Source organism: Babylonia areolata, chromosome 2, assembly GCF_041734735.1.
Source record: "Babylonia areolata isolate BAREFJ2019XMU chromosome 2, ASM4173473v1, whole genome shotgun sequence".
Classification (NCBI taxonomy): Eukaryota; Metazoa; Mollusca; class Gastropoda; order Neogastropoda; family Buccinidae; genus Babylonia; species Babylonia areolata.
The window spans coordinates 8,872,993-9,143,398 of record NC_134877.1 but is presented as its reverse complement, the minus strand read 5'-3'; the positions used below and the strand labels follow the sequence as shown (position 1 = coordinate 9,143,398).

The following is a 270,406-nucleotide window of genomic DNA, read 5'->3' as shown; positions in this document are numbered from 1 at the left end:
ATATAAATTATCAAAACCCTTGCAGTATTCCCGGTGAATTAACCAGTGCAACATATTTTTATAATTACCTAAAAATAAAAAAGAAAGTGGAAGATTGTTCCCTTGATATGGGATTTCATAGGTGATTTGTGCAGGGCAACCCGGGGGAAAGTGGGTTAAAAACAGATCATTTACTTTTTTATCAGTTTTCTTTAATGTCATTTTTGAAGCTGGTGGAGAGCTCATGAATAAACTGGAGTGGCATTGGCACACATACGAATGAGTTTATGCTGGTCAATGTATGTTCATGCATGCATGTATTACTGTGGCTCATAGTGATGTGTAGAATGTGTACATGTTTGGTACAAAATGAAGATATACTGATTGCACAGATTCATTTGTGTTTTGACTTTCAGAAAATGCCTTGAAGACAACTGCACCTGCCTGTGAGGTTTTTAACTGTAATTTTCTAGACCACTATGAAGTCAGGATGGGATCAGGTGAGAGAAAGCAGGCATTCTTGTTAGGATGAATATGCAAATGGTGCAGGCAAGATCAGGCAAGGAGGGAAACATAAAAAGCCACAGGAACACAAGAAAGACTTGAACCCTAGGTCCTAAGTCAAATGAATTAGACTTACTTTGCTAACATTAGGACTCTGGCCAGTTGTAGCGAAGCTGTTGTTCTCAGCCGGAATGATGCCCATCAAATCCTGCGGTGCTTTGCGTTTACGTTTTCTGCGGAGATCCAACCTGAGCCACATCTGCAGGAGAAGGTCTGGCAGGACTGGCATTCATGGACAATATGCTGCCTAGAAACTGGTTAGACTTCATCCTAAAAAAAAAAAAGAGACAAGACACTAACTCAGGCACATACATTTAGCTCTGCTGCTCTCAAACAGAATCAAGTTATTAAAAAAAAATATGCATGAGGTACTAACACATGTTAACATAAACTTAATAACCACCAAAAAATGCATGGTGGTTATGTGGTTTATGTTCTGTTTCAGAACCCACAAAGGGAAGTGAAAAACCTGGCAGTTAAATTTCATTTTTTTCGATTTGCAAATAAGGATTTTTGTTTTTCAAGCAACTATCATTCATACATTAATTAAAAAAAAAAAAAAGCACCAAAATTTCAAATTGCAATGCCTCTAGTTTAAGCATCTAGACCAGATAGGTACAAGAATCAGAATCAGTATCAGTAGCTCAATGAGGCGTCACTGCATCAGACAAATCCATATATGCTACACCACATCTGCCAGCAGATGCCTGACCATCAGCGTAACCCAATGCACTTAGTCAGGCCTTGAGAAAAAAAACAAAACAAAAAAACAACAAACAACAATAAATAAAAAATAAAATAAAAAGACAATAATAAAGAATCACAAGAATCATATAGGTGACCAAACCTGACTTTTCTCCACAGTCTTTTTAATCAAACAGATATTGCCCCCTTTATCAACGATATTGCCCCATCAGTTTTCTTCTGTACCCATTCACAAAGCAGCATAGTGCAGTGGCCATACAGGCTCTCTGAGCTGCGTTCAGACCCTATATCCTTGTGAGTTTGAAAAGCTGTTGTGAATTTGATATCTGAAGAATTATTTAATCAGTAATGTGTGCATTTTATTTCATAATTTCTTAATCTGTCTACTTCACTTTACATGTTCCCTTTATTTACTTTACTTTATCACATATTTCTTTATAAACTGGTATTTTTTTCATAAACTTATTCATCAACTGTTATCTATAGTATTTTTATCTATATACTATTCACGATATTCATACAATCTATATCACTGGGTATCACTTGTAATAATAATAATAATAATGTACATTTATATAGTGCCCTTCCTTTGTATGAGCTCAGGGTGCTTTATATGAAAGAAAAAATATTACAAATTACAAAAATCATTCATGACCACTCTGTGTTTACATGAAAGAAAAAATATTACAAATTAAATAAATCATTTATGACCACTCTGCTTATAGACAGGTTTTAAAAAGATGAGGTTTTAGTGATGAGCGAAAAGCAGAGATAGAATCAGATGCACAGATATGATGAGGAAGGTTGTTCCTGGTGTGAGGAGCAGCAAAGAATAAAGAACGTTCACCATAGGTTCTTGTATTGACAAGAGGAAGAGCAGAGATTTCTTGTGGGAGTATTACATGAACTTTCGTGTTCAGGACTGCCCACATGACTATTGTAATAAGTCGCAATTTCTTCAATTGTGAAATCTGTTGTTAGTTTCATCTAGCCAGGCACAGTCATATACGTAACAACATCCTTTATAGTTTATCAGTTTCTTCAACTTGAACACTAACTGCATGCGTAAAATCCTAATGGGCTTGAGATTCAGTAAGCTGAACATTCAAATTCTCTATCAAAATGTTGACAAATGAAAGAATCAGCACAAGAAAATGCTGCATCTGGATTAAACAAAACTGGCCAATCGCAGTGAACAGCCAGCAAAGGGAACATATAACACGTAACTAATTGTCAATTCATCACCCATCTGCATAGCAGTCAGTCAACCGACAATCACATCAGGTTTGGTTTTGTTGATGAAATGGAATAGTAGTGCCTGTTCTGATTCAACTTTCATATGCCACATACTATATCCTCTTATAACAACAATTTCAGAGTCACATCGCCAGACTGAATAAGCATTCCCTTGTAATTTCAAACCTTAACCCACCAAATGCCAATACCAGATTGAAAGTCTATGATCCAACCATATGGCTATAGCACCCACTTAAATACCACTGTTGAAAGTGAAGAAAACTCCTTCACAGGAACAACTTTGCAACTGACTATCAAACATTCCCAGTCTAAATAACTAATGGTCTGCAATATTTTCAATCATGGAAACATCAATTGTGATGCATTGTGAACTTGTGTACAGTTCTGTACTGCATTCAATGTCTAGTGCTTTGTTCAGTCTCTGTTTATTCTTCAAAGAAACAACTGAAATGGAAATGTCTGTACTGTAAGGAAAATGTCTCAATGAATTCTGTTAGTGGGATGTAAAATTCTTGGATAAAGAAATCTGGAACATGTATTTCTCCATTCCACTTTCCTTTTCAATTTTCAAAATAAAAATTCAGGAATATTCTAAAAACACAATGTCACAATACTCACAATAATGCATCGGTCAGCCATCGCCTGTGTCAGACCTTCTTCCCGTTCTGTCGATGGGATAATCGCAGTTGTTCATCAGCCCCCCACCCACTAACATGCTGTTTCAGCACGCATGTGTTTCCTCAAGTCTTGCAGCTGGTCAATTGAGCAGTCACAAGTGTTCTGACCAATTACAAACAAAGTGGGTGTCTGGCTGCCTAGTAAAGGATCTTCACAGTCCTGAAATAAGCAACAAAATATCAAAAATGAAGTGCAACCATCACAGCATTAGGTCAGTGAAAAAAACAAAACACACATACATACCACACATGCACCAATACGTGGTTGCAACTTGTAAAATAAAAAACACCACACCACCAACCTGAAAGGCTGGGGCCAGGGGCTGCTAGGGCCCCTGGATGGGTACAGTGGAGCAATTCCTGTTTCAGGGTTTGGGGGACAATGCCCCTGAAATGAAGAGAAACTGAAATTGAAAGAAAATCTGAAGGCATTTTTAGTATAAACAATGACATCATAAGTGGTCTGCATGTCCTCCCTTATATTAATGATCTTTTATTCCTTCCCATTACACAGTGTCTTGCACAACCACCATCCGGCATTGTGTGTGTGTGTGTGTGTGTCTAACAATAATATTTTTAATGCAGTCTTTTCTGGCCAGCTGGCCCATATGGACAGAAGTGAAATTTCATGTGGTATAAGCAGCACAAAATGAGCATACAGAAATTAAAACAGTGTTGCATCTGAGTTTCAAAGATCCACAAATGTACATAGCAACCCTGAAGGCCAACTTCCCACTCAGGTTTGTACATAGCAACTGAACTTTATTATCACTGTTTTTCTAAAGTGGTATATATATTTTTTACGAAGAGTTACATATCTGGGGCAAACAAAAAGAAATGTACAAGATTTTCAATACTATTCAAATTACAATATTTACAAATCAGATCGGACAAACGTTTTACCATCAAGTAGAAGACAATTTGACTTAATCAGACGCAGAAACAATGATACTCGTAATTGTCTAGCTAACCTATGTAACTGGCTCTTATAATTTCGATGATATAAATAGTAATCGTCTTCTTTTTACAAATGACTCATGCCAGCTTTAGGCGAAAATCATCTTCTAGTCTGTCGTGAAGATCCTTTGAAAATACTCAATTATGCTCACATCTTGCATTGCACATACATACCCAAATCCAAATTTACACAAGATAGTCCTTATTTAAGTAACCAGCTGTGTCTTCCATTGTAATTATGCAAGAGTAAATATCATAGCAATGTTCTGAGCATCGAACTTGGGATAAAGTAATAAGTCTACAGCAATACTTGAAAAGCTATAATAAGCATTGACATAATTGGGAATTAGACCACATTCTCCAAAGGCAATTTTATTTTAACTGCTCTGCCAACACCCTGTATCATTTTACATATTTTCTATTTGAACCTTTACAATAGCTTTATACTAATTAAGTGCTGGAAACCCTGTATCTCGGAGCCATACAACAAAAACTGATTTCACTTTGACATCACAGAATTTGAATAGTATCAGCGTGTCATTCATTTAACTTGAAATACAATCTTTTAATCCCTGCTACGACCCTGAGTGCCTTTCCAGAAAGATCATTAACACATCAAAATCAGTTTAGTGTGGCAGAAAAAAAAAAACCCATTTCTGTAATGTAACTGGGTCTGGCCTTGATCTGTTTACCAGCATAAAAGTTAAAACCACTTTTGTTAATCTCTAAGAAAACGAACATTCTTGAAAACAACTACCTTTGTCTTATCCGTGTGGTGTGTGGGTGTGTGTGGTGTGTGTGGTGTGTGTGTGTGTTCCTATTTGTCTTATACAAAGGTGAGGGGTGACAGAATGAGACATGAGATGAGAAGCATACAGACCAAGATTGGAACAGAGTTCCAGAGAGGGAAGTTGTGCAACAGCTGTTACATCTTTTGATGGTTGCAGAGGAACAGGGATTTCCACTCTGTACCCTTTGATGTATCTGACCCATCAACAGAACTATACTTTGAGCCTCCCACCCCCTCACTCCCATGTATGACCTTAAATCACCCCTTCTGCCATTTCTATTCTGTCCATGTAGAAGGACGGGAGAAGGGGTATGTATGGAATAGGGAGATGGAATAAGGAAAGGAAAGCAGGTGAGTAAAAAGAGTACTGGGGATGATGTGATGTCAGGAAAGGGGGAGTACAACTGTGGCAGTCATGTTTGTGTTGATTTCAGTTATTAATATTATACAGAATGGATCTGGGTATTTAGTGAATGGTGCTGTTCATTTGCTTTTGTGTAACACAGAAGAACTTCCAAATGAAGAGAGAGAGCGAGAGAGAGAGAGAGATTTTATTGTCGTTCAGCATTAAAGTCCCTGGACAAGGGGGGATAACACTTCCATTAACATTGTTTTGCACAAATCAAAATACACCACTGATAGTAGTAACCACACACACACACACAACACACACACACACACACATGTATATGCACACACTGCAATCAGTAACATCGGATCATCTTGAAAATGGCAGTTGGTCAATATCTTTTTCAAAATTTTCACTGCTTCTGCGATAAATTTAGCGATGCTCTTAATTACATTTCACTGTTATCAGATAGCAAATCCACAACATTTGTTATCACTTGGGCTGTCTTTAAGTATACTGATTGCATAGTAGTTTTCATGTATAAATGTATAGGCAGTGCACTGGAACAGAAAATGCATTTCATTTTCTGGATCAATTCCACACGATGGACAAATCTTTTGAACAGTTTTCATTTAGGTACCATTGCCTATAACTTGCAAAACAGTCCTTGGCAAGAAACGAGGAGCACAAAGAGTGGCTATCAACAGACACCTGGATACTCATCACTGAGAGGAAGCATTTGAAAGACCAGATCAACTGCACGCAAGATCAAGCCGAGAGACATGAGCTACAAGCACAGTACTGGGGACGAACGACAAGTAAAGCGAAGTGCGAGAAAAGATAAAGAAACCTACATCGAGGAACTGACAGCAGAAGCTGAGAGTGCAGCAGGTCAGCGGAACATGAAGCGCCTGTATGAGATCACCAGGACACTCTCGGGAAAAACAGCAACCCAAGCCGGCCCGTCAAGGACAAAGACGGAAACACATCCTTGGCGAAGAACAGCAGAGAGCAAGATGGGCGGAGCATTTCAAAGAAACGCTCAACCGACCAGCACACCCGCCCCACCAGACATCCCGCCACCTACCAAGCTCCTCGACATCAACACCAACCCTCCAGCAAGACCGAGATCGTCAAGGCCATCAAGTCCCTCAAGTCAGGAAAGGCAGCTGGCCCAGATGGAATTCCACCTGAAGCTCTGAAGGCCGACATCCAGACTTCAACTGAGATGCTGCACCCTCTACTTTGCAAGATCTGGGAACAGGAGCGAGTGCCAAAAGACTGGAAAAGAGGACATCTTGTAAAGCTGCCAAGAAAGGGGACCTTTCATCCTGCAACAGCTGGCGGGGAATCATGCTGTTGTCTATTCCGGCAAGTATGAGCAGAATCATCCTTGAGAGATGAAGAACGCTTTGGACAAGACACTTCGGGACGAACAAGCAGGCTTCCGACAAGATCGCTCATGCACGGATCACATCGCAACCATGCGCATCATCATCGAGCAGTCCTGGAGTGGCAGACCCCCTGTACACAGTCTTCGTCGACTTTCAAAAAGCTTTTGACAGTGTCGACCAGATGTCGTTGGAGACTGATGTACCACTATGGATTTCCACCAAAGTTTGTAACCATCATCCAGCAAATGTACGAAGACGCCACCTGTCAAGTAATCCACGATGGGAAACTGACGGAACCTTTCAGTGTGCAAAACCGGCGTCCGTCAGGGTTGTTTGCTCTCACCAACCATTTTCCTGATGGTGGTTGACTGGGTCATGAGGCAGTCTACAGCAGACCGGGGGACAGGCATCCAGTGGACTTTCACTAAACAGCTGGAGGACCTAGACTTCGCAGATGACATAAGTCTTCTCTCCCACAGGCAGCAAGATGCGCAGGAGAAACTATGTCGTGTGGCAGAAGAAGCTGAGAAGATGGACTCCAAATCAACATTGGGAAAACGAGGTCATGAGGGTCAACAACAAGAAGCAAGATCCAGTGCAACTACACCAAGAGAACATCAAGGAGGTTGACAAGTTTGTCTACTTAGGCAGTGTTGTCAGCAAAGACGGGGGGACGGACGAAGACATCAAGAGCCGTATCAACAAAGCAAGACACGCCTTCAACACCCTTCGAACAATCTGGAGATCGACAGCCCTCTCAATCCGCAACAAGATCGGATTTTTAACACCAACGTGAAGTCGGTTCACTCTATGGCTCAGAGACGTGGAGAGTGACAAAGACCAGCACCCACAAGCTTCAGACATTCACCAACAGATGTCTAAGAAACATCCTGAACATCAGATGGCAGAGGTTGTCTCCAATGAGAACTTTGGAACATGACAAAACAGGCCCACTGGAGACGGAAATCAAGAAACGGAAATGGGGATGGATAGGCCATACACTACACAAGCCTGCAACAAACATCACAAGACAGGCTCTTGATTGGAACCCACAGGGGAAAAAGGAAAGTTGGCCGTCCGAAGCAGACCTGGTGGAGAAGCATTGAGGCAGAGACAAGGGCGGCCGGAATGACGAGGGCCGAACTGAAGAGGACCAGCCAGAGCCGGGTGCGTTGGAGGAGTGTTGTTGCGGCCCTATGTTCCCCACGGAATCAAGAGGAATAAGTCAAGTAAGACAAGTACCATTGCCTATAATTTTTCAATCAACTTACCCTTAGCCTAAATCGTATACAAGATTATTCCTGTGCCATTTTAACCAGTAACAAATGTAAAACATTTTTCTGAAAAATGTCATTAAAGAAAATTGAACCATCTATATTTGTCAGAAGCCTTTTATCTCCGAATGCCAGTTTTGTTTGTAACAAGAAATAAGTCTTTACACTCATTTATAAAGCTATATTCATTTCCAATGCACTGACTTAGCCAAACAATACCAAAGCCGTTTTCACATCTCTTTTGCACACTTGAAACCCAGTTGATATGGCCAGATTCATGTTGTAATATGAGCATTTCATAGGCCTGTCTGCATTGTCTTGACACAGGTATTCTGATAAGTTTTAACCAATATCTGACACATTTTTCACTGTGATGCAATGGTACATTCAGGAATCTTTGATTGCATAGATGTGTACTTTTCTGTTAACCATCTCTTTTAAACACCATACCTCAGCTGCATACCTTAAAATTGGTTCAACCTGCTTGTCAAAAAGCTTCTAGAAGAGGTTAATATCATCTTTAAGAGATTTCAATATTTCCATTACCACTCTCTTACCTTTACTACACATGTCAGGTAGGCACTATTTATACTTAATATTGTTGTGAAACCACACCTAAATACTTATATGAATTGTTACCTTCACCTCTTCATTTCTATGGAACACACTTTCTCCAATAGCTAAATGACCACCTTTTCTAAAAATTAGTATGTTTTGTTTTGTTTGTTTGTTTGTTGCTGTTTTTTTAGGTTTTCAGTTAAATCCAGTTGATTTGCCTCTCTCTTTATGTATTGAGTTGATTCTGAAGACCATAACTGTATCTGACAACAAAAACAACAGCATCAGCTAACAATAACACGAAGATTTCCACACCACCAGGCATCAGTTGTATACAGTACTTCCCACTCCTTCATAAATCAATAGCCAATTCATTAATAAAAAATGAAAGTAGTAGGGGGCTAAGGAGGCAGCCCAGTTCACTCCTCTTGGGCAATTGAAGTAATCTGAACAGCAACATTTATCATCAACACATGCTATAAACGGTGTCATAAACGCTCCTTAAAGCCTTGGAAAGTTTACTTTTAACACCATTCTTTCTCAGGACTGTCCATAGAGTACTGTTAACACAATCATGTTAACTTTCATGTCGACAGTTCCACTGATCATAGTTGCTGCAAAATTCTTGGAACTTCTCAACATGTAGAACCTTTGTCAGACTGTGTGCGGACCTACCCACAAGCGTGATCATACTTCGATCTGGTGATTGAGAGGCCCAGTGATAAGAGTTCAATACTATGAAGTGAATCGTGGCTTCGAGTCTGACCATTTGTGTGTGGTTAATGTCCTCGACATAGATCTTCCCTCCTCTGTGACAGTGTATCGCAATGTGCGCAAAATTAGTGCCATATACAGAGCAACTTTTCGCAAGAACTTGAAATCAGGACTTGATGCTTTTTGGACTGTTCAGCTGACCAGTACGACACTGCCCTTCTGGCAGTATCTGGACAAGCACGCCCTGCTTCTCATTGCAGGGTGTCGTCCCGGAAGGTTTCATGTCCATGGTTTGGGTTTCTTGGTGGGGAACTGCTAGCAGTGAAGAGAGAGTGGCGACATGCAGAAGCACAGTGAAAGGTATCTGGCTTAACTGTTTACAAGCAAATCTAGCAGAAAGCCAAGAACTCTTGTTACTTTTTTTGTGCACAAAGCCAAGGCTCAGTTTTTCGACACCAAGATCTCTTAAACAAAATCAAGCAAAGAACTAAAATTGCATTACAAATAAGATTTTTGGCAGAACACAATCTTCTTTGTTTCCCTTTCTAATCTACCCTCTTCAGTACTGCCAATGTTTCTCAGATTTGTTCTGCTAAAAATTGTTAACCTCAGGAAAGAACTGAATTCACAGTCAGCTGAGTCACACCCCTCGGGAAAAGGAATTTCAGGGTTTGCTTTTGTTGCTTTCACACCTTTTTTCAGAGACAGATGTACTGAGTGTGTTGAAAAAGTCTGCTCCAAAAGCATCGTCACCTGGCCCCCCTTTCCCCCACACCAATACTGTATGGGTTTTGGATGTTGTTTTTCCCTGCACTAACCAACAATTATATATGATTCTTCAATTTCTGGTGTCTTCCCGATGTATACAAAACGCACTTGTTAAGCCCCTGCTAAAGAAAGCCACTCTAGAAGTTTTAGATCACAATGACCTCAAAAGTTTTCACCCCGTATCCAACCTTGCTTTTTTCGTCCAAAATTATTGGAAAAAATATTGTTCTCTCCTAACCTTCTGACCATTTTGGGATTAAACAACCTGTTCTCTTCTTTTCAGTCAGCATACAGATCTGCCCATGGCACTGAAACGCTTTGTTGAAAGTTGTTAATGACCTGTTACTGTCTGTTGATGGAGGTAAACTGTGTTAACTTTGTTCGATCTGTTGGTTGTGTTTGACACAATAGGATCACAGTATACTCCTTTTCCCAAACTAGAAAATGTTTTGGGATTCACAACAGTTCTGAAAAAGGTTTTTCTTCATACCTATCCAACGCTTCCAGATTGTCTCTGTTAACAACTTTAAGTCTGATCCAACCCTGATCTCCTATGGTGTGCCACAAGGCTCTGTCCTGGGCCCGTTCTGTTTGTTCTGTACACTGCCCCCTCTTTTTGATGTCATTTCTGGCCATTCTGTTCTTCACTATTTTTTTTGCTGATGATACTCAGCTACAAAAGTCTGCAGAGCCAAACCATGAACACTGTCTGATTTTGTCAAAGCAGGATTGTATTCTCAATGTTAAATCCTGGATGACATTTAACAAACTAAAGTTAAATGATGACAATACTGAAGCTATCATTATTTCCTCTGCAAGAATGTCCACATCTACTTCTTTTCCTGCCTCTATTGTGGTTGGTGATGCCACAGTTAAGTTTTCTAAATCAGCAAAGAACCTTGGAGTCATTCTTGACTCAAACTCAGCATGCACGTCAGGTAGTAAATCTGATACACACGTCAACTGTGAAAATTTGTCGCATCAACTCTATCACCAGTGCCTTTCTGTTGAAACTACTAAAACTCTTATTTCTGCTTTTGTGCTGCCATGAATCGCCTACTGTAAATCTCTTCTCATAGGCTGTCCACACTTCTTCAGTGAATTCAAACACTTCAAAACCATGCAGCCTGTCTGACTCTCAGAGTCCCATGTACTTGATTACATTTCTCCCCACCTCCACACTCTACATTGGCTCCCCCACCGAAGCAAGAATTAAATACAAAGTTGTGTGTTCTCTGCAATTCTACTTTCCATCCAAAGGACCTACATATCTTTCTGACCTTATCAGTGTTTACACTCCCTCAAGAAATCTCTGCACTTTCTCTGACTGTTACCTTTTGAAACTTTCTCTTGTCAATACAAGAACCTTTGGTGAATGTTCTTTCTTCTTTGCTGGTGAAGGATGAAGTGGACAAAATGGAGAAACTATGTGATCCGAACTGCGACACAGCCTATTAAATGGTGTGCACCAATTGTCATTGTGCCAAAGACTAATGACAAGATCAGACTGTACAAACTACACAAGTCTCAATGAAGCAGTGCAGAGAGAAAACTTTCCTCTTCCTTCCACAGACCTAGTCGTAGCACAACTGGATGGAGCAGTTTTGTTCAGCAAACTGCACTGCAACAGCGGATTTCATCAAATTCCTTGGAAGAGAATTCACAGGAGCTCAAGACATTCATTTCACCTTTTGGGAGATACTGCTGTTCCAGACTTCAATTTGGTATAAGTTCATGATCCAAGACTTTCCAGCGCACTATCACGCAGCTGTTGGAAAACATCCAAAATGTCATAGGTGACCTAGTTGATATTCTGGTCTTTAAAAAGACCAACAAGAATGTGAGGAGACTCTGAAAGTGTGTTGACGAAGCTGAATGATGCTGGGCAGGTGCCGAATTCGAGAAATGCCAGTTAAAGAAGACCTCCATCAAGATTCTAGGGCACATCGTTATACCGGAGGGCACTGCCATTGACCCTGACAAGGTAGAAGCAATCACTAATTTTTCCTAAACAATGTGTCTGATCTGAGATGCCTGTCAGGCATGGTGAACCATGTTGCCTAAGTTCGCAGGTCCAACACTGATAGACAAAACGAGGAAACCCCTTTGAGATCTCCTGAAGAAGGAAAATGACTGGAAATGGGACAGGCCCACAGGAGGAAGCATTTGAACACATCAAACAACAGCTCTCCTCAGCTTCAGTGCTTGCTCACAACAGCCCAAACAGGAAAATGTTCCTGTCTACTGATGCATCATCATTTGGTTTGGGAGCCGTTCTCCTACAGAGGCAGGATGGATGGAAGCTACAGACCAGTCAAATCAAATCAAATTATGGTAATACTACTAAGGCCATCTCAAGACTATCACCACATTAACATCTACTTCAAGCCAAGGATTAAAAAGTACAATAAAAACTAATCACTGCTTTAATCTTTTCACTCAAAAAGTTACAAAATATTCACTTCTTTCAATAAGTCCATTAGCACCCATGGAGGGATATCACAAAACAAAGTCTTCAGAGATTCTGCCATGTAATGTCAGTGTCTAATGTCATGCAGATCCCAACAGCATGTTTCACAGTGAGAGGATCATCATAGGGAATACATTGAAGGGCCTCCTCCCATGGAGCAAGAATGAGTAAGAAAAGTGTGCCCCGTGCACAATCTGCACAACACTGACTGTACATTCTTCATGACCAATCGAGGATCTTTTAGACCTGGATGAATTTGGAACAGCTTCTTGTCTGTCTGGGTGTTCCACTCCTGCCACAGATCTTTCATGTAAGTGTTCACTTTCTGCTTCATGTCTGTGTACAGAACACAGGACTAGGACTACTCCTATGTAGGCATTATTGGCCAGCGGGTCCACCATCTCATTACCTTGAATGCAACATGGCCCAGAACCCAGGCCAAAAGGACATCAAACCCTTTGTTAAAAGTGTAAAATTATATGTATAAAAAACCCTGCAATTTTGGATGTGTCAGATTCCTGCAGGGAATCATCTCCAGGGCTGATGAGGAGTCTGAAAAAATCATTAAAAGCTTGTGTTTTGCCTGCAAAACCATTTTCAGCGCCAGAATCAGTTCGGTCAGTTCCACTGTATAAATTGAACGGTCTTGAGTCAGAGACAATGTATTTCATTGAGGGCTGACAGGAAAGGCAGGACTGAATGCAGATGCAGCAACACCATCCTCAGACTTCAAACCATCAGGAAGTTTTTCTGAAACGTGGGAAATTTGAGGCAGAGTTCAGAAAAGTAGGTTTTATAGGCCAAGGAACTGGTGGTGTCCCAGGGGAGGAATGCATTAGGGTTGTTGTGATTTTTTTTTGATTTTTTTTATTTTTTATTTTTTTTTTTTACTGAAATGGTTGCTGAAAACACTGTCAAAGGCAGGTTTTTATCAGTTCAGAAGAGTTTCAAATAATAGGGACAGTTTCAGTCCGCAGTTGGAAAAAGGCAGTTGCCCCGCCTCAACTTACAAACTATGCATAGGGGTGGTGCTGAATGCACCTAAGCAGAGATGGAACCCTTGATGGTGAATAGGGTCCAAATAGTTTTAGACAGGAAGGTCTGGCTGAGCCGTAGACCACACATCCATAGTCCAATTTGGACTCGACCAGGGCTCTGTAGAAGTGCAATAATGTATTCTTGTAAGTGCCCCAATGTCTGCTATGACTCAAAGGATGTTTAGAGCTTTTTGCAGGTTTTCAACTGTTTCATGTGACTGAGGAAATTGAGCTTCTGGTCAAAAATCACCCCCAGAAATTTGACATCTTTAACCACCAGGGTTATGGATTTTCCAGACTGATTTACAGATCTATAAAGAACTGTCCAAAGTTATGAAAATGGATACACTGAGGTTTTGGTGGATGAAAAGGTGAAACCCTCTCCTTCCCCAATGCTGAATTTTGTTCACGCAGAGCTGGAGCCATCGCTCGTTGCTGGTGTATGTTTACAGTTGCGGTAGCTGTAGATCTGATTGGACCGCTTCCTGTGTCAGAGCGAGGCCATCGGTATGTTTTGGTTATCGTCGATTACGCCACAAGATATCCAGAGGCAGTACTCTCAAGAGTATTGAGACGGACAAAGTTGCAGAGGCCTCTGGGGTATCTGGTCACGTGTAGGCATTCCAGAGGAGGTTAATTTTGACCAAGGGGGCCCAGTTTGTGGGTTCTGTAATGAAAGAGGCAAATTCACTGCTTTCCATCAAGGGCATGGCCACAACTCCTTAATCAGGCCTTATCAGGCCAAGCGAATGGTTTAGTGGAAAGATTCAATGGCACGCTCAAGTCCGTACTAAAAAACTGTGCATGGAACAGCCTGTCAGTGGGACCGTTATTTGCCAGCCATGTTCTTGTATTGGGAGGTTCCTCAAGAATCGCTGGGGTTTTCGCCATTTGAACTGCTTTATGGCCGAACAGTGAGAGGACCCATGCAAGTGCTGCATCAGTTGTGGACCAAAGAAGCCACTCCAGACGAAGTACGAACAACTGCAGAGTACGTGGTCGACCTGAAGAATCAAATTCAAGACACCTGTCAACTCGCGCAACAAAACCTCTCCAAAGCATCTAAAACGGTACGCTCGCATTTCAACAGAAAGACTGAGAAAAGAAGCTTCAAGGAGGGAGATGAAGTTCTGCTATTGTTGCCGAAAAAGCACAACAAACTGGAGCTAAGCTGGAAGGGACCATTCCCCATAGTTGAGAAGGTTGGGGAGCTGAACTATCGAGTGAAGGTGGGTCATCGCAACAAACTGTACCACGCCAACTGTTGAAGAGATATTTTTCTCGTCCTGAGACAAAGACTGTGGCAGTGGTTGTTCACGAGGAAGAAGGGGAGGCAAGCGAGGAAGTGAAGGAGGCAGGATCAACACTGCCAACTCTACCCTTGCAGGCGGAAGAAAGTGTGGAGGATGTAAAGGTCAATCCCGACCTCGACCCAAGTCAGAACAGAGACGTGAGGAAATCTGCCAAAGATTTGCCTTTGTCTCACAGATCTGCCAAAAGTCACCACCCTTGAAGAGTGTGAACTCACTCTGCAGAACCAAACCAGTGCGAGTAAGACAATACCTCTTCCCCATGCATTGATTTCTACTGCTGAAGAGGAAGTTAAGGCCATGCTCAAGCTGAAGGTCATTGAGCCGTGTGTATCGCCTTACAGCAGTCCTATCGTCTTGGTGAAGAAAAAGGATGGAAAAGGGGAGATTCTGTGTTGATTTTCGAAAACTGAACTCTGTCCTTCAGTTTGATGCTGAGCCACTACCAGACATTGAGTACCTTTTGGCCAAGATAAATCAGTCACGCTATTTCACCAAAATTGATCTAGCAAAAGGATACTGGCAAGTGCCTATGCGACCTGAAGATCGCGACAAGACTGCATTACCACACCCAGGGGCAGTTTCGTTTCACTGTCATGTCATTTGGTCTGAAGACGGCCGTTGCTGTATTTTCTCGAATGATGAGGAAATGTTGGTTCCTCTTCAGTGTCCAGAGGTTGATAATTTCATGGACGATATTCTCGTCGCCACTGTGTTCCGGAAGAGGCATCTTGAAGTGCTAGATCTCGTTCTCCAACAGTTGCAAGACGTTCAGTTGACGGCCAAACCGTCCAAGTGTTTCATAGGTTTCCGCAAGCTTTGTTTACCTAGGGTATGTGGTGGGTGATGGACAACTTCAGCCTGAGGAAGACAAGGTGGCACGCATTGTGGCTGCAGCACCCCCCGAACGAAGAAAGAGGTCAGAGCCTTTCTTGGATTGGCAGGATTCTACAGACGATTTGTGCCTAACTTTGCTGCCATCGCTGGATCCTTGACTGATTTGACCAAGAAAGGACAACCAGAGAAAGTGTTGTGGACTTCTGCTTGTGACCGAGCTTTCACAGCATTGAAAGGATATTTAGGGCGTCAGCCTGTTGTACAGTTGCCAGACTTATCCAAGACCTTCATTCTGAGGACGGATGCTTCTGACGCCGGACTGGGGCGGTACTTCTCCAAGAGTACGATGAGGAATCAAGGCCTGTTGCCTATGCAAGCCGCAAACTCAGTGCTGCTGAAGGGAAATATGTGGTAGTGAAGGACTGTTTGGCTGTTGTTTGGGCCATACATAAGTTTGAGCAGTTTCTGTATGGTCAACATTTCATTGGGGGAGACTGATCACCAACCCTTGCCTTTCTGCAGCGCTATCGACCGTCCAGCAACAGACTGGCAGGTGGGCCCTGTTTCTTCAGACTTAATCCTTCACGGTTCGTGTCATTCCAGGCAAGTTCAATGTCGGGGCAGATTATTTAAGTCGTTCTGATGTGTGTGCATGAGCGGTTGTCTGAAAATGGATTTTCAGCTTAAGGTGGGGGGTGTGTCACGCGTCAAACATATCCAGAATGTGAGACTCCCTTAGCTGACATATTTCTGTAAGCCGCCAGATAGGCTGGCAACGCATCAGGCCCGAAACCCACGTGCGAACCAACTCGCGTCAGTGAGTTTGTGTTTTGGTTTTTAATTTGTTTTTGATTTGTTCCTGTATCTTTCGGGCACTCACTCATTTCGACCAGGGTTTGGGAGTTGATCTTCCCATGTCTTCTGCTGTGGTGAAGCAGCAGGTTGTCGTCATTTGTTGGCGGGCGTTGCAACGGCTGGAACACCAGTTCCAGGTTTTCACATAACTTGTCTGAGGTGAGGGTGTGTGATGTTTCCTTGGTCGGCTGGTCATTTGGACTTGCAGGAATGGTGGTGGAGGGAATGACAGAGGCTGTGAATGCATGTTTGTTAGAATTTGCTGTAGCTGTTCATGTTATTTTATGTTATTAAGAGATGCCGTGAATATGTGTTCCTATCATTGTGGTTGTGTTCATGAAGAAATTTAATGTTTATAATTTTGGGATAAATTAAATTAAATCGAGTCAAAGAAATATGTTATTGTAACGGCAGGTTGGATGGGCGGGATGATAGGTTGGGTGTGATTAGCATCTTTCAGAGTCAGAACTGACACTTTGCCATTCTTAGGTTTTTATCTTCCATTGTGCCCGTTTGGACGGTTCCACTCTCTGCTGGTTGTGGCTGTGGGTGGAGGGGGGTCCATGGTGCGGGACTGGCAGTTTTCTCCCGGCAGCAGCGGAACCGCGTCAATGATAACAGCGACACGACAACAGGTCGGCTGGAAGAACTTGGTCGCTGTGTTGAGTTGGGTTGCTGTCCCCCAACTACTATCTCCCTTCTCCCATCCATTCCTGACCGCTGGTATTCTGGACTGCGGCGGCAGAGGCTGACCCAAGCGGGACAAATTTTTTGTGTGTTTGTAATTGCGTGAGAGGGGTAGTTGTGTCAGTATTGTTTTGTTATTGAATTTTGTGTTAAAAAATACCAAATATTATTATTATTTTGAATAAATTTTTTTCATTTCAAGTGGGATCGGGTTGTTCCGATGGTGCGGAGGGCTGAGGGATTCATTGTGAATTTTTGTCATCGTTCATCCGTCGTCTGTCAATCTGTCAGCCTCAGCGTGACTAGAGGGCAAAATCACCCAAAAATAAAGAGCAATCTCATCCAAATTGGGACAGACTGGACAATGTCATTGATCTTAAGCTAAAGTGAGCAGATGACAGAATGCTCCCTTGTGGAACACCAGCTCCTGCTCATGTAAGTTGGAAAGAGTGGTGCCGAACCTCACTTGGAACTGTCAGTGTGGTAAAAAAATAGTGAAAATTTGGGGGAGGTGCCCCTGAAACCCAAGATTGTAAAGATCAGGAGAATGCCAAATTTCCAGTGGTGTCATAGGCTTTTTTCAATGAAAAAAAAATGGCCGCAACATGGCGTTAACAGTAGAGCGGTGTTTGCGAAATTGCATTGTTCTTTTGCCAAGAGACTGTCTTCCTCACAGTTACGGGTGACGACCATCTTTTCCATTAATTTACAACTGCAGCTGGGTCAGTGCTATTGGGCAGTAGTTTATATGGTTGGGAGAGGTCTTTTCCTGTTCAAAAAAAGGATGATGAGGGCTTTATGCCAAGGGGTGGGAAAAAGCCTATGGTCCAGATTGATTATAGATTTTCAACAGAGTTTCTAAAGAAGTTCCAGGATGATGTTAAAAGTTCATAATGCCCCTCATCCAGTCCAGGAGAGGAACAGTTACAGCTTAAAAGTGGATTTCAATTCATTGAGAGTAAGTGGAAGGTTATAATTTTCTGAATGTCAGATGAAAAGTTGCGGGGCATTTTTTCTTTGGGGCTTTAGTTTTGAGGAAAAGGGCCGATTTATGGACAGATTGAAGAGTTTGACTCAATCGTGGCGGCAAACAAATTAAGCAACTGCTTTTTTTCTCTGTAATTTGAGTGTCTGACAGCTTTAAGTGGTGCAAGGAGGGGACAGGTTTTTTTTCCCTTTAATTTCTTTAACATTTTACACACTTTCTTCTTTTGGTGTGTTGGAGGTTAAAAGAGGAGCAAAACCCCTCAAGATCAAACTTACTATTTTAAAAAACAAATCTTGTTTTTGCCCCTCAGCTGCTGATGGGTTCACATGCTGTCTGTCTCTGAAAGTTGTGCTCTTTTCGGGTCTTTCAGACGTTCCTGCATTCAATGTTTAACTAGAGCTTCTTGGCAATGAGGCTTGAGGGTGGATGTCTGTATTGCTGCTTTTCACATTTAAATAATGAGTTGGAGTGTCTACAGGATCTTCCTTTGCAGATCTTTTTCTAACTCAACTCTGATTTTGGAACTAAAAATTTCCCAGTTAACTTTGTGTAGTTGGACCATCAGGCTAGAGTTTAGTGTTCTATATCTCTGGAATAGAGGATGAAAGGAAGTGGTCACTCCCATGCTATTGTCATTCACTTTCCATTCATAGCCCGGTAGATCGCACACCGACAGATCTAGACACGAAAGCTTCCCAGAAGAAAAAATGAAGATAAGTAGTAGATTTGTGATTCAGACAGCTAAGTCCATGTCCGAGAAAATGTTTTCCTAGAGAAGACCTCAGGCTGATGTCTCATCCTACCCTAAAGTGGGGAGTGGCCATTAAGTCACCAACAGCAAAAAAGGACATGGAAGGTGGTTGACAAGATTAATAAGGTCCTGCTCAGAAGAAGAACAGAAGGAGGAAGATAGAACAGATAGTGATAGTTTTTAAGAGCGTGCCTCTTGCTGCCACCGCTATAAAGGTGTGTTAAGAGAACCAGTATGTAAAAAGTGACGTGTAAAAAAACAACAAAAGCAATGCCTCCCATCACTCCCTCATACTTGGGCTGAGCTGGTTAGAAAAATTGCATTAAAACTTGAATTAGTTAAATGCTTGCCATCTGTCTCTGCGTTTCCTGCTAAACCACACTGAATGTTTAAACTTTTAACAAACCAACTGGAGTTCCTGATAATTTGCATAAAAACCCTGGATGTTCCTGGACTAAAGCCATATACGAAGATAAAATGTAGCAGCCTCAAAAACACAAGTCCATCTTACCTCCCATTCCTCTATCCTGCAATGCCCACGGTCAGACAAAAAACCCAAAAGCAATTTGTGACCTGTATCTTTCTAGATTCTTTTCCTGTTTCCCTTTAAATTTGAGACATATAAATCTCTGCCAAGCCAGAACATCCACCACCCCCACCACCCGCAACCAAGTAGAGCCAGCAGGCTTTCCCTCCTTATTTGGTTTTGGTGGGGAGGGGGCTTTCTGGCATTCTCGCCAGCTGAGGGGGAAATGACGTGGGGAAGGACGAGGGGCAGATACCATGCCTCTCCTGCAAAAGGGTTTCCAAATGTGCTCAGCAGCCCCGTAGACTGCCGTGCATGGTGGGGATGGATGGATTACAACACAATCCACCTGAGGCTGAAGACTTTGTTTGCCTAACTGGGATGCCTGTCTGCATTCTTGTGAACTGTCTGAACAGTGACGCTGACTTTGGGCCATGCGAATGCTACAAAGGAAGATTTTCTTTCTGCAAACGGCTTCCACAACTTCCACAATCTTTTTTGCCTCAAAAAAGGGGATCTTCTGCTCTGTTTTCACTTCTGGATGTCCTTTTTTTTTTCTTGCAGGAGGGTTAGTCCTTGGAAGAAAAGGAGTGGCTGCCTCCACAGTTCACCCAAAGGGATGGACCATCCACTCACCCTAGTGAACGCCTTAAAGCAGATGCCACACACCTCTTCCTCCTTGTAACGTTCCTGGTTGTAGCCGACCCTTTAAACCTTTCATTTCCGATGCAGATATATCTGCAGTTTAAGGGTAACTGCATAATCAGGTGTCCAGCCACTCATTCGCATATGCTTACCTCACTTGCAAATGGCGACTGCCTTTGAGTGTTTGAAGCAATTTCTCTGCAGGTCTGGCTCAATTTTGATGCATTTTTTTCTTCTTTTTTTTCCCCATTTTATAAAGTGAAAAGCTGTTGAGCATTTCAACATTGCTGCCAGAAGATACAGTACAGAAGAGCTGGCTAGAATTCTGTTTGATTTTCTGCACAACAGTGACAATAGCAATCATGAAGATGTGACAGAAAACGAAAGTAATGTTGTTGATTGACTTTAGTGATTCTGGCTATTCTGATGATGACAAGTTGCTACAAGGTACATCAACAGGAAGGAGCGGGGTCTTGTCAGAAGTGGGTATAGAAAAAAACCCAATACATGTATTTTAGCTTGAAACCTTCATTTTGGGGTTTTCATCAACTATGAAACCCTCCAGATGAAAGCTTCATGTGGAAATATTGTTATGAAACCCTCCAGATGAAAGCTTCATGTGGAAATATTGTTGACAGTGAGGTTTGGAGTTGTAATATTGTGAGATAGTGTTTTGTGGGTGTTTGGGTGGGAGGGTGTGTGTGTGGGTGTATGGAAGTGGCTATGTCTAGTGTTTATGTTTAAAACAACCTGCAGGAAACAACATAATTGCACTCTGTTGTTGTGTCTGATGCACTTGTTAATATTCTAGCACCATTTCCCCCCCATAAAATAAACAAACTTCAATTTTCTTCTCTTTTTTTTCCCCCAAAAAATATTCTGTGTATTTTTTCTTCTTCTAAAAATCTGAATTATCTTCCTCTGATTGGGAGTTATCTCATCCTGTCAATATTGAAGTTATAATACTTTTATTCTCCATTCACTTTCCTTCAAGAAAACATTTATTTGTATGAACTTTCAAGCATAATTTTTAATTAAAAAAATTTTTTTTTAATAGAGGTTGGTGATTATTTTGCAATAATCACAAATACTGAAATAGTTTGGGTGGAAAGGTTAAAGTACCGAGAGGTGATGGCATGCAAAAATATGTTCCCGCAATAGCCCACTTGATGCCCTTTAAAAAGATGGGGCAACAAAAAAGATGGAAAAAAAAGTGCCCAACCTTTGTGGACATAATTGATGTACGTCGGGCCCCCTGAAGCACTAATTCTTTTGATCTAAAACCTCAGAGCCCCCTTCGATGGGGCAATGAAAAACCCCTTTCCAAACACTTCAGCCTTTTGAGCAGAAACCTTTTGGCTGATCTATGAACCCCGCCCAAAACCCCAGAAGCCTCTCTAGCCCCAACTCAACGACTGAGTCTCTTTTTTCCCCTGCTCTTTCCCTTTTTGGGGGGGAAAAAGTTTGAATTGGAATTCATGGTTTGAATATTAACTCTTTGGATGGGGAAATGCATGAGCATTCCTTAAAATGCTTTAGGTTGACGGGAAGGATAGTTTTTCCCAAAAAAAAAAATCCATACACGCTGTTAATGTGATTACCCAAGCAGAGTGCGTTTTCTGGGTCACCCAAAACCCGAATGGTTGTTTGGGCCCCGTTGTCATGTGTGGCCGTCTCGCCCCAACGCTGACAAAGTCATGACTGGTCACCTGCTGCATGGAACCCGTTAGCAAATGGCTTTTGAAGCGGTTTTTCCCCAAAATGTTAAAAAGCGAAACAAGCAGCAACGGCAATTTTTTGTGTTGCCGAATATTTAAAAGCAACAAACAAAGGGGCGGAATCGAAGAGGGGATGGTGACAGGAAGAAAGTGAATAAGTGCAGAAAGCGAGCATGGGTATGGTGGTTTGGGGGAAAAAAATTTGGATTATTTTCTGCTAATGGGGGAAAACTGTAAAAATTAAAAAAATTTTTTTTTTTTTAAATTTTATATAATACCCCAACATGTAATAAACCGTTCTGAAATTTTCTTTTTTTTGCTCTTTTTTTGCATTTTTTGTTTTTTTTCCCCCCCTAAAAAGGGACCGCCCCATGGGGGAAAAGAGGGAGAAAACTTGCCGTCCTGGTGGTTAAAATCGTCCCCCTTTACCATCTCAGGTGTCCAATTGGACCCGGGTCGAAAAAAAACAGCCCTGACCCTTTCCGGTTTCGGGGGATATACCCAACAGTTCAGATTGATTATCTGATTCTACCCCCCCTGATCATCCCCGTTCTGGGAACGAAAAAACGGACATACAGGGGTTACCTTAATCACCCCTAAAAACTGCCTGTTTTGACCCACCCCCACCTAAAGGGTTTCCACGATACCAGGGGTAAATGTTCCCTGTTAGGGAGGCCCAAACCCAAGGGAGATGTGTTGGAGCAGTGGGGTTTCCCCAACCCCCATAAAAAGGGGCCACGTCGGAAAATGGCGGGCCAAAAAAGACTGCACAAAAAAAAGGTGTGGAAAAAAAGGCTTGAGGAGATGAAGATGAAAGAGGGACCAGTAAAGGAAGAATAGAGAACTTAAAAGGGGCCAGTGGGTCACTTTTTTTTGGGCCCCTCATTCAGCTGGGGCAGCAAGGGAAACCAAAACCATGGTTCGCCCGGTAGCCGGGCTGTCATTTAAGCCAAGAAAGCAAAAAATTTCCAAAAAAGTACTACCCCCCCTCTGGCAAGCTCGCTTATCCTGCCACAAACCCCAATCTGGAAGGATTGACCCCAGGAGGTACGGGCCCAGTCTTCCCCCTGGTGTGGGGGCGGTAAAAATTCTCTAAATTTATTCATCACTAAAAAGATTTTCCCACAGAGACAGATAATAGACCGCGCTTGACTTCTGAGACAAAGAACATTGGGAACTTCACAAGGACCGAGATTTGCATGCGTCATGCGATTCCCAAATACAACATGGAATAAAGTGGGAAAAATTTGTACTATGTGCTTTCCAAGAGAAAACAACATCACCGTGTGCAAAAACCCCAAAGATTGAAGTACCTCGTCTTATAGGGTTAACCAAATCTCATGAATTTTCCCGCAACGGAAAAGACTGTGGTAAAAGGAATTCGCAACATCACGTCCCCAGAAATGTAAAAAAATTGCAGAGAAAAGGCCCAAAACATGCCCCAGACAACTGAACCCTTACTGGTGTGCTCGCTAGACTTGTAAAGCAACCTCTGTTGCTGGCTGAGACTGATTTTCCCCCCCAAAACTGAGGTTGAAATGCTGAAAGGAATCCCACACGGAATCAAGGTTTTTGTCAAGGTTTTGCCAGACCCCGAGGGGTGTGGGGGCCCCAGGCTTTCACCCCAGATGAAAAATGGTGAGAGCTGCCAAATCTGCAAAAAAAGAGAGGGGTAGCATGGCCCTGCCCCCCCCCCCCCCACCCCCACCCCCCACCCCCCCCTTCTGACTACCCATGGCAGAAGGTCGTGTGGAATTTTTTATTTAAAACAAAAAAACAGCCCCTTTTGTCTTGATAGATTATTACTACGCTACTTTTAAAAATTGCCTCCCTGAAGAACATTCAGCTACTCTGTTGTCAATCATGGGGAAAAATTTTTCACATTATGGATCCAAAAAAATCGCTGCCCGCCCCTGGCCCCCTTTTCCAGTGGACAGTTAAAGTTTTTGCTGGAATGACAGATTTTACCTTCCCAGCGTGATTAGCTCCTCTGGTGAAGCGGGGGACAGCATGCAAACAGTGAAAGCCTGTTAAAGAAAGTTGGCGACCGTTGGCAATGTTGATTACAGGCAAACTATACAGCGCTGGGGTTGTCCCGGTAAATAAGTAGGAAAACCCATTTCATGGGAAAAACAAAAAACTTGAGGAAGAAAAAAAGGGGGGGGCTTTACTGTACGGCACTCTCTCTGGGGAGATTTTTTTTTTTTTTTTTTTTTTTTTAACCACCGGGTTTTGTGCCGGGGATGTTTAAAAAACACTTAATTTCCCTTTCCCCCAAATTTTAAAACCCCTGATTGGGATGAATAAAAAAGGGAAAACAGTGTCCTTATGTTAATACGTTTGGGTTTTTTAATTTTGTTTAAATTTGATATCTTTTAGAGTTTGCTTCGAATTTTTTGTCGCTCAATTTCAAAAAGGAAATTAATGTCTGGTTTTCTTTTTTGGGAAATTTAGACTGTGAAAAAAGGATATACCAAACGTGCATTGTACACTGCTGGTCAGAAAAAAAACCCAAAACCCTCCACCCCCCCCCTCATGCCTCCCCCCAAACACACTTTACATTCATACATCAAAGATCAGAAAATACTGGTGGTTCCATGATAATAAAAATATAATAATATGTTGTTTTAACCCTTTCTCACTAAGAGTCGGGCGCTTTACATGAAAGGAAATATTCCAAGTAACTAAAACATTAGCCACTCTTTCTCAAAAAACCCCCCCCCCACTCCCCTCCCCCTTTCCCCACTCTACATACATCCAAGTGGCTGCTAGGTGGGTTGGAGAAAAGGAAGCTGGGGTATTATAGATTTTTTTAAAATATAGTTTTTGTGTGAGCGAAAAAGCAAAATGAATCAGGGTTCCGATGGAGGAACAGAAAAAGAAAGAAAAAAAGTTCCATGGTTTTTTGTTTGCACGAGGAAGTTTAAAAGGGGAACAGTCAGGGGAAGGGGAGATTTTTGGGGGAGTGTAAACACTGTAAGGTCAGAAAGATAGGGCCCGCGTGGAAAAGCAGATAGAGGGACCAGAATTTTTGGTGTTTCATTGGTATGTTCTTTTTTGACGGGAAAATTTAGTTTTTGTTATAAATTTGATATGCTAACTGGTTTGCTAAACAAAAAACCCGAACTTTCTTTATTTTTCTTTTTTTCTTTTTTTTTTTCCTGCTTGTTGTTTGACTTGCCATTTTGCCCTTTTTTCCCCCCCCCCCCCCCCTTTTTTTTTTTGTAACAAAGAATGAAAAATCAATTTACCTCTCTTTTTAAATTTTTATTTTAAATTCAATAAAAATTTAATGGAATATATACATGGAAAAGGAGAGGAGGACAAAACAGACGCATAAAAAAAGCAAAAAAAAGGAAAAAACATAAAAAGCAATACAGTATTCGAGGAAAACATTTAAATGATCATTTAAAATTTCATAAAGAAAATAATCATTTGTAATATTCAAGTCATACTTTCTTTACTAACCTTGTTTTAATTTTTTTTTTGCAATTCAAAAATGAATTATGTTTTTATTTTGTAAGTTTAAAAAACGATTTTTCCAAAAAAATTCCTATTGGAGTTTGAGTTTTATACTTTACACTTATGTAAAAAATAAAAAAAAGCAAACCTTTTTTTTCTCTTTTCCAACCAATGGAAAGTATGGAAACCTTTTTCTTTGAGCTGTTTGTTTAACCCGTGTCTTTGCAAAAACGAAGTCTGCAATCCGTCTGTGTGGAAAAACCAAAGGTGTCATATTTTCATTGAATTTAAATTCTTTTTTTCAGTTTCTTTTGAATTGCTCTGAATGAAGACTGAAAAATATGTGGAGCCAAACAAACACACACACATCACACACACACATTCATTTTCTTTTTACTGTTGTAAAAAGTAGATCCCCCCCCCTCACAGGGAAAAAGCAAGGGGGGGGAAAGAAACACTGTGAATTTTTAATTTTGGGTTTATTTTGGTTTTTGGCCTCACAAATTACATACATTAAATTTAAAAATTATTTTCTTTTTCTTTTCTTTTTGGGGGGGGGGTGGGGAGGGGGCTTTTTGCATTATTAAAATTTTCCCCTTTCATCCTTTGTGATTTGTGGTAAAATTATGAGAAAATTTTTTGGTTCCAAACTATTTTTGCTTTCATCTAAACAACTGCTGGTGCTGGAAAGGGAAAACTATTTCATCTAAACAGCCCACGCTTTATGATAGGGAAATCTGTCAAAAGTTTCTAACTTTCCCCAATCTTACCGATTTCGAGCTTTGTAAAACAAAACAAAGCACCAAACACTTGTAAACATCCGCCAAAAATCTTTTTCTGGAAACCCCATTTGGGTTTTTTTTCTTTAGGATTAATTTGCAAAAATGAAATTTGACAATGGCTAAACTAATCAGGATCTGTTTCTATTTTAAATTGGATTTTAAAAAGTGGTATGTGCGGCAGTCAATTAATAAACAACTCTCGGTATATGTTAATTTCTGTTTCACTTTTAACTGTTCCTTTTTTCCCTTTTTTAACATGACTTTACGGTCAGTATTCTAAACAAAAATACCCTAAATGATTTCCACAGTGCCCAGTGCAAACTGTCTGGAAAAATTTATTGGCAAAGACATGTAGATTAATTTTTTCTTAAAATTTAAGCATGCTTTTAGTTAATTCGTCCCCTCTTTAACCCTTTTACTGCCAGGAAAAAAAGATTTAAGTAAAATTTTTTGCCAGGGTTTTTTCACAAAAACGGGTAAAATTTTCCCAAAAATTCTGTATTTTTGTTTTGGAGAAAGCCCCTAAAAAGTTAATTTTCTGAAAAGGAAAGAATAAGATAAAAAACACATTTTTTTCCCCATTTTTTTTTCAGTGACTGCTGTTGTTTTAAAATCGTGTTTTTTTTTTTGCCCATTTTCAATTTGTTATTCCCAAAAACTTTTTGTAGGTAATTGCACTAAAATACATTTTCGGGAAAAATGGAATCGCACAACAAAAATTACTGAACCACCACAATATAAAAAAAAATTAAAAAAGAAATGTCAAAAATGCTTGTGATTCTCGGTAATAGGGATGTGGGCCCCACCCCCCCCTCAGTCTCCACCCCCCCCCTTCACCCCTCTCAAAGGTCAGTCCAGTTCTATGGGCCGCTTGGGCTGGTGCCAAAAATTTGCTCACACTGTGCCCTGCAAAAAATTCGGGCTTTGTCTCTATAGAGTAAACCCCGGCTTCATCACTGAAGTGCATTTGGCCCTTTGTTGCTCCTTATTTTTATCAATATCCTATAAATTTTCACCACTGTCTTTCCTTAAATTTTGCTTCAATTCTTCTGAGCATCCCAAAAAAAGCAATCTTTGTTTTTCGCCTGATCATGATTGGCATGGCGCAGCCCGACATTTAGTTGAGGCATGGGAGGGGCCCAGGCAAAACTGGGACCGAAACCCAAAACCAAAAACTTTCAAAAAAGGCTCCCTATGCGTTGATGGTGTTTCTAGATAAAAGAATTAGAAAGATTCCCCAAAAAAAGCTACAGCATTTTGGTCAACGAACTTATGCAAACCCGGGAAAAGTCAGAATATTTCGTGACGAGTTATCTCGTTTGTGGCAGCAAAGGTACTGTTTTCCTGACGTTATCTCTCATATAGGGCCTGGGGTTTTTAAAATACTAGATAAAAATAAGTGTAAATGTCAAAAATTTGACCCCTGGTGGTCGTCCAAAATCATTTTTTTTTTTCTGGGGAAAACAAAATGTCAAGCTGTCTTAAAACCAACTATAACTGAAACAAACCCCTTGAAACCCAAAATGCAAATTAAAATATGGGGCCCAAATTTTTTTTGGGTTTTGGCAAGCATTTTTTAGTTTTTTGTTATGAGGCCAGAGAGGGTAATAAACTACAAGCCCCTCCTCTAGGCCCAGTAAACCTGTGAAGGAACCCAAAGGCGACGACAGCATCCAGTTTCCCCCAAAGACCCCTGAAAACAAAATAATTGAGAAAGATTCAAATTTGATTGTGCTTGAACGTTTTTTTGGGAACAGAAGAGGAAAATAGTATTGTCATTTCTAAATGTAAATTTTTTTCATAAAAAAAAGGCCCCAAACAGCTCTGTGAAAGATCCCAGTGCACTCGAAAAAGGAAACGTAATCCTATCCCCCTTTTTTGGCCCAATCCAAACTAAAATCTTCAATAAGGGACACCCCTGATGAAGAGGTTTTTAGCAATCAAAAAATCTGGAAAGATTCCCCAAGCTAAACTCCCAGTTTTTTTCCCAAACCCAAACTAATAAAAACCCCAAAAAAGTCTAAAAAATTTCAGTGCATTTATCTCATTCCCCGGCAGGGAAGTGTAATGGCGTGCCGGTTTTTCTTAGCGGAGCTAGGGGTTAAAAACGCATTTATAAATTTGGGCAGTAAAAAATGATCGAGGTTCTAAATTTTTTCCGAAATAGCTTGTTCTTTGGGCCCGTAAAAAATTAGATCCAAGGGTAATCCATTTTGTGGGGATCCAAAACTTATATATTTGGGCCTAGTCCTTTTTCCATTATTTGGATATAACACCATTTTAAAAAAAAGGTTATTAAGTAATCTGTTGCAATGTCATGTATGAGGCAATACAGTTTATCTTTTTTTTTTGTTGTTTTTTCTGGAGATTTGTTTTCAATGCGAAAAGTCTTTTGCTTCCCGGGTTTAGTAAATTGGGCCCTTCCCCGATCTCACGACCCTTTTTTGGCGTAAAAGGTTACCATTTTCCCCCATTTCCCTTCCATTTCTTAATTCTTGAATTCTTTTTATTACCCCAGAATCCCCAAAAATTTCCCGGAAAAGGGGAAGAACACTTTTTCACAAAAAAATTGGCACTGAAAGGGTTAATTTCCCCCATCCCCCCCACTTCCAATCGCCCCAAAAAGCTTTCAAGGACTTGCCCCTTCCTTTCCTTTTTTTAGTGATTTTCAGTTTCAGGAAATTAAAACCCACACACAACACAAAACCACAAACAACAAAAAAAAACAACAACAAACAAACAAACAAAAAACCAAAACCAAACTTCAACAAAAAAAACAAAAAATTTAGTCACTTTAAAAAAAAAAAATTCGATCCTTTTTTTTAAAAACGGCTTTTCCCGTGACTCAAAACTTTAAAAACCTTTTTTTTTCAACCCTTTAAAAAAAAATTTTGAATGTCCCTTCTTCAGTTTCCATGACCTGTACAGCCGGCCAGCACAGCCAATATAAATGCACGAAAACTAAAAAAACAGATCTTTTACATGACAGCAACCAGAGCACCCAAGTTCCTCCAACCCAAAAAAAGGGGGCGGCCAGGGTGATGACTTTTTTTCTGAAAAAAAGAAAAAACTTCGTTCAGAAACAAGTTAAAAAGATGTGAGTCTTCAGGTAATATGTATTCCTTTGATTTAAACAATACTTAAAAAAAAAACGAATACACTGTGGTGCCTCCGAGGGTGTGGATGGAGGAAGGGGCTGACAGTATTTATGGAGGCCCATATTTAAAAATACTTTCATCACCACCGAAACATTAACTTTCCATCACCCCTGAAAAATGTGTTTGTCAAACGAAAGTTTTGTGTTGGAAAAAGTCATTGTAGAAAAAGCCACATGTGGATCTCTTGTTTACAACATACTACTTCTTTCTGCTTCCCCATTTATCAGACATCTAAAACATATCCATTTAAGTTTAAAAAATGCCTGTCTTTATCACACCCTTTCTGCTTTGTTAAAGGAAACATTATTTCCAGTTATTTTTTAAAAACATGATCCCCTTGCAGTTTTGGGAAACTTTTCCAATAAATGAAACTAATCAAAATTTCAAAAATTCCCTCTTTTCTATGATTTCCGCTTCGATGAATAAACAAACATTACCAAAAATTCTTTTTTTTCTCTCTTATTTTCCTTGTCAACAAGGAATTACTGCAATGAGATGATGGGGTTTAAAATGCTTGCATCAAAATTGTATTTTTATGTCACCATCAAAAAGCAAAATTTTTAAAGTCTTTGAAATGTGCTTTGTAGAATCTTGCTTTTCACCAAAATTTTATTTTTATGTCCCATCAAAAGCAAAATTTTCAAAAATCTCTTTAAAAATGTGCTTTGATTACTTTTTGGGCCCTTTTCCTAAATCCTTCATAGGTTGTTTTTAAAATTTCAACATTTTTTTATGTAAGTTGTATCAAGCTTTTAATTATTTCCCTTTTCTGACTTTTCCAATAGGTTTCATAACACCCTGTCAGGTCAGGTCTTAGATTGCTAGGTAACCGTAATCCAGTACACCTGTTCGGGTCGGGTTGCCCGACGACTAAAACGGCACTCCCCCCACCCCTTCTGGGGGCTGGTGGGCGGGGGGGGGAGAACCTTTGGGACCATAAAAGGGGCGGTCAGGGGAGCCCCCGACGGCCTCTGCCCACGTGCGGTGCATGCCCCAGCGGGCCCCGGGGGGGTGTCTACCCCTTTGCGAAGCCCGGATCCCGGGGATCTGCGGGAAGAAACCCTTTGGTTAACGGAGGGAAGGGGTTCGCAAGCACTGTAGTGCAGAGAGCAAGATGGACACCCAAAGGATTCTTGGGCACCATCAAACCGTGTTCCCCCGTGTCTCATTTGTTTGCCACTGGGAAATTGGGGGGACCGGAGAGGGGGTGAGGGCACGTTTGGGAACTCCTCTTCACTTTTAAAAAAACTCACGGCGTCTCAGTCCTAAAGAATTTCATCCTTATCATTTCACCCCAAGTCCCGTGGCGACAGGCGAGGACGAAAAGACAGGTGTGGGGACACTGGCGCGCAGCCGCAGACCTGCCGCAGGCGGCCAGGCCCTGGGGTTTTGTCGACGGGCAGGGTGGGCTGGCAGCCGTTGGGTTGAGCGCCCTCTTTAGGAGCACTGTCATCCCTGGCTGAGGAAAGGGGTAGAAAAAGGTTTTCCCCAAAAAATTTCCTGCTCCTTACCTGGCCCCCAACCGGGTGGCGGGGCCCACCACGCGGTCAAAAACAAAGAGAAAGAAAAGAAAAATCACGGGATCGTTCCCTCTCACATTGGTGCTTGGAACATAAGGACTCTCCTGGACAGAGATAACCGCGGACAGACCCCAAAGGAGAACAGCACTAGTTGCATCCGAAACTCGCCCAGATACACTATCGACATCGCAGCCTTGAGCTGAGACTCGGCTTGCAGGCGAAGGCGAGCTCTGTGAACGGGGATCTGGTTTACACCTTCTTCTGGACGTGGACGAGGGAAGCGAAAAGAGCGACGTGAGGCTGGGTGTTGGTTTTGCAGTAAAAACAGCACTTGTCAGCAAGCTAGCTGGAATCCCCCAAAGGAGTCAACGATAGGCCCTTATGACAGAAGAACTCCCACTGGCATCTGGCCAGAAGCACCTCACCATTGTCAGTGCCTACGCCCCAACCATGACCAACCCGGATGAAGTGCAGGCGAAGTTCTTCGAGGGACCTTCACTCTGTCATTGCTGCCCATCCCCCTAAAGCAGACAAGCTCATCATTCTTGGGGATTCAATGCTAGAGTTGGCTCTGACTACATCTCCGGGATGGAAGTGATTGGAAAGCACGGTGTGGGCCACTGCAACCCAACTGGATTGCTTTTGCTTCAGACATGTGCTGAGCACGAACTGCTGCTAACCAACACAGTTTTCTGCCTCCCTACCCATAACAGGACGTCATGGATGCAACCTCGCTCAAAGCATTGGATCTCATCGATTATGTCATCGTCAGGAAACGGGCTAGGCACGATGTATGTGTAACAAAGACCCATGTGCGGCGGCCGAGTGTTGGACAGACCCATCGCCTCTGTAGTCTCGAAGCTGAATATTCGAATCCAGCCCAAAGAGACGCCCCCAAGGCCAGAAGGCTCCAAAACGGCTCCCAACATCGCTAAGCTGAAAACATCCCCATCAAACAGTCCTTTGTGGAGCTGCTGGAAGATCGTCCTGGAATCCACCTCTCTGAACACAAGAATGTGGAGTCTGATGGAGGACCCTGCGTGAGCTGAGTCTATAGTACGCCTTCAGAGACCCCTGGGACCCATGACCAGAAAGCACAAGACTGGGTTTGAGAAAACTGTGATGAAATCAAGCAGCTTCTGGATGAGAAACGCGTCCTGCATCAAGCCCACCTGCGCACCCAAAGTCCCACATCAAAAAAGGATGTGTACAATGCCATCCGCAGGACTGTTCAGCAAAAGTTACGCCAGATGCAGGACAAGTGGGCTCCTGAGTGCACAAGCTGATGAGATCAGGGATATGCTGACAGGCACGATATGAAGAGGTTCTATGCTTAAAAGAAGTCTACGGCCCCACATCCTCAGGATCATACCCCCCTCCTCAGTGCAGATGGGAATACCTTGATCACCGAGAAGGAGACATTCTCAAACGATGGGCTGAGCACTTCAACAGTGTCTTAAATCGTCCTTCCTCCATAAATGATGAAGCCATAGACCGTCTCCCACAAGTCCCCCACCAACGAAGCACTGGACAATCCGCCAACACTTCTTGAGACCCAGAAAGCAACCCGTCTGCTATCCAGTGGCAAAGCACCTGGCTCAGACTCCATACCAGCAGAGGTCTACAAGGATGGAGGCACTGTGCTGACTGAGAAGCTTCATCAGCTGTACTCACTCATGTGGAAAGAAGAGACGATCCCCAAGGATTTCAAAGATGCATCTATCATTCACTTGTACAAGCGAAAGGGGAACCGGGCAAGCCTGTGATAACCATCGGGGCATTTCCTTGCTCTCCATCGCAGGCAAGATACTTGCCAGGATCCTACTAAACCGCCTCACAGCACACCTTGACCAAGGTCATTTGCCTGAGACCCAATGTGGATTCCGGAAAGAGCGCGGAACCACCGACATGGTGTTTGCTGCAAGGCAGCTGCAAGAGAAATGTCAGGAGCAAAATGCTGATCTGTTCTCCACCTATGTCGACCTCACTAAGGCCTTTGACACCGTGAGTAGAGAGGGACTGTGGAAGATCATGGCCAAGTACGGATGCCCTCGGAAATTTATTTCCTTGGTCAGCCAATTCCATGAAGGCATGCAGGCTCGAGTCCAGGACAATGGCGAAACATCTGCTCCTTTTGTTGTCACAAATGGTGTCAAGCAAGGCTGCGTCCTGGCTCCAACGCTGTTCAGCCTCATGTTCTCTGCAATGCTTACTGATGCCTTCAGAGATGGCGATGTTGGAATCGGCCTAAAGTACCGAACAGATGGCAAGCTGTTTAACCTCAGAAGGCTTCAAGCAAAAACGAAGGTCATGACAGACATCATCAGAGACTTTTTGTTTGCTGATGACTGTGCCCTCAACGCTGGATCTGAAGCTGACATGCAACTCAGCGTCGACAAGATTGCCACTGCCAGCAGGAACTTCGGCCTTACCATCAGCACGAGGAAAACTGAAGTTCTCCATCAGCCAGCCCCAGGGAAACCCTACGTTGAGCCCAACATCACAGTCAACGGTCAGAGACTCAGTGCGGTGGAGCGGTTCACATACCTTGGCAGCACACTGTCACGAAATGCGACCATCGACGATGAAGTGAATGTCAGGATTGCAAGAGCAAGTGCAACTTTGGTAGACTCAGTGCAAATGTCTGGAACAGAAGAGGCATTAGTCTTGAGACCAAGCTAAAGGTCTACAGAGCAGTAGTTCTCCCCACACTACTGTACGGCTGCGAAACTTGGACAGTGTACCAACGACATGCCAAGAAGCTGAACCACTTCCACACAACATGCCTCAGGAAGCTACTGAACATCAAGTGGCAAGACAGGACCCCCAGACACAGAGGTGCTCGCAAAAGCCACCCTTCCCAGCATCTTCACCATCCTGATGCAGTCCCAGCTTCGCTGGGCTGGACACGTGGCGCGCATGCCAGACCATCGGCTGCCAAAAGGCTCTTCTATGGCGAGCTGCAACAAGGGAAGAGATCACACGGAGGTCAGAAGAAGCGCTTCAGAGATACTCTGAAAGTCTCTCTGAAAGCATTTGATATCAACCCTGACTCCTGGGAGGATTCTGCAGTGGACCGTAACAAATGGCACGCTGCTGTGCACAAAGGCGCCAAGTTGTGCGAGGCCAACAGGACTGCTGCAGCTGTTCAGAAGAGGCAGGCCAGAAAGTCACGGGCAAACAAGCTCCCTGACAATGATATGTCTGTCTTTGTCTGCCCCAACTGTCAGCGAACATTTCGTGCGCAGATTGGACTATTCAGCCATCTGCGCACTCACAGATAGACTCATGAGCATCCTTCCCCCCACCCCACCACCACCCTCCCCCCATCCCCCATCTGGATGACAACGATGGTCATCATCGATCTCGATGGACACACCACCACTTCATAACAAATGAAGCGCTGTTCTTCCATCTCTTCACCCTCACCCTCATTCAGACTTCTATCCTGTACAACATCTACTTGAAAAACAGGAACCAGGGTAGAATGTCCCTGAAAATTTTTGTCATCGCTGTTGGGGACAGCCTGAATGAGCGGTATCGACAATACAGTCTTCACTGTCCAGACTGAGTGGCAAGCAGAATGAACACTTCTCCTGCCCTCTGCCACCCATCCCCAGTGGCAGGAAGAACTACAGGAAGTGTCATGTATGCAGTGCTCGCAGCAGGAGACACCCGGACGTCCAGATTCGGCAGACCCCCAACTGGTGTAAAAAGTGTGGGGTTTCCCTCTGTGACAAACTCTGCCAACCCAACAAGACCATCACCTGCTTCCAATTATACCACTCAGTGCAGAACTACACTGACTACTAGGAAGATGGTGCTTGGGGACTGAAATATCCGGTGTGCCAGTGTGCTCTTTTTTTTTCTTTTTTTTTCCAATTTCCCATGTGTAACAATTTGTAACATTTGCACATAATATCATTTGTAATTTACTTTTTTTTAAAATACTGAGCAATACCCACTTTATTCAAGTTATTTTGTGCATATACAGACCTTTTCCCCTGTGACTGTGTGTTCATGGAGCTGATGAAAGTATATGACTGTAAGGTGATCCTGACTTAAAAATTTGGAATATTTTCAACATGGCACATATAGCAAGCATATTCAGGTAGGAACTTTCATATTTTGGCATGAACTAACCCAGCATGTCAATAACCTGTTCTGAAAGTTTCATTTTGTTCCTTTGTGTTTTGTATTTTTTGTGATTTTTTTCTAACCCCTTACAAATGGGCTGTCTGTGGGGAAAAGCAAGGGAGAAAACTATCTGTCCCGAGTGAGTTAAGGAACTTATTGTTTGACAGTAGAAGAAAATAGACAATTGCAATTCCTTAGGCTCTGGGCGAAACCTGGCATTGTGAAATTGCATCACAACATGTACGTCATGGCATGCTTGTGTCATAATAGCTGTGTAAGAGTGACCCTGGTAACATGTAAACAAGTTATCCCTTGAGGAAGGAACGTGATCGATCCGAAAATTTGGAATATTTGACAGATTGACGTGTTTGTTTTCTTTTCTCTTTATCTATCTATCTATATATATAGATATATATATAAAGAGAGAGGGGGTATGTGTGTGTATATATATAGAGAGAGAGAGAGAAAGAGAGAAAGAGAGAGAGAGAGAGAGAGAGGTGTTAAAATGACATTCATCCACTTCACAAAAGTAAACACAGCCACACTGATAAACACACCCATAAATGTGTCAGTGTGCTTGTGTATGTGTTTGTTTGTGTGACAGGTGGGTGTCCTTTTAACATGTATTTGTTTTTATGCTGCTCTACAACAACATGTTTTCTTAAATTTTGATATCATTTAAATTCTTATTACCTCTCTCTCTCCTTCCCTCTCTTTCTCTCCCTCCCTGCATCCCTCTCCTGTCACATGTATACTGCATGTGAACGCAAGCCAAAAAGCTATAGTACTTAAAGCACACCATACATATTGCATAGTGTGTTACATTTGTGTGTGTGTGTGTGTGTGTGTGTGTGTGTGTGTGTGTGTGTGTGTGTGGTAAACCTTAATGTTGGCATTTTCTCGTCAACTACAAGTGGCATAGGAAATTAACTAGGAAGGATGGTATGTATAAATAAGACCTTTAAAGTCATCCCCTTTATGATGTGGAAGACAGGATGAGAGGAAACAGGTTAATGTCATTATTTGGCAAAATATAAAAAGCCAGACAGAGATTATAATATGCATTCATTTTAAACCAAACATCATCTTGTGACTTGGATAATGGCACAGCATAATCCCAAAATAAAATCAAAATCGGTGTTTATAGGTCAAAGTCACAACCTGGCATATGATACTGACAGGAAACATTTCTGCATGAAAAAGGGAGAAGGTCTTCTATATAGTCTTCAGCAAACTTGGTACAATAATTGGTCATGGTGAAAACAACCTGTGAAAAGAATCTAGTCAAAGATCAAGGTAACAATATGGCCTATCTGGAATTTGTAAAGGATAATCGCAAACTTTTGTTTTTCATCCAATTTTTATTCAACAAGGTGTGCCATCTAGTGACTTGTTTTGGCCAGAACAATGTTTTTTAAATTCAAGTGTCAAAAGTCAAGGTCAGAAGTGTCTTTTTGCCTAATTATCCATTTCAGAGTTTTTATTCTATTCATTTGCTTATTTGTTCATTTATTTACTTATTTCTTAATTCCTTCGATGGATTAAGTATATATCACAAGTAAGTCTTGATTGATTGATTGATATGGATACTTTTACAGCACCTATTCTTGGTGTGAGACCAAGCTCTAAGCGCTTTACAAACATGGGCTGCCTACCTGCGTAGAGCCGAATGACGGCTGCCAATGGGCGCTCATCATTTGCTTCCTGTATCATTCAATCAGATTCCAGGCATGCACACATACACACTCAGACAGACATGTAACATTTTACGCGTGTAATCGTCTTGTTTATTTACCCCCACCATGTAGGCAGCTATACTCCGTTTTCAGGGGTGTGCATGCTGGGTATGTTCTTGTTTCCATAACCCACCGAACACCGACATGGATTACAGGATCTTTAACATGCATATTTGATCTTCTGCGTGCGTATACACACAAAGGGGGTTCAGGCAATAGCAGGTCTGTACATGTGTTGATCAGGGACATTGGAAAAATTTCTCTTGTTGAGTTATAGTTTTTTTCTCCCAAGAACTGAAACAAGTCTTCTTCAAAAAGGTGATGCCATGATGGTCTCAGACTAGCAATCTTTTTAAATGTTTGAAGAAATCATGAATGAGTTTTGAAGAAAACTTGGAGAATGATTCAGAGGATAAATCTGATAATTCTGATGAAGAATAGGCAGAGGTTCATTGCATCTTTATTGTTTGTTTCCATTTTGAGTGCTTGTGAGTTTGCTTGTTTCTTTGTTTTGTTTGTTTGTTGTTGTTTTGTTGTTGTTGCTGCTGTTTTTAGAAATATTCAGAAAATATAATCATGTAATATATTCAATAAATACAAATCACAATGTGTTTTAGAAAACATTTGAAAATAAGCCCAGATTCAGATCACTTTCTTTTTTGTGTCTTATGGGTTTCATGCAAGGATCTTTTTCTTATTATCCCCCCTCCCCCACCCCCCAAGTCCAAAAAAATTTCATGGTAAGGGGACAGTAGTGGTTACAATATTTTCAAGCACTGAAAGACTTATGGTCATAATGTGGTCAACTGAAGAAAAATCTGTTTTCAAAATACAGAAGAAAAGCAAACCTCATTTAGTGGAACCATCGTTCTGACATCTTCAACTGAACCAACACAGTGCTGTTCAATTCAATCCTGATATCCAAACTAAAGAATTCCAGACAAGGCTTTCAGTTTTACCACTCACCTCAAGGACCTTGGTACGCAAAGCCCCAATCATCTGCTCAAGGCACAACACCACACTGACACCACTCCCACCACTCATGTTGGTGAGGATGGTCTTTCCCAAGCTGTTCAAGTGGACTTGCCAGAACTTGAGTCGTTTGGCATGTCCTGTGTGGCTACTGCCGCTCTGTGTGGGGCCACTTGGAGCAATTAGCAATAGGGGATTGCCTGGAAGCTTTTTCTGCATCAACAAACAGCATTTGTTGCATTCAATACATTTGCAATCCACACACATACACACAGATATTGATCAGGCTGACCTAGCAACCCTTACATGAACTTTAGAGTAGCATTTTCATTATTTGAGAGTAACAAAACTGTGTCTATGAGTAGCAGTAACAATGCTTGCCATGTCAAAAAATATTTTAAACAAACATTATTTAACATTCCTCAACATTATGACTGGCTTTGAGTTTTATCAAAGAAACTGGCAAAATAATTTGAATGCAAACGTTTATTTAACTCACTCTGGACGAAAGGCTTAGATTGGGGCCCTACTGTTCACAACTTCAGACAACGGGCCCTGATCAGGGCTTTGATAGTTTAGAATTTTTGGAGTGGCACCTAATCTCCATAATGACATTATGAGCTAAGAATATCTCAACTGACCTTTCCACTCTCTACTGCGAGCAATAAATGCAGTGTGTGTTGCTGTGCTCGCGAGCAGGAGAGGTATTTTCAAGGTGAATGGTTCACCTGAACAGTGTGTGTCAACAATGGCGTCTAACCCAGTTTCATCTCAGTCACAAGGCAGACAACAGAATTAGATGATAAAGGGACCCTATCGAGGCTATTTAATGTTCTGAATTTGATCTGTTTGAAACTCTTTGTGCTTTCCTGGTTTAATTTACAAGTCATCAGTGTGTGTACAAAAAAATATGGATACTTTCATCTCAATGCATGATAGCATAGGAAGGGAGGAAGTTTTATATTTTGTCCCCAACTAACTTGTTATGTAACTGATCAGTTTGGAAGTTTTCAATTCATAAATTCTAACATTTGCTTTTTGGCGATTTATTTCTTACCCATACAAACTGTGGGCAAAGTCAGGGTAGCTAACTGGCAGTACTAATTGAGTTAACAAAATATTTACAACTGAATCAAATTCTTTGAATGAACCCTTTCACTTCAAGAGCTAATTGTGATTTTTGCATAATAATCACCAACCTCTAAAAAAAATTCACAAAAAATAAAATAATCCTCAAAAGTATGTAAAATGCATGTTTTCTTGAAGGAAAAACGAACGGAGAATATCTTCTTCTTCTTCTACTTCCTTCATGGGCTGCAACTCCCATGTTCCCTCGTATGTACACAAGTAGGCTTTTGCATGTATGACCATTTTTACCCTGCCATGTAAGCAGCCATACTCCGTTTTCGGAGGAGTGCATGCCGGGTATGTTCTTGTTTCCATAAATGACAGAACGGTGACATGGATTACAGGATCTTTAATGTGCATATTTGATCTTCTGCGTGCATATACACATGAAGGGGGTTCAGGCACAGACAGGTCTGCACATATGTTGATCTGGGAGATCAGAAAAATCTCCACCCTTTACCCACCAGGCACTGTTACCAAGATTCAAACACGGGACCCTCGGATTGAAAGTCCAACGCTTTAACCACTCAGCTATTGCAGAATGGAGAATATGATCATCATAAGTTCAATGTTGACAGGATAACTCCCAATCACGGAAAGATAACTTGGATTTTCAGAAGAAAAAACATACAAAATATTTTGACTAAAAAAAGGGAAATTCAAGTTTGTTTATTTTATGGGTGGAAATGGTGCAAGAATATTAGCAAATGTATTAGACACAACAATCAAGTGCAATTAAGTTGATTCCCCCACTTTCATGATGTTTTGAACATTAACATTCACATGCACCCCCACATACACCCTCTCAGCCAAACACTGACAAACACTATCACACAATAGTACAACACAAAAGCTCACTGTAAACTATATTTTGGCTTGAAGCTTTCATCTGGAGGGTTTCATAATAAATGAAAACCCCAAAATGAAGGTTTCAAGCTAAAATAATGTTGTTTTTTTCTACACCCACTTCTAACATGACCCCGTCGCCTTCCAGCTGATGTACTTGTAGCATGTAATCATCACCAGGATAACCAGAATCACTTCATCTGATCAACAACAATATCACCTTCATTTTCTATCAAGTTTTCATAGTTGCTACTGTCCATGTAGTGCAGAAAATCAAACAAAATTCTAGCCATCTCTTCTGTACCGTACGTCCTGGCAGCCAAGTTGACATGCTCCTCAACAGCTTTTCTTTTCACAAAACTGCATCAAAATCAAGCCAAAACTTGCTGAGGTATTGCTTCCAATGCTTATCAAGGCAGTCACCATTTGGAGCAAAGTAAGTGTGTGCCAACGAGTGGCTGGGCAGTAGATAATGCAGTTAACCCTAAACCTTGGATACGTCTGCGGTTGTAAGTGAAAAGCTTAAACCTTAGGGTTGTTTTTTTTCTGTTCCTTCTCCCTTTTTTAGTTTTTAAGTCCAAGCGATAACCAGAATACCTCTAGTTTTGAGTCATATGTAAGTGTTGTGGGTTTTTTTCAGTTGATGCCACATGATTTGGGGGTGCTGAATCCAAATCTGTTGAAGCCCAGTTTGTAGATGTTAAGTGTTGCCCAGTGCTCAGCTGGCTACAATACTGCTTCATGCACGAACTGGAGCAGACGCCTTTTTCACAGCCAACCTGCAAGTCTTCAATGACTTGCACAGAATGCGTGACACCATTCAAATTGTAAATGCAAAGCCCATTCGAAACAAATGCTCCAAACATTTATAAAACAAAATCTATGTATCATTCATTGGCAGATTATGTCTGTTGTGCTTACATACAAACACTTAAATCATCTAGAAGCATATTTGATTTTAGTTTAATCGTTTGTCAGTGTGGGGATTTCAACTCACAGCACATGCAGTAAAGTGGATGACAGTTTTACTACAGAGATGGTGTCCAACCACTGCCATGCTGAGGTAACTCTATGGCATAATACTTTTAAAATTAAAATTTGAAACGTAAGCTGTTATGCGACCGCCCGTCATTTTCCGAGGTGCTGTTCTCGAGCACACATCACATGTCGCACACACAGTCAGCCGCCTAACATTCTACTGTAAGTACTCCGTTTAAAATGTGTTGATGATTAGTAAATTGTCCGACATTGCTGTTGTTCATATGAATATGTTGATATTGTCTTAGGTTGGTTTACTTGTTTCAATTACTGCTTTGACATGTAGTCACAGCTCGGCTATGACTGATCTAGATAATCGCCATGTCATGATATGTTTAAGGCAGATTTGAATCTTTTCAACATCACAGTGAGTGACGTCTCCACTTGCTGATAGTTTACTTCACTATTTTAGAACATTTTTGGAATGACGCGTTCTTTCTCATTTGCTCTCGCCAAGGAAGGTTAGGCTTTACTTATCCCATGTTCAGCGGAGGAAATTAAAACGTAAGAGCGCTGGCCTTTAGCTGAATGCACTTAATGGTCAAGCCATGATAGTTCTTCTAATCACTGTATTGAGCACTGACTATCTGGTCTCTCAGTTTGCCAGTATTTAATATTACAGCCACTTATTCTATCATCTTGTTCATTATTCATGTATTATTTCACATGCTGATATCAGTTGTACTGCTACAGTGTTTCACTGACTCTCAATACTATAGCCTCACAGTTACAGTGTGCTTAGTCCTCTGTTGTGGTGATTAAAAGATAGTGTTGGATCAATATCAGCTATTGGTTAAAACCATCTGTGTATCACAGTCTGTTAAATGTAATTTTGCTATCATGCTCTCTCCTATACAGCTTACTCCAGTATAGTGCTACGTGATAACTGATTCATTTGAGTCACTTTGACACAGCTTTACATAATCTATATGGTCATTATACTTTCACTAAATCAGCTTAGCTTCAACCACTATTTAAATGTATTAGAAATGTATAAGAAGTGTTTGGTCTTCACACATATGCATTATCTTATGTTGTTGCTTATTCCAAACCAAGTGGTAGTCTTTCCATGGTAATACTATAATATTTATGTAAACATGTGCTTACTATCCACTTTAATCTGACATGATGTACTTATGACATTTATTGTTTGTGTCTACAATAGGTACTGTCTTCTCCTCTTGTTTTCTTCTCCTTTTCATAATATTCTAAAATAAAACAATAGAAAAACCCTTTGTGACTGGCCTATCATCAAAATTCAACTCATTAATAAACCACTCCCTACCACTCAGTATCACTTCATTACAAAAGCATTTAGAGTTATTGTGTAAAATACAAAATGGTTGCCACCAGATTCGTAAGGTAGTAATATAAGGTGAAGTTTTCCCATCCATTCTGCAATGATGCATAATTCATTAATTGTGATTGCTTCATACCCAATATTTTTCTCAGTCAAAAAAATTAAATGATTCAGATAACAAAGTAATTCATACTATCTGAATTTTATCCTATTTCAGCATGCTTTATAAGATTTTTGCTTTTCCAAGATGGCTACCTTATGAAGATCTTGCTCATGATTGGCATGCTATATGAAGTTGATAAATCTGGCAAAGTGAATAGAACTGTTGAAGAGAACACACAAGCCTTCTTTCTTTCGAGGATTGTAGCATAAAATAATCAATGGTTGCATGTTTAGAAACTTATCAAATACAAAAATGAGCAGTTGATCATGTCCATAAAAGTGTGTTTAGCGACAATGGTTTAGAGTTTAACAATGTGACATTCACAGACATGTGAAAATTTAAACATAAACGTAAAATCTTCAGCTGATTTCTCTCCACTGGGTTGTGAGATGGTCGAGAGACACAATGGCTTATTAAAAGGAGGTTCTGAAAAAATAGAGCTGAGAAAGATTCAACAAGGCTCAGATACTGAAGTTAGTGATATTGGTTGTATGCACACTTAACATCTGATCGACAAGCAGATGACAATGTACACTCTTTGAACTGGCTCATATGCCCTTATTGCTGAAGGCTGTGGGCCAGTTTCTTCATGATGACATCAGCATTTCTGTGATTATCAATGTTGCAAACATTTTCTGATAGATCCCATGTAAGATCATGAAATTCTGGATCAAAATCACTTTCAGAACCTATCAGTATCAGGATCTTTATGAGAAACCTGCTTAAGTGCTTTGCAGCCATGCTCTGGCATTGACGATGTTGCATAGCAGAAACATCCTAATTCACTTAATAACACCGCAAAATACACATGCACTGAATTTACAGGACATGCTAATGAAGATACTTCCCTTTTGCTTGTGGTTTGTGCATTTTCACATCAGCTAAGAAACCATACTCATTTTGTGTAAATATGTAAAAGCACATTTCTATGTATCATTTTTTGCTTGATCATAAACAATTCGGAAAAAAAGGAAGTGAAACACACACCAAACAAAGTATGCACTTCTGCTCATTTTACATTGACTGGAAAAATAAATGCCTCAGTGGATTTTGCTTTGCTGAGTAATCATTTCAGAAACTTACAAGTTTTTGCTGTGTGAGAGCTGTTCCAACAGGATCCCAAGGCCGTTTGAGAAGCAACCCAAGAGACTCATGGGAGAGACTGGGATGCTTCGGTGGTGCTCCACTCACCATCTTTTCCACCAGAGAGGGTACCTGTCAATGACAACCACAAGCATGAAAAACACATTTATGAAGGTCTCATGCCATATCAAGTTTTACTGCCCATCTTAATTTTGGTGTTGATCAAATCCAAATGTCTCTTCCCATTCTTCTTCTCCCTTAACTGTGTGAAGAGTCATTCAAGCGGCGCACACAACTGTTCACAAGATTCCTCCAGGTCTGTTGGTTGTGTGTCAAAGCCTGGGTCTCTGTGAATAGTTTTCCTATCCATTCTGCAATGTTGTCAGTCCTTTTTTCCCCCTGTCCCCCCCCCCTCCCCTCCACCCTCAACTCAGTCTTTTTGGCAATGATTTCCATGCCATATATTGTTGATGTTTCATCCAGTTTTTCAAAAAGCTCTTGCTCACTGCCTGCCAAGCTATCGATGCCACCTGCAAAGTAAAGGTTCATGATCGTTCTCCCTCTAATGCTGACATGGCCACCCCAAGAATATGTTGAACAGTATGGGAGACAGAAGGTAACCCTGACAAACCCCAACCAGATTATGGAACAATATCCCAATAGTATGATCACTTTGAAGTACAATGTAAATGTATGCACAAAGAGTACAAGTCATAAATTGATAAAAGCAAATTTCAAACATATGCTTATCTTCCTTATCTTCAAGTACAAAACTTGACAAAAACTTCAACAATCAACAAAAATGATTTTTCAAATTTTTTATTAATGATAAAAAGAGAGACCAAGCCATTATGGCTCACATTTGATTCATATAAAACAAAAAGACAGGAGAAAATTTCATAATAAAAATCCCAAACACTTGAACAATATACACGCAAGATGAGCCGGAGAAAAGAAACTGCAATATTTTGTTTTATCAATTGATTTCATTTGTAAGTCATATGTTCAGTACTTAAACATTCCTTTTTGGCTCATAGTATGTGTTTGTACATAATATACATCTATGGAATAACTGTGTGTTTCAAAATTTTATGTCAAGTCAAGATTTTATTTCATGATGGTAAACTGAATAAGCAACAATTGCTTTTTTACATCAAGCCATCAATGAAAAAGCAAAAAAAAAGAGAAAAAGTACAGGACACACACACACACACACACACACACACAGAGAGAGAGAGAGAGAGAGAGAGAGAGAGAGAGAGAGAGAGAGAGAGAATGTTTTGTGTAAGTGTCTGTCTCCATGATAAACTTGAGTAAAATCATTTTCTCTAGAAATACTTAGTCAACAACAAATCTGACTAAAAAAACAGAGGAAATTAGTACTTTCCATACATTCTAATCATAATGACAATGCACTTTGTGAGGGGCACAAAAAATTATTAAGAACACAAAAATGTTTCTGCCGAACTGTTGTTGTTAGACTTTTATTTCTTTTTTCTTTTCTTTTTTTTTGCTGCCCCATCATCTGCACCGTTTCAGTGGCATTACTCCCACACCGCTCATTTAGATTCCCCCATACACGGCCACACCCAGGTTCGTCCGTCGCAGTTGCAGCATCGGCAGTCCACAGGGAACCATCAATGTTAGGTCGCCAGGAGGCCACACACCAGAGGAGACCCTGCACTGCTGCTGAGTCACTTCGGTGGTGTTCAGTGGTACATGTTCTGATTTTACGTACTTAGGACACCACCTACTAAGCCCCCTACTAACGACAATAATGGCTTAGTCGCGGAGCCAGACTGAGTGAGTGTCCCTCCCAGAGTGGAGACCGCCACCACGTCCCTCAAACAATAGCCCCCCACGAATCTGCCGATACTGACGACATTGACAGGACTCACCCCAAGCACAGAAGTGGAGGGGTATCGAAACTGAGGTCACCATGAGAGCAGGGCATGAAAGGCCACAGACTTTGAGACTATTTTGTTTTATATTGATGACGATGAAGGAGGAGGAGGATGACGATGATGATGACGATGTTGCTATGGAGGTCCATTTTGGTTTGGGACTGCGTGACAAGGCTGTACTCTATGCTTCCTGTCATAATGATATCCCGGCGTTAACCAGGCCCGAGAGATACAGACACTTGCAGTGTTGGTCAGGTAATTAGAGCAACACACCCAAAGACGCATCCTTGAAGTGGATGACACTCGACTGTGTGGTCCCAGTCTCCCCATTTAAGCCCACAGCACACTCAACTCTGGGTAGGAGCCGGCCACGGGCCGAAAAAACCCACCTCCGCTGGGATTCGAACCCGCGTCCTCCCAGCCGTCAGTCCGCAACGCTAACCACTTTGCCAAGGTGGCTGGTGACTTTTATTTCTTATTCACAAAACTCAGCACTTTTATCAGATAAACAGACACACTCATTAATAGCAGTTATTTTATAATTTTTAGTTCAGATAGCTACATGGTAACTTCTACTTAATATCAAAATTACATTGATGCATACATCTGCACAGAACAGCAAAATCTGCCAAGTAAAGAAACATCCATCTGATTACACTATGTGAAATAATCTTTTTTAAATACTTATTACTCACCTAAAACATCAGATTTAAAATATGATTCAAGGTACTGAAAGGCCATTTGTGTTTTACACTCGGTTTTAAGTTTTCACACTATCTACAATTTGCCAAAGCAGAAAATACTATATTGTGGTCCCTTTTATGTATATAATCAGCATGTACATCGCATTGTTTGCAATGACATATTATTGAAAAGAGGCAAAGGAGGCCGCTGAATTTTATTCAGGGAATGTGTGCACTGGCCTCGTCACTTACTGCATAACATCCACGAATGACCATCTATATCAACAAATATTGATTCAAGATCAGAATTTGACATATTTAACAGGGTTATTACCAATACAAGGACATAGACATGTGAATTTTTTTTTTTTTTTTTTTTTTTTTTTTTTAAAGCATTACAAACCATAAAAATAAATCCATAGCTAAAACCAAAAGGAAAGATGTTTTAAGACTTGTGTGTGATGACCAAATCAATCAAATCAAATTATGGTGCTTAGAGCCTCGCCGACCACTAAGGCCATCTCCAGGCTATCGCCACATTAATACCTACTAACAAGGGTAAAAAAACCCAGTAAAAACAAGTCACCACTTTAAGCTTTCCACTCAAAGTTTAAAAAACCTTCCATAGTTTAAAACCTTCAAATCTGATTTAAAATGTTCACTTCTTTCAAGAAGTCCATCAGCACCCATGGAGGGACATCACGAAACAAGGTCTTCAGAGAAACGGCCGTGTAATGTCTGTGTCTAACGTCATGCAGATCCCAACAGTCAAGGAGCACGTGTTTCACGGTGAGAGACTCATCACAGGGAATACATCGAGGGGCCTCTTCCCCCTTCAACAAGTAAGAATGAGTCAAAAAAAAAAAAGTGTGCCCTGCACACAGTCTGCACAGCACAGACTCCTCATTTCTGTTCTTCACCCCCCGATGGGAGGGTCTCTTTTAGGTCCAGACGGATTTGGAACAGCTTGTTGTCCATCTGGGTCTTCCACTCCCTCTTTCCAAAGATCCTTAAACACTTAACTGACCACAAGAATAAGGGATAGAAAAACAAGACATTATCACATTCACACCTACGAGCATTTCTATTTAGTATTATCAATGATGTCATGTTGTGACTTTACCTTTAACCCCCTTTCACCGCCAGCGAGTTTAGAGTGCAACACTCCCTGGTGCCAACTGATTTTCAAGAAAGAGCAAGAAATTATATCTACCGATTTCAAATTACTATAACTTTTTTTGTTTTTGAACCAAATGACTCCTGTTGTTGTTTTTTTAAGTACAGGAATGATGGAATTTTTGTGTTTTGGAGCAACAAATGATGTTGGTACAAGTGAAATATTTTGAGTTTTGTGTTAATTATTATGTTTTGTTTTGTTTTTTTCAATACAAATTTTGCACTTCGCCACATTACAGACATAAACAAAGACAGGTACAACACAAACATCACTGCCATTCAGTTGAAAACAAAGCAAACTCACCAATTGAAGTCTTCAGTACAACTATATTTCCCATGTAATGGTGTAAACCAGAATATAACCCATGGGAAACACATAAAATGAACTTGGATTTTTGTAGAAAAATGATGATTTCTGTCACTTCACTTCAAGGTTTCACAGTGTCCTCACTTGAAATATCTTACTGTGATGGAACTATACATACACTTTACAACTATCTGATGAAACTGAAATACTACTGGAGTCAGAAAATAAATGAATGGAGGTAAAATATGTATACAAATATGTACACAAGTCTGAACTGTTCACTGTTGGAGACCGTGAATTTTGGTTGCTGCTGCTTTCCCGTAGTCCTCCACAGTATGATACAGTTCAAAGCACAGTGGGACATATTGGCTTCTTGCACATTATGGTTTCAAATGGCAGGTTGAGCAGCCAGTATGTCTGCCAGTAGTCCTTACAACACAGCCCCATCGTGATCTGGAGTGCTGTGTATGCCTTCATTTCAGGGACAGCAATGTCTCTGGCAGCATTCACTGAATGTTGACTGAGTTCAGTGATGCCTGACAGCAGCTCCTCTGCATACAGATCAGACTGGTCAGCCATGAGTTGGAATGCCGACTCTAGGAAGAAAAGCATAAAGAAGTCCACTGGATGGAAGTTGTCAGTGTTGGCAAGGACACCTGAAACACATGAGCAAAAAAAAAAAAAAGGTAAAATACAATCAGTAATAATTATATACAGCGGATTATTATCAGCCAATGATAAATACTGCAAATAAAAGATATTATACTCATAAATAAGTGCACAAATAGCAAAAACATATTTTTACACAGGCATTGTTTTACACAGTGTATCCCCATCATCTTCACAAGAAAAAAAAATGACATAAAATATTTATGTGGTAAATAAACATACTGCTCTTGCTCTTCAATGTCCTACACTTGTCTGATACAATGCACACATAATTTTATATGTGCTACTAGTGAATGAACAGTGCACCTCTGATCTGTCCATAATAAGTGCAACCTAATCTTAGTCACACACACTCTCAGTGACATACATGTGCGAGCACCCCCCCTCACCCCCCCACACCCCTCCACACAGAGCTCTTACTTGTTTTCTTAGTAAAACTTGGAAGCCATTCTGCAGGACAGTAGGGTTCATCCATGTGGTACAACACCCACTGAAACAAATCAGGACTTGGCACAGCTGTTCTACCACGCCCCCTCCTGGTTGTTGGCGTGTAGTCAAGCTGACCCACGGCCATGCTGTGTTCTTGGTCTCCGACGTGACACAGACGCTGCGACTTGAACACTCTTCCCCTTCACTATCACGATCACTCACAGCTGCCGATGTAGTGGCCGTAGCAGGAACATGTGCTCCACTCGTCTGGGCCATGCCCCGTATGCTCATGACTTGGTACTTGGCTCGGTGCCCAGTCACCATCACTATCACTCTCCCCCTTAAACAATGAAAATTTTTCATCATCATACGGCAATTCTTCACCCAAATCTTCATTCTGCTGGCCTGGCTGCAGTCTCATTTGCTCAATAACTTGCTCAGTTGTGAAGTGGCGTCTGCTCATCGATGTAGCCATTTTGGAAAATGAAAAGATTGAAACTGCAGATAAAACTATAATAAATTCACTCAAAAACTTGCAGAAGTACTGAAAAGATGGCGTCACGACAGAAGGGGATTCCCCTAGACACATGCACAAAATATGGCCTTTCAAACCTCCCCAAAATAAGAGTGGTAGGTTTGTGAATGACCTACCCTGTTTTCATCACCTTTTGGCAACATTGGCGGTCTCCCTAGTGGGTGCCGAAAGGCGACAATGGTGGCCAAAGTGTTAACATCTGACCTTACATTTCAATAGGAATCATGTTATAATTATGGAGACCTATATAGTTATAAATGCTTCCTAACAATATATAACATACATACATATATTAATCCAATTAATATTTTTGCTCACCAAGTTTGATGAAAATTGGATGCAAGGAGCTTTACTGAGCTCTTTCTGTTCTGCTAAATAATGACCTTGACTTTTATATTCTCACCCTGCGTACATTGTCAAATTAAAAGGGATGATTCAAAAAGACAAACAAGAGAGGTAAGGCCTTCAAGACTCACCTGCGATACACTTAAAAAAAAAAAAAATCTAATCGTTAAAATGTGTTCTGTATTATTATAAAGCTTCAGGTTAAAAAAAAAAAAAAAAAAAGCCCTGAAGGCAGATTCGAACCCTGCGTGTTCGGGTGAGAAGAAACTGTCTTTCTCAATAAGCTATTGTGGCTCCTTAACTGATGTTAAAAAATTTAACATTTAAACATGCTTTTTTTAACGGCGATAAATTGATTGCGGTATCCGCAGTGAGAACGCTGCTTAAATCATATTATTCTGGTGTATCTTGGGCATTCATAAAATCTTTAAGGGCAATTAAGAATTCTTTTTAAGTACACGGTAAAGGAGGTGTGGCTATCACCGCAATCACACTGCAACATTTAGCCGTTTTCTTTGGATCTAGATAAATATACAAGTTTAGTTACACCTGCCAGGAATGTATGACACGGTCGATTCAATTTCTCTTTAATGTTCATTCTAGTTTTATTGTTGATATGAAAATTGAGTATTTTGTTAAACTAATAACATGTAGAGCTAAGTACAAGTACTTCTAAACATTGTATGAAGTGAAAAGGACTTTATTTTGAGAAAAATCAAGACTGGAAATTTTTATGTTTCATCAAGGGTATTAACTCTCATGGTTTATTATTTTTAACTGTGAATTCTGACTGATTTTGTTGATATTTTTATGGCAGTTTGGGGCATAATCCAGTACGTGATGAGGCATTCACAAATCTTTCTCTGAATAAATATTTCCTTCTCCAACTTTCCATCACATTTTATCGTGTATTGCCCATTGAATATAGGATTGAACGGGCAGGTCAACTACCTGAAACAAAATGGCGTCCTTCGCATTCGCGAGGAATATGAGCATGCACTTTGAATATGTATAAATATGTGTACGCAATTGATTTTTGCCCATGACCTTCAGGGCTCAGCCAATAGATCTATAAAGTCCACTCGTAGTACTGATTTTAGTATTTTCCGAAAAAGACCATTTGGGCGAATGAACATGGTGAAAGCCCTGTACACTGAGAGTAAAACACACAAGCTTTTTATGTACTGACTATAATTTCAAAATGTAATGTTTAAGATGAGAAAGATCAGTTTAAAGCAAATTAACCCCTGTAGCATTAATTACAGATTGATTTCCCTTTTTTTACTAGCTGCACCAAAGACATGCACCAGAAATATAACTTCCATGCTTAGCAAAAGAAGTTCCTGTTTGAACAAAAAATGATTAAAAAAAAAAAAAAAAAAAAAAGGAAAAAAAAAAAGGCTGCTCTTGATGCTGTGTCAGAATATCAGATCAAAGTGCCAAGTTTAGAGAATAAAAAAAATATAAATATAACAGTAAATTCAGTTTCCATATAATCTGGCTTCTTTTTTAATTTTTTTGTGCCCATCTAAGATGCAATATTGTTTTAAACAAGATGACTGGAAAGAACTGAATTTTTCCTATTTTTATGCCAAATTTGGTACCAACTGACAAAGTATCTGCAGAGAAAATGGCAATGTTAAAGTTTACCACAGACACACACAAAGACAACCGAACACCAGGTTAAAACATAGAATCACTTTGTTTACACAAGTGAGTCAGATATACCTAACACTCTACCAAGTTTGGTTCGTAAACCATACTTTACAGACTATAAGGCGATACTTTTTCCCCTCCAACTCTGACCCATGTGGCTAATGAGTGGCTAAAATCTGATTAAGTTGTGAATTGGATTTGTATCATATTGAGGCTGATGTTTAAACCCAGAAGTACCACCTACTATGCCCCCTACTAATGACAATAATGGCTTAGTCGCAGAGCCAGACTGAGTGAGCATCTCCCCCAGAGTGAAGACTGCCACCACGTCCCTCCAACGACAGTCCCCCATGAATCAGACGACATTGAAGACCTTGACAAGACGGAAGTGAAGTGATATCAAAACAGGTCACCAAGAGAGCAGGACATGAAAGGCCACACAATTTGGAACTTTCTTTTTTTTAATGATGATGGAAGAGGAGGAGGAGGATATAATGAAGATGCTGCTATGGAGGTCCATTTAGGTTGGGGACTACATGAAAAGGCTGTACTCTGCGCTTCCTGTCATAATGATATCCTGGTGTCAACCAGGCCTGAGGGATACAGACACTTGCAGCGTTGGTCAGGAAATGGGCCATGGGCCGAAAAACCCACCTCCGCTGGGATTCGAACCCGCGTCCTCCCAGCCATCCACAGCGCTAACCACTTTGCCACAGCAGCTGGTGGTCTTAAGTTCTTGTTGGATGTTATTGTTAACAATTTTGTCAGTGAAATATTTACAGACTGAAAGTGTCAGGGAGATCTTAGAAGGAATCTCTTTTTGGTAGCAACAATTCTCCACTGTTGTCAATGAGTTGGCAACTAAGGAACAAAAAGGAAAACATGCAAAGGGAGACTTATCAATGCTTCCTAACAATATATAACATACATACATATATTAATCCAATTAATATTTTTGCTCACTTTCTGAAACAATTGTTTGTTGAACAAGTGTAAGTATCCCATGTTGATCAACATATCACTGTTTTATTAAATACAGATTTATTCAAGTTTTAAACTTCGCCTGTTTTCATCACAACTATCCAACTTTGATACACCCCACACAAAAACCAACTGGTGATTATCTGATATTTTAGGGTTATATTCTTTTATATCAATCAGCTAATGAATTACTGCAGTTAAGACAATGTGTAATTGTCTAAGCTGATCCAAATTACATTTTTATTCTGACTGTCAAAAAATTTTTTTGGCAGATCTGTTGAAATGTTGTACTGGTTTGTGCCACACTTTGTCCCATTAAATCTGCATTTCACAAATAACCAAACAAATCTGCATTCCACTAATAACCAACACCATCAACATACTTACAATACAATATAATACAATACAATGCAATACATCTTTATTCATCCATTTGGAAATTAAATTGTGCATCCACAGGCTCATCACTCACCCTTCACAAATCTCAGCCAACAGCCAAGTCCAACACACTCGCAACATGACAAATGTTTGACAAAAGATAAAACAGCAATGCATAAAGCTAAATACACACAAGCAACACAACACAGTGGGCACACTTCCCATTCACACACCCTAGTCCCCTTACCCTACACACACACACATGCACATACACACACACACACACACTTTGTAAAATAACATGAATATTAAGAAACACAACATCAGAACAAGAAAAGCTTCTATAAAATCATTATAAATTGTTATATGGCAGGTTCAGTATTTAAATAAATGCAACATACAGTCAAAGAAATAGGTTCTAAAGTAATTGGTACATTAAGATAAAGATTCCTGAATAAGAAACCCTGCCATAATAACTCATAAACATATCATATTGCACACATGACATAAGATTTTAAAACAGTCATTACTGAATTGGAAGCTTGTGTAGCTGATGTAAAAACATGGATGGACAAAAACAAGCTAAAGCTCAATGAAAACAAAACCGAACTCTTAGCCGTAGGAGACCTAACTCGTCTTAAGGCAGCAGAGAAAAGGACCCAGATACGTTTGGCCCTGCTTCAGTTGCATTTCAAACATCAGCCAAATACCTGGGTGTATATCTCGATCAAACCTTGACTATGAACGACCAAATTTCATTCTTGTGTCGCTCATGCAATTTTCATCTCTGAAGGCTAGCCTCAGTCAGACCCTACATAACAGAGAAAAATATGGCTCAGTTGGTTTCCTCTTTTGTCCTGTCCAGACTGGATTACTGCAATTCCACTCTTGCAGATTTACCATCTTCCTCTATCAACAGATTACAGAAAATTCAGAACAATGCTGCACAACTGGTTCTCACCAAAAAGAAATCTGATCATGTTACACCTCTGCTAATCGGTTACACTGGCTTCCAATTGAGTCCCGCATTCACTTTAACCCCTTCGCTGCTAGTATGTTTTGCTATAGCCTATGCTGAAAAAAATTTCAGAAAAACAAGAAAAACACGCCAATGATTTTAATTTGCTTATATTTCAAAAAGTACTGAAGATAAGTGTATAAAAGTATATATCAAATGAAAGGAAAATGAACCAAGATTTTGTTTTTAATACTCACATCTTCAAATAATGAGTCAATCTAACAGAAAAATTCCATAAAATGCATTGATAAAAAAAAAAAAGGGACTGTCATTCCATCAGGTAGGTGCTACAAGATCAACCAGGTTTTCAACCAGTCTTTCTTGTGACTGTTGTGATCAGCCACACACACTGTCAAGGCTGAGCAACAGTGTCCAGGTGCATAAGACTCCAACACAGTCCACACAAAGAACGAAAAGGGTGTACTCACCCAGGATCTATCGTCAGTAAAAACGCTGTGTGTGGTACTTGCAGAAACAATCTTCAAGACACAATGCTGGTTTGCTGGGGCAGTCTGGGCAGTAGAACCTCACATCCTTTCTTTGTCCTTTCTTCCAGCAGAGTCTGCACCTCCTTTGTGGCCAGGCCTTCTGTGGGGTATGTAGGATGACATCAATGAAGTTTTGTCCACACAAGACAAACAGCGTGGTCATCTTTAGCAGTGTCTGGGTCTTGGTCACCAAAAATCATGGCACTAATTACATCCTTCTGGAAGTCCAGGAGTGTACTGCTGTTGCCTGCTTTTTTGTAGAGGATGTGTGCATTCAGCATGGCAATTTGAAGAAAATGCACACACAGCTATTTGTACCACTTCAGAGTTTTCCTTGTGGCATCATAGGGCTGCAGCTGTTGGTTATGATGGTCCATGGCACCCACGTTTTTGTTGTAATCCAGAATTGCTGGAGGCTTGTTTACTGCCCTTTGGTCTTGCTGCTGCTGGTCTTCAGCTGTAGGTTTGTGGCAAGCTGTCAACTCCAGATGGTCCAGGATGAACATCATGATCATCACCATGCTGCATACCTGAAACACAGTGCATAAAAGACTAAGTTTGTTGGGTTTTTGGAGGTTTTGTTGTTGTTGTTGTTGTTGTTGTTGGTTGTTTTGTTGTTTTTTTTACATATAAAAAGATGTTTTCAGAAGCTGAAATACAAACACACACACACACACCTACCCCACCCCCACCCCAAACCCCCAAAACACACACACACTGAAACTGGTTCATGGTATGCCACAACCCCCTTTATTCTCTCTATCTCATACTAAACAAAATAACACACACACACACACACTTCTACAAGTGTTGCATTTACAAAGTAATTCAGGCACACAATTCTGTATATCCTTCTCTGATTTCAGTTTTATAAACATCTCCCCCCCCCCCTTCCCCCACTCTCTCTCTCACACACACACACACAAAACAACAACAACACTGAACAACAATAACAAAAACAAACCAATACACACTCAGAAACGAATACAAAGAAAACTCTTGGTGAGTGACACACGCTGTCATCAACAATGAGCCAGCCAGCAAGCCACGCCCCCTCGCGCAGCGTTGGTCACACAGTACACACGTGACTCACTCTCACACACTGATCAGTGACTGACGAAGCTACTTACCACAGCTAACACATTCAAAACAGACACAATACAGTCATATTCATTGTTATAACAAACAGAAAGCAAATAATAAACTGATAAACATCGTAAACACCCACCTGCATCTTGAATCAGCTGATCTTGCCTGTCTTCAGTTTCGTCAAGCAACTCCACCTCCCACCCCCCTCCATGTCAAAATCTGCCTCTTCGGCATCAACTTCGCGCAGTTCTATCTCATTCCACAATCTTCAGCTCTACTGTTTGCATCGTAAAAGATTTCTTTCAATATTGGTGCAAGTGTTGGGGTTTGTCTGCATTCAGACATTTTTGTCCGAACGCAGTGATGCCTCCTTGAGAAAGTGAAACTGAAACTGAAACTCAGCCATGGCTTTGCATACTCAACTTGAGCTTCGTACAAACTTGCAAAACTTTCGCCATAAATATGACAATCCGATGAATAATTTTAGCTTATGGATCTCAGGAGATAAAGAGCTCTCAGGGGAACTGATTTAATAGTTAGCAGACTGCATTTTCTGTAATGCGGGACTCAAAACACAGAACGTTGTAACATGACATACGGCGCACGTCAATACAGCATTGGTGAGCAACATTTCATGACGTACGCCGTACGTCAACAGCGCAGTCAAGAGGTTAAGTTAGCAACACTCGCCTTCAAACATTTTGACAAGTCTCTTCCATTGCATCTCTCCTCTGTATTGGAAACATATGAACCGCACAGAACATTAAGATCCAGTTCTGAAAAGCTGCTTAAAGTTCCAAGGACTAATCTGAAATGTGCTGGAAACAGGTCTTTCAGAGCTCAGGTTCCCCAAGTGTGGAACTCTCTACCTTCATCTCTTGGAAATCCCTCTGATCTACATTCCTTTAAGTCAGATCTGAAAACTTACCTTTTCCGTAAGCATTTTTGTTCTGGGCGGAATGCTTAACTCTTTCCATACGAACGGCGAAAGAGACGACGTTAACAGCGTTTCACCCCAATTACCATCAAAATATTGCAAGTGGAAGGCTCTTATACTGAAGACGTGAATGTTGACAAAAAATACCACAATTCTGACGACGGAAGCTAAAGGTTGGGTCAATCAGACACCCACTGGACATCCGAGGGGTCTGTGTAGAGGAGAAGAGAGGACTGGCCGTACTGAGTGAGTTAAACCAAGGTATGCTTGTTGGCAAGCATCTTTGTGCTAGTATTTTTGTAGTCCCGTTTTAATGCATTGTGTATTTTATGTAGTTTCGTTCTTAGATATGATGTCATTTTTTCTATCTGGTTATTTTTAATGGGTATGTGAGTGCGTGTGTGCATGCGTGCATGTGTTTGTGAGGTTACAGTGCTCTGGTACGCGTGTGTGAGTGTGTAGGCATGTTAGTATGTCCAAACAGAATTCTATGTTAGAAAATAAGAAATATTTTAATGCTTATGCAATTTTGTTTTTAGTGCAGTTGATATTTAATGTCAGTGTGTGTGTGTCTGTAAGGGAGGTACATTTATGTGTGTGTGTGTGTGTGTGCGCGTGCGCGCGCATGTGGGTGTGTGTGGGGGTGTGTGTGTGTGTATTCTATGAAATGCATTTTATTTTAAACTAAGCCATATTTACTTCATAACTTTTATAATCTTTAGTGTGCTTCTGCATTCATATGAACACACTGGATGTTTTCCATTGTGAGATAGCGGTTGATAATTTTTTTAAGGCATATTTATAGTCAACTATGACGTAAAGCGCTTTGAGCAGCATTGGTGCTGGATATCGCGCCATTGAAAAACTATGTATTATTATTAAATTATGGTACTGAACAAACATGCATAAACATCAACTCTTGACTCGCAACAGACAATAAAAACATTTGAAAAGATATACTATACATACACCATATCTATATGAACACACACACACACACACTCTCTCTCTCTCTCTCTCTCTCTCTTTGCTAAATTATCATTATTACGAGCATTTACGCCTAATCTTGAAAATGAGCCCTAGGTGTTTACAAATAGAACACATATGTAAATATCAAAAAGGAAAAATTGAACACAAGATACCAAACATTATTGGAAACTATTCATACAAACATATATAAATACACACAAACATACATACATACAAACAAGCATACACACAAACATATGCACAAACATACATACATACATGAATGCATGTATGATAGTCAGTCATGTTTGACTATGAGTATGACCATCAGAACAGCAGAGGAGGCAACTGCTATCCTACAGGATCCATACTGATTTACAATTTCAAAATTCCATGACTTTTCCAAAACTTTTCCATGACATATTCATACATTTCCATTCACTATTTTCATGATAAAATGTATATTCTTCTATTAGCAAAACAGCTTATTGGGAAGTTAAAACTTTAAAACATTACTGTGCTTTCCATGTCCAAAGCACAGCAGTCAGAAAGACAACAATAGTGATCTATACCTCATGTCTTGTTTTAACACTACCAACACACACATTTTCTTCAAAGTATCTTAATTTAATACCACACTGTCCTCATCTAGCTAAAGGTGTCTTGGTAACACCACCCATGCACAACACTGTCCAAAAGGTATCTTGGTTTACAACCACTTTTGTACACACAGTCCTCATAATCTCTTGCTTCAACACTACCAATGCACTCACTGAACTCAGCTGGCTCAAGGTATCTTGGTTTAACACCACTGATGCACACACTGTCCTCATAGTCTCTTGGTTTAACTCTTTCATCCCTGCAGCATGGTTTTCTGGTTTACAAGATTTTTACCCTTCATTCCTGGAGGCCAAAAAACCGTGCAGCAGAAAATTCCCCCTTTCCTTCCTACAGCCCGGAAAATCGGTTCTCGCGGTAAGCGCTTTGAACTTCCCGCGAGTCGCGTCATCAGTGCGCGTCATCTATCCTTGACCGGGTCACTAGCGGGGCAGTGTTTATGAGTGGAATGGATGCCAGACACCCCCTTCCCCCTCCCTACGCCGTGGGAAAGTGGGCGCCGCTACATTCTTGCTGATGTGCTGTGTAGACACACGGACACAGAAAAACGGAATGTGTAGAAAGTTCAGATTGTGACCAGTTTTCTGATGATGAGTTTCACAACGCTCTAACAGATAATGATTTCGATCTGTTTCAAATGAATGACAAGGAGAGAGTGCAATTAGCTGTTGCTACAGAAGCACAGATAGCGGGTGATGAAAAGTTAAAAAAGTAAGAAGTGTTAAAATTGTTGTGTATACTTGTGCAGTAACTGGCATGACTGCTTCAAGGTATATCACACACGTGTCACCTTTGTGTGGCACATTACGTGATGATTGTGACATGGACATGCATATTTAGAGACAGTATCGTTTCTGAATAGTTTTTGTTCAAGAATTGTGTAGATAATGATCTGATTCTGGCTCAGTGACTGCTAGTGTAGTGAAAGGCATATATTCTCTTTGAGACAAAGTTCAAATCATTCATGTGATAAGGACAATAGTAGTGACAATTGTGACAGTTTTTCGTGGATATGACTAGCAGTGTGGCACTGAGATACATGCGAAGCACTACTCAGTGAGTACTTGCATGATGTGCATTCTCTGCAAGCAAAACACTGTCCTGCATGTAGTACGTAGTTGTATGCATTGTGTTTGACCCCTAAGTCACCTGTTTTACACCTGAGTGTCACCAGAGATGTCACCCTATAGTGTCAACAGGGTCTCAGACAACTTCTCACATCAATTCTGAACACAACAGTATATGACAATCTGAGTATACTGTAATGAGCCGTGTTACCGTAAGCCTCCAAAATAAGTACCCTGCTTCATACTTTCTTTCTCTTTTCTAAATCCAGGAATGAAGGGAATGGTAGGGATCTCAGAACAAGGGGGAGTAATGGTTCATAGAAAGTAATGGTTCATAGAAAAATAGGAACGAAAGAGTTAATACCGCCAATACACACATTGTCCTCAACTGGCTCAAGGTATCCTCATGATGGAGTCTCCCGTCGGACCGACGGATGAGTAGGCAGGCAGGCTTATCTGACGGTGTGTGTCTTCATATGGGAGATGAGGCCAATTCTGGATGCACAGCACTTCCCATAGGTGTTGCACGGGAAAACGTCTCCAGCAGCTGAGCCCTGCTTCCTTCGCTCACGCTTCTCCTTAATGGCCAACGTTCTCTTGTTTTCAAATGCCTTTATGCCACTTGCGCACAGCATCCTCCAGCGAGAGCAGTCAAGGGCATCAGTTTCCCAAGAAGCGATGTCTATGTCACAGGCTTTGAGGTTTGTCTTCAAGGTGTCCTTGAAGCGCTTGCAGGGTCTTCCAATTTCGCAGTGGCCTTCCTTCAGCTGGCCATACAGTAGCATCTTCGGGATCCTGCTGTCTGTCATGTGGACAATGTGTCCTGTCCAGCGCAGCTGGCACTGGATCAGCAGGCTTTCGATGCTGGGCAGGCCGCTCCTCTCTAGGACATGGAGGTTGGAGATCCTGTCTTGCCACTTTATGCCGAGGATCTTTCGTAGGCATCTCTGGTGAAACTAATCAAGTTGTTGAATGTGATGGCGATACGTCGTCCATGTTTCACAGCAGTACAACAAGATGGTCAGCACAACAGCTATGTAGGTTTTGATTTTGGTGGTGAGCCTGATGCCTTTGTTGTTCCACAGCCTGTTGTTGAGTCTGCCAAAGGCGGAGCTGCCCTTGGCGATGCGCAGTGTCACTTCTGTATCAAGGGCTCCGTTGCTGCATAGGGTGCTGCCCAGGTAGCAAAACTTGTGACTGACTTGATCTCTGTGTCATCGATCTTGATTGCAGGTGGGGGGGAGGCACTGGCGTTCTGTGAGCTAGCTGGTTGGTACATAGACTCCTGCGCCTGCAGGAGGTTGAGAACCTGTCCATAATGAAATGCATGTCCTCATGGGTATGCACAGCAAGCGTGCAGTCATCAGCGAAGAGGAACTCTCTCAACAGTGCATCAAACACCCTGGACCCGTCATGGAGTCGCCGCAAGAAAAGTTTGCCATCCGTGCGAAACTGAATGTAGATGCCCCGGTCACAGTCTTGGAAGGTGTCAATCAGCATGGCAGAGAAGAGAATGGAGAACAGTGTAGGTGCCAGGACACAACCCTGCTTCACTCCATTCACCACAGGGAACAGATCCGACATGTCAGTATTTTCCTGTACTCTTGCCTGCATGCCATCGTGGAATGACGCAATCAGCTGGATTAGGCTCTCTGGGCAGCCGAACTTTAGGAGGATCTTCCACAGATCATGGCAGTTCACAGTGTCGAAGGCCTTAGTCAGATCTACAAAGACCATGTGGAGCTCCTTGTTCTGCTCACGGCACTTCTCTTGCATCTGGCGTACGGCAAACACCATGTCACATGGAACAGGGCGGTCAGTTTGTCAGCACCTCAAATTCATTCTTGTAGATGTCAGCCTGGATTCCATCCGCTCCTTGTGCTTTTCCTGACATTGTCAGCTTCAGGGCCTTCAGGGTCTCGGCCTTGGTGGGAGGGGCAGCTAGCGAGTCACTGACTGGTAGCTGTGGGAGGGCTGGAATTACCTCGTCAGATACGGATGAGTCCCTGTTGAGGAGGGTGTTGAAGTGCTCTGCCCAGCGGGCAAGGATGTCTTTCTTGTCTGTCAGGAGGGCGGTCTGGTCCAAGGCTCGGACAGGGGTTGATTCCTGTGACTCTTGGCCCATACACAGCTTGGAGACCATCATGGAAGGTCTTCATGTCGTGAGCATCAGCAGCGGACTGAAGCTCTTTGGACTTTCTCTCCCACCAGGTGTTCTTCATCTCACGCAGCCTCTTCTGTACGAGTTGCTTGGTTTGCAAGAACTGGTCCTTCATCCTCTGGCAGTCTTTATTGAAAATGTGATCCTGATGCCGTATATGCAGTGTGTTCAGGAGCTTGGAGATTCTAGAGCTGGTCTCGTCAAACCAGTCTTTGTGGCTCCTCTGTACAAAGCCAAGTGTGTCAGTTGCTGCTGTGTACAGAGCATCTCTAAAGGTGCTCCATATCTCTTCTACTTCTACATCAGTCAATGCAGGAATTTCTTGGAGAGCTGCTTGGATTTGCTGCTAAAGCACGTCCTTGGTGACAGGGAGGCGGTGGACATTCAGCTTCCTAGGGGGTTTCTGCCTGGCTGGTTGGAGCTTGCGTGTAAGTCTTGCTGTGTACCAGGCGATGGTCCGACCAACAGACTGCTCCTCTCATGCAGCATGTAATGGAAACATCACCTCTGTCCCTCTGCCAGACAATCACATAGTCCAGCATGTGCCACTGCTTGGAGTGGGGGTGCATCCATGTGTTCTTGTACTTGTCCACTTGCTGGAAGAGGGTGTTGGTGATGGTCAGTCCATGCTGTGCACAGAGTGAGAGCAAAAGCAGTCTGTTGGAGTTGCACTTGCCAGTGCCGTGTTGTCCTAGGACTTTTGGCCACGAGGAGAAGTCCACGCTGACGCGGGCATTGAAATCCCCAAGGATGATCAGCCTGTCCTTTCTGTCTACCGCTGAAATGGTGTGGCTGAGCTCCTCGTAGAAAGCTTCTCTGATGTCATCAGGGTCGGTCATCGTTGGGGCATAGCAGCTGATGACTGTGGCGAAGCAGTCCTTGGACAGCTTTAGATGCAGGGTCATCAGACTATCATTTATCCCACATGGAAGGCTGTCAAGCTGTCGTGCAAGTCTGGTTTGTATGGCAAAGCCCATGCCTGAGGTTCTTGGGGTGCCATCTGGCTTCCCAATGCAGTAGAAGGTGTAGCCCCCTCCAACTTCGTCCAGCTGGGTTTCACCAGCAAACCTGGTTTCGCTTAGGGCTGCTATGTCCACCTGGTAGCGATCAAGCATTCCAGCAATGAACGCTGTGCGCCTTTCTGGTCTGTCGTCTCTGTCCAAAAGGGTGCAAACATTTCAGGCACCCAGAGTCAGGGCATGACTCCTGGTTCTTTTCTTCTGTTGTTTTCAACTGCTAGTGTTGGATGTGCAAGTAGGTGCGGTTTCCTACTAGGTACTATGAGGCAGGCTTTGTTTTGGGATCCCTTTATCTCCCCTTCCCCATCTGGGGAGGGCAGTGCTGTCCCTAAAAAGGGCTGCTCTGATGCTGTGGAAGGATACGGGTGCCGCATTTGCCCCAGTCTACGGTGGACGACCATTACCCCACAGCCGCCTGCGTTGAGAGTCGTGACTAGGAACTGCCAGCAGCATCTTCTGCCTGTCCCCATTACCACTTCTGCATCGCTGCAGGGCTTGGGAAAGGTGGGTGTTGAAGGGCTGACATTAGCCTGGTTGCCTGACCAGCACAGGTGACTTTTTTTTTAGTGAAGAGGAGTTGTGCAGTCCCTTTCCCACTCTCTCGCTCAGAGTTCCACAGGTGCAGCTACTGCCACGTGTAGAACAGCCTCTGCAGGTGCAGGGTTTTTCTTCGTAAGTTCCGTCTCCAAGGAGGACTTCCAGCCAAGGATAAGAGCTCCCCCTGCCCTTTGGTCATCCTCTTTCGCCTTCACAGCTGTTGGGAAAGGTTTCCTCCTCTGCCTGATCCATCACTGGGAGACTTTACATGCGGCAGGTAGTACTGGGTTACATGGTACCAGTAGCAAGGGCTATGCCCCTGACCTGACCATAGTCCTCATAGTCACTTCGTTTAACACCACCAATGTGCACATTGTCCTCTAAGTCCCTTGGTTTAACATCAATGCACACACTGTCCTAACAATATCTTGGATGAAACTTTTGGTTTCCAGAAGTGTCATTCTCTTTGGAAAGAATCCTTGCAAATTTCCTAAGAATTTGCAAAGTGCCTCAGTTGGTTTTCAATCTCCTGATTAAGTGGTTTCAGTTCTTCCTCTTTTTGTTTTGTAGACCTCCTGTGAGCATTTGACTTGGATACAAGAGTCAGTAAACTTTTCACATTTGTCTTGTCTTCAGCTTGCTCATAGTACTGATCCACACTTTAATGCAAACATTTGATGTTGTCTTCCAACTGTTCTCTCTTTTTTTATTCAAATGATACAGTTCATCCATGGCAGATATCGTCTTTCATTTCTTCTCTGTTTCCTCCTCTTCCTTCTTCTGGTCATCTAGGTGCTGGCAGTATTTCTAATGGGAGGTAGCAGCAACGAACAGCATCTTCTTTGTTACTTCAATGTTCCGAATACCACCAACATATACACACAAATGACACTCTAGGATGAGGGCCCACGATTATGTGAGAGAACCAATGAAAGTGTTTGAATCAGAGCTCTCAACCAATCAGAATCAATTTGACATTACTCATCCCTGAGCCTCTTTTTCATTTCAAAGAAGACGGTAACTCACTGAACTCAGTGCTGTGACTAGCTATATGTTCATTTGAAGTTTGCAGACACACAGGTACGCACACACACAAACAAGCTTTTTTCTACAGGCTTTACTTGAAATTCCATGTCTTTGACCAAAATTTCTGATTTCCAGGACTTTCCAGGCCTGGGAAATCATGTTTTCGAATTCCATTACTTTCCAGGTTTTCAACAACCTGCACTAACCCTGATTCCATTTATCTGGGCTAGAATTTGATTATAATGGAGAGTGTCTTGCACACGTTACATCCCCACTCTCTCGGCCGTGAGGGTTTTAGGAAAGCTGTGATGGTTCCCAAAGGCCAACTAGTCCCCAAGGCTGCAGCACTTTGAGCCAGTGCAGTTTTGTCTCCTAGTCTGAGAGTCATAGTCCTTCATAAAAGACTAAGCTGTAAATGAATTTCCATTGTAATGGATCAACCATTGATCATATAGCTTTCACTTTGCTGTTGGCCTAAATGTAAGCTTATCATACATACATACATACATACATGCACATAAACATCCAAAACTAGGGTTATTACACTCACTTGTTTAAGACATGTAAACCAAAAATTAATATGATTAATAATATAACATGTAATGCTCATATTCTTAATCCATTACTTGTATTACTTATCTTCATTCAGTACTGCTTCCTGTGTTATGCCTTTTTTCATTTTGTGCAAATTTTTCTCATTTATTTTGTTTTCTTTACAAAAAGTGCCTTTTCTACCTGCCAGTCTGTTTCGCCAGTTGCTTTTTTTTTCTGTTTACTTGTAAATTCACTCAATATATGCCTGTCCTCTAAATGTCATTTCTTTTTCTATTTTTTTCCTTTATTGGGGTGGGGGGTGGGGGTGAGGGGTTACTTCCTTATAAAAACAAATTCTCATACTCACAGGAGGAGTTTGTATTATACTCCATGTTTGGTGTTAAATATACTTACCATGTCAAACTGATGCAAACTAGGCCTATTGGTTTGCTCTGCTTGGCCAAATTTCGCGTGGCTAACAGTGAAAAGATGGGCCCACCCGCTCTCAGCCAATCAAACGCCTCTAAAAACTATAAGCGCTTAATCATTCCGTGGCCATGAACAAAAATGCCCCATGAGAACCACGGCGGAGACGCGGGGACGGACGGGCGGGCATTCGAGTTTGACATGGTAAGTATATTTAACACCAAACATGGAGTATAATACAAACTCCTCCTTTTGGTGTCATATACTGTACCATGTCAAACTGATGCAGAATTTAAAGCAAATGGAGGAGGGCAACGCCTACTGGTTCATATGGGGAGCCCTTGTAACTGAGACGGCAGTGTTAGCCGCGACAAAGGAAATCCCCTTGGAACCGTCAGCCCTGGTCATACGGAAATTCCTGAGGTAGAAGTTGATGAAGGGATTCTCAGACCGCCAGAAGGCTGCCTCCAAGACATGCTGCGTTGGCACTGAGTGCTGGAAAGCAGCCGAAGTAGCTGTGGCCCGCACTTCGTGTGCTCTGGGATGAAGACAGCTGATATCCCTGTGTGCATGAGAGTAGGCTCTACGAATGACTTGGGAAACCTGGCGGGAAATGGTGCCTGCAGCGATGTCTTTCTTGTAATTCTCATTGAGGGAGATGAGCAGACACCTCTGAGAAGAACGCCTATGGCGAGACCTATCCCAATAATATTTGAGACACCGAACAGGACAGGTGCCTATCCTCATCATCTTGGGCAAGAATATCAGACAAAGGTCTGACTCTCAGAGAGGGGGAAGGAACCTCAGGGTCTTGGTTCTTAGCCAGAAACTCTGGAAGGAAACGAATAGTGATGGAACCATCTCTGTGGAAGGCCAGATCTTGTGGCATTCCACTAAGCCCATGCAGCTCACTTCTATGACTGCCTGTGGCCAGCCACAGAAGGAAAGTGGTCTTGAGGGTGAGGATGTCAAAAGGAATAGTCCCCAATGGTAGGAAGGGCTGTTTTCGAATGAAATCCAGCACCAGGAACAAGTCCCAGAGGGGCACTCTTCTGGGATCTCTAGCTTCCTTCAGAGGGGCACCCCTAGCCACCTCTCTGAGCAGGCAATCCGCTTCCAAGGCGGAACCACCTAGCTGTTTGCAATGTGGTACAGAAGGCAGACCTGTACCCTCGCCCAGAACTAGCAGACAGGATGAACTTAGGAGCAGAGAGCCAGAAAGTTGGCCAGCTGCATGCTCGTAAGGTTCGTAGGGGTAATGCCCTGAGCTGTACACCACCGCAACCATTTCTTCCAGCGAAAGTCATACAAAGTCTCCGTTCCCTGCCTCCTTGCTCTGGTGACTATGGAGAGGAGGTCAGAGGAGGCACACCCCTGGGTCAGCACAGCCGACACAGAGGCCGACCGAGGGGTCGAGGACTTCAATGGTGATGCTGACAGTTCCGACCGCACAGCAGCCATGCGTGCTGGTGGAGCAGTTGAGGATTGGAATGCGGAGTGCCCGAGCGAGGCTGCCTCAGCAGATGAGATTTGGTTTCAAGTTCCAGGGGTGGGAACATGTGTCAGGGACTGAAGGTCCGGAAACCAGGTCTGGACTGGCCATTTCGGCGCAATGAGGATCAGCTGCGGGTGTTCCAATCTGTCTTTCCGTATCACCTTGGACAGAATTGGAAAGGGAGGAAACGCGGAGGCAATCAGACTGCTCCAATCTAGAGAGAGAGCATCCACTGCCCACGCTTCTGGGGTCGGCAACCGAAGAGACGGAAGTGGGAAGTCTCTTGTTGAACAAGGTCCACCATCGGCCGAAACCACTGTTCCCACACCCCCTGAAGGCTGTCCTTGTCCAGGGTGCACTCTGTGCGTATGACACTCTTGGACCTGCTAAGAGCATCTGCCAAGAAGTTGGTTTTTCCTGCTCAGTGTCTCGCTGAAAGTGCAATGCCCTTGCTGTGGCACCAACGGAGGAGAGCCTCAGTCCGCATGGAGAGGTCTGCCGAGTGCGCTCCCCCCATTTGTTCACATAACATGCGACCGTCGTCTTGTCCGTGAACAAGCGGATGGTCTTGCCAGTGGCCTCCCCCATGAAGTGCAGGAGAGTCCTGCGAACTGCCTCCAGTTCCAGAACATTGATGTGGCACAGGCGCTCCTCTGGGAACCAAGTCCCTGCTGCATAGAGTGAGTCCATGTGGGCTCCCCAGCCCAGGGAGGAGGCCGTCTGTGAAGAGTGCCACCTGAAGAGTAGGTGGGGCTAAGGGCACCCCCTGTGTCCGAAGGGGGGTGATTAACCACTCTGATGTCACCTCGAGGAACCACTCGCCCAGACATATCTGGGTATCCCATGGCTGAGTGCTCTGGGACCGGCGTAACCCTCAGTGCCCTCTGGAGAGGGCGCTTGAGAACCCTGTCCAGGGGAATGAGAGGTGCCGTGGACTCCATCATGCCCAAGAGGGAAGAAAGTGTCTGCGCTGTATCTTGGGAGGAGTGGTGCCAGTGGCTGAGGAGGCCTGCCAGACGGTCCCCAGTGATCTGGCGCCAGAGAGACTATCATAGACCGCGTGTCGAATCTCATCCCTAAGAAGTCGAAGGACTGACGTGGGGACAGATCGCATATCTGCTGGTCCATGAGGAAGCCCAGTTGGGAGCAAAGGTCTAGAAGTCTGGCCGTATGACTCAGGCACAGGGCCTGTGACTGGGCCAGGATAAGCAAGTCATCCAGGTACACACAGAGACAAATGGATTCCAAGCGGACGATGGACACCAATTCCCGCAGCACCTTGGTAGACAGGAAAGGGGCAAGGGACAGACCAAATGGGAGGGCCGGGAACTGGAACCCCTTGTCCCTCCACACGAACCTCAGGTACCGACGGGATGCCGAATGGATGAGTATATGAAAATAAGCATCTTCCAGATCGATAGAGGTAGGCCAATCACCTTGTTGGATGGTCTCCGAATCTGTGCCTGTGTGTCCCTCTTGAATTTGATTTTGGGGAGGAATTTGTTGAGGGGGGACAAGTCCAAAACTGGTCTCCACCCTCCCGAGACCTTTGGAATCACCAACAACCAGCCGTAAAAACCGGGGCCCGGGTCCGAGAGTTGAGATATAGCCCCATGAGGAGTGGGTGCGATATCTCTTTTTCTAGGACGCTCTCCTGCTCCGTCGAGCTGGGCACCTAAGGAGGAGGAGTGGATCTTAGAGGGGGGAGGTCCTCCACCCAAGACAGCATGTACCCAGGACTCTAGCACCGACATAATCCCGTCGTTGAGTCCCAGAGCACACCACTGATGTGCATGCCGGGACAAGTTTCCTACTTGGAGGGGCTGAATGACTGGCGGTGCTGAATCAGGGCCCAGTCATTGGGGGTGCTGCCTTCTGGCCTTGGGCATGGCCGGTCGGCTTGGACGGACATAAGGTGGTTTATTCCTCTGCCCTGATTCAGCACACGCTGCCTGACAGGCGGCGTGGTATATGGAGGGGCCCTGGTGGCCGGTCTCTTCAATGGCATAGAACCCTGGAGCCCATGAGAGGTGTGGGCCAAATATGAGGCCACCTCCCTGTTTGTCTCTGCCCTGTGGCTGACAAAATGGGGCGGGAACTGGCCGAAGAGGGACTGCTGCTGTGCTGGGATGGACCGCAGGGCAGCCCTCTCCTCCACAGGAATGTTAGAGAGGCTGAAAATGGCATCACGCCGCGCTAGCACAGTACTGAAGTGAAGGCTGGTAGCTGTGTCTGCAGCTGCCGTGAGACCAGATGCTACCCTATTGCCAAAAGCGTGTAACCTCTGGTCGGTGAAGAGGCCCGGCGGGACTGAGGAAGGAGACCCCTTGTCCTGATTAACCGGACACTGTTCCCACAGCTCATTGGCCCTGTGAAGGAACGTGTCGAAGGTGTACGCCGTGGAAACCTCGAGGGGGCAGCGGCGGGCCAATTTGTCCCACTCTGCTAACGTTTTAAAGTATAGGTTAGCTGAAGTGGGGAAGGTGGTGCGCTGGTGAGACCAACATCCTGTCCTGTGCGGAGGGTTCTGCTCCGCTGTAGGCAGGGTGGTCCTGTGTGTACCAGGACCACACCCCTCCCTTGGAGGAATCTTAAAGAAACTTTCCCGGGGAAAAGGCGCCCGGGGCAGAGAGGGACTCCCTGCCTGGAGGAGGGATGGAAGCAGCACCCCTGACAGTGCGGGCTGGCTTATTAAGCCATACCTGCACCATTTCTGGCACTCTGAGTTGCCTTGTGGTTCTGGAGTTAGAGTCACATGGCGTAAGGAGGGTCAAGGGTAACAAAGTAGCCTGAGGGACTGATTCGGCATACGTGACCCTATTGGGGTCAGTTGGAGCTCGGCAAAGTCCGAGTTTGGTTCAGGCTGGTCCCTAGGGGGGCATGGGCTCAATCTGTCCCCCCTGGGATGTGGGCGAAGAGTGCTCATCTGCTTGTTCGTCCTCATCCGAAGACAGGGGCTCCCACTCTTGTTCGCAGTCCATCCCCTGCTGGGTGCCATCCCAAGTGGATGTACCCACTGGGGCGTCCTGTGAGCTGTGGTCAGCCCAGCGGGATGAGCTGGGATGATCCCGAGCCGGGACCATGGCCGCCACTGTTATGTCCTTGATGCCTGAAGAGGGTGGGGAGTGTGTGGACCGTAGGTCCAACCATGCTTGGGATGGTGGGTGCCACACCTTTTCAGAGAGGGCGTCCCTGGATGCAAGAGTGACCCACGAGTGCTGTGTGGGGACAAACACCCACTCATCTCACTGTAGGACCGAGGGCTGGGCAGGTGGGGACTGCCGGCTCCGCCGGGCCGAGTAGGGCCCCTGAGCAGCCGTCGGTCCTGACAAGGAGGCCGTTGTGACCGTGGAGGTCACCTGTGGGTTGACAGAGGCCCGATTTGTGGACAGAGTGGCAATATTGGTCGAGGAGCTCGACCTGGACCGACAAGAAGTCGATCCCACTTGTCGGGGCTGTGTGTGTCGCCCTGTGAGATGTGCTGGGTTGGGTCCGGTGGGGAGCGGACAAGGGGCTGGCCCTTGGTGCTCCCGGCAACCCAGTGTGCACCCTAGGTGCACCCCAGTACGGGTAGAATGGGGGTAACCACCCGTGGGCACCAGCCATACTGTGACCCGAACCCCAAGGGTCACTGGTGCGTTGACCTCCATGAAGGGAACAACCTGGCCAAGTCGGAGGGAGGTCAGGTCCGACTTGGGTGTCAGTCCCACCCGAAGACGAGTGGGCTGACTGCCCGGAACCGCCTGACATGCACGGGCCTCCCCCAGCAGGGGAGACCGGCCGGATAGCGGGAAGACCTGCAGAGCAGGTGCCACGCGCCCTGAATCCCCTCCCGTGGGGAGACTGGGGTGGCTTGGCCCGGGGTGGGCAAAGTAGAGATCCCCCCCCGGAACCAAATTTTTCTCCCCCCCCAAAAGGAGGTGGGGGAGGGGGGTCGACAGAGAAGGGAGGAGGGGGAACAACAAAGGGGCACGTGAGGGCCGTCTCCGAGTGGGGACCCGGGTAATGGCCGGGCGCGGCCTCCCCTTGGGAGTCCGCGCCTAGCTGCGAGTCCCCACAGCACGGAGATGACTTGCCATTCACCCTTCTCCCTGCCTCGCGCTGGGACACCTCGGGAGGCGACGCTCGTACCTCTTTCCCCGCGGTCCCCTTCATGACCGTTTTACTGGTACGAATGTCGCCTCCGCGATCAGCGTCTAACGACGCATCGCCGCGGTCCGTATCGGGAGGAATCATGAGCTCCGGACCTGGGAGAGTCTCTTACCGAGTCTCAATCCCAGCATCATGATTCCCTGCCTTCGTGGTATGGCACACGAGGCATGGAACCCGCGCTTAGGCACCCAGCGAAAATCCGACCCCCAACAGAGAAAGGAAAGACAGGATCGACTTAGAGGCAGAAAAAATCGAACGAATCGAGGGTGCCGAGTCGAATCGAGTACACAGAATGTAAGAATACAATAAACACAAGCCGCATGCAACAAAATAAGGCCAAAAGGATACGCTGAATAGCCGAAAAAAGCGTAAGACGAGACAGAGCGTAAACCTGACAAGATGGCGTGGAGAGCCTTGGCCAAAGGAATGATTAAGCGCTTATAGTTTTTAGAGGCGTTTGATTGGCTGAGAGCGGGTGGGCCCATCTTTTCACTGTTAGCCGCGCGAAATTTGGCCAAGCAGAGCAAACCAATAGGCCTAGTTTGCATCAGTTTGATATGGTACAGTATATGACACCAAAAAATAAATCAAATGATAGTATGTAAATCTTTCATACACTTAAAAATTTCAAAAATATAGATTGAGAAAACACTGGTGAAACAGCTGAGAGAGGGTCAGACATCCACTGATCACAAGCCATGGAAATGAGGCTTTAACTGATTACCAACATGTACATGACTGGTGATGACTTGAGATATTTACTCAGCAACTATGAAACTATAACTAACAAATTTAGGAGTGAATTTTCAAACCACATCCCCAGACAGGAAAAGGCATGATTATCAAATGGAGTGACAGTGACCACAGCTTAATTCAAATCAAATAAGTTGGGTCCTGCTGAAATGTGAGAACTGAAACAAAACTAAAAAAAAATACCTTTCCCACTTGACTTCAAGTGTTAAACAAAGTCTCTGCAAATTAACAGACACATTATTATGACTTAAACAGGAGTGCCAAATTTTCTCACATGTCATTTCAAACGGCATCAACCCCTTTAGATTTTTCTGGACTACATTTTTTATATATTTAATGATGTGGTCTAGGACTTCTTTTTTTTTAAAGATTCTAGACAACATCTATCTTTTATGATAAATGTAAAAACATAATACTGTAATACTGTACACATACATGTGTCCAGGAAACTAACCTTAGCTTTAAGCGTTTGTAGGGCATCCAGATAGCAGGCCAGAAGATGAACACTAAGATTGTCCAGAATCAGCTGGTGCAGCCACTGCACCACCTCTGTATCCTGTAATTACATATCAAGCCAACAAATTCTTTACAACACATCAGTGTCATGTGGCCACATCATAGTAATCTACGACCCAAAGTTAACATCGTGTAATTTTCTCATTTTGTAATGTTATAATTCTTGTGTAATTCACTGTACATTACCACACTACAGTATTCTGTTTTCCATTTCAACATTACTGTCATTATACATCATGAATTGATAATGACAGCCATACCAGTGGACACCTCACATCAATCGCTGTACACTGAATACGCCATAACTGAGTCACCATATACCTGTCTTACCCCGACAACTCAACTTAACATCCTCTGAACAAAAAATTGTTGAAATCTGAATGTAGTGGGCATGACAAGGAAACAGATATCAATGAGAAAAATAAAGAAAAACAATATAGAAAGAAAGAAAGAAAAGAAAAGAAAGGCAAGAAAGACAAAGCTATTGGGACTCGTGTGTGATTCCCACTCAATTTACTGAAAAAGAAAATAAAATCATGAGAGAAATTGCCCTTTGGAAGAGAAACAGCTGTATCCAATCATATTCAATGTTGCAACAAATGACAGGATTGTGGAAACATAAACAGATGCCAACCCCTGTCAAGTGTTTCGTAGGAACAATGAGGAAATTTGGCAGGAACGTTTTGAATTTGGTAGGAACACTCAAACATTTGGGGAAACTTCTGTTCCTGCTGCTGCTTCATTACAGCTGACACATCTGTAGCACTGTGTCACTTCCCTGGTCTGTGTTAGTCTTGTTTCTCACAATCAGAATCCGTGGCTGACGTCTCTGTTTTGAGCCACTTGTTTCTTTCTTGCACTCCATAGCTTAATCCACCAGGCACAGACACTGTTTAACCAAGACCAACTTGATTCAGCCACGTTCTCTCTTGTTCGGGCAAGTGATTAAGTTAATTGGTCCACTCAATGCTGTTTCAATATGAACACGCATGCGATTAGCTGTGCATCATCACATGAGACCATAGTGGAGTGATGGCCTAGAGGTAACACGTCCGCCTAGGAAGCGAAAGAATCTGAGGGCGCTGGTTCGAATCATGGCTCAGCCGCCGATATTTTCTCCCCCTCCATTAGACCTTGAGTGGTGGTCTGGACACTAGTCATTCAGATGAGACGATAAACCGAGGTCCCGTGTGCAGCATGCACTTAGCGCACGTAAAAGAACCCACGGCAACAAAAGGGTTGTTCCTGGCAAAATTCTGTAGAAAAATCCACTTCGACAGGAAAAACAAATAAAACTGCACGCAGGAAAAAATACGAAAAAAATGGGTGGTGCTGTAGTGTAGCGACGCGCTCTCCCTGGGGAGAGCAGCCCGAATTTCACAGAGAAATCTGTTGTGATAAAAAGGAATACAAATACAAACACCAAGGTTAGTGGTGACTGCCCTGGCTTCATGATCAATAGGTCCAGAGCGTCTTCCACGACAGGAAAGCATGTGACCGTGCTATGTAGTCAGAACAATTTTGACGTTGGCGTAACATAAAAAAAAACTGTGACTGAGTTAACAAAATATGGCAAAATCGTAATAGTTGGCATTTCTGCATAAATGGGCTAGAATATTTGGTTGTCATAATGCATATTTTACGCAAGTGGAATCTCTTATTTATTTTCTGTTGACAGCTGATAGAAAAAAAATTTCCATAAAATTATGTTTACTCCATCATACTTCCTTTGACCCACTCAGATGCTGGCAAAGGTTGGAATTCCTGTCCTGTGGAAGATACCACTCCGCCCAAGCAGAGAAATCAAAAGTATCTGCGACTAGTAGCCTCCCTTAGTATATTACCTTCCTTCTGTTGCAGCACCCTCTTTTCTAGCAGCCGTCTTCCATTCCATTAACATGTGCATCCAAGCGGCTAAGTTTTTTCAAATTTCCTATCTTTCTCCTCATTAATCGCTTCTCTACTGATTTATGTTGTCATGTCTTCCAACAGGAAACAGGATCATCTTTCTCGTTTGGGTGATCAGGCCAAAGCCAAGCTCAGATCACACTTGATGATGGACAAACAGGTAATACTATGCAACATTCGTCTGGTACGAGGACAGTTTATATTCTTGTATCCAAAAGCATCCTTGCTTGCATTCAAAACTAAAATTGCAGTCCCCCACCCCACAATGGCTTGGCTTTTGGACAACATATACCATTTAGTAATCTGTTTCTGTAAATAGTGTATTTCACACAATTGTCTAAAAGATTAATCTCATCTTCTAAACTCTTACAGGTAGCACACAGTCTTTGCTCTTTCGGTGTATTTGTATACCTTTTATACTGTCCCTGTTCGATCTGTAAGTCATGCAACATAGTGCTTGCTGTGTTTTATATTTGCTGTATCTTCTAAACATGGTTAAATTTTATCATTTGTCACAGCGTTCTTGTAAAATTATATTTTAGACTACTTGTTTTTTCTGTTTCCAAAATTTTACATATTCACTTTCCAACTTCTTGGAAATAGCATATTTTAACCTTTTAACACTAAAAGCGAACTGATTTTCCCTAACATGATTTATTCCAGTAAATACATTCTTTATGAAAAGCAGTCACTGAATATTGTTTGTTTGATGATATATGCATTTGTAAGTTGTGTATAGAAGTGAATTTTGTGGGAACTCTAATATGTGTATCCAATAGCCAGTAACTTGATATATTTTTAATCTAATATGGAATCTTCCTAAATCTCCTAAAACTTAATATATATTAGTTGAAATAAACCGTTTTCCCAGTTACTCAATGTCAAAAATAACATAACATCCAGCCACTTCTCGCACAACAGTGTGTAGCTTGTAACAAAAATCTTCATTTAACCCTTTTGCTGCAAAGGAAATAAGATTTAAGTAACATCTGTTTGCCAAATTAAAAAAAAAAAACGGTATATATTTTCAAAAACTTCTGTGCGCTTTGTTGTTGGAAAGATACCCATAAAAATATATAGTTTCTGAAACACATGATGTTTTCCAATTTTGTATATTTTCAGTGACATGCAGTTGTTTTGAAATCAAGTGTTTTGTTTTTTGTCACATTTTCAACATTTGGTAATTTGCACAGTCATATGACTTTTTCCGGACAAATGGATACCTGTACACACAAACCATACTAGAACAACCACAATAAAAAGAAAAGAGACATATACACAATATACTGTGACTACTCTAAGTGATAACATGTAGGTGTGAGGCCACGCCCCCTCGGCCTCCACCTCTTCTTCTTCCACCCCTGTAACCCGACACTTTGTCCAGTTCTGCTCAGTCCTCATTAGCCCACTGCCAAGAATGTCACCCACAGTGTGAACTGCTAATAATTCGGTCGCATTTTTTGTTGTCTGCTCTGTACAGCCTGCGTCACTCACTGTTCATCATATCTTCCTTCCTTCCTTCCTTCCATTGAGTGATCACAGTCAATACCCGACTATTCTATCATTGTATAAAAGGGGGTCTGCGGAAGATACATTTAGGTCTACATAGGTTTCTTTAAAAAAAAGAAAAAGAAAAAGAAAAAAAAAGTGTTATTCTGGTATTTATATCCTGGAGACCATCGACACAAAGGTGTTGACTGAGCTAGCCTCCACAGCTCTCTGGGGCAAGGCGTTCCAATCCCGGATGGTACTGGTACGTGGGAGGAAACCAGCCTGCCTATATCTAGTTTTGCAGAAGATTTGCACCAGCTGCTCAGTGTGGGTGTGTCGTTTTTGTGGTGGTGGTGGTACCAGTTTTTCTTTCAGCAAATCCATGCTTACATAATTATGTTTGATTTTATACAGCATGGTCAGTCTGGCTGTTTGGCGGTATTGTTGCAGGGAGGGCCATCCAAGGTCTTGTAGCATTGCTGACACGCTCGAGGTGTTTCGGTAGCGTCTAAGCACAAATCTGGCTGCTCGTCTCTGGACTGCCTCGAGTAGGTCAATGTCTTGTTGGTAGGGATCCCAGATTGATGATGAATATTCCAGGATGGGGCAGACAAATGCCTTGTACGCTAGTTCTCTGAGGGTCTGGGAACTAATGTTCAGGTTCCTCCTCAGAAAGCCTAAGGTCTTGTTTGCTTTGGAGCAGATGTTCTCAATGTGCTTTCTCTAGCTCAGGTCTTTCTTTATCGTGACTCCTAGATACTGAATGGAGTCTACCCTCTGTAGTATTTGTCCGTGGAGGGTATACTGATGTTCTTTTGGGTTCCTGCTTTTTGTCACAATCAAGGTGTTGCATTTGCCAGGATGGAAAACCATGTCCCAGTTCTACCACTCAGTGAGTTTGTTGAGGTCTTGTTGTAGCTGGGCTTAGTCCTGGGGTGCTGCTATTACTTTGTAAATTGCAGTGTCGTCTGCAAACAGCCTTGCTTTCGATGATAAGTTCTCAGGTAAGTCCTTAATATACACTAGGAAGAGGCACAGTCCCAGTACTGATCCTTGGGGTACTCCGGAACGCATGTCAGTGTAACTGGAACTGGCTCCATTCACTACTACTGCTTGCCTCCGGTTTCTGAGGAAATCGGATATCCACTCTTTGGTCTGTCCACGGACTCCATAATGATGGAGTTCATGCAGGAGTAGGCTGTGGATGACTTTGTCAAACGCCTTAGCAAAGTCTATGATAAGGACGTTTGTCTGTTTTCCCTGCTCTGTGCATTCCAGGAGCTCGTCAATAAATTCCAGGAGCTGGGTCTCACAAGATTTTCTCTTCCGGCAGCCATGCTGTTCTTCTCGTAGTATTCCATGTCGTTCTAGATGTTGCATTATTGCACTGGTGATGATGTGCTCCATGATCTTACAGGGTATGCTAGTTAGGGATACTGGGCGGTAGTTTGCCGGATCATATTGCTCTCCTTTCTTGAAAATTGGAGTGACATTTGCATCCTTCCAGACTGATGGAACTGTCCCGGTGGAAAGGGATGACTGGAATATTGTTGTTAGGACTGGGGCAATTTCTGATGCCAACTCTTTAAGTATAGTGGGCTGATGTTGTCTGGTCCACTTGCTTTGTCTGGCTTTAATCCCTGCAAGAACTTCTTTACTCCCTCCACTGACATTTTGATGTTCTCTAATTCAGGGAAGTCTGCTGGTTTCATGTTGCATTTCTGGGTGAATTCTTCTGTCGAGTGCTCATTTCCTTTGCTGAAGACTGACAGGAAATGCCTGTTCAGAATCTCAGCCTGTGCTGATGGGTCTGAGGTCAGGCGTCCGTCAGCCTTCAGTGGGGCCACTCCTGTGTTTGATGACTTCTGGTGTTTAATAAATGACCAGAAGCGTTTGTACTTCGGCTCTGACGCTTGGTCTGGTGCTGAGTCACTGTCTGTAGTGAAGATCTTGGCCAGTCTCTTCATTGCTCCCCTTATTTTCTATCGAATCGTCTGATAAAAGTTCATCACTGTCTTCTTCTTCGAGTTGATGCGTCAATTCTTTCTGGGCATCAACTAAAGAAAGCAATTTTGGCTGTTTTAGTGCACAACTGCATAGCTTGACCACGGTGTTCCAACTTTTTGCCGAGGGAGCGAGGGGCCAGGCAAAACACTGAGGTAGTAACCCAACCAAACCATTTAAATGAAGTACTGCCTCAATGACATAATGGGGTTTCTGGCTATTCTAGAAAAAAATATATCAGAAAATGAAACCACCTTTGTTCTTTCCTCAAAGTATTTCTTTTTTTGTGTGTAAGGCAGTGTGAGTTAAACTGATCGCCCGAAGTGGAGTAATCTTCAAACGCAGCGCGGAATAAAAAAAACAACAACAAAAAAACCAAAAAAAACCGTTTGCCGCCGTCTGCTTTTGGTCCGAGAGGGTTGGTGACAAAAACAGGTTATGGACATTGCTCCTTACAACCAATCGACTTAATAATAAGTTAATAGACCTATCAAATAAAAGATCACATTCTCTTCTTTTTCGTGGTCTAAGTTTTGAATTGATATCTTTTAATCGATTTATATAGATGTAATAGAGCATTGTTTTTATTTCTTAGTGCCAGACTTTCATTGCAATGTTATTGTACAGCAGGTAAACATGCTTGAAGAAAAGGCAGAGACAATAATCTTCAGCACATAGTATTAAAGAAACAATTAAGTACAAGATTTTGTGCACGTTCGTGCTTCTGAATTTCAAATGTTTGCAGTTCATTGAATGAAAGAGAGAGAAGAAGAAGAAAAACAAATAAAAATAACACTATCAGGGGTATCTTTGATGCTGTATTGAAAGACTGTTCTTTCCTTTCAAACTATTGATACTTAACCACTGACATGGAACATGCATTAGTTCAGCTGGATGTCTGTACTTTTGAACGGGTATGATCAGCTGTGCTGATTAATAGTTAATAATGAAGTATAAGCAAGAAAACAATTACATAAATTGATGCATACATATTGATTATGACTTCATGTTGGAAAAAAAACCAACAACTGAAAAATATCTAAAAGGATAATCATTTTTAGCATTATACCCAATAATTTTTTTTAAAGCATATTTTTCATATAATCATAACAAAAGCTGTCATTTATCTTAGATTAATATTTGCTCTCTTGTAAGTCTACAGTCTTTCCTGGACCTGAAAATACTTTAAATGTTTATGTAGATGCAATAGCTTTAGAGTTTCAGTCATTTTAGTAACTCTACCACCATTAACTGCAGGATTGGACATGCAAAAAATAAGCATGACACTGGTATTCAGCCAATAAGATTAGCAGCCCACTGAGGAATTTTGTGTACTATATAGATCATATATGAAGAGTTCTGACTATGAGAATATATTAGATGCAATTCTACACAGGTTCCAAAATGCCATTTCATGAGATTCGCTAAAATCACCAATGTTTAGAAAATTCAAAACTCCATATCTCAGAAAGTATTTGAGATATTGCTTTGAAGTTTAGTGTGTTTATTACTTTATTGCACTCTTTCATGCTTGCGAATTTGAGGCTTCTGCTGTCAATTTGAAAATTTAGCTGGACCTACCCTTTTTTCTTTTCTTTTTTTCCAGATGAGCACAGCACGTGATTCAAGTTTATTTCAGTGTGTGCAGCAGACACTAATGCCTGCAGCAATGAAAATGGTAATTTGTAATAAACATTAATTCATCAAGGACACAAGCAGCATGTAAACTGGTACATCCGTTCGCAAGAAACCGCTGCGTGCATGCACACACACAGACACAGACACCCACATACAGACACACACACACACACACACAGGACCTGCCTAAATCAAGTGTTCCACTTTGCAATCTTTCATGTTTGAGGCAAGTTGGTAGCATCAAACATAACATCAGGCCAACTTTGGCAAGATGTACAGTATCTGTCCTGCTTTAGACCTGCAAGTCTGTTCCTGTTCAGCATTCATGCTCTTCTGTTTTTGCTGCATTCTGTTCTTTTCTTTTTCTTCTTCCTTGGCAGCGACCACAATCAGCTAGTTGATTATTCTGTCACTTATGCACGGGGTCCGCACTCGCAAAAAAAAAACAACAACAAAAAACCTGGGCGTGGCTTTTAATGGATGGCTTTTAATTTTTTTTTCAATCTGTATTGGTTCCATGCTGTCTCCATATTTGTTGTGATGCAGAAAAAAATGTTTTTCCATCTGAGAACAGTTCTATTCCGATGTATTGAAATGTTTTGCTTTCTTCCTTTCCAACTTTGAACGTATTTCCGATTTCCTCTATGACTGTCTCTTGTAAGTTTCTTGTGCCTCCCCAAATAAAGTCATCCACATGGCATGCTAGTGTACCTACTAATTCTTCCCCATCCATTCAATAGAAAACTACCTGATCAACGTTTGACATTTTTCCTCCACACTTTTGAAGTACTTCCTTGACTTGATTGTACCATTGTAAAGAAACATCATTGAGTCCATAGACACACTTCTTAACCCTTTCGCTGCCAGGAAAATAAAATTTAATTGAAATCTATTTGCCAGGGTTTTTTTACAAAAAATGGGTATAAATTTTCCAAAAATTCTGTGCTCTTTGTTATTGGAGAAAGACCCATAAAAGTATACATTTTCTGAAAGGTAAATGAATAAAGAATACAAAACACATGATGTTTTCCCATTTTATATATTTTTAGTGACATGCTGTTGTTTTGAAATCAGTGTTTTGTTTTTTGTCACATTTTCAACTTGTTCATTTCAAACATTAGTCAGGTAATTTGCACAAAAACATCATATTTTCTGGACAAATGGATATCTGCAAACACAAAATCATACTAGAACAACCACAATATATCTATATTTTTTAAGAGATAGATACACAATACATTGTGACTTCTCCAAGTGATAAGATGGATGTGAGGCCACGCCCCCTCAGTCTCCACCCCCCTCCTCTTCACCCCTCTCACAAGGTCAGTCCAGTTCTCATCAGACCGCGTTGGCTGCGTGCCAAGAATACCGCTCTGCTGCTAATTCGGTCGTTCTGTCGACTGCTAACATCTGTACAGCCGGCATCACTCACTGATAGTCGCAACTTGGCCACTCTCTTGATTGCTCCCTTTATTTTCTATCAGATCGTCCTATAAATGTTCATCACTATCTTCTCCTTCGAATTTACGCTTCAATTCTTTCTGAGCATCAGCTAAAGAAAGAAATCTTGGTTGATTTAGTTCGTCACGATCGCATGTCTTGAGCACGGCGTCAGTCCGACATTTTGTTGAGCGAGCGAGGAGAGAAGTCAGGCAAACACGACAGTGACCCAACCAAAACATTCAAATAAAGGACTGCTTCATGACGTAGATGGGATTTCTAGCTATGAATAGAATCTAGAGAGATTCCCCAGACTAAAGCTACCACTATTTTTGTCAAGGAAGTGAATGCAAACCAGGGAAAAGTCAGAATATTTCGATGACGAGTTATCTCGTCATTGTGGCAGCGAAGCATACATGCTTGCCATGACGAGTTATCTCGTCATGCAGGCAGCCTAGGGGTTAAAGTGCCAAAATTTCCCTTTTCTATTAGCTTCTTTGGGAGGCTTCACAACTATATCTCTTTCTATCTCCTAACCGTGGAGAAATGCTGTCTTGATGTCCATGGAGTACGGAGCCCAGTTTTTTTGCTCGTTTGTTTTTGTTGTTGTTGTTTTTTGTTTTTTTTAAGCAAAAATTGATAAAATCACTTTAAGTGATTCGTTTGGACACGCTGGTCAGTCTGTTTGAATGTCATCATAGTTTATTTCTTCAAATCCTCTCACAACTAGTCTAGCTTTGGGAATCATTTCTCCATTTGATTCACTGAGTGTGTATACCCATCTTGTAGAAACATCTTTGTCCTTTATCTCTACTTCACTGTACACAGTATTTCTTTTCTAGCTTTCCAGTTCTTGTTTAGCTTTTTCAAAAGAATGACTTTCCATCATCATGACAGTTTCATCTGAATCCACTGCCATCACAGGTTCTGTTGCAGCTTTTACAAGTCCATGGACATTGTTTGTCCTTTCAAATTTTTCTGGTTCAAGGCACTCCTATTTACCAGTTTTCATTTCTCCCTTTTAGCTTTTCCTGCTTTGTTTATTATTCTTGCAGATTTCTTACTCCATTATCCAAATGTTCATATGAAATCAGATGTCCTGGTTCGAGTCTTATGTCAATTCGCCTTCATTACTTTTGTCATCTCTTTCATCTTCTGAATCCCTATCAAGATCAGATGTGGTTGACTCCATATGAACATTTTTGACTGTCTGTCTGTCTGTCTGTATGTATGTCTGTGTGTCCATGGTAAACTTTAACACTGCCATTTTCTCTGGAAACACTTTGTCCGTCAATACCAACTTTGGCTTAAAAATTGTAGGAAAAAAATCTTCAGTCTTACCAATAAGAGTTTGTAAGTCTCCTGAATTAAGCTGTGTGCCCCATATCATTAACGGTTTATTCCGTTGATGCCATTTCCAGTGTAACAGGCCAGATCTTACCCTGGCCAGAGTTTATCCCATAAGAACTGGCCTACTTTATATCCCCTGGGCCATTTCTTACCCCCTCTCTTTTTTGTGTGAAATACATTGATATTTGAAGAGTGCCAAGATTAACAACATTAGAATGAAGAGTATGTGGACTGCAAGGAATATATTTCACACAATATTTATTACAAATGGGCTTTTATTCAAAACTGGAAAGTAATCAATGAACTTGTTGCTTGGATAAAACTGCTGTCTTATTTGCAATTGAAATTTTCGATATGGAACACCTGTTTTAATTAATATTATCTTTGAACATTAAGTTTGTTCCTAGAGACGTTCAGTCGCTCTGATGTACAGTGATTGCTTTTGATGAATTATGCTTAGCAATCTTGAGTTGGAAATAGAAAGAGGGAGACATAGTGGCACACCACGAGAGTTGCAGTTATGCAAGGTTTGTAATATGGCTGTGATTGGGGATGAGTTCTATTTTATAATGGAATGCACAAAGTATAATGACTTCCGAAACAAGCGTGTGCATGAAAAATATTTATCTCCGAAGTCAGTTTTCATTTTTGCTTTTTTGTTTGTTTTTTGTTCATAGGAAGCAGATGGGATTTGTTAGCTATAAGTACATTTATCAAACTTGCATGCTCAAATGCGAATTGTTATTTCAAACATATTTGCGTTTTCTTATTAAGTTATAGTGTTGAGTATTTGAATGTCTTCTTTTGGGCATAAAAGTATAATTTGATAGCAGTCCTCCATAGGCAACTGGAGTGAAAGGATGAATAAAACTTTAAACTATAATTTTTTAGATAACGAACATGGAAGAAAGAAGAAACTGAGAAGAGAAACAAGAAAAAACAAGAGAGTATTGAAGAAAGGTATCTCCACTAAAAAATCAAAGAGCAAGAACAGAGACAAAGAACACACACACACACACACAAACACATACACACACACACTCCCTTTACTGTTGTGTCCATAAACCTTTCATTCACGGTTTTCATGACATCTGATTCTGATTCTTATTCTGATTCACATACACACACACACATGTGCGCATGCATGCGCTCCATGAAATGATGGTTTAGCGGTTTATTTTGCAGATAATTTGGGGGATCAGCTTTATGTTCCCCTAAGTCAACGTTCCTCAGAATTTTCCTTCAGCCAGCTACAAGTGCTTACAGGACTATATTCCCCCAGATCTATGTTCCAACAGGTCTATGTTCCCATAAATTTACATTTTCTGGGTCTTTGTTCCCCCAGGTCCTTGTTCTCCCAGTCTATATTCCCCCAGGTTGATATTCCCCCCCAAACATTTTTGGTAGGTCTTTGTTCCCCCAGATCTATATTACTCCAGGTCTATGTTCCCCCAGGTCTGTATCACCCCCAAGTCTATCTTCCCCTAAACATGTTTGTTTAATCATACATACACTTTTGGGTGCTTGTCAGCAGTGGTCAACAGTAGTCAATGGTCAGCAGTCAGTAGTGGTCAGCGGTGCTCAGTGGTCCATAGTGGTCGGCGGTGGTCACCAGTCAGTGGTGGTCTGTGGCAGTCAGTAGTGGTCAGTCATGCTCACTGGTAGTCAGTAGAATGTAGTGGTCAGTGGTTGTCAACAGTGGTCAGTGACCTGTGGTGGTCAATGGGGGTCAGCAGTGGTCAGTAGTTGTCTGCGGTTAATGGTGGTCAATGGTGGTCAGTTGTGGTCCGCATATAGTGGTCAGTGGTTCTCTGTGATTGTGGTCAGTGGTGGTTGGTCAGCAGTAGTCAGAGGTCAGTAGTGGTCAGTAATGGGCAACGGTGGTTATTAGTGGACAGTGATGTCAGTGGTTAGCAGAAGTCAGTGGTCAGTGATGGTCAGCAGTGGTCAGAAGTGGTTAGTGGTTAGAAGCAGTCAGCAGTGGTCAGAGGTCAATAGTCATAAGTGGTCAGTATATAGTGGTCAGTGGTTGGTTCTGGTCGGTCAGTGGTTAGCGGTTGTAAGTGATCAGTAGTGCTAGTAGTCAGTGGTGGTCAGTGGTGGTTGGCTGTCAGTAGCGGTCAGTGTTGCTCAGCAGTGGTCAGTGGTGGTCAGCATTAGTCAGTGGTCATCAGTGGTCAATGGATGTCATCGGTGGTCAGTGGTCAATAATGGTTAGTGGTCAGCGTATGGTGGCCAGCAGTGGTCAGTGGTTAGCGGTGATCAGCAGTAGTCAGCGGTCAGTGGTGGGCAGCAGTGGATAGCGGCCAGCAGTGGTCAGCAGTGGTAAGTGGTGGTCACTGGGTAGTGGTTGTCAGTGATCAGCAGTGGTCAGCAATGGTCAACGGTCAGTGGTGGTCAGCGGTCAGCAGTGGTTAGTTTGCAGTTAATAAAATCAAAAACAAAAAACCAGAACATCTTTATAATGCACAAATGTGACAAAACAATGCAATCTGAAGAATTTGACGTAGTGGTCAGCAGTGGCAAGTAATGGTCAGTAATGGCCAACAGTATAGTGAAGTCCTGCTAAAACGTTGCAATATTGCATACAATGTGATGCAAGCTGAACTCTGATAGTGGTCAGTAGTGGTCATGCAGCGGTCAAACACCTTCAAAGACATAATACACAGATGTGACAACATAATGCAGACTGAGCGCTTCCGAAATGTTGTCAATAATGTTCAGCAGTGGGGGAACACAGACCCGGGGGAACTAAGACCTGGGGGAACATAGACATGCTCCCTTGCACTGCATGTCAACTAGGTCACTGTTAACCTCTTTGATGTTGTCTGAAAGTGAGTATGAGGTGAGTGGGCGTGACACTGGCAGGAATGGCACATGAAAGACGTCCATGTGTGTGTGTGTGTGTGTGTGTGTGTGCGCGCGTGTGCACGTGTGTGTGAACATAGACGCTATGGTCAACAACAGGATCGCCAAAGCCAGCACCGCCTATGGGAGACTCTGTGAGAACATCTGGGAGCGGAGATGACTCAGCTCTACCACTAAGCTGAAGGTCTACTGTGCAGTGGTCCTTACCACCCTCCTCTATGCCAGCGAGACCTGGACTGCAGACATGCCAAACAGCTCACCTGAGCTGTCTCTACAGACTCCTCCACATCAGGTGGCAGGACAAAGTCCCCAACACGGATGTCCTGGAACAAGCTGGCCTCTGCAGCATCTAAACCCTTCTGCAGAATGTCCAATCCAAGTGGGCTGGACATGTTCGTCAGAATGTTAGACAGCCAACTGTCTAATCAGCTGCTGTGTCAGGGCAAGGGCTCAGTTGGAGGACAGAAGAAACACTACCAAGGTTGCCTCAAAGCGTCCCTCAAAGTCCTGGGAGTCGACATTAACATGTGGGAGACACTTGCTCTGGACCGTCCAGCTTAGCACAGCATAATCACCACAGAAGCCCGTGCAGCTGAAGCCAGGTGCATCACCGAAGCGCACCGAATGCGTTCTGTGTGCATGGCCCGTGCAGCATCCACTGCCACAACAGCACTTACTCACTTGTGTCCCACATGTGGATGAGACTTCAGGGCCCGGAATGGCCTCACCAGTCACCTCTGGACCCACAGCCACCGATCTTCCATCTGACTCTTGAAGCCATGGTCATCTTCAAATCCGAAGGACGAACATCATCACATCACTTTTTTGCATTAATTGCAAAGTGGTTTGAGCATTGGAAGGAGTTATATAAATTCACATTATTATTATCATTCTTCTTCTTCTTATCATCATCATCATCATTATCATCATTAATGTAAATGTGATACAGACTCGCTGGGTGAGCAAAGTGTGCGCAGGGGATATATTCCAGCCAGGAGGGAAATGGCCTAGGCTGATTCTTACCCGGGGTAAGAACCAGCCAGGGATAGGTTTTGGCCTGTTACACTGGGATTCCGAAAACACCATATAACAGCATCACAGGTGCAGTAGCATTGGCGATGCTTAATGAGTGACGGTGTGACCTCGATTTTCTTGTCCGCAATTAGATGGAAAGAAATACAAATTCTGGACAGAACACATACAGTGACACAGACTACATCATCAATGTGTTTACTGCAAATGAATCTTTTAAAGTGGATACTCAAATACTAGAATGAACATAAAAGAGAAATTAAATCGACCGTATCATACTTTCTAGTGGGTGTAACTAAACTTGTACATCTATCTACATCCAGTGAAAAACGGCTAAATGTCACTGTTTGACAACGGCAATAGCCATGTCTCCTTTATCGCGGACTTTAAAGAATTCTTAATTGTCCTTAAAGAATTTTTTAATGTCCGAGAGACACCAAGATATGATTTAACTCTTTCCGGACGAAGGAATGCTCACGCATTCCTACACAAAACGTATTCGGTTTCGGACGAAGGAATGGAATAGCATTCTCCGAAAGTAAAATTCCATCATGCGCTGTACACGTGATTTTGTGATTAGCCAAGCAGAGTGCACTATTCTGGGTCACTGCACAATCGAATAGTATGATTGGTTAGTCTGGGATGTGTGGCCTGTCTCGCACACACGCTGACAAAGTCACTGACCGGTCGTCTGCTCGCGTGCCAGCCTGTTAGCAAAGCGGCCTCTTCTCAGAATGTTGTGAAGCGAACAAGGCAGTGACGGCAATGTTTTAGGGTTGCCGAAGTACTTGAAATGCTACAAACTGAAGGGTCAGACATTGAAGAGGTGGATGATGATGAAGAAGAAAGCGAATTTAATGCAGAAAGCGAGCGTGGGTATGGTGATTCGGGGTGAAAAATTGGCAGTATTTTCTACATATGGCAAAACTGTAAAAATAAGATGAGAAATTTGATTTTTTTTTATATGTAATAGCTCAACACGTAATAAACCAGTTCTGAAAGTTTCATTTTCTTACACAGTATTTTGTATTTTTTGTAATTTTTTTCCAAACCCTTACAAATGGGACGTCTGTGGGGAAAAGCAAGGGAGAAAACTTGTCGTCCTGAGAAGTCTACGGCCCCACATCCTCAGGATCATCCCCCCTCCTCAGTGCAGATGGGAATACCTTGATCACCGAGAAGGAGAAAATTCTCGAACGCTGGGCTGAGCCCTTCAACAGTGTCTTAAATCGCCCTATCTTAATAAGTGATGAAGCCATAGACCGTCTCCCACAAGTCCCCATCAACGAAGCACTGGACGATCCGCCAACACCTCTTGAGACCCAGAAAGCAATCCGTCTGCTATCCAGTGGCAAAGCACCTGGCTCAGACTCCATACCAGCAGAGGTCTACAAGGATGGAGGCACTGTGCTGACTGAGAAGCTCCATCAGCTGTACTCACTCATGTGGAAAGAAGAGACGATCCCCCAGGATTTCAAAGATGCATCTATCATTCACTTGTACAAGCAAAAGGGGAACCGGCAAGTCTGTGATAACCATCGGGGCATTTCCTTGCTCTCCATCGCAGGCAAGATACTTGCCAGGATCCTACTAAACCGCCTCACAGCACACCTTGACCAAGGTCATTTGCCTGAGAGCCAATGTGGATTCCGGAAAGAGCGCGGAACCACCGACATGGTGTTTGCTGCAAGGCAGCTGCAAGAGAAATGTCAGGAGCAAAATGCTGATCTGTTCTCCACCTATGTCGACCTCACTAAGGCCTTCGACACCGTGAGTAGAGAGGGACTGTGGAAGATCATGGCCAAGTACGGATGCCCTCGGAAATTTATTTCCTTGGTCAGCCAATTCCATGAAGGCATGCAGGCTCGAGTCCAGGACAATGGCGAAACATCTGCTCCTTTTGCTGTCACAAATGGTGTCAAGCAAGGCTGCGTCCTGGCTCCAACGCTGTTCAGCCTCATGTTCTCTGCAATACTTACTGATGCCTTTAGAGATGGCGATGTTGGAATCGGCCTAAAGTATCGAACAGATGGCAAGCTGTTTAACCTCAGAAGGCTTCAAGCAAAAACGAAGGTCATGACAGACATCATCAGAGACTTTTTGTTTGCTGATGATTGTGCCCTCAACGCTGGATCTGAAGCTGACATGCAACTCAGCATCAACAAGTTTGCCACTGCCAGCAGGAACTTCGGCCTTACCATCAGCACGAGGAAAACTGAAGTTCTCCATCAGCCAGCCCCAGGGAAACCCTACGTTGAGCCCAACATCACAGTCAACGGTCTGAGACTCAGTGCGGTGGAGCGGTTCACATACCTTGGCAGCACACTGTCACGAAATGTGACAATCGACGATGAAGTGAACGTCAGGATTGCAAGAGCAAGCGCAACTTTTGGTAGACTCAATGCAAATGTCTGGAACAGAAGAGGCATTAGTCTTAGACCAAGCTAAAGGTCTACAGAGCAGTAGTTCTCCCCACACTACTGTACGCCTGCGAAACTTGGACAGTGTACCAACGACATGCCAAGAAGCTGAACCACTTCCACACAACATGCCTCAGGAAGCTACTGAACATCAAGTGGCAAGACAGGACCCCAGACACAGAGGCGCTCGCAAAAGCCACCCTTCCCAGCATCTTCACCATCCTGATGCAGTCCCAGCTTCGCTGGGCTGGACACGTGGCACGCATGCCAGACCATCGGCTGCCCAAAAGGCTCTTCTATGGCGAGCTGCAACAAGGGAAGAGATTACACGGAGGTCAGAAGAAGCGCTTCAGAGATACTCTGGAAGTCTCTCTGAAAGCGTTTGATATCAACCCTGACTCCTGGGAGGAATCTGCAGTGGACCGTGACAAATGGCGCGCTGCTGTGCACAAAGGCGCCAAGTTGTGCGAGGCCAACAGGACTGCTGCAGCTGTTCAGAAGAGGCAGGCCAGAAAGTCGCGGGCAAACAAGCTCCCTGACAATGGTATGCCTGTCTTTGTCTGCCCCAACTGTCAGCGAACATTTTGTGCGCAGATTGGACTATTCAGCCATCTGCGCATTCACAGATAGATTCATGAGCATCCTCCACCCCACCCCACCACCACCCTCCCCCCATCCCCCAGCTGGATGACAACGATGGTCATCATCGATCTCGATGGACACACCACCATCTGTTTTCTCAATATTCTTCTGATTTTGTCTGAGCTTTCTGCCTATATGGTGGCATGTCAACTTGAGATGTGCTCTCCATCTGTTTTGCTTCTGGTGATACTCTCCAAAGCAGGTGGCTTATCTGTCAGAGTAGAGGAGGAAATTGGATTTCTTCCATAGACCAGTTGATACTGAATAGAACCATGTGTTCATCATGCCATTCTTTGCCGCCAGTACCCAACATAAAGCCGTTCCCCAATCATGATCTTTCTTGTCTGGCATGACTTTCCTCATAATATTTGATAGTGTCTGATTGTGTCTATCAGTCCATTGCTCCAGGAGCTGTAAGTAGCTGTTGTTTTCACTTCAATGTGTTGAAATTTTCACGAGTCTCAAAATTCTTCATTGTTGAATTCACAGCCACTGTCACTGAGTAATACTTTTGGAGGGCCATGCACTGCAATCCAGTGTTTGATGAAGTTATCCAAGATGACTGATGATTGTTTGCTTTTGATGATAGCACCTGCACTGAATCTTGTGAATTCATCAATCATGTGAAAGTACCACACTTGCTCATGCAGATCAACAGCTACTGTCTGATTGTAGTCATCTGCTAAAGTAATTTCTACCACTGGTTTTGGTGGTGTCTTTCAATGATGGGCACATACATCACATTCTTTCAAGATTTCTGTCATATTTCTGAACATTTCTGTAGTTTTGATTCCTGCATTCTGAAAACATTTTTTTCAGGTTTTCAGTTAAGGCATATCCAAACTGCTTGTGAAGTTTCAAAACACACTCTTCTGTCTTTTTTATCTAGTGTTTCTTCCAACAACAGGGTCTCATAAGTAGCTCCATCTTTCTTTTTTTTCCCCAACAATGTCTAAACAGTAATGTCCAAATGAGGTGGAGTTCAACTCATCAGTTAGATTGAGTAGTGTAGCTTTGCCATTGCACATGTCCAAAACAGTATCTGCTTTCTTCAGTGCAGCCTTGCTCAGTAAAAGTGAAAAGTCAACGTTTACAATTTCAGTTTTAATGTTTAATATTTCTTTCTGCAAAAGTGTGTGCATTCCATCAAAAAATATCAAAATATTTTCAAACGACAAAATTTGGACAAAACTGGGCTGTTCAGCAAAAATAAAAGGAAAAAGAGAGAGCTTTTCGTGAAACTGATGACAGAATAGTCCACAATAAAGCAAAAAGAAGTGTTGAAAATGCATTAAAAAGGCAAAGTTTTTATATAGGAAAAAAATAGAAGAAAACCTGTCTACAAACAACTCTAGGAATGTATGGACTGGACTGCAGAACATCACTGATTATAAAATGACCCGCCAGACAGTCAACAGCTCTGACAGAACTCTTCCAGACAAACTCAACACATTCCACTCCAGATCTGACAAACCATTTTCTACTTCTGACGTGGCTGCACCCAAAACCACCCCCACTTCCCCATTCAAAGTCCAAGAGAATGAAGTCAGACACCACTTCAGTCATCTGAAAATGAGAAAAGTCGCTGGCCCTGACAACATCTCACCAGGACTTTTGAGGAAGTGTGCAGTCCAACTATCTAGTGTCTTCACTGACATATTTAACATGTCTCTTCAGTCTTGTGTGGTGCCACACTGCTTTAAGAAATCAACAATCCATTCCTGTTTCAAAAAAAGCACAGCCTAGTTGTCTTAATGATTATTGTCCCGTAGCCTTAACATCAGTCGTAATAAAAACATTTGACGCTTGATTCTACAATTCCTAAAAACCTGCATTCCTCCATATTTTGATCCCTTTCAGTTCGCCTATAGAGCTGACAGATCAGTTGAAGATGCCATTAGCATAGGTCTCTACCCCGTCGAAAATCCTAACAGCCATGCCAGGATCCTTTTCATTGACTACAACATTCAACACAACAGTACCATCAAAACTATATTTTAAACTGAAAGACCTCTCGCTGCCAGAATCAATTTCTGCATGGATCCTAACTTTTCTAAGATGCAGTTGTTAAAGTTGGTGACCTCACCTCCTCCACATGCATTCTCAACATAGGTACCCCACAGGGATGTGTTCTATCCCCACTGTTGTACTCACTATTCACACATGACTGTGCAACTCAAAATGAATGTAACACCATGGTCAAGTTTGCCGACGATACTACTCTAGAAGGGCTGATTACAAACAGTGATGAGTCAAAATATAGGGAAGAAGTACTGGAACTTGTCAACTGGTGTGATCAAAACAACTTAGAACTCAACGTATCAAAAACAAAAGAATTGATTTTAGATTTCAGGAAGACCGGATCTGACCCCTTACCACTTGTCATTAAAGACAAGCAAGTAGAGATTATCAGCGAACTTAAATTTCTCTAACTGATCATTTCCAACGATTTGAAATGGGAAAAAAAAAAAAGAAAAAATTGTTAAGGAAGACAACAGCGCCTGTACTTTCTTCAGCGCCTCAAAAAGTTCGGAATTAAAAAAGAAATCATGGTTGATTTCTACCGAGCAGTCACTGAAAGTGTGCTAACCTTCACTATTACTGTTTGGTACAGAAACATTTCCAAGACAGAAGTTGCAGCCCTTAACAGAATCGTAAAAACTGCCACCAAGATCTACCTTCTCTAGAAGACATATATTATAAGCGGCTACTCAGAAAAGCAAACTCAATCAGCCAGGACGATTCACATCCAGCTTTTGGGATTTTCGATATGCTCCCCTCTGGTCGACAGTACAGAAGTATAAGGTCGAAAACCAATCGCTTCGCCAACAGCTTTTCCCCCAAAGCAGTCAATGCCCTGTCTCTCGAACAAATCCAGTATGACTGAATAGAATAGTGCAATCAACAACTGTCTGCCTGAAGATCTAGTCATCAGCCCCATCCACATATAATATGCAGCTTCTGTTCAAACGTGTGTGTGTGTGTGTGAGAGAGAGAGAGAGGGGGAGAGAGAGAGAGAGAGTGTGTGTGTGTGTGTGTGTGCGTGCGTTCATGTTTGTGTGTGTGTGTGTGTGTGCAGTACATGCATGTGTGAGTATGCACAAGTTTTTATATTGATATGCACTTGTACGTATCCTAATGTCTACTGTATCTGTGTTTGTGTATGATTTAGATTTATGTTCATACCTTGTTATGTACTACGCCCCCACCCCACCCCCCACCCACCCCCCCAATATTCCTTGTGACCCCAGTACACTTGGTAATAAAGACATATTCTATTCTATTCTAACATCTCCAATCTGTTTTTTGTTCTTTTGTGAACACAGTCACATTGCACTTTTGTCTTTTTCTTGTTCTTGTTCAGTATAAATCATTTTCACTTCTTCCTGTCTCTCATATTTGTGTTGACAATCCTTTGCCCAGTGGAACACAGACTGGCACATGGCACACCTTGTTCTCATACCGTCTCTATCAAGAGGATTCAAGCGTCTTTGTTCAGGTTTCTTCTACCATGTTGATTTTTGGCATCTTGCACACAGCTGACTAGAATACTTGTTTTTTTCTGGTATATGGAGAAATTTTTTGCCATGAATGCCTCTTCTTGTTTCATTTTTACTCCACTTTCTTCCTTGGTCCCCGAATGGTCTCCAATTATCTTCAAATATCTTCTTCAAATCAGACTTCATGGAAGAAATTTTTCTGTCAGATGCTGTCAACACTGCCTTTCTTTTTCTGACAAATTTACATTATCTAACAATCTTAATGCATGTACTGTATCTGGATATTCCCTCTTGTGTTTTCTGCAAGTCTTCTTTCATACTCATTGATGAAATCATTCATTGACATGTTTTCTCCTTTCTGGAATTCTAAATATGCAGAGTATGCTAAATCCACTTTATCTTGAAGTAAAAGGATATCAAGTGCTGCAAATAAAACGATCATACCTTCTCTTGTGTTCTGTTCTGCGGGATCTATTTCCAGCCCTTTCCTCTTGCCTGTCCAGTTACTCAAGGTAACTGCCAATGCTTGCTTTTCTTTTCTGGTTTAACATCTGTCACCAGCTTCCACACCTCCAGGTTCGTTTTTCCAAGTTTCATAGACAGAATCCGGCCCTAGTCTTGGCAGAATTTTAAAATTCTGTGCCATGTTTACCTTTGATCACATTCCGAATACTCTGCTACCTGAAAACATACTGTTTACCATTTTGAATATGCCTCCTCAGCACGTCGTTATCATTTGTCGATACTTAAGAGTCTCGTTGCCCCTTAGCCAAAGTCTCATTCTTGCATTTCCTAAACTTCATTATTTCCGGTAAACACTTCCGATTAAGTTTTGTTCAATCACACTTTGATTAACACACAGTTTCTGTTAACAGTATCGCAAACTATTTCATGGTGTCAAAAGAGCATACAGACAAGAGACACTAACTGAAATATGTGAATGTGGCAGACCCCTGGTTTCACTCTGAAAGTGGTGTTAGGCCTGGTGCATAGCACACTGAATCACAACAAGGTACTTCATCAATATTTGGAGAACGAGCAGACTAACATTTTAAGTCTAATCTACACTAAATATGGCAACCGGCTTGACAACACCAAACCCTAGCATCGACTGATCAGCACCCAACTCCCATGCAGTGTGGAAACGCTTCAGACAACACACTGAGCTTATGTTCCAAGGGCCTCTGCAAAAGCACACAGAAGAAGGCAAGTGCACTTTTCTATTGATTTGGGTAGAAGAACAAGGAACAAAAGTCTTTAATTCAAGGAATCTCAATGTTGCAGATCAGAAGAAACTGGAAACACTTTTTCATAAATTCAACAAAAGCACAGAGCCATGAAAAGACACTGTGTTTGTAAGATACATCTTCATGGGTGGGACTGGAAAAATGTTTGAATTCTGAATAGTGGAGGTCTAGGGGCTCCAGTGGGGGGCAAGGGGAATCACTCCTGGTCTGGGTAAGAGGGCAAAGCCCTCTGAAGCTGGAGAAAAAAAAGGAGAAAATCCCTGTGCCAAAAATTGCTTGCTGAGCCAATTATTGAATATCACTGTTTTCAGACAAGACTTGACACTTCATGTAATTACAGAAACGAATGACACAGTCATTATCACTTGTCTATGTGTTACTTGTGCCTGGAATAAATATAATGCCGTAACTTTTAAAAGGAGCACTGAAAGCACAAATACTGAAGAAAAAAATTAACCCGTTCAGTGCCTATAAGACATCAGCTGACGTCCTGCACTGACTGTTGCCATAGTGCCCATCAGACGTCCACCGACGTCCTGCATCTATTCCAAATTTCCTTCACTGAGTTTAGTTCAATGAACATAACAGACTCCAAGAATTAGCTTGATGTGTCTGCTTTATATAAATACTATCTAATTGAGTACATATGTATAAAACCCCTTTCTTCAATAATGATTTGCTAACTGGAGCACATGGAGTGCGCATGGAAAGGGGCTTTGCCTCATTTGTAAAAGTGGTGTTGGAACCTTTGACAAGCAGAGAAAGAGGTCCCAGTCAGTGGACTTAAACAACTTTACAAGCTGTTCCAATGATTTTAGATGCCTATAACAATGGAGATGGATCTCTTTTGTCTGATGACTTGTTAGAACTTGAAGGTGAAGACAAGAAAGTGATGAAACTGACAAGCCTAACTTTTGAGTATTGAAGCTGACAGCTTTTTTTTTTTTTTTTTTTTTTTTTTTACTGACTGGCAGTGTAGGAAGTGTATGTGTGCCTAAAGTGGGTATGGAGGGAGGGGAGATGGAGAGGTGTGATGTAAGACTTGAAGTCAAATAGTTGTCAGTGGGTGTGTATGGGACTGAGTGACACCAGTGAGCTGTTATTTTTCACTGATACTGCCGCAGATTGGACAACAGCCAACAATGCATGATTTTTATGAAACCCAATGTTGAAAATGCAAAAGTCAGGAAACATGTATTTTAGTTTTTCACACTTTTTGTCACTGATCAGATGACACACTTGTTTCCAGAGGAAGCTATCACCATGCACTAGCAGATGACTTTTGTCGGCCCATGTGCGGCATATACTGAGTGAGTGTCATCAAAGAGCTTCTTCCTCTGTAGAGAAACATTCTTAGGTGTCAAAGCTTGACTGTGCACTTTCTGAGTATATGATTAATTCTTTTATGTTGACTGAATCCATGTCAGTTTCGGGAAAGTGTTGTGGTTGTTATCACAGACTAATAACCTACTTATTTTCATCTCCAGGTATGAATTAACAACAAGCATGCCATTTCCAGCTGTATTTTGTTTTTGTTTTGGATGTCATTCTTTGGCAGTGGAAATAGATTTTTTGTTGAAAAAAAAAAATCACTGTGGAAATAGTGGAAATAGATTTTTTGTTGAAAAAAAAAAATCACTGTGGAAATAGATTTTTTGTTGAAAAAAAAAAAAAATCACTGTGGAAATAGATTTTTTGTTGAAAAAAAAAAATTTCACTTTGAAATGCCTGAACAATTATTTGCATTCATTCAAATTATATATGAAACAAGTGAAGAATCAGAATCCTCATTCATTTTCCTTTACAAAAACATTAACTTTCTTTCTTTATCTCCTTTCGTTTTTGTGCTAGAGTTTTTATCATTTTATTTCTATTATTACACCTGAATCCACAAAATTCCCTGGCGAAGGGAGAGCACTTATTACAAAATTATCTGGCACTGAAAGGGTTAAACTTAAAAGTTAAATCACACGCAGTTCAAACAAGGGGAAGGCTACATTCATCCACGCAACTTAAATCATCGGGTTGTTGTTTTTTTGTCCCCTTAAACTATGCTATTGTTAAGCTTTATTCTGTTTGTATGTTTGCTGTCCAAATCTGGAATAAAGAAACAGAAATGCAGAATTCAATAGACAGTGAATCTGTAAAAAGACTGTAATTGGGTTTGCCGGTAAGATTTTTTTTTAAACCGACAAATACACACTGAAATTGATTTCTTTAACCCCTAGGCTGCCTATATGATGAGATAACTCGTCATGGCAAGCATGTACGCTTCGCTGCCACAGTGTGGAGATAACTTGTCATCGAAATATTCTGATTTTTCCCTGCTTTGTGTTCAATTAGTTGACAAAAATGCTGGTAGCTTTAGCATGGGGAATCTTTCTGGATTCTATTAGCTAGAAACCCCATCTACATCATGAGGCAGTCCTTTATTTGAACGTACTGTCCCAGTGTTTGCCTGGCTCCTCTCCTCGCTCGCTCAACAAAATGTTGGACTGACGCCGTGCTCAAAACATGCGATCGCAGCGAACTAAATCAACCAAGATTGCTTTCTTTTGCTGATGCTCAGAAAGAAAATCGAAGAAGACAATAATGAACATTTACAGGACGATTTAATAGAAAATAAAGGGAGCAATCAAGAGAGTGGCCAAGATACGACTATCAGTGAGTGATGTCAGCTGTGCAAACCTTAGCAGACGACAGGAAGTGACGGAGTTATCAGCAGGACAGTGTGAGCGATTTTCTTGGCACTCAGCCAACGCGATCTGATGAGAACTGGATAAAGTGACTGTGTGAGAGGGGTGAAGAGGAGGGAGGTGGAGACTGAGGGGGCGTGGCCTCACATCCACATTATCACTTGGAGAAGTCACAATGCATTGTAAATCTATCTCTTTTTACTTTATTTTTTATTGTGGTTGTTCCAGTATGATTTTGTGTATGCAGATATCCATTTGTCCAGAAAATATGATATTTTAGTGCAAATTACCTGACTAATGTTAGTAATGAACAAGTTGAAAATGTGACAAAAATCAAAACACTGATTTCAAAACAACAGCATGTCACTAAAAATATATAAAATGGGAAAACATCATGTGTTTTGTGTTCTTTATTCATTTACCTTTCAGAAAATATATACTCTTATGGGTCTTTCTCCAGTAACAAAGAGCACAGAATTTTTGGAAAATTTATACCCGTTTTTTTGTGGAAAAAACCCTGGCAAATAGATTTCACTTAAATCTGATTTTCCTGGCAGCGAAAGGGTTAAAGAGGTGGTTTCCAGTTCTCCAGTTCCAAGTCATCAATCTGAAGTAGGATGTTTGACCTACAAAATCAACTACCAGCCACTATGAAGGCAGAGAACAGTAACAATAAACAAGAACATGGAATGATGACAAACCTACATTCAACAGTGTACTTGTTTTTTTATTTATTTCTTTTAGGAGGTGGGGGGTGGGGGGCGGTTTAGTTTTTTTACTGCCCAATAATCTGCACCATTACAGTGGCATCACTCCCATGCCGCTTAGTCTGAGTCCCCCATACACAGCCACACCCAGGCTATTCCGTCCTTGTCCAAGTGTCGGCAGTCCACAGGGAACCATTGATGTAAGGTTGCCAGAAGGCCACACACCAGAGGAGACCCTGCACTGCTGCTGAGTCATTTCGATGGTGCTCAGTAGTGCCTGTTCTGATCTAACATACTCAGGACACAACCTACTAGGCCCCCTACTGATGACAATAATGGCTTGGTCATGGAGCCAGACTGAGTGAGCATCCCTCCTGGAGTGAAGAACGCCACCATGTCACCTCCAACAACAGCCCCCCAAGAATCTGCCAAAACTGAAAACACTGAGAGGACTCACCCAAAGCATGGAAGTGGAGGGATATCGAAACTGAGGTCATTATGAGAGCAGGGCATGAAAGGCCACATAATTTGGGACTATTTTTTATACTGATGAGGAGGAGGAGGAGGTTGACGATGATGATGATGACAATGTTGCTATGGAGGTCCATTTAGGTTGGGTACTACATAACAAGGCTGCTCCCTGTCATAATGATATCCCGGCATCAACCAAAAGATACAGACACCAGCAGTGTTGGTCAGGAAATTAGAGCAACACACTGAACTCTGGGTATGAGCTGGCCACGGACTGAAAAACCCATCTCCACTGGTATTTGAACCCATGTCTTCCCAGCCGTTAGTTCAAGACACTAACCACTTTGCCATGGCAGCTGGTCATATCCTTGTTTGTTGTTCTCAACACACACACACACACACACATTCTTCCCAGTAATCAATTAACCCCCTTCCTGCTCCCTATGCACACACAGCAACTCACGCACACATTTCTACAATATAAATGCACAGAAGGAAAAAAAAGTGACAGAATAACAAACCCATGCAACACTGGCTAGGGCCTGACGCATTCGTTTTGCTGTTTTGTCCACCACTTGCCTCCTGGCAATAGGCTCATTCCCCACCTGCCAACAAAACATTCAAAGTTAAATTTTTCACACATCAAGGAAATCAGATCATATCCACTTTCACCACATTATTCAGATATCAGCAAAGACATGATTGGAGGAGAAAAAAGTCAGCCAGCCACCATAGTTCTGAGCACCAAAGACTGACTGGGTTCAAACAAGAGAAAAAAAATTTTAAGAGTGATTTCTTGGGCCCTGGAAAACTGCTCCAACAGACATCTGAGTGTGCCACTGGGAAAGACTGGGGGCATAGTCAAATGGCATACATTTCACATAGCATCTTTGATAGGTTTTCATTATTTATCTGTCAACACTTACGTCTGACTGACATCAGTGTTTGTTATAAAAGAAACCAAAATCAAATTTAATTCATCCGGATGTACAAAATATTTATTATTATCATCATAGTGATCTTCATGAATCACCATAAATTAAAGAAAAATCTCAAAGCATGGAGTTTAAAAAGTTCTTCCTTTTCAACCTATAAAAATCAACCTTGAGGACATCACAATTCTTTAGCCTCTGATGTCTGTATTTGAACTTGACAGATGATGATAATATATTTCATGCTTGTTTTATCTCTGTTAAAAAATAATTTTGACTGTTGAAATAGGGCTGGTAATGATGTCACTGTTGTCAATAATACTGTTTCTCACAAACACAATGTTAGAATAAATGTGCCCCTGTGTGTGTGTGTGTGTGTGTGTGTGTGTGTGTGTGTGTGTGTGTGTGTGAGAGAGAGAGAGAGAGAGAGAGAGAGAGAGAGAGTAAAAGTCAAAGCTGAAGTCAAAATTGTATTTCATGACAAAAATTGAAAAAGCAATAACTGGGTTGTTTTTTTGTTTGTTTGGGTTGTTTTTGGTTTTTTTTTGTTTTGTTTTTTGTTTTGTTTTTTAATTACACATCAAGCCATCTGAAAGAAAGGAAAAAAAAGTGACATATGTATATCTACATAAATACATACACACAAGGTCCCGGTGATAATAAAAGACTCATGCTCAAACACCATACCCACCCCATTTCAGTTTTCACACACACACATCCCCTAATACAACACAAACACATTTCCAATAAGTGTGTACATAAGACATTTCACAAGTAATAAAGTAGTAAACTAACAGCTATAGATTAGTATTACTGATCATCTTTCAAAGAGTTATAACTGGTTCTTCAGATTTTTCCTAACCAGTTCAGTGCCAGAGAAATTTGTAAAAAAAAAAAAAAAAAAAATTTTAAAGAAAGAAAATTGTTTTAAAGTGCTTGCCAGGGAATTCTGAGGATTCGGGGGTAATAAATCAAGAAAAAAAATCTAGTACAAAACCTATGGGAGATACAGAAAGAAAGTTAATGTTTTTGTTAAGAAAAATGAATGTAGATTCTGAATTGGGGCTTTTTACCTAATTAGTCTGATTGTAGATAACTCTCCAGGCATTTAAAGTGAAGATAATATTTTTTTTGTGCAGTAAAAAAAGTCTATTTCCATCTCCACAGAATGGCATCCTTAAAGAAAACAAACAAAATACAGCTGAAAATACCATGCCTATTGTCAGCTTATACCTGTAGAAGAAATTAAAACTGGTAATAAGTTTGTAAAAACAAATCACAACTCGTGTAGACAAGTAAGTGAACAACTGTCCCAACAATGGCAAACATGTGTAAAGTCAATATAAAAAGCCAATCATGTTCTCAGGACCTGAGCAAGCAAGCTTTTTGACAGCTAAGAGCTTTCCCAAGTTAGTGGGTGAAGGTCTTTGATGACATTCACTCCTTCCATGTTCCACCTGGACCAATTAAAGTGTCTGCTGGATTAAAGTGTCTGCTGTACATCCTGCTTGCCTCCTCTTCAAACAACTATCTAATTCAGTGACAAAAACTGGTAAAACTAAAAGCATGTGTTTCACATCCAGTGCACGTTCAAGCCTACATTTCATGAAAATCATGGAGCATTGGCGGTTGTGTATTTCTGGCAGTTCTCAGTGGGCACTGAAATAACAGTTCACTCAAGTCCAACTGCCACACTTACACCCACTTCCACACCCTCTGGCTAGCATTCGATCTATCATCTTACATCACTCCTCTCCCCCTCCTCCCCCTTTCCCAATGCTCGCTGCACTTATTCTGTCAGTCATAGTCATCTGCTCAAAAACACTGTCAAATTGGATAGATGGACTGAATTTTCATCAAATGGGCTGCCAGTTTCATCACTGCCTTAGTTATTCATCTTCGATCAAACCAATCATTAGACAAGAGAGATCCTTCTCCACTGTGATAGCTGTCCATAATCATAAACACAGCTTTCAAAATTGAGTAAATCCACTGACTGGGACCACCTTCTTTACTGGAAAAAGTTTTCAATGCCCTTTTTTCTTTTCTCTATTTTTGCATATGATGTAACCCCCTTTCTGCGTGCAATCCAAGTGGTCCAGTTGGCAAATCATTATTGACAAGAAAGGGACCTTCTAACCAACATATCCTCACTTGAATAATGTTTTTTTTTTATAATCCAGACACATCAAACTAACCGTTCAGTCTGCTTGTGTACATTGAATCAAACTCCAATGAAGGAACAATCAGAACCTATGCAGGACATCAGTGGACATCTTATAGACACTATGGCAATACTTTTTGCAGGGCATCAGCTGACGTCTTAAAGGCACTCAACTGGTTAAACATGTTTAATCTTAATGCTTTTTAAAGTAAGTGGAAGATTATTCCATAAATTTCTCCCAGAGTACAGAAAAATGGATTTGTAAGGTTATTTCTTGGTCTGGGAATACATAACATATGGTTGTGTCAATGATCATTAGTATTAAAAGTATCTGTAATCTTTTTTGGGAGCATTTCCACACATAACATTAAGCAGCCTGAAGAACAGCCTGTTGTGGAATGATATGTTAAGTTGTTTGTAATCCATAGGGGTCAGGGAGCTTGACTTCAAGAATGCTAATTTCAATGCTTTTTTATACTATGATAAGTAAGTTTTAAATTTGTACTGCAACAATTATCCCATAAAGTTGATGCATAATCTATAACTGGCTTACATGAATGGATGTCAAGATCTTTTTTCATTTTTGCTAAATGATGCATTTTATTGGAGAGACATTTTCCTATGTAGATCATATGGTCAGTCTGTGATAGATCTTTCTTTGGAATCAACTTCCTCAGCCTCTCCGTCACTCATCTCCACTGCAATCTTTCAAACCCAGTCTGAAGACCCACCTTTTCCCCTCCTGATTAATTCTCAGCAGCTCATCCCTTTCCAGTATGAACTAAAATGACTATTTGTGAGTGAGTGAGTTTTGATAGTTTCAGAATTTGTTGGTAGTATTTTTGATTGTGTACTATTTATGATTGTATACTATGACTTGTGTGTGTGCATGCGCATGTGCTTGTGTGTATTGTGTGTGGGGGGTGTGGGGGTAGGTGGGGGTGGGGTGGATGAATAGTTTTCAATGTTTTGATATCTTGTGTTCAATTTTTTTGACATTTACATATATATGTGTTCTATCTGTAAAAGCCTACAGCTTATTTTCAAGATTAAGTGTAAATGCTCATAACAATAATAATAATAAAGACACCAAGAATTTTATGTGTATCCACCTCTTCAACTCTGTTTTCTACTAGAAGTAATGGTTTGAATTTATGTTTCAACCTTTGTCTTTTTTGTTGTGTAGATACATACATGCTCTTTGTTTTTTGTGCATTCTAAGACATGTGATTTAATTGTGTCCAATCACTAAGTCTCTGAATATTATCTTGAAGTTCATCTGAAATTTAACAGGAATCTGAATTGCTTCGATGAAAGGTGTCATGTGAAAACATTTCACATTTACATTTCATAAAACAAAACAAGTCACTAACATAAGTAGAGAATAAAATGGGCCTTCAGATAGATCCCTGTGGTACTACATGTCTAAATGAGGTGAATGTCGAGATTTGATTATTAACTGTTACTGTTTCCTATTGGAAAGAAGAGATATTTTATGATGATTCAGGTGATGAAATCAGGTGTTAATCTATAATCTTCTAATTTACACAGTAACAATGAATGACTAATTACATCAAAAGCTTTTTCAAAATCTATAAAAAGAAGAATTGTAAATTCATTTTCATTTTATGTTCTGCAAAGTGGCAAAAATTATGTTCATGAAATCTGGACTGATCTTTGTGGATTAGTTTGTAGTTAACAAGGTTAAGTATACAGTCTTTTGTAAGTGTTTTTCTTTAGGTTTTGAAAGACCAGACAAGATAGAAATTGGTCCATGGTTAGAAGGATCAGAAGAAGGATCAGAAGAATCAAGTGATTTGCAGAGTGGAATTACTCTAGCTTGCTTGAACATTTCTTATCGATACACAAATTAGGTATATCGATACACAAATAGGTATGTCAGAGTATCATTTACTATCAACAATAGGAGAAGAAAGCTTTAGTATCCATCCATTCAACCTGTCCAAACCTTTATGGCAGATTGTTTTCGAAGTGATAAATATCTACTTACATCCAAAACTCACTGGTTGCAGACTAAATGGAACATGAATTTTCTTTGAATCAACATGCTTTGTCAAGTTACAGAGGTCATTTTCGCCTGTCCTATCGTTTGATATAATTTTATCAAAATGCTTGAAAAGTGATTGTTTAATTAATCTGCTGTTACATCTGTGTTAATTTGTTGGCATTTTGACATGTGCTTATTATTCTACATGTCAATGGCTTTCCAAATTTGACAAGAATCCTTTATGGAAACTAATAATCTTTGAAAATAATTACATCTGGATTTATGTTTCATTGTATTTACTTCATTTCTTTGTTTCTTAAACTGCTCATTTTATCTACAGATCTTTAAACAGTCTCTACAATGTTTTTCAATATATCTTTCATCATCCTAAAAATGTTATACTGAAATAACTGTTTCATATTCAAATGTTAACATTCCATCCACAACAGAACTAAATTTATTCTCCTATTTACTACTTTCTGACAGTTTCTATATACAATTCCTATTAAAAGGGGTTTATTGCCAATTATTTTAATTTCAACCCAGACTGATTCAATATAATAAATCTCAAGATTATTCAGTCTTTTACAATTTAACGAGGATGCAAAATATAAAAGTAAACCTATAGTTGTGGGCTTTGTTGGATTTAAGCGGGTAATTTGATAGCCTGGCATACTCATATCAGCACCAGGAATATGTGAAGACAGTCAAGATTCTGCAAAACAGATGGAATTGATTCCCAATGTTATAAAGGATGATTGCAACATTTTCCTTTGTATTTATAGCATTATTTTGATTCAAGTAGCCTATATGGAGTCTTGTTTAGTTGGTTACAAATCAAAGTCCTTGTTTAATTAACACAAATCAGATGTACATGACATGATTTGAATAACATGGGGATCAAACTTAAAGTGATTTTCATTAAAGTTTAAACTATAACATTTAAAGAACAATAATCATCCAAATGAAAAGAGTATGGATAATTGCAGCCTTCTAACAATATATCGGGTGTCCCCCAAAAAAGTGAACCACTTTTTGACAAGTATTTTCTCAGTGACAGAGAAACTGAATTCATTGAAAAATTTCACGCAGTAACCTTAGGGTATCACCAACAAGTCTGCAAAATATCTAAAAGTTCGGATGCAAATTATGTGAGTATTGTCAAATTCAAAACAACATGTCAAAAAATCCAATATCAGAGGAAAACTCCCTTATTTCAGTTTATGCTCAATGTGGCCTCCATCTTCCTCCACGACTAAACAAAGCCGTTTCTTCCAAGCAGAAATGCTTTTACATATTTCTTCCACCGATATCTATTCCCACGACACAATTATCCTGTCCTTTAACGCCTGCTCAGTCAATTTGTCTCTCACTCCCCAGTAAACTTTCTCCTTCAGAGAGTACCATATAGCATAATCCACTGGATTACAGTCAGGACTTTGTGGAGGCCATTCATCCTTCTTGATGAAATCTGGTGTTGCTTCATCCAGATGGGCCTGGGTTACCCTACTTGTGTGAGAAGGAGCCCCATCTTGCTGAAACATGTAATTGTTTCCAGGATAAAGACGCCAACAATCCAGGAGAAGACTGTCATCCAATAACTGAATGTAGCTTTCACTATTAACCTTGGCTCTATCAGTGTCAATAAAATGAATGTTTCTTTTTCCTTTCCAGGATACTCCAGCTGAAACCATTATCTTTTTTGAAAATCTCATGATAGAGGTGAGATGGCTGAATTCTCGTTTCTGTTTCCCACAACACAATCGTTTTGGTGATTTTTAGCAACCTCTAACATAAAGTCTTTCTCATCTGTGAAAATGATCCTTTTCACATCAGTGGCCGAGCAGCGGTCATTCAAGTTACGGCAGCAAGTTTTTCTTTTCCTTCTAACATTTTGGTCCCTACTTGATACCCGTATCCTCTTGAAGGGCTTCAGTTCCAGTTCTTTCGTCACTCTTTGCACAGAAGATTTGCTCACTTGTCAATCGCTTGCAACTTCTCTAAGAGATTTGTGGATCCCTGGGTTCTCCTCCTGGGATTGAATCAGTTCCTCAACATGGTCCTTGTTCTCCTCCGAACATGCAGTCTTGGGTCTCCCACTGCCAATTTTACGTGCTACTGACCCTGTAGAGCATATTTTAGCGATAAGTCTATTTACAGCCACATGACTCCACCCCTTGCCTGGAAATTCCTTTAGCATCCTTCTTCCACCCAAGCCTTTCTCCTTGAAACAGTTTTCAGTGGTAATGGTAACCTTATCACTTTCACTCAAAGGCATGGCTGATCCTTCCAAACTGAAACTTTGGACAGAACGGAAGTTGGATACAGATGACAATAAAAAAAAAAATCAAAAAAATCAATAGAGTTGACACCCAGACAGACTATTTTTAGACTGACACTGATTGACAGATGCAAACGCCTGGCAGCTGGCATGAACATGATGAAGGTCACATTGCACAACTCTGATACTGGATTTTTTGACATGCTGGTTTGAATTTGACAATACTCGCATAATCTGCATCCACACTTTTAGATATTTTGCAGACTTGTTGACGATACCCTAAGGTTACTGTTTGAAAATTTTCAATGAATTCGGTTTCTCTATCACTGAGAAAATACTTGTCAAAAAGAGGTTAACTTTTTTTGGGACACTTGATATTATGCAAACCAGCATATAGCAGCCAAATACATCAAACACAATCACCACAATTAGATTTACATGAAAAAACAAAAACAAGAAATTTGTTTTCAAAAACATCAACTAACAAAACTAAGTGACAAACCCAAGTGTGTGTGTGTGTGTGTGTGTGAGTGTGTGTGTGTGTCTGTGTGTGTATTAGAGAGAGAGGGATGGGTCTGTGTGTATTAGAGAGAGAGGGATGGGGATGGGACTGTGTATATTACAGAGAGAGGGATGGGACCCAATGATCCTAACACACAATACAGACTTCACTATTTTGATATCACCCCTCCCCATTCATTTGTTCAACTCCTATGTGTGCATGCGCACGCGCGCGTGCACACACACACACAGAGTTACAGAAAGAGTGGAAAACTACAGAGTGACATCATAAAATACAGACAATACAGCCAAGTGAGAATGAAGACAACAGTGATAGTGAAATGTTCCAAATCCTAGTTTAGAGGAAGAGGCAGCACTGCCTTCGAACAACAGATATTTCTTACACATAATGCTGATGAATCTCTGGTACTTCAGAGATTGGCTACAGATCCCAGATATAATTTATATATAAATGATGGAGTCTCCAGTCTGACTGATAAATGAGTAGCCAGGCAAGGCGTATCTGTCGGTGTGTGTCCTCATATGGGAGAAGAGGCCAATTCTGGATGCGCAGCACTTCCCACAGGTGTTGCAAGGGAAAACGTCTCCAGAAGTTGAGCCCTGCTTCCTTCGCTCACGCTTTTCCTTAATGGCCAGCGTTCTCTTATTTTCAAACGTCTTTATGCCACTAGGGCACAGCATCCTCCAGCAATAGTGGTCAAAGGCATGTTTCCCAGGAAGCGATGTCTATGTCACAGGCTTTGAGCTTTGTCTTCAAGGTGTCCTTGAAGTGCTTGCAGGGTCTTCCAAGTTCACGGTGGCCTTCCTTCAGCTGGCCATACAAAAGCATCTTCGGGATCCTGCTGTCTGTAATGCGGGCAACGTATCCTGTCCAGCGTAGCTGGCACTGGATCAGCAGGCTTTCGATGCTGAGCAGGCAGCTCCTCTCTAGGACCTGGAGGTTGGAGACCCTGTCTTGCCACTTTATGCCGAGTATCTTTCGTAGGCATCTCTAGTGAAACTGCTCAAATTGTTGAATGTGATGGCGATACGTCGTCCATGTTTCACAGCAGTACAACAAGATGGTCATCACAACAGCTCTATAGGTTTTGATTTTGGTGGTGAGCCTGATGCCTTTGTTGTTCCACAGCCTGTTGTTGAGTCTGCCAAAGGTGGAGCTGGCCTTGGCGATGTGCAGCATCACTTCTGCATCAAGGGCTCCGTTGCTGCATAGGGTGCTGCCCAGGTAGCAAAACTTGTCAACTGACTTAACCTCTGTGTCATCGATCTTGATCGCAGGTGGGGGGCAGGCACTGGCGTTATGTGAGCTAGCTGGATGGTACATGGACTCGGTTTTGCTGAGGCTGATGGTGAGTCCAAAGCGCCTCCAGGAGGTTGAGAACCTGTCCATAACGAACTGCATGTCCTCATGGGTGTGTGCAGCAAGCGCACAGTCATCAGCGAAGAGGAACTCTCTCAACAGTGCCTCCAACACCCTGGACCTGGTATGGAGTCGCCACAAGTTGAAAAGTTTGCCATCTGTGTGAAACTGAATGTAGATGCCCCAGTCACAGTCTTGGAAGGCGTCAATCAGCATGGCAGAGAAGATAATGGAGAACAGTGTGGGTGCCAGAACGCATCCCTGCTTCACTCCATTTACCACAGGGAACGGATCTGACATGTCAGTATTTTCCTGTACTCTCAGTGCATGCCATCGTAGACTGATGCAATCAGCTGGATTAGGCTCTCTGGGCAGCCGAACTTTAGGAGGATCTTCCACAGACCATGGCGGTTCACAGTGTTGAAGGCCTTAGACAATGTGGAGCTCCTTGTTCTGCTCCTGGCACTCTCTTGCATCTGGCATACGGCAAACACCATGTCACATGTTCCCCTGCCTGAGCGGAAGCCGCACTGTGCTTCAGGGATGTCTGTGTTGGAGACATGTTCAACCAGTCTGTTCAGTATGATGTGGGCGAAGATCTTGCCGGCGATGCAGATGAGAGATTCCATGGTGGTTATCGCAGGATGTTTTGTCTCCCTTCCGTTTGTGAATGTGGATAATTGAACCATCCTTGAAATCCTGGGGGACCTCCCATCTCTCCCAGATAGACTGGAACAAGGCGGTCAGCTTGACTGTCACCACCTCGCCTCTCCATACTTGTAGATGTCAGCCTGGATTCCATCTGTTCCTGGTGCTTTTCCTGACGTTGTCAGCTTCAAGGCCTTCAGGGTCTCAGCCTTGGTGGGAGGGGCAGCTAGCGAGTCACTGACTGGTAGCTGTGGGAGGGCTGGAATTACCTCATCAGATACGGATGAGTCCCTGTTGAGGAGGGTGTTGAAGTGCTCTGCCCAGTGGACAAGCATGTCTTTCTTGTCTGTCAGGAGGGTGGTCTGGTCCAAGGCTCGGACAGGGGTTGATCCTGTGACTCTCGGCCCATGCACAGCTTGGAGACCATCATGGAAGGTCTTCATGTCGTGAGCATCAGCAGCGGACTGAAGCTCTTTGGATTTTCTCTCCCACCAGGTGTACTTCATCTCACGCAGCCTCTTCTGTGCGAGTTGCTTGGTTTGCATTAACTGGTTCTCCTTCATCTGGCAGTCTTATCGGAAATGTGATCCTGATGCTGTATATGCACTGTGTTCAGGAACTTGGAGATTCCAGAGTCGTTCTTGTCAAACCAGTCTTTGTCGCTCCTCTGTACAAAGCTGAGTGTGTCAGCTGCTGCTGTGTACACAGCATCTCTAAAGGTGCATACCTCTTCTACATCAGTCGATGCAGGAATTTCTTGGTGAGCTGCTTGGATTTGCTGCTGCAGCATGTCCTTGGTGATAGGGAGGCGGTGGACGTTCAGCTTCCTAGGGGTTTTTTGCCTGGTTGGTTGGAGCTTGCGTGCAAGTCTGATGTTCATCTTGCTCCGTACCAGGCGATGGTTCGACTAACAGACTGCTCTTCTCATGCAGCGTGTAATGGAAACATCACCTCTGTCCCTCTGCAGGACAATCACATAGTCCAGCATGTGCTACTGCTTGAAGCGGGGGTGCATCCATGTGTTCTTGTACTTGTCCACTTGTTGGAAGAGGGTGTTGGTGATGGTCAGTCCATGCTGTGCACAGAGCGAGAGCAAAAGCAGTCTGTTGGAGTTGCACTTGCCAGTGCCGTGCTGTCCTAGGACTTTTGGCTATGAGGAGAAGTCCACGCCGACGCAGGCATTGAAATCCCCAAGGATGATCAGCCTGTCCTTTCTGTCTACCGCTCAAATGGTGCGGCTGAGCTCCTCGTAGAAAGCTTCTTTGATGTCATCAGGGTTGGTCATCGTCGGGGCACAGCAGTTGATGACTGTGGAGAAGTGATCCTTGGACAGCTTTAGACACAGGGTCATCAGCCTATCGTTTATTCCACGTGGAAGGCTGTCAAGCTGTCGTGCAAGTTTGGTTCATATGGCAAAGCCCACACCTGGGGTTCTTCGGGTGCCATCTGGCTTCCCAATGCAGTAGAAGGTGTAACCCCCTCCATCTTCCTCCAGCTGGGTTTCATCAGCAAACCTGGTTTCGCTCAGGGCTGCTATGTCCACCTGGTAGCGATCAAGCATTCTAGCAATGAGTGCTGTGCGCCCTTCTGGTCTGTCGTCTCTGTCTAAAAGCGTGCAAACATTCCAGGCACCCAGAGTCAGGGCATGACTCCTGGTTCTTTTCTTCTGTTGTTTTCAACTGCTAGTGTTGGATGTCCAAGTAGGTGCAGTTTCCTACTAGGTACTAGGCGAGGCAGGCTTTGTTTAGGGATCCTTATATCTCCCCTTCCCCATGTGGGGAGAGCAGTGCTGTCCCTAAAAAGGGCTGCTCTGACACTGTGGGAGGATACGGGCGGCGCATCTGCCCCAGTCTATGGCGGACAACCATCACCCCACAGCCCCCTGTGTGTAGAGTCATGACTAGGAACTGCCAGCAGCATCCTCTGCCTGTCCCCGTTACCACTTCTCCATCGCTGCAGGGCTTGGGAAAGCTAGGTATTGAAGGGCTAGCTCGTCGTTCCGACATCAGCCTGGTTGCCTGACCAGCACAGACGACTTTTTTTTTTAGTGAGGAGGAGTTGTGCAGTCCCTTCCCCACTCTCTCACCTACCGACGCTCACAGTCCCACAGGTGCAGATACTGCCATGTGTAGGGCAACCTCGGCAGATGCAGGTTTTTTCTTCGGAGCTCCGTCTCCTAGGAGGACTTCCAGCCAAAGATAAGAGCTCCCCCTGCCCTTTGGTCATCCTCTTCTGCCTTCACAGCCATTGGGAACGTTTTCTCCTCCGCCTGGTCCGTCGTTGAAATAACTGCTACATTATTATCCAATGACTGATAAGGTAAATTCAGAAGAAATGGCTTGAATCCATCCAACTGCAAATTTTGTGATTTACAGTTTATCCAGTTGAGCAGTGATGAGTTACTTCCCTTGCTTGGTCAAACAAATTTAGGATTTTTTTGTTTGATTGTATTGTAGAAAAAGCCAAATTTTTAATCAAAAGAGGTGGTTTTCATGCCTGTTTCTTTATTCAAAATTTTGTGGCAACTCAGTGATAAGACGTCTTGTCCTGATTGCTATGTCTCACACACCACCCTGCGATTGCCGGACCCATGAGGTTGGGATGGTGCTCTCTCCGGAGACTGTCTCAGGTCCCGGGCCCACATGTTCTCCCGTTAGCCATCAGGCTGATGTGTCTTTGCAGATGCACTAAGGCAGGATAGCTCGACCTCAAAACAAAGTCTTGGAAGGGTAATGGGGGCGAGTTGTGGTCGGGCCTGACCACTACTTAACCCAAGTGGAGGGTGGTTTCGTTAAGGGCTGTGCCTGTACTGTGGCTAGCGCCGATGCCAAAGAAAAAAAAAAGATTAACAGGGCCGGACATATCCTCACAAGAGCATTAGGTGTCAGCCCTCAGATCACTGAGATAGCTCTCTGTGGTAGCACTCATGACCCTCGCCTGTGTGTCAGGTGACCCCGCTATGTGGCGGGTCTTCCCTGCTGGGTGAGTCCCATGCCTGTCAGGCAGTCCTGGGCTGTCGCCCTACCGATCTGCCGGCTGTCTGACACCCGGGTTGGACTGGTCACTGGACTTCCCACTGACCTGATCAAGTTTTTCTTTCCTTTGGTATAGTGTGCCAGCAGTGTCACCTACATCACCCACACCCTGTCCCCGTTCCCTCCCCTATCCCTTCAACCCCCCTCTCTTACCTCCTTCCAACTCCATCCAAAGTCCATCCTCTGAGGTCCTGCCGATACCATGCCACCCTCCCTCTTTCCACCCTCCCTCACCCCCACTCCCTAGTCGGCTGTCTTTGTTCAGAGAGTCTGCCGTCACCAGGCCCAGCTGTGGAAACGTGCGGTCATGTGATGCCACAGTCCCTGTCCGATGTATGTCCAAAACATGCTAATGTCACATGACGGAACATTCCAGTAAGGCGGTGTGTCTTTCAAGTCGTCCCCCACCCCCTCTGTTCAGCGGCGGTTCTTTGCCCTGTGATGTCTTGCCATTGCGTAATCAGTTTGCCGGCACAGCATGGTCAAGCGCAACAGGCACAACTTATGCTTATGTGGGAACATTTTCCGTGGGGCGGTCTGCCTTGTTAGTCTCCCCTTCACACACACAGCTGGGGTATATGCAACATTTCAGAATCTGGATGAGCGAGAATTCTATGCAAATGTGATCTTTGATCGAGCTAGCTAACATGCCAAAAGTTGTATCTCCCCCATCTCCCACCCCCACATCCTCTGCTCTCCTTGTGACACAAACATGTAAACTAAGTGAGGAGAGTACAGGCCTATATCTTTTGAGTTCCTCCCAACCCCCACCCCCTACTATTTTGTTACAGATATTCTGTTCTGATTTTGGCATAAATGACAGTGCAGTGATATATAAGTGCATTGTCACTTGTTGACTGACTGGAAACAATGCAAGCACTGAAAGATGAGAAGCCATGGAGTTGGTGTGCGTGTAGCAGGTGTGTGGAATGTTTTGGTTTTGCTACACCTAAAGTGGGTTTTGATGTATTTTTGATGTATTACTTGTTTTGTATATTAGGTGATGTCGGTTAAATGTGAAATGAACAGATCTACAGGCTAATACTGTGTCGGTTAAATGTGAAATGAACAGATCTACAGGTTAACACTTTGTCAGTGTCTGTTGTGGATTTTTCATGTGTGCGCTGCACATGGGGGTAACAGCATGTTGAGATATGTTGGTAGTAATGATTTCCATGCATTTACTTGTGTCAGTGGGACACTTTTTGAAGGAAAAGAAAGAGGTTTGTTTGGTCATGGTAAGTTTTATTGTATGATGGGTTTGTTTGGTCATGATAAGTTTTATTGTATGATCGGTGACATGAGTTGAACACTCCTGTCATATGTTTGGTGCACAGTATTGTATGTCACTGTTGGTGGCAGTTAAGCTTAACCCCTAGGCTGCCTATATGACGAGATAACTCATCATGGCAAGCATGTACGCTTCGCTGCCACAATGACGAGATAACTTGTCATCGAAATATTTTGACTTTTCCCTGCTTTGCGTTCAGTTCGTTGACAAAAATGCTGGTAGCTTTGGCTTGGGGAATCTTTCTGGATTCTATTCATAGCAAGAAACCCCATCAACGTCATGAGGCAGTCCTTTATTTGAATGTTTTGGTTGGGTTACTGTCCCAGTGTTTGCCTGGCTCCTCTCCTCGCTCGCTCAACAAAATGTCGGACTGACGCCGTGCTCCAGACATGCGATCGTAGCGAACTAAATCAACCAAGATTGCTTTCTTTTGCTGATGCTGAGAAAGAATGGAAGCGTAAACTCGAAGAAGACAATGATGAACATTTACAGGATGATTTGATAGAAAATAAAGGGATCAATCAAGAGAGTGGCCAAGATACGACTATCTGTGAGTGATGCCGGCTGTGCAAACCTTAGCAGACGACAGAAAGTGACGGAATTATTAGCAGCACAGTGTGAGCGATTTTCTTGGCACTCAGCCAACGCGATCTGATGAGAACTGGATAAAGTGACCGTGTGAGAGGGGTGAAGAAGAGAGGGGGTGGAGACTGAGGGGGTGTGGCCTCTCATCCACATTATCACTTGGAGAAGTCACAATGCATTGTATATCTATCTCTTTTAATTTTTTTTTTATTGTGGTTGTTCTTGTATCATTTTGTGTATGCAGATATCCATTTGTCCAGAAAATATGATATTTTAGTGCAAAATACCTGACTAATGTTAGTAATGAACAAGTTGAAAATGTGACAAAAAACAAAACACTGATTTCAAAACAACAGCATGTCACTAAAAATATATAAAATGGAAAAACATCATGTGTTTTGTATTCTTTATTCATTTACCTTTCAGAAAATATATACTCTTATGGGTCCTTCTCCAGTAACAAAGAGCACAGAATTTTTGGAAAATTTATACCCGTTTTTTGTGAAAAAACCCTGGCAAATAGATTTCACTTAAATCTTATTTTCCTGGCAGCAAAAACGTTAATGAAACTGGTTTTACCTCATATAGATCTATGTGTGAGAAGAGTATGTACTGTTGGACATGTGGTGAAAGGTGCTGAGAGTGTATAGGCCTTTCATTTCAGTGATGTCCAGGATATTTTGAGATTGTATCTGACATGGGTTTGGGTTTTGTGTACATGTTCCAGGTGTGCTGTGTATAGGTGCTGCTTTATGTAGGATCTGCTTATAGGTGCTGCTTTAGTAGGTGCTGCTTTACGTGTAGGGTGAACTGCTTACTGTGTGCTGCTTAGTAGGCACTGGTAAGAGGGCTGTGCGCTGTCTATCCATGCTTAAAGATGCTTGTGGTTTAGTTGTTACAGGCTGTTGTTTAGTAAACACTATAAAAACCACCCCATGTGGCCCTGCTATTGGTATGAGAAGAGAATGTGAGTGAGTGCAAGTGTGCGCAACATCAATCAAACCATTATCCATCTCTGTTTCCCCTCTCGAACCCCCCCCTTCTCCTTTTTTTTACACCTTTTTTTCCCTTCCTGCACGTCCAGAAGCTAGTGAACCTTGGGGATGGGCTCACAGGGTGGTTGGCACCCATGAGTAGATTTCCCCAATCTACATGCACAGGGGCGCCCCTGGCGCACTCTGGGCTGCCACGAGGGTCGGGGATGACCACAGGCCCTATCCTCCCCAGAATCAGCCCAGCACTCCTTATCCTATACATCTGGTGCTCAGCTGGGGATACGCACTGCCTCAGCTGGATGGACCAAGCTGGTGTCAGTCAGGGTGACCCACACGGTCACCAGCGCATCCCATTCAGGACTTAGCACCTACGGGTCAGCCCAGTTGGCTTACAGTTTCCCCTCCCTCAGCCGTCGGCTCTGTGGAATCAGTGGGTGCTTCTACCCTCCCAGCAATCATGGGTCCAAGGTTACTTCTTCTCACTAGGTGCTACATGAAAAGCTTTGGCAGCCTCCCTCTTAAGAGTGGCTGAAACTGTTCTCCTGGCACCCATGGGCTGATTCCCCCCAGTTCTACCCCACATTGGGCTGGCCAGAGGGCCAGGCCCTCTCCCCACCCTGGCCTCAGCCCAGCACTGGTTACCCTCAGTACTTAGTGTACCTATAGGCGCTTAAGCTGCTGAGGGTGGAGGGACTCTGTATTTGTCAGTCATGATGACATCCACTTTTACCAGCACCTCCCTTATGCATTCTGGCACATTCCTGGCCCCTATCAACACACGGAAGCCAGGTGTTTCTGCTGCCCCTTGGGAGATGATGGGGTGCTTTCACCCCTGGGACAAAGCGGGGACAGTAGTGGACCAGCCTCCTTGGTCTCAGCCCAGCATGGCTTTGCCCCCAGTATTTAGTGTCTTCCCCAGGACTCAAACACTGCTGAGGGTGGAGGGACCACCACTTGTCAGTCAGGACCTCTACTGCTGCCAGAACTTCCTATACCTGTATCTCCATGAAAGGGGGTACTGTACATGTGACCCTCTCATATATGTCAGGTGATGGCACCCGTGCATGTTAAGAGGCTCCAACCCATCAGCTCATCGGTTTGCCTGCAGGCTTGACACCCAAGTAGGACTGGACCTCACTCCTACTCCTACTTGGCCAACATTCTCCCTTGCTGGAGGTCCAGGTGCTAGGGACTCTTGGGGATGGCCTAATGAGGATGGATCCACCTTTTCCACCCGTACTGGAATCCCCAGGGATGCACCTATGGTGCACACCCCTGCTGCCAGGAGGCTTGGGGCTAAACCCCTCTTTTCTACCTCCACAGTCACCTGCGCATCAGTGTCCCCAGACTTAATGTCCTTGGTCACTAGTGCCTCCCTCTCAGGACCGACTGCTTCTGGGTCACCCCGCCCAGGTCGTGAAGCTTGCAGTTTCCTCCCCCACCCATTTTTTATCAGTCATTCCGGCTGGGAGACAAACGGGTGTTCATGCCCTCCAAGCATGCATGGGCCCCTTTCTAAACATCTCAGAAGGTGCAAAAATACAAGGTCTGGAACCCACCCTCTCAAGTGTGGATGGACCTACGGTCCAGGTGCTCTACGCCCACAGCAGGAGGGAGGGGATAATTGGCCGGCACCTTACCAGCCATTGAACTGGCCCATTCTTCTTCCCACTGAGCTGCACACCCAAATCAGGAGACCCCCCTTGGGTGCGTCCATGTGTGAAGGGACCTTGTCCAGAATGGAATGGGAGTTAAATTTTGAAACATTGTTCTCTGAAGAACAGAAGAATACAGACTGTGATTCCTCCCTTCTCCCTGCTGACAGGTTGAGTCCACATACACCTTCTGATCAGGCTGAACTCAATTCAGACCTGGCGGAACTTTAGCTGACCCTCCCCACACATCACTCAGGCCGAATCTGCCCTTCAAGCCACAGACACCACTAACCCCTTCTTTGGTATCACAATGCCACCTCCAGGTCCACTTGCTGTTATAAGGTCCCACAGATGGCACAGGAATCATAGAATAAGCTTGCCCACATGGTCAGGGGTATTTCTTCTATCCCCCCTCCCAGTATGGAGTCCTTGTTAGCCCCTGGGGCCTCCCCCCGCACCCCCCCCCCTTCCCCCCCCTCCCCTCCCAGGGAAGTACCTCAAAGACAAGGGTAGGGTGTTGTCCATATACACCCCTGATCATCAAGCCTTTATGGTGTGGAGCCCTCTGTGCAGGACATGGTACCTGCCCCACAACACTCTCCCTTACTTCAGTGAAGTGTGGAGTGATGGCCTAGAGATAACGTGTCCGCCTAGGAAGTGAGGGAATCTGAGTGCACTGGTTTGAATCACAGCACAGTCGCCAGTATTTTCTCCCCCTCCACTAGACTTTGGGTGCTGGTCTGGATGCTGGTCATTTGGGTGAGACGATAAACCAGGGTCCCATGTGCAGCATGCACTTAGTGCACCTAAAAGAACTCACGGCAACAAAAGGGTTGTCTCTGGCAAATTCTGTAGAAAAATCCACTTTGATAGAAAAAAAAAACCCAAAAATCTGCATGCAGGTAAAAATACCCCCCCAAAATGGGTAGCACTCTCATTGTAGCAATGCGCTCTCCGGGTCTCCCTGGGGACAGCAGCCCAAATTTCACATAGAGAAATCTGTTGTGACAAAAATTAGTAATACAATATAATCTTTCTTAAAGGACACTGGCTGAGGACAAATTGGCCCATCAATATCTGCTACATCTTCTTCAACACTTTTTTATACAGGGCCAATCAGTTGTGGGAAGAGTGTTGGGCTCTGCGAGGTTCGAGATAGTCTTCTCCCAAGCCTCATGGACTCTTCAGCGATACATGGCTGAATATGCTTGGCAACAGAGAGGCTGTGGGTCTGTCAGCTGCAGCTGATGCAATTACCAGCTTGCACTTTTAACTGTGTGCTCACCAGAAGGGGGCCATCCTCCACCTCTCCAATATCCCGGTGGAGCAAAGGGCTGCCTTGCAGTCACTTCCCACCCAGCAGCACTCCCACTTTGATTCACGCCAACTGGAGGGAGCCATGGCCTAAAAACAGACCCCCAATGACTCAACCCCAATTCTGAACCTCCAGTCTTTCAGCTCCTGCGAGTAGGGATTCTCTCCCAGCACATACAACAGGGGTATGACATGGGACTTGAAGACTAAATTATGTTGGTGCTAGAACTGGGGTGCATGCTGTCCTGTGAGGAGGTGTGCCCTCCTCTAAATTCCACTCCTCATCCTTATCTACCCAACTCAGAGGAGCAGGATAGCATCTTGGCAATGGGGATATCACTACTGCTTCCCAAAGGTGCGATATCAGAACTCTTGTACCAGGGCCCCAGGTTTTATGGCCACCTGGTTGTGATTCCAAAGGCCCTTGGTGGGTGGTGACCAACTCTGGATTCGTCCCCCTCAACAGTTCCTGTCCCAGGGTCAAATTCAAATGGACACTAGGCATACACTGGAGAGACCATTCAGAAGGGTGATGGTGCTACTGCTATCGATTGAAGGATGCGTGTTTCCAGATCCTCATTTATCAAGCATCCCACCAGTACCTGAGGTTCATGTGGAGGGACAGGGTGTTCAAGTTCTCTGCCCTCCACTTTGATCTCTCAACTGCCCCCTTCCTGTTGTCCAAGGTGGGGTGGAAATTGGTGTCCATGGTCAAATCAGAGTCCATTCCTCTCTGTATGTACCTACTCAATTAGCTTATCTTAACCCTCTTACCCCCAGGGCGCTCAGCACTAATCACCCCTGAAATCCCATGCCAAGGCGAATAACTCTTGCAATTTTCAATAGTGGGTAATTATAAACATTGATTAAAAATATAATTACCTTTTGTTGCACATGTTTATTTTTTCCTGCATTCTACACATAATAAAGTCGCAAAAGAATTTTTGTTTCCAGGCTCATGTTGCTTTGTATTTACACACAAAAAATAAATGTGTCAAACTTGATGGTCAACTTTGAAAAAAATTCTTTTAACCATTATACCCCTAACTCGCCCAATGTTGATTTGCAGTGTAACACCATAACCTGCCCAGTACCGTCGTCTAAACATGTGCTTACTATAGATGCAGCCATTGTGGTTTACATAAACAAGACTCTCGCGAGATTCACAACCTCGTTTTCGGCACTTCCTGCCATGCGTTTTGCACTTTTCAGAGTCCGATTTGCTTGAATTTTGACAAAGTTGTGAATTTTTTAAGTTGCAAGACGAGTTTGATGATTGCCGATAGCTTTAGCGTAATCTGAACGCCGATTCTGACGATGACTTTGAACTGTTTTAATGATTTTTGCATGAGAATCTAGTAAAAATCGATTGAGTGACCTAGATATCGACTGACCGAGTTTTGCCGACAGTGAGAGTGAAGCTGGTCACTTGAATGTGAATCGATCGCCAGACCTCCAAAATCATGAATCAAACGCTGGACCTCCAAAATCGATACTGTCAGTGAGTTAGTCTTGATTTCACTGATTTCACTGCAGAACGCCAATATATATCAGTAAAATCAAGAGTAACTCACTGACAGTATCGATTTTGGAGGTCCGGCGTTTGATTCATGATTTTGGAGGTCCGGTGATCGATTCACATTCAAGTGACCAACTTCACTCACATTGTCGGCAAAACTCAGTCAGTCGATATCTAGGTCACTCAGTTCAATCGATTTTTACAAGATTCTCATGCAAAAATCATTGAAACCGTTCAGTCATCTTCAGAATCGGCATTCAGATTACACTAAAGCTCTTGGCAATCATCAAACTCGTCTTGCAACTTTAAAAATTCACAACTTTGTCAAAATTCAAGCAAACTGGACTCTGAAAATTGCAAAATGCATGCCAGGAAGAGCCGAAAATGAGGCTGTGAATCTCGCGAGAGTCTCATTTATGTAAACAACAGTGGCTGCGTCTATAGTAAGCACGAGTTTAGACGGCGATACTGGGCTGGCTAGGGTGTTACACTGTGAGGCGATACTGGGCGGGTTCGGTGTATAATGGTTAAGACAGTTGCAGGCTCTGTGTCCCATTAACCCCTAGGCTGCCTGCATGACGAGATAACTCGTCATGGCAAGCATGTATGCTTCGCTGCCACAATGACGAGATAACTCGTCATCGAAATATTCTGACTTTTCCCCGGTTTGCATTCACTTCGTTGACAAAAATCGTAGTAGCTTTAGCCTGGGGAATCTCTCTAGATTCTATTCATAGCTAGAAACCCCATCTACGTCATGAAGCAGTCCTTTATTTGAACGTTTTGGTTGGGTCACTGTCCAAGTGTTTGCCTGACTTCTCTCCTCGCTCGCTCAACAAAATGTCGGACTGACGCCGTGCTCAAGACATGCGATCGTGACGAACTAAATCAACCAAGATTTCTTTCTTTAGCTGATGCTCAGAAAGAATTGAAGCGTAAATTCGAAGGAGAAGATAGTGATGAACATTTATAGGACGATCTGATAGAAAATAAAGAGAGCAATCAAGAGAGTGGCCAAGATGTGACTGTCAGTGAGTGATGCCGGCTGTACAGATGTTAGCAGTCGACATGACCGAATTTGCAGCAGAGCGATATTCTTGGCACGCAGCCAATGCGGTCTGATGAGAACTGAATCAATTGACCGTGTGAGAGGGGTGAAGAGGGGGGGGGGGGGGGGGGGGCGGGGGGGGGGTGTGTGTGGAGACTGAGGGGGCGTGGCCTCACATCCATCTTATCACTTGGAGAAGTCACAATGTACTGTGTATGTATCTATATATATATATATTGTGGTTGTTCTAGTATGATTTTGTGTTTGCAGATATCCATTTGTCCAGAAAATATGATGTTTTTTGTGCAAATTACCTGACTAATGTTTGTAATGAACAAGTTGAAAATGTGACAAAAAACAAAACACTGATTTCAAAACAACAGCATGTCACTAAAAATATATAAAATGGGAAAACAGCATGTGTTTTGTATTCTTTCTTCATTTACCTTTCAGAAAATATATACTTTTATGGGTCTTTCTCCAATAACAAAGAGCACAGAATTTTTGGAAAATTTATACCCGTTTTTTGTGAAAAAACCCTGGCAAATAGATTTCAATTAAATTTTTTTTTTTTTCCTGGCAGCGAAAGGGTTAACACGTCCAGCTAGGAGTTGTCACAACAAGGAGAAATGCACTCTCTTCTCAAGCCAGTCCTTCGACTTCTTTGGGATGACATTTGACACACAGTCCATGACGGTCTTGCTGTCACAAGTTCACTTGGACTGGTTGGAAGATCTTCTGTGCTTTTGCCATTCCTCCAAGCCAGCAGCACGTATTCCATCTTCCCTCATGGGCATGGGCTCACTCCATCAGCACTCTCAATGAGAAAAAAAATTCCTGAAATTGTTGGCGGTTCGGAAGCATGCCCCCTACCCCTCCACCCCCAATAAATTTTGAAATTTACTTTAAACATGGTGCAGTCTGACGCAAATCGGAGCACATTTATAGCACTTTACTTCCATTATCATATATCTACAATTTACACAGAGCACCTCCAATCTTACATCCACAGGGTAAAAAAAAGGCATATCAGCCCTTATAAGTTTTCACCTTCACGGCTTCAGAAGTGTCTCACAGTAACAATATTCCCAGTTATCACTTTAACTTCTAAGCAAATAAAACTTACTGAGTTCAGTTGCTCTTGCAGAGTTTTTTTTTGGGGGGGGGTGGGGGTGGGGGGGGGGGTGGGGGGCTGCTGATTTTTTTTTTTTTTTTCATCGCTGAATCTGTTTTATTTTTCACAGAAATCTGCAAATTCGCACAAAAGTGGGAGCCCTGCTCTATTCAATGGGGATTTGGCCCCAACAGATGCCCAAGTGGAACTTCACTCTTCTGAAACTAGAAGCAGTTCACATGGCTCTACTTCACTCTTCAGGTGAGGGCACCTGCAAGACTGCTTGTTCACAAACAACACATCTATTGCGTGTTACGTGAAACAAACAAAAAAGGGGATAGGGGTGCAATTTGAGAACAAACACTGTGGGCCAAGGCTCTCCTTAACTTTTTGCTACAACAAGGGCATTGTACTCTCAGCGAGACACATACTGACACAGCATGTGACATGTGATGCAAACCTTTGAGCAAGCACTTGCAGCAGGTCCAAGAGTGTCCTCCACATGGAGTGGACCCTACACAAGGACACCCTTCAGAGGGTGTGGTGTTTGTGGTTTCCACAGACAGAGCTTCTCTTTGCCATATGGTCACCCGAAAACCCCTGGGCCCCGATTTCTGTCGCACCAGTTTCAGACCTGGAAGTTTGGGCAGTGGACACTTTGTCTCTGGATGGAACAAGTTGATCGCTTATACTTTTCCTTCCTTCCCGATCCTGCCTTAGGTGGCTTAGATAGCCTGGTTGGAAGGAACACATATAGGTCAGAACCTATAGTTCCTTAGCTGCTTGATTCTGAATTCACATTAAGCACACTGTCACACTATTACCACTTCTGCCATCTTTCAGCACTGTGTGCCTCCTTCACATGTTTTGAGGGTAGCATCCATCAGCAGACTGGGCTGGAACTGATTCAGGAATTTTCATCACTTAAGCAGAATGTACTATTCTCTTAATTTACTAAAAGCAGGACAATATGAAATCTATCTCATATTCAACCCCATTTTTGCACACAGGACAATTTAAATTTCGATCAGTACGTTTCCAATACCAATATTAGTGTTGAGCAATTTCTGTTGTACCTAATCTAAATCTGTCATTGTCAGTTTTAAATGTGTGTCTAAGTTCATTTGCAAGTAAGTCTTCACTTCATGTACAGTACAAATGGTTTTATGTATTAGGAGCCAAGAGAAAAATAGAGAGACTGAGAATCAGTCATCATTAAAAAAAAAAAAAAAAAAAAAAGGAATAAAAAAAAACAAAAAAACAAGCAGGCAGCTTCACTCAGAGATGCCAAACTCTTTCAAGTGTTGTAGGAACAATCAGGAACACTGGTATGAACATTTAAAATTTGGTAGGAACATTCAGCAAATGTACATTTCATCTGCAAAGCATACAAACATTTGAGCCTTCCTTGCACTCCACAACTTAATCCACCGGGCGCAGACACTGTTTGACTGAGACGCAACTTGATTTAACCACATTCTCTCTTGTTTGGGCAAATGAAAAGCAGCATCATGTGAGACTAAAGTTAGTCACTGCACTGGCCACAAGATCGATAGGTCTAGAGTGTCTGGGTAATGTCACAACAGGAAAGCATGTGACCATGCTGTGTAGTCGAAAATGAATTTGCCAGAATAATTTTGACACTAGTGTGACATCGGCATAAAATACGGCGAAATCATCAGTTGGTATCTCTGTTTACTGCATAAATTTCACTGACCTTTAACCTCTTCACTGCTGGTACATTTTGCTATAGCCTATGCTGAGAAAATTTTCAGAAAAACAAGAAAAAGACACCACTGATCTTAACCCTCTGAGCCCTGACCATCGCTTTACTGGTGGTGGGGAGGGGTGGCATAATGCCTGGCCACCGGTTGAGCGGTGCGTAAACACTTGTGTCATGTTTTGCTATTGGTTGACTTATATTGAAGAGCCAATCAGAAAAATCGTAATATTCCAACGCCAGCGAACGCAGTACCAACATTGCCGCGCCCCCTCACTGTGTTTTGTGCACGTGCTTTGGATAAAAAAGATCGATTTCTACCATGAAGCGTGCAGTCTCAACCTGACACGCCTCCTTTGATCAACTGATTCTGCATGCTCAGATTCATTTTCAACATCACTATCTCAGTATCTGTAGCAAAATCATCCGATTTGAATTCCACCTCGCTATCAGAGTAATCATTGTCATACTCTACTTTCGATAAATCATCAAGCATATCAATTACTTGCTGCGTTGTGTACAGTTGTTTTCTCGCACGTTTTGTCCCTGATTTCTGCCCTGATGGGCCAGGTTGAGACTCTGCACATTTCAAGTGTTTATGCACCGCTCAACCGGTGGCCAGGCATTATGTCATTTTTCTCTGCCACCGGTAAAGCGGTGGTCAGGGCTCAAAGGGTTTAATACCAATTATTTGCAAATTTTGGCTCAGGAGCTCAGGCAGAAGGGTTAAAATTGCTTAGGAACTCAGGGCTCAAAGGGTTAATTTGTTTATATTTCAAAAAGTACTGAAGATAGGTGCATAAAAGTATATATTAAATGAAAGGAAACTGAACCAAGATTTTGTTTTAACACTCCAAGGTTCACATGATGAGTCAATCTGACACAAAAACTCCATAAAATGCAATAAAAAAAACTGTCATTCCATCATGCAGGTGCTACAACATCAACCAGGTTATGAAGCAGTCTTTCTTGTTACTGTTTTGATCAACCACACACACTGTCCAAGTCTGAGCAACAGTGTCCAGGAGCCAGGTGCATTGCTTGGTTCTAACTTTTTGACAGTTACACATGACTAAATGCCTACGTTGACCAAACTACACCGTTGGTCAGTTCTATACTACACACAGTTGGTAGCGGGTTACGACCATACTTGGCTCTTCCGTCCAAGCAATGCAACTGGCTCCAGGTCCATAAGACACACACAGTCCACACAAAGAATGAAAAGGGTGTACTCACCCAGCATCTACTGCCAGTAAAACACTGTGTGTTGTATTTACAGAAACAGTCCTCAGAACACAGTGCTGGTTTGCTGGGGCAGTCTGGGCAGTTGAATCTCACATCTGGTCTTTGTCCTTTCTTTCAGCAGACTCTGCACCTCCTTTGTGGCCGGGCCTTCTGTGGGGTAGGTGGGATGGCTTCAATGAAGTGTCATCCACACAGACATACAGCGTGGTCATCTTCAGCAGTGTCTGGGTCTTGGTTATCAAAAATCACTGCACTAATCACATCCTTCTGGAAGTCCAGGAATGTACTGCTGTTGCGTGCTTTTTTTTTTAAGAGGATGTGTGCATTCAGCATGGCAATTTGTAAAAAAAAAAAAGCACACACAGCTTTTTGTACCACTTCAGGGTTTTCCTTGTGGCATCATAGGGCTGCAGCTGCTGGTCATGTCGATCCACAGCACCCATGTTCTTGTTATAATCCAGAATTGGTGGAGGCTTGTTCACTGCCCTTTAGTCTTGCTGCTGCTGGTCTTCAGATGCAGGTTCGTGGCAAGTTGTCAACATGTAGACGTCTCTCTTGTCCACAAACTTTTGGGCAAGAAGGCCGTAACAAACTCGGCTTTCAGTTTGTCCTCTCACCACACACAGCTCACAAAGGCATGCTGGAGCCCTGGGTGCAAGGAGAGTGCCACAGCAGGAGGTGTTATGGTTCCTCAAGAATGTGAACAGGTCACATGAAGAGTATCAGTTGTCCACAAAAAGTCAATACCCTTTATTCACCAACAGCAACATGAGATGAACTACTTCCTTCCCAGAACGTCCCAGGCTGGCTGCTTCAGATGACAACTGGCGGTCGATTTCTGCTGTGCTCTCATCTTTCCCTGTGTATACCCTGAACCTGTAGGTGTAGCCTGTGCTGTCACACAAGAAAATCTTGATGCCAAACCATGCCCGCTTCAGTGGGATGAACCGTTTGAACAGTTTGCTGGTGGCAGATCATCATTATCAGCCATGTGCCAGAATTTCAACAGCAGCAGCAATTTGTCACGTTACATGGCAGCAGGAAAGTCTGATGTATGGATCAGAGGATCCTGACTCCAGTAACTGTTGATGTCTGGTCCCATCAAGAAAAGAATTCCCAGAAATGTTTTAATTTCATCATTTGTCTTGGGTGTCCATGTCCTAGCTCGTGATGACGGCTTCACTTGAGCTATGGATAGATATTCTGCCGCATACTTGTTGGTCTGTGTACAGAAATGTTGATATAGATCACCAACAAATAGTTAAAAAAAAAAAAAAGTCCAATGCAGCAAAGTTGGTGGTATCCACTTGACACCTTGCACTGGCTGTGAAGTCGGAATGTCACAACGCCTTTGTGGGCCAGGTTGACCTCATGCTCTGCCTCTTCCTCTGTGAACATCAGCATTTCCAGCATCTCTTGCCCTTCCTCCTCTGGCCCCCCTTCCTCTTCCAGCTCCAACTCTAGATGGTCGAGGAAGAACATCATCATGCTGCATACCTGCAACACATTGGAAGAAAGACTAAGTATTTTTTATATAAAAATCATATATAAAGTTTATGAAATTGTACCATTTTATTTCTGTGTGTTTTCAGAAGCTGAAATACTTACACACACACACACACACACACCGAATACACATTAAAACTGGTTGCATCAACAAAGTAATTTATGCATAAAATTATGTATATCATTCTCTGATTTCAGTTTCGTAAACATCATCTCCTTGCCCCCTCCCTCCTCTCTCTCTCTAATACACATTGAAACTGGTTGCATTTACAAAGTAATTTATGCATAAAATTATGTACATCATTCTCTGATTTCAGTTTCAAAAACATCATCTCCTTGCCCCTTCCCTCCTCTCTCTCGTTCACACACACACACGCACCACAACCGCAAAGCAATAAACACTCATACCATACAATGATACACAGAAACTGGCGGCCGACACTCGCTGCGACTGCCAGTAAACAATGAGCCAGCCAGCCAGCCAGCCACGCCTCCTCGATAAATGTCAGTCACACGCACAGAGATAGTCTCACTAATCAAGTGACTGACCAAGCTAAACACTTGTCACGGCTAACACATTCAAAACACACATTCTGCAGTCATATTCATTGTTTAAAAAAAACAAACAAAGAAAATGCATATCATAAACTGATAAACCTCATGAACACCCACCTGCATCTTGAATTAGTTGAGCTTCATCATCAGATTCAATCTCTATCATCGTGCAACAATGCCTCCTCCATGTCAAAATCTGCATCATAGGCATCAACTTCACACAGATCTAAATTATTTGGTCCAAAATCTTCATCTCCACTATCTTCATCTTGAAATATTTCCTCCAATACTTGCTCAAGTGTGAGGGTTTGTCTGCGTGAAGCCATGGCTTCAGAAACACAACTTACAACTTCAAACAAACTTGCAGAACTTTCGCGAAAAATATGATGGCCTCTGGAGTGATGGCCTAGATGTAATGTGTCCACCTAGGAAGCAAGAGAATCTCAACGTGCTGGTTCGAATCACAGCTCAACCGCCGATATTTTCTCCCCCTCCACTAGACCTTGAGTGGTGGTCTGGATGCTAGTCATTCGGATGAGACGATAAACCGAGGTCCTGTGTGCAGACTGCACTTAGCGCATGTAAAAGAACCCACGGCAACAAAAGGGTTGTTCCTGGCAAAATTCTTTAGAAAAATCCACTTCTATAGGAAAAACAAATAAAACTGCACGCAGGAAAATCGTTTTAAAAAATGGGTGGCGCTGTAGTGTAGTGACGCGCTCTCCCTCGGGACAGCAGCCCGAATTTCACAGAGAAATCTGTTGTGATAAAAAAGAGAAATACAGAAATAATGAGCTGAAAATTTTTAGCTTGTGGTACACGCGAAAGAAAGAGCTTTCAAGGGAGCTGATTTGCTGCTTCGTGGGCTGTATTTTCAGCAATGCGGAGCAAGAAACATAGAACGTTGTATCATGACGTACGGCATACATCAACACAGCACTGGTGAGTGACAATTCATGTTGTACACCATATGTCAACAGTGCAGTTAAGAGGTTAATGAAATTTTCTCTTTCATAAGCACTAATGCTATGTATGAACCTTTCATTCTTTATTTGCAATTCCTCTTTTCTTTGTAGCAATCTAAATTCTGGTGCCATTCTGTTAACAAAAATTTATATGACAGTACATGTGCTTATCCAAATAAAGCCATGCACCCATTCAATCAGTTTATGATGTTCTGGAAAAATACACACATGCCATAAATCATTATCCTCCTGATGTGTTTCATCAGACACTTCCTCTCTACATCAGCATTATCCACTATTGTATGCCAGTAGTTGTATTCACCCCCTGTGTTGAACAACTTGCCATTCAGCCATCTTCCATGCACATTCAACTGCTTCCTCTTCTCTTCCTAAGAGTGTAAACACATACACACACACACAGAACAAAATGAACATCAAGAAATAAACAAATGTGCAGGAAGATTTCAAGCACTGAATTACGAAAAGACATGAGAAGAAAAAAAAGCAAAAGAGAACAGACTGTCAGACAGATATCAAAATCTTTTAAACAGAAAAGTCAAGAAATCAAAATCCCTTTTAACTGTAAATCAAAAATCTATTACCGACTCCATGGCCAGTCGAGCCAACCGGTCCGTCTGCAAAATCTTCATCACCTTGGTAAACAAGCGGGTCTGCTGGACTGTCCATCCTGATCTGGAAACAGAAAAGCATTTATTTCCATTCAAATCTAATCATGTTATCTCCAAGTTCATCACAATGGGTATAGTATCATATCATTTGAACATGTCTGTCAACGTTTTATCTAAAATGTCATCATCAAACCACTCAAGTATTTTCCCTTGTGAAATGAAATTCAGGCGTAAAAACATTCCCAAGATGAACTCCCCTTCCAGACTGCAGTTTAATCACAAATGACTTTAGTACATGGTATTTGATTTTGTGGGACCAACTCAAGTGCATAGGGTTTGTAGGATTTTGTTTAACAATGTTTTACCTATTCAGTACTATACATTATTTTGTGTTGCCAATATTCTGAGCTATTTTAGGTCGCAGAGAGTAATAATGTAAATAAAAATTCTGGAACACAAATTATTGCCAAAAAGTATCTAACAACTGAATCATATTGAACTCATGAATGCAAACTAAGAAATAATAATAATAATAATAATAATAATAATTTAATTTACAAAGCCCCTATCAATGTAAAACATGCTCAACAGTGCTGTACAATGTAAACACCTACGTTTAAAATATGTATTTAAACACTAAAATGAAAACCTTACATGCATAGTCCTTTACAATCAACCAAACAAACACTTGAGCACAAAATCTACACACACACACACACACACACACACACACACACACACACACACACACACAATCATCACACTCATAAATAATCACAAGGGAAAAAAACCGAAATTTATTTATTTTTTTATTTTTTTTATTAAGACTTCTTGCTATAGCGCATATTCTTGAAGCTCTATGCGCTTTACAATAGCACTAAAAACATTCACTCAAACATCCCCACACAAACATATGCATATAATTTGAAATATAGGCGAGAGAGAAAAATTAAAATAGGTCATGTCAGTTGATTAAATCAAGAAATGCAACAGGTATTTAAAAAAATAATAAAAAAATAGACAATTGAAATTGAAAGAACACAAGCACGTATACACATGCATATATACGTAGGCACATACATACATACATACAAACACACAAAACACACAGCGTGCGCACACACACACACATACACGCACACGCACGCGCGTGCGCACGCACTCACTCATGCACCAACGAACACAAGCCGCATACCCAAACACATTACTCACGCACTCACTCAGTGACACACACACATACACGTACCTACAGGCACAATACACACATGAACACAGATCAACAATCGAATAATGCAAACTACTACGACATTACACACACACACATATATATATATATATATATATATATATATATATATATACATACACACGCACATAGATATATATATACATACATACATATATACACACATATACACATACACATATATACATACACACATATACATACATATACACACACATATATATAATAAAATAAAAGTTCCTGCTAAGCATTTCCCTGAAGAAACACCCCGCATTACACACACAGATCAAAACTAGAAAGATGAAACAAATAGACAATTCACACACACACACACACACACACACACACACACACACGAATGACAAACAACTGAAACACACAGGCTACAACATCACATGATAAAGCAATATTCATCAAACATTTCAAGTAAAAACGTATGTACATCAAGAAATAATGCAGTATCATGTCACAATACTTAAAAACCTATCACAATGCTTAAAACTATTCACAATATCACAATAACCAAGGCCCATATCACAATAACTGAATTTTCACTTCCAACTCTTAGCACTGGTCACACAAGTCACAATACAACATCTTAAAATGCAAAAATTAAAAGCAGTCCCATCCTCTCCCCTCCCCACAACACATCACAGTATACAAACAGGCACTCTTTTGTATGGGTCTTTAAATTCTTTTTGAATGTTGAAAAACACTGGGGTTTTCTGAGGGAAAGAAGCAGGAAGTTCCAGACCATGGTGGCAAAGACAGAGACAGATTTTTTGCCAAAGGTCTCAAGGGAAAACTGAGAAACAGTCAGCAGAGAGGTGTCAACTAAGCACAGCGACCTAAAAGGATGGTACAGATGGAGGAGATCTGAAAGATACCGTGGTATAGTTGTGATAGAGACACTGGATCTACCTGTTGAGTGTCTGCAGTAAAAACAAATTGGTTTCCTCAACAAATTTCTGATTTAGATTATCATCTACAAAAGACAGAAAAAGTCAATGTAGTCTGTATTGTGTGGGTCTCTTTTCAGTCCAATGTCACCAGTTAAGTCAGCAATAGGCCAAGTGTTGTTTGTTGGCCCTACATTAACCTCCTCAAACATAATATGGCCATGCCCCCTCCCATCAGCCTTTGCCCCCTCTTCCCTCTCTCTGACCCACTACACTCTGTCCAGTCACCCTGTCCTCTCACCCAATTTCCACCTCTACACCTCCCTGTACTGTTTCAGTGCCAAGAATGTCACTCCCACTCTGTACTGCTGCTATTTCAGTTGCATCACTCTCAGTCATGTGGTCAGAGTCTGCTCTTTTCAGTGATACTGTTCTCAATTTTGCCAGTCACTTCATTGCTCCCTTCATTTTGTAGGAGGAGGAATTTTGTTTAATGTCCCATCACACATATCAGTGACTGAAGACATTTTGTTACTGTATTAATGTATACATTTTAGTATTATCGGTTAGAAGGGGTGGGGGATGTGAATGAATGGAGAGTTAGGGGAAACTGGGCAAATGAGCGTGAAATGTGGGTAAAATTTGAAAAAAATATCTAAATACAATTACAGGAAATTACTTAAAGTTTAAGTAGGTGGCAGCAGTGAAAATTTAAATATTCATTACAATAACTAAAATGTGATTTTTGGCAAACAACATGACAATATAAGAAAAACAATAAAAACAGTAAGTGAATATCTTGATTGGTTCTGAAGATATTCCTTTTTAAAGATGTGAGTATGCGTACGTGCTGTTGGTACTTAATATTTTTACATTTTCACAGTCATACTGTACTGTCCATGAGGGTACTGAAATGAAAACTCGTATGCTTTTAAAAACCATATGATAATGGCATATTGCACAAGAAAACACTAACACTTCAGCAGCAAAGAAATTGGAAAATATGTCTGTCAAAGTAGGGGGAAATAGAAAATCAAGACGTGTCAATCTGCACAGAATAGCAACTTTGAACGTCTGCAGCACTGAAAAGGATGGACAGTTGCATTTCATAATAAAAAATATCTTGCAGAATACATCACAAAAAGTGCACTGAATTTTTTGTTCAGGCGGGATAGTTAACTGAATTTTAAGTTCAGAGTCTCAAACTTTGAAAAATCTTCAATTTGACCAGCGGAAAAGACTGTTTATTGGGGTAGCATGCTGCAAAGATGAATATTTCAGTAACTGTCACAAGTAGGACCAGGAAATTTTGTGTTTGTATTAAGTGAAATGGCAGCTTTCAAAATAAATTAAAATCAACCTTAAACCTTCCCTCTAAAGTTGGCAGAAAAGGAATGATACCTGATTTTCTCATTAAAAAAGGGTGCATGTTGTGGATGAGACTTCCTCAAAATTTGTGTTTTTGAAAAAATATTGAATTTACAGCCACAATAAGTTACCAGTGGTCTAGGCTGATCAGCTTCTGCAAAATTACTGCAAATTTTTAAACAAATGCATCTTGAGAGCATTATACAGAATGGGTAGGTTGATGGGGCATTCCACAACAAAGGTTCCCAGGTGGGAGCAAATATTACTTAAGTTGCTAGCAAAAATGACAATAGATGAATCTATTTTCTTTCAGCTCTCTAGTTTTTTCCTCCATCCATGAACTCAGTCATGCATTTCATTATAAAAGAAACACAATAAATAAGAAATAAAAGGTGGATCATGCATCTTTATTTCTTCACAAAATGGCATTCACAAGAGAGAAAATGCACACCAAAAAATCTCTTTTTTGGCACTCACAAGTTTCCTGGCATCAGAAATAATTTGCTGCTCGCTACCTGAAATGTTCATACTGGCCTTTTTGGATCATGGAATAGGTCTTGCATACCCTGCCATGAGCAGCCATTTCTGCAACAAGTTAGATACACAGATCAGCTCATAAGAAAGAACAAATAGGAGGAGTTTGTATTATACTCCATGTTTGGTGTTACATATACTTACCATATCAAACTGATGCAAATTAGGCCTATTGGTTTGCTCTGCTTGGCCAAATTTCGCGCAGCTAACAGTGAAAAGACGGGCCCGCCCGCTCTCAGCCAATCAAACGCCTCTAAAAGCTATAAGCGCTGAATCATTCCGTGGCCATGAACAAAATGCCCCATGAGAACAACGGCGGAGATGCGGGGACGGACGGGCGGGCATTCGAGTTTGACATGGTAAGTATATGTAACACCAAACATGGAGTATAATACAAACTCCTCCTTTTGGTGTCATATACTGTACCATGTCAAACTGATGCAGAATTTAAAGCAAATGGAGGAGGGCAACGCCTACTGGTTCGTATGGGGAGCCCTTGTAACTGAGACGGCAGTGTTAGCCGCGACAAGGAAATCCCCTTGGAACCGTCAGCCCTGGTCATACGGAAATTCCTGAGGTAGAAGTTGATGAAGGGATTCTCAGACCGCCAGAAGGCTGCCTCCAAGACATGCTGCGTTGGCACTGAGTGCTGGAAAGCAGCCGAAGTAGCTATGGCCCGCACTTCGTGTGCTCTGGGATGAAGACAGCTGATATCCCTGTGTGCATGAGAGTGGGCTCTACGAATGACTTGGGAAACCCAGCGGGAAATGGTGCCTGCAGCGATGTCTTTCTTGTAATTCTCATTGAGGGAGATGAGCAGACGCCTCTGAGAAGAACGCCTATGGCGAGACCTATCCCAATAATATTTGAGACACCGAACAGGGCAGAGGTGCCTATCCTCATCATCTTGGGCAACAATATCAGACAAAGGTCTGACCCTCAGAGAGGGGGAAGGAACCTCAGGGTCTTGGTTCTTAGCCAGAAACTCTGGAAGGAAACGAATAGTGATGGAACCATCTCTGTGGAAGGCCAGATCTTGTGGCATTCCACTAAGACCATGCAGCTCACTTCTACGACTGCCTGTGGCCAGCCACAGAAGGAAAGTGGTCTTGAGGGTGAGGATGTCAAAAGGAATAGTCCCCAATGGTTGGAAGGGCTGTTTTCGAATGAAATCCAGCACCAGGAACAAGTCCCAGAGGGGCACTCTTCTGGGGTCTCTAGCTTCCTTCAGAGGGGCACCCCTAGCCACCTCTCTGAGCAGGAAATCCGCTTCAAAGGCGGGATCACCTAGCTGTTTCCATTGTGGTACAGATGGCAGACCTGTACCCTCGCACAGAACTAGCAGACAGGATGAGAACCGAGGAGCAGAGAGCCAGAAAGTTGGCCAGCTGCATGCTCGTAGGGTTCGTAGGGGGAATGCCCTGAGCTGTACACCACCGCAACCATTTCGTCCAGCGAAAGTCATACAAAGTCTCCGTTCCCTGCCTCCTTGCTCTGGTGACTATGGAGAGGAGGTCAGAGGAGGCACACCCCTGGGTCAGCGCAGCCGACACAGAGGCCGACCGAGGGGTCGAGGACTTCAATGGTGATGCTGACAGTCCCGACCGCACAGCAGCCATGCATGCTGGTGGAGCAGTTGAGGATTGGAATGAGGAGTGCCCGAGCGAGGCTGCCTCAGCAGATGAGATTTGGTTTCAAGTTCCAGGGGTGGAAACATGTGTCAGGGACTGAAGGTCCAGAAACCAGGTCTGGGCTGGCCATTTCGGGTGTTCCAATCTGTCTTTCCGTATCACCTTGGACAGAATTGGAAAGGGAGGAAACGCGGAGGCAATCAGACTGCTCCAGTCTAGAGAGAGAGCATCCACTGCCCACGCTTCTGGGTTGGCAACCGAAGAGACGTAAGTGGGAAGTCTCTTGTTGAACAAGGTCCACCATCGGCTGAAACCACTGTTCCCACACCCACTGAAGGCTGTCCTTGTCCAGGGTGCACTCTGTGCGTATGACCCTCTTGGACCTGCTGAGAGCATCTGCCAAGATGTTGGTTTTTCCTGCTAAGTGTCTCGCTGAAAGTGCAATGCCCTTGCTGTGGTACCAATGGAGGAGAGCCTCGGTCCGCATGGAGAGGTCTGCCGAGTGCGCTCCCCCCCATTTGTTCACATAACATGCGACCGTCGTCTTGTCCGTGAACAAGCAGATGGTCTTGCCAGTGGCCTCCCCCATGAAGTGCAGGAGAGCCCTGCGAACTGCCTCCAGTTCCAGAACATTGATGTGGCATAGGCGCTCCTCCGGGGACCAAGTCCCTGCTGCATGGAGTGAGTCCATGTGGGCTCCCCAGCCCAGGGAGGAGGCGTCTGTGAAGAGTGCCACCTGAAGAGTAGGTGGGGCTATGGGCAACCTCTGTGTCCGAAGGGGGGTGATTAACCACTCTGATGTCACCTCGAGGATCCACTCGCCCAGACATATCTGGGTATCCCATGGCTGAGTGCTCTGGGACCGGCGTAACCTCAGTGCGCTTGAGAACCCTGTCCAGGGGAATGAGAGGTGCCGTGGACTCCATCATGCCCAAGAGGGAAGAAAGTGTCCGCGCTGTATCTTGGGAGGAGTGGCGCCAGTGGTTGAGGAAGCCTGGCAGACGGTCCCAGTGATCTGGCGCCAGAGAGACTATCATGGACCGCGTGTCGAATCTCATCCCTAAGAAGTCGAAGGACTGACGTGGGGACAGATTGCATATCTGCTGTTCCATGAGGAAGCCCAGTTGGGAGCAAAGGTCTAGAAGTCTGGCCGTATGACTCAGGCACAGGGCCTGCGATTGGGCCAGGATAAGCCAGTCGTCCAGGTACACACAGACAAATGGATTCCGAGCGGACGATGGACACCAATTCCCGCACCACCTTGATAAACAGGAAAGGGGCAAGGGACAGACCAAATGGGAGGGCCGGGAACTGGAACCCCTTGTCCCTCCACACGAACCTCAAGTACCGATGGGATGCCGAATGGATGAGTATATGAAAATAAGCATCTTCCAGATCGATAGAGGTAGGCCAATCACCTTGTTGGATGGTCTCCCGAATCTGTGCCTGTGTGTCCATCTTGAATTTGATTTTGGGGAGGAATTTGTTGAGGGGGGACAAGTCCAAAACTGGTCTCCACCCTCCCGAGACCTTTGGAATCACCAACAACCAGCCGTAAAAACCGGGGCCCGGGTCCGAGAGTTGAGATATAGCCCCATGAGGAGTGGGTGTGATATCTCTTTTTCTAGGACGCTCTCCTGCTCCGTCGAGCTGGGCACCGAAGGAGGAGGAGTGGATCTTAGAGGGGGGCGGTCCTCCACCCACGACAGCATGTACCCCGACTCTGGCACCGACATAATCCCGTCGTTGAGTCCCAGAGCACACCACTGATGTGCATGCCGGGACAAGTTTCCTACTTGGAGGGGCTGAACGACTGGCGGTGCTGAATCGGGGCCCAGTCATTGGGGGTGCTGCCTTCTGGCCTTGGGCATGGCCGGTCGGCTTGGACGGACATAAGGTGGTTTATTCCTCTGCCACTGATTCTGCACACGCTGCTTTGACTTAGGCGGTGTGGTATATGGAGGGGCCCTGGTGGCCGGTCTTTTCAATGGCATAGAACCCTGGAGCCCATGAGAGGTGTGGGCCAAATATGAGGCCACCTCCCTGTTTGTCTCTGCCCTGTGGCTGACAAAATGGGGCGGGAACTGGCCGAAGAGGGAGTGCTGCTGTGCTGGGATGGACCGCAGGGCAGCCCTATCCTCCACAGGAATGTTAGAGAGGCTGAGAATGGCATCACGCCGCGCTAGCACAGTATTGAAGTGAAGGCTGGTAGCTGTGTCTGCAGCTGCCGTGAGACCAGATGCTACCCTATTGCCAAAAGCGTGTAACCTCTGGTCGGTGAAGAGGCCAGGCAGGACAGAGGAAGGAGACCCCGTGTCCTGATTAACCGGACACTGTTCCCACAGCTCATTGGCCCTGTGGAGGAACGCGTCGAAGGTGTATGCCGTGGAAACCTCGAGGAGGCAGCGGCGGGCCAATTTGTTCCACTCTGCTAACGTTTTAAAGGATAGGGTAGCTGAAGTGGGGAAGGTGGTGCGCTGTGAGACCAACATCCTGTCCTGTGCGGAGGGCTCTGCTCCGCTGTAGGCAGGGTGGTCCTGTGTGTACCAGGACCACACCCCTCCCTTGGAGGAATCTTTAAGGAACTTTCCCGGGGAAAAGGCGCTCGGGGCAGAGAGGGACTCCCTGCCTGGAGGAGGGATGGAAGCAGCACCCCTGACAGTGCGGGCTGGCTTATTAAGCCATTCCTGCACCATTTCTGGCACTCTGAGTCGCCTTGTGGTTCTGGAGTTAGAGTCACATGGCGTAGGGAGGGTCAAGGGTAACAAAGTAGCCTGAGGGACTGATTCGGCATACGTGACCCTATTGGGGAGGGTCAGTTCGAGCTCGGCAAAGTCCGAATTTGGTTCAGGCTGGTCCCTAGGGAGGTGCGGGCTCAATCTGTCCCCCCTGGGATGTGGGCGAAGAGTGCTCATCTGCTTGTTCGTCCTCATCCGAAGACAGGGGCTCCCACTCTTGTTCGCAGTCCATCCCCTGCTGGGTGCCATCCCAAGTGGATGTACCCACTGGGGTGTCCTGTGAGCTGTGGTCAGCCCAGCGGGATGAGCTGGGACGATCCCGAGCCGGGACCATGGCCGCCACTGTTATGTCCTTGACACCTGAAGCGGGTGGGGAGTGTGTGGACCGTAGGTCCAACCATGCTTGGGATGGTGGGTGCCAAACCTTTTCAGAGAGGGCGTCCCTGGATGCAAGAGGGACCCACGAGTGCTGTGAGGGGACAAACACCCACTCATCTCACTGTAGGACCGAGGGCTGGGCAGGTGGGAACCACAGGCTCCGCCAGGCCGAGTAGGGCCCCTGAGCAGCCGTCGGTCCTGACAAGGAGGCCGTTGTGACCGTGGAGGTCACCTGTGGGTAGACAGAGGCCCGATTTGTGGACAGAGTGGCAATATTGGTCGAGGAGCTCGACCTGACCGACAAGAAGTCGATCCCATTTGTCGGGGCTGTGTGTGTCACCCTGTGAGATGTGCTGGGTTGGGTGCGGTGGGGAGCGGACAAGGGGCTGGCCCTTGGTACTCCCGGCAACCCAGCGTGCACCCTAGGTGCGCTCCAGTACGGGTAGAATGGGGGTAACCACCCGTGGGCACCAGCCATACTGTGACCCGAACCCCAAGGGTCACTGGCGCGTTGACCTCCATGAAGGGAACAACCTGGCCAAGTCGGAGGGAGGTCAGGTCCGACTTGGGTGTCAGTCCCGCCCGAAGACGAGCGAGCTGACTGCCCGGAACCGCCTGACACGCGCGGGCCTCCCCAAGCAGGGGAGACCGGCTGGATAGCGGGAAGACCTGCAGAGCAGGTTGCCACGCGCCCCGAATCCCCTCCCGTGGAGAGACTGGGGTGGCTTGGCCCAGGGTGGGCAAAGTAGAGATCCCCCCCCGGAACCAAATTTTTCTCCCCCCCCCAAAAGGAGGTGGGGGAGGGGGGTCGACAGAGAAGGGAGGAGGGGGAACAACAATGGGGCCCGTGAGGGCCGTCTCCGAGTGGGGACCCGGGTAATGGCCGGGCGCGGCCTCCCCTTGGGAGTCCGCGCCTAGCTGGGAGTCCCCACAGCCCGGAGAGGACTTGCCATTCCCCCTTCTCCCCGCCTCGCGCTGGGACACCTCGGGAGGCGACGCTCGTACCTCTTTCCCCCCGGTCCCCTTCATGACCGTTTTACTGGTACGAAAGTCGCCTCCGCGATCAGCGTCTAACGACGCATCGCCGTGGTCCGTATCGGGAGGAATCATGAGCTCCGGGCCTGGGAGAGTCTCTTGCCGAGTCTCAATCCCAGCATCATGATCCCTGCCTTCGTGGTATGGCACACGAGGCATGGAACCCGCGCTTAGGCACCCAGCGAAAATCCGACCCCCAACAGAGAAAGGAAAGACAGGATTGACTTAGAGGCAGAAAAAAACGAACGAATCGAGGGTGCCGAGTCGAATCGAGTACACAGAATGTAAGAATACAATAAACACAAGCCGCATGCAACAAAATAAGGCCAAAAGGATACGCTTAATAGCCGAAAAAAGCGTAAGACGAGACAGAGCGTAAACCTGACAAGATGGCGTGGAGAGCCTTGGCCAAAGGAATGATTCAGCGCTTATAGCTTTTAGAGGCGTTTGATTGGCTGAGAGCGGGCGGGCCCGTCTTTTCACTGTTAGCCGCGCGAAATTTGGCCAAGCAGAGCAAACCACTAGGCCTAATTTGCATCAGTTTGACATGGTACAGTATATGACACCAAAGATGTATTCAATTTAAAACATACCAAAAACAGAGCTATCAGTTTAATATAGGTTTAGGCTTTTGTCAATTTTGGTGTGTTTTGAGTGGGAGGATAACTCTGATAACAGAATTATAAAATGGCACACTAACAGGTAAGTATTCATTCAACAGCAACACAAAATTCACTGAACTGAACTATATGGCTGCATTTACCTTTCACAAAATAATTCAAATAGCAGCAACAACTTATGCTTTGGCAACTGAGGCCGAAATTTTGGGGGTCTGTCCTTTCCAATTGCTGACAAGACCTTTGCCACCTACATGTACTGTATCTTATGGATGTCTTTGTTGCATGCAGTTATTTACTCAGATATTTCTTCTTCAGGGTGTTACATTTCATGACTGAGATGAATGTATTACTAAATGTCTTAGGTATATACGATTTCTAAATATTGAATATTGTATTGTTAATATGCACACCATACTCAGTATCTTATTCTTTGATGAATATTTTGTGTACTCACCTTTATTTGTGTGTGTACGTGTGAATGCATGTCTTAGATATATATCAAACTGAATATTTCATTCACAATATGTGCATGGTATTTTGCATTTTATCATTTCATGAATTATGTGTTTACTTTCTTTTGTTTTCTGTTTCATGCAGTCTAGATGCACAGCATATCATGGGTTACATGAACACACACACACACACACACACACACACACACACACACACACACACACAGTATACTCTCTTTCTCTCTGTCACTTAATTGCTGGATCCCTGCTAGTGTCATATAGTTTGACTGAACCTGATGTGCAACTAAGGCTATGGGTGTTATTGTACCGATTTTCTTTTTACTAATTTTAGTTTGTTAAAAATTGGTGTTAAATTTTTGAAGAAACAGGATGTTGACTGCACTGTTCATCTAGATTAATCAGAAATCTCTGCACATTACACTTTTTTTCATATTCAGACATACAATGATACATACACATACTCATAAGCATACATGTGCAAATGCAAACTCTCACACACACACACACACACACACACACACACACACACACACACCTACTCCATTAACAGGAAAGAAATGGGGAAGGGGGATGACTGGAGGGAGCAGGTGGTGGGTTATATCACTGTCAGCAGTCAGTCAGTAATTCTCAGCTGGAGCAAGTGGTCAGTGATTTGGCTCAATGCCAAGTTTGCCACAACCATTGACAACCCCCTCCCCTCTCCTTACCATTGGTGGGAGATACTTGGAGACAGAGGAGGGGAATGACCATACAACTCTCAGCAAATTATGACAGTGAAGTTTGCAGAGGAGAGAGGGGGGCAGGGAGGGGGCAAGGGGGTAGTATGAATTGGTATTCTTGTTCTTTTTGGAATGTGAGAGCATAGTATCAATCTGTCTGTCACAGCTATCGAAGCAAAATGCAACTCTTGTGTGATGTTGAATGAAACGCTCATTTTATGGAAAAAGAAACCACATTACAATTTTTAACTCACTTATTTAAAACACTCACCGAATTTGCAGCAGACGACGCTAGTAATATTTTCCTTACTAAAGCAAAAATCAATCAAATATTAGTAATGGGAATTCATGGTCTCCATTTTAACGTCCATTTTTCATTCTGTATCAATAGTTTTTGTGTGTTTTACTCAGAAAAAAATAAATCATATTCCGACTGAAACACAGTGTCACACTACGAAAACACTGATGAAATAGATCCAAGCTGCTCTGTTACTGACATCGATCAAAATCCTGATTCAAAGAATTTCACATCTATATTGTGCATGAAAGTGCTAAAGACATTTGTTTTCAAAACTAATATAAAACTTACCGATGGAACTTCAGATTTTCTGGAGAAACAGTGCCTTTTTTGTGTTTGATGAAGTGCCGCTCTCCTGTGTCGAATGTTGATTGTGCCGACGCAACTGACGAAGAGGGGTACCTGCTTTTGAATCGCTGGAGCAAATTGGGCATGGATCAAAAACCTTAGTTTCGGATACCATTGAAATCAGCAGAAAATAATCTTTACCGCTCATGCAATATCGCGTAGGGTCAGATTTCATTTTCAAACTGCGCGAGGCGTTGAAAGATAGCCGAAAATTTCCCCTGACTTTGCGTTCAGATCTAACTACCCTACTTCGCCCAAGGCTTGAAAAAAACCGCACGAAAGTTCTCCTTGAAATTTTGCTTTTCACGGCTCCCAGTTTTTTTTAACAGTAACCAATGAATGGAAAACAACGGATGCGATTTTTTCCACTGTGTGGTTGAAACTAACTGTGTTGCGCTCAAAAAGACGCTGGCCGCCATTGAACAAGGATTGCCGTTTCGCGTTACAGTACACTTCTTTTTGTTTTATCCACGAACTCATTCACGCATTGCATAAAACAAACACAATAAAAATTTAAAATATAGATGATAAATAATTATTGCAGTCGGATAGTTTTTCACAAAATGAAATCATATTTGAGAAAATGCACTTCAAAATTAGTCAATTTTTTAGGCGTTCATAGGTTTCCTGGCAAAGTCTGCGAATCGGACCAAATTCTGACAGAATCAACTGACGAGGTTTTAGAGCTGAATGAAAGCACCTACAAAAGTCTCTTTCTAGTATATTACTTATTTCCTTGTATGACAATGGGCAATACTTTTATACTATCTGTATAATTCTTTGCTTCCCTTTTTGCTGCTCTGTCTGCTTGGTCGTTATAAAGGAATCCAGAATGGGATCGTATCCAACAAAAATCAACATTTGTACCCTTCATAATTAGGGAGTGAAATAAATACCAAATTTCAAACAATAAATCTTCTCTTTGATTATTCTCAAAAAGGAGAAAACTTTTTAAAACAGATTGAAAATCAACGCAAAACAGAATATTACTTACCATCATTGGTATTTGAACAAGATGATTTGGAGCCATAAGGATGGCCACCAATTCAACTGTAAAAATTTAATGTCCCTTACCTAAATAATATGATTTTTCTGTTTTAGGCCAGGAATGACAAAAGCAGATCCCGCGCTGCTATCATCCAGAACCGAGCCATCAGTGTAAACTTTTAAATGTAAACTTTTTCTTCTGATTCAATTTTGTATCAAATCGTCTGATAAACATTTGCTCACTGTCTTCGTCTTCGAGCTGACACTTCAATTCTTTCGGAGCATCTGCTTAAAAAGCAAAATATGGTATTCTGGTGCACCTTGATTGCACAGCTTGAGACAGGTGTCACCAATTTGCTAAGCGTATGACAAGCAGTCTAAACACAACCAGTAACCCAACCAAAATCATTAAAATAAAGGACTACCTCATGATGTAGACGGGGCTTCTAGATATCAATAGAATTCCCTAGCTCTCTGTAATTTTTGCAGTCTAGGAATACAAACAATCCAGCACCTCTTTTGGGACTGTCAGATTGTACAACAGCTTTGGATTCATTTTGTATCTTTGTTCCACAACAGATGATGCCATTGTGCACAATTAACATTAGAACAGCTCACTTTGGTTGTACAAAAAATGTGAAGACAAATAAGAGCTTCAACTATAATATTAAGTGGAAAAAAAAAAAAAAAAAAAAAATTTAACTTGTTTTTATTCAGTTCACAAGTACAAGGTGGTAAACAATCGCATATATTTGTCTTTTTCTCTTTTTTTCTTTTTCTTTTTTTTAAAGAAAAAAAAACAGAACAAAACAAAACAAAAAACAAACAAACACACACACATCACCCCCCAGACCCCCCCCCCCCCCAAACAAAAAATAAACAAACAAACAAACAAAAGAAAATGGTGATAATACAACATATAAGGAGAAGGATGTGGAATGCAAATGCATATATGTATGGGGAAAGACAGACAGACAATGAAAAACATAAACAAAAAAAAAAAAAGGTTTAAACAATTGGAGTATTTCATGAATGAGTGGAACTCAATTACACAAAATAGGCTAACATGCTGAATGGAGTTGTAACACTTCGTTTTCAGTGGGAGATGGGGCCTCGAGGATTTTATTGCAAGAATTAAAAAAAAAAAAAAATTTAACTAAAAAAAATATATTCTTCTTTTTTCTTTTCCTTCCTTTCTTTTTCTTTTCTTCCTATACACAAACACTTTGTAAGGACTGTGTAATAAAGTATCAACCATCGCTAACATATACATGCATATACATATAAACAGATATAGAAATATACATCAGCAACAAAGATTCTTTGTCAGGCAGCCGATTAGAAGTAAGCGATTACTCCAAGAACATTGGTTTATATGGCATCCATGTGTTCTGAAAATCAGAATACCGTAAATTTATTTGTGCTATATATTCTTCTATTTTGTATCTATGTTTAAGCTTACTAAGAAATGCTCTCAAAAGTGGATTAGTTTTGTTCATTTTACACTGATATACACATACTGCTTTGCCAACAAAAGATAAAAAGTGGCATCAGTATGTATATATGTTGATCAACTCCAAGGATAACAAGGCTTTTTGTCAACTGCATATTGTGAACATTCATACATTTTTCATTCACCACTGCGATAAAATCATGCCATAATTTTTGGATTTCTGGGCAATTCCAAAACATGTGATCAATGCTGTCTTTTGCAAAGGAGCAAAAATTACAGCTGTCATTAGATGATAATCCCATTTGTTTCAAAACCACATTTGTCCCTATACACCTATGGACAATTCTCATTTGAAACCATTTCATTTTTACATCAGAAAGTTTGTGTATATATAAAAAAAAAACATTTTTTCCAATCATTTTCAACATTAAATTTTTCATTGCATTTTGCACAGCATTTTGGTGCAATGTTATTCTCAATGAGTGAGTTAAGTGGAGTGATGGCCTATGTGGAGTGATGGCCTAGAGGTAACGCGCCCGCCTAGGAAGTGAGAGAATCTGAGCATGCTGGTTCGAATCATGGCTAAGCCGCCAATATTTTCTCCCCCTCCACTAGACCTTGAGTGGTGGTCTGGATGCTAGTCATTCGGATGAGGCGATAAACCAAGCTCCCATGTGCAACATGCACTTTGCACACGTAAAAGGACCCACGACAACAAAAGGGTTGTTCCTGGCAAAAGTCTGTAGAAAAATCTACTTCGATAGGAAAAACAAATAAAACTGCACGCAGGAAAAAATACAAAAAAATGGGTGGCGCTGTAGTGTAGCGACGCGCTCTCCCTGGGGAGAGCAGCCCGAATTTCACACAGAAAAATCTGTGGTGATAAAATGAAATACAAATACAAATAATACATTCTCGATCCTTTGACAACAGACATTAAAGTTTTAAAACAAAGTGACATAATAATGGATTTATTATCACCTACTTTTATTTTAGTATTTCTTGTATATTCCGATACTGCAGATTTGTAACCACAAAGGTAACAAAATCAATATCTACATGATATGTTTGCTTAAATTCTTCACATAAAGTGACCATGACATTTTTTTTTTTAAAGTGTGCTATACAACATACCCCTTTATCTATGTACTTTCGAGACTTAATAATCTTTTTACCTATTTGAATTCTTCTGTTTTAGAAAACTAGTTCAGCAAGAAGTTCTGCTGAGTCTTTACAACAAACAGTGTAGAAGTATGTCCTATAAGCCACCAATACCTCTGATCAAAAACTATTTGATGTCATAAATGTCATAATAATTTCGGGTCCATATTCATCAATATTATTAAGCAGAGGAAAGTTATTTAATGCAATATGTTTCCATTTGTGTTTTGTTATATGGAGTTTTCTGACCCAAGCCAGCTTCAAAGCCACAGCAAAAGTTTTCAAATCTGGCAGTCCTAGTCCTCCATTTCTTATATGTTTGTGTACAGTTTTTCAACTAATTTTCTCTCTTTTCCTGTCCCATACAAACTGACAGCATAAGTTCTGTGGACTTTGGAAGAAAATATCGGGGGGGTTCAGTAAAAACATCCACAAATGTATCAATTTTGAAAGAATGAGTGATTTTAATATTGCCACTCTTCCAACTGGGGTTATCTGTCTCTTTATCCAAATCTTGAATCGGTGTTTTATATGAGCAATTCTTTCTGAGTAGTTTATTTGAGTACAGTCTTTCAAATCATTAGTAAACCAAATACCTGATATTTTAAATTGTGCAGGGTTCCATTCCATCTGCAAATGATCCATGTTATGGACTGGGGAGTTTCTACGACTGCCTAACCATATTTCACTTGTTTTTCTAGAGTTCATATATAATCCTGATTTTCGCCCAGAAATATCTAATATGTCTATGCAAGTTTCAAATGACTTCTTATCACCTGCTAAGAGAAATTCTGTATCGTCAGCATACTGAGATATTTTGTGTTCTGTGTTATCTATAATAATGCCACGAACATCCTTACATTCACATACCATAACAGCCAATATTTCTACACACATTAAAAACAAATAAGGCGATACAGGGTCACCCTGTCTACACCCTCGCTGTACATTAAACCAATTGGAAATCTGACCATTAACAATAACACAAGATTTAATATTGTTATAGAATGTTTCTATCCATCTGCATATGTCTTCTTGAAAGCCAAAAGCCTTCAATACTTTGGACATAAAGTTCCAACTAACATATCAAAAGCTTTTTCGAAGTCTATATTTAAATGTAATCCAGACAAATTGTTTTCATCTAAATATGCTATTGTATCATAAATAAGTCTAATATTATCCCCAATATAGCTATGCCTCATGAAACCTGTCTGATCCTTGTTTATAAGTTTTGGCAACACAGTCTTCAAATGATTTACAATGCAGGATGATCCAATTTTATATATAACATTTAGAAGTGATATAGGTCTCCAATGCTTTATAAAATGTTTATCTTTGTCTCCTTTTGGTATACATGTTATTATTCTTTGTCTTTGTACACAAGACATTTCCCCTTTTACAAAACAAACATTTAGTGCCCGAACTATACACGGCCCTATTTCCCCCAAAAGTATTACAAAAAATTCTGCACCAAATCCATGTGTTCCTGGGCTTTTGTTGTTTTTCATATTTCTAAGTGCATGACCCACTTCTTCTAATGTAATCTTGCCTTCTAGTTCATTTGCTTCATTAATATTTAGTTTGGGTATATCCTTTACCAAGTCATGTATCTTACAGTCCTCAACATTTGATTCCTGGTATAAAAATTCAAAAAATCTTTTAACCTCCTGCAGCATATGTTCTTGATTGCTTAATACATTATCATCCTTATCAATGAGCTTAGCCATATTCTTATATAATGTCGCTTCTCTAAATTGCAAAAGTATTTTGTTACTTTCTCACCCTCATCTATCCATCTGGCTCTTGACCTTAATAAGGGTAAGGGGTGCCGGTGGTGCACCCCTCTATAAGTAGAATGGGGGGATCTACCTGTGAGTGCCAACCATCCTGTAAGCCCATCCCCAATGCTCACTGGCACATGGACTTCTAGGAAGGGAAAAATCAAGAAAAAAAACTAATCCAGGTCGGCAGGATGTCCAGTAACCTGTCCCAACCTGGGTGTCCCGGGACTGCCTGACACATGTGTGCCTCCCCCAGCAGGGAAGACCAGCTGGATAGCGGGACCACCTGACATGTGTGTGCCTACCCCAGCAGGGGAGACCCAATGGATAGCAGCTTCACCTGACAAGCAGGTGGGTGCCACGCGCCCCATATCCGCTCCCGTAGGGATACTGGGGTGACCTGACCTAGGGAGAGCATGAGAGTGTGGCCCTCCCGAAGGCCATAGGTGTCCGCCCCCACTGAGGGAGGTGGGGGAGGGGACTCGATATGGGAGGGATGGAGAGAGAAAGCAGTGCCACTACTGAGAGCCTGTCCATGAACAGAGAATAGTGGGCTGAACCACGCCCCATTGTGACATCATGTCTGGCCTATAACTTGAATATAAGAGTAGCTGTGAGAGAGAGATAAATACATGTATATATGAATATCTCTTTCTCTATTTTTCTGTTTTGTTTGTTTGTTTTGTTTTGTTTTTTTAAGGCCATCAACACAGGCACAGTAAGGGCACATCCCTCAACAAAACCATCCTCCACTTGGGATAACTTGGGGTCCGGCCCAAACTCCAATCCCCCACAGTCCCCTTCCTGACTGTGTTAGGAGTTCGAGCTGTTCCACCTCAATGTGTCAACAAAGACGCATTGGCCCGATCGCAAACGGGAGAATCCATGGGTCATGGGACCTGAGATAGTCTCCTGTAAGAGCACTATCCCAACGTCACGGGTTCCGCAATCGCGAGAATGGTTAGCGATGCTCTGCGATGGGGACAAGTTATTCCCAAGTATTGTGGTGAGTCCGTAAGTAGAAGAAAGGAACAATGAAAAGTCAAGAATGGTCAGCAGTGACAACAGGAGAGCAGAAAAGCAAGACGACGTTCACAAAACAAAACATTGATTAAAACGTCACAAACAGACGCAAACGATGTAAGATATATAAATCCCGAGACGAAAACGTCCTGGAAAGCCGCAACAAACAACAAACATGCATGAAAATAACATTTCTAATGCATAAAAGATTGTCAAAGACCAGCAAATCGATAATGTCACTTATCTGAAAAATGGCAGCCACTGAAAATGATTGCTTACCGCCTGCCAGAAACAGCATTTCATTGGCTAGCAGACACTAATGGCGACATGTCATATCACTGAGTTGCCGCAATAAATTTGAAGAGCAAACAGATAGGCCTGGTTTGCATCAGTTTGACATGGTACAGTATATGACACCAAATGTATATCTGTGCACTCATCTGTGCTCAGTGAATACATTTCCTGTCCATTGCATACAATGTGCAGAACAAAACTTGCACGCTCTACATGATGAAGAAGACCACAAACTTGCATGTCTCATTTGTTAAAGGGATTGATCTATCGTATGTGTGAGTGAGTGTATGGCTGTGTGTGTGTGCCGGCGCACACCCAAACGTGTGTAAATCCACTGACTGATGCTTTAAGTCTGAAAGATGTGTACATATCGTATGTATGCCTTTGTGAATGATTTTTTGTGTGTGTGTGAATATATTTATATGTGTGTGTATGTGGAAGGTGGAGTCTGGGTTTTTTTCTTTTTAATCAGAGATTTATTTTCTTTTTCTGTTTTGTCCATAAGTTTATCTTACACTTTATACTTATACTCACATTCTTTATTTAAATTTTAATGCACAATTTAATAATAAACAGTAAAGAGAATATTCCAGTTTGAAAAAATTTAACGCAACACACGAAATCTGGCTCAAGTCACAGCCAGCTATTCTTAGCTATGCACAAAAACATGGGATGAGATTTCAAAACAATGAAAATCAAATCAAGATTTTTACAAGTTTTGCATCTTTGCGGTCTTATCTTTGCTGTCTGTATGTATTTTGGCATAAAACTGTTTAAAACTGTGGTATTTTTAATGTTTTCATGTGTTGGTACTGCTGCACACACATTCACCACTTACAATTTTGAGCATTTTTATGAAGCTGGGTATCAGCATTAGCTGTTGGTTTTTTTTTCCCCCGTTTGTTTTTTTTTGTTGTTGTTGGTTTTTTATGAAGGTGAGGGTTCAAGCTGAGGTTCTTTTTTTTCTTCTGCGTTCATGGGCTGCGTCTCCCAAACTCACTCGTATGCACATGAGTGGGCTTTTACATGTATGACCGTTTTTACCCCGCCATGTAGGCAACAATACTCCCCTGCATGCTGGGTATGTTCTTGTTTCCATAACCCACCAAACGCTGACATGGATTACAGGATCTTTAACATGTGTAATTGATCTTCTGCTTGCATATACACACGAAGGGGGTTCAGGCACTAGCAGGTCTGCATGTATGTTGACCAGGGAAATCAGAAAAATCTCCAACCTTTACCCACCAGGCGCCGTCACTGAGATTTAAACACAGGACCCTCAGATTGAAAGTCCAATGCTTTAACCACTCGGCTACTGTGCCCATCAAGTTGAGGTTCAACTTGTTCACCTCATCTCGTCACTGATCAAAATAAGAAAGTAAATTACCTCTCAATGAGATCCCTTTTACGGCCATCAAGTTTCACCCCTCGTTTACAGCACTTCATACAAAGCTCGCTGAATGTCATATCACCAATTTTTTTCATATTCATTCAAGAAAAAATCAAACTAAACTTCGAGTCAAGACAAGCAGATATGTGATGTCCAAAGACAAACTGGGTTGTAAGAAAAATTACCATTGGCTGTCCAAAAATAGCAGCCAATAGCAAGTCACCTTAGAGTTGCAGAACAACTCTTCTTCAGTATGCCTATCAAAGTCGCAACTGGAAACATAGTCTGCAAGTGATCTCTGGCAATCAATATCAGGATCAGGATCAATAGGGGACAAAAAAAGAAAAGAAAACAAAGCTGCTTGCTTGTCTTGAAAAATATTGCTTGCCCCGTCAGGAAAGGACAGAATGGGCTTTGCTTGCCTGACATGACAATCCATTTGTTCTGAGCAGTTGGGCAACTGTTAATGCTGATGAAAACTACAGGTCATCACATGCACTGATTTTGTTTTCACGCACAATTCAAAACCACCATGAACTCTTGAAACATGTCTATCTTACTTGGATATTTTCTCTTCCCAGTCCTCTTGGCTATCAGTGCGTGCATAAGATGCATGCCGTTCACACTCTGTCATAAGACTGCGAGCCTTATTGATGTCAAATGGCATGGAAGGTGTTGGTGGGGCATCAGCAACATCAATCGGTGGATCAACATTTCTGGAAAAAAGAAAACATTAGGACTTAATGTTAAGCATCCACACTAATGAAAGCAGCTTTATGATTTGGTTCTGAATTTCACTGTTTTCTTGAAAACGCATGATATGATGATGACATCTAATTGAAAACAAATATTTGTACATATTTATTTCTACTTACACTATGTATATATATATATATATATATATATATATATATATATCAGACCAATGAATGAAAAAAACTTATCCAAAAATAAAACTGAAGGATGTTTCCTGACTGCCGAATACAATAAAAAGCAAAACTTAAAAATTCATTCAATTACTTCACTAGAGTGATTACTTTTCTTTTAAATCAAAATGAATTAATTACATGACTGTATCTGGTTGAGCTAGTTTCTCTCTTTAAGTCTTAACACAGCTTACGTATTTTGACATATTCAAATGGACTTTGAATCTGTGCCATTATGGGGAAACAAGATAAAAAATAAAACAATAAAATAAAAAAAACCCATTTACACACACAGTTTAAGTTTCTCAATAAGCCATAACTGTGTTCGGACAAATCCATATATACTACACCACATCTACTATGCAGACACCTGACAGCAGCTTACCCCAATGTGTTTGCCAGGACTTGAATGCATACATACATCCTATCAGAGTGGATTTCTTCAACAGAATTTTGCATGAGTACAATACTTTTGTTGCCATCAGTTCTTTTTCAGTGTGCCAAGTGTGTGCTGCACACAGGACCTCAGTATATTGTCTCATATAAATGACTAGATGCTCAGTTTGATTTTCCACTCAGACTTGGGAGAAAGGGCAAGAGTGGGTATTGAACCCAGACCCTCAAGGACACTATTGGCAGATAAGTATTTTAACCATTCTGCCACATTCCTCCCACACATACACATACTCTCTCTACAATACAAGGCAGTAGAAAAAAGAATAAAGTATAGTACAGTACAACATAGGACAGGACAGGACAGTACATTAATGAACAATGCAGCAATGTGCTGTGCAGTGCAATACACATACTGACCTATGCAACATTTCCAGAGTTGAGGGACGAGTCTGTTTGGGCATGAAAAGCATACGAAGAGGGCGGGCACTGCTAGCATCAGGGTGTGCAGACCAGGGCTTAGCATAGCAGTGGTCTAACATGACTACATCCATCTCCTGTTCCCCAACAGCTGCCATACCAACTGCCAAACCCAACTGGGTTAAGAAAGATGAAGATGAAACACTAAATCGATGTCGCACAGTTAAACTCGTGGAATTGTCTTGCTGAGCCATCCTGTTCCAGTGGGCTTTCAAGTAACATCAGAGGTTGTGGTACAGTAAGATTCAGAAGCTGCAAACAAACAGACATATTCATGCATATATTAAAAAAAGAAAAGAAAACAAAATGCATAGCATTTGCTGATCATACATATATTCAGTAGAAAATGATGTCCATATGAAAAGCTTATTGGGACTATTGGTGCTGATATAAATATTTGCACATGATTATGCTGGAATATTTCAATTCATTGCCATTAGTCACTGCTGTCAATGTTCGCATATGCTTTGTGTCCACACTCATTGTCATTGCTTTGAAAATTGGTATAGTTCGTGCTTTGATTATTCATCACTTATTTTGATTAATCATGTTTTGTAATACATATCAATAAAAAATCATTCCTGCTGAAAAAGGGAAGCAGGAGGAGGAATCCTTTTTCAACTAAGGACCCCAAAAATTATGTCTTGAGCATAAGAATGAGAATCTCTGTGTGCTGGGGGTTAGGTATATATATATATATATATATATATATATATATATATATATATATATATACACACACACACGTGTGTGTGTGTGTGTGTGTGTGTGTGTGTGTGCGCGCGCCTGTAAGTAACAATACAGGCATGTCATACATTGATTTAAGGTAACTTAAGTCAGAAGAAAGAAAGAAGATTCCTGACTATAGTTCAGTAATTACCTACAGGAGGTAATTCCTGACAATAGTTCAGTAATTACCTACAGAAGGTAATTCTCTTTCCATTCAGTTTCCAACCTTCTATCTTTCTGACACTATTTTGACAGTCACTGCTGTTGCTGGTGTGTTATCATCACTGTGTCCTGGTATGTGTGTCTGTGTGTGTGTGTGTGTGTGTGTGTGTGAGTAGAGAGGGTTGTTAGGGGGTAGGTGCGCTGATTGGGTGTATGTGTAAGTGGGTGACTTCCTGTATGAAATGTTTTTAGTAGTCTACATTATTTACTGATAAAGTTACAATGCATATGACACAAAAGAAATTGTCTGAGTTTACATGCCAAAAAGGTTTATCTTATGAAATCTCACTTGAAAATACCCCAAAAAATATATAACCAGTACATTACACAAGTATACATTTAGAGATTGTGTGTATGAACTTGTACAACCAGCAATCATATATTGGAGACCAACTCACCAAGTCATCAGCCCTGTATATATGTGTAATATGTGTGTATATATGCAAGAGAGCATATTGTGTATGCATAAACTGTGCGCGTGAGTATGTGCACTCATAAGTTACATTCAACATATCTAAATTCTGCTGTATTTGTGTTTGTACAATTTTCAATTTACATTTGTTCTTTTTATTTTAATGTTGTACCCCTCACCCACCCCATCCCTACCCACCCCAGTGCACTTGGTAATAAAGACATATTCTATTCTGTGTGTTTAGGAGGGATAGGGGGAGGGGGGGGAGCTCTTTCCTAATCCTGACTGCTTTTAAAAAAAAATACATTGTTAAAACATGCAATCATGATGTAAAAAAAAAAACTCACACAAACAAAACAAAGGCAGAAAGTTAGATGCAAACAGTTCTTTTTCAATAAACTATAAAATGAAGCAAACCAGTTTGGGGAGGGAAAGGGAGTATGTGGATGGAAGCTGGTTTCATGTCCACTACATCAATGTGTGTGTGATGCGTGCATGCGTGCAAGAAAACTGACAAGTAACAGTCCTGACACTTTTTTTTTTTAATGTGTATGACTGAGTGAGTGGGAGTGAGGAGGAGAGAGAGTGTGTGTGTGTGTGCGTGCATGTGCCTGTGTGTGTGCGTGCATGTGAAGATTAACACACTGACAAAGAACAAAAGCACAAAAACATCCTCTATTGCCTACACAAAATGACAAATCCTAGTTACTACAAAGGCATATTTATACCAATATCACCCTGAACATCAAGTTTGGTGTAATCATACAAAAATGGTTGGTTGGTTGGTTGGTTCTACAGATCTATCAAATCAGGAATGCCAAGAATCACTAAAGCTCAAGACACAGTTAATAATAATAATTAATAATGGATATTTATTTAGCACACTAAATAAGGCCAGACTTGAAAGAGCTGCGTGCGGAGACTTGACGAAGCGAATGAGGAAGTTCATTCCAAATGCAAGGTCCAGAGACAGAGAAAGAATGGCGTCCAACAGTGGAGTGTCTGAATCTGGGTATGCGTAAACAGAGGAGATCCGAAGCTGATCATAGAGAGCGAGATGGAGTGTACAGGTGAAGGCAGCCACAAAGACAGGAAGGTGCAGATTTGTGAATACATTTATAACATAGAGTACTGACCTTATACTTTATTCTGTGTAAGACAGGAAGCCAACAGAGATGTTGCAAAATAGGAGTGATGTGCTCAGATCTTTTCTTTCTGAGGACAAGTCAGGCAGCAGAGAGTTTGTTTTGTATGCACTGAAGGGACTAAATGGATGAAGCAGGCAAACCAGACAATAAGGAGTTACAGTAGTCATGGCGAGAGAGAATGAGAGAAACGCCTTTGGCTATTGAAAAGAAAATTATCTGTGTCCTTAGGTCTAACTTCTGATGTGAGGTATCCTGAGAAGTTGAGTATCAGAGGAACAACGGAGCTGGCGAGCTGGCATGACAGAGTATAGATCTGAAGGAATTCTGAAAGATACTTTAGGCCAGATCAGTTGACTAGAGAAAAAGTCATTGGGCCAGATGCACTGACAGCAGAAAAAGTCATTGTGGACAGCTTTAGTCTATTTGATCAGAAACAGGCAACCAGTGGAGAGACTGAAGGAGAGGAGAAACATGGTCAAATTTTGAAGCTCTGCTAATGAATCCGGCTGCATAAATCTGAATTTGTTGAAGTCTAACAGATATTTGGGAAGGCCAGCCAAAAGAGAATTGCAGTAATCCAATCTTCAGAGTTTTGGTTGCATCAGTAAAGAGATAGTGGCAGACATAACTGATTCTACGCAGTTCCAGACAGGCAGCTTTACATATTATATTCGAAATGTGCTATTGGAAGGAAAGAGACAGGTCTGGGATCATCCCAAGACTGCAAACAGAAGAAGAAAGTGAAACAGGTGTGGTGTAGTTCAGAACAGAGTCAGGATGCTGACGAAACTTTTTTGGACAAACTATCATAAATTCAGTCTTATTGACATTCAGTTGCAGCTTACTGAGAGTCATCCAGTCCTTTCGGTCTGCAATGTACTCCCATGTTTGAGTCACAGTGCATCAATTTCAGTATGGAGACAAAGTCACAAACTGATAAAGTTGGGAGTCATCAGCACAACTCTCATGCGACATTCATGATGACTGGTGATATCTAACACAGGAGCCACATACAGCACAAAAACAACAGATGTTGACACCATATTTAAAGGCAGATAGACTTGAGTATCTACCATTTATACACACTCTCTGTGTACGATCTGAAAGGTAAGACATGATCCATGCTAGTGCAGTGTCACAAACACAAAAGGAAGTTTTGAATCTGTACAAGAGGATAGAGTGGTCTATAGTGTCAAAGGCTGCTGATCGAGTCTTCTTCTTCTTCTTCTTCTTGTTCTTCATTCGTGGACTGCAACTTCCACGTTCACTCGTATGTACACAAGTGGGCTTTTACATGTATGACCATTTTTACTCTGCCATGAAAGCAGCCATACACCATTTTCAGGAGCGCTGACAAGTCTAAAACAGTAAAAGAAAAAGAAAAATCAAATCAAGAAAGCAAATCAATGATTATTCTGAGAAGGGTCATTTCACAGCTATCATCACATCTATCAGCTGACTGGTGAGAATTACGTAAATGATTTGCTCTAGATACCACCGAAAACAGAGTATGGCTGCCTACATAGTGGGTAAAAATGGTCATACACCTCAAAGCCCACTCGTGTACATACGAGTGAACGTGGGAGTTGCAGCCCATGAACAAAGAAGAAGAAGTTCTAGATGAGTTAAGAGCTGAGACAATACAATCTTTTTCTTTCTTTTTTTTAGCAATTTTGATAAAAATGACATATCTGAGACGGGTCGATAATTTTTCAAACAATCTTGATGAGTAGACGTACAACAGCAGATGTGAAGCTTTCACAGTTTCAGGAAAACCAGACAATAGGAAGAATTGATGACATGAGTAATATGTGGCAGTAGAACATCAGTGCATTCAACCAATAAACAGGACTGGACAAGGTCAAGCTCACAGGATTTCAGACAAGCACAGCTCTGCATGTAATCCTTCTGCCACTGAATAACTTACCTTTTTTGAAAATCAAAATATATTAATTATTATTGTGATTGGTATATCAACCATGCATGTATTATCATCAACGGATTTATCACAACAGTTGGTAAATGAATACAGTATGATATATTGTTCACAAGGCATTTGTTTGGGTTCATATAGTTTTGATAATTAATGATGATGACTTCTTTCTGATAAAATAGAGCATCAACCGAATTCTTTTTTTCTTTCCTTTAAAAAAAAATTATATAACCAGCATCACCTAGCTCAGAGTTCCCGTCAATTCTTGTCATGGTTGGCGCATGCTGGGGTTTTCCATTTCCATCACCCACCAAACTCTTACATGAATAACTGTTAAAGAATCTTAAATATATTTGATCTTCAGCATGCACAGTGCAAAAAGGGGTTCAGAAACTTGCAAGTCTGCACATCAGTTGACTTGGGAGGTTGGGAAAATCCCTACCCTTAAGCCACCAGATACTGACAGGATCGAATCCAGGACCCTGATAGTTTCTACTACCTCAGTAACTGAATGAAAAGACATCACAACATGGAATAATTACTAAATTAGTCCAAAACACATACACAAAAAAAGCCTAATTGAGAAAAATACGTCCTAGAATTTAAGATATACAGTATAGTGTAACATGGATTAATCAGTTCATCAGTTTCACCCCAATTTTAAAAAAAAATAACTAACAGTATATAAAAAGTTGTACACAGTTAAGTTAAATCTTAAACTCTTTAGTATCAAGCATTATTTTGACTTCTGCTTCCTATCTGCCAGGAAGTTTTGGGTTGCAGAGGGTAATTTTTTTTTTTTTTTTTTTTTTTTAATTCTAGCAAGAAAACTACTGCAAGAAAGTGTAAATAACCCATACTACTCTGAAAGGAAAATGACAAACTATCAAATTCTGACAGAAGTTCATTTAACACAATGATTGTATTTACATGTCCTTCAATTTCAATTCCTCCCTGTGCCACACCAACTCACTTAATTCTCATTTTCAAAAAATATCAAGGAGGTTAACAGTGACCCAGCTGGCCCACAGTGCAAGGGGGAGCACTATTCTAAGTTTGATTGCAGATGACAGCTGTTTGATCAATATTACTCATTAGCATGCTTTTCATAATCCATGCTGTATGAGTAATTCATGACAGGCATAAAACTATTCACTCCACCCTTCACTCTCTCTCTCTCCCTGCCCTGAATAAGTGGATGGCTTAGTGCCCATTTAACAGAAAGAAATTGCCGAGATGGAAGCAGTACACAGTACCATGTTTCATGCTGGACTGGCATGACAACACCTACGGTAAATATGCACAGAGTAATTGTATTAATTAATTTTATCACATATTATTATCATATGCATCATCAGCTGGACTGCCCTACTCTGAAGACAGGTAATCTCCAGCCAGTCCAGACTGAACATCCTGTACAATCACAACAAAAATGAAAACTAACTGGTTCTATCAACCTCTCTAGGACCTTCCAGGGCCAAGGGATTCAGCCATCACTGTTGCTTCTTCATCTCTTGACCACATCATCTCGAGCATCCAGAAAAACTAACTCCTCCCCACCAGCTGGCCTATGGATGATAAAAACTGCATCAGCTGGGGTTTATCCACAAAAAGTTAACAAAGTAGCTGGATGTCGATCCTTGATCAATACGAAGCTCAGTGCTTCACAGGGATCCTGACAAGAATGTCACTGAACAACAATAAAGCAATAGATCTGGTAATCATTACAGCCAGTGATCTGGGTGGAAGTTCATCGGTAATTAAAAAAATAGTGGGAGCTCGTTGGTAATTTTGGTGGGAGATTTGATAAACATGGAGTCAGGAGATGTTGGAGGTGACCTATCTGTGGGTCAAGAGTTATTCCTGCTTGGACTTTTTTGTCGCTCCGAAGACTTGCACGGTCTTGTTCTATCAGCCAGTGGTGAAAAGTTCATGCTGGACAGCAGCAAAAGCAAACTCAAGAATCAAGAAAGGCCCACATTTCCCTAAAACACCAGAACTGAAGTATGCATAGACTTTCACTGAATGAGAATTGAACGTTACATCCAGTGGTATTTGGGACCGACGTCAAGCTGGTTGCTGCACACCGATCCAGGATCGATGCCCAGCCCCAGCCAAAAGTTAACTCACTCAGTACGGCCAGTCCTCTCTTCTCCTCTACACAGACCCCTCGGATGTCCAGTGGGTGTCTGAATGACCCAACCTTTAGCTTCCGTCGTCAGAATTATGGTATTCTTTGTCAACATTCACGTCTTCAGTATAAGAGCCTTCCACTTGCAATATTTTGATGATGGCAATTGGGGTGAAACGCTGTTAACGTCGTCTCTTTCGCCGTTCGTATGGAAAGAGTTAATCATGCGAATGGCTCACTGAGATCTCAAAAGCTGCTATTAAAGCACTTTCATAGTAATATCCAATTTTAGCATCCTAAATACCTTCAGCTATATGCAAGGTATATTTCTTGTATATTGCAATGCAGGCATGAAGTATAACAAATAACAATCATCTGACCTTTGTTATCCACTCTGAGTAGGTAAATTGTTGTGTAAATTGCATGAAAATCTACCATGATAACCCCGTACTAACCTGATAATATTACAAGTTTTCTTGTAATTGCAGTTTTGCAGCTGTACAGGAAAGCGTGTAATGTCATTATCAGTATAGTATGGGGTAATTATGGTTTTTCAGGCAATTTACACCACAATTTACCTATTCAGAGTGGGTGATGAAGGTCAAATCATTGTTACTTATGTTATACAAACTCTTCATGCCTGGACTGTAATATACACAAAATATTCTGTGCATACAGCTCCAGGAATTTAGGATGCTAAAATTGGATATTACCCACTTTCTTCTCTTTCCACAACCTGTTTTCTTCATGGTCAAACCCAGGGTATGTAGCGAACAACTTCAAATTCTTTCATAAATCAAGATTTTTTCATATGATAATGATAATGTATATCACTTTCACTCTTTTTTTTTTTTTTTTTTTTTTTTTTTTTTTGCATGCGCTCTCCCAAGCTCCGTTGCGATGATGGCCACATTGACCTCTGCGATGTACAGATCCTGATCTTGATCCTGAGGTAAATCTGGGTTCCCACAGACTTGGAAAAACAAAATTCCCAACCTTTTCCCAACCCCAGCACCAGTTTTCCCAACCATGTTACATCTCATACACATATGGTAACAGCAGGTAAATTTTATCTTCTTTCTATACACAAGCTTGAATTAAAAGAAATAAGAAACTCACCAGTCTCACAGCAGACACAGTATTCTGTATTCTTTTTAGTTCCCTCTACTTGAGGGTGTCTTGCGATAAAAAAAAGTCAAATAATTGTAGAATGACAATAAACAATATAGTCCACATGCTCTCCACAGTCCTTATGTAAACAGCATCTAAAGCTTGAAAAGAAAGAGCAATGGTGTGATGTATTCCCCAAAATTTCCACTACACATCTGGAAAGTGTATTGCAAAAGAAAAAGTCTCATTGCTCTCAAGAATCAAATCAGACAAAATTCCACTATTTGTTTCACAATCACACCTCACAGTCCAGTTATGTATAGCATATTTACATACAACTTGCACTGTCTTTGTCTCATATGGCCTATTGCTTGAAGGCTTTGCTCTTTTCAGCCAGCATGCTGTCAAGGTTTGCCAGTTCCTCTTTCTTCTCAGATGCTCTTCTTCTGAGAGCATTCTACTGGGCCAGAAGGGACAGAGCACCCAGTTGTTCTGCCTTTTCAGCTTTAGCAGCAGATGCAGCCTCCAGTCCATCAATGTCTTCCTGAAATCTTTGCCTTTTAGCCTTCAGCTGCTCTACCTCTTCAGCCTCTGCTTTTCTCTTGGCCTTTCTTCCTCCAGGTACAGGTCGTAGCGACGCCTGGCTGATGATGCGAAGGACAACATCTCTTTGGTGATGGGCACTTTGGCTGGACCACCAGTTCTCCTGACTGCATCAATAATCAGATGCCTGGAAACCAGGGACCTCTTCTTCAGGTTTTCTACCATGGTTTCCTTATTGATGCTGAAGCCCCTCTCCACTGTGGCCTGCCCATGGCTCAGGCATTTTCTGGATCAATTCCCACAGCAAGGAGAATTCTTTGCAGCCAGATAAACATTGGTACAATTCATCCACTCTGCCCTCACTCGGAACAAAGCTCCGGAAAGCATCGCTGCTTCCTTCCAGGACACTGCCCCTGAACCTCCTGAACTGGGTCTGTATCTGGTCGCAGTCACCGTCTTTCACCCTACCAGCATCACACATGATCCTCAGTGTCAAGTTGAGCTGGCTGATACAGGCCTGGAAGTCCTTCTCATCCAGCAACAGTCTGGGATCCATCCATGTGAGGCTGCGGACAAGCTGGTATTTGATGGGCGCCTTCTCCATCACCTTCTTAACCAGAGAAAAGGAGGGGAAACAGGCTGGTTTCATTGGCTGTAGTTCCACTGGCCTTGACACTGTAAGGGCCTATCATGAAGTCAATGCATGCCAGAGCATAGCATCACATGTGGGCCAGTTGTGGTGCACTCGCACTGCCAGGGAAAGGTTGGAAGAAGGAATTCCAGAGCATAGGATCACATGTGGGCCAGTTGTGGTACACTTGCACTGATAAGGAAAGGGGGGAAAAAGGAATTCCATTCAACTTCCAGCCTTGCAGACAAGAGGCGTTAGGGCCTAGGCCTATTCGCTATAATGTTTAGTACAATAGTAGGCTAGCTGAAGGCTAGCTGCCTTTTTGTTTGGTTTTCTATCTCTGGTTTTGAAGATGCTTGTTTGAGTTTTTGAAGATGCTTGTTCAATTTTCCCAAACCTTCCCAACCCACAAACACCAAATGCTATTTTTCCCAAACTTTCACAACTGGGAAAAGGCCAATCTGTTTTTCTCAAACTTTCCCAACCTGTGGGAACCCTGTTAAGTCGGGTGCAATAGCGTTGGACTTTCAATCTGAGGGTGCCAGGTTCGAATCTCAGTAACGACGTCTGGTGGGTAAAGGGGGGGAGATTTTTCCGATCTCCCAGGTCAACATAATATGTGCAGACCTGCTAGTGCCTGAACTCCATTCGTGTATATACGCACGCAGAATATCAAATACACATGTTGATGATCCTGTAATAGATGTGTTATATTTAGACTTCCAAAAACCATTTCACTCTGTACCACATGAAAGACTACTAAAGAAACTGGAATCTTATGGAATAACAGGAAACATACTTGGGTGGATAAGGGACTTTCTAACAAAAAGAACTCAAAGGGTTAGGATTGGTAGTTCCTTCTCCGGTAAAGCTGATGTTATAAGTGGCATACCACAAGGTAGTATATTAGGACCTGTACTATTTACTTTATTCATAAATGATCTCCCTTGCGAACTAAAGAGTACATGTAAAATTTTTGCAGATGACACAAATTATACAACTCTCCAAAATTCTATCATGATTTTCAAAAAGATATTGAAACATTAGTAAAATGGTCAGACACATGGAATTTATATTTTAATGCTAAAAAATGTAAAGTACTTCATATTGGGAAATCAAACCCAGAGAATGAATACATAATGAAAATCGGAGACAAAGAAATAAAAGTATCAAAATGTGATGAGGAAAAAGACGTAGGTGTCACATTTGCCAAAAAATTATCATTTGACAAACATATAACAAGTAGTATAAACAAAGCGAACAGAATGATTGGAATAATAAAAAGAGCATTTACATTTATAGATAAGGTTACTTTCTTACGGTTATATAAAACATTAGTTAGACCTATCCTGGAATATGGAAACACTGTATGGTACCCAACACAAATAAAGCAGTCACAAGCCATAGAAAGGGGTCAAAGAAGAGCAACAAAGCTGGTCTATAGCATAAAAGATTATTCATATCAAGAAAGATTAAAGTACTTACAACTACCATCACTTAAAGCAAGAAGAGTAAGAGGGGACTTGATACAGACATACAAAATATTAAATGGGTTTGACGATGTAAACAAAGCATGCTTTTTTTGTACTCCAAAGGTAGACACTACAAGAAACAGTACAGACAAAATATTTAAACAGTATTCCAGAACAATTCAACAAATCTCAGAAAGTTTACATTTAGTAACAGAGTAACAAATTATTGGAACAAATTAACAAACAATATCAAACGTGCACCTAGTATAATTACTTTTAAGAACCTCATAGTCATAGATAAACACGAGTTATTGACAAAAGCGAAATATGACTTTGATGGATAAAATGACTGAGCTAGTCAACGACCTGACCAACAATGTAAAGGAGTAAATTTGAAGGGGCATAAAAAGCCAAAAATGGCTAAGTTGTATATAACAACGCCCCAAATCCTGATCCTGAAGTTAACCCATGTCGGTGTTCGGTGGGTTATGGAGACATGAAAATACCCAGTATGAATGAACCACGACAGTCATAGGCAAATCGATGTTGGTCGTCTAACGGAAAGAAAGAAAGTAAGTCTTAATCATCCGCAGGGAGATTTGGGAGCTGGGGGAATATGGAGTTGGACGAGGGTGCAGTTGCGAGAGACAATAGGCCTGTTTTTCCGATTCCAGTGAAACTTACCTCGCTGTCGCGAGAAATCAAACCAAACACACACTCACACATACAAACAACTAATAACCATTGACATGGTCATACACATCATCTACTGAAGCGTAAGCTGGGTGGATTCGACAACAGCTACCATAAATTACATCTGAGGACTACAACAAACCTGTGACATTGCACCGGCGCCATATTTGATAAGCTTCGTTTGAATTATCGCCCTTGCCGCTATTTTCAGCAATCAGTTTCGGATGACTTATTGGTCATGGATATGCGTGTCAATCTGCTCATATCAAGGGCTACACAATGCCTAGTTTGTCTGCCAAAGGATAGTGCGCTAAAGGAAAAAACAAACAAACAAACAAAACAAAACAACGTTGGATTTAGTCCGCAGGTTCAACTTTTCATTTTTTCACTGACCCTCAAAACGGTTTTAAATCAAACGTTCCAGACATGCAAAGTAGCTTTGACATGCTCAAAATGATGGGGGGAAAACAGCAACAATGATATATTAATTTTGATAATAATCATCATCTATCATCATAATCATAATAATCTCATTTCTTAAGTAGACATTACCCTAGTTCTCACTCTCTTCTCTCTCAACTCTGAAGAGTCATTGGGGCATAAAAAGACCGAACCTTCGACCACTCAATATAGTAGTAGTGTTGTAGGAGTTGTGTAGAGACTGGCAGGTTGTCTGCCTGGGAGCGTGTCGATACTCTTCCGTGTCGATATGATGTCCTCTTCAATATATGTCTCTGTTTATGGAGTATGCAGGTCAGGTCAGGTCATTAGATCTGCTACTGGTAACCTGTAATCCAGTACAACCTGTTCAGGGTCGGGTTGCCGGCGACTAAACCGGCACTCCCACTGCTCCCTTACGGGACTGGTGAGGCGGGTGGCTAGACACCCTTATGGAGATCCATAAAAGGGCGTTGGCTCAGGAGAGCCACTGACGGCCATCTAGCCCCACTGTGCTGTGTGCATGCCACACGCAGTTGGCCCCCGGGGTGTGTCTACCCATGCATGCGAAGTCTGGATCCGGCAGAATCTGCGGAAGAAACCTGTCGGTTCAACGGAGAGGAAGGCGGTTACAGCAACGCACTGTGGAGTGCAGAGAGCAAGATGAGACACCGAAATGATATCTTGGTCATCCACTGCATCCGTGCTCATCCTCCAGTCGTCTCGACTTAGTCTTGCCACTGGAAATTGGTGGACCCGGACGAGAGAGTGAGGTTGACGTTGCGCAACTCCTCTTCACTTTAAACAAACTCATCGCGCAAGTCATCAGTCATCCAAAATGACCTTTCATCCTTCATCATTTCATCACCCCCAAGTCCTGTGGCGACAGGCGAGCGACGAAACGACAGGTGTGGGTACACTGGCAGTCGCAGTCGCAGACCTGCACGCAGGCGGCTCAGGCCATAGGGTCGTTCTTCGTCGACAGGAGCAGCAATGGAGCTCGGCAGCCGTCTGAGCGTCTGAGCAGCCCTCTTTAGGAATGCACTGCTCACCTCCCTGGCATGAGGAAGGGGCTAGAAAAGGTGCCCTAAAAATTGCCTGCTCCATATCACCCTGGCCAGCATACCGCGGCTGGCGGGGACCCTACATCAGCGGTCGAAACAACAAGAAAGAAAAGAAAAAAACAAGGATTGTTCCTCTCACCATTGGTGCTTGGAACATAAGGACTCTCCTGGACAGAGATAACGCGGACAGACCCCAAAGGAGAACGGCACTAGTTGCGTCCGAACTCGCCAGATACAACATTGACATCACAGCCTTGAGTGAGACTCGGCTTGCAGGTGAAGGCGAGCTCTGTGAACGGGGATCTGGTTACACCTTCTTCTGGAGTGGACGAGGAAGCGAAGAGCGATGTGAGGCTGGCGTTGGTTTTGCAGTAAAAACAGCACTTGTCAGCAAGCTAGCTGGAATCCCAAAAGGAGTCAACGATAGGCTTATGACCATGAAACTCCCACTGGCATCTGGCCAGAAGCACCTCACCATTGTCAGTGCCTACGCCCCAACCATGACCAACCCGGATGAAGTGAAGGCGAAGTTCTACGAGGACCTTCACTCTGTCATTGCTGCTATCCCTAAAGCAGATAAGCTCATCATTCTTGGGGACTTCAATTCTAGAGTTGGCTCTGACTACATCTCCTGGGATGGAGTGATTGGAAAGCATGGTGTGGGCCACTGCAACCCAAATGGATTGCTTTTGCTTCAGACCTGTGCAGAGCACGAACTGCTGACAACCAACACAGTTTTCTGCCTCCCTACCCGTAACAGGACGTCATGGATGCACCCTCGCTCAAAGCATTGGCATCTCATTGATTATGTCATCGTCAGGAAAAGGGATAGGCAAGATGTACGTGTAACAAAGACCACGTGCGGCGCCGAGTGTTGGACAGACCATCGCCTTGTAGTCTCGAAGCTGAATATTCGAATCCAGCCCAAGAGACGCCCCCAAGGCCAGAAGGCTCCAAAACGGCTCAACATCGCTAAGCTGAAAAACATCACCATCAAACAGTCCTTTGTGGAGCTGCTGGAAGATCGTCTGGAATCCGCCTCTCTGGACAACCAGAATGTGGAGTCTGACTGGAGGACCCTGCATGAGCTGATCTATAGTACAGCTTCAGAGACCCTGGGACCCATGACCAGAAAGCACAAAGACTGGTTTGATGAAAACTGTGATGAAATCAAGCAGCTTCTGGATGAGAAACGCCGTCTGCATCAAGCCCACCTGAGCAACCCAAAGTCCACATCAAAAAAGGATGTGTACAATGCCATCCGCAGGACTGTTCAGCAAAAGTTACGCCAGATGCAGGATAAGTGGCTGAGTGGCAAAGCTGATGAGATCCAGGGATATGCTGACAGGCACGATATGAAGAGGTTCTATGATGCCTTAAAAGAAGTCTACGGCCCCACATCCTCAGGATCATCCCCCCTCCTCAGTGCAGATGGGAATACCTTGATCACCGAGAAGGAGAACATTCTCGAACGATGGGCTGAGCACTTCAACAGTGTCTTAAATCGCCCTTCCTCCATAAATGATGAAGCCATAGACCGTCTCCCACAAGTCCCCACCAACGAAGCACTGGACGATCCACCAACACTTCTTGAGACCCAGAAAGCAATCCGTCTGCTATCCAGTGGCAAAGCACCTGGCTCAGACTCCATACCAGCAGAGGTCTACAAGGATGGAGGCACTGTGCTGACTGAGAAGCTTCATCAGCTGTACTCACTCATGTGGAAAGAAGAGACGATCCCCCAGGATTTCAAAGATGCATCTATCATTCACTTGTACAAGCGAAAGGGGAACCGGCAAGCCTGTGATAACCATCGGGGCATTTCCTTGCTCTCCATCGCAGGCAAGATACTTGCCAGGATCCTACTAAACCGCCTCACAGCACACCTTGACCAAGGTCATTTGCCTGAGAGCCAGTGTGGATTCCGGAAAGAGCGCGGAACCACCGACATGGTGTTTGCTGCAATGCAGCTGCAAGAGAAATGTCAGGAGCAAAATGCTGATCTGTTCTCCACCTATGTCGACCTCACTAAGGCCTTCGACACCATGAGTAGAGAGGGACTGTGGAAGATCATGGCCAAGTACGGATGCCCTCGGAAATTTATTTCCTTGGTCAGCCAATTCCATGAAGGCATGCAGGCTCGAGTCCAGGACAATGGCGAAACATCTGCTCCTTTTGCTGTCACAAATGGTGTCAAGCAAGGCTGCGTCCTGGCTCCTACGCTGTTCAGCCTCATGTTCTCTGCAATGCTTACTGATGCCTTCAGAGATGGCGATGTTGGAATCGGCCTAAAGTACCGAACAGATGGCAAGCTGTTTAACCTCAGAAGGCTTCAAGCAAAAACGAAGGTCATGACAGACATCATCAGAGACTTTTTGTTTGCTGATGACTGTGCCCTCAACGCTGGATCTGAAGCTGACATGCAACTCAGCGTCAACAAGTTTGCCACTGCCAGCAGGAACTTCGGCCTTACCATCAGCACGAGGAAAACTGAAGTTCTCCATCAGCCAGCCCCAGGGAAACCCTACGTTGAGCCCAACATCACAGTCAACGGTCAGAGACTCAGTGCGGTGGAGCGGTTCACATACCTTGGCAGCACACTGTCACGAAACGCGACCATCGACGATGAAGTGAATGTCAGGATTGCAAGAGCATGTGCAACTTTTGGTAGACTCAATGCAAATGTCTGGAACAGAAGAGGCATTAGTCTTGAGACCAAGCTAAAGGTCTACAGAGCAGTAGTTCTCCCCACACTACTGTACGGCTGCGAAACTTGGACAGTGTACCAACGACATGCCAAGAAGCTGAACCACTTCCACACAACATGCCTCAGGAAGCTACTGAACATCAAGTGGCAAGACAGGATCCCAGACACAGAGGTGCTCGCAAAAGCCACCCTTCCCAGCATCTTCACCATCCTGATGCAGTCCCAGCTTCGCTGGGCTGGACACGTGGCGCGCATGCCAGACCATCGGCTGCCCAAAAGACTCTTCTATGGCGAGCTGCAACAAGGGAAGAGATCACACGGAGGTCAGAAGAAGCGCTTCAGAGATACTCTGAAGTCTCTCTGAAAGCGTTTGATATCAACCCTGACTCCTGGGAGGAATCTGCAGTGGACCGTAACAAATGGCGCGCTGCTGTGCACAAAGGCGCCAAGTTGTGCGAGGCCAACAGGACTGCTGCAGCTGTTGAGAAGAGGCAGGCCAGAAAGTCACGGGCAAACAAGCTCCCTGACAATGATATGCCTGTCTTTGTCTGCCCCAACTGTCAGCGAACATTTCGTGCGCAGATTGGACTATTCAGCCATCTGCGCACTCACAGATAGATTCATGAGCATCCTTCCCCCCACCCCACCACCACCCTCCCCCCATCCCCCATCTGGATGACAACGATGGTCATCATCGATCTCGATGGACACCCCCCCCCCCCCCTCCATCTCTGACTGGTGTGGTGTGTGTGTAACTTGACCAACCAAGGCGGGATGATTTTCCCTTCTGAACAGTGCATATATACTGTCCCATTTTCTGTCATCAGCCAGCCCCCCGCATCACTCGTCCATTTCCTCCTGCTTCTCTCTCCTGGTCAGTGCCTTTGACAAGGGCGGCATTGTTTTCCCTCCTAACACTGCATGCTGTCTCAGCCTCTTCCATCACACACACCCTCACGCACCCCTTACCCTCTCTCCTATCAGTACCTGGTTCTGTGTGAACACTGAGTAAAGCCGTGTGTAGGTCTCTCATCACTCCTGATTTGGATTGGTCAATTTGGATTTAGCAAACCAGATTCAGCCAACCAGGATGGGTGTCCTGTGATTGGCACTGGCTGTTTGAGGAAAGAGGAAAACTGGCTTGCACACATGGTCTTTCCTTTCCCTCCAGGATAGCTTGACAGGAACTTGACATTCCGAGAATGTAGCAAAGTGAACGTCAACTAACATGGGGCTGTGTACTGCTTTAGTTTGGGCTAGTACACACCTAAATGCTCTTACCAAAAGGCCCTGCTTGTGGTACGAGAAGAGTATGTACCTTTCTCTGCCTGCGACCCGACCCTACCCCTACTTCCTCACATTCTTCCCACCCTTTAAAAACTTGAAAGCAGCACATCTGGAACACATACAAAAACCAAAATCCAGGTCAAGACAATACATCATTACCATGAAAGGCTGATCTAACAGAAACATCAGTATGTTGTCTGGAAAAATTAAACACCACAGATAACCTTTCTCCATTCCTTCACTCTTCCACAAGGAATACATGAACAAAACCAACTGTGTACAAGCTTCTGATTCAAAGCAATGCTGGTGCTGACTTCGTTGTCCACAAGACTTAATTACTCTAAGTGTCAAATGAGCAGAGTACAAGCTTATGTACACAGGTGTTGACTTCCTTGTCCACACGACCCACTCTTAGTCTTTTTGATTTACCACTAACGCAGGTCGTGCCCCCTTTTAGTCACCTATTCTTGAATATGTTTTTCAAATGCTTTCCTCTCACAGCCCCAACATAAGTCATGGTTCTAACTCCTCTTTTGATCAAAACGGGAAAGAATGAAGTGAATAATAATATAGGAAAACAACCCTTCTGTCAGTTTAATTTCTGGATCATTTTCCGAGAGCAAAAATCCTAACAAACACTTCTCAACCACTGTCAAATACATGTCTTGCACACACATAGATCCTGGCTGACATCTTAGTGATCAATGTGATGTTCACTCCATGTCCTTGTGGTGACAGAACACAATCCCACCGGCGTAATGTGTTGGGCACAAACCCCAAATAACTAAGTCCGAAAAATAGATGCTAGTTCGACACCTACAGAGCACTTTTGAGAAGAGCAGAGTAGAGCTAAGTTGAATTGAGAACATTTGATTAGAGTTGAATTGAGCTGAGCTGAGTTGCCAGAGCAGAGCTGAGAAGAGATAAGTAAAGTCGTGTAGAGTTCAACAGAGACAGTTCAGCTGAGTAGAACTGAGTGGTGTTAAGTACAACTGAGCAGAGTTAATTTTGAGACCTGGGAGGGTGGGGGTGGGGCCCGGGGTGCATATTGACTTGGGGGGTACATAGACTTGGGAACACACTGTCCTGTTCCAGCGATTGTTCAGACCTGGGGGTGGGGCATGCTCCAGCGATTGTTTAGACCAGACATTTCTTATTTTAATTGTCAGAGCACCTGCGGACAGGGCACAATAAATTGGCAACCACATGCCACATCAGTGTCGATGTGGAGACAGGTCCGACTATCGGATCGGACATAATCTTTCTACAGGACTTAGGGATCTCAGAGGATTTAGGGAGGATGGCCAGCGCCCATTTCCCTTCAAGACAAGCTGTCTGGGCATATATATATATATATATATATATATATATATATATATATATATATATATAACCAATTGGTCATATACATTTTCATGGTTTGTTATCTAAAAACGGAAAATGCAAGATGGTGGGACATTAGTTTGGTGACTGAATCCGCATCAAAACTGAGTGAAATAACGTACAAAATGAGAGTCGAAATCCACTGAAAAAGGGTCACAACACCTACTAATGGTACTCATATCGTTTCTCACATGGCATGCACAAAAAATGTCGGTAAAACAGGTTCCAGAATTTAGGATGCTAAAATAGGATTATATCTATATCTATTTACGTGGAAAACTGTCCACTTCATCTCGAGGGCTGATCTCTGGGTGAATGATAAAAAGGAGACGCACAGTTCAGTTCAGTTCTTGTGACGTTTCGTAAGCCTCGCGGCTTTTTAGTGTCCCTGTCTAACAAAACATCAGTTGCCAGTGTATTTGCTCAGGATTAATAATGATAAGTTTTATTGTTCATCATAGGAATTTCAACTTGCTGATACTTTTTACCATTTCACACACACACACACACACACACACACACACACACACACACACACACACACACACACACAAAATTAACTTTCTGGAACTGTGATCAACTAGAGACAATCACTGAACTTTCTCGAGCAATGACGGTCGACAACCTAAATGTGTTTCAGTGGAACTGTCGATCTGTTGGTACAAACTGTGATCACTTAGTGCAACATCTGGCGAATCATAACTATCATTTGCTAGCACTTCAATCTCTAAATGTTAAGAGAGATAAACTTCCTAAATTTAGTCACTATTACTTTCCACCATTACATCAAAAGGTGGATACCGATGAGAAAATCAGCACAGCTATATACATTCGAGAAGGGGTCAAGTACACTCCATGCCCCAGCCCCGTTCCACCAAATATACCAAATATTCATTCTTGTGCTGTAAAAGCCCAGTTTAATTCTTCACTCTTAACTGTCATATCTGTATACCTACCTCAGGGTCCAAATGACTTTAATACAGAGTGGATTCGAACCTTATGGACAGACCAGGACAAAAAAGTTCTCATCACAGGAGACTTTAATGCACACTTGCCATTTTGGGATTGGGAGAAAGGCTGCCAGTCGATCACTAGTAATCGTTTTATTGAAAACATCGTAGATGCTTCTCTATACCTACTAAACGATGGCAGAATAACGTGTCCCAGACAATCCAAGTCATAGAGCAACTGTCATAGATCTTACTTTAATCTCACCAAATCTGGCGCCAATATGTGACTGGCATACACTGAATGACACTCTTAATAGTGATCATTTGCCTATTATCACAAGACTTGAATAAAAAATATCTCAGTCGATAGATCCAACCGAGGAAAAGATTCCAAAATATAATTACAGGACTTGCGAACTGGGATAATTTCAGAAGTTTACTTTCATCGTTTCAAATTAACAACATAAACAATACAGACGTCAACAGTTTATATTCGATATTTACAAATGCAGTCATCACAGCTGCAAATGAATCTATTCCAAAGTTCAAATCGGTTAAAGATCATAAGCACTCTGGTACTATCTGGTGGAATGAGGCTTGTGAAGCAGCAAAGAAAGAAAATAAGTCAAAATTCAAAATATACTTAAAAGTACAATCCCCCCCAAATCATTTAGAGATGAAAAAAACTATTAAAAAAAATAATAAATAAAGCAAATAGTGTTGACACACAAGCAAAAAGGCAGTACTGGTCGTCTTTCTGCATAAATGAAGTTTTCAATCACAAAGATATGCAAAAGGAATGGGAAAAACTAAAAACAATGAAAAATGGAATATATTTACCGCAATGCCCTATTAAACTGGACCATACAGATCTACCTTCAAATATTGAAAAGGCAGAGGTTTTTGCTGACATGTTTGGTAATCATAGTAGAAACACTGGTTTGTCAGAAGAAAATAGAAAGTATAGAGAAAGCCAAGAGAAAAATGAAGCATACCAAGATTCAGAGATCGTAAATCACCTATATATAAATAGTGAAATAACATCAGATGAAATAAAGGAATGTCTCTAAAATCTCGGCAGTAAAAAAACATCAGTTGGTTTAGACGGAATTTCAAACGAAATGTTGAGACATTTGCCTGGAAATTTGACTGATTTCTTACACTTAATTTTAAAGAAATGTTGGTCTGATGGTGACATTCCTCTTGTATGGAAACAATCAATCGTTGTCCCTATACACAAACAGGGCAAACACAGAACAGATAAAACTAGTTATCGACCAATTGCCTTAACATCGCATGTATGCAAACTAATGGAAAAAGTTGTTCTAAAAAGACTTGTTCATTATTGTGAGAAGTATAGTGTAATTCCTATAAACCAAGCTGGCTTTAGAAAAGGTAGATCCTCCACAGAACATCTAGTCAAACTGACTACACAGGTAAAGCAACAGTTTGCAAGGCGAAAAAACGTACTACGACTTTTTTTATGTGAAAAAAGCATACGACCAAGTGTGGCACGCTCGACTTTTATATAAACTGAAAAATATCGGTATCACAGGCAACATGTATGATTATATTAGAAGTTTTTTATGAGATATATTTATACAAGTAAGAATAGGAAATACCTACTCAAACCCCAGACAATTACACATGGGGTTACCACAAGAATCAGTAATTTCGCCGATTTTATTCAATATATTATTAGCAGATCTACCTAACAAGCTGCCTAAAGATACAGTCTTGGTTCAATTTGCTGATGACATTTGTTTATGGATGAAGGTGACAATGAAAAATAAAACGCCTACTAGGACATTGAATTACATAAAGAAAATATACCAGCGGGAACTTGATAAAATCAGCAACTTTATGACAGAAAATGGCTTATCATTGTCCTTAGAAAAAACACATATGATGCTATTTAATACGGGATCAGACCCAGAAAAGCTCCCCGTGTTTACAATAAATGGTACCATCATCAGATATACACAATCTGTTAAATTTTTGGGAGTCAATCTTTCTTCAAAGCTTTCGTGGAATTATCATATTGACTATAAACAAAGCAAGAAAAGGTCTAAATTTCCTTAAAATGATTTGTCAACAGCACTGGGGGCAAGATACCAAAGCGTTGATATCTCTCGCTACCTCCCTCGTACGTTCACGCTTGACATACGCTCAAGAGGTATTCTTCAGTGCTCCACTGCATTTGTTAAAGAAGCTGCAAAGCATTGATTGTAAGGCTTATAAACTCGCTCTAGGTGTGCCCATTCTTACATCAAATTTAGGGACTTACAGAGAAGCAGGTGTTTTATCTCTTGATGAACAAACGAAAGCTTCAGCCGCGAAATTCGTTATCACATCTTTCGCATATGAAACCTTTTCAAAAGAAGAAGCTAATTTGAGTTCACAAAAAGATTTTGCTAAAAGAGCTAAGACGATACAGTCTATGACATCCATTAATACATTTGCATCAGATATCATTAGTGCTACGGAATCAAATGACAAGCAAATTGCAAAAATACCTACTTTTTCACCAGTCCCTGAATGGGAGCAGTGTAAAGCTACCTTTGACATGGATTATACAGATTTATCCAAGAACCAGTCACCATTTTTGTTAAAACCTGAAGTGCTCTCCCATATAGAAAATCAATATTCAAATTATCTAAAAATATACACAGACGGATCTGTTCTAGAAGATGGTAATTCAGGAGCGGCTTTTGTAATTCCTTCATTTAGAATAGAAAAATTATACTATATTGGTAGACAATATTCCATTTTCACAGCTCAACTTATAGCCATACTTATGGCCTTAAATTATATTTCAGACATTCCGAAAACTGTAAGTGAAATTTTATTATGTGTAGACTCAAAGTCAGTACTACAAGCTATAGAATCTTCAAATTCAAAGAAGCGAATTGAGATGACAATGGAAATAAAATATATTATTCACCAACTGACAAAACAGGGCATTAAAATAACTTTCTGTTGGGTACCTTCGCACTGTGGAATATCTTCAAATGAGTGGGTAGACCAAGCAGCTAGAAGAGCAGCACGTAATTTCAAAGGCACAGTACAACTTGACATCAAGTTAGATCTGCATAAATGCATTAGTTGTATAGAAAATGTATCTAGAAATCGATTTCAGAAATTACTTATAGATTCAAATAATCAATATTACCAATGTTGTGTAAACACAAAGAATGCAGCTAATCCCAAACATTTTCTAAATTCGACACCAGCAGCACATTCAAGACACATTACAAGTCTAATGTATAGAATTCGTTTAAATGCCTTTCGTACAAAATTTTCTAAAAATATAAAATGTATATGCGGTAAGCAAATAACTGTAAGCCATCTACTCGTTCATTGTCCGAGCATAAGACCGTTAATTCCAAAAGATGTAGTTGATGACTTTTCTTCCAATATTTCATTAGCCACTGAAAAGATTTTGAATGATTATTCATTGCTTAGAATGTTTTCAGAAATTTTAAACTCCAGTCCAGTTGGTATCCTCCTTTGATATATTATAATTAATGTTGTTATTTATATTTACATTGTTGTAGGTTAATACTTGTTGATATGCATATACATATTCTCCCTCCCATGACACCTCATTCAATACACACCACAATCTCTTTAGACTTTTTCTTATAATAATATACCTTTCCTCTGATACATAACATGAACACTTTTTTACACTAATATTCACATGCACTCCCTTTCCTTTATCCACGACTTTACTCCTTTCCGTCTAAAAACACTTATAGTGAATAGACGTTAAACTGAAGATAAAACACACACACACACACACACACACACACACACACACACACACACACACACACACACACACACACACGGTACTTAGGGAATTACAGTATAATCCATGTGAGTCTCCTGTTTCAAAATCTATTGCAAGCTTTGACATACACTCTTGTGCAGCTACAGTAAAATTTAGCAACAAACTAATTCTTAACGTACTTTCCGTTTATCTTCCGAAAGGTCCAAACGATCGAAATACTGAGTGGCTTAGAACATTACAAGAACAACAGCCTGGTAAATGGGTAATAGCGGGTGATTTCAATGCTCACGCTCCATTCTGGGAAAAGGACTGTAAAACTGTGACAAGCAATCGGTTAATAGAAAACATCACTGACAGCCCCTTTTATGTTATGAATGATGGTAGTGTTACTAGAATTCCTGACGTCTCGAAACACAGACCAACAGCAACTGACCTGACACTAATATCCCCAGAGCTAGTCCCATCATGTACCTGGGAAACACATAAAGACACATTGGGAAGCGACCATGTGCCTATCATCATTACAATCGCTGATGATGATAACCAGCCTGATAATAACGTCGACATAATTCCAAAATATAAATATAAAAATGCAAATTGGGATTTATTTCAAAACATTCTTACCTCTCACGATTTTGAAAAACTTGAGAATGAGAGTGTAGATGTATTCAAATTTTACAGAAGCTGTGTTATCAGCAGCTGATATGTCGATATCAAAAGTAAAGGCTGTGAAGTCATGTGACCGTTCAGGCAATGTCTGGTGGAATGATGCATGTGAAAAGGCAGTTAATTACAAGAAAGAAACGTTTAAGAACTACCTCGCGGACAGTAAGCCCCAAAACCACAAAGAAATGAAGAAAGCAAACACTCAGAGTAATATGACTGCTAAAAAAGATCATTGGTCATCATTTTGTTCACAAGAAATTTCAGATCATAAAGACTTTAATAAAGTTTGGACAAAAATGCAAGAAATGAAAAATGGAATAAAGTTACCAAGTTGCCCAGTATCAAATGACTCCCAAAACAAGTTTCTATCAGATCAGGAAAAGGCAGAAATCTTTGTTGAAATGTTTGCGAAAAATAGCAAATACGAAGGCTTATCACCTGCGTGTAAAACACACAGAGACAGGGAAGAAAATAGTGCTTTATACAGTGATCCCATTCCGCAAAATGACTTGTGGTTTAATTCTCCTATTACATATGAGGAGTTACAAACCGCTATAGCTTCCCTTGGCAATAAAAAAAAAGTTCAGTTGGCATCGATGCACTATCGAATGTGATGCTAAAACACATCCCAAAAAATTGTATCGTTTTCCTACACAAAATATATCAGAAATGTTGGACATCTGGAACTGTACCACAGATATGGGAAACATCAATAGTTGTACCGGTTTTAAAAGCAGGAAAACCTAAACGTAATAAAAATAGCTACAGGCCTATTGCTTTGACCTCGCATGTCAGTAAATTGATGGAAAAAATAGTCCTGTTTAGAATAATAACTTACTGCGAAAAATACAATATCACTCCAGTGAACCAGGCTGGATTTAGAAAAGGAAGATCAACGGTCGAACACCTAGTAAAGATTACAACTCAAATAAAACATCAGTTTGCCCGCAGAAAAAGTGTCCTAGCAACGTTTTTTGACGTAAAAAAAAGCAAAAAATAGCCTACGATCAGGTTTGGCACAGTTTCAGTTTCAGTTTCACTTTCTCAAGGAGGCGTCACTGCGTTCGGACAAATCCATACACGCTACACCACATCTGTTGAGCAGATGCCTGACCAGCAGCATAACCCAACGCGCTTAGTCAGGCCTTGAGTGCATGCTTACATATTTGTGTACCTATGAAAGTGGATTTCATTTTACGTAATTTCGCCAGAGGACAACACTCTCGTTGCCATGGGTTCTTTTTCAGTGCGCCAAGTGCGTGCTGCACACGGGACCTCGGTTTATCGTCTCATCCGAAAGACTAGACGTAAAAAAAAGCAAAAAAAAGCCTACGATCAGGTTTGGCACAGTTTCAGTTTCAGTTTCACTTTCTCAAGGAGGCGTCACTGCGTTCGGACAAATCCATACACGCTACACCACATCTGTTGAGCAGATGCCTGACCAGCAGCATAACCCAACGCGCTTAGTCAGGCCTTGAGTGCATGCTTACATATTTGTGTACCTATGAAAGTGGATTTCATTTTACGTAATTTCGCCAGAGGACAACACTCTCGTTGCCATGGGTTCTTTTTCAGTGCGCCAAGTGCGTGCTGCACACGGGACCTCGGTTTATCGTCTCATCCGAAAGACTAGACGCTCAGTTTGATTTTCCAGTCAAACTTAGGAGAAAGGGCGAGAGCGGGATTCGAACCCACACCCTCACGGACTCTCTGTATTGGCAGCTGAGCGTCTTAACCATTCTGCCACCTTCTTCCATAGTTTGGCACAAACGTCTGTTATTCAAACTGAAATCACTTGGAATATCTGGTAATCTCTATGGGTATATAAAAAGCTTTTTATCTAATAGAATTATTCAAGCAAGGGCGGGAACACATTATTCTTTGCCACATAAACTTGACATGGGAATTCCACAGGGCTCAGTTATAGCCCCTGTTCTCTTTAATATTCTTATTCAGGATCTACCAAAGGCATTGTCAAATCGTGTAGTTTTAGTACAGTATGCTGATGATATATATATGTGGATGGGTATCAATCTAAAAAAGTCAACCCCACAAAGAGCACAGAATTACATACGTCGTTTGTATCAGTCTGATCTTGATAACATTGGTAACTATATGTGAAAATGGTCTAGCTTTGCCGACTGAAAAAACATGTATGATGTTGTTTCATTCAGGTGGTAACCCATCTAGCACACTCATTTTTAAATTACTTGGTGACGTCATTGATTATAAACAGGTAGTGAAGTTTTTAGGTGTTTATCTTACTTCAAAGCTGACATGGAACATTCACTTTGATTACATCTTAACAAAGGCAAGGAAAAGTATCAATTTTATGAAAATATAAGCCGCTTACCCTGGGGAATGGATACAAAAACATTGATTCATCTTGCCATGGCCCTTGTAAGATCTAGGATAACCTATGCACAAGAAATATTTTTCAGTGCACCTAAATATCTATTACAAAAGATTCAAAGTGTAGACTGTAAGGCCATCAAAATTGCCCTCGGAGTGCCCTCTCATGCATCCAATCAGGAAACATACAAAACAGCCGGAATTCTTCCCTTAAATGAACATGGTGAGTTAGCAACAGCAAAATTCGCTGTGAGATACACTTCAATGACAAAAAATTTCATTGCTGATGAACTGACAGTAAGATCTGACATTGATTTTCCTAAAAGAGCTAAAGCCATTTCATCACAAGAAACAGTTGCAGCTTACATTTCAAATCTGTTAAAAGAATCTGATGTTAACATGAAAGAGTTAGCTGCAAAACCACATCATTCTCCTGTTCCTTTTTGGGAAATGTTGAAAGCGGATTTTGATATCACTTATCAGTCTGAAACAAAAAAGGAAGAAAACATCAATATCACGACAAGTACTGCCAGAATTCATATAACAGAAAAATATCAGAATCATCTCCATATATTTACAGATGGATCTGTTCTTGATGACAAAAATGCTGGTGCGGCTTTCTATATTCCTGCCTTTAAAGTTGAAAAATCTTACTTTATTGGAAAACATCTTTCCATATTCACAGCTGAGCTAATTGGTATTATACAAGCTCTGAACTACTTAGTGAGCCATCAAATAGTTTTCTCGAAAATAGCATTCTTTGTTGATTCCAAGTCAGTACTTTATGCTCTAGAATTATTCAGCCTTGAAACAAGACCTGACTTAGTTATTGAGGCAAATCATTTGGTACATTGTTTAAGGATTAAAGGGACTGAGGTCAGTTTTTGTTGGGTGCCTTCTCATGTGGGCATTAATGGCAATGAAACTGCTGATAAAACAGCTAAAAGAGGAGCACAAGATTCAGAAAAATCGATAAAAATACATGTCCGTTTCTCCGAAAAGAGGCATACACTTTGTTAGAAAAATCAGCATGGGGTCGATTTCATAACCGATGGAAGTCATACACTTTGTTAGAAAAATCAGCATGGGGTCGATTTCATAACCGATGGAAGTTAAAGTTTTTAAACCATAAAGGAACATTATTCCCCGAGAATATTATTAAAGAAAAGATACTGAATCCATCAGCTTGCTATACAAGATTAATAACCTCTACTTTCTTCTGTATAAAACTTGATGCGCTGAAGATAAAGTATAGTAAAAATGTTACATGCATCTGTGGTAAGCAGTTCAGTTTGCATCATTGTTTGTTTCACTGCCAGCAGTTACGTACCTTCTTGCCCAAGTATTTCAAAGAGAATAATAATTCTGCAGATGATTTTTGTAAAGTTATTTCTGACGAGGTTCTTATGGTCGAACTTTCACAGGCATTAGTTCATAGCCCTATTTCTACATTCCTTTAATGCACTTCAGAATTGTGTTAATGGTTTCTGATTATTATCATTATTATTATTGAATTGTTACTGTTAAATATAATTGCATGTTAGTTATACATTTTACGGTAGTTTTCTAGTTTACCTTTTTTCTGTTTTCCTCTTCCCGCCCTGCCCTCCCCCCCTTTTTTTTTAACGTCTAATATCACTGATAGTGAAAAGACGCTAAACTAAAGAACGAACGAACGAACACACACGGTACACACACACACACACACACACACACACACACACAAGTTGGTCAGGAAAGAGAGAAAAGATGTAATCGATTTGCGTTTGTTTTCCTCGGTTGCTTGTTCCTCTTTCTGCCTGCTGCGAACATAGTCATTACCCATTGGATAAATCCAACCGGAAGCGGGATCTTCGAAAGAGAGAAAAATAAACGAAGCTCAAGAGAACGCAGAGTAGCGTATCGACTGTGGTAAATTATCTGTATGTGCTATTCATATTAATGGGATATCTTGTTGTTTGTTATCACCACAAGTGTGAAGAATGTAGTTTTGGGATGGCTCCTGGATTGGAAAATTGGTAGTGAAGTACCTTCGGACAGTGGTGCCTGAGTGGCGTGATGCATTGATACTGATAGTGATACTGAGCATTCTGAATCAGAATCTGAATCTGAATTACACTGTGTTTATGCATGTACAGCGTTGCAAGTGCGCTAATGAGGAAACTGAAAATAAATCAAATGGGATTAGCTGGTACATAGAAAAGAGGGTGAAAGAGAACTCTAGTTTTCCACGTTTCCAGTTGGGGCAAATTTGGCTGGTAAAGGTCCCAGTGGACATCCCCCCCAAACGGGTTCTGCCCCAACCTTAGTAGAACTTTCTGAGCTACTTGTGGGAGAGGATAGCGGTAAAATGATAGCTTGCGAAGCTCCTGCTTGAAGCATGTCAAGCAAGGTTCTTGCATTCATTATCAGTTGTTTCGCTTGTCAGTTTAACGACTTCTCTTTTACGAAGTCCTTTAAGTAATTTCCTGTAACTGTATTTAGAGGGGTTTTTTGTTTGTTTGTTTTGTTTTTCTTTCAAATTTCACCCACATTTTTACCCTCATTTGCCCAGTTTCCCCCAACCCTCCATTCATCCACATCTCCCACCCCTTCTAACCGATAATACTCAGATGTATTCATAAATACTTTTACAAAATGTCTTCAATCACCGATATGTGTGACGGGACATTAAACAAAAAAATCCCTTCCTTCCTTCCTGGTACAGAGCTCCAAAGAGGAACTGTTCTTGGAAAAAAGCTTTGTTTGAAACACTGACCTGAAATCTGAATGGAAAATGTCTAAATTTTTGCCTATGGTTTGCTTAGGTCTTGTGCTTGCAGATATTAAGTAGTTGGCTAGTCTAATTTGCACAATGCTGTTGATGACCCTTTAATTGGATCTGTTGTCTGGTCTTTAGTGTGTCCCACTCAAAGTTTTCGAGCATAGATGTGACACTACACGTGTTGTGGTGTCTGTTTTTGTATTTGTATTTCTTTTTATTGCAACAGATTTCTCAGTGTGAAATTCAGGCTGCTCTCCCCAGGGAGAGCACGTTGCTACACTACAGCGCTACCCATTTTTTTTGTATTTTTTTTTCCTGCGTGCAGTTTTATTTGTTTTTCCCTATCAAAGTGGAGTTTTTCTACAGAATTTTGCCAGGAACAACCCTTTTGTTGCTGTGGGTTCTTTTATGTGCACTAAGTGCATGCTGCACATGGGACCTCGGTTTATCGTCTCATCTGAATGACTAGCGTCCAGACCACCACTCGAGGTCTAGTGGAGGGGGAGAAAATATCGGCGGCTGAGCCGTGATTCGAACCAGCGTGCTCAGATTCTCTTGCTTCCTAGGCAGACACGTTACCTCTAGGCCATCACTCCACATATGTTGGTCACATACTTAGCCACTCTTTGCACCATTTCTGTCTTCTTTGTCTGTTCCTTCTGGAACAGGTTTCACAGAGAGCAGCAGTTTTTGAGGTGGAGACGTGCCAAGGCCTTGTAAGTTAAAACTTATAAGTATGGTTTGACTAAATTGTGATGCTGTAGGGTCTTTTCAGGTTCCTTAAAAGGAATCCTAGGATACTGTTTGCTTTCTTGGTCATTCATATGCTCTTTCCATTGTGGATCTGAGGTGATGGAAACATGTCCTTTCATCTTGTGCTGGTACTCCTGGGGTGACGAGCTCCGGTGACACTGATATTGCACTTCTGTGGGTGTAAACTGTAACAGTGTAATTCCATAATCCAGGTCTTCTCCCAGTCCTCTTGATTGACAGAGATCTTCTTTGAGTTTTATATAGTCCTGGGATGTGATCTCAATATAGAAGATGCAGTCATATGCAAAAAGCTTGGTTCTGCATCTCAAATGATCTGGCAGGTCATTAATGTCATAAACAGCAGGAAGTGAGTGGGTCCTAGCATGGTGTATTGAGGGATTCTGCTAATGACAGATCAAGCCTGCATTTGAAGTCAGTCTCAATATAGAAGATGCAGTCATATGCAAAAAGCTTGGTTCTGCATCTCAAATGATCTGGCAGGTCATTAATGTCATAAACAGCAGGAAGTGAGTGGGTCCTAACATGGTGTATTGAGGGATTCTGCTAATGACAGATCAAGCCTGCATTTGAAGTCTCTATTTACAACTACTCTTTGCTTCCTGCTAGTAAAAAGAATCCCTGATCCAATCCACTGGACTTCCTCTTAATCCGTAGTGGCATAACTTGTGGAGGAGATTCTGGTGCGAAACTCTGTCAAAACCTTGAAGTCCAATATTGCCAGTTCTACTCGTTTTCCTCTGTCCAGGCTGTTAGTTGATGAACTAGGGTGAAGAATTGTCTGACAGTTTCTTTTAGCTCTAAATCCATGCTGGGAGTCAGAATGTCTTGGGCTTTGAGGTACTGCAAGATGTTGATTACAAGGATGCTCTTGTAGCTTACACTAGTTACAGTTGAGGTTTGTCAGAGAGACTGGTCTGTAATTAGCTACTATGCTCTGGTCTCCTTTTTTAAAGACTGCTGTGATATTTGCTTACTCCCAGTCCTCTGGTTTGATGGGCGCAACAACCGAGTGGTTAAAACGCTGGACTTTCAATTTGAGGGTCCTGGGTTTGAATCCAGGTCTTGGTCCTGGTGGGTAAAGGGTGGAGATTTTTCTTATCTCCCAGGTCAACAGATATGGAGACCTGCTCATTGCTAGTGCCTGAACACCCTTCATGTGCATGCACATGCAGAAGATCAAATATGCATGTTAAAGATCCTGTGAGTGAATGTGTGAGTGGCAGCCTATGAATGAGGAACTCTGGTATTTCATCTGGCTGGAGAGTCTTGTTAAAGAACTTTGTCAGCACTGGACCTAGAACCTCTGCACACTCTTTTAGAAATCTTGCTGGTATGCCGTTAGGACCAGTGGCAATATATGGTTTGATGTTCTTTGAGAGTTTGAGTACCCCAGCTTCATTAACAGTGATGTCAGGCATTGATGGGAAAGGGTCTCCTTCCAGCATTGGTATGTGGGTCAAATCTTCCTGCATAAATTATACCAACTTGTACTGCCAGGTAAAGATGTTTACCCTGTCTTTGAGGTCTGGGTGTAAATCATTTACTAAATGACCACCCTCTTTAACAAGTTGAAGTGGAGCCACTCTGGTGCTGTCTTTCCTGAGTGACTTGATGTACCTCCAGAACCTCTTCTGTGATGTGGGCCAACAAGAGCTATCCTCTTCATCTGGTGGATCAGTGATGGAGTTGATGCATGTCCAGTAACTTGAGTAAGTCTGTCTTTGGACACACTGGGCATTAGCCTTCACCACCTCATGTTTCTTTTGAATTATTGCTGAAGATGTTGCTCTTCCTAATTTTAAACATCTTCTTGACTGTTGGCATTATCCATACTATGTGGATTCAGTTGCCTTCCAAGGTTTTTGTGTTGGCTGTATCCTCTGTCACTCTTGTTGAGAAATCAAGTTAGTCTAAAAAGAAGTCTCTTGCCAAGGTAGTGAGCCACTTGCATATATATATATATATATATATATATATGGTTGATTGGTAGGCATACACTGATACAGAATGGCAGGCTCTGTTATCCAGTTGATACTGGCCTAATTGAAATCTCCAAGCCAGATACATGTGCACATTATGGTGGGATTCATCCTAAGAAGTCTTCCAGGGCCATGAATTAGCTGGGGGTCACTTAAGCTTTGTAGAATGCATTTTGATCCTTGGATCTTGATTCTCACCCATGGATAGTTTTTCACAATGGGCAGTGGTTCAAGATTAGCCTATATGATAATTCATGTGCCCACCAAAAGAACAGTTGCTTCCATGTTTTAGTGTCTGGCAACAAAAATATAACTTACACAGTTACAGTTATACTGAACAGTCTATGGAAAATAAAAATTATATGGTGGTTCCCATTTTAGTACTTTAAACGATGGCTTTTGTTTTTCAACTTAATCAAAATTTTACCTGGATTGAACAAGACTTGGTCTTTTAAATGTTAAAATATTTTAATTGATGGTAATGTCCAATTTTAGCATCCTAAATTTCTGGAACTGTCTACATGCCAGGTTTTACTTTTAGTGTGTGTGTGTGTGTGTGTGTATGTATATATATATATATATATATATATATATATATACAAGGGTCATTCAATAAATAAGGTGAATTTTTTGGTATAAGGACTTCTAATACAGATAGAAGCTTACTTTTTTTTTTTTTTTTTTTTTTTACTTCTTTTTCATATGGATTTAATTTGTTTTGCAGATTAAAAAAAACTTTGAGAGTTTTGGCGATTAACAAAGATGGCTGACCAAGAAGCATGCTCCAGGATTGAACAGCGGTCAGTTATCAAGTTTTTGGTTGCTGAAGGGTGCAAACCAGTTGAAATTCATAGGAGAATGTCAACTGTGTATGGTGCCACATGTTTCAGCCGAAAAAATGTCTACAAGTGGGCTAAATTGTTTAAAGAAGGATGGAGCAGTGTTGAGGATGAAGACAGGCCTGGAAGGCCTACAGAAGTGAGGTCTCCTGAGGTGATCGAATCAGTCAGTGACCTCATTCAGTCTGACAGAAGGGTGACAGTGGATGACACTGCAAGGACTTTGAGCTTATCTGTTGGGACAGCACACAAAATTGTCCATGATGACCTTGGCTACTAGAAGGTCAGCTGCCAGTGGGTGCCAAAGATGCTTACTCCAGAGCACAAACAGAGGAGGGTCGAGTTGTCCCAGCAGTGTCTCTGCTGCTATGAGAAGGATGGTGATGAGTTTCTGAAGAAGGTGGTCACATGTGACGAGACATGGGTTTGGCACTATGAGCCTGAGTCCAAACGGCAGTCCATGGAGTGGAAGCATGTAGGCTCTCCAGTGAAGAAGAAGTTCAAGTCCCAGCGGTCCACGAGGAAGGTGATGCTCACCGTTTTTTGGGATATGCAAGGCCCAATCACCATTTCATTCCTTGAGAAAGGAAGCACTGTGAACAGTGCCAACTACTGTGAACTGCTGAGGCAGGTCAAGAAAGACATAAAGAACAAACGCAGGGGTCATCAGTCAGAAGGAGTCATCTTGCATCATGACAACGCAAGGCCTCACACAGCAGCCCGAACGGTGCAGACCATCAACGAGCTGGGCTGGGAACTGCTCCCTCATCCCCCTTACAGCCCAGACCTTGCCCCTTCAGACTTTCACCTGTTTGGTCCCTTGAAAGCGTTCACGAGAGGCACGAAGTTTGAAAGTGACGAAGTCAAAAGTGTTGTGAGCGACTGGCTGAGACATCAGTCCAAAGATTTTTACGCTGAGGGAATACGGAAGCTTGTGCACAGATGGGAAAAGTGTGTGACAGTGCTGGGAGACTACGTTGAAAAAAAAAAGAAAAAAAGTAAGCTTCTATCTGTATTAGAAGTCCTTGTACCGAAAAATTCACCTTATTTATTGAATGACCCTCGTATATCTCGTATATATATATATATATATATACACACATATATATATATATATATTAAAATAAGGTTGTTAAGTATATCATATAACATTCAGTTGATCCTCACAATCAGCTTTAAAGTGGGTAAATTGCCTAAAAAGTCACCTTCATATCACAGTGTCAATCATTTTGTGACATCACAGGCTTTACCTCAGGGACATTTTAACAATTATTGTGCCTGATTTCATCCACATTGAAATTGGACATATCACAGAATCAGTCATTCTGTAATCTGTGAATACAGAAATGCTATACACTAACACAGTATACTAATTACTATACAGAAGAGACTTAAATTTCTATTGAATAATAATTTTCATGCTGATTATATCGAGATCTGTGGGTCTTTGTTATAAAGTGGAAGGAGCTGAGGAGAGTATTGTTGTTTCTCAATTTGAAGTTGAAAGATTGATGAAACAGGCATGTTTTAAAAATTGTTATACATGTAAGAACTGTAAAAAAAAAAAAAACCCAAAAAACTCAAAAAACCACAACAACCCCCCCCCCCCCCCCCCCCGCACCCCCCCTTCCCAAAAAAAAAAAAAAAAATCAGAAAAAAAAAATCATTAACAGTAAACAAAACAGATGTGACTCACTTGTCAGGTGCTCGATGAGCTCTTCATTTCCACACCAGTGAGAAGCAGCACATATGCACATAGCAGCTTCACATTTTACACATTAAACTGGATGGTTTGTCACAATGAGCCTAAATCCCCATTGTTAATTACTTCAAAGTTTAGTGGGTTATGAAAAACAAAACATCCAGCATTCACCAACCATGACAAGAATCTGATTCATCAGTAAGTTGAAGTTGGTTGTCATAAAAGAAAGAAATGAAACCATGTTTTCAGGATTGATAATATGGCATGCTGATTTTCAGGATTGGGAATACTTAACCAAGAATTTACATAATGTATATTTAGCATTCACTTTTAAAATGAACTACTTATGGAGCAAAACTGACAGCAACCCTGTTTCATGGAACACACACACACACACACACACACACACACACACACACACACACACACACACACAAACAAAGCCATGTATGGCTTATTCCATTTCAAGTTCAATTGAACAGCTAAATGAACATCTCCTTGACAATATACTTTAACATTTGGTAGTATTTTTCTTCCCCATCTGTCATCTCCCTGAAAAGATTGCTGATAAATGTGTTTTTTAATTTGTAAAAGCCTACAGTATGTCTGATATGGTAATTGTGGTTTAAGTAGAGCACAGATGGCTGCAAAGTTGGAACCGTTATGTACTGCTTCAAGACTGAAGTTAAACAGAAAACATTTTAAATTTAGATATTGATCTCATTGAAACAGCCATGATTTAAATAAAAAGTGTTCATTTTATCATTATTTGAAATAGTATGTACCATAATGTTAACAATCATAGTTCACAACATTACAACTGATTAAATGATTAATAAACATGTAAAGTTTGTATTTTTGTGTCTAACAGCTCAAGGAGCATGGCATCTGTACAGTTTCAAATTCACACAGACAAAGAGAATGCATCCTCTTCCAGTACGAAAACAGGTGCTGGAGGAATTCAAGGTATCTGTCTGTTAGTACTTGTCAGTTCCAGAAGAAAGTTAGTGTTAATCTGATCATATTTCTACATTAATTGAGCTGGACATATATCTTTGAAGTGGTCTTCTTGATGAACATTTGTGATTTTTACTTGTTTGTACCTGTAGACAAAGTATGATCACCTGGTCTCAGTTGATCATGTGTCCATCTGTATGTGAATGAGTATATATGGATATCTCTGAATGAGTGTGTACGGTTTAAAAACTTTGTAGGTTTATGGTAATTAAGTTATATGACCTTTCTAGTCATCCTATTTATAGTGGTAGCAGTGTGAGATGTCTCAAAGGTCAAGGTCACAATTTGGCAAAATTGGAAAATCTGATCGAGCTCGTCATTTGAAATATTGTGAAAATACTTCTCATTGAAGTGTTTCATTTACAAAAATTAAGCATGTTTAATTTTGGATATTCAATCATTATGTCACTTTACCAGTCTTTGGGGCTTTGTCTGAATTATTCACCTGCCTCCAATTGAGTTATTTACCAGGTTTGACAACCTGATTTGTGGCACTAATCAGCATCACAATTCTACATTTTTAATTGAACCATATCATGAACTTGAACATGGCTCGAAGTTGTATTGGGTTTATGTTGTTACTAGGTGTGTTCAGTCTGTACAAAGTAGAGTACATGTGAGACCCAATTTCATTTGTAATTGTACAGGTCTACAGCATTACAAGTTTTTCTTGTTATTCTAATATGCTCTCTTAACTTTGATCTTTGATCTTAAACCTTGAAATTGAAAATGAATAGGGATCATGCTGCCACCATGGCCAGTCATTACACCGAGTTAGAAAATAGGATTTAGTACATGAGTTCTGTTGAAGTCATTTAGTTGCCTTTTCCTTTGACCTCTTTATCCTGCTTACTGTACTACCCAACACTCGCTAGGGATCAAACATTGAACATACTGTGACGGGAAAGAAAAATATTTTATTCAAGACAAAACGGTCAAATCATGTTCCTTGTCCATAAATCAATGAAAGGAAAATTTGTTCATGAAAATTTCATGGGATGGTGAGTAACAATGTACACATATCAAAGGCTACCCCTGAAATCAACCGTAAATGGGGCATGAGAGGAAAATGTCATTTCATTTGATTAACCCAATCAGTGCCAGAGAATTCTGTATAAAAAAAAAAGAAGAAAAAGAAGTGCTCTCCTGTTGCCTAGGGATTCAAGGGTAATAAATATTTAAAAATAAAACAAAAAAAAACTGTAGGAGATACAGAAAGAAAGTAAATGTTTTTGTGAAAGAAAATAAATCTGGAATCTGAATTTTTTTCTCAATCATTTTGATTGTAGATAACTTCAGGCATTTGAAAGTGAAGTTAATTATTTTTGTGTTTTGTAAAGCAAAAAGTTGTTGAGCGTGTCAACATGGCTGCCAGGAAATGCAGTTCAGAAGAGATCGTTAGAATTTTGTTTGTTTTACAAAATCATGGTACTGGGTAGAAAATGAAAGGAACGTTGTTCAACCTATGTGATTCCACTTATACGATTAAAATTACACACTTCAAAGTACAATGACAGGTAGAGTATGTGGTCATATTGGAAGTTGGCTTTGAAAAATACTGAAATATTGTTGAATATTGTGAGTTTGTTGTATCATAGTGTTTTGTTTGATTGAGCATATGATTATATGATATATCCTCCATTCATTTTCGTATCCTCCATTATTTTATGATAAAAATCATGTCTGTTACCTTGCACTGGTCTTTCAGGTAGTAAAGCCAAAGTTTTTCAAGCTCACAAGACTCCAAGGCGAGCACTTGGCTCAGTCAATGAAGCAAACAGAGTGGGTGGACGAATGCAGGGGTCACATGACCTGAAGAGTGGAATTTCTGTTCAGCCTGCTGCTTTGAAACAGAAGAATTTTGTCACACACAATGACTCCAAGTTGAAGGGAGAACCTGACGTAAGTTGTTCACATTCCTCCTGCCCTCACTTATGTGTGCATACATACGCACATTTTTTTGTAAAGCTGCATTGTGTGTGCGTCGAATGAATGTATGTATGGATGCATGTATGTGTGTATTGTATGTACAAAATAGTATGCACATATATATATTTTTTATTGTGATTGATTGTTATTTGAGGACTGAGTTTGTTTTGTATGCGTGTCTGTGTGGATTGTAAAGAGCTTTGTGCAGTGAGGAAAGCACTGATAAATGTCCAGTTATTATTATTATTATTATACACACGCTAATGAGCACACACACTGTTTTATGGCGAATGCCTTTTTATTTATTTTTTAATGGACCAGGTGACTTTATTTTTTAATGGACTAGGTAACTTGCCGTGATGTGACCATATTTTGACTTATTGAAAGAGACAACAGTCAGCTTGTAAAAGTTGTATGCTGTAATATCACTTCTCCAAGCCATGGAAGTAGGACCACCTGCTAAGTCTGTGGCAATGTCAACACCTGCTATAGTGCCAGAATGGCATTAGTGGTGGGCGAGGCTAACCACCATAATTTGATTTGATTTGATTTGACAGTGCCAAGACAGGATGGTGTTAGAGTGTCTGCTGTTTATACAAACTGGTTTACTAAAAAAAAAATTCTGATTGAGATGTATATTACCTACAAAAAGAGAGAAAACATCAATGCAGTCTGTGCTGTGTGGGCCTTTTTTCAGTCCACTGTTTCCAGTAAAGTCATGAATAGCAGGAAGAATGTTGTTTGTTTAACCTACATTGACCCCCTCGAACACAAGCAAGGCCATGCCCCCTGGGCCTCCACCCCTTCCCCCTCTCTGACCGGCTATACTTTGTCCAGTTTCCCTCAGTCCCCTCACCCTAAGAACAGAAAGTATGCTCAATCATTAAAATTCAAGGTCACAACATAGTATAAATGATGAAATTAGAACACAATGAACTTCAGTTTTCATCCGTTTTAACCCTTTCGCTGCCAGGAAAATAAGATTTAAGTGAAATCTGTGAAATGTATTTGCCAGGGTTTTTTTTCACAAAAAACGGGTATAAATTTTCAAAAAATTCTGTGCTTTTTGTTATTGGAGAAAGACCCATAAAAGTATATAAATATATATTTTCTGAACGGTAAATGAATAAAGAATACAAAACACATGATGTTTCACTATTTTATATATTTTTAGTGACATGCTGTTGTTTTGAAATCAGTGTTTTGTTTTTTGTCACATTTTCAACTTGTTCATTACACACATTAGTCAGGTAATTTGCACTAAAATATCATGTTTTCTGGATAAATGGATATCTGTACCTCTCTTTGCCCCTCTCACATGGTGTGTGCTTGTACAAGTAAGTGTTCATCTGTGTGTGTGAGTGTGTGTGTGCGTGTGCGTGTTTGTGTGTGTGTGTGTGGGTGTGTGTGCCGTGGAAGCTGCGATACATAGACTAGAAACTCCGAGTGTGTGGAGGAGGGGGTAGAGGAGGTGCAGGGAAATTTGTGGTGTGTGTGTGTGTGTGTGTGTGTGTGTGTATTGGAGCTCATGTACGTTTATATGTATTTGACTGTGCTTTCATATCTATGAAACTGCGTTTTTTGGGGCATATCTGTTATGCATGTGTGGGTGTATGTGTGAATGTGTGTGTCTTCATGTTTTATATTTATTTGCTTATTTATCATCATTGTTGTCTTATTTATTTAATTATTTATTTATTATTATTATTATTATTTTATCATTATTTTCATTACTACTATCTTTTTTTTTTTTTTTTTTTTTTCCATCATAATTATTATTTATTTATTTATGTATGTACGCTTCTCTCTCTCTCTCTCTCTCTCTATATATATATATATATATATATATATATATATATATATATATATATATATATATATATACTTTTTTTTTTTTTTTCCAAGGCCTGACTAAGCGCGTTGGGTTACGCTGCTGGTCAGGCATCTGCTTGGCAGATGTGGTGTAGCGTATATGGATTTGTCCGAACGCAGTGACGCCTCCTTGAGCTACTGATACTGATACTCACACGGACACTTTATCCAGTTCTCATCAGACCGTGTTGGCTGAGTGCCAAGAAAATTGCTCACACTGTGTCCTGCTAATAATTTGGTCACTTTCTGTTGTCTGCTTCAGCTGTACAGCCAGCATCACTCACTGATAGTCGTATCTTGGCCACTCTTGATTGCTCCCTTTATTCTCTATCAAATTGTCCTATAAATAAATGCCTTCTTCGAATTTATGATTCAATTCTTTCAGAGCATCAGCTAAATAAAGCAATCCTGGTTGATTTTGTTTGCCATGATCACATGTCTTGAGCATGGCGCCCGCCCCACATTTTGTAGAGCGAGCGAGGAGAGGAGTCAGGCAAACACTGCAGCCAGTAACCCAACCAAAACGTTCAAATAAAGGACTGCCTCATGACATAGATGGTGTTTCTCGCTATGAATAGAATCTAGAAAGATTCCCCAAGCTAAAGCAACCAGTATTTTTGTCAACAAACTGAATGCAAATCAGGGAAAAGTCAGAATATTTTGATGACGAGCTATCTCGTCATTGTGGCAGCGAAGTGTATATGCTTGTGATGACGAGTTATCTCATCATATAGGCAGCCTAGGGGTTAATCAAACTTAGTTGTTTATGGTGTGAAAATGGACCCTTTCGGAAGCTGAGGTTAAAGGTCAATGTCACAAAAGTAATTGATCATAATTACTTGTATTGAAGGTTTAATACATGTGGTCTGGATCATAAGAAATTAGAAACAAATAACCTCAGTGGCAGGGAATGATAAATACTCAGAATAGCCCTCGTACCAGCTGCCATGAAGAACACAAATTCAAATCCCATGAAAGTATAGATTTTTATCAACCCAGAGCTGAGTGTGCTGTGGGTTCTTTGTCTTTCAAACATGGTTGATGCTAGGATATTTCATGTAAAGAAGTGTAGTCATGTCATCCCAAACCTAAATTGACCTCCCTAGCAGCAGCAGCAGATTCTTCCTCATTCATCATTAAAAAAAGAAAAAGAAAAAAAGAAAGTTCCTCAAATTATGTGGCCTCTTGAGCCCTGTTCCCATTGTGGCCTCAATTTTAGTTTCCCTAAATTTTCTTGCAGTCATGAGTTTCTCCCAGTCTGATGTCAACAGATTCATGGGTGACTGACATGGGACGTGGTGCCTGTCTCCATGTCTGGGGAGATGCTCAATTAGTCTGGATCCATGATTAACCCATTCAGTGCCAGAGAATTTTGTAAAAAAAAGAAGAAAAAAAGCTCTCCCCTTGCCAGAGAATTCTGATAATTCAGGAGTAATAAAAAGAAAAGAAAAGAAAAGATGATTTCATACAAAAAGTGTGGGAGATACAGAAGCAAAGTAAACATTTTTGTGAAGGAAAATGAATATGGATTCTGAATCAGAGCTTTTTGCTCATTTATTTTGATTGTACTTTGTAGATACCATTTCAGGCATTTCAAGGTGATGATGATAATTTTTGTGCATCAAAAAAGTATTTCCACCTGTACAGAATGACACCCAAAAATAAAAATAAAATACAACTGGAAATAGCAGGCTTACAGTCATATTATGCCTTTAGAACTACAAGAAAATAAAAAAGGTTACGCATTTATGGTAACAAACACAATGCTTGAAAACATGTATTGTAAGTGAATAACTTTCCCAACAATGACAAACAAGAGTTTTTTCAAGATGAAAAGTCAAACGTGTTTTCAGAAACAAGCAGTTAAGCTTTGTTTTATTTTTATTTCTTTTTACACCAAAGAGCACCCCTCCTACCCCCTTCAGAGGGGGAAGATCTTTGATGATGCTTTGTCCCTCCAGCTGTGCATCTGGTTTGCCTGCTGTATGAAGTCGGTCAATTAATCAGTGACAAAAAGTGTGAAAAAATAAAGATACTTGATTTCCATCTGTCGACCCTGGATTTCATGAAAATCACGATTATTGCCTGTTATCCATTTCTGCTAGTTGAACACTGAAAGAGTTCGCTGACGGTCTTGGCCATGCCCACTCTGATGCCCTCTTTCTGGTCTTTAACCTACATCATTCCTCTCTTGTCCCCCTCTTCTCAAATTATGAGAAAGTATTGTACATATACTGTCAGTCATTGTCACCCTCTCAAATTGATGTCTGATTGGATGGATGGATAGGACAAAGCATCAGATACTGCTGTCAGTGTCATCACTGTCCTTCAGAAGATAGATACATCTCTTCATTGTAATTACCAAACACAGCCATCTGCACAGCACGCTTATTTGCTCTGATGCCTGACGTAGACCCACTTTACGCGCACACTCAATGTTGTCTAGTTTGCAAAACATTAATAAGAAGAAAGGGGACCTCCACCTGACGTATACTAATTTAAATAGTATATCTAATCTAGACACATAGAACTATCTGTTCAGGGTTTGGTTGTGTTCATTGGACCGAACTCAGATGAAGGGGAAAATTGGAATATTTAGAGGATGTCAGCAGAGTTTAGGTTTGGTTCAGTACACTGTGGGCTATTTGACTGGTTCACCACCAAATCAACTGGTCATTTTCAGAATTAATGGGTCAAGACCCCCCAAATCTCATTCCTGCCCCCATCGCCCTCATCAGGTCACCCCACACCCCCAAAATTTGTTACTAACTTTGTACTTTGTCCATCATGCTTGTTAGTATATATATATATATATAGATGCGCGCGCGCGCGCACACACCCCCACCCACACACACCGCCACCCACACACACACACACAAATTCAGTATTCAGTTTCTCAGGCATGAGTACTTTCGGACAAATCCATATATACACTACACCACATCTGCTAGGCAGATGCCTGACCAGTAGCATAATCCAGTATGTCTAGGCCTTGAGTGCATGCATATATATATATATATATATTTGTGTACCTTCTTATAGTGGACAGAATTTCAGAACTTTTGTTGCTATGGTTCTTTTTCAGTGTGCCAAGTGTGTGTGCACACAGGACCTCAGTTTATTGTCTCATCCGAATGACTGGACGTTTGGATTGATTCTTCCAGTCAAACTTCGAAGAAAGGGCGAGAGTGGGAATTGAACCCAGACTCTCACTGTAATTTGTAAATGGATATCCTTACATTTTGCAACCTCCCACCTTCCTTTCAACACAGTCATTATTAAACTTTATTTTGCAATGCTAAAAGTAAAACACTAAATTATGCTGACTGCTCTGGATAGGAAATGTTTACAGTATGATCCAGTTAACTCAGTACTGCCAGTTTCTGAGTTAGATTCCATAACTTTCCCCATAGACGACCCATTTGTATGGGTAAGAAATGAAATTGCCAAAAAAATAAATGTTAAAATTTATTATAGATTGAAAAAAAAGAAACAAGAAAGGCAAGGCCTTCAAGACTCACTTGTGATACACTTAAAAAAAAAAAAAAAAAAATCCAAGCTTTTTATGTATTGTGTATAATTTCAAAATGTAATGTTTAAGATGAGAAAGATCAGTTTAAAGCAAATTAAGTCCCCTAGCATTAATTACAGAGTAATTTCCCTTTTTTACTATCTGCACCAAAACGTTTGCAAAATAAATAAAAATTCCATGCTTAGCAAAAGAAGTTCCTGTTTGAACAAAAAATGATAATAATGACTGTTCTTGTTGTTGGGTCAGAATATCAGATCAAAGTGGCATTTTAGAGAATACAAAAAATATAAATATAACAGTAAATGCAGTTTGCATATAATTAGGCTTCATTTTTTTTTTTGTGCCCATCCCAGAGGTGCAATATTGTTTTGAACAAGATGATTGGAAAGAACTGAATTTTTCCTATTTTTATGCCAAATTTGGTGTCAACTGACAAAGTATTTGCAGAGAAAATGTCAGTGTTAAAGTTTACCACGGACACACAGACACACACACACACACACAGACAACCGAACACCGGGTTAAAACATAGACTCACTTTGTTTACACAAGTGAGTCAAAAAAGTGTATTCCAATGTAATGAAACTTGTGAAATGTGTTGTTTGGTTTTTATGTTAATGTTTTGTTTTTTTTAAACTAAAACAAAAAAAACACACCCCAAAAACCTTTGTGATGTATATTTGTTTGTGGAGAAATAAACCTTTTGTGCAAGGGAGAGAGAGAAAAAAAAGAACTATGACATATGATCAAACAAAAAAAAAAACCCCAAAAAAACAACTACTAAAGTGTCTCTTTAAAAATATATAAAATAAAATAAAGGAACTTAGAATTTATGAACTGAAAACTGATCAGTAATAAAAGTGTCTATTATATTTTTTTGTTTGAAATTTGCACACACTTATGACTTGTAAATGAATCCAGGAAAGCAGAGTTTGAAACTGCTTAAGTTAGAACGTCCTATAGCCACGATAGGGCCCCTTCATCTAATTCTGTTTTCTGCCTTGTGACTGAAAAGAAACTTGGTCAGATGCCATTGTTGACACATACTGTTCACGTAAATCAGTCACTGCAAAAATAACTCTGCTGCCCACGAGCACAGCAACACACTCTGTATTTACTTGTTGCAGCGGAGGGTGGAAAGGTCAGTTAAGATATTCTTTGCACCCGGGCATCTGAATCGCGGATGTGGTGTGGCATGTATGGATTTGTCCGAGCGCGTTGGCGCCTCCTTGAGAGAGTGAAACTGAAACTGGTTTCAATCAAATAGCCAAAACCACTGTACTAAATGAAGTCCTTTTTGTGCATGTCTTGATGATGTTGTTTAACACGTGTTGTTATTACTGTGATGCATCACTCCATATATATTGTTGGTAAACTGGCTGTTGTCACTTTAATATTTTTTATTAGTATATTTATTTATTTATTTTCTACATGCACAGGAGTAACATCAGCGGTTGCGTGTGCATGATAAATATGCAATACTCCGTGGGTTTACAAAAGTGTTAATATAGAGCAAAATACCAATGTACAAACATATAGAAATGTATACATTTTTTTATGCTAAAAGTACAGTTGTACCGATAACCAAAAATCTAAGGACATCAGGTTTGGATGGACGCGTACAGGGAGGACAGGTTGGTGTTATGAAATCAGCTCAGATGTTTTGATCTGGTCACGTAGTGCACGTTTTTGTGCGAGTGTGTGTGTGTGTGTGTGTGTGTGTGCGTGTTTGCTGTTGTTGTTGTTGTTGTTGTTTTGAGTGTGTGTGTGTGTGTGTGTGTGAGTTTGTTTTGTTTTGTTTTGTTCTCCCGCACAAGCATGATTTTTCCCCCTGCTGTCCTCTACGGGGCGGGGAGGGTGAAGGGGAGGGGGGAAGGGGGCATGGGGGGCCTGGGGGGGAGGGAGGGGGTGCAGTACAATGCCGGTGCGGAAGGTTGGGGAGGGTTGTGGCCCTTGGTTGAAATCTATGCGAAGACCACATTTTCCGTTTTGGTTTGCTTTTCGGTGTTGTCTTTTTAGGTATATAATTGAAAAAAGAAATGGAAGCTGTATTGCTACTTTGTGTGTGTTGTTTTTAGTGTGTGTGTTGCTTTTTTTTCCTCTTGCAATATTTATGTCCCCAGAGAAAGTTACATGGGGTTACTTCAGTTCATGTGTTCTATGACTTCTACATGTTTACGTAGGTAACCGTGTATCGGTGAACTGATTTATACATGTATATTTTACTAATCCATGACAGTACTTGTGTTTTCATGTGCTAAATGCCCAGCGAAACCCATCCGCAGAAGAATGTTTTGTCACTTTCAATATATTTTCTTTTTCTTTTTTCAAGTTACGTACATTTCACGCTTTATTTTTGATAATATTCATTTTTGTCAAACTTATGCTTTACGTCATGATAAACATAAACACGGCATGTCTGAAAAATACACAGTGAAAATAAGGAGCATTAGTTTTATACCAGACAAGCAAACTAGTAATGTGTAGCTTTACAATATCATCTCTCAACTGCCAAGGTCTAGGTAATTTCCAAAAAAGAAGAGATGTATTTCAACATTTAAGACAGAAAAACTGTTCAGTGTATTTCCTACAGGATACCCACTTCACTAAGACATTAGAGCAACAGATTAGAACTGAATGGGGTTATGAATGTGTATTTTCCTCAAATAACAGCAGATCGAGAGGAGTGGCTATATTACTGAACAATAATTTTGATTTCAAAATTAAAAAGACAATAAGGGATAAAAAAGGAAACTACATTATACTGGTGTTAAATACAATGGGTAGACATATAGTGCTCGTAAATATTTATGGTCCAAACAAAGACGAACCTGATTTTTTCGAAGAAATTAAAGAAAAGATTGTAGCGCTAGATGTTTTGGATGTGATCATTGCAGGAGATTGGAACCTTGTATTAAATCCAAGTCTCGATTATTATAATTATAAACACATTAACAATGCCAAAGCTAGAGAAGTAGTATTTGAAATGATTTCCCATTTAGAACTGGTAGATGTTTGGAGAGAGCTAAATCCAGAAGTTCTCCGATATAGTTGGAGGAGAACAAACCCATTCCAGCAAAGTAGACTTGATTTCTTTTTAGTCTCAGATACACTGATTACTTATGTTACCAATATAGATATTGTTTATGGATATAGAAGTGACCATTCCTTGATATTGACTGAACTCACCTTTAAGACTGAGGAGAAAATTAAAACCTTGTGGAAATTTAACTCTTCATTACTCAAAGATCATGCATACGTAAAACTTATAAATGAAACTATTGAAGAAATCAAAGGTCAATATGCAGTATTTCCATATGCAAGAGATAACCTGAACCAGATACCTAATGACAAGATTCAGTTCATGATATCAGACCAACTGTTTTTAGATACGCTTCTTATGGAAATCAGAGCAAAGTCAATTACATATAGCATACACAGGACAAGGGAATCAAAACAGCATGAACAAAAATTAGAAAACGAAATACAAAATTTAGAGAGAAAGTCACCCTTAAACGAAGGTGATCTAATACTGCTAAATGAGAAAAAATTACATCTAGCTGAATTTAGGAAAACAAAAATGGAAGGAATAATTTTAAGGTCTAAGGCAAGATGGGCATCTCAAGGGGAAAAAATAGATAAATATTTTTGTTCTTTGGAGAAAAGGCACTTTGTAAGCAAACAGATGTTGAAACTGGTGACAGAAGACGGTAGAGTTTTATCGGATAGAGAAGAAATGTTAGAAGAAACAAAGATGTTTTACGAGGAACTTTATAAAAATAGAAATTGTAGAATGATAGATATCGATCTTTACACAAAAGTACCAACATTGAATAAAGAAGAATCTGACGAATTAGAGGGACTGATAAGTAAAGAAGAAGCTTCGCAAGCATTAAAAAACATGCAAAACGACAAAAGCCCAGGAACTGACGGAATGACTGTTAATTTTTTTAAGTTCTTTTGGAGACAGCTAGGAGATTTTGTAATTCGATCACTAAATGAGGGCTTTACTAAAGGGGAAATGTCTATCACACAAAAAGAAGGACTTGTAATATGTTTACCGAAGGGGGATAAACCTAGGGAATACTTAACAAATTGGCGACCAATTTCTCTCCTTAATGTCACTTATAAAATTGGGTCAACTTGTATTGCAAACCGGATGAAAACAGTATTACCAAAACGTATTCACGAGGACCAGACAGGGTTTATAGCAGGACGGTACATAGGAGACAATATACGAACATTGTACGACATGATAAACTACCTAGAAAAAAGAAATCTGCCTGGTCTTTTAGTCTCCATAGACTTTGAGAAAGCCTTTGACTCTGTCAATTGGAATTATATTCAAAATGTTCTGAAAGCGTTTGGTTTTGGAAAGGATGTTAGTCAATGGATACATACCTTTTATAATAATATCAAAGCCTATGTGATAGTTAACGGAAAAAGGTCTCGAAGCTTCCCCATAGGCAGAGGGTGTAGACAAGGGGATCCACTATCACCATATTTATTTGTATTGTGTGCAGAGATACTAGCGTGTAAAATTCGGGAAGATGAAGAAATTAAAGGGATACAGATTTCAGACGTAGAATTCAAAATAAGCCAGTTTGCAGATGACACTTCATTCACGCTTGACGGAGATAGAAAATCTTACAATAAGTTATTTGATACATTAAATTCTTTTGAAGAAATTTCAGGTTTAAAATTAAATATTGAAAAAACAGTTAATGTATGGTTAGGTAGAAATAAGAATTGAAATGTAAAGTATTTAACAGAAAAACGTATGAATTGGAATCCTAAGAAATTTAAAATCCTTGGCATTTGGTTTATGAATGATCTATCACACTTGACAGAATTTAACGTAGAAGACAAACTAATGGAAGTTAGAAATTTATTCAAGATTTGGTCTAAACGATCGTGTACACCACTAGGAAGGGTAGCTATATTAAAATCCCTCATACTGTCTAAACTAGTGTACCTGTGGATGTTGTTACCAAACCCACCAGACAGTGAAATTAAAAAACTTCAGAATATGTGTTTTGAATTTGTTTGGGACAAGAAGCCGGACAAAATAAAACGAATACACTCAGTTCACAGTATTGAAAATGGGGGCATTGGATTACCAAACATACACGCATTTATACAAGCACTGAAACTGTCCTGGGTGAGGAAACTCTATGTAGGAAATTTCAAATGGAAAAGAATATTACAAACCACTTGCCCGGAAATAGCTAGGTTAAACTGTTATGGCTCAAAGAGGTTCTTAAAAGATAATTATAATAACTTTTGGAAAGACGTTATGAAAGCTTATGACAGTTTCAACACACATACTGAACTAGATAACAGTTATTAGCTGAACCCATCTTTTTCAATGCTAAATTTAGAATCGACAACAATCCTTTTCATTTTAAGAACTGGACTGCAAAAAATGCATTTTTCGTGCGTGATATTCTGGATGAAAACTGCCAGTTTTTAAGGCAGGAAGACTTTTTTAAGAAGAGGGGAATAAGAACGAATTACCTAAATTACCTTAGTTGCATTCAATCAATCAAAGAATACATCAGAAAAAGAAATATAATATTAGAGAATCATGACAACAATGAAAATAGTAAGGCGTTAAAAACCATTTGTGGGGTAAAAAAGGGAACACGGATTTATTATGATGTAATCTTGGAGAAAAACGAAATTTTTGACATGAAAGCTTTTATGAAATGGGAAAATAGGTTAGGTACACAGATTGACTGGAAGAAAACATTGAAAAAGATAAATAGAATCAAAGAAATAAAGATGAAATGGTTTCAGCTTAGAATATGTCATGGAATTTTAGTATCAAATATCATCCTAAAAAACATGGGTGTAGTTGACGATGACAAATGCAATTTCTGTTATATTGAAAAAGACACAGTGCAACATTATTTATGGTTTTGTCCAGTTACGCAAACCTTTTGGCAGGACTTTAATAAGCTATTGAGAGAGAAATGTGAAAACTGTGAACGACTGTCATTGAACTTTGAATTGGCATTGTTTGGAACTGATGATAAAAATACAATGGATGATACTTTAGATTTAATGTTATTATGGGCAAAATTTTTTATACACAGGAGTAGAATCAATCAAATAAAACCAACTCTGCAAGCATTCCTGCTTGACCTCAAGTATAGATACAAGTTAGAAAAGCATATACACACAATGGAAATGAATTACTGTGATTTTGTTAAAAAATGGCTACCATACTCTGTGTTGGTAATAGAACATTGTGTAAAATGAAAACTGCCATCATAATGCAGTATATGAATGATGCATGTTTGATAGAATTTTTAACAATATCAGAAATGAGTATACTGCAAAATTTGACATGTTTGTACATCAATTTTTGATAAAAGAAGTAAGCTGCCACAGGTAATGGATAACATAATTATAATAATCCTCTAATAACACACTTTATAAAAACAACAACAAAAAACAAAAAACAACAGCAACTGGTGCTCCTTGAAACTATTTCAACATGTATACATGCCATGATGTGACATTTGGTATCTTGTTTATCTTGTTCTTTATTATTTGTTATTGTTCTTCATCTTATTATTACTATTATAAGTATTATCATATTGAAAAAACCCTTGTATCTTAACAGATTAATGATTTTTTTCTTCTTCTTTTTTTTTCGATGATCATTGATGGACCAAATGTTTTGCTATGTGAATGTTGAATCACATTGATGTCGTGAAAAGTCAAAATATAACCTTGTGAACAAGGGGGAAAAAAAAGAGAAAGATATTCTTTGCGTATAATGCTATTATGGAAATTAGGTGCCACTCCAAAAATTCAAAACTATCTAAAACCCCGATTGGGTTCCTTCGTCTGAAATGGTTGTGAACAGTAGGGCCTCGGTGGCAGCCCTTCATCCGGAGTGAGTTAATACAAAGGAAAAGTAGAAACAAAAGGAAAACAGTACAGCTGAAAGAAATCCAGTCAACAGTGTAACTGTCACTTCCGTAGTCAAATCATAAAACCATTATTTTATGAAAGTACTTTCATTATCGTTCCTCTGCTTTGTGGAAATCCATATCTTCATAACTGCAAAATGTCTCTAAATTTTCATCAAGTACCATGTTATCATAATGTGTTGTTCTTGTGTATAGTAATTAGTATACACTAGAAGAAGATCAAATATACTTTAAATAAAATGTTATTTAGGTACTTGTACGTTGGGTTATGGAAAGTTGAGCATCCCCCGAAAATGAAATATGGCTGCTCAAATGACAAATCAAAAACAGTCATGCATGTACAAATGTGCTTGTTCATAACTTGATCAGATATCAATTTCACTCGAAGGGGCCACACTCTCACATGAATAAGTAATTGTGGAAGCTGCTCATAAATGTGTAAGATATCTCTCACATTCATTCTCCACATGCTTGGAGAATGGAAGAGAATGGAACTGTTATGAGAACTCATTCGATCTTTTTCAATATTGACTCCTTTCGGTGGCATGCTCCATGATGAAGATATGATTTCTTACAGCTAAATATTCTAAATGTGTCAAAGTCATCCACAATTTAAGAGACTGGCGTGAAAGTAAAATGCTAGACTGGCACAGTTGTCTGGAAAAGTTAACAACATGCAAGCAACGATACCATTGTATAAACATACCATGGTTTACAAATAGTAAAGAGTGGTAACTCTCTCCATTCACAAGGTACACAACTTCAAATCAGCGCTGCTTATGCTACCAATTCATCTAGCAGACAGGTAAATAAAAGGTACATTGGAACAAACCCAGACACTTCCTCAAAAAAGGAAGCACTGGGCCTGTCCTTATACCGATCATCTGACATGCGCACACAGCAGCAAAGACAGAAGAAATGTGCAAACACAAATAAGCTTTTTATTCAAGACTGGCATAGCCTCTTTAATCCTGAACAAGCTACACAGAACACATGGACAATACAGAACAAACACATGGTTGCCTTGGTGGTTTTTCAACTGGAAATGAACAAACAATTAGGCATGGAGATGAAATGATTAACTCACTCGGGACGACAAGTTTTCTCCCTTGCTTTTCCCCACAGACAGCCCATTTGTAAGGGTTTGGGAAAAAATTACAAAAAACACAAAATACTGTGTAAGAAAATGAAACTTTCAGAACTGGTTTATTACGTGTTGAGCTATTACATATATAAAAAAAAAAAGATCAAATTTCTCATCTTATTTTTACAGTTTTGCCATATGTAAAAAATACTGCCAATTTTTCACCCCGAATCACCATACCCATGCTCGCTTTCTGCATTAAATTCGCTTTCTTCTTCGTCATCATCCACCTCTTCAATGTCCGACCCTTCAGTTTGTAGCATTTCAAGTACTTCGGCAACCCTAAAACGTTGCCGTCACTGCCTTGTTCTCTTCACAACATTCTGAGAAGGAGCCCGCTTTGCTAACAGGCTGTCACGCGAGCAGACGACCGGTCAGTGACTTTGTCAGCGTGTGTGCGGGACAGGCCACACATCCCAGGCTGACCAGTCATACTGTTCGATTGTGGAGTGACCCAGAATAGCGCACTCTGCTTGGCTAATCACAAAATCACGTGTACAGCGCATGATGGAATTTTACTTTCGGAGAATGCTATTCCATTCCTTCGTCCGAATACGTTTTGTGTAGGAATGCGTGAGCATTCCTTCGTCCGGAGAGAGTTAACAAATAGTAAAGAGTGGTAACTCTCTCCATTCACAAAGTACACAACTTCAAGTCAGTGCTGCTTATGCTGCCTGTGTGTTAGCTGAATCGGTAGCATAAGCAGCACTGACTTGTTGAAGTTGTGGAGAGTTACCACTCTTTACTATTTGTTAATCATTTCATCTCCATGCCTAATTGTTTGTTCATACCACAGTTTGTTTCTTGGCTCAGTATAAGTTTTTATTTTTTTATTTTCACAATGCTCTTCTGTTCAATGTCTGCTGTGTGGTGTTCAGAAGTGCCTATTCTGATTTCACTTCACATTCACAGAACACTACCTACTGATAACAATAATCCCTTACCCATTTAGTGACATATCATTAATAGTTCCATGTTGACTCTCAGCACTCCAACTGCAGCAGATGAACCTGGCTGTGGCTGTGTTTGGGGGAACTCTGGATGAGCAGTGTAGCGGTAATACTACTGGATATACAAGGTTGACTGGGCAGCCCACCCAAAATATCTTTCATAACTAGATGATGTCAGTGTTGTGTGTGTTGTTCTTGATTTACTTCTTCATGAAATATAATGATTGCGTTGTTTTTTCTTCAGCGGGAAAAGATTTCTTCTTTGCTTATCATAGACAGATGTTTGTCTGATTAAATTTTTGTTTGTATTCTTGATCCAGAAAGAGAATGTAAAGAGCAGGCAACAGGAAGAGAAAGGCAGCGTGCGCGTTTTGAAAGCCAAACAGCAGCAAACTTCTGTCTCTTACTGCTTACCAGACATTGAATACATGCCCCCACCATCTCCCCCAAGAGGTGAGATCAGCAATTGATTCTGTTTCATTTATCATCCCATTGATATTACTGATTAGTTGTATATATTATTTCCCCCTGAAAACGGAGTATGACTGCCTACAGGGCCGGGATGAAAACTGTCAAACATGTAAAGCCCATTCATGATACAAGTGAACATGGGAATTGCAGCTCACAAAGTAGTAGTACTAGTAGTCTAGTTGACTTAACCAAAAACTGGTTAAAATTAACATTTTTATACAGTCATACAGAAAGACATAAGTTAATGTACACACGCATACACATGTACACATTCACAAAGGGCCATGTTGAATTTAGTGCAATTGAAAACAAAAATTAGCCATTAAAATTAGCTGGATACAATCAAACAAAGCCATAAAATACATACAATAGTGCCATAACCATCAGTTTGGGAATTACAGAGAAGAGACCTGTTAGTATATTATGATTTTAGTTACTATGTGTCTTGTTTAGAAGTAGGCAAGTGTATTGTCACAGATGACACATTGATATCTTGGCAGCGAGCATTTATTGTGGTGTGCATTGGTAGATTGCTGGTCGTTTACAATTTAATTATTATTGACTGAGCTGGAAATAGGATAACTGGTGTTAGGCAATAGCAACTTACTTTCGGTGCTTAGTAATGTAAAACTTGTTTTTTGTTGTTCAACTGTCCATTTGTCAATACCTTCCAAAGAGAGGAGGAAAAACATTGTCTCTTTATATAACATGAACAATAACTGATAAGCTTGAATCTGGGTTGTTGCCATTTCTAACACAGTGAGTTGTCTACATCTTTATTTATTAAGATTTAATATCCCATTAACTCAGAGAAACTGCTTGTTGATCAGTTTGATGTCAGTTTAACCAGTTTCATTCCTTGAATGAGAGCTCCAAGATAGCTGTCAGATTAACCTTCGCTGTACCTCGTGTTTAAACTCACATGGAGTACCTCCTGAGTGACCAGTCACCCATGGTTTTTATTTTGGCATTTAGCATACTGTACCTCGCCAGACTTCATGGGTGACCAGTCACCCATGGTTTTTATTTTGGCATTTAGCATACTATACCTCACCAGACTTCGTGGGTGACCAGTCACCCATGGTTTTTATTTTGGCATTTAGCTTACTATACCTTGCCAGACTTTGTGGGTGATCAGTCACCAGTCATCCATGGTTTTATATATTGTCATTTAGAATACTATACCTTGCCATACTTCATGGGTGACCAGTCACATATTGTTTTTATACAGGCTTTTAGCTTAGCTTACTATACCTCACCATATTTCGTGGGTGACCAGTTACCCCTGGTTTTTATATAGGCTTTTAGCTTACAGCACCTCGACTGACTTCTTGGGTGACCAGTCACCAATGGTTTTTGTATCAAGTCACTTCACTTGATATCTTTTACAAGTCACGTACACACACACACACACACACACACGCACCCCACATACACACACACACATCCCACACACACATACACCACACCACACACACAAAACACACCACACCACTCACATAACATGTGCAAACACATGCACACACACACAAAAACGCACACACACATGCACACACACAAAACACCTGCACACCTCACACATAACACACACACACAACACATATACACAGCACATGCGCGCATGTGCGCCCACACATACACATGCACACACAGACACACACAAGCACATTCACACATGTGTTCATGCACACACACCACAACACACACACACCACAACACGCACACATACAAAAAACACATACACACATAACCTTCCCGACACACACACACATAAACACACACACACACACACACACACACACACACACACACACACACACACACACAACGCACACACACACACACAACGCACACACACACAACGCACACACAAAAAAACCCCACACACAACGCACACACACAGCACATGGGCGCGCACACACACATACACAGACACATGCACACACAAGCAGACACACACACAAAACACATGCATACCACACACACAATACATACACACAACTACACATGCAACACACACACACACACACACACATTCACACAGATAATCTTTATGTACATATATGTATGTGTCACACATAATACACAGGCGCGCACACACACACACACACACACACACCAAAATACTCACGCACACACACACAAGAAAAACAGCTACCCAACACACAACACGCACAGCACGTGCACACATGCGAATGCGCACATATGCACGCATACAGACACACATACGAAACACACGCACACCACACATGCAACACACAGACACATGCACAGCACATGCACATGCGTGCGTGCACACGCATATACACGCACACACAACGCACGCACACACTCATACTCGCACATATATCACATGCAACACAAAAACACATATGATGGAGTCTCCCGTCGGTGTAGTAGGCAGGCAGGCTTATTTGTCGGTGTGTGTCCTCATATGGGAGACGAGGCCGATTCTGGATGCGCAGCATTTCCCACAGGTGTTGCGAGGGAAAACGTCTTCAGAAGTTGAGCTCTGCTTCCTTCGCTCACGCTTCTCCTTAATGGCCACCATTCTCTTGTTTTCAAACGTCTTTATGCCACTAGAGCACAGCATCCTCCAGCGAGAGCAGTCAAGGGCATCAGTTTCCCAGGAAGTGATTTCTATGTCACAGGTTTTGAGGTTTGTCTTCAAGGTGTCCTTGAAGCGCTTGCAGGGTCTTCCAAGTTCACGGCGGCCTTCCTTCAGCTGGCCATACAAAAGGATCTTCAGGATCCTGCTGTCTGTCATGTGGACAATGCGTCCTGTCCACTTGATCAGCAGGCTTTCGATGCTGGGCAGGCCGCTCCTCTCTAGGACCTGGAGGTTGGAGACCCTGTCTTGCCACTTTATGCCGAGGATCTTTCATAGGCATCTCTGGTGAAACTGCTCAAGTTGTTGAATGTGACGGCGATATGTTGTCCATGTTTCACAGCAGTACAACAAGATGGTCAGCACAACAGCTATGTAGGTTTTGATTTTGGTGGTGAGCCTGATGCCTTTGTTGTTCCACAGCCTGTTGTTGAGTCTGCCAAAGGCGGAGCTGCCCTTGGCGATGCGCAGTGTCACTTCTGTATCAAGGGCTCCGTTGCTGCATAGGGTGCTGCCCAGGTAGCAAAACTTGTCGACTGACTTGATCTCTGTGTCATCGATCTTGATTGCAGGTGGGGGGAGGCACTGGTGTTCTGTGAGCTAGCTGGTTGGTACATGGACTCGGTCTTGCTGAGCTGATGTTGAGTCCAAAGCACCTGCAGGAGGTTGAGAACCTGTCCATAATGAACTGCATGTCCTCATGGGTGTGTGCAGCAAGCGTGTAGTCATCAGCGAAGAGGAACTCTCTCAACAGTGCCTCCAACACCCTGAACCTGGCATGGAGTCGCCGCAAGTTGAAAAGTTTGCCATCTGTGCGAAACTGAATGTAGATGCCCCGGTCACAGTCTTGGAAGGCGTCAATCAGCATGGCAGAGAAGAGAATGGAGAACAATGTGGGTGCCAGGACACAACCCTGCTTCACTCCATTTACCACAGGGAACGGATCCAACATGTCAGTATTTTCCTGTACTCTCGCCAGCAAGCCAACGTGGAATGACGCAATCAGCTGGATTAGGCTCTCTCACTGCTGTCTAGGCTATAAGCAGAACCACACACTTAGCCGACTGCGAGATCCCCCTGACAGGCCTGATAGTGCCAGACACTGATAAGTAGGTCAGCTGCTGTGCCTGCTAACCCGTCACTGACCCTTCTTTGTCTTCTATTAAAGCGTGGCAGTTTGCACGCCTCTTTTGAGCGGGCTGGTGAGCATACTCCTATATCTGTGGCATTAATGTTTGCACTGTTGGAAAGAGCGGACACTTCTCTTTTTGTTGGTGGTAGTGCTTTCCTTGGCTGGAAAATATTTTTTAAGATAGCAGTATTTACTTGACAGAACTGTGCTGACAATTGTGACTAGCGGTGGTGTGGTTTTTTTTTCATAGCAGAAGTACCGTGAGTTTGGTTTTCCTTCACATTCTGTTCTCTCACATTTCTTTCTTCCATTCCTTTCTTTCATTCTGTTTTCTTCTCTGTCTTTCTTTCGTGCTGTTTCCTTGCCTCTCTTTCTCTCCTTCATCCCTTCCTTTCTTTCGTTCTGTTTCCTTCTCTCTCTTTTCTTCAGTGTGCGTGAATGACTGAATCAGTGTGCCTGTGGAGTACTTGTACAAGCTGCAAAACAGTTGTGATCTTTAACACGCCACAGTTTCCTTCAGAATTTCCAGCTATCAACACAGGTTAGTGAGAGGCATGCTGATGTGTAATGCTGTGCATGGAATGTATTGTCTGCGTTGAGCGAATTTTGTGAGATTAGATTCAGTGTGTTAAAAATGTGTCAAAATGCATGTTAACAAACTGGTGGTAAGCATACCTGCTTTTTTCAAACAGTTATCCTGAGAAAAATAATCGGATGTTCACATTTGAGTTTCCTATCGTTTTAAAGCTAAGACTGTGCTCTTTCAGACCATACTATTTATTAAGCGATTGCGTTGACAAGCAACGTGTTATCAAAAGTTAATGAAGAGGTGTTGTTTTCTCCCTGTGGCCGCTGCCATCGCGCGGAACAGCACACTGGTCTTTCTCCCTCCCAACAGCTGATAACGGCTGGAGGCGCAGCGTGAAAGAGAACTCATAGCGTTTTGTGCTCTCAGTTCTTCCAAGTTAAAGCTCTAACCCTTCCCGCGGTAGCGTGTTATTTTTATGCGGCGCCTTTCCCTCCTGAGTTGAATGCAGGGTCAAGTTCTCTCCTCGGATGAACTAAACGTCAAGCGCTGAACACGTGTGCTCTGGGCAGCCAAACTTTAGGAGGATCTTCCACAGACCATGGTGGTTCACTGTGTCGAAGGCTTTAGTCAGGTCTACAAAGACCATGTGGAGCTCCTTGTTCTGCTCACGGCACTTCTCTTGCATCTGGCGTACAAACACCATGTCACATGTTTCCCTGCCTGAGCGGAAGCCGAACTGTGCTTCAGGGATGACTGTGTTGGAGACATTGTCAACCAGTCTGTTCAGTATGATGCGGGCGAAGATCTTGCCAGCGATGCAGAGGAGAGAGATTCCACGGTGGTTATCACAGGATGTTTTGTCTCCCTTCCGTTTGTAAATATGCACAATTGAAGCATCCTTGAAATCCTGGGGGGACCTCCCCTCTCTCCCAGATAGACTGGAACAGGGCGGTCAGCTTGTCTGTCAGCACCTCACCTCCATACTTGTAGATGTCGGCCTGGATTCCATCCGCTCCTGGTGCTTTTCCTGATGTTGTCAGCTTCAGGGCCTTCCGGGTCTCGGCCTTGTTGGGAGGGCCAGCTAGCGAGTCATTGACTGGTAGCTGTGGGAGGGCTGCAATTGCCTCGTCAGATATGGACGAGTCCCTGTTGAGGTGGGTGTTGAAGTACTCTGCTCAGCGGGCAAGAGTGTCTTTCTTGTCTGTCAGGAGGGTGGTTTGGTCCAAGGCTCGGACAGGGGTTGATCCTGTGACTCTTGGCGCATACACAGCTCGGAGACCATCATGGAAGGTCTTCATGTCATGAGCATCAGCAGCGGACTGAAGCTCTTTGGACTTTCTCTCCCACCAGGTGTTCTTCATCTCACGCAGCCTCTTCTGTATGAGTTGCTTGTTTTGCAAGAACTGGTTCTCCTTCCTCTGGCAGTCTTTATCGGAAAAGTGATCCTGATGCAGTATATGCAGTGTGTTCAGGAGCTTGGAGATTTGAGAGTCGTTCTCGTCAAACCAGTTTTTGTGGCTGCTCTGTACAAAGCCGAGTGTGTCAGCTGCTGCTGTGTACACAGCATCTCTAAAGGTGGTCCATACCTCTTCTACATCAGTAGATGCAGGAATGTCTTGGAGAGCTGCATGGATTTGCTGCTGCAGCACATCCTTGGTGATAGGGAGGCAGTGGATGTTCAGCTTCCTAGGGGGTTTCTGCCTGGCTGGTTGGAGCTTGCGTGCAAGTCTGATGTTCATCTTGCTGCATACTAGGCAATGGTCTGACCAACAGACTGCTCCTCTCATGCAGCGTGTAATGGAAACATCACCTCTGTCCCTCTGCCAGACAATCACATAGTCCAGCATGTGCCATTGCTTGGAGCGGGGGTGCATCCATATCCCATGTGTTCTTGTACTTGTCCGCTTGTTGGAAGAGGGTGTTGGTGATGGTCAGTCCATGCTGCACGCAGAGCAAGAGCGAAAGTAGTCCGTTGGAGTTGCACTTGCCAGTGCCGTGCTGTCCTAGGACTTTTGGCCACAAGGAGAAGTCCACGCCGACGCAGGCATTGAAATCCCCAAGGATGATCAGCCTGTCCTTTCTGTCTACCGCTGAAATGGTGCGACTGAGCTCCTCACAGAAAGCTGCTTTGATGTCATCAGGGTTGGTCATCATCGGGGCATAGCAGCTGATGACTGTGGAAAAGCGATCCTTGGACAGCTTCAGACACAGGGTCATCAGCCTCTCGTTTATCCCACGTGGAAGGCTGTCATGCAAGTTCGGTTTGTATGGCAAAGCCCACGTCTGAGGTTCTTCCCAATGCAGTAGAAGGTGTAGCCCCCTCCAACTTCCTCCAGCTGGGTTTCACCGGCAAACCTGGTTTCACTCAGGGCTGCTATGTCCACCTGGTAGCGATCAAGCATTCTAGCAATGAGCGCTGTGCGTCTTTCTGGTCTGTCGTCTGTCGAGTAGGGTGCGAACATTCCAGGCACCCAGGGTCAGGGCATGACTCCTGGTTCTTTTCTTCTGTTGTTTTCGACCGCTAGTGTTGGATGTCCAAGTAGGTGCGGTTTCCTACTAGGTACTAGACAAGGCAGGCTTTGTTTAGGGATCCTTTTATCTCCCCTTCCCCATGTGGGGAGAGCAGTGCTGCCCCTAAAAAGGGCTGCTCTGACACTGTGGGAGGATACGGGTGCCGCATCTGCCCCAGTCGGACGACCATCACCCCACAGCCGCCTGCGTGCAGAGTCGTGACTAGGAACTGCCAGCAGCATCCTCTGCCTGTCCCCGTTACCACTTCTCCATCACCGCAGGGCTTGAGGAAAGCTGGGTGTTGAAGGCTAGCTCGTCGTTCCGATATTAGCCTGGTTGCCTGACCAGCACAGGTGACTTTTTTTTTTTTTAGAGAGGAGTTGTGCAGTCCCTTCTGCACTTTCGCCTACCGACGCTCACAGTCCCACAGATGCAGATACTGCCACATGTAGGACGGCCTCGGCAGGTGCAGGTTTTTTCTTCAGAGCTCAGTCTCCTAGGACTTCCAGCCAGGGATAAGAGCTCCCCCTGCCCATTGGTCATCCTCTTTCGCCTTCACAGCCATTGGGAAAGGTTTCCTCCTCCGCCTGGTCCGTCGTTAGGAGACTTCACATGCGGCAGGTAGTACTGGGTTACATGGTACCAGTAGCAAGGGCTATGCCCCTGACCTGACCTGATACACACACACACAATGCACGCACACACTCATACACACACATATGTCACGTGCAAAACTGCAAGACAAAAACACATACACACACACCACAACACATACACACAGACACAATGTGCGCGCAACAAACACTTGCAATACACACACACAGCACATGTTCATGCGCGTGCTGGCACACACACACACACACACAAAACACACACACGCACATCACACACACACACACACACACACACACACACAATGAAGCTACTTGCTGTATCTGTGAGCTGCCTGTTTACTTGAAATGAGTGACCAGACACTTAGGAAAAGGCTGAAGACTGAGCAGTATGGGTGACTGGCCACCCACGGTGTGTGGCATGTGAGAGAAAACACTGGTGCTTGTTTGAGAGGTATGGGTGACTGGTCACCTACGGTGTCTGGCAAGGGTTATACAACAATTTCATTGTTTATTTACTCCTTTGTTTACAAATAATACCATATTTGGTGAGGATATGCAAAAATTATAGGTGGAAAAAGTAATTAATTTTCAGTTAAATAGTTGAAAAACTGACTGAGTTATGAAGATATAAATGAAAGTGTGGGTAATTTTTCACCCACGAGGTATGGCAAAGGTTAAGACAAGGTAGACCACAAAGTTTAGTTTAGCTGTCAGTCAAATTCACATTGAACAAATTAAAACTAATTTTGGCTCGACAAAGTATGTGTATTATCATGAGGTTTGAGCTGTCAGTTATGTCCTTGTCTCAGAAACGTTAAGGTTGGCATCATCTCAGATACTGCAAGCAAGAGCATCTCCACATGTTTCTAGAAATTGTGATGCTTGGCCTTCACAACAATTCCCACCAAAACATGCACATCAGTGCAGGCAACAATTTTTGCAATACATGTTTTGGTCAAATGGTTACTATTATATAGTATTAGATAATTGGAATTTTCTTACTCAATATGAACAATAATAAAGGTGCTAATTATATGGTGATAAGGTCATGCTATAAAAGCTTTTGACAAAGTTGTAAGTTAATTCTGATAAGTTTACTGCACAACAGCTTGGAGCCCTCCAGGAAATGGGAAATAAATCTTTCAGTTTTCAGTCTGTTATGTACTGTTTTCTAGTTTTCATAAATTCAGAATGTAGACTGTCCAGCTAGGCTTCAGTTCATTGAAGAAAAACAAACAGACTGACTTTGAAAAAAAAATCTATGCTTCAGCTTGTCATCCTTATTGATAAATAAGCGACAATAATAACTGAAAGACTTGAGAAATCAAAAACAAAACATCTATCTATATGTTTTCCTTTGTAACAACAGAAAACATTTTTCCTGAGTAAGCTTTTGGCATCTTTCAAAAATTGTATGCACAAACATATCCTATGTGTGTGCACTGACTGTGACACTTTTACTGGGTTGTTTTTGGAAAGGAGCTTATGTAAGAAGAGGAGAAAGAACAAGTGTGATCACAAGCTGACAATATGATTCTGCAGATGAAGATGAAGACATCCTGCCCATGAGAAAGCGGCCAAGTACTTATGTCCACAAACTTCTGAACTGGCGGCCACCATGCTTCTTTGGTACAGTGGTAGACAGCGAAGAGGAAGAAGAGGAGGTGGTGAAAGACAGACAGCAGATGATGGATGAACTGGACAAGCTGCCTTTGCCAAATGATCATGGTAAGAAACATTGCTGGCTCAGCTTCTGCCGGTGCCTTCTTCCACATCCCTTTCCTTTTCATACATAAAAACAATTCATTAAAGCATAATCAGCAACTGTATATATATATATTTTGGTGTCATATACTGTACCATGTCAAACTGATGCAAACTGGACCTATTGGTTTGCTCTACTTGGCCAAATTTCGCGCGGCTAACAGCCTGGTCCACTCTTAGCCAACCAAACGCCTCTAAAAGCTATAAGCAGTGAATCATTCCTTTGGCCAAGGCTGTCCATGCCATCTTGTCAGGTTTATGCTCTGTCGCGTCTTTGCTTTTTTTGGCTATTAAGCGTATTCTTTTGGCCTTATTTTGCTGCATGCGGCTTGTGTTTATTGTATTCTTACATTCTTATCGGTCGGCTTCCATAGCTGAATTTGATGCACTGGTGACTCAAGCACAGGACTGCATTGCTGGCCTAAAGGACTGGATGACTCTCAGCAAGCTGCAACTAAATGATGATAAGACTGAATTTATGATAACCTGTCCAAAGAAGTTTCGTCAACATCCTTCCTTTCCTGACTCTGTTCTGATCAATAGCACACCTGTTTCACTTTCTCCTTCTGTTCGTAGTCTTGGTGTAATCCTAGACCAGTCTCTTTCCTTCCAACAGCACATTTCGAATATCTGTAAAGTTGCCTATTTGGAACTGCGTAGAATCAGCTCTATCCGCCACTATCTCTCAACCGATGCAACCAAGACACTTGTATGCTCTCTGGTTCTCTCAAGATTGGATTACTGCAACTCTTTTGGCCGGCCTTCCCAAATATGTGTTAGACAGACTCCAACGAATTCAGAATAACGCTGCCAGACTCATTTGCAGAGCTTCTAAATTTGACCATGTTTCTCCTCTCCTTCAGTCTCTCCACTGGTTGCCTGTTTCTGATCGAATAGACTATAAGCTATCCACTCTGACCTTTTCTGCAGTCAACGGATCTGACCCCAAGTATCTTTCTGAACTCCTCCATATATATACCCCGTCTCGCTAGCTCCATTCTTCCTCTGATACTCGACTTCTCAGGATACCTCACGTCAGAAGACAGACCTATGGACACAGATCGTTTTCTTTTCAATCGCCAAAGACGTGGAACAAGCTCCCTGATAACCTCCGTCATTCTGATTCCCTTGCATCTTTTAAATCTCGTCTCAAAACTCACCTTTTCCCTCAGCAGTAAGTTCAATTGTGGCAGGTCCACTTCCTTTGCATTAGCTGTGCTTGACTATGTGTGTATACATATGTATGTGTACATAACTACATGCATGTGTATGAATGTGTACGTGTGCTTATGTAAGTTTGTGCCTGCCTATGTATGCGTATGTGTTAGGGTAGCTGTTAGATACACATGTATGTTAAAATGTGTGTATGCAATGTGCGTGCGTGCATGTGTGTGTGTGTAGTCACATTTTGGTGTGTGTATGTTACATAGATGTAATGTTTTATGTTAACAAAAGCGTTTTTGTAAAGCACCTAGAGCAGATTTCTGGATAGTGTGCTATATAAGTATCCATTATTATTATTATTCTGTGTACTCGATTCGACTCGGCCCCCTTGAATCGTTTGTTTTTCTCTACCTCTAAGTCTGTTGGGGATCAGATTTTCGCTGGGTGCCTAAGCGTGGGTACCATGCCTCATATGCCATCCCACGAAGGCAGGCATCATGACGCTTGGATTGAGACCCAGCAAGAGACTCTCCCAGGCCTGGAGCTCATGATTCCTCCCGATAGGGACCGCGGCAATGCGTCTTTAAACGCTGATCACGGAGGCGACACTCGTACCAGTAAAATGGTCATGAAGGGGACTGGGGGGAAAGGGGTACGAGCGTCGCCTCCCGAGGTGTCCCAGCGCAAGGCGGGGGGGAATGGCAAGTCCTCTCTTGGCGGTGGGGACTTGCGGCTAGGTGCGAACTCCCAAGGGGAGGCCGCGCCCAGCTGTTACCCAGGCCCCCACTCGGAGACGGCCCTCAGGGGCCCCATTGTTGTTCCCCCTCCTCCCTCCTCTGCCGACCCCCCTCCCCCACCTTCTGGGGGGGAGAAAATTTTGGTTCCAGGGGGGGGACCTCTACTTTGCCCACCCCAGGCCAAGCCACCCCAGTCTCCCCACGGGAGGGGATTCAGGGCGCGTGGCCACCTGCTCTGCAGGTCTTCCTGCTATCCAGCCGGGCTCCCCTGCTGGGGGAGGCCCGCGCATGTCAGGCGGTTCCGGGCAGTCAGCCTGCTCGTCTTCTGGCGGGACTGACACCCAAGTCGGACCTGAACTCCCTCCGACTTGGCCAGGTTTTTCCCTTCATGGAGGTCAACGCGCCAGTGACCCTTGGGGTTGGGGTCACAGGATGGCTGGTGCCCACGGTGGTTACCCCCATTCTACCCGTACTGGGGCGCACCTACGGTGCACACTGGGTTGCCGGGAGGACCAGGGGCCAACCCCACCACTCCCCACCGGATCCAACCTAGTACATCTCACAGGGTGACACACACAGCCCAGACAAGTGGGATCGACTTCTTGTCGGTCAGGTCAAGCTCCTTGACCAATATTGCCACTCAGTCCACAAATCGGGCCTCTGTCAACCCACAGGTGACCTCCACGGTCACAACGGCCTTGTCAGGGCTGACAGCTGCCGAGTCACCCTGCTCGGCCCGGGGGGAGCCTGCAATTCCCACCTACCCAGTCCTCGGTCCTACAGGGAGATGAGTGGGTGTTTGTCCCCTCACAGCACTCATGGGTCCCTCTTGCATCCAGGGACGCCCTCACTGAGAAGGTGTGGCACCCACCATCCCAAGCATGGTTGGACCTACGGTCCACCAGCTTCAGGCGTCAAGGACATAACAGCTGCGGCCATGGTCCCTGCTCGGGATTGTCCCAGCTCATCCCGCTGGGCTGACCACAGCTCACAGGACGCCCCAGCGGGTACATCCACTTGGGATGGGACCCAGCAGGGGATGGACTGCGAACAAGAGTGGGAGCCCCTGTCTTCGGATGAGGACGAACAAGCGGATGAGCACTCTTCATCCCCATCCCAGGGGGACAGATTGAGCCCACGCCTCCCTAGGGACCAGCCTGAACCAAACTCGGACTTAGCCGAGCTCAAACTGACCCTCCCCAATAGGGTCATGCATGCCGAATCAGTCCCTCAGGCTACTTTGTTACCCTTGACCCTCCTCAGGCCATGCGACTCTAACTCCAGAACCACCAGGCGACTTAGAGTGCCAGAAATGGCGCAGGAATGGTTTAATAAGCCAGCCCGCACTGTCAGGGGTGCTGCTTCCATCCCTTCTCCAGGCAGGGAGTCCCTCTCTGCCCCGGGCACTTTTTACCCAGGCAAGTTCCTTAAAGATTCCTCCAAGGGCGGGGTATGGTCCTTGTACACACAGGACCACCACCCTGCCTACAGGGAAGCAGAGCCCTCTACGCAGGACAGGATGTTGGTCTCACAGCGCACCACCTTCCCCACTTCAGCTACTCTATCTTTTAAAACGTTACCAGAGTGGGACAGATTGGCCCGCCGCTGCCTCCTCGAAGTTTCCACGGCTTATACCTTCTTCAACGTGTTTCTCCACAGGGCCAATGAGCTGTGGGAACAGCGTCCAGTTAATCAGGACACGGGGTCTCCTTCCTCTGTCCTGCCGGGCCTCTTCACCGACCAGAGGTTAAACACTTTTGGCAATAGGGTAGCATCTGGTCTCACAGCAGCTGCAGACACAGCTACCAGCCTTCACTTCAATATTGTGCTAGCTCGGCGTGATGCCGTTCTCCGCCTCTCTAACATTTTAGTAGAGAGGGCTGTCCTGCGGTCCATCCCAGCACAGCAGCACTCCCTCTTTGGCCAGTATGCGCCCCATTTTGTCAGCCACAGGGCTGAGACAAACAGGGAGGTGGCCTCATATTTAGCCCACACCTCCCAGGGGTGCCAGGGTTCTATGCCGTTGAAGAGACCAGCCACCAGGGCCCCTCCATATACCACGCCACCTAAGTAGGTGGCGGCAGTGAAAATTAAATATTCATTACAATAACTGAAATGTGATTTTTGGCAAAACAACATGACAATATAAGAAAAAGAAAAAAAAAAGTAAGTGAATATCTTGATTGATTCTGAAGATATTCCATTTTAAAGATGCGATGATGCGTACATGCTGTTAGTATTTAATATTTTCACATTTTCACAGACATACTGTACTGTCCATGAGGGTACTGTAATGAAAACTCATATACTTTTAAAAACCATATGATAATGGCATATTGCACAAGAAAACAATAACATTTCAGCAGCAAAGAAATTGGAAAATATGTCTGTCAAAGTAGGGGGAAATAGAAATTCAAGACGTGTCAATCTGCACAGAATAGCAACTTTCAAGGTCTACAGCACTGAAAAGAATGGACAGTTGCATTTCATAATAAAATATCTTGCAGAATACATCACAAAAAGTGCACTGGATTTTTTTTCAGGCAGGATAGTTAACTGAATTTTAAGTATCAGTCTCAAACGTTGAAAAATCTTCAATTTGACCAGCGGAAAAAAGACTGTTTATTGGGGTAGCATGCTGCAAAGATGAATATTTCAGTAACTGTCACAAGTAGGACCAGGAAATTTTGTGTGTGCATTAAGTGAAATGTCAGCTTTCAAAATAAATTAAAATCAACCTTAAAACTTCCTTCTAAAGTTGGCAGAAAAGGAATGATACCTGATCTTCCCATAAAAAAGGGTGCACGTTGTGGATGAGACTTCTTCTAAATTTTTGTTTTTGAAAAAATATTGAAGTTAAGCCATAATAAGTTACCAGTGGTCTTGGCTGATCAGCTTCTGCAAAATTTTAAACAAATGCAACTTGAGAGCATTATACAGAATGGGTAGGTTGATGGGGCATTCCATGACAAAGGTTCCCAGGAGGGAACAAATATTACTTAAGTTGCTAGCAAAAATGACAGATATATGAATCTATTTTCTTCCATCCATGAACTCAGTCATGCATTTCATTATAGAAGAACGTGAACCACAGTAAATAAGAAATAAAAGGTGGATGATGCTTCTTTATTTCTTCACAAAATAGCATTCACAAGAGAGAAAATGCACACCAAAAAATCTCTCTTTTTTGGCACTCACAGGTTTCCTGGCATCAGCAATAACATGCTGCTCGCTACCTGCGATGTTCATACTGGCCTTTTTGGATCATTGAATAGGTCTTGCATGCCCTGCCATGAGCAGCTGTTTCTGCAACATGTTAGATATACAGATCAGCTCATTAGAAAGAATAAATGTTATATTCAATTTAAAACATAAAACCAAAAACAGAGCTTTCAGTTTAATATATGTTTAGGATTTTGTCAATTTCTATGTGTTTTGAGTGGGAGGAAAACACTGTGATAACAGAATTATAAAATTGCATACTAACAGGTAAGTATTCATTCAACAGCAACACAAAATTCACTGCACTGAACTATTTGGCTGCATTTACCTTTCACAAAATAACTCAAATTGCAGCAACAACTTATGCTTTGACAACTGAGGCTGAAGTTTTGGGGGTCTGTCCTTTCCAATTGCTGACAAGAGCTTTGCCATCTACATGTACTGTTCATCTTATGTATCTTTGTTGCATGCGATTATTTACTCAAATATTTCCACTTCAGGGTACTACATTTCATGACTGAGATGAATGTATTACTAAATGTCTTAGATATATATGATTACTAAATATTGAATATTTTATTGTTAATATGCACATCATACTTAGTATTTTATTCTTTGATATATATTTTGTGTACTCACCTTTATTTGTGTGTGTATGTGAGAATGCATGTCTTAGGTATATATATCAAACTGAATATTTCATTCACAATATGTGCATGGTATTTTGCATTTTATCATTTCATGAATTATCCCTTTGTTTTCTGTTTCATGCAGTCGAGATGCACAGCATATCATGGGTTACATGAACACACACACACACACACACACACACACATATTATACTCTTAATTGCTGGATGCCTGATAGTGTTATATAGTTTGACTGAACCTGATGTGCAACTTAGGCTATGGGTATTATTGTACTGATTTTCTTTTTACTAATTTTAGTTTGTTAAAAATTGGTGTTAATTTTTTTTAAGAAACAGGATGTTGACTGCACTGTTCAAATTAATCATATATCTCTTCACATTACACTTTTTTATACTCAGACATACATACACATACTCACAAGCATACATGTGCAAATGCAAACTTGCTCTCTCTCTCTCTCTCTCTCTCTCTCTCTCACACACACACACACACACACACACACACACACACACACACACACACACACACCTACTCCACTGACAGGAAAGAAATGGGGAAGGGGGATGACTGGAGGGAGGAGGTAGTGGGTTATATCACTGTCAGCAGTCAGAGATTCTCTCAGCTGGAGCTAGTGGTCAGTGATTTGGCTCAATGCCAAGTTTGCCACAACCATTGACAACCCCCTCCCCTCTCCTAAGCATTGGTGAGAGATACTCAGAGACAAAGGAGGGGAATGACTATACAACTCTCAGCAAATTATTAAAGTGAAGTTTGCAGATGAGAGATGGGGGGGAGCAGGGGGTTAGTATGAATTGGTGTTCTTGTTCTTTTCGTAATGTGAGAGCATAGTACCTATCTGTCTGTATATATTAATATAAAGTTTCACAGCTATCAAAGCAAAATGCAACTAGAATATCAGACTTTTGTGTGATGTTGAATGAAACGCTCATTTTATGGAAAAAGAAACCACATTACAATTTTTTTATTTTTTTTTTTATTTTTTTTTTTTTTTTAGGAGAAATCAGTGGATGCCTAAAAGTTCTGCAAGTGAGCAGGATAGTTTCAGCATCCCTGGAAGTTTTTTTTTTTTTTTTTTTTTTTTTTGTCTTTCGTTTGTTTTTTTGTCTCTTTTTTTTCTTTTCTTTTTTTTCCTTCCATCATCATTTTTCTCCTTTCTGTTGTCTTTTCTTTTTTTTCTTTCCTAATGTTTTTAATCTGTCTTCTTCCCAATGGCATGTTCAAACACCTACAAGACCATGCAACATATATTACACATACATGATGGCTTCACACAAAATCATATTCCCTGAAAGAGAGGCATGGTATACATACACACACACACCCTCTCACTCTCTCTGTGTCTCCTTTACTCACTCAATCCCCTCCCTCTCCACAAGCTCTACACCTAAGTACAATAATATGTATGTGCACACTGAATACTACCCTCTGGATTTTTTGTGGGCCTGACGCAGTGTTCTGGTATCTTAACGGATACTGATCATAGGTTACGTAGGCTGAGTTCTGATTCAAAGATAAGGTCAAGATTTTTGCACTTGCCGTATTTAAATTTGGAGATGGACAGTTTTGCTATTAACAATATCGTATTGATTTCCTTTCGTTTTTCATCAGTTGGAATGTCCATTTTTGTTGTACCAAACAGAGCTACTTTTTCATCCATGGGAATCAGCGTATTGTAACGTGTGAGAATGAGTTGTTTCACATGTTTCCAAAAGGAGGAAAGTTTGGGGCAGGAGTAAAAGGCATGTTCAATGTAATCGGTTTCTTGGCACCAGTTACATCTGTTTGTGTCCGTTACACCCATTTTAGCAAGCAGAATATTCGTTGGGTAGATATTGTGTATGAATTTGAAGTGAAGTAACCTCAGTCGTGATTCTTTCGTACATTCGTATGCTAATTTGAAGTAGTCGTTTATATTGATGTCTAGCTTACGTTTCCAAAACTGAGCTGCACATATTTCATGGTTTTGTTTTCGGGCGAATGTTTTCCTGATTTGTTTATTTGACAAGGTATTGAGGTACCCCTCTTTTGTTGCAATGTCGTTTGGATTTTCATCGTTGTGGACATCATTAGCAAGATGGAGTTTCCATGTTTGTGGGATTGAGTTTATTATGGCATTGTATTCAAAAAGAAGGCCAGGGTCAGCGCCTAATTTACGCACTATTTCTTCATACGTCATTATATTTCCGTGCCGCCAAAGTTCCTGCACGACACGGATGCCGCCTTTACTCCATTTGGGAAAGTGTAGCGCATTTCCTTTGTATCCTATATTTCTGTTATTCCATAGCGGTTCTGTTTTTATGTTTTCTATCGGTCTGTCTTTGTTAAAGATGGCCACCGTTTTTATTACATCTCTCCAAAAGACTGACTGCACTTTTTCCAGTTTTTTAATTTCTTTGGGTGAAACGTTACACTTGAAACTGCTATGACTATCTTGAAAGGGGGGGACATGTTGTGTCTCGCCAGAATGCTCCAGTGAGATTTTGTCTCTTTAAGGAGTCTGGTTGCCCATTTCACCAAGAACATTTGCTGCTGGTGTTCGATGTTGATCATGTTTAAACCACCATCTTCTTTGTCGAGGCTGAGAACGCCTCTTTTTAATTTTTCAAATGCTTTTTTATTATTAAACTTTTTTTTCCAAAGAAATCTGTACATGAATGTGTTAATGCTGTTCAGAACTTTAACTGGTACAGACGCTACCTGTAGGACGTGAGAGAATTGTGACAGTAGAAAAGTTTTTGCCAGAATAACTTTACCATATAGAGAGGGGTTTCTGCGTTCCCATTGTTTTATCACCTTAGTTATTTTTTCAACTCTGGATTTCCAGTTTTCTTCGATTTCTGAAATTTCCATTTCTGCGGAGAAATATATTCCCAGAAGTTTCAGTCTGTCAGATCCCATGGGAATGCCATTTATTTCACCTGTTTCATGTTTTCTTGACCCTAGCCACATGCCCTCAGATTTATTTTTTATTTAACTTCAGACCTGGATACTCCTTGAACTGCATTACAATATCTGTAGCTATTTGAATATCTTGTTCATCTTTAAGGGTTAGTGTTGTATCATCTGCAAACTGCTTTATTTCAGAGGTGTTGCTATGGTTGCACACATTGTCGAGCGGAGTTAGGTCAATTCCTTGGATATCTTTATTACTTCTAATTCTTATCGCCAGTATTTCTACTGCAAGTACAAAAAGAAGAGGGCTGAGGGGGCATCCCTGTCTGATCCCTCTTTCTGTACCACATTACAATTTTTTACTCACTTATTTAACACTCACCGAGTTTGTAGCAGACGACGCTAATGCTGTCCCGAGCACTTCCGGATTTAGACCCAGGTAATATTTTGCTTACTAAAGCAAAAATCAATCAAATATTAGTAATGGGAATTCATGGGCTCCGTTTTATCATGTCCATTTTTCATTCTGTATCAATAGTTTTTGTGTGTTTTATTCAGAAAAAAATAAATCGTGTTCCGATTGAAACACTGTGTCACGTTACGAAAACGCTGATGAAATAGATCCAAGCTGCTCAGTTACTGACATCGAAATCCTGATTCAAAGAATTTCAACTCAATATTGTGCATGAAAGTGCTAAAGACATTCGTTTTCAAAACTAATATAAAACTTAACGATGAAACTTAAGATTTTCTGGAGAACAATGCTATTTTTGTGTTTGATTGAAGTGCCGCTCTCCTGTGTCAAATGTTGATTGGGCCGACGCAACTGACGAAGAGGGGTACCTGCTTTTGAATCGCCGGAACAAATTGCTCATGGATCAAAAATCTTAGTTTCGGATACCATTGAAATGCGCAGAAAATGCTCTTTACCGCTCATGGGTCGGATTTCATTTCGAACTGCACGAGGCGTTGAAAGATAGCCGAAAAATTCCCGTTACTTTGCGCTCAGATCTAACTACCCAACTTCGCCCAAGGCTTGGAAAAAAACAAACGAAAGTTCTCCTTGATCTTTCGCCTTTCACAGCTCCCAGTTTTTCAAACAGTAACCAATGAATGGAAAGCAATGGATGCGATTTTTTCCACTGTGTGGTTGAAACTAACTGTGTCGCGCTCAGAAAGACGCCGGCCGCCATCGAACAAGGATTGCTATTTCGCGTTACAGTACACTTCTTTTTCTTATATCTGCGAATTCATTCACGCATTGCATAAAGCAAACACAATAAAAATTAAAAATACGGATGATAAATAATTATTTCAGTTGGATAGTTTTTCACAAAATGAAATCAAATTTGAGAAAATGCACGCAAGTCAATTTTTTAGGCGTTCATAGGTTTCCCGCCATCGGCCATGGGGGCTGCCGCTACCTAATCAAAGTGGCGTGCACAGAATCAGCGGCAGAGGAATAAACCACCTCATGTCCGTCCAAGCCGACCGGCCATGCCCAAGGCCATTGGTGCCATAGCAAGGGCATTGCACTTTCAACGAGACACATAGCTGGAAAAGCCAACATCTTGGCAGACGCTCTCATCAGGTCCAAGAGTGTCATCCACACAGAGTGGACCCTGGACAAGAACACCCTTCAGGGGGTGTGGGAACGGTGGTTTCAGCCGATGGTGGACCTCTTTGCCACAAAGTTCAACAAGAGACTTCCCACTTATGTCTCTCCAGTCGCCGACCCAGAAGTGTGGGCAGCAGATGCTCTCTCTTTAGACTGGAGCAGTCTGATTGCCTACGCGTTTCCTTCCTTTCCAATTCTGTCCAAGGTGATACGGAAAGCCAGACTGGAACGCCTGATGCTGATTCTCATTGCGCCGAAATGGCCAGGCCAGCCCTGGTTTCCAAACCTTCAGTCCCTGACACATGTTCCACCCCTGAAACTGGAAACCAAACCTCATCTGCTGAGGCAGCCTTGTTCGGGCATTCCTCATTCCTATCCTCAACTACTCCACCTGCACGCACGGCTGCTGTGCGTTTGGAACTGTCAGCATCACCATTGAAGTCTTCGACCCTTCGGTCGGCCTCTGTGTCGGCTGTGCTTACCCAGGGGGGTGCCTCCTCTGACCTCCTCTCCATAGTCACCAAAGCAAGGAGGGAGGGAACTGAGACTTTGTATGACTTTCTCTGGAAGAAATGGTTGCGGTTGTGTACGGCTCAGGACGTCCCCCCTACTAACCCTACGAGCATGCAGCTGGCCAACTTTCTGGCTCACTGCTCCTTGGTTCTCAACCTGTCTGCTAGTTCTGTGCGAGGGTACAGGTCTGCCATCTGTACCACAATCAAACAGCTAGGTGGTCCTGCCTTTGAAGCGGATTTCCTGCTAAGAGAGGTGGCTAGGGGCGCCTCTCTGAAGGAAGCTAGAAACCCCAGAAGAATGCCCCTCTGGAACTTGTTCCTGGTGCTGGATTTTATTCGAAAACAACCCTTTGAACCATTGGGGACTATTCCTTTCGACTTACTCACCCTCAAGACCACATTCCTTCTGTTGCTGGCCACAGGCCGTTGTAGAAGCGAGATTCATGGTCTTAGTGGAATGCCACAAGATCTGGCCTTCCACAGAGATGGTTCCATCACTCTTCGTTTCCATCCAGAGTTTCAGGCTAAGAACCAAGACCCTGAGGTCCCTTCCCCCTCTCTGAGGGTCAGATCTTTGTCTGATATTCTTGCCCAAAATGATGAGGATAGGCATCTCTGCCCTGTTCGGTGTCTCAAATACTATTGGGATAGGTCTCGCCATAGGCATTCTTCTCAGAGGCGTCTTCTCATCTCCCTCAATGAGAATTATAAGAAAGACATCGCTGCAGGAACTGTTTCCCACTGGGTTTCCCAAGTCATTCGTAGAGCCTACGCTCATTCTCACAGGGATATCAGCTGTCTTAATCCCAGAGCTCACAAAGTGCGGGCCATAGCTACTTCGGCTGCTTTCCAGCATTCGGTGCCACTGCAGCATGTCTTGGAGGCAGCCTTCTGGTGGTCTGAGAATCCCTTCATCAACTTCTACCTCAGGGATTTCCGTATGATCAGGGCTGACGGTTCCAAGGGGATTTCCTTTGTCGCGGCTAACACTGCCGTCTCTGTTACAAGGGCTCCCCATACGAACCAGTAGGTGTTGCCCTCCTCCATTTGCTTTAAATTCTGCATCAGTTTGACATGGCACAGTATATGACACCAAAAGGAGGAATTTGTATTATACTCCATGTTTGGTGATACATATACTTACCATGTCAAACTCGAATGCCCGCCCGTCCGTCCCCGCGTCTCTGCCGTGGTTCTCATGGGGCATTTTTCTCAATGGCCACAGAATGATTCATCGCTTATAGCTTTTAGAGGCGTTTGATTGGCTAAGAGCGGACCGGGCAAGACGGGTCATCTTTTCACTGTTTGCCGCACGAAATTTGGCCAAGCAGAGCAAACCGATAGGCCTAGTTTGCATCAGTTTGACATGGTAAGTATATGTATCACCAAACATGGTGTATAATACAAACTCCTCCTATTGGACCATAGTATATAAATATTCGATAAACTATAAATAGCTTTGAAATTAGGTCACCCTTCACACAATGGCCGTGTTGCTGTAACTGCACATCTAAATGTTGCCTTTCCTTTGAGCATGACTTTTGATTTTCAAACAATCATTGTGTTGTTGTAGGATGTATATTATTCGTTTCAGACACTTTGCTTAATAGAAGTAGCACTAAATGTGTGATTAGGTCACAGTAAAACCAGATGACCTTGACCGGTAATCTCAACTTAAAACGTTTTGAAGACAACTATAGAATTTGTAGTGAGAGACAACTCAGTGAAAATATGAGGTGTTGCACACATGTACTGTGATGCTCTCTGAACATAGACCTATCAGCACTTTATTCAGTTGGCTAAATTGTCATGAAATTAGGTCATTGTACATGCAGTGACTACATTACAGTGACTGCTGTTATAAACAGTGTGTTTGTTTATTGCACTACTTCTGACCATTTACATGAATACTGTGATGTACTAGATCTGTAATTCATAAACACTCTGATGACCTGGAATCAATTTGAATTTGTGTTGTTTAAAGTCTTATCAGCTGCATGTCAGGAGATTAATTAAATCTGTAACAAGGTCACAGCAAGATGTGATGGCCTTGATCCATAATTAGGCCTGAAAGCTATCTAATGTCTAAACCACAGGATATATTTAATTAGGTCATGGTAACTGGGTATGATTTTGTTATTGTGACCTCCGAAAAAGATATTTTATAATGTAGGAAATTCTGTATGCATTAAGACAGTTCACCTTATCATCGGCTTATGTCAAATCATATTTGCTATGATACTGAAAAGCATAACAATGAATGTCTAACTCAGTCCTCAGAACTTTAAAAACATGTAAATTGGCTTTTACTCATCAGCCAGTGCCCTCTTCTTTCTTCCAGATAGTGCTGTAGTACAGTAGTAGCTGAATTTGATTGTAAACAACTCACCCAGCAACATACATGATCAGATATATGACTGGTTGGCACAATCTCATAACGAAAGCTAAAAAAGTGACCAGCCCATTCAAATCACAGCACCAAACCTGTTGCTGCCTGCTTGCACCTACCATTAGTACATCAGGCCACATCACAGAAATTGTAGCAGGGACTTTTGGCTCTGAATAAGTTCGGGTGATTGGGCGTCAATTTATTCATCACTCTCACAAGTCATCAAAGGGCATGGAAAAGGAGGGATGATGAGAGTTTGGGGGTAGGGATTGGGGGTGGTTTCTTGAGATAAAAATCCCATCTGTATGTCATTTGATGTGTGGTTACAAGAGTCACAAATTACATGTGCACTCTATAAAGCCAAATGAACAATTCTTACAGTTTCAGCAACTGAAATATCAAACTGCTATCACAAAGTTATTGAAAAACCCTTCTCGACTAGTTGGGTTGTCTCTTTCCAACTGGACAATGTCTGGTCTTGGTGACAGTCCCTGCCATATGTACACAAAGATGCGCACTGAGTTGGTCTTATAGCATTTGCACCTTTCTCTGTACATCACTGTGCAAGAGCAGTGAATCAGTTCTCATCAAGTTTCTTGAGCTTGAGGTAGAATAGTTCACAATCCCTGCTGTTCTCCTTCCGAAACCTGGAGGGGGTCAGGCTGGTGTTCTCTTGACCCCCTCCCGGGGGGGTCACTACCTTGTCGTGGTCGGGAGGCTTAGTGGCCAGTGATCGAGCGAGCTATGTCGGCAGGGGCATCAGTGCTTCTGGGGATTTGCTGCTCTAGTCCCAGGTCTTAATTGACAGCCTACATAGCCATCATAGCTGTCCGGGCTGAATAAGTGGTGGTTTTGTACTGATGCCCCTGATAGGGCTTCCCATGCTGAACAGGTCGTGAGTGAGGCCCAAACTAAACGTGACCCACTGTCCCTTTCGCTATTCTCTGTTCTTCTTTTTACCGCCTCTTTTCTGTCCTCAGCTCCCCATCAAGCCTTCTTTTCCACATTCTTTTTTCTCTGCGGCCTTCTTCAGGCCCGCCGTGTTTGCCGTGCGGCGCGACCTGTGATGGAGGGGAATGAGATCCTGGGGATTGAGAGAGCACGCTGCTCACAACACATCCCTTTGGCTCGGACCTCTCCTAAGACAGGCGGCACACATTGGCCCGTGTGTGTCAATCGGCTACCCCTTCGTGGGGCTGGGTCAAGACTGGCAGTTTAGAGGCTAGCGAAGATAACCCCCGTAGTGCTCGGTTCTCTGTCCCCGGGAGCTGGGCATGATCGGGGGGGAGCACGTTGGAGCTGGGCTGCTGGTTGTATATCCCTCCCGAAACCTGGAAGGGGTCAAGCTGGTGTTCCCTTGACCCTGGCCCCTAAGTTGGACCCCATGGTGGGTGGGTAAGGGAGGGATGAATTCACATTTTCCTTTCAACATGAATCCTAAACAAATACACCCCCCCAAACTCGGAAAAAGACGACGACAGGGAACGGACGACTCAGACTCTGAGTCGGAGGTCGTCGAGACCTCTGGTTTTTGGCCATCGTGGCTAGTGATGGAGGGCGCTGATGACGACAAGCCCTTGTCAGCTCTCAGCCCCTTCGCTGTCCAGAAGGGCTTTCAGTGTCTGGCAGGATCGCTCAGATCCATCAAGAGGCTGAGGAGCGGAGCGTTTTTAGTACAGACAGAATCCAAAAGACAGACACAGCTCCTTCTCAAGGCGACCACTTTCGTGGATAGGGCAGTGAAGATTTCCCCTCACAAAGGTCTCAACTGCTCAAAGGGAGTCATCAGATGCCCGGAGTTGAAAGGTGTGTCTGAGGCCGAGATCAAGAGCGAACTGTCCTCTCAGGGAGTGACCGATGTGTACAGGGTGACGGTGAGGAAGGGGTCGGACAGAGTCCCGACCAACACTTTCTTCCTCACCTTCTGCTGCCCGGATGTCCCCAAGGACATTCGGGTCGGATACCTGCTAGTTAATGTCAGCCTGTACGTACCGTCCCCTCTGAGATGCTTTAAGTGTCAAAAATTCGGACACGTGAGAGACAGATGTAAGGAGGAAGAGGCGTGTGGCACCTGTTCGAAGGCGGCGCACCAGGGCGATTGCGTCAGTGCAGCCCTGTGTGCGAACTGCGGAGGTGGCCACCCGTCCTCATCGAAGGACTGCCCCGCCTGGAAGAAAGAAAAACAAATTCAGAAAGTCAAGACAGAACAGAAAATTTCCTTCTTTGAGGCAAGGAAACAGGTGGAGGCCGCGTCGCCTAGGACGTCGTATGCCTCTGTCGTCAGATCCGGGACGGTGGACGTCGCAGTCCAGACGACGTCCACAGGAACGCAGACGGACGACTTAACCGCCTCGTCGGAACCGTTGGCCTTGGGTGGAGGCGCTGTGTCCACCCCTTCCCATCCTGCGCGGCAGTCCTCAGGGGCTGCTGGGCGGGAGAGAAAAGCCTCGGGCGGAGGCACGTTGTCCGCCTCCCGCCCCACCCCACCCCCCGGCCCCCTCGCCCCGCCTCTCGTCTGCCTGGCCCTCGGGCTGGCGGAAGTGGCCGGAAGCCCCCCGCACCTCCAAAACTCAAGGAGGGGAGGGCTGCGGCCACGGCGGGATCGGGAGGGGCCGAGGTGGTGGATATTCCGACCCGGTCGGAACCCGAAAAATTTATGTCAAAGAACAAATATTCCATCCTGGCGGACCTTGAGCCACCGCAAGTGGAGGAGCAGGGGGTAGCGATGGAATAGGCTGCTGCTTTATTTTTTTAAAAAAAAACCTTTTTAATGGCAGTGATCCACTGGAATATCCGGGGATTCTATGCCAACTTCCAGGAACTCCAGCTGCTTTGTCGTGCTTTGAAACCTTCAGTGCTGGCACTGCAGGAGACTCTGCAAAGAGATGGCAAGGTTTTATCTCTCTCTGGTTTTAACTCCGTTTTTAAACCCGCTCAACCGAAGCAAGAGGGATTGACGGGAGGTGTCGCTCTTTTTATTCGAAAGTCCCTTTTATACAGTACAGTTCTTTTAAGGACCCCTTTACAGGCGGTGGCAGTCAGAGTCACGCTCGAGAAAACCATCACTGTCTGCTCTCTCTACCTTCCCCCTTCCGTCCGTGTTCTGAGGCAGGACCTCATGAACCTGGTCGACCAGCTCCCACGTCCGTTTTTACTGTTGGGCGACTTCAACGGACACTCCCCGCTCTGGGGAAGTGAGATGACATCGGCCCGAGGTCTTCTCTTAGAAAACCTTCTCTCTGACATGGACTTGTGCTGTCTTAACGACAAGTCTCCTACTTACCTGCATCTGTCCTCTGGAAAGCTCTCGTGTTTAGATCTGTCGGTCTGCGATCCATCGTTGGTCCTGGACTACGAGTGGAAAGTGCACGACGATCTGCACGGGAGTGACCACTTTCCTGTCATCCTCCGCCCCACAGATGGAGAAGGTGACTCTCTGCCTGACCGCCTGTACTACGACAAAGCAGACTGGAGTTTTTTTACCACCAAGATAAGAGCTGAGCTGCAGGAAGAAACAGTATTGAAAAGCAAGGACCCTGCTGATGCTCTGACTCGGATCGTTTTAGATTGCGCCAAAGCAGCAGTCCCATCGTCTACCTCCAAGCCTCGGGTCCCTAGAACGCCCTGGTTCAACGCGGAATGTCGGGAGGCCCGCAAGTCTCGGAAGAGAGCGCAGCGACGCGTCTTTCGGAGACCGGAGTCCGATAGCGTTCGAACCCATCAACAGCTGAGGGCGAAAGCCAGGTATGTTTTTAAAAAGAGCCAGAGGAAGTCTTGGAGAGATTTCTGCTCTTCCTTAACCTCCAACACACCCAAGAAGAAAGTGTGGAGGGTTTTAAAAAGAATTAAGGGCAAAAACGCATGCCCGACCTTCCACCATCTTAAACTTTCAGACGCTCTGGTCACAGAGAAGAAAGCAGTTGCCAATTTGCTTGCCTCCACAATAGAACAGAACTCGAGATCTGCTAACAAATCTGCTCGCTTTCTTAAAACCAAAAACCTGTCAGAAAAAACACCATGTAACTTCTTTTCCGACAACACAGAGAATTACAACCTTCCTTTCACAATGAACGAACTTAAATCTGCCCTTCAGACCTGTACGGATTCCTGTCCAGGAATGGACGAAGTCCATTATAAACTCCTAAAGCACCTTCCCCAAACCTGTCTGGACACCCTGCTTAAAGTTTATAACCACATCTGGGTCACAGGCTTCTTTCCACCCTCCTGGCGGAAAGCCCTCATAATCCCGCTGCCGAAACCGGGAAAAGACCCCTCGAACCCCTCCAACTACCGCCCAATTGCACTGACCAGCTGCGTCTGCAAACTGATGGAGAAGATGGTCAACGGTAGACTGATGTGGAAACTAGAGACCGACGGCCTTCTGGCGAAGGAACAGTGCGGTTTCCGCAAGCATCGCTCTACCGTTGACCATCTGGTTCGTCTGGAAACCACGATAAGAAATGCTTTCGTCAACAAACAACATGTGGTGGCCATATTTTTTGACCTGGAGAAAGCTTACGATACCACGTGGAAATTTGGTATTCTTTCCGACTTGCACAAGCTCGGCTTCCGAGGACACCTGCCTCAGTTTATCCACAATTTTTTACAAGACAGACAATTCCAGGTGAGAGTCGGCACCACCCTGTCCGACATTCACGAGCAGGAGCTGGGTGTCCCGCAGGGGAGCATCCTGTCGCCTGCTCTGTTCAGCATCAAAATTAATGACATCGTTCAATCCGTTCAGAAAGGATCGGACAGCTCGCTGTTCGTGGATGATTTTGCTTTATATGCAACCGGCAGCACGTACGCCAGCATCCAGCGACGGCTTCAGCTCTGCGTCAACAAAATCCAGTGTTGGGCAGAGGAGAATGGCTTCACATTTTCGTCCTCCAAAACTGAATGCATCCACTTTCATAATTTTCGCCAATTCTATCAGGACCCTGAAATCCGTCTGGGAACATCCACCATCCCGGCGGTCAAGGAAGCCAGATTTCTAGGGGTCGTCTTCGATCAGAAGCTGAATTTTCTCAGCCACATTAAACAGCTGAAAATATCTTGCCTAAAAGCCCTGAACATCATCCGAGTTGTGGCACACACGAACTGGGGTGCTGATAAGAGGACTCTCTTGCACCTCTACAGAGCCCTGGTCCGGTCCAAACTGGATTATGGAAGTGTTGTATACGGCTCGGCCAGACCGTCCTACCTGAAACTGTTGGACCCTGTACACCACCAAGGGCTCCGTCTCAGCTTGGGTGCTTTCCGCACCACCCCTGTGCACAGCCTGTATGCAGAGGCGGGGGAACCGCCTCTTTCCAACCGCAGACTGAAGCTGACCCTGAACTATTATTTGAAATTGTTTTCGGAACCTACAAACCCTGCTTACGATGCTGTATTCAACAACCCTTTCGATAAGAAATTTACAGACAACCCAAACTGCATACCTCCTCTCGGACTCCGCATTCAGCCGCACTTGGAAAATGCCGATCTGGATGTCGGTGGCATCTCAGATTTCTCTAAGTTCCCTGACAGCCCCCCGTGGACCTTTACAACACCTGAGGTCCGTTTTGATCTGGCCTCGTACCGTAAGGACACCACCAGTTCTCTGGCCTACAGAACCTACTTTTCGGAACTGTGCCACAAATTCCCCACCTTTCAAGGCATCTTCACTGACGGTTCCAAGTCAGAGGACGGAGTCGCCGCATCTGCGTTCTGTCCCGCCTTTCCTGACCGGCCCTCAACAGAACACATCCTGTCTGACAGCTCGGTATACACCGCGGAACTGACTGCACTGGTCCTGGGGTTAAAAATGGTTCTCTCTTCCAAACAGAAGAGATTCATGATCTTTTCCGACTCCTTATCAGCCCTGGAGGCGATCGCCTGCAGGAATATCACTCATCCCAAACTGCTGGAATTTTATGAAACTTTTACTCTCGCAACGAAGAAAGGATACGAGGTTGTGTTGGCCTGGGTTCCCGGACATGTTGGCATTCGTGGTAACGAAAGGGCGGACCTGCTGGCCAGGAACGCTGTAAAGAAAGAATTGTCCAGATCCTTGGTACCCTATACAGACATGAAGCGGAAGGTCAATTCTTACGTTAAAGATCTTTGGCAAGAGAAATGGAACACCCAGATAGACAACAAGCTCTTCCAGATCCGTCCGGACCTGGGGGAGACCCTCCCTTCGGGGGTGAAGAACAGAAAGGAGGAATCTGTGCTGTGCAGACTGCGTACGGGGCACACTTTTTTTACTCATTCTTACTTGTTGAAGGGGGAGGAGGCCCCTCGATGCGTTCCCTGTGACGAGCCTCTCACCGTGAAACACGTGCTCCTTGACTGTTGGGATCTGCATGACGTTAGACGCAGACATTACACGGCGGTTTCTTTGAAGACTTTGTTTCGTGATGTCCCTCCGTGGGCGCTGATGGACTTCTTAAAAGAAGTGAACCTTTTTAACCAGATTTGAAGGTTTTAAACTATGGAAGTTTTTTTTTAAACTTTGGAGTGGAAAGTTTGAAGTGGTGACTCGTTTTAATTGGTTGTTTTTTTTAGCCTTGTAGTAGTAATTGACGCGGCGATAGCCTTGAGATGGCCTTAGTGGTCGGCGAGGCTCTAAGCACCATAATTTCATTTCATTTCATTTCTTTTCTGCAGTCAACGGATCTGACCCCAAGTATCTTTCTGAACTTCTCCATATCTATACCCCGTCTCGCCAGCTCCGTTCTTCCTCTGATACTCGACTTCTCAGGATACCTCACATCAGAAGACAGACCTATGGACACAGATCGTTTTCTTTTCAATCGCCAAAGACGTGGAACAAGCTCCCTGATAACCTCCGTCATTCTGATTCCCTCACATCTTTTAAATCTCGTCTCAAAACTCACCTTTTCCCTCAGCAATAAGGTCAGTTATGGCAGGTCCACTTCCTTTGTGTTAGCTGTGCTTGACTATGTGTGTATACATATGTATGTGTACATAACTACATGCATGTTTATGAATGTGTATTGTGTGTACGTGTGTTTATGTAAGTTTGTGCCTGCCTATGTGTGCGCATGTGTTAGGGTAGCTGTTAGATGCACATGTATGTTAAAATGTATTATGCAGTGTGTGTGTGTGTGTGTGTGTGGTCACAATTTGGTGTGTGTATGTAACGTAGATGTAATGTTTTATGTTAACAAAAGCGTTTTTGTAAAGCACCTAGAGCAGATTTCTGGATAGTGTGCTATATAAGTATCCATTATTATTATTATTATTATTAGTCTGTTCTGAAAAGAAAATAAGAGTTGAAACTGTGCATAAATTGCTGTCTTTCATCAACAGGACCTCTTTCTGTTCAAACCATTTGGTCCTGTAAATTTTAACACTGATGCTGTCAACTGAATATTCACTGCATCAAAATGACAAAACATAGTAATAATAATATGATAATAATTTAATATTATTATTAAAACTTGTGTTGTACATCTCTGATTTGACAAGCACTTTTAAAAACTTTTTTCCTTAAAATAAAGTTACTTATCTGTCCTTGTTTTATTCTGTTCATGGGAGCAGAAAAAGTGGAGCACCAACAAAATAACATGGTGGTATGGTATGCCAGTATCGTCAGAACTGAAAAATAAAATCGATGAGTGACAAATAACACTCCTTTCACCCTGAGACTCATGTACCCACTCACAAATGAGGGCATGGGTGGGCACTTTTGGCTTAGCCTAAATGTACTTTTCCTTAAACCCGTTTTTCTCCAGTAAAATACACATTTTTATCTGATTGCTCAAATTCTTTAATACATGTATCACATGTGAAAGGGAATGAAGAAAGTGATGAGAAAATTAATTTTGGTTATCTAGTATTGCTTATCACGTCAAGCTTGCCTGAAAGGGCTATGGTGTTATGGGTGTTCATTTCCAGTGTATGTTTGTCAGTCTGTCTGTCAGCATTTGGGAATATTTCAGTTGGGATCATAATTATTCCAATAAGACCATGTGTCTATGTATTCCTAGAAGTGAGACAGGGACAATGTGTCGGTGTTTCCATGTACAGATGTCCAGACCTGACTGTTAACAGTTCATGTTAAGAATAGACTGAGTTTGAGATTGACACTGACAATACATGTACAGATCTGTACTGGAATGTATCAACATGTGTGCTCATTGGTAGGTAGCTGCATACAAATCAGTTCATGTGTTAGTGTTTCTGCATTCGCATTTGAATGTGTCCAGATCAAACTGTTGGGGTTAAGATTAGTCTGAAGGAGACTGTCATTTGATAGACCTGTATTGGAACATGTTGACACTTGGGTATATCAGAAGGCTACATTGGCACATCACTGTGTTGCCTTTATTAAATCAAACTTTACAAAGCATTACATAGGGTATGTCTACACATGGAACTCAATATTCTTGCAAGTTTAACTGTGCAGTATTGAACAGCTTTTAATGGTACAGCCTAGTTGAAAATGTTTGCAACATGATGTGGGGTGGGAGTCAGAGAGGGAGTGGGACTGGTTATTCAGCATTTTAAGGATTGAACTGGTCATAATATAAACTAACAATTCGCAAAATTAGCTGTTTACTTTACAAGGGGAATATTTTTTTGTCTTGTTTGTTTCAAAGAACGTCTAGGAGCTTAAAAAAAAAGACAAAGAAAAAAGAAAAAGCAGTTTTTCCAGTGCTTAACATGTGAGTTAATTGTGTTGGCATAAACTATTTTCTTTCCAACTGTTTTCATCGGTAGACATGTTTTAAATCTGAACATCTTGAATTTCGAAACTGTAACGGATACTGATGGGTAATACTGATATGTTTTAAATTCTTAAAAAGTGTATGTTGAAATTGTTAAACTGGAGTTTTTACTTGAATTTCAAAACTGTAACGGATACTGATAGATAATACTGGTATGTTTTAAATTCTTAAAAAGTGTATGTTGAAATTGTTAAACTGGAGTTTTTTTTTACTCTTTGCCTTACTAGATTTTCCTTAATGAGAATTTTTGTACAGTTGAACCAAATTATCTCTAATTTCTGACTCAAATTGTTTTTCTCTCTCTGTGCAGATATTTTCCTTCCAGCCAGTTTGCATCTCAGTTATGAAAAACTGGATGTTGACTCTATCCAGCTTCCATCAATGGAAGATGTACCGTTGCCATACATTGATGAAGATCAGGACTGTAGTCCAGAGGCTTTGCTTCCCAGCCTAGATGACTCTTTGGGGCTTGTACCGCACTTGGGCAGCTTGGAAATTTTGGGCAAAAGTTTACCATCTGTTAAGCAATAGGACTGTTCAGGTCATGCTGACACTATGATGGACACCATGCAATAATTATGCTCCAGTTTGAGGGTTGCAAAATTAAGATTTTTGAATCTTCAAAGGATGTTTCATGTGGACAGATATCCACTAATTATGTAGGTTAGAATCATAGAAGTTCTGGACATTTTGCATTGCTGTTAATCTGGTTGTGCATGGAAATATGTCAAATTGCAATGTAGCTTGAATTTCTACGTTTTGTTTTAGCAGGAAAATACACCCTGAAATCACATTTGACAAGACTTGATCCTTTTCAGTTGTCTGTGCCTGTGAGAGGGCAGGTTAACTGAACATTAGTATTTTCTCAGCAGCTGTAAATGGTGTAGAAACCAAACCAGGCAATCTGACAGATATTGATAAAAGCCATCTAGCCATTGCCTTCTTGAAAATGCTGTATATGGATGAAAGTAATGAATTTAAACCCCCCCAAAAAGGAGTTATTTTAATGTTTTGATATTTCGAAATTTTTATTTTCATGCAACCAGTCATAAAATTATGCCTGTTGGTATCTATACTGTATGTGTATGTTCATATGAATGAAGTGGGTTTTCCTAGACTGGTATTTTATAATTGAAATAGCACTAATCAACTTGATTATCAAGAGCAGATGAGACTGGTTTCTTGTTTCAGGCAGTATTTATATCCTGCCAAAGAAAAGTAAAATTTTAAAAGCAGTGAATTCCAGCAAGAAATATGTTAAAGGGAAGCAACTTACATTGATTTCCATGCATCAAAATTGAAACACTGATGAGAGAAAAGAACAAAAGATAACACACTTCACAGAATCTGATGACACTAACAGCAGTAACTCTTCCACTCCCTCTCCATCAGGTTGTCAGACCACAAAGACAATGATTGTATGGGAAGAAAATTAGATGCCTGCAATGTTGTGCAAATCCCATCACAGTACTCGAAACACCTTTGTACATGACTAAATTACATCAAAAGAGCTAATAGAATTTCACTAGAAACTTGTTCAGTGGCGATTCAAGGTGTGATTCACTTCAACTGTGGCAGTAATTGGCTATTCATTATTTAATGAACATACATGCTTCTCGAGTTGTCATGCACAAAGTCATCAGTGTCAAATGCTTCTTGCTCTTGACAAGCTTTATAAAAAAAATTGAAAAAACAACAACAACAAAACCAACTTTGCAAGCAACTTATTGCCACTTTTAGACTGAAACAAACATGGCAGAGGATTATGACTTTTGTGTAAAGTGAAGTGATAGGCATTGAGAACAAATGATATACATACTAACATAGGTTGGTTGGTTGTTTTTTCTTTAAGCACACAGATGATAACATACATTCTGGTCTATTTATCCTTTCATAATCACTTCATCAATAAAAGATATGTATGCCATTAAATATAATATTGAAACTTCCCAACTAGCACCATATATTGAGCACTACGATAATGAGTTTATGACCATGTCATGTTTTTTTAATGTGTCTCAGTGTGTTTTCTCTACAGAAATGTGGATGGTTGATTCAGTAGGAATCATACTTTGGTGTCTTGTTTTTATTCATAATTTTGTTTTTAATGTTTTATTTTCGTCCTGCACAATAAAGGTAATATAGAGGAAGAAGATCAGGTAGACTTGTCTAATTTTGTGGGCTGCTAACTTTAGTTAACAACTGCTAAAACCTGTACAGTGAATTGTGCACTTGGCTGAAAGGGTCAGTGAACTTGGAAGGTAAGTGATGTTGAGCCTCATGGTACTTAAAATCTGTATTATATGCTGTTTCTTGTTTTAGTCAGTGCATCAGCTCAGCTTAGTTTAAGAAACCGCTTCAATTTTTTTTTCCAGTATTGAATGGCCAGTTCATAGTGCAGTTAGTCTGTTGGTTTTGATCGCTCAGCTGAAAATAAGAAATGCTAGACCTTTGGGCTGGAGTGGAGGGCTGATTGCTGGGGTTAAACTCTACCATTCTTCTTGTTTAACCTCTGTCATACCTGGTATGCTGCAAGATCAGACTGCAACCAAAGAAGTTCCACTGCTCAAAGAAACAAGGGAACTCTCGCATTGACGTCAGCAAGATGTCTCAGCCAGACCTTGTAGAACAGAGGCAGAGGCCTTTGAGAGAGAATTCGATGCATTGCAGCCCAGAGACTCTGCCACAGAAAGATGGGAAACGCTACGAGACACCATGCACCGCATTGCTATGGCCACCTTTGGGAAGAAAACCGCGAAGTCCCACGACTGGTTTGAGGCCAAATCATCAGAGATGACTCCCAGTATTGAGGCCAAGCGCGCTGCACTCACTGAGTACAAACGGTCACCCAGTGAGAAGAACCTGCAAATCCTCAGGGCCGCCAGGAATAAGGTTCAGTTTAACGCCAGGCGATGTGCAAATGAGTACTGGACAGAGCTCAGCGAAGAGATACAGAATGCTGCTGGAAGAGGTAACATCCGAGGGATGTATGATGGCATCAAGAAGGCACTGGGACTAACACAGAGCAAGACTGCCCCCCTCAGATCCTCCACTGGGGAAGTAATCAACGATCCTAGCCAGCAGATGGAGAGATGGGCAGAACACTACTCCGACCATTACTCCACAGAAAACATGGTGTCCAACTCAGCCCTCGATGCCATCAAGTGCATGCCGGTCATGGAAGAACTTGACGCAGAGCCAACTGAGGACGAACTCAGCAAGGCCATTAACAGCCTGACATTAGGCAAGGCACCTGGCAGTGACGGAATTCCCCCAGACCTCATTAAACACTGCTAGACTACTCTTCTGCATCCTCTGCACACAGTCCTCTGTCAGTGCTGAAATGAGGGAGCTGTACCGCAGGACATGAGGGACGCCAAGATTATCACACTCTACAAAAACAAGGGTGAAAGGAGTGACTGCAACAACTACAGAGGCATCTCACTTCTCAGCATTGTAGGCAAAGTCTACGCTCGGGTCCTCCTAACTCGCCTGCAGAAACTGGCCGAACGCGTTTACCCGGAATCACAGTGCGTTTTTCGAGCAGAGAGATCCACGGTAGACATGATCTTCTCCCTTCACCAAATCCAGGAGAAGTGCAGAGAGCAGAGGATGCCCATGTATGTCGCATTCATTGACCTCACCAAGGCCTTTGACCTGGTCAGCAGAGACGGCCTTTTCAGGGCTCTTTGAAAGATCAGCTGCTCCCCCAGACTGCACAGCTTGATTGAGTCCTTCCACTCTAATATGAAAGGGACGGTCAGTTTAATGGTAACCTCTCCAAGCCCTTCGACATACGCAGCGGTGTCAAACAAGGCTGTGTCCTTGCCCCCACCCTGTTTGGAATCTTCTTTGCTCTTCTCCTGAGACATGCGTTCAGCACAGCGCAAGAAGGGATCTACCTGCGGACCAGATCAGATGGCAGGCTCTTCAATCTCGCCCGCCTCAGAGCAAGGACAAAAGTCCGCGAAGCCCTCATCAGAGACATGCTCTTTGCTGACGATGCCGCAGTTGTGACCCACACCCAGCGGGACTTGCAGTCACTAATGGACCGCTTCTCCCAGGCCTGCAAAGATTTCGGTCTGACCATCAGTCTCAAGAAGACAAATGTCCTAGGCCAAGACACGCCATCTCCACCAGCCATCACCATTGATGACTATGAGCTTGAAGCCATCCATCAATTCACTTACCTTGGTTCCACCATCACCGACAACCTCTCCCTTGATACTGAGATCGACAAGAGGATCGGGAAGGCAGCCACAATGCTAGCCCGCCTCACACAAGAGTGTGGACAAATCCCAAGCTGACCACGAAGACAAGGATGGCTGTATACAACACCTGCGTCCTCAGCACCTTGCTGTATGGCAGTGAGGCGTGGACCACACATGCTCGTCAGGAGAAAAGGCTCAGTACCTTCCACCTGAGAAGCCTACGGCGCATACTCGGCATCTCCTGGCGAGACAAGGTGACAAACACCGAAGTCCTGACTCGCGCTGGCCTCCCGACCATGTATACCATGCTGAGACAGTGTCGGCTGCACTGGCTGGGCCACGTTCGCCGCATGGAAAATGGTCATATCCCAAAAGACATCCTTTATGGAGAGCTCGCCACAGGGCAGAGAAGCATCAGCCGCCCACAGCTGAGATACAAAGACGTTTGCAAACGTGACATAAAGGCACTTGAGATCAACACTGATTCCTGGGAGGGCCTTGCAGATGACCGCAACAGATGGAGAAGCACTCTCAAGAATCAACTACGGATTGGTGAGGACAAACTGTCAGCTGCTGCAGCAGAAAAGCAAGTTGGCAGAAAAGGGACGGCAGCCGACAGACCAGCATCAGCTTACACATGTGACCGCTGCAACAGACTGTCTCTCTCGCATCGGTCTCTACAGTCACAGGTGACGCTGCTTGGTCCAAGCAGACAGCCCAGTTAGACATTAGGTCGGGTATACTCTATCCATGGTCAACCATGACCGAAGGAGGCATACTACTACTACTACTACCTCATGTTGAAACTCACATGGAATGCCTTTGGGTGACCAGCCAGCCATGGTTTTTATGTAGTCATTTAGCTTACTGTACCTCTCCAGACTTCATGGGTGACCAGTCACCCATGGTTTTTATGAAGGCGTTTTGCTTATCTCAGCAGACTTCATTGGTGACCAGTCATCCATGGCTATAAAACAGGCATTTGGCTAACTGTACCTCACCTGACTTTTGTGAGTGACCAGTCACTCATGGCAGCCACTCATGTTTTTTATATATAGTCATTTCACTTAATATCTCTTTCCATGTGACACACACACACACACACAAACACACACACACACACACACAGAAAATCAAATGCACTATTAAGCTGCGCATAAATACCAGTAAATTAATACAAGTTCATAAAAGTTTCAGTATTTCTACTATGCATCTGTCACAAGAACTTAGATAAAAAATCAAAAAAAATCTAGCAATTACATCTACAGTTGTTAATTCTGCTGATCATCTTTTGTCCATCATCTCAACAATCTGGGCAGTTCATCATCAGCAGGCTGATGGTGGTAACCTCTGTGTGAAATAACAAGCTTTGAAACAGCATCGTTAGCAAATTTGCCCAATCTGTGCACCTCTAGCCACTGGTTCATTTGAAACACATTCAGTTCAAACGAAATGATCAAGCATTATTTTATCAGATAAATGGATCAACGTTCTCCTCAATATATTTGAAAATATGTTGAAACACTGGCTAACCTCGAGCCTCGAATGCGTCCCGAAATCAAATCAAATCAAATTAATGTGCTTAGAGCCTCGCCGACCACTAAGGGAGGGTCTCTTTTAGGTCTGGACGGATTTGGAACAGCTTGTCCGTCTGGGTGTTCCACTCCTCATGACAAAGATCCTTAACGTAAGTGTTCACCTTCTGCTTCAGTCTGTGTATGGTACGAAGGGTCTCAATAATTCTTCCTTTACTGCGTTCTTGGCTACCTGGTTACCATGAATGCCAACATAGAATAGAATAGAATATGTCTTTATTACCAAGTGTACCGTGGTCACAAGGAATATTGGGGGGGGATAGTACATAACAAGATGCAAATATAAATCAAAGATCATACACAGATACAGTAGAAATTAGGATACATACAAGTGCATATCAATATAAAAACTTGTGCATATTCACACACACACACGTTTGAACAAAAGGTGCATATTACATGTGGATGGGGCTGATGACTAGATCTTTCGGTAGATGGTTGGTTGCACAATTCTATTTATCACACTGGATTTGTTCGAGAGACAGGGCATTGACTGCTTTGGGGAAAAAGCTATTGGTGAAGCGATTGGTTTTCGTCCTTCTGTACTGTCGACCAGAGGGGAGCATCTCGAAAATCCCAAAAGCTGGATGTGATTCGTCCTGGCTGATTGATTTTGCTTTTTTGAGTAGCCGCTTATATGTCTTCTAGAGAAGGTAGATCAGCCCCGGTAATCTTGGTGGCAGTTTTTGCGATTCTGTAAAAGGCTGCAACTTCTGTCTTGGAAATGTTTCCGTACCAAACAGTAATAGTGAAGGTTAGCACACTTTCAGTGACTGCTCAGTAGAAATCAACCATGATTTCTTTTTTAATTCTGAACTTTTTGAGGCGCCGAAGAAAGTACAGGCACTGTTGTGCTTTCTTAACAATTTTTTCCGTATTTTTCTCCCATTTCAAATCGTTGAAAATATTAAGTCCGAGAAATTTAAAGTCGCTGATGATCTCTATTTGCTTGTCTTCAATGACAAGTGGTAAAGGGTCAGATCTGGTCTCCCTGAAATCTAGAATTAATTCTTTTGTTTTTGATACGTTGAGTTCTAAGTTGTTTTGATCACACCAGCTGACAAGTTCATGCACTTCTTCCCTATATTTTGACTCATCACTGTTCGTTATCAGTCCTTCTATAGTATCATCGGCAAACTTGACCATGGTGTTGCATTCATTTTGAGTCATGTGTGAATAGCGAGTACAACAGTGGGGATAGAACACATCCCTGTGGGGTGCGTATGTTCAGAATGCATGTGGAGGAAGTGAGGTCACCAACTTTAACAACTTGCGGTCTGCATTTTAGAAAAATTAGGATCTGTGCACAATTGATTCAGGTAGCGAGAGGTCTTTCAGTTTAAAATACAGTTTTGATGGCACTATTGTGTTGAATGCAGAGCTGTAGTCAATGAAAAGGATCCTGGCATAGCTGTTAGGATTTTCGAGATGTCTGAGGACATATTAAGTATGTCAGTGAATGACACTAGATTAGTAGATAGTTGGACTGCACACTTCCTCGAAAGGCCTGATGAGATGTTGTCAGGGCCAGCGGCTTTTCTCATTTTCAGCCTCCCGAAACCTGGAGGGGGTCAGCCTGTGTTCTCTTGACCCTCTCCCGGGAGGGTCACTACCTTGTCGTGGTCGGGAGGCTTAGTGGCCAGTGATCGAGCGAGCTATGTCGGCGGGGGCATCAGTGCTTCTTGGGGTTTGGTGCTGTGGTCCCAGGTCTTAATTGACAGCCTACATAGCCATCGTAGCTGTTAGGGCTGAATAAGTGGTGGTTTTGTACTGATGCCCCTGATAGGGCTTCCCATGCCGAACAGGTCGTGAGTGAGGCCCAAACTAAACGTGACCCACTGTCCCTTTCGCTGTTCTCTATTCTTTTTTTTACCGCCTCTTTTCTGTCCTCAGCTCCCCATCAAGCCTTCTTTTCCACATTCTTTTTTCTCTGCGGCCTTCTTCAGGCCCGCCGTGTTTGCCGTGCGGCGCGACCTGTGATGGAGGGGAATGAGATCCTGGGGATTGAGAGAGCACGCTGCTCACAACACATCCCTTTGGCTCGGACCTCTCCTAAGACAGGCGGCACACATTGGCCCGTGTGTGTCAATCAGCTACCCCTTCATGGGGCTGGGTCAAGACTGGCAGTTTAGTGGCTAGCGAAGATAACCCCCGTAGTGCTCGGTTCTCTGTCCCCGGGAGCTGGGCATGATTGGGGGGGAACACGTTGGAGCTAGACTGTTGGTCGTATATCCCTCCCGAAACCTGGAAGGGGTCAAGCTGGTGTTCCCTTGACCCTGGCCCCTAAGTTGGACCCCATGGTGGGTGGGTAAGGGAGGGATGAATTTACATTTTTTTCAACATGACTTCGAAAAAATCACACACCCCTAACTCTGGAAAAAGACGGCGGCAGGGAACGGACGACTCAGACTCCGATTCGGAGGTCGTTGAGACCTCTGGATTTTGGCCGTCGTGGCTTGTGATGGAGGGCGCCGATGACGACAAGCCCTTGTCGGCTCTCAGCCCCTTCGCTGTCCAGAAGGGCTTTCAGTGTCTGGCAGGATCGCTGAAATCCATCAAGAGGCTGAGGAGCGGAGCATTTTTAGTGCAGACAGAGTCCAAAAGGCAGACACAGCTCCTTCTCAAGGCGACCACTTTAGTGGATAGGGCGGTGAAGGTTTCCCCTCACAAAGGTCTCAACTGCTCAAAGGGGGTCATCAGATGCCCGAAGTTGAAAGGTGTGTCTGAGGCTGAAATCAAGAGCAAGCTGTCCTCTCAGGGAGTGACCGACGTGTACAGGGTGACGGTGAGGAAGGGGTCGGACAGAGTCCCGACCAACACTTTCTTCCTCACCTTCTGCTGCCCGGATGTCCCCAAGGACATTCGGGTCGGATACCTGATAGTTAGTGTAAGCCTATATGTGCCGTCCCCTCTGAGATGTTTTAAATGCCAGAAATTCGGACACGTGAGAGACCGATGTAAGGAGGAAGAGGCGTGTGGCACCTGTTCGAAGGCGGCGCACCAGGGCGATTGCGTCAGTGCAGCCCGGTGTGCGAACTGCGGAGGTGGCCACCCGTCCTCATCGAAAGACTGCCCCGCCTGGAAAAAAGAAAAAGAAATCCAGAAGGTCAAGACAGAAAAGAAGTTATCCTTCTTTGAGGCAAAGAAACAGGTGGAGGCCGCGTCGCCTAAGGCGTCGTACGCCTCTGTCGTCAGACCCAGGACGGTGGACGTCGCGGTCCAGACGACGTCCACAGGGACGCAGACGGACGACTTACCCACCTCGTCGGAACCGTTGGCCTTGGGTGGAGGTGCCGTGTCCACCCCTTCCCATCCTGTGCAGCAGTCCTCGGGGGCTGCTGGGCGGGAGCGGAAAACCTCGGGCGGAGGCACGTTGTCCGCCTCCCGCCCCACCCCACCCCCCAGCACCCCTCGCTCCGCCTCTCGTCTGCCTGGCCCTCGGGCTGGCGGAAGTGGCCGGAAACCCCCCGTACCTCCAAAACTCAAGGGGGCGAGAGTTGCGGCCTCGGCGGGATCGGGAGGGGCCGAGGTCGTGGATATTCCGACTCGGTCGGAATCCGAAAAAGTAATTTGTAAAAATAAATACTCCATCCTGGCCGACCTTGAGCCACCGCAAGCAGAGGAGCAGGGGGTAGCGATGGAATAGGCTGCTGCTTTATTTTTTTAACCTTTTTAATGGCAGTGATCCACTGGAACATCCGGGGGTTCTACGCCAATTTTCAGGAACTCCAGCTGCTTTGTCGTGCTTTGAAACCTTCAGTGCTGGCGCTGCAGGAGACTCTGCAAAGAGAAGGCAAGGTTTTATCTCTCTCTGGTTTTAACTCCGTTTTTAAACCAGCGCAAACCGAAGCAAGAGGGATTGACGGGAGGTGTCGCTCTTTTTATACGCAAGTCCCTTTTATACAGTACAGTTCCTTTAAGCACCCCTTTACAGGCGGTGGCAGTCAGAGTCACGCTCGAGAAAACCATCACTGTCTGCTCTCTCTACCTTCCCCCTTCCGTCCGTGTTCTGAGGCAGGACCTCATGAACCTGGTCGACCAGCTCCCACGTCCGTTTTTACTGTTGGGCGACTTCAACGGACACTCCCCGCTCTGGGGAAGTGAGATGACATCAGCCCGAGGTCTTCTCTTAGAAAACCTTCTCTCTGACATGGACTTGTGCTGTCTTAACGACAAGTCTCCCACTTACCTTCATCTGCCCTCTGGAAAGCTCTCGTGTTTAGATCTGTCGGTCTGCGATCCATCGTTGGTCCTGGACTACGAGTGGAAAGTGCACGACGATCTGCACGGGAGTGACCACTTTCCTGTCGTCCTCAGCCCCACAGATGGAGAAGGTGACTCTCTGCCTGACCGCCTGAACTACAACAAAGACTGGAGTTTTTTTACCAAGAAGATAAGAGCGGAGCTGCAGGAAGAAACAGTATTGAAAAGCAAGGACCCTGCTGACGCTCTGACTCGGATCGTTTTAGATTGCGCCAAAGCAGCAGTCCCATCGTCTACCTCCAAGCCTCAGGTCCCTAGGACGCCCTGGTTCAACGCGGAATGTCGGGAGGCCCGCAAGTCTCGGAAGAGAGCGCAGCGACGCATCTTTCAGAGACCGGAGACGGATAGCGTTCGAACCCATCAACAGCTGAGGGCGAAAGCCAGGTATGTTTTTGAAAAGAGCCAGAGGAAGTCATGGAGAGATTTTTGCTCTTCCTTAACCTCCAGCACACCCAAGAAGAAAGTGTGGAGGGTTTTAAAAAGAATTAAGGGCAAAAACGTATGCCCAACCTTTCATCATCTTAAACTTTCAGACGCTCTGGTCACAGAGAAGAAAGCAGTTGCCAATTTGCTTGCCTCTACAATTGAACAGAACTCGAGATCTGCTAACAAATCTGCTCGGTTTCTTAAAACCAAAAACCTGTCAGAAAAAACACCATGTAACCTCTTTTCCGACAACACAGAGAATTACAACCTTCCTTTCACAATGAATGAACTTAAATCTGCCCTTCAGACCTGTACGGATTCCTGTCCAGGAATGGACGAGGTCCATTATAAACTCTTAAAGCACCTTCCCCAAACCTGTCTGGACACCCTGCTTAAAGTTTATAACCACATCTGGGTCACAGGCTTCTTTCCACCCTCCTGGCGGAAAGCCCTCATAATCCCGCTGCCGAAACCGGGAAAAGACCCCTCGAACCCCTCCAACTACCGCCCAATTGCACTGACCAGCTGCATCTGCAAACTGATGGAGATGATGGTCAACGGTAGACTGATGTGGAAACTAGAGACCGACGGCCTTCTGGCGAAAGAACAGTGCGGTTTCCGCAAGCATCGCTCTACCGTTGACCACCTGGTTCGTCTGGAAACCACTGTAAGAAATGCCTTTGTGAACAAACAACATGTGGTGGCCATATTTTTTGACTTGGAGAAAGCTTACGATACCACGTGGAAATTTGGTATTCTCTCGGACTTGCACAAGCTCGGCTTCCGAGGACACCTGCCTCAGTTCATCCACAATTTTTTACCAGACAGACAATTCCAGGTGAGAGTCGGCACCACCCTGTCCGACATTCACGAGGAGGAGCTGGGTGTCCCGCAAGGGAGCATCCTGTCACCTGCTCTTTTCAGCATCAAAATTAATGACATCGTTCAATCCGTTCAAAAGGGATCGGACAGCTCGCTGTTCGTGGACAATTTTGCCTTATATGCAACCGGCAGCACGTACGCCAGCATCCAGCGACGGCTTCAGCTCTGCGTCAACAAAATCCAGTGTTGGGCAGAGGAGAATGGCTTCACATTTTCGTCCTCCAAAACTGAATGCATCCATTTTCATAATTTTCGCCAGTTCTATCCGGACCCTGAAATCCGTCTGGGAACATCCACCATCCCGGCGGTCAAGGAAGCCAGATTTTTAGGGGTCGTCTTTGATCAGAAGCTGAACTTCCTCAGCCATATTAAACAGCTGAAAATATCTTGCCTAAAAGCCCTGAACATCATCCGAGTTGTGGCACACATGAACTGGGGTGCTGATAAGAGAACTCTTGCACCTCTACAGAGCCCTGGTCCGGTCCAAACTGGATTATGGAAGTGTAGTATACGGCTCGGCCAGACTGTCCTACCTGAAACTGTTGGACCCTGTACACCACCAAGGGCTCCGACTCAGCTTAGGTGCTTTCCGCACCACCCCTGTGCACAGCCTGTTCGCAGAGGCGGGGGAACCGCCTCTTTCCAACCGCAGACTGAAGCTGACCCTGAATTATTATTTGAAATTGTTCTCTGAACCTACAAACCCTGCTTACGACGCTGTATTCAACAACCCTTTCGATAAGAAATTTACAGACAACCCAAACTGCATACCTCCTCTCGGACCCCGCATTCAGCTGCACTTAGAGAAGGCCGATCTGGATGTCGGTGGCATCTCGGATTTCTCTAAGTTCCCTGACAGCCCTCCGTGGACCTTTACAACACCTGAGGTCCGATTCGATCTGGCCTCGTACCGTAAGGACACCACCAGTTCTCTGGCCTACAGAACTTACTTTTCGGAACTGTGCCACAAATTCCCCACTTTTCAAAGCATCTTCACTGACGGTTCCAAGTCAGAGGACGGAGTCGCCGCATCTGCGTTCTGTCCCGCCTTTCCTGACCGGCCCTCAACGGAACACATCCTGTCTGACAGCTCGGTGTACACTGCGGAACTGACCGCACTGGTTCTGGCGGTAAAAATGGTTCTCTCTTCGAAACAAAAGAGATTCATGATCTTTTCCGACTCCTTGTCAGCCCTGGAGGCGATCGCCTGCCGGAATATCACTCATCCCAAACTGCTGGAATTTTATGAAACTTTTACTCTTGCAACGAAGAAAGGATACGAGGTTGTGTTGGCCTGGGTTCCTGGACATGTTGGCATTCGTGGTAACAAAAGGGCGGACCTGCTGGCCAGGAACGCTGTAAAAAAAGAATTGTCCAGATCCTTTGTGCCATATACAGACATGAAGCGGAAGGTGAACACCTACGTTAAGGATCTTTGGCAAGAGGAGTGGAACACCCAGACGGACAAGCTCTTCCAGATCCGTCCGGACGTAAAAGAGACCCTCCCTTCGGGGGTGAAGAACAGAAAGGAGGAGTCTGTGCTGTGCAGACTGCGTGCGGGGCACACTTTTTTTACTCATTCTTACTTGTTGAAGGGGGAAGAGGCCCCTCGATGCATTCCCTGTGACGAGCCTCTTACCGTGAAACACGTGCTCCTTGATTGTTGGGATCTGCATGACGTTAGACGCAGACATTACACGGCGGTTTCTTTGAAGACTTTGTTTCGTGATGTCCCTCCGTGGGCGCTGATAGACTTCTTAAAAGAAGTGAACCTTTTAAACCAGATTTGAAGGTTTTAAACTATGGAAGTTTTTTTTAACTTTGGAGTGGAAAGTTTGAAGTGGTGACTCGTTTTAATTGGTTGTGTTTTTTTTTTATCCTTGTAGTAGTTATTGACGCGGCGATAGCCTTGAAATGGCCTTAGTGGTCGGCGAGGCTCTAAGCACCATAATTTCATTTCTCATTTTCAGACAACTGAAGTGGCGTCTGACTTCATTCTCTTGGACTATGAAAGGGGGAGTGGGGGTGATTTTGGATGCAGCCACGTCGGAAGTAGACAATGGTTTGTCGAATCTGGAGTAGAATGGCGCTGTCATGGATGTCCGGATTAAGCCATGTTTCAGTAAAACGAAACACAGAGCTCTCTTTGTAGTCTCTCCTCGTCTGAATATTACATGAGTTCGTCTATCTTGTTAGGTAGAGATCTAACGTTGGACAGGAACACACTGGGTAGAGGTGGGCGAAAACGTCGTTGGCGTAACCTTGAAAGGGCCCCACTACCTCGCTTTCCCCGTTTCCTCACGGACTGAGACTTGCGTGCTGACCGGTCGGTGTTCATTGTTGACGGTTGTAAATCATGATAGAGTGAGTTTAAGTGAGATCTCAAAACACTGGACTCCCCTACCTGTTCCCTAACACGCAGCAGTGTGTCACGATCATATTGTAAGATCGCAGCTGTTTCCATGACACATAAACAGAATCAAACACAAAATAAACAGGACAGCTATCCCCGTGTCGCCATTGAATATTTGATGGCCGAGAACCCAGGCCAACACAACATCACATTCTTTCTTTGTTTCGAGAGTAAAAGTATCGCAAAATTCCAGCAGTCCTGAGGTCATTTGAGGCTGGTCAGGATTGACCCACCCCCTATTTGGAAGTTATTCCCCAACTGCCCATATTTTGATCAAGCAATTGAAAAAGGAAGGAGGCCCAGAGATGAGATTCTAAAATTCTGAGATACACTGAAACCCGGGTAGGGGATGGAGGTACGCTAGGCGATGCATAAGACTGCCCCTGGCAGGGATAAGAGGACGAAAACCTTAAACTGAAGACCTATTGAAAGAATAGTGTGTGAAAAGTGTGTCTAATTGGCGGGGTACATTTATGAAGCTGAATCAAAACTATGGTTTAAAGGTATTTGTAGGGCTATCCTGCAGTCAAAAATGTCATCTAAAAAGTATCTAAAAGGTGCATGAAAAGCCATCAAGACATCACAATGCAAAAACATGACAAATAACGCAATCTGAACACTTTAGGGTTGTGGTCAGCAGTGGCCATAGACCTGGGGTAACACTGACCTGAAGGAACATTGACCAAGTGGAGCAAAGAGGTACAAAATGTTAATTTTTGGAAACAAAGAGCTTGGGAAACATAGAGATGACCTTTAGATTCCCCTCATCACTGCTTCTGATACACCACATTTATCTGTTTATTTTCTTGTCTATTCATTCTTTCATTCATTCCATTTCGCTATATATTACAAGAAAGGAATTTCAATACAGGCTATTACAGTAGGACTACCCCGCCTTTGCATCCGTAAATTGCGTTGGACGGGAGAGGGAGGATGAGGCAGTAAAGGCTAGCCCAGAACAACGCACAACTGAATTTATACATTCAATAACGGAAAAGCTCTTCGCTCCGTTTTCTCCGTTTATATACCCTGTAATACAGAGCCTTTGAGAGGAGAGTGGGTTCTCAGAGCGCCTAATTTCGACACGTTTTCTAACCGTGGCGGTTGATTGAAGTAAAGTCCGCAGTTGTCAAAATGCCGGTCACGACAGAAGGCGACATCTACGTGGCACGTGTTGAGGCCACTGTGAAACACGCACACACACACACGGGCGCGCACGCACATGCACACTGTTGACAACTACTGACCACAATGTTCAAACTGCACTACTTTGTTATGGTTATACAATTTAAACATACCTCGCCACTACTGGCTATTGTTGCTCACTGCTGACCACCATCCAAAAGTTTCCAGAATGTGGGCATTTTGGCATGTTTATGCAAAATGACTTCTTGACTTGGGAGTGACGATTCTATTGACTCGTTCTGACGACTAGTCAGAAGAATGCAGCTTGCGTTATGTTGACGTCTGTTTTGTATTGTGCGTTCTCTCGTATGCAATATTTGTACGTTTTCATATGCTTGATCACTTACTACTGATGACCAGCCACAAGACCATTACCCCAAAGTGTATGATGAAACAGGTATAGACCTGAGGGAACTTAAACCCGCTGATAAAACTGTGGGATTGTAGACATAGGGAACATTGACATCCTCCCGAAATCTCTACAATGAAGCTGGAACGCGTGCGGAGTCGGGTCAGGGGTAGGGTAGTGATGGGTGTGTGGGCGGAGTGAGGTGGGAGAGAGTGAAGGGACAAGTAAGCATCCGGGATGGGCGAATTATGGGTTGGAAGGCTATAGTGGCTAGAGACCATTGGAGAGGGAAGATGAGGGTGAACGTTTCCCTTGTGAAGAAAACTGCTGATTTTGAAAAAAAGCAAACCAACAATGTGTATGTGTGTGCAGGTATTACACGCGCGCACACAACTAAAATCACTCAGTTACACGCCCGCAGGGATGGGCTCTCACACACACACGCACACAGGCGCGATCATTATCACCATCTCTGCCTCAACCCTCGGGCTGCAAACAGTGTCACTTTTTTGCAACACTCACTTTACTTTGTAGCAATTGTGAAAAAATACTTTGTAGCAATTGGTTTCTGTTTCTGAAATTACGTCAGCAAGGATGCAGCAATACCATTCATGGTTGCAGTTTTAGTGTACGCTATTTAGATCTGGAAAATTTTGATGACGTACCAAAGATTCATTTGCATCACTCGCATGAAATGATTACTGATGTTCAAAGCACCACTTGTTTCTCATTTGGACATTAGTTCACGGGCCTGCCTAAAACTACGAATCGTCCGCAGTTTCTATGATTCAAGCCCCCAGAGTACGGCACTACGGCCGAGTAAAGAGAAACTACGATTTTGCTGACCGCGAAACCTTACACACACACACACACACACACATAGAGCAATTGCCAAGAAGCGCGGGGCATATTCGTCACTGAAGGTAAACTTTCTGTGCGATATTTTTGATGATCTTATTCTTTTTTCTTATGTCAGGATAACAGTACTAAACGCTTCAAGTAATATATTTCCTATGTGTATGTTTTTTGTTGTTTTTCTTTTTTTTTTCTCCTTATATTGAATTGCTGATTGTTTATTTGCTTGTGTACATGTGGGCACTGCAGGTTTTCTTTTCCTGGGGTTCCACTGTGTCTTCCCTACCCCCGTTGTTGTTTTTGATCACACACACACATGCACACACGCACGCGTTGACAGACACCACACATACGCAGATACAAACAAACGCATAGATGTGCACACACATTTTACCATTGCTTACACAGACGCGCGCGCAAACACATGTACACGCACCACCACACACACACACCATCCACACACTTATACGGGCGTACACACACACACACACGCACGCAGTGACAAACACCACACATAGTAATACACAGATCGACACGCAAACACATTTTACCATTGCTCACATACATACACAGACGCGTGCACACATACACATACGTGCACACACACACACCATCCACACACTTATATACGGGTGTACACGCATGCGCACATACGTACACACACACACACACACACACACACACATTCAGAGGTTTGCATTGAAAACACGGACACGCATATACACACGCACGCACACACACACACACACATGTACGTGCGCGCAACACATTCTTTCAGGTACTTTCTTTCCTCGATAGCTCCAGCTTTGCAAGAAGTGTTGCTTATTGACAGTTGAGAGTGACACTTGCATAATTTTCTTTACAATAAGATACAGAATTTGTACTACAGTTTATTTTCATAACAGAAATAATGTGATTTGTCTTTTTGCTTTGAATAAAACAGTAATTGACGTTTGTTTTACTCTGATGTTTTATACTTTTTTTTTCTCTCTCCATTATTAAATTTGCTATGCTGGATACTACAGTCATCAACCTTAAGGTCCATCCATTGAGAATGTTCAGTATGGGTGCCAGATCTTGTTCTTTAAAATTATGTTTTAGTGTCTATAGGTAAAAATCCCGCCCTTTTTGTCTACTTTTTGATTTTCCCAGAATACACCATTATTCTCCCCCAAATAATAGCCTTTAGAAAATATAATAGCACGGTAGTCGTGTTCAGGCTTGATGCTCTGTTTTGTTGAACCAGCGTACTATTTTCAGGCTTCGGTCTGGGCAGGGGAAAAAAATCAGGCTTGGGCAGATCTCTTTGCTTGCACCCCTGCATTTTGCACCACTTCTGAATTCAGTCAGTACATACACCACAAGATGGTGAGCCCTCATTCAACATTCAAAAACTGAAGTGCTGTCTCAAGTTCCAATTCTGGAATCTATGTTCTGAGACTGAAAACCGACTTTGCAACTGTGTTCCCAATCCTCATCTGCGGACAATTTAGAACAAAATTTTGTAAAATGTACAGAATACCACCTCAGGCATTATGTGTCCATCTCCATGATGCAGACATTGGCTTTGATATTTCTGACTTTTCATACTTTCAAAAAGAGAAAAAAGAAAGAAAAAAGAATCTACAACAAATATTTCAAAGCCCAGTTGTTTGCTTTGATCTTGGTGCTCATAAAAAAGCACTAGCCCAAAAGCCTGATACCTGTCTGGAATAAACAATGTCATGCCCCTCCTATTTTCTCGAAACTCTACAAAAATAAAGTCAAAGTATCCAAGTCAGATAGGGTGAGTGATGCTTATGCTGCACTCTGCCAAGCTCCATTTTCTCAAACGTCCAACACCTAATTGTTCCTTCCATTGTTTTGTGAAGTGGTGGGATTGACCACCTATCTAGGAATGGGATGGAGCGCATCTTGGGTTTGATTCATACAAAGTTCTGCATTTTTTTGTCTATCCCCCTCTCCTTCCCCAGCATCCTTTCAGAAGACTGAGTGGGTGACCTAGCTGGGACTTCTTTTGAATGGGACATTAAACCAAGGTCGAGTTCGCAGGAAATACTTGTGCACAAATGATACTTTGCAATCAGAGAGCAGTCGCTGGTAAAATCCACTTTTTCGAGGGGAAAATATTCACGCAGAAAAAAAGGGGAGGGGGGGAGGGAGAAAAGAAAAAAATTGGGGGTGGGGATATAACACTGCACTGGACAACAGCAGGTCGCATTTGATTTAACCAAATCAAAATGTGTGATAACAAGATAGCCACCAGTACCATGCAGTTGAACCAACCGATTTGGCTCATAATTGCTGGCTGGAAAACCTTATGCCGACCGAATTTCATGAACGATTAGTATACTTCTCTACAAAACGAAGGTTACAATTGTTCTATCTTTGATACCTGTCACCATAGCATCCACGGCAAGGTTTTAACGGACTTGTCAAGAACACACACACACACGCGCGCGCGCGCGCACACACACACACACACACACACACACACACACACACACACACACACACACAAAATTAAAGTGAATCCATCACACAAACATACCGATAGAATGAAGTCGTAAATGAAAGACCTTAGAGGTAAAGAACTTTTGAATGGAAAACTGACAAGTCTATGGATCCGCTCCAATCTGAAGGAAGTTCTTCCGACTGAAAAATGGGAATGAGGTGAGTGCACACTACAGGTTATATTAGCAACGAAATCAAGTTATTGCTATTGCACAGTGCGTTTGTGTAAACTCCATAAGTTGATCCAAATTTTATTTTCATGCTCACCGTCAAAAAAACGAATTTGTGCAGATCTGTGAAACGTTGTGCTGGTTTGTGCCAGGCAGTCTTAGCCACATCGGATCCGCATTTGTTCACTAATATCCAAACAGTTCATACTACTACTAATGATAATGCAATTTATAGAGCGCCTTTTCAGGCAAAACACGCTCAATTGCGCTGGCGCACGCAAAACATATGCATTTAAACAATAAAATGAAAAAAACTTTTATCTGAGTCACATATCTAACCAAACACTAAGATATGAACAGACACGTACAAAAACCATCCCATATATCACATCACTCGGGGGTGGGTGGGGTGGGGGGGGGGGTTACAACTTTCATCAAACATTGGGCACAAAAATGAATAAGGATATTCATCTCCAAGTTCGTTACAAGTGCACTTATTGCACTTTCTTTCATTTCGTTCAGTTCTTATGAATTGCCCTTTCTGAACTGGTAGCTTGTGGTTCAAAAATCTGAATTATAACAGAAACTATCAAAAGGCAAAACAACCAAGTGTTCCTCGAATTGAAACCTATTCTTACACATACGGTAATTGTAAATAAATCGTTCTGTACATCCCAAGGACAGATGCTGCGCCAGTAAACGTGGTGTTAAGTGTCGGCACGTAGCGCTGTCAACAAGCACCGTCATTGACACGTGGCGACAACGACCATTAAAGAAGAGGAAAATGTGATATCGACACCAGCACGATTGACACGTCGCGCTATTGAGACGATAAAACTTAAAAAACAAACAAACAACAACAACAACAAAAGTTTTGCTGCAGACCATTGACCTGTAAACATACATCTCAGTGCTACTGATAGACACGTACGTTGTGCTGTTGAACGAAGTAATTGGACATATATTACTTTTGGCACGAACCCGGCCTGGTTCATGATATGCAATTATCACAACGAACCAAAAGCGCCACGTCTCGATGACACGACGTGTCGACAGCACTCGTTTTTTTCCATAAACTTTCCAGACGCTTATTGTTCCCAGTTCACTGGCGCAGCACTACAGATAAAGCAACCAAGTCTTGTTTCAGTTCCAAAGTGTGCGGAATAATCCATGTAAGCCAAACCACAAATTTTTGAGAGGTTAGTATAAAACAGTTCACATTGCATATGCTGGTGGGGAAAAAGAATAAATAAAATAGTAGAGTGAAAGGTACACAGAGAGCAAATTACAGAACAAAAACATTAATAACAAGAAAGGCAAGGCCTTCAAGATTCACTTGTGATACACTTTTTAAAAAAATCCAAGCTATTTATGTATTGAGTATAATGCATTTACTGTTATATTTATATTTTTTGTATTCTCTAAACTTGGCACTTTGATCTGATATTCGACCCAACAAAAGATCTGTCATTATTATCATTTTTTGTTCAAACAGGAACTTCTTTTGCTAAGCATGGAAGTTTTATTTATTGCAAACGGTTTGCTGTAGACAGTAAAACAAGGGAAATTACTCTGCTGGGGAACTTAGTTTGCTTTAAACTGATCTTTCTCATCTTAAACATTACATTTTGAAATTATACTCAATACATAAAAAGCTTGGAATTTTTTTTAAAAAGTGCATCACAAGTGAGTCTTGAAGGCCTTGCCTCTCTTGTTTCAAAATGTAATGTTTAAGATGAGAAAGATCAGTTTAAAGCAAATTAACTCCACTAGCATTACAGACTAATTTCCCTTTTTTACTATCTGCAGCAAAACGTTTGCAAAATAAATAAAACTTCCATGCTTAGCAAAAGAAGTTCCTGTTTGAAGAATAAATGATAATAATGACTGCTCTAGCTGTTGGGTCAGAATATCAGATCAAAGTGCCAAGTTTAGAGAATACAAAAAATATCAATATAACAGTAAATGCAGTTTGCATATAATTAGGCTTTATTCTCTTTTTTTTTGTGTGCCCATCCCAGAGGTGCAATATTGTTTTAAACAAAATGACTGGAAAGAACTGAATTTTTCCTATTTTTATGCCAAATTTGGTGTCAACTGACAAAGTAGTTGCAGAGAAAATGTCAATGTTAAAGTTTACCACGGACACACAGACACACACACACACACACACACACACACAGACAACCGAACACCGGGTTAAAACATTGACTCACTTTGTTTACACAAGTGAGTCAAAAATGGGCCACGCTATACGTATCTGCGCACACACTCACACGCACGCACATTGACACAAACGTGCAAATGCATACACACATGTACACACACACAAAAGACAGAGAAGCACAATGCACTTGCAACAGTTTGCAGTCTTACAGACAACAGACCAAACCTTCGTCTGACAAACGTACGTTCCCAGCGCCACCCCCCTTCCCATTATATAAAAATACTTTGTGTGGTTCACAGACACTTGAAGCGCCACTCAGAGGGATTATGCATGCACTTGCACACACACACACACACACACACACACACACACACGTGCGCGCGCACACACACATGCACATTCACACGCACACGCACATGCACATACACACATACAACATCGATCCCAAAGAGCACATGCATGCATTTGTGTGGCTACACTCTCTTACGATCTACACTCACAAATGTACACAACCCCCCTCTCCTTTACACACACACACACACACACACACACGCTCACTCACTCACTCACTCACACACACACATGCTAGAGATTGCAACTTTGTTAGAGATTGCAACTTTGTACGCGATGTTATACTCCCTTTCATTTCAATTATTTGATAGTTAATATCATAAACAACAGAAACACAGCTAATGAATGATAGCAAACGAGTGATAAGAAACTCTAGGGAGAGCTGGACAGTACAAGGTCTTCAGAGAAGAAGCCCCCCTCAGGGGGCCGGGCCGCACCCAGGTCATGACTCCTGGATGCCCTTGAATTGCCGCCTTTTATTTTTTCCCCTGGTCCTCAGCAGGTTCGAACCGGCGCCTCCAGGGTGGTCGGCACTTCAAGACTAGTCACCTTTTCTGGCAAACGTTTTAACCACTGAGCCATCGTATGCCTAGTTTGAGTAGGGAAATTCCTCCTCGACTAGATCCAGCTGGAACTCTTTTCTGCTGCTTCTGCCATTGCCTTGAGAGCCCATGTCCTCTCTCTGCCAGAAATCGACAGCTGTTTCATGAGGCTGTAGGCAAATGCGCCCACAAACCCTCTTGCACCAATCTCTATGGCGAGGACTTGGGCTTGGAAGCCAGATTCTCTCAGGTTGCTGGATAGGCTAGCATACTTGTTGATGTGGGCTTCCTCCATTCTGCTTTCGTATGGCACAGTGATCTCAGTCAGAATCGCTTGTTTCGTTGCCTTGGAGTGGAGTACTATGTCAGGTCTCATGCCGCTCTTGCTGATGATTTCCGGGTGGTTCTTTCCCCTCTGGTAGGTCAACTCTGCATTCCCAATCTTCGGCACCATCAAGCAGCCCACGTTTCCATGCTCTGGAAACTTTGGATGCTGTTCCTGGCCAGACGTTATTGCCTTCTGCCGAGCGGAACTCTACTGGTGGGGTTGATGCTCCTTGGACAGTGCTCACCACGTGTGCAATTTCTTTTAGCACTTGTTTGTGCCTCCATGCGTACCGTCCTTGGCTCAATGCCGCTTTGCATGAGCAGAGGACATGTTCCACTGTTTGTTTGCCATGGCAGAGTGGGCACGCAGGGTCATCTGCTTTTCCCCATTTCACCAAATTTGTATTCGAGGGAGGGAGGTCGTACACAGATCTTAGGATGAAGCTGATCCTCAGTGGGGCCATGTTCCACATGTCGCTCCAGGCGAGGCTCCTTTGGAGTACATTTTCCCATGTTGTCCACTGCCCCTGCTGGCCTTGCTGGACTGCCTTCTGGACTCTTGTATCATCCTCTTCCTTCTTGATCTCCTGTATGATCATGTCTATTTTTGCTTTCCCCCTTGCCTCGGACCATCTTTATCAATCCCAGGCCCTGTCTGTTGGTTTGGGTATGTCCTATTATTTCCTGGGTCTTCAGACTTTCTTTCGCTGCACGGAATGTCCCCCTGACTTTTCATTTTCATTTACATGACCATAGTTTAAGTTAAAAGTGAAAGGGTTGAATTTTAAAGAGAAACTAAGAAGCGAATAAGAGACACTCTGATAAAATTATCATTTTGTTATCATAAATTCTTCAATGGTAGTTTGTGTAATAAAATACCACATTCTTGGATGCCATGAAGAGATATGTTCTGATTTTATCACATACATTAAGAAACAATGATTTCAGAATAAGAAACCCTATTCCAAGTTATTAAAAATTCTTTTAAAATTGCAGGTAAATTTGTGAAATAAAAATGTTACATTCTTGGATGTCATAAAAGAGATACATTCTGAATTTATCACATACATTAATTAAAGAAACGTTGATTTCTGAATAAGAAACCCCATTCGAAGTTATCAAAAATTGCAGGTACAGAAGGTATGCTTAAAACATATCTCAACAAAACATGTAGACATACATTTTTACAATCTCGGAAGACCACCATCTTCAAATACTTTTTTTTTAAATTTTTTTTTTTAAGCAACCACTATTTGAAACATATAAACACATGCTTCCACTCACATCAAATGACAGGAAAATGATACATTCACATCCCCGCCCCCTCCCCACATCCCCATTACCACCAAACAACTCCGACCCATCATCCCCCGCACACCCACCCCCCTCCCCCTCCCCGCCCCCCCTGCCACCAACCCCGGCATGCCGTCCACTCTCTTCCACACGCACGCGCCCTTGCATTCCAGCTCGTATGTAACACGCCCGCGCCCACACGCACACGAGCGCGCGCGCGCGCGCGCGCACACACACACACACACACACACACACACACACACACACACACACAATTCCAACAACAACGGTAACAAGAGAAATGGCAGAGATGGTTGTCTTAGAAGTATGTGTGCTGCCTACCAAGGTTTAGTGTTCGAATGGCTGTTGGAATAAAGGAACAGCTGTAACGGGTTGTTCTTGCACGGAGTGCTCTTAACCTGCCGCTTCTGTCGAGCCGTTTGCTGTTAAAATCGGAGAAAAAGGGGTAAGTTTTGTTGTCTAAAATTGTATAAAATCTGTCTGTCATCTTTTTCCAGTCAGAACTGTCTTGTTTTCTGCACACCACCCCGCCCGCTTTTCTAATGATCTTGTCAAATCTATCTTTGTCTCGTTTGGTCACATTCCCGCCCCAACACACATAACCTTAAATCAGAACACTGGAAACAACAGAACAACCAAACAATTCTAGCAGCTGGTAACATACGTTGAAAGATTTGAGTTTCCCGAGACATTACATTCAACTGTTTACTTTTTTTTACCAGTGCATTTGAGTGTTCGTTCCATGAAAGTTTGTGGTCAATCATCACACCAAGGTATTTGTATGTATTAACCTGCTTAATAGTCTGTCCTTTAATGACAGTCTGGTTGATACTTGGTTTCTTCAGCCTGCAATCAACAACTAGTTCTTTTGTTTTTGTAACATTTAACTCTAAAATGTTATTATCACTCCAAGTTGCAAAACTGTCAATTTCCTGTCTGTACTCGGCGTATTCGTCATCAATTAAAAGTTATATCAGAACTGAATCGTCAGCGAAATTGACGAGTGAACAGGATGCTGCGCTACTTCTGCAGTCAGCTGTGCACAACATAAAAGGACGGGTGACAGTACAATGCCCTGGGAAGCACCAGCATCAGTGAATGAAACACTGGAAAGAGAGTATTTAATGTTTACGAATTGGGGTCTGTTGGTAAGGTAGTCTAAAATCCATAAGATAGTTGGGGAATTACCTTTCATCTGTGAAAGTTTATGAGCTAAAAGGCGGGGCTGAATAGTGTTAAAAGCACTTGGGAAGTAAAAAAAATAATTAAAAAAAAACAAAACAAAAAACCCCATCAATCGGATGAATGCGCCATGCCTGTTTAAATATTCATATACTTTATTCAAAACAAACAACAAAGCGTCATCAACATATCTATTTCTCCGGTAAGCAAATTGTAGAGAGTCTAAAAACTCCTTAACAAACCCCTGTAAGTGAATTGAAGTAAGCCTCTCAAATGTCTTCATAATGGCAGATGTTAGAAACATAGGGCGAAGGTCATTCATACACTTAACAGATGTTTTCTTTGGAACAAGAACAACGCATGATGTTTTCCAGATGGGGATTATTTTACACGAGTCAAAGTTTGATTAAAACTTTGTAAATTTGTCCTGCACATTGTCTGTGTTTAATACCATCCGGACCGGCTGCTTTATTCATATCTACCTTTATTAATTGTTTAAGAACGTGATCTTCAATTACAACTATCCTGTCCCCTTAGTGTTCAGAGAGGATCTTGGTCAGAAAGTCAGAGCTGTTGTCACTGATGTCGTGACAGTCAAACCGTGCATAAAAGGCATTCATTTTGTCTGCTTCCTCAGCTGAACACTGTAACAGGCTCTCTCTCACTCTCTCTCGCCACTCATCAAATTAAGCCCTTCCCATACCCCTTTCATATTATTACCAGTCTGTCCATCTGATCCCCGCTTACAAGCCTGTTGTACAAACCAACCCCGTTTTTAAAAAGTGTAGAAAAGTTTGGTCACGTGATCACAAAAAGCAACTTCAAGGTTATGAAACCACTGAATGGAATGCTCTATCAACTCCTGTGCTGATGTAATTTTCTAACTGTATTACTTTTCGTGAAGATGTCATCGCTCCAAAGATCATTTACATGGGTCATGAAGCCACTGAAGCAAACGACCAATTACAAGAAGGTAGCATTTCAAGCAGGGGATAAAGTGGAGACAAAGAAAGTATAATAGGAACTGTGGGGCCAGGTCAGAGATGCTAGGTTAGAGCAGAAAGGAAAAGTGGAAACGCCGGTTTCAGACAGGAAATATAAGGGATGCGTAGAAGGATTTGAAAAAAACAAACAAACAACTTGACTGGTCAAGCAAAATGGAAAAGCAATGCCCGAGGAAGGCAGACGAATGTTTGGCAATTCTCTTACCAGATTTTATTTCAGGTTTGAACGGAATAATTTGAAAGATGACCTGCCCAATATGATACCAGATCTAAAGGAAAGGGTGGAGGAGGGAGATGATTTAGGTGAGATTGAGACTGATATTGATGGTAACGCTGTTGAGATTTTGTGATAACACTATTGAGATTTTGTTTAAACTTTGATTATAAGAAAAGCAACTGGTCAAGGCGGTACTGACGGAGAGCTTCGCAAATGCTGTGCCACTCGGTGGTCTAATCTGTATTCATGGTTTCTCCTTGTTTACATGTACCCTTTTTGGAAAACCTTCACTATCTGTCCTGTACCAAAGACAAAAGCATCCTTCTGAACTTTATTACTACCGACCTGTTGCTCTGACATATATTGTTATGAAGTGCTTTGAACGCGTTGTCCTAGAGAAACTTCGGTCTCAAACACAACAGTTACTCCACTCGCACCAGTTTGCATACAAGCAGAACAGATCCACTTGCAATGCTACTTTCACTTTTCTCAATAACAGTCGCGCCTAACATAACTATGGACTGTTGCAGCACCATACAACAAACACAAGATAAGCAAGAAACGATACTCTACTTTTACAACGAATCAACTCTTTCACACAACACACCATAAAATTTTAACCTCAAGCCCTACAATATAATAGAACCAGTCTGTCGGGCTTTACTGTGGTAAACAACCCAGCCACTACTTGCACGTTTGTAAATATGTATAGAGTACATTACCCCTCACCCACAAAACTATAATCCATGGGAAAATGTCGACAACACACACTAAACTACTAATCATTACAAATGTGACCACTGCATTGATAAACAAGGCATCAGTGACATCAATACCACATACTTCTACCTTCTTTTGATCACTAACAGATATATACTTATTTTTTTCAAACTGCTTAGTGTAACCACTGCTACCAGTTTCATGGAATAAACTCAACAGGCTGTTTATTGAAATCTAGCAATTTTAAGAAAATTTATGAATGGACGACTTACAGCAGAAAAACAAAACAAAAACAAAGTATCAAAATCCCTTTACTCCATATCTCCGGCTTACCGCCCAAACCTTGCCAGCGTGTCGGTTTTCGGTATGGTGTGTTCAACAGGCATTTCGGGGATTTGTTTTCAAAGCCGGAAAGCCGTGGTAAATTCAATAAAAACATGAAAACCCGATAGATACGTTCCCAGCAATTGCCTTCGTATTAAAGTGAAGAGTAGATCAACATTGACATTTCCTGTCAACCACACATCTTTCAATTCGACTCGTTTTCTGATGGTCAGAGAATGGATTCCAAACGTTTTTTGACTCACTTGTGTAAACAGAGTGAGTCTATGTAATAACCAGGTGTTCGATTGTGTGTGTGTGTGTGTGTGTGTGCGTGTGTGTGTGTGTCCATGGTAAACTTTAACATTATCATTTTCTTTGGAAATACTTAGTTGATACCCCAAATTCGGCACAAAAATTGTAAATGATCAGTTCTTTCCATACATTCTATTCATAATGATATTCCACGTCTGGAAAGGGCACAAAACATATTCAAATATTTTCACCAAAAAACTACTGTTACATTTTTCTTCTTCCTTTATATATATATATATATATATATATATATTTTTTTTTTTTTTTTTTTTTTTTTTTTTTTTTTTTAAACACGAAACTGAGCATTGTTATGTGACATGCTGACACACTGAACATCAGCAGTTCATTCTATTTTTGTTGTTGAAAATGGAACTTCTTTTGCTCAGTATGGAATTTACGTTAACACTCACATCTTTCAATGTGCCTGTAAATGGGACGTTAAACTGATTGGCAGAAAACTAATCGTAAGGAAGGGAGGTCATTTTCTTATAACACATTTCACTCATCTAAAACATTACGACATGACTTTGGGCATAAAAAGGTTTTTGTGTTTTATATTCAGTGGGAAGATCTTACACTATTTACATTTGAGAATGATGCTAACTACAATATCGACGTGTTTACTGCATACGAATATTTTATAGATGTTACTACATTAACTACAATAAACACAACAGAAATTGTACATGGACAGACCCCACACGAATCGATGGAGGCGGACATATTGGAATACAGCGTGCCGCATTCACTCAATGATTCGCGATAATATATAGTTGACAGAAGGCGAAGAAAGCAGCCGAATTTTTATTCAGAGAGAGATTTGTGCACAGGCCTAAAAAAACTCTTTTTTTTTCTTTTTTTTTCTGCTGCCCCATCATCTGCACCGTTTCAGTGGCATTTCTCCCACGCCGCTCATTTAGATTCCCCCATTCACGGCCACACACGGGTTCGTCCGTCACAGTTCCAGCGTCCGCAGTCCACAAGGAACCATCGATGTTAGGTCGCCAGGAGGCCACACACCAGAGGAGACCCTGCACTGCTGCTGAGTCACTTCGGTGGTGTTCAGTGGTGCCTGTTCTGTTTTAACGTACTTAGGACACCACCTACTAAGCCCCCTACTAACGACAATAATGGCTTAGTCGCGGAGCCAGACTGAGTGAGCGTCCCTCCCAGAGTGGAGACCGCCACCACGTCCCTCAAACAACAGCCCCCCATGAATCTGCCGACACTTACGACATTGACAGGACTCACCCCAAGCACGGAAGTGGAGGGGTATCGAAACTGAGGTCACCATGAGAGCAGGGCATGAAAGGCCACAGACTTTGAGACTATTTTGTTTCTATTAATGACGATGAAGGAGGAGGAGGATGACGATGATGATGACGATGTTGCTATGGAGGTCCATTTTGGTTTGGGACTGCGTGACAAGGCTGTACTCTACGCTTCCTGTCATAATGATATCCTGGCATTAACCAGGCCCGAGAGATACAGACACTTGCAGTGTTGGTCAGGTAATTAGAGCAACACACCCGAAGACGCATCCTTGAAGTGGATGACACTCGACTGTGTGGTCCCAGTCTCCCCATTTAAGCTCACAGCACACTCAACTCAATCCGCTGGGATTCGAACCCGCGTCCTCCCAGCCGTCAGTCCGCGACGCTAACCACTTCGCCACGGCGGCTGGTGGCCTAAAAAAAAACTTACTGCATAAATGTCCCCAACATTTTCCAAGCACAGTCTATCAGTATCATCGCATCGCATTCCGCTTGCACAGACAACTCTGAACTTTGCTAACTGCGCGACTATTTTTATTATTCCAAGAGTGGAAGTAAGTAAAACATGCATTACTCAGCTTTGAAAGACGGAGTAAGTTTTTTTAACAGTAAAATAATCTTTAACGTGTCTGTTTTCCATATCGTTCGGAGGCCAAGTACAAATATGTCTAGCAACTCCTAGCAGACAGCAATGTTTCGAGGTACAGAAGGGGTGTTTTCACTGCTCGCCACCTGTCTAAAAATAGCTGTTGCAATATAGTCCATTCAGTTGACAGGCTGACACAAAGTAATCCATGTAAAATGAAATGGAACAGTTCTGGAAATGCAGAATATCCCATACTTTTGGTTTGAGGATTCCCATCGTTTTTCCACAGTTCTGAAAGAACAGGTGTGTAACAACTCCACTGTTTATTTACTATCATCAGACGGTAGAAATAGTTTGCTAGTATTGCGAGCTTTTGAGGCAAGTTGTCAGCTTCGGCAGTTAGTTTTACGCAGCATCTTTCTTACTCACGTCAATAAAAAATCCACTGACTGACCTTGTAGGTGAATAAGCGAGCTCTTATTTAATGTTACCAATGGGCCTATCAACATATATTGATCCGAATGATATTTTCTGCTTTTCGTCAGAAATGAGAATTCGTAGAATTGAAAAACTGTATGTTTGAAGCAGAACAATTCCATCTGAAGCAGCCAACGTTCCCGCAGTATTTCACTTTTTCTCTTCAAACACACATATAGATCTAGATGAAATTATGTATGTGTGTTCCTGTGTGTCTGTGTGTATTTTTTTGCAAGATCATCCATTTCTTTTCTCCTCCCCCCCCCCCCCCCCCTTATTTCCTTTGCTGAATTAACCTTCGCCGGACGGTGCTATTGACTATACACGGAAGACGGTGTGGGTCCGTGTGGACCCATGTCCCTCAAAGACGGAAAATCATGTCCACCCTTCCACAGACGGTGTGGGTCCATGTGGACCCATGGCCGTCATAGAAGGAAATTTTGTGTTCATCCCTCCGAAGACGGTGTGGGTCCAGGTGGACCCATGTCTATAAAGAGGGTTATTTTAATCCGCTTTTGGAGAAGTTCTCAAAATACTGCTCCATCCTGCAACAATGGCGGACAGTGGCGCTTATGCTTCCATCACAGCAGAATTTGTGTGTTAGTATGTGTGTGTGTGTGTTTGTGTGTGTGTGTGTGTGTGTGTGTGTGTGTGTGTGTAAACTGTATGTGTATGTGTTGCATGTCTGTATGTGTGACACTAAGGAATGTTACCTGAAATGCAGACTATATTTCTACTGCAATTAGGCTTCAAGCAGCAAGAAAAAAGAAACATAAAAATACAAGCAAGATCAAAACATCAAGAACACCAAGCAGTAGTAAGAAACACAAAATAGAAAAAAAGAACTCAACAAGCAAGAATCATGTTAGGTCATGACACTGTGTAAGAGCCAAATACCATATCTTTTACTGCATTTGGTATAGCTGAAGAACATGTATGCATTTTAGAATTCTCATGATCTGACAAGTTCAGCGTTTTTACTTTGAGCACGCACAGGAAGGGCAAAGAATTTGCATGTGGTCGGGACAAACATGCTGACTGCATTTCTGGCACTTCCGTCTCACTTTTCGATCAGCCTTCCATGAGCAGAAAAAGCAGCGTGCTTTCTTGCGCTGTGTGGGGGCAGTTTCACTTGATGTTCCAGGATCAGAACTCGCTTGCCTCTTGTGCAATGTGCTGGCAGCTTCACCTGATCTTACTGTCTCAGACTTGTATTGCCTGACCGTTTTTGCTCTTGGCATTTTGTGCCCTTCTGACTCGAGCTCAATCCTCTTGATTGAACGTTTCATCAGATCAAGAGTGCCCCGGTGCATGTGTGTGTGCATGAGACGGCGCTTCATGTGTGGCAACATCAGGCTTTTACTGATGCATTGGATGAATGCACTCCGTGCATCTTTCTTTGCAAGAGAATCATCTTCAAATTTGATTGGACACAGCGTGCAGCCACTGTAGCAAGATCAATGATGTTGGCAAACATGACAAATGGCCAGCGTTTGGAAATTCTTTTTGAGGTATAAGCATGGACAAGCTTATCCAGAGAGTCTACGGCCCCCTTTGTCTCATTGTAAAAAAGAACAATCTCAGGCTTCTGCTTGGGGGCCCCTGGCTTCACCATCCCTTCGTCATGCATTGAGCTGAGGAGAACGGTGTTCTTCCTTCTCTTCCCCTGGTAATTAACAAGGGTGACAGTCTTACTGTAAGCAAACTCGCTGCCGTGAAGTGGGAGGTTTCTGTTGCCTTTGAAAGGGTAGGGTAGAAACCTTTTGTTGGATCTGACTGTCCCTACGACTGTCAGGCCATTGTTTTGACAGCCCTCGGCCAAAGCCAAATCTGTGAAATAATTATCAAATGTAATATTTCTTCCACTCTTGAAGAATGGAGTTGCCAGCTGAAGGGCAATGTTCCTTCCAAGATTCACCTGTCTGTCCTGGCCGAGGGGCCGGCCAAGGTATGGAATTCCCAAGAGAGGGAAATTATTGGCTGAGTCAGCAACCCAGAACACCTTTATGCCATAGCGATCGGGCTTGCTGGGTAGGTATTGGATGAAACTGCACCTGCCTCTAAAAGGCACAAGCTGCTCATCCACAGTTAGAAGGGGCCCAGCAATGTAATAGGTACTAAGGTTTTTGTTGAATTCGTCCCAAACGTCTCTGAAAGGGGCAAATGAATCTTTTGCTCTTCTATTTGATCTTGTGGATTTGTCATCAAATCTCAGACAACACATGAGGATTTTGAATCTGTCCATACTCATGGCTGCTCTTACAAGACTGACCCCGTATTCCTGATCCCAAATTTCGCTGATGAAAAGCATGTTCTGCTTTTTGACCCCCCCCAAAAAACAACACGCCAATCAAGGCCTCAATCTCAACATCGTCACAATCTTGCCATTTTTCCTGGTACTGATTTTGTCTATACAAATTTGCGAAACGGACAGTGTCTTTAATGATTTTGTCTGAAATAAACAGTTTGTATGTATCATACGGATCATGCACATTTTGGGTTCCAGGGACCCGACCAGGGAGACCCTTGAAAATGTTTTTAGACGGCGTCTTTCTTTTTCCGGTCACTGGAACTTTGCTCCATCTTGTTCCGTCCTTTGCTGTATATGTGTTGGAATCTGGTGGCACTTCTTGCTCCTCACCTGACTGAGAAAAGAATTCTTCTTCATCTTTTTCGAAATCTGGTTCATCATCACTAGGGGACTCCGCATCAGGCTCAGGTGGAAGAAATTCTTCGTCACTAGTCATCGCCACTTTCATGCTCGTGGTCCTGGGAACTGACAATCCGTGTTCTTTGCTGATCTGGGGTAACCAACAAAAGAAGAGATAGGTACAATACAGTCAAATATGATTCCATAAATTTGCAGTTATGTTTCACACACACACACACACACACACACACACACACACACACACACACACACACCCTGTCATCGAAAAAAACTCGGGCAACATTGTAAGCATTCGCAACTAAAAATGACAAGCAACAAAAATGCAGACACATGTAAGCACTTGTAAACAATTAACCCATAAACACTAGAGCACCAAAACAGAGAGAGAGAGAGAGGAAGCCCCCACCCCCCTCCACCCCCCCTTGTCTCCCCAGACACATACGTAGACTACAGGCAAACATACACACATACAACAATTGAAAATGAAAGTAGGCATTCATACCAAAATCTTCTTCTGCCTCTGCTCCACAGTCCTCAGCCAATGCCTGCCTGGTCTCTGTTGGCAAATCTGGGGATAGGAAAAAAAAACAGTGGGTTTCATTGGTTTTTATAAAGCACATACGTTAATCCCCCTATCCACTCCTCTATCGGCACCTGTGAACGCATGAACTACTGCGTGAGTACACCTCTGTGATTGTATTCTTCAAGCCTTTTTACGTTATTGATTAGTTTTGGCTAGCTTTGAAATGCAACTTGAACTGAGACAGAGACAGATACAAACCATAGATACAAGCCATTTCTGCACTCCCCAAACCCCCGACCCATCAACCTTATTTCCCCTAATAAATATCAAGTGGTTTAAATTCTAACTAAAAATGTTGATATACTCACCAAAATTACGGTCTTCCTCTGCGTCAGCGCAAGTGACAAGGGCTTCAAAAATGTTGGGTCTGTCCATGACGGTATCAGAGTGGCTGTCCAGCATCCATGAGAGATACTCGTAGCAAGGAGAGAACGTGGGAAAAACCCGCCGCTTTCTCAGAACTTGTTAATTTCAGAAGTGCCAGTATCGGTTTCAGTTTCTCTCTCCATGCAAAGAGGGGGTCCTACAGACCTCCCCATTGTCGCCCTCTGTAGTCAAGGGTTACAATTTTCCTTCTTTGCGAGCCATGGGTCCACACGGACCCACACCGTTTGCGGAAGGGTAAACACAGTTTTCTTTCTTTGCGAGCCATGGGTCCACACGGACCCACGCCGTCTGCGGAGGGGTAAACACAGTTTTCCCTCTTTGCGAGCCATGGGTCCACACGGACCCACACCGTCATCAGTGACTAGTTAAAATGTCACCTTTAATTACCTTTTGAATTTTTGACCCATATTTTCGAAATTTTAGTACAAGGAGGGGATCTGTGTGTTTGGAGCATATCTAAAAATTTCATTGAAAAACATATTTAAATATACGAGATATCGGCATTTAAAGACTCTTCTGGGTCCACATGGACCCACACCGTCCGGCGAAGGTCCTACCCAGAGATGAGTGTCATCGGCTATGATCGGACGACTGAGACCACACAGTTCAGGACCATCACCTCTACGGATGTTTATCTGGGAGTATTGCTCAATTGCCCTGACCAGTACAACAGGTGTCTGTGTCTTTAGTTGACGCTTAAATATGTTATGAAAGGAAGCCTAGCCTGGTCAAAAAGTCCCAAACCTGAAATGGACCTCGACAGCAGTATCATCACCATCCTTATCGTCATTCATAATCAATAAAGAAAAAAAAATGTCCCGGATGCTGTGGCCTTTCATGCCCTGTTCCCATGGTGATCTGAGCTGCTTTCACCCAAGACATCCAGGCTTAGGGTGAGTTCCTGTCAAGGTCTTTGGTAACGCAGTGGGGCTATCGTTAAAGGAACGTCGTGGTGGTACCCACTCTAATATAGATGCTTACTCAGTCTGGCTCCGCAACAAAGCGATTCTTGCCGTCAGTAGGGGGTATAATAGGTTCTGTCCCACATATGTTATATCAGAGCAGGCACTACTGAACTCCACCAGTGACCAGCAACAGTGCAGGGTTTCTTCTGGCATGTGGCCTCCTGGCCACCTAACATCCATAGAACTCTCTGTGTGAACTGTCGGTGTGGCTGTGAATAGGGTATCCGGAATGAGCGGCGTGGAAAAACTTCATGCACATGATAGTTCCACGTGTCTTACTGATCTCGCGGACATTAGTTTGAACTTGATGTTTATTTAGCTGCCGGTTGCCAGATATCACTCCTCGCCCTTGCTTTTTTATTCTGATTTTAAGTCATTAGAAATCGCACGTGAACCAGGACGGCTTTTTTGTTTATTGATATGTTTATTTGTTTATTTATTCACCTATAGATTCTTTCTTTTCTGCTCTGAAACCCTTTGGGGTGAGCTGAAATTAAGTCTCGTGAATTATTAGCAATAAAATACCAGACAAAGCAAAGGTTCCAAGTTTTGATTTCTTTTAAAAGAAATACCCAAGAGTCTGAAGAAACTGATGAACAGAAATAAAACAAAACAAACATGAAACAAACAAGGAAGGGTACGTAATGCATATTGTCTGAGAAAAATCTGCATCATCAAATGAACTGTTCAAGTTTTGTAGGAAGTGATATCCATATCAGAAAGTTTACACTAGCCCGCGGTCATGTGATTGTTTAAAATTTTCGACCATTGCACACTAAAAAAGAAAAACTTGTGATGACACGTGTATGATAGCTAGTAGTCTTTATTTTGATTTATTGAATGAATGCACCGCGCTTTTTGTTTATTGAATGTTTCATGTGTACATCTGTGCCTGAGCAATGAATATTAGAAATGGTAATGGATATTTAAAGGAAAATTTGTGGCAAGCACATTCCAGTCAGGATGACCACACAAGCTCGACAAGCATCGTCGTGTAGATGGAATAGAATAGAATATGTCTTTATTACCAAGTGTACCGGGGTCACAATAAATATGGAGGGGGGCTAGGGGGGGGGGGGGGGGGGATAGTACAAAACTAGGTACGAACATAAATCGAAAATCATACACAAACACAGATACAGTAGAAATTAGGATACATACAAGTGCATATCAATATAAAAACTTGTGCATACTCACACATGCACGCACTACACACACCGTCTAAAAACACTTATAGTGAATAGACGTTAAACTGAAGAAAACGCACTGCACACACACACACACACACACACACACACACACACACACACACACAGAGTGACTGCTCGGTAGAAATCAACCATGATTTCCTTTTTAATTCCGAACTTCTTGAGGCGCAGAAGAAAGTACACGCGCTGTTGTGCTTTCTTAACAATTTTTTTCGTATTTTTCTCCCATTTCAAATCGTTGGAAATGATCAATGCGAGAAATTTAATTCGCTGACGATCTCTACTTGCTTGTCTTCAATGACAAGTGGTAAGGGGTCAGATCTGGTCTTCCTGAAATCTAAAATTAATTCTTTTGTTTTTGATACGTTGAGTTCTAAGTTGTTTTGATCACACCTGCTGACGAGTTCCAGTACTTCTTCCCTATATTTGACTCATCACAGTTCGTAATCAGCCCTTCTAGAGCAGTATTGTCGACAAACTTGACCATGGTGTTAAATTCATTTTGAGTTGCACAGTCATTTGTGAATAGTAAATACAACAGTGGGGATAGAACACATCCCTGTGGGGTGCCTATGTTGAAAATGCATGTGGAGGAGGTGAGGTCACCAACTTTAACAACTTGCGGTCTGCATCTTAGAAAATTTAGGATCCATGCACAAATTGATTCAGGCAGCGAGAGGTCTTTCAGTTTGAAATATAATTTTGATGGTACTATCATGGCACTACTAATGCAAGTGAAGTGCAGTCAAGTTTATATTCTTATGTGGTTTGTTTGTGGAACTCTCCTGGTCATGAATATTTCTCTGAGCGACGTTCAGGCTGTGTCCCTCAAGAAGATAATTTCCCCTTTGTCTGGCACCACCTTACTTGCCTCTTTTCGGTCTGCTGGTTTTTATCAGTTGGCTTGTCACCGTACGTGAGTTTTTGCTGCAGAACTGCAAAAAGACGATGTTCAGATCTTGCTGCACAGGGAGGGGGGGGGAGGGAGGGAGGGGGGGGGGGGCAGAGAGAAGGGTGGTGGGTGTGGGTACGGAGGAAATGTATCTAGGTGTTATTTAGAAGAAAAAAAACGCGTGTTAATCAGCGGAGAACTGTTCTTTCCCTCTTGTTCATCTTTCTCCATTCGTGCCAGATTACTTTCATTCTTTCTTTTCCCCACTCTCCTTCCGTTTTCCTGTTTTTACTGGCGATGCATTTAGTCAAAGTATGCATATTATGATGAAGAATGAGACTGAAGAAGGGAGGTACCTGGCCAGCGTGCTCCCTCTAATAAACCAAGCCATTATGCATCCATCACAGTATGCACACTGTCACGTGACCGGTCGAGGTTGAGGACCCACCTACAACCCGACAGGCCCCGCGCAATCTAATAAAAGAAAATTTAAGAAAAACGGGTCTCCGGATCCTCGCACGCTCAATTAAATGCAGCCAACACCAAGAATTTATACACAATACCAAACTTTATTCACTCACTCACACAGACATACTGACAACTGAAACAGCAGTGAGGGCTAAACTATTTCCCTTAATCCCCCCTCCACTCCCCAAACTTACTAACCCGCTAATACAAATCGCCACATCATAAGTGGGAATGAGAGAAAAATAAATGAGTAAATCACATTCGCTCGAACACACACACTCACCCCTCTTGTGCACTGCTCTCACACATGCACACGCATCCTCTACCGTCCATGTACGGCTCGCATTAGTTCTGAACACAAGGGTCCTTGCCACAGACAACCCACGATGCCGGCGACCACTGAGAGTCCTAGTCCTTCTGTAGACAGGGCATGTAAAGCGCGATCTTCATGTACGTCGGGGACACCCCTGTGACAGTCTCAGGGAATTCACAGGTGCAGGGAAGGCTGCGGGTGCCCAGGACAACGGCGGAGGCTGGGGAAAGTGGATTGCGTGAGTCCAAGACGACCTTAACACCCAGGGAACGTGCAGGACTCGTCGGAACACTCTTCGGAGCTGTAAAGTGACTCGACTCAAGAGTCAAGCACAAGAAAAACAATGCATGTGCTAAAGCAGACACACAGAGGTGTTTCGCACACACTCACACGTAGAGCTAAGTGCCTTAATACAACTGTTTACAAAAACAAAAAACAATAACAGAATATGTGTGCACACAGATATACATAAATCTGAATCCACAAGGATTGGCAGGGCCATACTGCTATGAAATTAAAGTATATATTTTAAATGCAGCAATAACAACAACACCCAAAAACCTGAAATACATATCAGTGGCCGCTCCCTGTCTATAGAAAAACAACAACAAAACTAGCATTCTTCACTCTTCCAACCTGACTCACCTCAAGAGCTCGTGAGCGAAAAATATAAGGGAGATTAAATCCCTGGAACTAGAATGTAGTTCCAGACCTCCTGGTCGGACACGGACCCAGGAAACGCAGTGGCACTGGAGGCCCCAAACCTGAACTGAATCGGCAAAAACCTCCTCACTCCAAAAATGAATGGAGCAGGAACAGCCCCACACAGTTGCTAAGTGCGGCGTTGGTGAGAGTTGGCCCCGTGCTCTTTCCGGAATAATCGCAGTCCCACAATTCCTTGCTGCGATGCACGCTTCCGTTTCCGCCCCAGTACTCCATCACAAAGTCGTTGGACAACAGTTCCGTGTTTAGAGTCAAGTTGAAGTGAAACTCTTTGCCGTTGGCGCGAAGTTTGTAAAACAAAACTGTTCTTCCCCAGTTGATCTGACCCGTCGAGGTAGATTTCGTGTGAGTTGTCCTTATCAAACCTGTAGCTGAGCTTAACAACGTGCAGATATGCATGCACGAGAAAAAGAAAACATCAACCTGAGCTGACTAGAGGGAGAGAAGGAACACACACTCACGTGCGCGTACACACGCACACATGCACGCACGCACAGAAATAAAAAAAAAAAGAAAGAAAGGGAAAAAGAACAAAACAAAACAAACAAAAAAAAACCCCGCGAAAATCATGACGTATTCGAGAGGTCAAGTTGACCAAAATCTCCCTTTTTTTTTTTTCAACACTACACTAGTTTTCCCCCTCCTTAAAAGTGTCGATCTCAAATCCGAGATTCACACTTACAGCCATGCACGATTGACATGCTTCGTGAATTACTTGAATTGAAAAATAATTACGTAAAACGAAACACAAAACTGGTAAACACTGTGCACAGTCCCTGCTCAACAGACCAACATATCAGGCGTTCCGACCATCCGCAAGGGCCAAACCTGGCATCGCATGGGGAAACGGTGGGACAGGGCCAACACACTGGTCAACCCCGGTGCAGCGACTCAGCATGAGTCAAACCTCCAGTTACTGCGCAGTCCTACTCAGGTAGTCTGCCCCCAAGTTGTCGACACCCTTGATGTGTCTGAAGGTGAAGCTGTGAGACTGGAGCTCCACAGCCCACCCCATGAGACGTCGACTGACGGGACGGATACGGTGCAGATACTTGAGAGGATGATGGTCGCTCTCAAGCACAAAATGCCTTCCGTACAGGTAGGGATAGAACTTCCGTATACCCCAAACCACTGCCAGTGCCTCCTGCTCTATGGTGTGGTACTGCTGTTCTGCTCCACTGAGCTTCTTGCTGGCGAAAGCTATGGGTTGTAGTCCTTCACCGTGATCCTGAAGAAGCACGGCCCCAAGGCCCAACCCTGAGGCGTCTGTCCGTAGCACAAATGTTTTGCCAGGGTCGGGAAGGACCAGCACTGGGGGGTTGATGAGTGCCTCCTTTAACTTGTCAAAGGCTTTCTGGCACTCATCCGACCACAGAACTTTCTTGGGCTCACTGCCCTTGGTCTTGTTGGTCAGGGGTAGGGCTGTTTCTGAAAACTTAGGCACGAAACGCCTGTACTAGCCAGCCAGTCCAAGGAAGGCACGCAGCTCCTTCTTTGTGGTAGGAGGGTGTGCTTCCCGGATTTTTGCTACCTTGTCCTGTTCTGGGTGCAGCTGACCACCCTGGAGGTGGTGTCCAAGAAAGCTGATTTCCGGACAGCCAAGCTGGCACTTAGTAGGTCTCGCCGACAGCTGTACCTCCTGTAGGCAGCAGAGTATCTGCTGCAGAACTTCGGTGTGACGATTCCAGGTACTGGTGGCCAGCAGCAGATCATCCATAAAGTTATGGGCATCATCTAACTGCAGTGGTCCCAGAACTCTTCGCATGATGCGACTAAAAATCGCACCGGCCGTTTTCAGCCCGAACGGCATCACCAGCCACTGAAACTGACCCTGTGGCGTCGTGAATGCGGTCTTGGGTCGGTCACTCTCTTTCATGGGTATCTGCCAATACCCTTTAGCTAAGTCGAGTTTAGAAAAGTACTTGGCATGGCTCAGCTTTGCAAAAATCTGGTCGACATCAGGCAACGGTTCTGCATCAAAGCGTAGTACCCGGTTGAGACGGCAAAAGTCCACACAGAAGCGAACCTTCCCGTCTTTCTTTTTGACCAATACAATGGGTGCAGAGTAAGGTGAGGTGGCAGGCTCGATCACTCCCATCTTCAGCATGGATTGGACCTCCTCTCTGATCACGTCATACTGTGAGTGGGGCAGTGGGTACTGG

At 42.5% G+C, this 270,406-nt stretch overlaps 3 protein-coding genes across 3 annotated transcripts in view; 1 reads left to right on the top strand and 2 right to left on the bottom strand.

Annotated features, from left to right (window-relative positions):
* Positions 1-772, bottom strand: part of LOC143296109 (uncharacterized) — a 111,665-nt gene extending 110,893 nt beyond the window's left edge. The window contains exon 1 of the mRNA XM_076607892.1: positions 620-772. Coding sequence (XP_076464007.1) covers positions 620-772 — 153 coding nt within the window. The remainder of the gene's footprint in view (positions 1-619) is intronic.
* Positions 773-26,903: 26,131 nt separating this feature from the next.
* Positions 26,904-158,883, bottom strand: LOC143296103 (KAT8 regulatory NSL complex subunit 3-like). The gene is made up of 13 exons (XM_076607879.1): positions 158,853-158,883; positions 147,627-147,938; positions 146,448-146,603; positions 125,482-125,572; positions 96,939-97,022; positions 70,942-71,043; positions 43,136-43,267; positions 37,572-37,790; positions 31,731-31,806; positions 30,574-30,671; positions 30,139-30,259; positions 27,671-27,747; positions 26,904-26,930 (listed from the first exon to the last, which is right to left on the bottom strand). The coding sequence occupies exons 2-13, from the start codon at positions 147,878-147,880 to the stop codon at positions 26,904-26,906; spliced, it is 1,437 nt and encodes a 478-aa protein (XP_076463994.1). The 5' UTR covers positions 147,881-147,938; positions 158,853-158,883.
* A 16,341-nt stretch (positions 158,884-175,224) lies between these two features.
* LOC143278934 (uncharacterized) lies at positions 175,225-232,530 on the top strand. Its single transcript, XM_076583312.1, has 6 exons — positions 175,225-175,264; positions 182,283-182,377; positions 184,137-184,330; positions 199,120-199,252; positions 208,207-208,392; positions 230,685-232,530. Exons 2-6 carry the CDS (start codon positions 182,293-182,295, stop codon positions 230,903-230,905), a joined length of 819 nt encoding a protein of 272 aa, XP_076439427.1. The 5' UTR covers positions 175,225-175,264; positions 182,283-182,292; the 3' UTR covers positions 230,906-232,530.
* The last annotated feature ends 37,876 nt before the right edge of the window (positions 232,531-270,406 follow it).

Bases quoted from the DNA above. Each gene is read 5' to 3' on its own strand.
- LOC143296103 (XM_076607879.1), bottom strand. From the start codon at position 147,880: ATGGCTCAGCAAGACAATTCCACGAGTTTAACTGTGCGACATCGATTT. The intron at 125,573-146,447 runs GTAAGATAGACA...TTCTGTTTCCAG, and splicing joins TGGGAAGAGAAAATATCCAA to ATCAGGATGGACAGTCCAGC. The intron at 43,268-70,941 runs GTTAGTTTCCTG...TGTCATTGACAG, and splicing joins TACAAACGCTTAAAGCTAAG to GTACCCTCTCTGGTGGAAAA.
- LOC143278934 (XM_076583312.1), top strand. From the start codon at position 182,293: ATGGCATCTGTACAGTTTCAAATTCACACAGACAAAGAGAATGCATCC. The intron at 199,253-208,206 runs GTGAGATCAGCA...ATGATTCTGCAG, and splicing joins CCCACCATCTCCCCCAAGAG to ATGAAGATGAAGACATCCTG. The intron at 208,393-230,684 runs GTAAGAAACATT...CTCTCTGTGCAG, and splicing joins GCCTTTGCCAAATGATCATG to ATATTTTCCTTCCAGCCAGT.